This window comes from Lichenostomus cassidix, chromosome 1 (genome assembly GCF_008360975.1).
Source record: "Lichenostomus cassidix isolate B80296 chromosome 1, HeHo_3.0, whole genome shotgun sequence".
Lineage (NCBI taxonomy): Eukaryota > Metazoa > Chordata > Aves > Passeriformes > Meliphagidae > Lichenostomus > Lichenostomus cassidix.
In genome coordinates this window covers 73,595,427-73,883,784 of record NC_139479.1, presented here as the reverse complement: position 1 = coordinate 73,883,784, position 288,358 = coordinate 73,595,427, and the positions used below count along the sequence as shown (strand labels likewise).

The window sequence follows — 288,358 nt, the reverse complement described above, 5'->3', positions numbered from 1 at the left end:
AGACACAGATTCTTAGCCTGACCTCTGGTCAGCCCATCCCCTCTTCTTTTTCTTGTCCCCTGATTTCTTTTTATGGTGAGAATAAAGTGCAAGAAAAAGGACACCACCATTATGGAACAAGGCTGCAATGTTCACCTCCTAGGAGGTGAGGATCAGGACCTATCTGTAATGTCTCTCTGAAACATGGATGTCGAGTTAGCATCACTTTTTTATTTGGGTCTGAGTAAGGTCTAAAAGCTAGCTGTGAGAGCTAGATTTTACATTTTGTCTTCACTTGTTGTTAAACATGTCATAATCCAAGAGATCCCTATTCCAATAGAGGAACCAGCAGCCAACACAATGCTGTAAGGAAGAGATGATAACTTTAGGTAAAGGAGATGTTTTGCCATTGTGACCTGCTCCTAAGGAATGTGTACCAATGAGAATGTTTTGGCAGTTTGAACAGCAGCAAGGACAAGGAAGAGACTGTCTTCCTGGCCTAACATTTGCTCTGAGAAAGAAGTACAATAAAAATTCTTGATAATTTTGCTTGGATAATATAACCCAAGAAAAGTGAAAAAAAAATCCTTGTTTTTCCCCAGATTCACTTTCTTCCCAGGAGAAGAGAATAGCTGACCAGTTACCAATGTGTGCCCGAAGAGGTGCTCAACCCTTTACTGCCTGTGCCCAGAAAACCATTTGGCATGTTCTTGTGCCCTTCTAGAGCTTTGTTGGCCCTGCTCTTTCAGGGAACTTAGAATGCTTTGACACACTGATAATCTGTGCAGGAAAAAGAGATGGTGCAGAATTTACTGCCTTTACTGCCTCTTTTGCCTCCTATTAAGACCAATGGTTATTACAGCATGATCTGGCTCCTCTCCTCCGCTCCTCAGCATCAAAGGAAACCATCATCCTGAGCAGGAACAAAGTATGGCAGCAATGACAAGGTTGTGTTCATGGGAAGCTCTGCTGGGTGTATTCAGTCTCCGCGATGATTTCTTTTCGGCCACTTGCTTAGGCTGGTTTTTGTGCTAAGAGATGAGCTCAGGTGTTTTTCTCTACTGGTCTCAGCATGTTCTGTTGTGCAATAACTTCCTTCATTCTTTCTCAATTTTCATTTCTGAAATTGTGCATTTGCAATTTTGCTTGTTCTGCTGCTTTGCAGATTTTTATGCCTTTTTTCCAAATTGAACTCACAGTTTTTAGCAGATGCTCACATACATTCCCATTACTTCAGGTCACCTCTAAGTGATCCCCTGAATCACAGAAAATTAAACTTTTATGTTTCTCCAAGGAAAAAAAGAGTTCTTCAAGTTACTCCACCAGTTTGCAGAATTCATGAATCTGGATTTTCATTTTACAGTAAAGAATGAAATATAAAATCAATACAAAATCTGTAGTCCAGGAAACTTTTGCACTAATTTGATATATACAAAAACAAAGGGGCAAAGAAAGAACTGTGCAGACCCCGAAAGCATCGTGGCTGTTGACTTAAACTTTTATATTTTGTATTGTCTACCCTTTTAAAAGACGGTATGTGGTGAAGAAAAGGCTTTGTGACAGCTCTACATACTCTGATTCTTTAGCATGGTGCTCTAGGGTTTGGAGTTGGGGTCAAACTATCAGATACAAGGAGTAAAAAGCAGAAGGAGTCACTTCTTTCCACTTGCTTCCTTTGTGCAACAGAAATGAGGAATAACTTCATTGTGCTAGGTCTTTTCTCTCTGCTCTTCATGAAGAACCCACAGAAGTACAGCTGAACCTGAAACAGACCAGCAATCTAAAACAGATAAAAAAACGAATCCTAGGATCACACAGATGTTATTGCTGCAGATGTTTTACAATAGTTATGAAAATGTGAAAAACAGTGAATCTCTTAAGATTACACTATATTTGGAATACTATTTTATAAGCTGAGGAACACAAAGCCCATTTAATTTTATAGTTAGGCTGAACAATATGACTTCTTTGTTTTTCTTGTGCTATACTTACTAATGAAATCTCTCTAAGAAATAAGTCTGAGTGACTTAATTGCTTAATAACATTTTGCTATATTTGGTTAATGTTGTAATAATTCTAGTCTACCAATTTTGTGCATAGTATTTTGCTGATTTTTTCACTTTCTTAATAGAAAATCAATGCAGTAAGTTCTCAAAAGTTATGATTATTTTTTCCTTAGGGAAGCATATAAAGATTGAAATTACTGTTTGAGAGAAGACTGAAGTTAGTAAAATTTTTGTTAATTTTTTTAATAGCAAATAAAGAAGGTAAAAAAGTTGATCTGGAGGCCAGAATAATTCTCATATGTGTGGTACAGTATCTATTTAGTACTGTAATAGTGGTACACAATGTTAGACAATAAAAATTCCCATGTATTTTTAAACAGCTGTAAGCCAAAAAAAAAAAAAAACCAGAAAAGCATTCAACTACAACGTGTTGCTCTAAAATACTGAATTTTTTTAAATTATGTTTTTTAATTAATTGAAATGTGAACAATCAAAAATAAAAAAAATTACATAAAAGTAGTTTGAGATTTTATTAATCTCCTTTTTTAGACAAGAGTTTGAAATAGTGTTATTAAGCCAAAATTTCCATCATTTTGTATGGTTCTGGGCTCCCAGCGCTAAAGCTTCACTTTAAGGCAATACATTCAGCTGTATGTTTTCTTTAAAAGCTATTTGACTAGGATTCTTCAGGACTCTTTTCAGAGGTTCTTATTTCAAGGGAAAATCCATATTTAATTTCCAGAACAGTTATAATTTTTTTAAACATAGCTCTGAAAAAATTTAAAATATTTTCTTGTTTTTACAATTAAAAATTATTTCAAGAAAAGTAAGTGGAAGAAATTATTTGAAAATTTAAATAAATGCATATTATCAGCAGTGTAAGTGCTCATAAGCACACAGTGAGTAAATCCATACATGAGTAATGTTGTTGAGGGAATGTGGAGTTTTTGTGATAAAAATGTAAATGCAAAGACACATTTCTGATCATAAAGAGGTATCAGTTTTGTTGAGCTAAATGTTAGGAGATGACATAGCATAATTTTTATCTATTTTCAGATAAAGACGACTAGTTCATGTCTAGATATCATCATGTGACCAAATGAATTTTGGACTTTAATAGAAGATAAATTAGTAAAAGAAAACATTATAGCTCTTTTAAGAATTAATACTATTACAAGGTTTGAGAATTTTAAAAGGAAAACTGATATAATCAAAGTATGTCACTACAGATTTAACATTACATGTAACCTTAACAACTGAAACAGTCATGAATTTTCCGTTCATATTTTTGACCAAAACTTTATAATTTACATTTTCTTCATGGAGATATGACTGGTATTCTCCATCATTAAATAATCCCATGACCATTAATAAAGGTTACTGTATCTGAAATAAGCACAATCCTGCATATATGTGCATTTCTGTTTATTTATGTATCCATATGATTTTCAGTGCACACTGCTTGAATGAACTTTCATTCTTCAACTCTTTTCTTCTCAAAAGGTGGAGACTATACTGCTTCTAACTTCGAACAGCTTTCAAATTTAGCACTGCTTCTGCTAAATGGTTGACTTCTTTTGACATCAAATGCCTATCATTAACAATGCATTCTAACACATTTCTGGAAATAAATATGCAACATATTCCTCAGCTTGAAAACTTTTGTTTTGACAGATAAAATGTCAGTGACTCTTTTTAAAGATGTTTACGTTCGTTAATGCTTCAGGGAACATATTCTCTAAAAAAAATTAAAAAGCACATTTTAGTTGTCTTTATATGACTTAAAAAACATGCTTTACTTTTGTTCTAACATGTTATTATTTATAACTCTGTGTTCAGGCTTTTTTCAAAGACTTTATGATGTTTACTCAAGGACATGTTATACATCTTAAAATTAACAAATAAATAGGTATCCCTCCAAGCATTCCTTCTAAAATTAATTAGAAAATTAGAATGCAATTAAAGCTGAGAATAATATCATAAAGTAGATATTAAATAATTTCTTAGACATATTTGCCTTTCTTCTTCAGTAACAGGGCTTTTGAGATCTGTAATTCTTTAACTCATCATTACAAAGCACTTAACAGTGTAGCTTTGTCATCCTTAGCTTTCTTGTATCTTTTGCCTGCTGAATTCAATTAAGCTGCTACTCAACAATAAGAAGAATAACAAAACATGCAATTTAATATTCACATGCTGTAAATGAAGAAAATTAATGTATTATATGTATTTTGCATGTGATGTTGCTGTGCACTGTGTATATACAAAGCTATTTAAATAAGGCAGAGGAGATGAAGTTTCACAAGTGTATCTGATTTAAATGGAAAAACCATGGTTCACTGAATATTTCATTTTATATGATATCATAATCTGGTGAGTGACCACCAGCACCACTGATTTTTATAGACCTTGGACATGCTCAGCATTTCTTGGGTTTCCCAACTCTTTGCAGGATTAAGTCAGGAGTTAAAAACCTCATAAAAATCAAGTAAATAATTATCGGCAGTTTCACAGACCCAGTTTCTGAAAACAATTCAAGGTCACCATGCATCTACAGTGCTGAAAATCCCTTTGCATGCAATGAAAGCAAAGAATTAGATTACAAATCAAATAGCAGACTAGAATGCAATAAACCAAACCCAACTCCATCCTGCAGAAAGATGAAGATACACCTGATAACACTTTCTTCAGCCTACTGCCAAAATGACAGGAAATTTAGCAAAACATTTAACTTCTTAAATTAAGGCAATCAAAGGCAGAAACTGCCAGGCAGCTCATAGACTGTGAATTCAGTGGGCCAGTATAGAAAGCTACAATTTTTTGAAAGAACACTTGGCAGTATCTATGCTGGCCAGGACACAGGCTGATCTGACACAGGCCAGATCCCTTTCCTCCCTACTCTATCAGTCTCTGGCTTGGTTTGTGATGTTGATAGCTCCTGTAAAACACAATTCATTTATATGGAGATATTAATATCTTTGCCTTTCCTTAACCAGCCATGTAATTAACCTATTAGTCCTGTAAAATGACCAATAAAGTGCAGGAGGAAATTTGCTTATTTCTAAATTTAATTGCCATACATTATAATGTTATATTACACTTCCAAACCCCTGCAAAATTGGCACCTATCATTAATTCACAGTTAGTTGGTTGGTTACACTTACAGTGAAGCCTGAGACAATGACTGCTTTCACAAACTCTCTACTCATATGTTAATACATGTTTCAGTAGAGTTTAACACTGTTAAACGTTGGTATTAAGCTTGACAAAATAAAAAAGTGAGTTTCAGCTCTTATTGACTTCTGATATTTAAGGATCAGCATCTGTACTCATCAAAATGAGAGCCTTTTTTAATGAATAAGAACAAACTGCCAAAATACAGCAAACCTAGGATACATTATGAGAAATAGGTTTGTTTATACAATACCTGAGGCATTGAAATACAATTTTGATGCATGAAGATGTTAGGTTTAGAAAGTTTCTATTCACTAGTTTCCCGCATGCCTGATGAAAATTGATCTCTCTAGTAAGGTTCAAAAAGATAAGTGATATCATTATATTAAATGTCACATTCGTTATATGCATGAAGGAAGGTGCTGAAGAAGGTCAATTCATCTGCAGGGTTCCACCTTTTACTGTATAAACACAATTGTCATAATGTTTAACAACTGCATTTTTTACAATTTGTCGAACAACTTTGGTTGCCATCACACATTAAACATGAACTGTGCTCAGGATGGGCTTCATACAAAACACAGTTTTTACTGTTAAGATGTGATTAAGAAGGTACAAAACCTCTTAGCTATATCAAAAGAATGGAAGTTGTGTGCATACTGCTTTTCCAATACTTTTACAATAACATAAATACACCCATTCACATGAAAAAAAGGGCTGTACCTTTAATTAGTTATATTTGCACCAATTGTATCATCTACCAAAATATTTTATCCTGAATGAAATTTCTGTTAACAAAGCAATAGCAAAACGGCTCCTGTAGCTCTTTGACTCTGAGAAAATGACTTTCTGAATCCAGTCCATTGTGTGAGTTTCTTTCATGGAGATTGTTTAAAATATGCTACTAACTAGTTGATACTTGTGGTATATGCATATTCAGCAGTGCTATACAATTCTATTTTGGCTCACTGATTGGAGGACTAGAATTTTTATAAATAAAGGATGGGAAATCAGAGAGTTCTGAAGATAGCACATAGAATGGCATTTGTGAAATCACAAATATAGACATCAGCAGTACAGATATTTTCATGTTAGCTAGTTGTCAAGACTTTTTCACAGTGAGTGGAGTAAAATTGGCACTTTCAAAGCATGAGTCATCTCATCCTAAAATAGATGATTAAAATAGGTCAGATGAATCACTATATATTGCTCTCTATTGACCTTGAAGAGAGCATTGGGTTACTAGCTAGTGTGTACACATATAAACTGCAAACACATGAAGCTGGGTGAGAGAGAAACAACCTAGGATATCTCTGGAAACAATATTTTCACTACCAGTTTTATGAGCAGGTATGAGAATAGTAGATTAATATCTTCTGAGGGAAATTTTTTTTAAAAATTTAAAAATAAGATTGTTTTCATCTTCATGGTAAATAAGATAAAAGTGAGTATATGTAATTTAAAGGGATGCCCTATGTCTCTGTGTAAAGCATTTGGATATATAAGTATTTTCCTGGCCCTAGAAGATGCATAAATTCTTTGATATACTATCTTAGTGTTTCAGTACATCATAACCATATATATTGAAATCAAATGTGTTTTGATCTTCAAGACCAAGACATAGCATAATAAATGGTACATCTGAGAAAAGGCAACTCCAAGATTTGAAATACACTTAAATTAATTTTGGAAATACTGATTAGGTGATAAATGGCTTTGCAGTAGTCTACAAATTCTTCAAATAGAATTTAAATGTAAACTGTATAAATGCACTGAGGTTTTGACTGAAGAAAGTTGTAACTGACCCTTTAAATTGTAGCTACAAAACTCTTACATAGAATGCTTTAACATCTTCAAGCATCTCCTTCCATTAATTTAGCCTTGTGCAGACAAGGGCACTTTCTTTAAATCAAAATCCAAAAATCATTCATCCTGACATATCTGCCCAGCTTTATCCCCAAACTATCAGAATATAAACAGAAAGAGTAAAGGCAGCATTATGTGTCTCTGCTATGGCTTTTTTCATCTTATCTCTGTGTGACCTTCAGGTGAACTTGAAGTCTGCATTCAATATGGATTGAGCTTTTTCTGGCTTTACTTCACCTCCAATTTACTTGTCATGATGTACTACATTGTTAACAACATTTGCTGCTCTGCTACAAATGAAGACCAAGGTATTTCAGATCTGCCTGACTCTAATAGATCTCCCCCGCTCAGATTTAAATAAGTCTGTACTAAATCTGATTTTCTTAAGACAAACAATCTGCTGCCAGTTTTTTAACTCAAATGGTGTTAAATCCACTCATTGCCTTTGAAACATATTCCTAAGAGTCTAAAATGGATTGAGGCAAGCAGTGTTGTAAATTCTTCAGTGGCTCTTTACTTCCAGGAATTTTATAACTATGGCAAATTCTGCAAGTTTTCTGAGCTTGTGTATACAGTACAGAGATAAGTAGAGTAACTTTGTAACTTCAGGAAGAGTACTTATCAGAAAATGGAATTTCTAGGTGTTCTGGTTTTGTCTGGGTTAGAGTAAATTTTCTTTCTATTAGCTGGTACAGGGCTGTGGGTGTGGGATTTAGTACTAGAATAATGTTGATAACACTCTTACGTTTCAGTTGTCGCTGAGTAACACTTACTCTAAGTAAGGACTTTTCAGTTTCCCATGCTCTGCCAGTGAGAAGGGGCACAAGACGCTGGGAGGGAGCATGGCCAGGACAGCTGACCCGACCTGGCCAGAGGGATGTTCCATACCACAGAGCATCATGCTCAGGGTATAAACTGGGGGGAGTTGGCCGGGAGGCACCGATCGCTGCTGGGCACGGGCTGGGCATCGGTCAGTGGGTGGTGAACAGCTGCACTGTGCTTTGCTTGTTTCTCTTGGGTTTTCTTCCTCTCTCTCTCTCTCTCTCTTTGTCATCTCCATTTCATCACCATCATAACCATAACCACCATTATCATCGTATTTTATTTCAATTGCTAAACTGTTCTTCTTCCAACCCATGGGATTTACCTTTTTTTCCAGATTCTTCTCCTCATCCCACTGTGAAGAGGGGAGTGAGAGAGCAGCTGTGTGATACTTAGTTTCCAGATGGGTTTAAACCATGACACTAGGTTACAAAAGTGCTTACAAATTGGAACAAAATGTTCCAAATATCTGGGAAGTTGTGGGAAAGTGGAAACATTTGATCTCCGTATTTTCAGCTGTTTTCTAGCTGAAAAGGAAAAAAAAAAGAGAAAGAGGAAAAGGACTATATCATCAGATTTAGTATTTCAGTTCTTAGAATTTCTGAAATCAGTTTTTTTAAAAGGAGTTAAAGAAAAAAAATCTATTTTAAAAAAAACCACTTCTTATAATAATTTATATCCTTGATCCATTCTAGTTAGCTCTTTTGGTAGTACCACCCAAAAAAAAGTCAAGTATAATAGCTAGATGTAGGATTCCAGACCCATATTTCAGCATATGAACAATATTGTCTTTATTGCTCCTCTTCATACCAGTGATCCTTTTGTTCTCCATATCTACATCTTCTCTTGTACTGCAAGTGTACTTCATAGATATTGCAAGAATCAGTATCAGAGCTATGAGAATACGGCTCTTGTATTGCCTTTAAAATGCACCTGTAGTGTATATGGTTAGATTTATCCACCTTGTCCTAAGCTGAATTTTAACACTACAAGCTCACAGATTTTCAGTGTGTTCATGCAAAGACCACTATGATTATTTGGTCAAAATACAACTTCAGTATGTTTTATTCTTATAAGAAGCTTCAGGTTTTTATTGAAGTTATAATATATAAATATTTGACCGTTAGTCCCAGAAACCTTCCCTTTCTCCATTACTTGTGTAAGCATGAATTTTGTTAATTATTCTCCTTAATCTACTGATGTCAATACCATTTATTTATGCTTCAGTTCAGTGAAATACCAAAGCAGAGTCTCCAAAGCACATGCCAAACATTTGAGTTCCATAAAACCCAAGGATAAACTAATGCAAAGGAAACCCAGTGAGGACTGCACCTGTGAGAATAGCTGATTGCAGTTAGTGGCACTTCTTTTCCATTAGAAGAACAAAACAAAGAGGAAGGTTTTGTTGACAAAAATAAACCTCACAAATAAATCTGTTGGGTTTTTTTCCTGAAAACGCTAACTATTCACAAAAAAAAAAAAAAAAAAAAAAAATTTAAAAAATTAAAATCCAAATTATGTTTTAAATGATGTCATTTGGTTTTGACAACCACACTGAAATAATGAATATCTTTCTAAGGTCTGCCTATTTTTCTCTGAGAAATTCTAAGTCCCCTGAAATCAAAAGCAGTTTTCCCCAAGCTCACAAAGTTTTGTATTGAAATTTTGTGCCATTTTACAGCCTAACAGGAGGGATTTGAGCAATCTAGAATTAAAATGAAAATAAAGATTTATCTAAGGAAACATGAAATACACCTTTGGCAGAAAAGGCCCTGACATACCCTCAAAGATTTATATGTGAGTGGAAAAAGTGAGAGTTTTGAAATTAAAGAGACAAATATAATTTTTTAATGTCAAAAAAACTACAAGAAGTACATGAAATATATAATCCTGCAAGTTATACCTGCCAATTAAAGATAACAATAGTATATTCTATTGCAGAAATATTGCATAGCAAAAGAAATTCAAAGCTGTAATTCCATGTAACCTTTTAAACTAACTGCTAATTTAACAATAGCAAATCATTTATTTTCTTTTTCTTTTTATTTCCCACCTAACGGAGCTAGTGCTTTGAAAGAAAGGCAAGCAAGTTAGAACTGGAGGGTATACAGAATAATGTTTAAAAAATAGGTATGGTTTAGTATCCACCTGGACTAAGCAGCAGTCACTGTAAATTAGGTTAAATGTCAATGAAAATTACAAAGTGGTATGTTCTTCATCATAGTTTCTGTGTTTAATGTTCTAAACAGCAGTTCGTTTGAAGCTGTATCTATGAATATTTCATTATAGAAGAAATGCAAAACATAGACCTTCTAAAAGCCTTAGTTTTGACCCGGTGCAAAGTGGTTCCAGAGCTCAGTGGAAATACTGGATTTGCAACGTGGACAGCAAGAATGAGGTGAGTAAGGAGTCCCTACACCCCCACAGGTTATATTGTCAAAGAAGTGCAAAGCAACACTCAAGAGAATACTTGCCTGCAGTTAGCAGTTTCCAAAGCTTTCCTTTCCTAGAGCTAACTTTGCATAATTTGACTTGTTTTATCCAGTCTGCCATTGAAGGGAATATCACCCACTGAACTACAGGATGCATTTAGTGATTCAAAGGCAGTAGTAATATCCATGTTATATTTCCAGTATTTAATGTCATGCCAGAGTGCTTTTGTTTTGGTGGGTTTTTTATTTCCTTCCACCAAAGCAATTAAGCATGCTTTTAAAGCAATTTTTTTCAGATGATTCCTGTCAAATACACGGTGTTAACCAGAAGAGCAAGTAGATTCAGCCACAGCCCTGTTCTGTCTCTCTATGTTTTTCTCTATAACAACAAAGTCGATTCCAGAAAAATATATTCCTGTGCTAGAAATGAATTTTCCCTCTCTAGCCTCTTGTTACCTGCTCTCCCACTAAATCTCTCCTTCTCTCTGTAGCTCACCAGCTCTCTAATTTACCTCTCATTGTGCCATAGCTGATTGAGAAAAATACTTAACATGCATTTCAACCATAGTCCTGCTTCTATACCTGTCAGGAAGCTCAATAATCAGTCAGCCCTGCCCCCATCTTCTGCAACCACCTCAGTTCAGCTCCATACAAAATAGTTATCCCTTGGCTCCCACCACTTTCCCCTGCAGTCTCTTCAGAGAACCTAAAGAGTTCTTTTTATATAATAAATCCAGAAAATAAACAAACAAATCACTTCATGGCATCAAATAATTTTCACCCTTTCTACCTAGGTAAGCAATTCACACCTCAGTAGACTTTCCCGCCCCATTTCTAGTGTCTGTTTCTACCTTTGGATCCACAGTACTTGACAAAGACAGCAGACAGAGCTTTCCCAGTTGGAGTACAAATTGGTTTTATAGGCAATACCTAGTGATTTTTTACTCTTTGGAACACAGAGATTTAAGACCTCCACTATCATCTACTCTAAGATAGTCACATCCTGGTTTTGGCCTGTCAGCTATATACTCTGGAGGGAGGGAATAATGAAGTTATCACTGTGCATTTCATGCTGTTCTAATACAAAAATCATCAAAGTTATTTGACCAGAACAATTCCTGTTATTATGACTGTTTTAATCCCAGCTCAATGGAAAATATTTCTAAGAGAATTTCACTTTGCAGTTCTTTAATCATCCAAAACACAGCTTTTCCAAGGACCTTGATGCACTGTTGTGTAAATAAATGATAATTTTGATCCTGCTCCAGGCAGGGAAAAGCACAGTGGGAAAGGAAGGCTTAGAACCAGGTGCTGTGGATTCCCCTCACATCCACTGCCTGTCTTCTCACTCTCTATACAAATGCATTCATCTGTCAGAGTGGCAGCAAGCCTTTCTCAAAAAGGGATATAGCAATTTTTTTTTTAGTGTGCTTGGCTGGCGAGTAGAGTGTGTAAATACGGAAGGGTGCATGCAGCTTTAAATATATTTATATTTATATAAATATAGCAAATATATAAATATAGCAAATAAATATAGCAAAAGGTAGGAAGAAGCTGAGGTTAAGATCATTTTAGAGATTTACAGTGTTCCAAGGAAGTGCTTTGGTTGGCTGGTGTGTACTTCAACTGTGCAGCTTGTGTGACCTGACCAATTGTGGAACTTCCAAGGCAGGCATATATATGTGCATATATATATATAGATATATATATATGTACATACATATGTAAAAGCAATGGCCATTTACTTGGTTAGTATTGCCCAAGACCTTGCAATGGAGGTTTCCAAAATCAATGAAGCTACTTTGCTCTTTTTCATGCATTTCACACATGGCGAAGGAAAATAGAAAAAGATATGAGGAATCATCAAGATTAACTGTTTTGGAAACAGAGATAAATACAGTCTCTTAGAAGTGATGCAGGAGCAGGTGGTGATTGTTGCACATGCACTCAGCATCAAAAGTGGTTGCTGAGGACTTTATATAAATTTGGTTTAGGCCTGAGAATACTGATTTCCATAAGCAGGTTCACTATTGGTCTCCTGCTTGTTTCCTATAGAAGTTTCAACTTCATTTTTTACATATAGAAAAATGAAGAAATTATGTAATGTTTAAATGTTTACAAAATCAGGTCCCAAAAATATGTCTACATCTTCTGCAATAACTACTCTAATGAAGAAGCAGATATATCAATTCTATAAATAATAAAAATCTTATGTTCCAAACTTATGCAATGTAATCTGTATATTAGTCTTGTTGCAATTACAGAATATTCTGTCACTAACTTCAGTTTCCAAAGACCTGCTTGCTGAAAATATTAAATATATGCTCTGACATCAGAGAAGTGTGAAGAAACAAAAATACTGAAATTCATATTTTTAAAAAATCTATTGACAAAGAAAAGAAGACAAAATACCTGTCAAAACACCCTGAAGAAGGAAAAGATAAGCCATTCACAACTTTAAATCAATGCAGAGTTTTTTTAGATCATGAATTCTAAAGAAGTTCATAAAATTTCTTTGATTTTAATTTGTCTTTTGATATGTGCTGATTTGCCAGTCATTATTTGATTATGAATTCTAATAAATTTCTTCCATGTTGACATATTTTTCAGTGGTTGCACTATGTGTGTCCTATCTGACCCATCACTAACTCAGACCTAGCAAGAGTAATAATTTATTCTACACTCATCCAGAATATTTTCATTATTTTAACTGTATAACATCATGTGATTAGGATGTACAAAATGTAAATGCTGCAAAATATCTTAAAGAAGAGATGTCTTTAATGTCTGTATCCAAACCATGTTAGGCTAAGTAGGATCTCACTTTAGCAATAAATGAAATTTTTTGCTAAAGCTAAGATTTTTATCATCTCTACCTTTTAAATATAAAAGGTTGCACTATTTTTTTTTTTTTTAATTTAAAGAATTTAACTTGAAGGTCTAAGTGAAATCTAGGCATTATAGAGATTCTTTTATTCCCTTTGAAAAAGGGAAGTTGACCCTGAAAAATGGCAAAAGTAATAAAAGAACATTTGCACTACATGGTGTCGGATGCTAGCTTGTCCTGAATCAAACTATACCACGTGAACCACCCCACTAGTTCTCTGTCATTATCTTGTACTGAAGTCACCTGCAATCCAAGAATCATTTTTAAGGAAAAGATGAGCTTTGTCTCTCCTATTTTTACATGCCCACAAGTCAGATGTTGGAGTGAGTCACTCCAAGATGAATAAAGAAGAAGGGGGAAAAGGTAAACTAATATACATATGTTAAGGAGAAGATCATCTGACCTATTTTAAAACTCTACATATTTCCCCATCCAGGTTACTTGCTGTTAGTAAGCATGCAGGAGAGGTGCAGAGGGTCTAGGAACTTAGACACTGCAGCTAGGAATATAAAAATGTGGCAGTGTTGCTGGTGGGTGTCTGAGCCCCAAAGTCAGGGGAGTTTCAAATACTTCCAAATTTGGGGGAAGTTTCAAATTGCAGGGGAAAGTTTTTATCTGAAGGGAATGGAAGCAGCATCTTCTACATAATTATTCAAGTTTTTCAAACTTTTCAAAGCCCCTGAAGACATGGGAAGGTCTGAGCTGTTAGGCTGGCCAGCAAGCAGAGGTACCATGAGCTGTAACACCTGTCTGTTCCCAACAGTATCCACAGATCCCTGGAGCAGAAATCCATCTCACTCTGCACTACTTGCGGGTTTAAAACAGCAAATGTAATCCACAACAATTTTGAAAACAACTATTATAAGCAACTAATTTTTTAGCTTCCTAGAGTTATTTTGGAATGTTTATAACTTTGATACAATTATGGTTATAACTAAGGACTACAGTAATTCTGCCATTATTCCATAGATGTATATATATGTGGCATTGGATGTAAGAATCTCCCTTGGATGTAAGAAACTGGGAAGAGTGGTGGGGTGAGAGACCCCATCACTAGTATAAGATCTCATGCTGTTTGCATGAAAGAAGGACATTTTAGGCTTATATTCTTAAACATACCTATAAAATAAAAGCTATAAACTCAGCATCTTCCATACTCTAGGGTTCAAATAATTTGATTTTCCAAGAAATGATCCAAAGAAACTTGCACGACTCAGAATAGTTTTAAGGGTATGATCAGTTTGATGTGCTTCCTACAACCTTGACCTTTGAAGTTGCTGGTTGCATATTTTGCTAGTGTTGCACACCTTATGACATTACAGTTATATTTGCTAGGTCTTCATTAAACTTCTTTGTGAAAATAAGGGAAAGCAAAACTAATTTCCTATTTTTCAGAATCCTCCATACAGAAATGTAGACCATTATCAACTTTACTTTTTTCATTTGTAAAGAAATCTTTCAAAACAAAAAAAAATATTTGTTTTACCATTTCTAAATTCTGTAAGTTGCATAATTCAAAAATGCAATTAAACTGTTTTACTTCTTGAATCCTTGTTTAACACTACCTCATGGATGGCACGGAATGAAAGCAATGCAACAGATAAACAACACCATGTCAAGTTGCTTGTATCCAACACAGCTCTGGATCTCAAGCCAGCTATCACTGACTTTCAGGTGTAGAAGCCTTATTTTCAGTAACCTTTGCAATACCAGCTACAAGTGTTCTGTTACTCTTCTCAGTAAGGTCAAACATCAGCTGTATGCTCAAATTTACTTGCAAAAATAAATCATCTATTCTGGGAAAGTCTATCCATATAATTATACCTTTCTACACTATCACAATTTTGTGTATTGACCACAATTGTTCATTTAGCAGATTTTTCATTCTCTGAATTGCTTTTTTGGCCATCTCACAGCTCTGTGAGGGTTTTTCTGAGTTGACACAGTTCTCAAGCTGGTAAATCTCAGTAATATTTTTCTGAGTAAATATGTCCATCAGATTAGACCCAGTCATTAACAGTCAGCATCTTTGGCAGCCTGCAAACTAGTTTCATAGCAGCAATCACTGTTTCTAATTTTCGTTTGGTAGAGTTTCCAGACTGTAAATTAACACATCAGATTCAAATCCTTCCCTAGTCTTTGTGAACCTCTCTGATACACATTGAGAGATTGTTTCCATGTCTCTTATCTCTTCCGACAGCGAGTTGAAGCAAGTCCCTTTCCAAGCACAAGATGTCCCTTTTCCTGTCACGTGTTTCTTGCAACAATTGATTTACTGCTGTTGAAAATATTTTATAAAAATGCTTTCTGCGATCCTGTTTCTGGTAAACTACTTTGATAAGCCCAAGATCAAATTTTCAGCAATGGTGGTCTCCTGCAAGTTTCTGTGACTCCAAGCTCACCTACCCACAAATGAAATGCAGTCATCCTTCCCTCACCCTCCTTATTATTTTCTGACCTTCTTCACCCACCCCAGCGTAGCTAGAGGAGATGTATGTATCTACTAATACCTAAACAAAATAGGCACTCTCTGTTTCCGAGTGCCAGACTTATGACAATTTGAGACCCCTAAATTTATGCTGCATTTTAAAATTTTGGCCCAAATATAATAGGCATAAAGAGCTAAAAGCATCAGAATAACCGATCCATATTGTAAGCATTGCCAGAGTTACTTCTTGCTCCGCAGCATCACAAGTGGACTGTGAAAAGGAAGTCAGAGGCTCAGCCGTCTATTACACAGAGCTCTTTGGCAGCATCACAGAAACAAAGATGGATTGAGGTAAAGAAACCCCATAGACAAGGTTTACCTTAGCTTTTTCACAGTGTAGAAGTGTGTCTTATCATGTGGTGCTTGGTGTGATGCAGGGTGCAGTCAGACAAGATAGATTTAACTAGTCTAATAGCTTGCTGCTTCCGAAAGGCCACTCTTCTGAGCCAGCTCTGGTGCTCAGGCTGCCCCTCAGTGTGCAAATTCCATCCCCTAACCCAGCAAAAAAATGAAACAGGACAGAGATTTCTGTTGTATTGTTGAGTTGTATTTTCTCACAGAAAAAAATATGATCAAGACCACCCAGGTACTCCAAAGGAATGAGTACGTATGGATCAGGGATGGATGGGGGAGGTGGGGGAGAAATCTTTCCCTTCTTTTATCTGAGAATTGTTATGTCAGCTCACCAGTCTCACCTGTATGCCCTTTCAAAGAATGGTGAAACACCACATTTGTACTATCTATGCTGAGAGCATATATGATACACCCAGGAACTCTGGATGGAAAACAATGATGGCATAAATTAGATGAGGCAGAATAATTATCTTAATCCCTAAATTACATTTTTGGGAACCATGGAAGTTACAACCCCAGTTAAAATAACACAAAGCATAGATGAGTCCAAAAGCTGGGAAAAAAGTGATTTTATTTATTAATAAGTTTCATCTCAGCATCAATGGGTTTTTTTTACATCCTTGGCAAGTTTGCCTGCTTTTTGTGCAGAAGATAGAGGTTCAGGGCTGCCAAGAACAGAGAAATATTCCCCATTCTGTAACACACTATTCCCTACCCTGGACAGCACCCAATGGGTAGAGCTGCCTCTGGAGTACATGGAGTTTACCCCCAGCACTGAAGAGACAACGTGGTGAGCACCATTATCACAGGGAAAGCAAATATTTCTGGACTCCCAGAAGCCACACAGGAGAGCTGTTAACAGACCAAGTACACTATATTTGAAACGGTGGTGAGTCAGCCTGATTAATGTGTATTCTGATTCATCTCATCCAAAAGCAAACAACTAAATTAGGTCACATGCATCGCCCTTAAAGTGGCTGTTTCTCCCCAGTTCTAGAAGCGGGTGAAGGTTGCCCAGTTTAGATGCATTCTAAACATCTAATATGTCAAAATCTAGAAGCAACTGAAATTAATCCCGCCTTGGGTAAGTTTGGTGAAAGAACTACAGTAAAAATTGAACATATAGAAGTTTGTTTGGTTTCCTATGAAAAGGTGAGATTGTTGTTTAAAGCAGAATACAGTTTTCCATTTCCTCTACTCAATGATTTTCTAACAAATCAATGTCAAGAAGGGCAAGCATTGTCCTATAACTTCTTCAGGCAGCCCTGTGGCAAAGTCCAGAAACAGGCCTTCAAATTAGTAAAGCCATGGGAGTTCTGCCTAATAAACCAGAAGGGAAAACAAAGCCCCTAGAACCAACATATGTTTCATATGGGTTTTTTGGGAGTTTTCTGTGTGCTTTACAGCTTCCAGAGACATTGATATTATATGAATTTTCCCACATGGAATTCTACCTTTTACATTCAGATTAATTTCAAACCAATGAATTTTGTCAAGGTAATGGGGCCCATAACGTATTGTACAGATTCATATTAACTATTGTTTGTAAGAAATAATTCAGAAAATAAAGAACATTTTAAAAAATTCTGTGATTATATGACTTAAATAAGAACTTCTCCAACTTCAAAATTACTTTCTTTCACCTGCATTATGATGGTTAGGACATTCAGAGAATAAATAAAAACAGTTATGAAGAGTGAACTTTCTAAATATCTAGTCCATGAATGCATCCATTTCAGTGTGTCGGTAGAGTTTCTTGAGTTATTTTTATATTGAATTGAGCTACTACCACCATGACAGTTTCTCCTGCTCTGCTCATACCTTCCTAGTTAAGATAATACAATACTGGATGAGAAGGAATTGGACACCTTTCTCTCTTTAGAATCAGAGAAGGCAATGAGACATGGGGAGTTTCTTACCTCCAATAAAATTAGATGCCCCAGAGAAAAGCAGGTAACCCAGACAGACTTCCTGTACAGCACAGGCTTCTTACCTCTCGACTCAGAGATTCAAATCAAACTAGTGTTGAGAGCAATCACTATCTCTGCAACCCATGCCTGAAAGATTTCTTTGCTCATGAAGAAATGATAACAGAGAGACATTTGTAATTCTGAAAATAAATCACTTTATTTCAATTTCAAAATAATTTGACAAATGGTATGTGCACTGGGTCCTTATGATACACCCCATAATAGCAGATCAGCTTTCTAGCTCAGCAGCAGTGAAATATTTAGTCAACTCACTACTGAAAGAGAGCTTTTTGGAAATTTCTCATTTGCCATCTCAATAAAGGTCATGGCTTTCCTACTTTTACTATAAACTATTGGCAGACTCATAAAAGAAAACCACCACACTGACTCAAATTCAATGTCAGTTTATGTATTATTTTCACTTCTCATCTATGAGTTTTCTTAGGAAGAAGGGAATGCAAGACCAATGGCATTGAATCCTCACCATGTTAGACATTTTGAAAGCAAACAAAACCATATGGCTAAACCCAAAACGTGGTGATTTTATTTTAACACGAAAATGTTAATAAAACTTGCAAAATAAGACTGCTAGAATTCTATTCTGACCCTCAGTAAAATCACTGATACAAAATAATGATGATAGCATGAGCCATGAGCAGGCTGGCACATGGTGAAAATCCTGGCTGTATCTGTACTGAGGGAGCCAGTTCCCATCCCTTCTTCACACTTGCAAGTATTTTCAAATTCAGTTAGCAGAAAAGGTAAAACAGGCTTGACTGAGGAGCTCTTTAAGAGGTTCATGTCTGGTTGCCAATGAATGAAGATAAAAAGTGTCAGAAAGTTTTGCAGTAAATGGTGAATAGGCCAACTTCACTTTAAAAGGATAGAACACCATGACCTGTTCTAAAATTTTTTTTAAGAACCCTAATTGTAGCTTTTCCAGCCATTACTGATAGTAGTTTTGGTAGCCCGAGAGCAATCAGGAACAACTTTGAAGAAAATACTCAGAAAAATGACACTATCTCAGAAAATAGTAAATTTCATCTGCCTTTTCCAGAAACAAGGACTTAAGTAATATAAGTGGCAAAAGTTAATGATATTAAGAACGGGTGGCAAACTGTTCTTGTTTAAAATTGTAAAGTGAGGTATGATCATTTTGAAAGGGCAAATTACTATAATGTTTGGCTGTAACAAAACAGTGAGGAATGGAGACATAAATAAACAACAGGAGACCAAAAGCCAATTCAGGGGCAGAGAAAGAAGAACACAAACAATGATCTGCATTTCTGCTGTGTCTCTGAGCAACAGCACTCAGAAAAAGCAGGTCAGGTCACCAGGTGGTAGACTGTGCAACTGTTTGATGCTGAACCCTCCTGAGGATGCTCTTTCTGTGTAACACACACATCCAAGGAACAGCATGGTGTTGAAGCAGCTAAAGCATCACAAAAAAATTTTATCTTTAGTGGGAGAACAAAATCAGCCAATCTTTCCGGGACATTTTCTCCAAAAACCAGCCCCTGTTACATTACAAAGCACCAAAACCTCGCCCATCTCTGAACGCATATTCCTGGGAACTTCGCTGCTTGTTCCCTGGAAACATGAAAAACTTCCCTCAACACTTCACCGTCACCTCAAAACTCTTCAAACAGCATGTGCAAACCAGCTTCTGAGCCTCTGAGGGCTTTGCAGATGTTTTACCTCCATCACCTTGTTGTAACGTGTGTCCTTCCTGTCCCTGACCCCGCCCCTCTGACCCCTTCTGACTGGATGTGAGTCAGGACCGCCCCCCATCCCTAGGGATAAAATCCCCAGCCAGAGCCAGAACGGGCCACTTTGGTTCTGGGCTCGTATGGAACCTGTACCCTCCCTCGCCTTCCCTTCCCCCTCCCCAGTCTCCCCACTCCTCCCCTGCTTTCCTCAATAAAAACACCATGGAGACCAGGAACCAAACAGCTGCCTTTCTAAACCTGCAACGCTTCTACAAGAACCGTGTCTGACCAGCCCCACAGCTCGTAGCCATGGAATGACCATCCTGCGTGTTCCGGTTCTAGGGCAGCCCTCCCCCGCAGCAGGGGGGGGCTGCCCTCAGGTTTTGCACTGCTGCATCACCTAATTTTGTGCTCTATCTTCTAAGCTTTCCACTTTTACATTAAGGTCCCTGTAACTCATACTCTTCTCATCTCAGTTGCATACTCTGAGTATTCTTTTGAGAGTGCTTAAGATAATGACACAATTCTTTGAGGTATTTCTCCCCCAAAACTGACCATGTACCCCACCACACTATCTTCCAGGTGTCTATCATTTCTAGACTGCAATGACAGACTCCTTTACCATCTTCTCACTCAAATCCATTTACTCATAAAAAGGTACTCCTACAGAGGAAATAAAGAAAACAAACCAAACCACAAACCAAAAAACCCAACCCAAAATCCAACCAGTCAGAGACAGAGAGGTTTTTCTTTTCTTCATAGAACAAAAACCAAATTATGAAATCACAAAGATATATTTCTAGCCTTACTTGTTATTATTTTTAATCTCTCTTTCAATGTTTTGGCTAAGCCAACAAAATTGGTTTGAGCATAGGAAGAGAATGTGGAAGAGTTTAGTCCACAACTTTATCTAAATACTTTAGGTATGATGCTTAGATATATTTTTTCTAAAGCACCATTTAGTTCATTTCAGAGTAGTAAGTGTATTTACTCATCAAAATCTGTGACTTCAATTATTGTGTAAATACATAAAGTTGGCCTGACTTTTGCATCTCTGTTTAAATAATCCCAGATGACCTCCAGTTTTGCTGCAAATTAAATATTTATGCATGCAGGCATTTACACATTCACACAAAATAAGAAACAGAGAACTGGAGGAAAATTCCTAAGACACTCTTATAGAAGGCAATCTTATCATATGTTGAGCTGTGCTATGCTATGCTGTAAAATAATAAATATAAAAACATAATATAAAAAATTGCCAAAAATTATTTTACTGAAAACCAGAGCATTTTGCACTCATTTCCTTTCCAGCTTAAATTTATTCGTGGACAGTTTGTTCCCACTTGTTCCTGAGCCAATACTATTCTTTAACTTAAACACTTCCTTCCTGTCTCCGGCTTTACCATCCTGATGTATTTAAAGACAGCAATCTTATCCTTTCTCTGCTTTTGTTCTGCTAAAATTCTAAGCTCTTTCAGCATCCTTTCATGAAATAGACTCTTCCTTCCCCTGAGAATCATAACAGCCCGTTTCTTGCACTTTTTCAAATTCATCTCTCCTGACTATGAATGAGGAATTGAACACAATATTCCAGATCAAGTCTCATCCAAGCCTGCTACAGTCACATTAATATTCTCCCTTCCTCCACTGGAAATTTCTCCCCTGACATATCCCAGTCTTTTACTGGCTTTTTTTCACGATCACTTTACAATGGCAGCACACAAGTTATCCCACGATTGATGAATGCACCCAGATACACTTCCTTCCCATGGCATTCCACTGATAAGCTTTAAGATCATTACAAGAGCTTGTTTGATTTCATTTATTAGCCTTTAATTGATAAAGTCTTCTTTACTTCATAATTTTATGTGCTGTTCTATTTACATTACATCAATCCTAATGCCAACTGTCTCTGAGTAAAATCCTTTTACTACTCCATGTTAACAGTACCTGCCATTTTCAAATATTCAACACATCTCATTAGAACACTTTGACTTTTTGAGTTAAGTTTGTTAATCACAATATCAAAGGACCTGCATCTTGAAAATTACTCTTTAATACTTTCACTCTTAGCACTTATGCCTAAGACTTTTCGGTTCAGCATTACCCATTTCTTTTCCTCCTGTTAGCTGCAGTCTCTTTAAGCCTTTTATATATATCTCAGTTTTTCCTAGCAAATCTCCATATGGAATTATCGTGAGCTTTATTAAAGGTGAATTATGTAATGATCCAGATTGATTAGATCTTTTAAGATCTTTCTGTTACAAAACCCAATTATCTTCTGAAAGAAAGATACCATTTCAGTCTAGCCTAATTTTTTTCTCACACCTGTTCTTTATTATCCTGTTTCATGTTTTTCTCATTTTTTTCTTCAAAGCTTCCCGTTGTCCAAATCAGTCCAAGTTACCTATTCCACAATCCAAACATGGGTTCAATTACCATACAATATTTTTCTCTGGCACCCCTCAACTCCACCTCTCCCTCTATCTTTCTGATTTTACTAATGCCCCAAATCATTACCACCTGATTCATGACTTAAAGTGTCACTTATTTCAAAATTATCCATCCCCAAGACAATTTTATCTTGTTGAGCTCAGTTGAATCTTGCTGAATGGCTTCCATTTCTACTCTCTTATTTCCCATAGCGTGTAGACAACATCACCCTTGCAATTAAAAATATTGACCAGCCATTCATTTTACATTGAGATTTATTAGATTTGCTCTATTCTTTCCCTGACCTCATCACACCTCATATCCCTACTTCTACCTTCATTCTCTTCCTCTTTTTTTTTTTTCTTCTGTAGAACATTATTACAGCTCTTAGCATGTAAATTCTGCTATTAAAAAATATGAGGAACTTCTGCAACAGAACAAATTTGCAGGCAAATGAAACTTATCTTTCTACATGAATTTTCCAGTCCTTGCTGCTGACTCAAAGTGTGAGGGATAAACTGAGCACTCATATGTATTGTCCATAAATTAAACTCATGTTCTATGTAAGATGTGAAGGATGCTAGTATCACGTACTTCTGTATGAGCTAAAAAGCGTAACAAATAGAGGATTTTCAAGGTGATTTTCACATAAGAGTTTTTCAGACTAGGTTGCTCCTCACTGCCTACCTAAAGGAGTAGTGGAATCCTCTCAGGAATGCAGTCAACAGGACTTTGAATCCATAAGGCACTGTAGTGTTAAAAACGCTTGTTGGTTTCCATTCTGTAATAGGACTCAGATAGTCTGTTTCAATTACCTCAGTCTTGCTCAGTTTAAGAAACATAAGATACTTCTTAACTCTTTCCTCTCCTCCGCGGACAGGAAGCGGGGGGTGAGGGGATGGAGCAGGGAGGAGAAGCTAAAACTGTCTATAAATTTTTTTTTAATTTCAGGGATAACTCCATCTGATCATCCCCTGTGTGACAGCTGGCTGATGCTAGGCTTGCTTCTTGATTTCTTATGGAAGATGTGAGCAGGTACTGAACACCCTAAGCACCACAAATTAATAGAAAATTCCATTGTGCTGTTTCAATGGAGAACACTCTACAAATACTACAGTCCTCTGAGACAAGCTGTATTTACAGAAGCCTGCATAACTGCTGAGATTGCCACTGTTTAAAAATTTACACCATCCTCCACTCGCACCTCAGCAAACCCACATTTTAGAAATTAATGAAAAAATAATAAAGGCTCCAGTTTTCCTGTGTTAGCCTTGAGGGCCACATATATTAATAGATGCTACGACCTTTTTTTTTGTTAGACGTTGAATTATTTGGACATGCTGTAAAGCTATCTGGCACGGTGTGACCTAATAGAAAAGCAAACCTTAAGAATTTACTATTATACAACAGTAACCTGGAGAGATAAATACTCTGCTGAGAGGAAACTGCAAGCTGCAGAAAATTAATAATAGCCATTGCTCTATGAAAGAAGAGTGACCTACTCCCAGCTAAAATTTCTTTCTCTCTTGTCTAGCATTTCACAGTCTCCCTTATCTCCTTTCAGCATGGAGCTACATATTTCTGCTTTCCCAGCTTGCATTCAGCGGATTTTAACCCCTTAAATGTGGTATACATAAACAGACCAGAAAAGGGTCTTTTGGAAAAAATGATGTCTTTGAATTCAATAGATTGACTAAATGATGCATTTCCTTTTTTCCTATTCTGTTACTCTACTGATCTTAAAATTGACATCTATTATGAATATATCTGTAGGGAGTGTGGTAAAAGAACTATGAGATATAACTATGTGTATAGGAAGAACTATGGCATAGACATGCAGAACACCACAAAAGAAGGTGAAGAAAAGTGAAGAATAAGAAAATACTTCACTGCATTTAGCGCCTTTGCTGTACAAACAATTTGGTTGGGGATGTCACAATTTCATGAGTCCTAGACAAGTCAGATCAAGATGTAAACTAGTTTTTATGTGTTGTGAACATCTCTTTTAAATTTTTTTCTCTCTCTTTTTCTTTTTTTAATTTTTTTTCCACAGGAATATTTAAATCTGTATCAGCATTCACAGGTAGCTTTCTAGAAAATCACAGACATCATGTGCTGAATGTGCAGCAGTATAAGCAAAAGCAAGATACTTTCAGAAAGATTGCTATGCCTGATACCATTATTCCTTGAAAACAAAAAAGAAGGAAAAAAACGTTTGTAGATTGTCAATCCACTTTCTCCCTTTTTTGTTTCTCCTGCTGATTGTTTCCTTTATGTATCTTACTTCATTTTGGATCATGTGCATTACCACTCTCACTGTGCAAAGCCAGAGGCAATACAAAAAGGGAAATTGCAGAGCTCCGTCTTTTAATTTTTTGCTTTTGCCTTCTTGGAACAGCATTGGCCCAATGGCTGAAGCAAGGAGATCAGCAGTGCACCTAGAACCCACTTGGTTCTTCCTTTGCTTTTATTAGTGTCTCACTGGCTGGGGATGGATGTCTCAGGAATCAATCACTGGAAATGGTTTCCCATCGCTGAGAAGTACACTGTCTTGAATGAAGCGATATGATCAGCTTGGGATAACATAGACATGGATACAAAAGAGAGATGGAATGGCAAGAAAATGTTTTTCATTACAATTTACCAGAGTTCTGATGGTAAAGTTGTCTTGTAAGTGAGCACATCATTTAGGCATTCCCTAGGATCAGTAATCTTGAGCAGCAGTTTGTCTGCAGCTTCATTGATCACCCTGTGATCCTGATGAGAGTCACAGTTTAGCAAGAACTGGGTTTTTGCTCTTCCTGGGAGACAGATTCATTTGATATTATCTTGAGCAATGTACTTAGATTTTGTACTTCTTATTCCCCTTTCTATCAAAATGAGCATTATTCTTAAGTTCATCACTGTAGTATTGTGAGACTAAGATTTTCACTTTGAAGATCTGAGGTATTTGGGCATGATATCTACATATGAAAGATTATAAGATGGGACACTAGAAAAATAGATTTAGCAGTTAAAATGCAAAAATTGAGAAGTTTCTGTTTCAGTAGAAGTGCACATGAAAACGAGGGATGTGTCCACATTCAGAAAGAGAATTAAACTACAGTCTCAGGTTATGGCAGTCTATCCTTAGACACACTTTCTGGAAGATGCAGGAACAGGATATAGATATCCAGATACTTCATTAAAGACATGCTTTTGAATAAGTTTTGGAAGGCCTCTTGTTGTCAGTTAAAACTAGGACACAAGGTGAAATCTCATCTTTACAGGCAATAATCAAAGTTTTATTAATTATTAAAAAAAAAAAAAGCAGTTACTAAATCTTCTGGGGTAAAATTGTGAGGTTAATAAGCGTTATCTCCATGAAGACACATATATCTGTAATTCTGTACTTTCAGGGTCAAAGCTGACTTTTGAAAGATATACAAAAGACATAATAAAATTATCTATTTCAAATCTAAGTAAGAAGAATTTAACTTCTAAAAAGCCTGAAGAATGCTTTGGAGGATCAGGTGAAAGGTCAAAGTTATATCATGTTTTGCCACACTTATTATGGATAAGACAGAGAGTTAAAAATAATCATAATGTTCAACTGCACTTTCTCTCTGGTGTTAATGGAGCCATTGATCCTTAAAATAATTGAACTGGACTTCACAGAAATCAGAAATCTTGTCATTTGGGTCAGTAGCAGTACTCTTACCTTTCATTCTGAATGTCACAGTGTTTATAAATCAGCATCTGTGAGTTCTGGCCTCACAAGGAAATGTGAGGTAATGCAATAATTTGAAAATAGATAAAAAATTGTGGAAAATCAGCCTCTTTATATGGGATAGCTGTAGCTTTATGTTAGCAAGCAGAGATTTCTGGCATTAAAAAAAAGATTATTTATTTCATCTGAGATGCCCTAGTGAGGATTTACTAATGTGCAGAGCTGACACACACCCCAGATATTTTGGAAGCCATGGTGGAAGGCAAGATGCATGGGAGATCAGAGTACATATTTGCTCACTGAATGGCAGGTGTGCTCCCAAAGAAACTGTCTTTACAAAAGCACCCCTCGGAAAGAAAATTTGCTTCAGACAGATGTTTTTACTTCCTTGTGGAAAGCAAGCATAACATGAGAATAGCTGTGAATGGATCTTCACTGTGTGATTTTGTTTTGAATTAACATTGCTTTTTGCTCTGTATTCAGCCAGACACAGCAGGTGGGGACGTTGGTTTCCTTTATTTAGTTCAGAACTCAAAAACTAGATTAATTTTTTTTTCTGAGAAATTTTGCTGCAGAGAAGACTTAATTGGTTAAGGATAAAACATCAAGAGGGAGGGCAGAATGCCATTGTGTAAGATCTATAAATACACATTGGGTTTATATATATATCACAAATGCAATTAGACTAGGAAGTGCTGCGCTACTGTTATCTTCATGGAACAAATGTTACCAAAAATTTCTCTGATGTATCCCCTCTCAGATGCCACAGCATCTATTTTCCCAAAGTACAAAACTGGCTTTAAAAGCTGTTACAACAATTTTACTTTTCTGGTGAAAGTCCTCGGCTATAACTACAGCTTGCAGCTTTGGATCCTATAAAAAATGAAATAAATCCTTCCAGGGAGGATGGACAGGCTGTTCTTCATGTGAAAAGGTCTGAAAAACACTGTTTTGAGGAAATTTTTTTAACAACATCTACACTGGATTTGACAGGCTTCAAATAGTGTTTGGTTTGCAGTGATCTTCAGAGGTCCTCTGTGCCTGTACAGCTCTTGTTTCTGCTTTATTCAATGAGGAATCAGTTACCAACAACTTGCTTTTGAAACACAGCCATCACTCCACATCATGTGATGTGTTAGACACGAGCTACTGACCTACTATTAGCTTGATTTCTCAGGATCCATCCAAACAACCTCTGTGTAGGACTTGCCTTATCACAATGGCAATAGTCTGAAAACTAACATGACTCACTGAATTAAATAATCCCTGAGAATCCATCAGACATAACATACAAAGGCATTTTACATGCATACAGAACACACCGAACCTTTAGTGTTGCAAATTAAACAGTATTGAATTATTATGAATGGGGAATAAAATCTTAACTGGCTAAACCTAAAATGGATGCACCAGGGTCAAACAATTAGAGCAATCAATGGCAATAAGATGTAAATAGGTCATCAAAGATAGACCGCTGGAACAGTTCATGGAGGTCAGCATTCAAATACAACAGGAAGTGGCTTTATTTTATTCCAATCTAGGGAATCAAAAAGACAAGGGAAAATAAAGCAAAATACAATACCCAGCAAAAAATAGGCCGCTAAAGGGACGAGAAGAGGGCTAGCAGAACAAAAAAACAAAATGTTTCTCTTGCAAAGCAGCACTACTGGTTTTGATAAACTGCATTTTCTGAAGGATTTAACCTGTAGCAAGCAGAATATATTTGTGCACTCTAATAAAATGTAATGCTTTGTGTAAATTATACTTTTTTTCTTTTCACTCATAAATTCCATCTCTGAGCAATGTTGCAGGTCTCAGTAGATTTTAGGTCTTTTTGATTAATTGTTTCTTGCTCTGCTGTATCTTCCCTAAAAAAAATGTATTTCTTGATCTGTGTAGGAATCAATTGTAGTGTCCATAACCTGGGATTTTCAGGGATTCTTAAACTGTTCCTAATCCTGATTCCTTTGAACTGAGTGGTAAAATTGTCTCTACTATTAGCAAAAACATAACTGAGACAATTTAACATGGAAGTTTTCTTTGATATTATTTTATTTTTGATTTGCCCTTTTTTTTTTCTGTTTGTCTCAGATTCTACCACTTTTGGCTTAGAAACTGTATGAATAATAATAAGAGAGACATCTGAGTATAGTCAAGTGACACCCTCATTCATAAAAATACAGTAAAATAGAACTTCCACATAATGAGGTGTTTCTCTTACTTAAAGTTGTTTTCTGTACAGTCAAATATGGATTTGTATGATCTGTCATAAAGAAAATACTTTTTTAGTAATGCATGAAGTTCTGCACCTACACAAGGTCTAGCTGTAGAACATACATAGCTAAAATTCTTGTCTGTTGTGGTTGTTCTAAGTCACTTGAACTCAAAGATTGAAATGTCACTTTCAGAGCGACAATGTCCGTTACTTACAGGCAATTTTTTTTTCTGTTTCTGCTTAAAAAATAATTTATAAAAACTTCAAAGTTATCCAGATCTCCCTTTTTGGGGACAAGGCTCGCAGTGGGATTGGTCCAAACCACAAATGTTCAGTAACCGAACATACCTCTGCTGCAGTGAACATTTGTGCAGCTTAAAGAGAGCCTGAAAGCACCACTCCAGTGACCAGTAGAGACAAGAAGAAGGTTTTAGACTCTCCAGGTAAAAGAATCTTGAAATCTGTTTGGATTTCAGACACTCAAGGCAAATATACCCCCTAAATTCTTCTAGCATGTCTGGTTTATCTTGCAATTATTATTATTATTTAGAAAAGATCTTGGGTTTATTCCTTTGTTGCACTGGGATATTTCTGAAATCTGTTTTATTTCTTCTTGCAGAGGAAAAAGAAAAGTATTTCCTGCCACTTCTGTGCCTGAACAGGTCCCTTTTATTTTTCAGTTACTCTTTCATCAGGCACGTCCTGAGACTTGATTCCACATTGAAAGAGAGCTGAATTCTATCTATTCTGCTGGTGAAATTCTGCTCTATGCTTGTGTTTATTTAGCCTAGAGCACCACGATCAGTACCTTCACCTATGTGATCTACATGGCAGACAACCACTTATGTGATGAACTAAGTAAACAAGAAGTTTCTGGGAAGACAACTACAGGATTTGTCTGGACTGCTTTGATGACTTTGCAGTTGCTTAGTTTCTTTGAGCTAAAGTTTTTCATTACTGGGCTTATTTGACAAACAAGAAATAAATTTAGTAACATGATATTATAACATGATAGTCTTTCTGGGGCCTGTGAAGAGGCATATACCTTTCAGTGACCTTTCTATTATAAAGCATATTCTTTTGGTGCAGTGAGATTTCACTGGGCTGGATTTGGCTTACCCTCAAGGTTTGAGCACTGCAATTTCTGCATGTGACAGCATATGAAATTCAACCTGGGCATGCTCAAGATTTGGGCAGAAGGGGAAATTAATGCAGTTCAACAAAGGCCAATGCAGAGTTCTGCACCTGGGGAGGAATAACTCCCTGCACCAGCACAGGCTGGAGCCCAAACTGCTGGAAAGCAGCTCTGCAGAGAAGGACTTGGGGGTCCTGGTGGACAGCAAGCTGTCCCTGAGCCAGCAGTGTCCTTTTGGCCAACAAGGCTAGTGGGATCCTGGGGTGCATTAGGGAGAGCATTGCCAGCAGTTTGAGGGAGATACTGCCCTATACTCAGCCTCGGTTTGGCACATCTGGAGTGCTGTGTGCAGTTCTGGGCTCCTCAGTGCAAGAGAGACATGGAGCTCCTGAAGCAGATCCTGCAGAGACCTGCAAAGATGATTAATGGGCTGGAGCATCTCTCTCATAAGGAAAGGCTGAGGCAGCTGGGCCTGTTCAGCCTTGAGAAGAGATGACTGAGAAGGAACTTATCAATGTAGACAAGTATCCAAAGGGAGGGTGTCAGAGGATGGAGCCAGGCTCTTCTCAGCGGTGCCAAGGAGGATCTGCTTTACTGTGTGGGTGACTGAACCCCAGGACAGATTCCCCAGAGAGGCTGTGGAGTCTCCCTCACTGGAGATACTCAGGACCCATCTGGAAACAATCCTGTGCCATGTGCTCTAGGATGGCCCCACTTGAGCAGGGAGGTTGCACCAGAGATGACCCCTGTGGTCTCTGCCATTGTTACCCACTCTGTGATTCTGTGAATTTGCTTGTCCAATACCTGTAGTGATCAGGAGAGCCAACCGCAACTACCAATGGATTCTTTGCCCTCTGCCAGCACTTTTCTGCTCAAGCTGGAGACAAAATAAAATGGGTAAGGCTGAAGATAACCTAGCAAGGAAAATGTTCCTTGCAAAACAAAATGGAGCAGGTAGTTTTCTAAGAACATATGCAACCAGTTTTAAAATCTTCTATTATCAAAAATATTATTACATATAGAAACAGACACACCTTGTAATACACAGTTCACAGGACAGGATAGATGTACTTTCTGGTCCCTACATATGCAAAAGGAAAGGCATATTTCAACATCCATAAGCACTTTTGTGCAGCTTTCCATATCCTTTAAGCAGAAAGAAAACCCAACGAACAAACAACCCCCCAAGCAAAACAAACAAACAAACAACCCCAACAACAACACAAAAACACCACCACAGAAAAACCCTGGGATAGAATAATATCCTGCTTTATTTTTGGTAAACTTCACTACAATTTTGGTAAACTTTCACTCACTCAAAAGACTTAAATGTAAAGCATGATAGGAAGTATTTTCAAAGACTAGGATTTTTTCTCTTTCAGGGAATATTTAGAAGTGAGAGAGACCTAACAGTGACAAAATTTGCCATCAACGGAGAATTTTTATTCTCAGGCCTCTCTGATCCTTATTTCTGACTGACTGAGTGTTCTGCACTCCTAAAAATCATTTTCTGTGATCACCAGTCAAAAGCTAGCAAATTCATATCAAATTTGATGACTAAATGTATCTCTCACAATGCATCAAACAATATTTACTCTCCCTTTGGGAGGAATTTTTTAACATTGTGCCTGCAATATAGCAAACACAGGCTGGGTGTTCCCCTATACACCTGTAAATACTACTTCCTTCATCAGAAAGCTGAAAAGTGTTCCATCTAAAAGCTTCTATCAGAACAAGAAGCATTAATTTATTCAACTTTAAAAACTGTGTCTTTCTTCATTGCTAATAATGCATTGTTACTGGTGGTGGTCACCTTAGATCGAGATTTTTGCAGGCTTCTTTTGTAACATTTCATCCACCATACAGAGAGACTGCTTCTTGATTCTGAGATGTTTTTCTTAATATGCTAGTAACACCAATCCATCCCTCTAGAGTTTCTGGGAAACTTTTGACATCACTTTTGACATCCTGTTTCTGCAAACTGTGAAAATCTTGCATCTGAATAAAATGCTAAAGCAGTATTTGAGATGATGCATCCACATAATTTGGTATCCTTTTATAAATGTGACAGCTAAATTATTCCATTTATTGAAAACATTTCTCACACTTGGTTCTAAATTTTCACAAAGCAGTTTTCATGCTCAAAAACATGGGCAGAGCTACTCACTGGTATCTGGCAAACAACAGAAGAAAGTGAAGCAGGTGTAGAATAGTGTGTAAAAGTAATATGTCTTCATCCTAACCTACCTCTTCATTCAGCCAGGGCTATTTTAAATCATTTATGTCATAGTACTATATGTATTCATTTGTAATTTGCCTGCTTTCAAGAGACGATATCCATACACATTGACTTCCTAGAGTTTTCTAGCTCCACTGTAGACCCACATTATTGATCTCAATAGATACAATACATACACAGCTGGTCTTTCAGCATTTTTGATATTTCAAGTGATTTTTTTTTTTACCTAACACATACCATCTTTTTCCAAAGTTGCATTAGGCAAAATCAATCCCTTATTTGAGAGGAAAGGCTCAGAGCTCTTGTGATGGGTTGACCTTGGCTGGCTGTGAGGTGCCCACCAAACCATTCTCTTGCTCCCCCTCCTCAACAGAACAAGGGGAGAAAATTAGATTAAAGAAACTCATGGGCTGAGATAAGAACACAGACAACACTCACTAATTATCATCAAAGGCAAAGCAGACTCAGCTTGGAGGAGATTAAGTTAATCTATTGCCAGTAACAAATAGAGAATGATAGTGAGGAAAAAGAACAAATGAAAAAATCCCCCAAAACCCCAACCAACCAACCAGTCAACAAAAAAACCCAAAAACCACAAAACCAAAATCGAACACATAAGAACTCTAAACCCCAAAACCCAGGGAAAAAAAACCAAAACCAAACCCAAAAGCATATTCCTCCCACTCCCTCTTCTTCGTAGGCTCAATTTCACTCCTTCATTTCTGACAACACTATTTCCTCCCCACCCCTGCAGCATCCTTCAGGCATCTCCACTTGTTCTGGTGATTTTAGGGGAGCAGATTCTCTGTCATTCAATTTTTATTAATATATGCAATTTTAGAATTTGCTTCAGAAAAGCATTTGATTTCACACAAAAAAAGGACTTGTGTGTTTTCAAAGACTTGTGCTTTAAATTCAATAGAATAGAATATGGGATGTAGCTACAACTATATATACAATATATGTCTTCTTAATTCACCTGTTTGTGCTTACTTTTGCTAGAGACCTGACACAGATCTTTTTCATTTGTTTTTCTCACAGTTTCTTCATTAATATCTTCTGAATAACTGAACTGCTTTGATCTTTCAACCCAATGTGTGTTCATATGTCAGTTTAACTAAGTTCTTTTCAGAATTTGTATTACAAACAATTATTTTCTTCCTGTTCTTATCATGTAAGTATTTCAAAGGTAAAAGCTAATTTAGCTTCACAGAATACCTGTGAGTTTAGATTGTAGAGTCAACTTCACTTTATAGCTGAAGAACAAAACTGCCAAAAGCCTATGCTGAATGACTATTTTCACCTATAGCGAATGGTTTGATTTTGAAAGTAGATATCAGGGATCCTCTTTTTCAGCTACTTGACAAATTCACTTACCTTAATAGAAAAACAAGTGTACTTCACCCTTGGAATTCAGAGCTAAAGATATCTTCTAAAGAGATCACACAAAGCAAAGTCTTTCCCTTCCTGAAAACCACATGCTTAGGGCCTCAAGCATCCAAACAGATCTCTGCAGACTATAGCTCAGAATATTTGTCAACATCTTTCCCAGACTCTGAGCTCTACAAGCCAATCTTTGAAGCTGTGTTATCTCCAGAATGACAGTATTTCTTTCTGTATATTCATCTGCTGTTTCCTTGCAACACTTTATCTTCAGATCTCTGTTTTCCTCCTCATCAATCTTGTCCTATGGTATTAGGCTGCTCAGTACAGCTAAGCCCTGGTGTTTTTATAAAGGGTTTAGAAAAAGGTTTGGACAGGAATGGTTATGAGTTTGGGAAGAAAGAGGTTACAAGTGAAACTGAAATATGCAATTACTACATATTTGAGGACCTGCTATGCAAAATGTACTTCCTGGGGTACTTTCAAGTCAGAAAGCTTTTGACCACATATTCCCATGTCATCTTAATTTCACTGCATCAGAGCTGGAATTGTTTCTTTAGTCTTCTTCCTTCCATCTCAGGTGCAGATGGAGTTCCTGCTTTAATTCAACTTGGATGACTTTTCTGTGACATTAATACCTCTGTTATCCATTATCCTTTCCAAGTTTCACTTACTATCCCTATTCAGAAAAGGAATATTGCTATTTCACTGTAAGTTTCCTCCTGCCTGTAATAATCAATACACAACCTTAAAATCTTGTAAGGTACCTATATCATTAAAAGAATGTGAAAAAAATTGTACATCAGCTAATTTATATCCAAAATCTCCAGTACATCCTGTGTTTCTTATCAAAACCAATTCCAGACATAGAAATAAAACTTTATCCAGACAAACCATGGTGAAAACTTCCTCCTCTCTGATCTCTTCCCCTCACTCTTCAGACACGTATTTTTGGACATGATAAATGGAACCTCTATTCACTCCTGATGATAAAACATCTTCATCAAAGAACTGAGAGAGATGGTATGTTTAGTTTTACATTTTATAGTTGTGAATGCTATATGAAACCTGGTCATATTCTCTTTCATGTTTCACTCTCCATGGCTCAGAGGGTTTTAAACATCTGCAGAAATTCCTTCAGGTATGCAATTCATGCTGGAAGGAAAAAAATATTACTAAGTGTAAACTAGTTTCAGGGAGCTCTTGCAATAGTTAAAGAAACTTCTATTCCCATCTATCTCAGAAGCAACTTCTAAAAGAACTTCCGCTTTTTGAGTCTTAAATCTTTCTTATGCTGTTAATCTATCCAGAATAATCCTCAACCAAATAAAGCCCCATGTAATATAACAGATTTCAAGTTTTAGCTCCAAAACTAAAGCAGTTCTCAAAAATAGTAGTTCTGATTTTTTAAAGCTTAATTAAAAAAAAAAACCCTGCTTCTTTTCTCCCACTTGTTTTTATTTAAAGAAACTCTCCAGTGGTGTTACCTGACATTTAAGGAAGATACAAATCTATATGGCCTAAAGCTACTGTCATGGTTTAGAAAAATCCAGCCCAAGTGATTAAAGTTTCAACACGACGAAAGATAATGGGAAGTGTCTGCTAACCTAGCTAAATATATGTCTAATTACAGACAGTGATGATGACTTTTCTTGTAATATGCCTACATTTTTCACTAAAAGAGTTGACTTTTTTGCTTCATTCCTTGTCAGCTATTGCTGTATCTTATCACATCTGCTTTTTTGTATGCTTTTTCTTTCCTCATCGTCATTACCCCAGTCTTTGATGATCATAAGGCACGATCTGAATTCCTGTGTGGTGAATTACTAATTGATAGTGAAGTGTCATGAAATGAAGCTAAGATGATGGATCACTCATAAGAAACATTGATCCATGACTTTAACATTATATCCTTAATGTTTTCCTGAATATGTGAAATAATTTTAGTTTGTAACTTAGTTGTTTAAAGTCTTATAAGTATAAAGTGTTTCATCTCATTACAGTTCATCCGGAAAACTTCTGAGTCACATATTTTATGGTGACTGATAACCTACCCTTGGCTCTGTGTTAATCCCAAGGAAGGAAGCAGCCAGATTATTTCACTGATAGCCAGGGCGTCCTTTGAATATTTACTGAGCTCTGAGTCAACCAGCACAATGCTTACTATTTCATGTGCCAGTATTGTGGACGTAGGTTTTTGACATTTCTTTCATTCTTCGGTGATATACACATGTTGAATGGTTACTCCTTCATTCATTTTTTTAAATTAAAAAAATCCAAACAACATCATATTAATGAGAAAAAATAAAAGTCCTTTACAAAGAGCTTGCTTGGATGAAGCTTCATATTTCTGCAAACTATATTGAGGGCAGAAAATAATGAAGACATTTAATAATATAGAAAAATGGTTGACAACTATTACAGAAAAATTCTTGTGAATATTTAAATCGGATAATTTTCTGTCATTTCAATAGCTACAAAATTCCCATGTCAGTGTCACAAAGAACTGAAGGCAGTTGTGTTTTTACAACTATATCTCTGATTGCATAGTTTTATATTTCTCTGGCCATTAATGACCACATATTGTTCAAATGCAATGCAAATGTAACAAATAAATTTTAACTTTCTTTGCTAGCAAATTTTCCCTTTCCACACTGCTTTATCAAACTGTACTTTTCATCCTTTTTGAATCTTCAGAGTTTTGAAAGCTGCATTCACAGACAATACACATTCAACTTTCTCATTGCTTTTCATCTTTCCAGTAAGTTCATATTGAACAGGACTTTTTATAAAGCCTGTCTTGTACAAAGGGTTGTGTTTGCTATATCCAAACATTTTGGCCAGCTGTGTTATCTAACCTCTCTTTCTGCCTAGTACTTTTTTGTCTGGCTGAGCTGAATTCTATTAGATTCAGTTAATGTGCACTGTCAAAGAAAAAGTTCTCTATGAATCTATATCACGCATTTGACTTGAAAAGTTTCCCCTCCTCTCAGAAATATTTTCCCCATTTTCAATCAAAATCCCTATTTCCAAATATTCCATCAGTCAGTAGCGCCTGGTAGCACACAGGCTTTCTTGGCAAGGGGTCATGTAATTGTCATTCTCTGAATTGTTGCCTTTCAGAGAAATTGGTATTCTCTAACTGACTTGAGCAATGCATATTAGAGTGGTCAGCTTTTGAAACCACTTAAGGTAGTTCACATGTTAAAATTCTATGCAGAATATGATCATTCAGAGGTCTTAAAAGCTTTTTGGTTGTAAAAAAACATGTTGAGATGCTTATGAATTTGCTCATCATGAATTAGAGTTATCAGAGTAATTTAGCAACATTGCAAAATGTTACACCTATTCACTATAAACAACTGAGGCACAATGACGAAAAAACAGCTTGCAGAGAAATTTGCTTTAGGGCCAGAAAATGGAATAACATCTACCACAGAAACATTTTGTTCCTCTTCTAACAGGGCATGTAAAAATTTAGCACATATTTAACACCTAACTATGTATGCATTATTATACCTAGAATAAGTAAAGCCCCTAAGCTATGCAAGGCCATATGTGTCTTGACAGTATTATATTTGAGAAGAAATGTGAGCTTCCTTCACATATGATGAGTTGATCATGCTGTTATTTCATCCCAAATCAAATTGACCTGGCAGCCAACTCAATCTGCATCTTTTTCAGAGTGCTAGAAAACTTTGCCTTCACTCTCTCTATATGCATATGCATCATTTGAATTTTCAAAGATCAGAACAGGGAAAGAATCCCACTTCAGTGCTTACTGAGATGTTTTATAGTTTGATTTTGTTCTTATGGGATGCAAATTTAAAAATACCAGCACTAAATGGAAGGCATTAATACCTGTATAATTGAAAGGCAAAAAGAGGTGAGTTCTGCTACCAAGTCCAGGAGCTACCACACAGCACAGCCCAGACACACTAATGTAAAAATATCCAAAATTGGAACAATCAGAAGAAAATCTCTTAATGTTCTGACAACTCAAAAAAACCTCTGACCAAATATTTTTCCACTCAGACTCTACTCTGGATACATAACAGCAACAGCCAGTATTTCTCTAACTAATATTCAAGTGACATATTCCAGAATAAAATTTGGATTTGCTTTGTGCTTTTGTAGTTCTCATACAGGTAACCTGTGAAATTGTATATTTGCATAATTCTCTTGCAAGATCAGTCTGACATGAATTGGAATGCTCTTTAATTGTGCCTCTGAATTTCATAGGTGGACACTGGAATAAAATACTGGGATGATGACCCCAGATCACCACAGCAATGACTGCAGCTACCATATTTATGACAAAGCATTGGTTTATACGTCTCTGTGTTGAATGTGGATCTTCTTTTTCAGTTATTTAGTGATTAAATGGTTGAGGTTTTTCCTCTTTCCCCACAATTCTTTAAAGACATAGGACAAATTCTTCAAAGACACACTCTTTTAAAGGCAACACCATGCTGGCTGACAAAGGGAAAAGATGAATGGAAAATATTTCTTTCTGCCAACTTATTGCTAGTCCAGAGAACAATCCAGGCTACTTGCACAGTTCTATAGAGATCTTTCTGTGCTATGCATTATAGAAAACCTAACAAAAAGGTAGTTCCCCAAGACTGCTTTTAATGGCCTCCCCAGCCATGATTTTTAAAAAGTTGAAAATTTTAAATTATTTGGTCCCAAAGTTCAGAAATACTGTATAAGAGTTTCATTAACATCACTAACATAAGGCATCAAAAGAGCCTGTGCTGTGACGACTAGAGGCTGGAAGAAGAACTCCTTGAGAGCAGCCTTGCAGGGAAGGACTTGGGGGCGCCAGCGGATGAGAAGCTGGACATGTGTGCGATTGCAACCCAGAAAGCCAAATGTCTCCTGGGCTGCACCCAAAGCAGTGTGGGCAGCAGGGAGGGGATTCTGCCCCTCTAATCTGCTCTGCTGAGACCCCACCTACAGTGCTGCATCCAGATCTGGGGTCCTCAGCACAGGAAGGACATGGACCTGTTGGGAGAGAGTCTCCTATGAGACCTTTCCTATGAAGACAGACTGAGAGAGCTGAGATTGCTCAGCATGAAGAAGAGAATACTCCAGGAACACCTCAGTAGCATCCCAGTACCTGAAAGGGGCTTGTAGAAAAGAGGGAGAGTGACTTTTTACACAGGCAGATAGTTACACGACCAGGGGTAATGGTTTTAAACTAAGAGAAATTCAGGTTAGATGTTAGAATACTTTACTCAGAGGGTAGTGAGATACTGGAACGGGTTGTCAAGAGAAGTTTGGTATGTCTCATCTCTGGAAGGGTTCAAGGCCAGGCTGGATGAGGCTTTGAACAACCTGCTCTAGTGGAAGGTGTTGCTCTGCATGGCAGGGGGGTTGGAACATGATGTTTTAGATCACTTCCAACCTAAACCATTCCAGGATTCTATGATCTCCTTTGGATCATAGGATCTCACAAAATCCTTTGTGCTGTCAACAATGCTCTATTCTTCAGCCTTGCATTGGGAAGACTGGATCATACTGGATGGACTCGAGTCGTGATCTTTCTTGCACTAAGTTTCCTTAAAATGAGCTTCCTGTTCTGCTAGGGTTAGGATAGTGTAAGGTGCCAGAAAAAATAGTGATTCGAATGTTAAATGCAGCAATAGATTTTGAGACTTATTTCTTGTCAAGTTAGGTAAATGCACTGTTTGTACATAACATACATTAAATATACTAAGAAATACTGTATACAGCCTACAATCATTAAATCATACTGCTGTGACTGTATAAAATGAAATGTATGCATTTATATGTCTCAGTCTTCAATCACCTTGAATTTAAAGTCATAAAAGCACATTTTTAATAGAAAAAATTCTGACTTTCTTCTCTCTCTCTGTTTTCCCCTTTGAATACTGTCACAGTCTATACAGTCTACACAACAAAATATACATTATTATTTATGAGTTATTGAATAAATAAAATTATATTTGGTCTAATAAATATGTTGTCATTTAAATAGCAGCTTCATTAGAGTTTATTACGAATATTACTTCTGTTGAGGCCAATGGCATCCTGGCCTGGATCAGCAATAGTGTGGCCAGCAGGACCAGGGCAGGGATTGTCCCCCTGTACTCAGCACTGCTGGGGCCACACCTCAAATCCTGTGTTCAGTTCTGCGTCACTCACTGCAAGAAAGACATTGAGGGGCTGGAGTGTGTCCAGAGAAGGGAAAGGGAGCTGGGAAGAGTCTGGAGCACAAGTCCTGTGAGGAGCAGCTGAGGGAGCTGGGGGTGTTTAGCCTGAAGAAAAGGAGATGAAAGGGGGAACTTATGCTCTTTACAAGTACTTGAAAGGAGGCTGTAGCCAGGTGGGGGTCAGTTTTCTGTCACAGGTAACACGTCACAGGATGAGAGGAAATGGCCTCAAGTTGCACCTGGGGAGGTTTATGTTAAATAGTAGGAAAATTTCTTTCACACAAAGGGTTGTCAAGCATTGAAACAGACTGAAATCCTTCAAAAAATATGTGGATAAGACACTTGAGGATATGAGGTTTAATAGTGAACACGGTAGTGCTGCTCAGCTGATGGTTGAACTTGATCTTAAAAGACTTTTCCAACCTAAATGATTCTACAGTTCTATAATTCTATTTGTAATGTACTATAATGCTGACTACTGTTTATATAGTTCCTGTAAAAAATCCTTATACCTTGTTATGTGAAGAGTAACCCTCACAGTAACATTCCACTTAGATTTAAATATGCAACAGTCAGATTTGTAAACTCTTTTGTATTTCCTGAAGGGTAGCCACAGCAGAGAAGTAAAAATACTGAAATGAACACATGCAAGAAGAAGCAAGTGAACTAAAAATACAGAGAGAAGTGAGGTAACCAAGGATTAATAAAGCATATCACCAACATTCTCAAGTAATGAGAGATGAATTTCATTGATACTACTAATAAAAATTATTATTAAACTTTACAGAAGGGCTTCAGCACCTCCTGTACTGGAGATAACACAAATGGCGGTAAAAGATGGATGCTACAATGTCTCCCACCCAAGAGACATAACATTAAATAAAAAAAAGTAAAAAATTGTGCAGCAGTACAGTGTATCAATAAAAGTATTTGCAGAGGCTCAGGAAATATTAATGCCATTGTATAATGTACTCATGAGATTTCATCTGGAAACTCCATAAAGTTCCAGCTATCCTCACTCAAAAAAAAGGGAGTTAAAATTGCGAAAGCAGGAGAGAAAATTTCCTAGCATGAACAGGGAAATGAGAAAGGTTGGCTTTACAGACAGCACTCAAAGAGCATGACTTGCTCATTTTACCAAAATGAAGGCTGCCATGTGGAAAGGAATTACAAGTGAATTTTTACAGAACGAAGGAACGGAGGGATGGTGTAGGAAGATGAAGTAGGATGGTGTGAGAAGGAAAGAGAACCAGTGTGGAGGTGGAAGAATCACATAAACTGCAAGAGAGACTAAAACAAAAAAATGTAAACCAGACAGAAATAAACTCAGGTTGAAAATTAGAGGAAGGATTATGAGTTATGAGAGTTATGAGAGTAGTGAGCTTCTGGAACAAGCTTCTGGTTGACATGGTGCATATAGGAGAACACCTATCTAAATTTTATATGGCACTGATCAGCTCGGCTCACTGATAGCAGGCAGCTTGAGTTTAAAAGCCAGGGCTTTCCTGCAGCTGCCACAGTTCATATTGGTTCAAGGAGTTCAATGAGTTTCCTAGTGATGAACCCTGACAAAATGTCAGATCAGACACAAAGGAAAAGGTTAGTCTTAATCTCCAGCACTGTATTATTAACCTTCCAAAAACTGGTATGTTTGTTGGCACTTCTGTTCAGCACTTGGTCTCTACTGTCAAACTTTAGTGACATTCAAAACAGCTGACATGGTAGATTGAGTTCAGACACGTGAAAAAAATCACAGTATTTATGTGCTGTAGTCTTTTTTTTCCTGCTAATGACTTTTCATAAGGTATACTGCAGAGTGTGTTTGCTCTTAATCCCTGAAATTTGACAGGGTATAGATTTTTATAGATAAAATCACCATGGTATCCCAACATTTACTATATTGGGACACTTCAGCACTTGACTTGATCAGAAACACTCTTCTAATGGATTTCCAGAAGAGTGTCAATACTTTTATGCTAATTTTACCGTGTAAATTGGATAAAAAAAATCTCAGCTAGAAAAACATAATATTATCATAATTCAAGTGACACATCTTCCACACTTTCTCTGTTCCTGGAATTGAAAGAATTGATCCAGACAAGACATTCAACTGTATATTTCAGAACATCTGCTAAATTTTTAAGTACAAGCTAAGAAGAAAATACAGTCAGCAGCTTCCACTTGCTTTTTTATTCTTGCTATTACCAAATGAAAATAATCTAAGGTCAAGAATGATTCCCAATACAATGCAAAAGCTGTGGAAGATAAATCCAAACTGAAGAAAATAACCTTATTAACTATCTAAATATGTTAGTTGTGCTCCTTAATCTTGAAGAAAAATTCATCTGCTATATTCTGTTCTGTTAATAGCTGCAGGATGACTCAGAATGAACCGGAAAAAACTAAAGTGGAGAGTGTAGTAGGTCTGAGAGCTGAGTGTATAGATCTGTTCATAGGGAGAGACTCACACTGCACAACACAAATATAGAGGGTGCAACCCCTTCTTGAAATCTGCAACATCTCCTGGCACTACAGACACCAAGTAACACCACAGAAATAGGGCTGAGTGTAAGACCAGGGGCCAGATTCAGCTGCATGTGCACTGCCTCCTGAGCTAATGGAAAAATGGTTCATCCTGTGAAACTACTTATTTCCTCCCCTTGGAGATGCTGATGAAGTCAAGGCTTTGTGGACAGTGAGGAATAGGCAAAAGTAAATTGAAACATATACCATGATACCTCAAAAGGCCATTTCAAACTTTTCAAATGTATAGACAAATGGGACAATTTTTCTTTACAAGACATAGACCAAGTGTTAATTTCCTGGAGGTTTCTGAGGAACCTCCATATGGTTAGGTCAGGGAAAAAAGAAATCAGAAAAAACCCTGCCAATCTCTTAACTGCTTTTAACATATTTCCCCAGGAAAAGGATCTCTGCTGCAAACAGAACTATTCATGAGAGTCTTTGTTGCAGAAAATGTCTAGCCTAATTCAACAAATATTTTATTGAAAGGTCAGCTACAGGAGTGCTAGGAAAACCTCTATTTCACACAACGTGATGCTTCTAGGAAAGCATAAGATATATTCTTAAATCTCTTTCTTCCAGTCTTGCTCCAGCAGTGTAGTAGCTTATTCATAAATAGCCTATGTCTGCATGCTATTTGCATTTTTTGTGTAGACAAGACATAATTCTTTTATTGAATACAGTAATCCAGAAACTACTATGTGGTTTGCATAGGAGTTGCAATGACTGGCCTAATGTACTGGCTGAAACTGAAAAAATTAACTATTATCTGCATTACTCATGCACTTAACTTCTCTCTTCCCCTCCCAAAGTAATAGCAACGTTAGATTAGAGACATTTAGGAGTTATATAAAGGCATAACTGATATACTGGGAAGATGATGCTGAGAGAAGTTTTATAAGTTTAAAAAGAATAAAATTATTACAAAAGGAAATTTCAGAACTGAAAAAATCTGTAGTTGCTGTAACAACAAGAGAACCTGTTCAAAACTTCTACTTCAGCACTTCATTGATTCATACAGTAAATGCTTTTAGGGAAACAAAATTACAACAATTGGATATTTACAGATAAACCAGAATTTTCAGGGGTGTAAATTTTAATTTAATCTTGTAATTCATCATAAAATAAATCTCAAGTGTGTTACAGAGCATCAGTGAGAGATGAAAAGAGGAGATAAAATGAAGACCAGTATATGAGAAGTCCCAACCAGCCTACCAGTACAGTGCGCATTTCCTTATGCTTTCTCCAAGCTTTTCAGTACGTGAATAAAAGTAATCAGGGAAAGCAGCAAACTAGTTACAGATATACTACACACAAAATGAAGTATGGGCACTTTGCTGATCTGATCAGAAGATGTATTTATCAAGAAAAACTAAAAACAAAGAAACAAACAAAAAAACTCCCAAATGTTTTAAGGCACCCTGTGGATAGTATACTGACTATAGACAAAAGTAGATGAACATCATTCATACGGTCCTAATCAAGCAAAAAACAAGAGACTTTTGTTTCAGGCAGGAAGACCAAATATGAGCAAAGACGTCTCTTTTACCATGCAAGCAAACAGTTCAGAATGCTGTAAAATAATCTTGTATTTCCCATCAAAGCAAAGATAATCTTCCTTTTTAACTACCTGCATTGACAGAACAGATTAAGTGCTGGTAAAACAGAATAAAATTGTCTTCAAAGAAACTGGAGGGTCATCCTGATCATATAGTATAACTATGCTTGGTTTTTGACTTAGCCAGAGGAAAGGTCTGACATGGTTTAACCTCAATAGGCAGCTAAGCACTGCACAGCCACTCCCTCACTGCCCCACAGTGGGACGTGGGGGAAAATGGAAGGGTAAATGTGAGAAAACTCATGGGTTAAGGTAAAAATGGTTTAATAGGTAAAGCAAAAGCCACAGACACAAGCAAAGCAAAGCAAGGAATTGATTCACCACTCCCCCTGATGAGGCAGGTGTTCAACCATCTCCAGGGCTCCATCACACATAAGGGTGACTGGAGTAGACAAATGCCATCACTCCAAATGTCCTCTCTCCTTTCCCCTTCACTCAGCTTTTTATTTTTGAGCATGACACCATATGGGGCATCCCCTGGGTCAGCTGGGGTCAGCTGTCCTGGCTGTGACCCCTCCCAACTCCTTTTGCACCCCCAGTCTTCTCTCTGGTGGGATGGGGTGAGGAGCAGAAAAGGCTTTGGCTCTGTGTAAGCTCTGCTCAGCTCTGACTAAAACATCCCTGATGTATCAACACTATTTGCAGCAGAAATTCAAAACACAGCCCTGCAAAACCTACTGTGAATTAACTCTACCCTAGCCAAAACCAGTACAAAACCACTACCCCTACAAAACCAGTCTTCCGGGAGAAACATCAAATATTTTATTCAATTGTATTTTCTATCCACAAATCCACTTTTCCTTGGCTTTTTAGGAATATCTTCTATGCATTAGGTTATTGGGGAAAAGAAAAATTACATTCCTGTCTCTCTAAGGAATCTATAACTCAGAAATGTGTCTATTTTATTACGGAACATTCAAGTTGACCTGATTATTTTTATTTTTAAGTTTTAAACAAGTAATTTACATATTTCCATATTCTTCACTGGACACTGAAAATGTCAACTCTTTGTAGTCTCTTGCTATAGACCTACTTTTTCACACTGGGGAGCTCATTCTGTTTTTTCTCATGCTGAATGTTTGAAATGGCCAAAAAAATTTAAATGGAAACAGCTTTCAGTGCAGAAGGTAATTCTACCAAGGTTAATCCTTTGTGAAAACATTTTCACTGGGATTTTGTTTTCCTTTTGGAAGCGAGGGTTAATAATGAAGGGAAGAAAATAGAACAAGGGTGTGAAGTAAACCTTTTTAAAATTAATTAAACCTTTATTCCTTCCTCATTGTTTCATTTATTTAATTTCTCTGTAGACAAATGCAGTGGTCAGATTAAAATATTAGTCCTGTTTTCTTGCTATTTCAAACTATCAGAGCCCCTTACAGCCCTGGTAAGTCAGGACCCACAGATTTGTGCAAAGAGACAAGGTTACATCAGAATTTAAGGACCTTCCTCTAAAAACTGCTGAGAAAAACTCTTATTAGTATCTCCTTTTCCAAGACAGGGCTCTTGTAGATGTCTGTGGATATTTTTGTAGCAGCACAATTATTCCTGGCAAGGACACCTCAAGACACTTCTTCTCCAAAATTTTCTTGGTCCTATGACAGCTGCAGACCTAGTGACAGTTACTGACAATGGCTTAAGCACAGAAAGATCACTGCAAGGTAAGAATCATTTGAAAAGCCATTGTTTGATGGCCATTCTTTTTTCCAGCTAGAAAAAATAACTTCTTGTAGTTGTTGTTATTGTTATATTCTCTTTAGCAAACCTCAGCAACCAAGTGATAAAATGGCTGTTGAAATGCAACAGCAAAGTGAGAAGTAATGCAAGAAGGAAAAGATATGTTATTGATGGGTGCTCAGGACTCCACATCAACCATCTTCACTAAGGAAAACTGTGAGAACTGCTGTGGATAGTCCTCTGAAAATGTCAGGAAAACACTCAACCAGGAATCGAGGTAGCAACTGGATGTCGAGGGTCATTCAAGAGCACATTGAGAACAGCCTACAAGAAATCATTGCATCACTTTTTGAACCCACAGTTTCCATTGGAAAATTTCATAAAGGTCTGGACAAACCATTGTAGAAAATTATCCTAGAAGATGATCACAATTATAGAATATTTTGAGCATGACAAGAAATTACGTGGATTTCAGCAGGGAAAAGGAAAATGATGATTTTACAGGAAATATTTATTGACATAAAAAAGGAAGAAAGACATGTTTTATGCATCAGAGAAAGACAACTAGAGAATATGGTAGGAAATAATCCGTCAGTAAGTGTAGATAAAACATGAAATTAAATTAAAATAAAATAAAATAATATAAAATAAAATATAATAAAATATGTAACTGTGAAAGTCATGACTGCAGGATGCCATGAAACGTTAAAATACGGGGAGGGCTCCAGATAGGTTAGACATACACATGAGGTGTGTTCTGCAGTTTATTTTTTTGCTAACAGGCCCAAACTCGCTCTTGATTATCATGATTCCATCTTCTAGATTATTATTTGAACTGTCATATTTAGGAAATAACTCAGCTGGATTCCTGTCTTTGACCTACAAAATAATCAATTATTTACACAGCGATGCACTGCCATCAGGATATATCAGGGTTTCCCACATCGGAGTACCCAGCATGTATTAGGGCATTCTTCTGTGTTATGAAAAACAGAAACAAGCCCCACCAGTTTGCAGAAAAGAATCCTGCCTGCTGCCCAAAATGGGCAGGAAGGGACAGGATTTTTTAATCTTCAACACAGGCTTTAGGCACCTAAAGTGCTCTGATCTATTCTCTTACAAAGAAACAGTTTGGTGAGTTCAATAGTGCTTCTGAAGCTTCAGGTCCTTTCCTCTGCCTTCCAATCTCTCTGTGATTTAGCCGCATGACAACTGCAGATTAGCAGGTGTCCATTAAATGGAGGTTGGGATAACCACAAATGCCAGAGCAGCAATACAATTTCTGTGCTACTATAAGCAGCAGGACTTGAAAACATGCAAAATCCATGTGCTTGCAGAGAACCTTATGTAGGAATCTCTCTTGGAAAGGTTTTCTAAATACTGCACAGAGGGAGAAGCTAGCTGCTTGTGGTGAGCCACACATTGCTAATGCCAGGTGTAAAGGTCTGTTTGAAGCAGGTTCTGACTAGAGCTGCATCCTCCCCATTGCCCCAAAGCTCTGCAGCCTCACAGGACACACACACTAGCCAGGAAATCCACACCACTTCCTGGGAACAAGAGTAGAGGCAGACACCCCTACAACAGGGCTCAGACAGGGACTTGCTGGCTCATGGAACCCTCAGTCAGGAGGTGTGGAGAGGTCCCAGGCAAGGCTCATTAGGGCTGCCAAGGAATACCCATGCCCCCAAGACACCTACATCTGTATGTAAGGTAAACTCTCCTGCACCTAACAATCACATCCAAAAACATTTGTCATTCAAGCCGAGATGTACATCTCAGAAATGGAAAATGGAAAGTACTGGGCTGTAAAATCATAGTATACTGCCCTTTGCAAGCTTAGCTCACTGTAAAAGAGTTATTTTCACATTTCCAATGAAACTCCCTGACATAGCTAAATTGATTTACAAAAGCTTTTAAAAGAGAAATGTGTGGGATTTAAAAAAAACTGCTCATTTTATAGTACTCTCACAAAACGGAGTTTGTATGCACCCTTATTACGACAATAAGCAATTCATCAAAACAATGGTGTTGCTATAATGTGATCTGTTGGTAGCACTGTGTAAAAAACACAGAGCAGAACCAGGTGCCTGAGCCTTAAGGAAAAATCAGCAATAATGCTTCCATCCTGTTTTGCATCTCCAGAATACATTACCTCATTAACTACCGCTAGCTCCAGCGGCAGCACAGGTGAGACAGTGATGCTGCCTCTGATTATGATTCTCACCCACCCAGTCTGTACTGGGAATTTACATCAACATCCACCCTCTTTCCTTCTTGTCTCACTAGTTGTCTGCTTTCAGTACCCAGTTACTTCCTTTTCCTACAGCTGGGCTCAGTAAATTCATTTCCCTAAGAAAAGAGGAAGTAATCCTGGCATTTTCCCAGCTTCTGAAGGCATCATCACAGTGTAACATTTTCAAACAGTGTTGTTGGGGGTGAATGCATGATCCAGCTTTAATCAAATACTGACATTGCCACAGAATCTGCCTGGGTTGCTTATAGCTTATCAGGTCTTATTGCTTTGCTTGTGAACCAGGATATATGTAAAATCAACATATATGGCAACTTTTTCATTCTCCCCCAATCACTGAAAAGGTTTTTCTTTATTTTTTAAAATTATTGGGGACTATCTTGCATCAGTCCATTTTAGCATCCTTGAATAATCCAAACCTCTTTAAAAAACAATAAACTTGTTCGAAAATTTATCTGTTTACTAATGGAATTTGCTGATAATGATTGCCTGTTCAAAGCTTTTATTACTTTCCAGTCCATTTTCTAATAAAATTTACATCTGCAATATATCAATAGGCGCATGATCAAGTTTGTTTATAAAAAGAGATGGAAAAAAAAATCAATACACTAACTTTGTATTCTAACAGCTAATTTATAGTCACATTTGACATTAACTTCAAATAGTTGCTTCATCATTTTCAGGCAGTGTTTACAAGAGGCAAAAAAACTTCTCCAGTGTTCAGGCAACAGGAGCTATACAGAAAAACTTCTGTAACTGACACAACTTGATGAAAATAAAGTCTACTAACCCCAGCTGTACTGAGTTTGCACAGACAGGTTTTGGTAGCAGGGAGGCTACAGGGAGTGCTGCTGTAAGAAGCACCATGAAGTTTCCCCCATGTCTGACAGCACCAATTCCAGATGGACCCAACACTGGTCAAAGCTGATCTCATCAGCAATATTGGCAGTGCCTGGGATAACATAGCTAAAAAGGGGGAAAAAATTAGTGTGCAGAGATAGTTGTGGGCAGAGAAGTGAGGAGTGAGAATATTTGAGAGGAATGACCAACAGTGCAGAAGGGGGGCAGGAGGTGCTCCAGGTGCCAGAGCAGAGACTCCCCTGCAGCCCCTGGAGCAGCCCATGGTGAGGCAGCAGGTGAGACTGCCCTGCAGCCCATGGAGATCCATGGGAATGCAGAGATCCACCTGCAGCCCATGGAGGCTCCCATGCCAGAGCAGAGGGATGCCCAGAGAACACTGTGACTCTGTGGGAAGCCCATGCTGGAGCAGCTCTTGGCAGGACCTGTGGGCCTTTGGAGAGAGGCACTCATGCTGGAACAGGTTTGCTGGAAGGACTTGTGACACTGTTGTCATATAAATAAATTTTCAGGCCTAAAGTAACATACAGGAAACAACTTTTTTAAAATTACCATTCAGCAGTCATTTTCCACTATCACTCTAGAAACCAGCTTATATTTTTTCTCATAATAAAGGTGATTTTTCAATACTTAGTTTCATATGCCTCTCTTTCTTAGAGATTTTCCAAATTACAGTAGCTCTGTGCCTCACAGTCTTCCTCTTATGCAACAACAGAATATGTATTAATGACCAAAAGAAATCTCTAATCGACATTTCTGAAATTTTACTAACCCTACAAAGTATCATGGTTGCTGACTAAAATGCTTTGACCTTGAAACTATCTATATGAGTCGATTACCTTACTTCAGGCTAAAAGAAAAATCCAGTAGCATGGAAAAAAAAGAGAAAAGAGCAATGAAAGGACATGCCAGATTATGCGATGCTTTTGTTTCAGTTGGAGACCCAAATATCAGCCTACTTCTGCTCCAATTTCAATTTTGTTGTGTTATCAAGCATAACACCGTTTTAGAGGAACAATGCTATCAACACTACATCTACCATATGTGCCAAGCCTACATTTATAAATAATAATAACATATCCATATTTTTCTGAGACTATCTAGGTATAAATCATAATTCTGAATGTTAAATTTTGTATCCATATCTTCTCAACAAGATTTTATCGGTAATAAAGACATTTATAGCTGAAGAAACTCAAATTATGCTTAAATATTTTGCAGTACAAGAAGAAAAAGAAGACTGATTTTTGTAGACATGTCTCTTGAAAAGTCTGCTCACTTTTTGAGGATCTTCCCCACTGTCAAAGAATCTGCATGCTGAAGTTCTGAAAAACTGGTGACATGGCTGTAATGTTCAGTGGAGAACTTAATTTCAAACTCATTAACTTTCTGAAAACAATACTTTTGAGCAGAAAGCTAGTTATCCATTTCTACAAACCTAAGATATTATCCTGAACTGAAACAAGAGCCCAGTTCACTAGGCAGAAGTTAGAGATGAGACAGTGCTGTGCATCATGAAAAGAGGCTTTTAAATAACACACAATAAATAAAAATGTAGTCTTCTTTTAAAGCCTAGTTCTACATCTGTGCTCAAAAAGCATGAAACATGAGCCACATGATGAATGTCTGTAAATGTTCACTGAGACTCGGTGTAAAGGTCAAAGTATATAATATCAGTCAGTCAATCAGTCAAGCAACTGTTAGCATTGATTTTCACAGACTGTTCTTTGACTGCACAGGTATGGGATTTAAACCATTTGCTGCTGCAAGTCATGAAACATCACAATGTTACTTCAGCTTTCTACCTCATGTCCTCTTAGTTTCTCATCCTTGCCACATGACAAATCATTCTGCATTGTATTAACTTTGAATAATTCCTCAGAGGTAGTAGGATTATTTCAATGTTAATTTATATATGCAAATAATTTTACAGGATTAGGACCACATTGTTTAAATTTTTGGGACATGCACTATGTCTAAGGTGTATTTAAATTGTATGGCTGAATGGTCCCACATTTTTGAACATAATACATAAATAGTCAAAGTTTTGCAGTTTACATATTATAATTTCTTAAACTCCTATTGACAATAATTGATAGGGTTTTTTAGATGTGTTGACACATTGGGATTTATCTTTTGTCAAGGAGAAAAGTCTAAAGTGACTGCAGTAAGCCTTGACCACTTGGAAAGCACTTGATCATGTCTTAACCTCTCTCAGCTATCGCTCTTTTTACTATTACCTGACATCCTTCTCAGCCAGCTCCCACTTCTCTACTTGGCTGGGGTTTGTTTCCCATTAAGAACTTTTTTGGTGGGCCATCCAAAGCAGTAAACTTAGTTTCTTCACATGCATGGTAGCTGAAGGAATCTCAGAACTCTTAGTAAAAACAGCAACTTAGTGAAAGTTAGTAATATTAGTAAAAACAGCAACTTCAAATATCTTGGAATGCGTTACCACTAGATTTCTACAAAATTTTTTCTTCCTCTGCCTGAGAAACATTTTTATTGAAAAATTCACCAACTCAGTGTAAGCTTAAGAGCCAAAGACTAACTATGAAAATTGACACTGTTTAAGAGAAAAAGTCACAACCAATTTCCAAGAAATTTTATTGGCAAACCAGTTTGATTTTCAATTTTCTATAATTTTCAGCAGTTTTGCATATATGAAGATAGATATACGTTAACATTTTCTTTCCCTCCACAGTTACTGAAAATTTCTCTAGCTACCAAGGGAGAAATTCAGAAATTTCAGTTTCGTGAAAAATAGCTGTTACCCTTCCAGACCATTTTCTGTTGTTTTTATTGTATGTTTGGCACATTGCAAGACTTTTTATTTTGCAATTTGACAATGCCTTTAAATTCAGAATAAACTGGATATATTTGTTTCTTCACTGTAACCACAATATATGTCAGTATTTTCACTTGAATGGACCAGGTGCTCTCAAACTGTGAGATGAGCTTTCCTGATGTGACTTAGATCTCTTCCAGAGCAAGACGTACCAAGTCCAAGGGAAAAAAAAATCCAAGATCAGCATTCATTTTCTCTTATTTTTCTCCATTTGGGATAAAGCCAAACTAGAATTTTCTAACTTACTTACGAATAGAATATGTGCTTCTGGTTTTTGATGACTTGCAAGCAGAAGTGAGCTGGCAAAGCAAGAAACAACACCAGGAATATGCATCCAGGTATTGTAAACTCTCACAAGAGTGTGATATTTCCAGAGGCCTCTCAGAAAGAAGTTAATCCATAGGGATTTCCATTTTTGTTTATCTCAGCAGTGGAAACATACTAAGTTGTTTTTATTTTGCAAGTTTTTTTATTTTTTTTGCCCCCAAATCTACTGGTAGTTTTATCCATAAGTCTTTTAGGTCAACTTTCCAAAGGCATGATTTGGTTATGTTGGGGGAGAAATAAGGAGGAAGAAAGCTGGTCGATGCAGTGTTTCTGGAAGAGCTAGATTCTCTTCAACTTTGAAATCACTTACTTTGAAGTGGACACTCAAGCCAGGTGTGCAGGTATACAGATATGGGGCAACCAGTTCATGTTAAAGACCAAACTTGATCAAGTAAGACCAAAGCTTGAAAATATATCACGCAATAGGATTTCTTCCTCATAGTGGTAGGCCACACATTATAGCTGAAACAGAAGATTAGGAAGAGAATGGATCACAACAATGTATCACTCTGCCTGTTAACGTAATTTGTCCTTTATTATGCAATATCTACTGGTCAATCTGACCTTGTTTTAAACTCTTTCAAATTAAGAACACATTTGTTCCCTTAGGTCAAGCTCCCCAGCTCCCAATTCCCGTCAATGACATCTTCAGCTAGTGCCAATCTTGAATTATAGATAACAGATATTTTACTAAAAAAAAATAAATACACCTAATACTACCCCATTTGCTAAATCTTGACTGTATTTAATAATGTGCCCTTTGTAAAAATAATCTGCGTTTAGGTGGAATAGCAATATATTTAGATCTGGATAAACAAGCTCAGTATTACCAGTTTTCAGATTTTTTGATTATTTCCTCCTCTGCCCTGTAGAAATTCCCTTAATTTTTTTTCAGTATCTGATACTGCTTCCTTACTCAGACTTCATCCTGAAAAATCTCATTCTTTAGTTAATTCAGGCTTCTCCCAATCCCATAAAAACAGGGTTTAAGAGCCTTTGCATTAGTTCCTGTTAGCAGTAAATTTCACCTTCATTTAAAAGCTTCCGCATATTTTTGGGGAGAACCTATAAACTCATTAGCATGCTCTTACTAGAGACTGAGAGTTTTCAAGAAATTTTCTATAGAAATCTACTTGTTCATGCCAAAAAGAGAAAGGCAATTATTATATCAGCTCTCCTTCTTAAAGATATACCTGCTCAAAATTTAAAAGTTCACAACTTTTCAGGCTCCATTAGAGTTCAAGGATTTTTTTTTTTTTTTTTTTTTATTTTGGCCTAAGTTTAATCATGTTACTGTGTTTGTGTAATAGTGAAAGATCTGTTTTACCATATAGGTAGATATAAATCTATTCAAAATACATTGAAAATTAGCAGGAAATATTAGGAAAAGACATGCACGGTGTCCAATATAATTTTGAAGTATGCAACAATGAAGCTTGAGAAACAAGTTTTTCTCAGTTTGACATTCAGTAGTTACCCTGCTGGAGCAGCTTTTTTACTACCTTTTTAAAGTGATGCAACAGAAGAAGAAAATCCCTCCAGTATATGTAGCTAAAATAGTAAAATCAAGCAGTTAGAACTGTGAAAATCAAGGAGTTGGAGCTGCATTTGTGATTTTCAATTTGTTCCTTTTAAGACATAATTTAATATAAACTGTCATTACTCAATTACTTTGAACATTTTCCACATAATTCTGACACAGTATGTAGTCATTATTCAAGTGAGTAAATATTTAGTGTCAAAATTCCACCCATCTTTATCTACAATCACAGAATCATAGAATGGTTTAAGTTGGAAATGACCTACATGAGCCTTTATAGGGAAATCTGATGAATGTGCTACCATGATGCATTGGCCAATAACATTAGCAAACACTACATCTGACATATTTTCCCACATTAAGCTCCCTTTAATATAAGTAATAGTTATTTACAAGCTTGAGCTAACACCATTTTTCTAAGGCTATCATTTCTTCTTCTGGAATTATACTGTAGCCTAAAAACTAAAAATGTCCAAAAATGTTGAATGTGGAAATCCCCACTGCTTGTTGCTCCTGGTAGCCCTCAGTAATGTGAGGCAGTCTATAAAAGATGGAAATGAGGAGACATTTCACCTCACACACACGGAGTAGCAGTAATCATTCAAAATAAATGCAAAGGCATTTTCACTGAGAATCAGTTTCCTTCAAAAAAAAATTTGTTCTGTATAGTTTAATAAAATATACAAAATAGTTTTAGAAAGGGTGGAAAGCCTACTGAATGTAATGATGAAGATATCAGAGGGATTCAGACATTTTCTTGGTAGGTGGACAGTTCCTGAACAAAGTTGTCACCATGAAGAGCCCACTCTGGAGCATGGAAAGTGTGGACTGACCCCAGTGCCCATTCCCCTCCTGTTCTACAAAAATAAAATTCTAAGAAGTTTTTCTTTATGAATTTTGCTTACTCTCAAGGTAAATAGACCAATTTTTTTATTATATTTAATAAATTAAAATAAAATAAAATAATGCACTGCACACTGACTTTCACAAGAACATTTTCTTTCCCTTAGCTGTGCCAAATAACAGTCTTAAGTCTGATTTTTCCTCCAAGAAACCTTTTGGATAGCTCACGCGATGAATTCTAACAAATATTTAATACATATAAAGTTGGTCATGCATCATCAGAAATCATGTATATTTTTTTCAATTAATAAGTTTTGATTAAATCTATCCAGAAACATCTGATTATAGATCAAATCATAATTTGTGAAAATTAAAAAGAAATTTCCAAATTCTCAGCTGCTGGGTAGCAGGTAATTGCCAGTGAAACCTAAGAAAATATTTTCAAGCCTATTAGCACTGTCCAGTAATTCTTGTGTAAGTCTTAAGATATAATTATCAAGAAAACCACATACGTTTTGATTTGTCTACACTTCTATCCAAGAAACTTCTGATCTGGGCTGGATGCTACAGTGGATGACTCTTGGCAGCTCTCGCTTAGGAAGTCCTGCTTTTCCCACCCTGTGAGATGGATTTTCAGAGTCCTCCCCAGGCTCCATGCTAGCACAGCTATCTGGCTACATATACTTCAAGTGCATTTTTTAAAACTAACTTTACATCTCTAATCTACACTAGCATCACAGAGACAACTGCCACCTAGGCCTATTCACAGATGATTTGGTTCCATATGACATGACAGCTGCTGCTGATTCCATCCTAATATCATTAACCTATGAAAATGCATTCAATATAACTGCAGCCTTCCACACTGAACTTCATAAAGTAGTTCAAATCATTGTTTGCTGCAGGTCATTAAGAAACTAGTAAACAGACTATTTAACAATGATGCTAATGTAAATTTTCCATGACAGCAGTCACTGGTATCCTGCTGACAAATGATAATGTCCTCACAACGTGTCCTTAGAGCTCAGTAATTACTTCTGTATTCATGAGTGTATTTGGCTGGAAGTTTACCTGATCTGAATGCAAAATCCCTCTGCAAGTTTACATGTACTAAGTGCATCAGGTGCATGTACAACATGAATATGCTCAAAATACCTCTAAAGTAATAATCTATTCACCTCAGGCATTACATAGTCTTCTTCCCACCACTCAAGATTCTTCCTGAAATACTGCTTTATTGAACTATTGCCTTAGCTCCTTACCTTACAAGATAACACAATAAAAAAACATTTCAAGAAACAAAAAGTGAAACACTCCCAAAGAACTGCAAAAAAAACCGCTTTAAAGTGTCCTGGCTACTTGTGCAAAACAGGCTTTTGACATTTCAACCACCACTAACATAGTTTGAAGCACAGTTTTGTGATGATGATTCTTTCAATCTGCTTTTAAACCTTCTAAACTATTTGAAGGGCAACATTTGAATTTCACTAGTTAAGACAGAACAGCTAATATTTTCAAATTAGATTTATATATTAAAGAGTCCACTACTTGATTAAATTTACCTCCAAGTGCATAAAGAAATGGATAATATTGTATTTGAAGCATCAGTGATTACATGTGAGAAGTCGTTTTAGAGAGGGATAGTCTCAAAAATGAAAATACGCATCTTTAAAACAAGTATAATGGGGAATCCAAAGAAAACAGGACACTTCACCGAACTACAGATTGCATTAAAATGGACTAGATGTTTACACAGAAAATTTAGAAACACCTGAATAATAATAAAATCAAACAATGTGTATTTTTCAAAACCAAACTTAGTCAAGCCAAGGTTATCTCCTGGGACAGGATAACAACACTACTGGATGAGCTAATTTTGGCCAGGGTAGAGTTAATTTTCTTCATAGTGACTGATTTGGGGCTATGTTCTGGATTTGTGCTGGAAGCAGTGTTGGTAACATGGGGACGTTTTTGTTACTGCTGAGCAGGGCTTACACAGAGTTAAGGCCTTTCCTGCCCCTCAGCCCACCCTACAAGCAAGTAGGCTCAGTGTGCACAAGGAGCTGGGAGGGGACATAGCTGGGGCAGCTGACCCCAGCTGACCCAAGGGACATTCCAGACTATATGGCACCATGCTCAGCATACAAAGCTGAGAGGAGAAGAAGGAAGGGATGACATTCAGAGTGATAGTGTTTGTCTTCCCAAGTCACCATTACATGTGATAGAACACTGCTTTTTGGAGATGGCTGAAAACCTGCCTGCCCATGGGAAGTGGGGAATGAATTCCTTGCTTTGCTTGTGTGTGTAGCTTTTTCTTTCCTTATTAGACTGTCTTTATCTCAACCCATGTCTTTTCTCATTGTTACCCTTCTGATTCCCCAATCACACTGTGGGGGAATGACCAAGTGGCTGTGTGGTGCTGAGCTGTCAGCTGGGGCTAAACCACAACACAGGGAAGAAGAATAAATTTGCAGTATCTTGAGTACAGTAAGAAATTTAATATTTTTCCATATTAAAGTCTCATAGGAAAATAAGGGAAATGTCATCTAGATGAAAAAAAACCATGTAGAGACTGTGTGTGATTTCTTGGAAAGCTCTTCTCAAAGAATAACTATCAGTATCAAATGTGGATTCTCTTTCAGACTCTTTTCCTCAGAGATTTCAGGCCAAACTCTGTTCAATGCTTTAATTAAAAAGTATGGACTAAAATGTTTAAAAATGTTGCAGATGAAATCAGGATATGTGAGGATTACAGAGGTCTGGAAAACAACCTGAGAATCCAGAACTGTCCTATTAAAAATACAATCTAGAATTAAAAATAAATTTAAAAAAAATTCAGAGTTCAGAATAACAGTAAGGAGAAATTAATACTTAAAATGTCAACTGAGGAAAAAAGGATCTAGAAGTTTAAGAGTATTAGAAAAGACTCGTGAGTCAACAGTGCTATATTGCTACAAAAGAAGAAAAGAGAAAATCTGTTGTCAAGCATTTTGCAGGTAAGATATAGGGGAGAATTGTTTCCTTCTCCATGTCTACAGAGAGAATGCAGCTGAAGCAGTGCCAGTGGCTTTCAGTGCCATACTCCAGAGCACTTGTCACTCTGGAAAGAATAGAGAAGAAAAGAGCAAGAAAGAGAAGAGGGCTCAAAACATATTAGTAGTGAAGGAAGACTTAAAAAAATAAGGGTTTCTTTTAGTCTAGGCAGACAAAGACTTGATAGATCTTTTAGGATATGGAAGACTGTTAAAAGGAAAAACAACGATCAATTGTTACCAATTGCTCATGTGAAAGAAAGACAAAAAGAACACAGTATAACTTGCAGTAAAGACTATATAGGTCATATATTAATAAAAAAAATTGAGAGGAGAAAGCTTGAACAGAACACCCTTGGAGAGCCTTTTAGCAGAAATTCTAAAAAAAAAGTAGCAGATAAAAACCTCTGTAGGACGTTCTGGTGTATTGTTCCTTCCCCAGAGCCAGAGGACTGGACAACATAACCTTTGGAATCTATTCCATCCCTGCATTTCTAACTCAATGGCCACATGATGTGCTTTAGTAAGGACCACTTCTGGATTTTTTAAAAGTGTACTCCAAGTGACATAAGGTTAGATAATTTCACCCTTTCACAAAGTAGCATTTTCTTCCCCAAAAGGCACCCTTGCTTGCCTTGCACTTACAGATTAAAGCATTATTTAGCACAGCAAAACACTGAGAAAGTTAACATAAAATGTATTTGGGGTAATTTTCATAAGTGTGCATACATGAATGATTACAACAAAACTTGACCTGTTTTAAGAGGTGCTCCACGAAAAAACTTTCTATCAATAATCCCTAGTCCTTAGAGTATGAATCATTGTGTATCAACCATTAAATAAACCAACAGCTTATAAATTAATTTCTTTTCAGGGACATTAGTGCTAGACGAGATCATTACAGCACTAAATTGCTTCATAAACTTTACCTAATAATGCAACAGATAAACGCACCTTGATATGGCATCTTCACTATATCTTTCTGAAGAAGAAATGACTGGATAAAAAATGACATGTCTTGACTATCAGAATACTTGTAGGAATTTATGCTTTTGAATAAATAAGAGGTATGCTTACAGCACTTAAGGCATCAAAGACTGTCTGATCTTCTAGGGAAACAGATTCTAGTTCTGCAAACACAGCACATGGCTATAGCTGAATGACAGCAATTATCTAGTCTGCAGCCTTTGTGGTGTGGGGGACGGGGGCTGGAAGCCAGCTAGAGCTGAGCCAAAGAGACAGATTTATTTGAGATAAACTTTAACCCTACCATGAAGAGAATAATACAACTTTGAATGCAGAAAGGCCAAACCTGTGGGCTGAAAATACATCTTCAAATCCAGGCATTATTGTATGAGCTCTAATTAATGTGAAAATTAAGCAGAAAATAGAGAATGTGTGTGTTTGTGATTTGAGAAAAGCATTGCATTACTTGAATGTATTTTTTTTTCTGAAGCTGAGAAATAGCTTCATGTAAGCAATGCTTTGGTATAAAAGTATAGACAGTACGATGGCAGGATATTTATCTCTCAGACATGCAGATACAGGTCTGCTAGGGACTGGGAAAGACAAGACAAGATCACAGGATGTAGGTGAAAAGTATCCTTTTTATTGGCAATAAACCTCACTAAAACTAATTTTATGAGCAATTTAGTGTATCAAACTGCAGTTACATTCTGTAAGTATGATTTTACAGAAACAGCATTGAAGGTTTCCTGATTATCATGCTTGAAATATTTTTTATCAAATTTGCTTCACTTCATGAGTTAAAAAGACAGGGGCAGAGGCTTCTTTTCAGCAATTTCACCACTCACTTTCTCCCCCTGGATCTGGAATTGTCCTCATGCAGCATCATCAATGCTGAGATTTCTGCAGCTGGAGCTGATGAGGTGAATCTCTGACAATGGTGGCACAAGGCACACAGAAAACAGCTCACCCCTTCCTGGGGGTGACAGCGCTCGGGAGGTGAACAAGAGAAATGAGCTAAAAACTATTGCCTTCAAACAAAGGTGAACTTTGGGGTATTTTTTCCCAGGAAATGACAATTAGGTCAATACAGAAAAATGCTATGGTTAGTGAACAGAGGCTATTCTTTATACTCTTCTGACATCCTCACTGCTGAGTAGATTTTTTTCACAAAGGTTATGGCAAAATATTTTTAATGAGAACTGGAAAGAAAATGAAAATTATTTTCCATCCAAAGTACAAAAATGTTCAGGGGAGAAATATTTTTTTTTCCATGGAATTAGAGTGATGTTTTAATATATTTTTGGGGTTTTAGTTTGGTTTTGGTTTGTCAGGGTTCTGGTTTTTTTAATATAACCCAAAAACCATGTATTTTTCTTAAATTTAGGGTAAACCTATTCTTATTCACAAAAAGTCACATTCCAAATATTTGTTATAATCTAAATCGAGTTTCTGCCTCCTGATTTTATTTTGGTTTCTTCCCATCTCATTCCACATTGAATTCAGTTTCACTACAAAGTGTTCACCTGCAGGGGGTCGTCTTTGTTACTGGGACTGTTCTTTGCTTAGAAGATGGAGAACCAATGTCCTGTTCCCAGACAAAAAAAGCAATTTCTAAGTAGTGCATGATTCATAAGGGCCTGAATACACCTGTCCATGGCAGAAGGACATGTGGGTGAATGACCTTTCTTAACTGGTACCCTCCCTTTCAGGAAACAACCAGACTTTTCGGTGTGATTACCAACCAGACTCCTCAAATATACCCAGGGGAATCCTTCCTCTGCTACTTTAGAAAAGTACTCAAATGAATAAGTAGAGAAAATGAGAATGAAATACACTTATTTCAAAAACTACATTTCATGTAAGTTTACAGACAGTTGGTCTAACTTTGTACAGTACGTAGAGGACTAGCAATAACTAATTTTGAATTCAGGAATTATTATAAGTGATGGACAGAAGCCAGCATTAGCAAAAGTTGATCTTTTTTCCCTGAATAAACAAGACCAGATGGGCTCAGGTGGAATGCTTTTAAGTTGCTGCATTTTCCCCACAAGCACACCTCTAATTGATGAGGAAATTGCCCCATCCTTCAGAATTGCCTGGCATTTACTACTGCAATAAGCTGTACTTAGGAAAGAAACATTGCTGCAAACTTTTATATTTTCTCAGTTACATCCCATGATGCAGCCCAGGTTATAAATATGGACAGAAAAAACTATTAAACCACTATAAAAGTAATGAATATGAGATCAAATTTAAAGGGCATAGATTCCAATTCTTTTCCTTTTATCAAATTCTCAGGGACTGAAACTGTCTGGGAAGTATTGTAGAAGAATTTTACAATACTAATTGATTTAGAAATAAAATGGTAAATAAAATTCTGTATTAAAAAAATACAAAGCAGTGCACATGGGAAAAATAACCTTAATTGTGCATACACAATGATAGGCTCTAAATTAGCTATTGCCACTCAGGAATGAGATACAGAAGTATTTGTGGATAGTTTCCTCTTCTGCATGCTCAGAGGAAAATGATGTTTTAGGAATGATTAGAAAGAAAAATTTGGTTAAGCAGAAACCAGTTTTACACCTGAAAAAAAAAAGTGAGCTATTCCATGTGTCCTGTTTTTCAGAAATATATAAGAGAGAATAGTGGCAAGGAGGATTGACAGTTAGTAAAGACTATAAGATATGGGAAGACAAAATGAGGTGGCTGAAGGGTGATAACAGTATATAAAGCTATGGATGATATGGCAAGGTAAACCTTTTTTTTTTTAATAACCTTTGTGAATTTCCAGGACATGGTCAATACAAAATAAGGTTTAAAACAAACTAAAACTACTTTCTTAGTATAGAATTACAGAGCCCACTTGCATAGAATGCTGCTGGACACTGGAAGTAAATATAAGGCAACAACTGTAGGCAACTCTTTAACACAAGGACCTCTAGAAAATCTTTGGTTTAGAAGTCTCAAAGCCCTGACTGTCAGGAGGTCAGAGGACTCAGCAAGAAATAACCTTTCCATGTCCCTTAAAGTTTAAATGAAAAGCTGCTCAGCTTTCATACTCTTCCCTAATAAACCTCTATCAGTTAATGTTACACATAGGATACACAACTTTTCCTTTCACAGTCATGGTGTCTTACAGTATTCCTTTGATTTCTTCAGGTCATTAATTTGCAAAGAATGATGTTAACATGCAGAACAGTAGAAAGGAATAGGACTGGTAGATGAACATGTTCAAAGCTAGATGCATTGTACTACAGTTCTTCCAGTATCAAAATAAAACTCTAATGAGAAGTGCTATTAAAAATAATTGTTTTCTCTATGCCAGAATTTAGATGAACGAAAAAATAGCAAAAGGGAAAATGGGAGGAAAAACATCTCACTAAGTGGAAGAAGTTGCTGAAGAAGCCATTCCTGAAAAAGAGTTCTGCTAGTGAAAGGAAACTGTATCTTCTTCTGGAGCACTGCTAATCTACTCAGTACTGCTGTTACCACTTCAAAAGGTGATGTGAGACCATGCCAAAGGGTGGAGTGCAAAAAAGTCTACATAGATGATTTGTATTTTTTTTACTTTTTATTGCCTAAAAGTGCTAAGTGCTTCACAAAGGACACAGCCTTGTCCCAGAGCTTACAGTCTAAGGGGTCTATTTGACAGATATGTGAGCTACAGCATTTCATAAGGCAAGAAAGGGCTAAGAAAGAACAGGATGTTGACTCAATTGGTTTTGCCATCATTTATTTGTTGCTGTAGCATTTCCAGTGGCCATACAGTGAAAACTGCAAACGAAAATTGTATTTGAAGCAAGACTAATCTAAATGACAGAATCCCTTTTTGGGATGGATCTCCATGCCCAGATGGCTGTGCCATAGGGAGCCATTGTGGAGCAGACATTTGCCTACTCTGAAAGCACTCATTAGGAGCCCTGGCAAACAGGCCAGGGGCAGGGTGTTGTCTGTTTCAAAGCTGTCACTGCCTCTGTGCACCTGGAACCTGCTGGGAAGGCATGATGGTGGATCTTTATTTTTGTGTCTTTTGCTGGTGAAATTGTCCTTCTCCTTTCCTCCTGTCTGTGCTCCTAATTGCCGCAACCTATCCTTGACATTTGGCACAGCTTCACTTTCCCCCTTTCTCACTCAAGACCTCTTCTCCCTCATAGTTACATGTCTCCAGACACATAATAGCATGGCCTCTTAATAGATGGTGTAGCTGGGATTTATATTTTTGATGCAAGAACATGTAAATATGAATCAAAGTTCTTACTTCAGCATGTGGATATTTATCTACTACATATGCAACACAAACACTGTCCATACTGCCAAGTGTCTGTCTCCTCCATATCCTGCTTTTCCTCTGGGATTCCCGTAAGATCAATGCCTCTGGGCTCTTCTCTGCAGTTTTACCCCTCCCAGCTAACATACAGCCTTCATCTCTTCTTAGTAAATCTTATATTATTTCAGTTCCTGCAGGGTCTTTTCATACAGACATTTTGTTCAAGCACAAGACTATCTGATCAAGACAATAGCCAAAGGTTTCCAAACCTTGCCAGAGGGGGGAAAATCATATTCATGCATCTTCTGCAGCAGAAGTCATTCATGTGCTGCAGCAGAGAGTCAGCCTCAGCTGGTTCTCCACAGAGTGAGTCTTCTCTCTAGTGGTGGCCTCCAGACAAGGCCAACAGGAGTTGTTTGTGCCCTAAGGCAGAGCAAGCCTCCATCACCGACAGTCAGCACTCCCTAGCCAGACCCTCTCTAGTCTATCACTTTCATACAACCGATGCATTCAACAGAAACTCCTTCAATAATTTCTGAATTTCTCAAATATTTCATTGTGGAACTCCGAGATTTGTCCCTCATTCCCTTAATCACCAACCACAACCTTCACAGTCTGCCTGAGGGGAACTAAGGGAATCCTGGGACCTCATTCCAGAAATGGCTTCATGCAGTGCCTCCCCAGCTGCCACCAGGAACACACACAGGCTCTCCCCTCTGGTCTCCTCTTGCTTGCCAGGGCACAGCTATGTTGGTTTAGGTGCCAAGGCTGGGGTGGGAGGGTGTGCTGCAGGGGTGGCCTCTGTCACAAGACACCACAAGGTCCCCAAAGGATCCAGTTTCATCCAGCTCCAAAACAGACCCATCACTGCCCAAATCCGAGGCCATCAGTGATGCTGGTGGCACCTCTGGGATAACATTTGAGAAAGGGGCAAAAACTACTGCACAGCAGCCGCATGAGAAAAGAGTAAAAAAAATGGGGAAGAAACAGCCCTGCAGACACCAAAGCCAGTGAAGAAAGAGGGGGACAAGGTGCTCCGGACACTGCAGCAGCCTGTGGTCAAGACCATGACAGCACTGGATGGTCTGCACTGGATGTCAGCACTGCAGCCACCCTGTGGAATACTCCAGGCTGAAGCAGGTGGAGGTGCCTCAAGGAAGCTGCAGCCCACAGAGGGCTCATGCTGGAGAAGGTTTTCCATCAAGAACTCCATCCCATGGAGAGTCTCCACTGGAACACTGTTCCTGGAGAACTGTTCCCAGTGGGAAGGACCCATCCTAGGGAACAGAAAAAGCCTGAGAAAAAAAGACTAGCAAAGCGTTACGGACTAAGCAGAACCCCCATTTCCATCCCTCTGTACTGCCCAGGAGAAGGGAGAAAAATCATGAAAGGAGCAGTGAAGTCAAACCTGGTAAGAGGTGTGCACTGGGGGTGCTTGTAGTTTTGTCCTTGTTTCTTACCTTCACATTCTATTCCTCACTAGCAATAATTTAACTTTACACAGCTTGAGTCTGTTTTGCCTGTGATAGTAACTGGTGAATGGTCAATTACTATGAGTGGCCAGTTACTGGGGGGGAGGGGTTGGATGGGTCATCTTTATCATGACCCATCAGCTTTTTCACCTTATTTTTCACGCCCTCCTCTTTTGGGAATGGAAGAGTAGCTTCATGGGCCTTGGGCAACCAAAGTTAACCCACCAGAGTGGAAGTGAGTCTGAAATCTTACCTTTCCTCTCCTCCAGCCTTAATCTTGATTACCTCCCAGTTACCTTTCCTGTTCCAGTTCCTTTGTAAGACAAACATTGTGACCAATTACTTGACCATCTCCCATTCACTTCTCAAAACTTACTGAAATGGAATTTTTCCCATTTCATACTGCAATTCTTTTTTTTTTCTTTCCCCTTGTGTCTTTTAAACAAAATTGCTATAGGATGGCCTTATCTCCTTTCTTTTCTCTGCTTTCCACAGCTGCAAAAATGATCCTGAGCTGTCTGAGCAAGGGAGTGTCAAGTGGAGGACAGGATTATTTCCAGGAATAGCACCAAGTGATACCATTACAAGAACAGCGGGTTCGTGTCTGACAGTCAACCTTAGAAACCTAAGCTAGAAAAATGCAGGTTTTAACAAATGAGAGTAGATATCAACTTGAACAACTTACCCAGGGAAGTGATGGATTTCCTGTCTCTTGAAGTCTTTAAATCAAGATTGGATGTTTCTCTAAAATATATGTTCCAGCTCCAACAGAAACTACAGATTTGATGTAGGAACCACTGGCTGAGACTCTTGGTCAGATCAGGTTAGACCACTGAATCTTCCTTGTGCACTCTCAAATTAAATTTAAATTCACATGCTACCATTGTGTTTGAAAAAGACCAAAGTATACTCCTCAGCTCTGTTAGCAGGCAGTAACTTGCTGATCCACTATAACAGATATATGTCTAAAATCCTAATATTTAATTCTTACTTGGCATGAATTCACATGCGTATGTGCCAGCAAATTAACTAAATATTTTACCTGTTTCCAAGTTCACTTGCTGCTAGTGGCGAAGAACCAGCCAGCCATGGAAATATTATCTCATTTTCATTGTTTTTTATTTGGGTTCACAAAGTCAAGAAGTTAAATTATGAAGAATGGAGGAAAAGATGAACCAAATTTTGGGGAGAATTCAGGGAGACAAAGGAGGCAAAGCAAGGAAGAAGAAAATCAAGTAAGAGCAATACCAGAGGGCACAAAAAGACATGGGTAAATAATGTGAAAAACAAGCCTGCCAATTCAGAGGGAAGACTGGAAAACGTGAAGGGAAAGTAAACAGAAGTAGAAGATTTACTGAAACATAAAGGAATGAGTATTCTGAAATGCAGGTTAAGTCTGTTTGCCACTGATCTGCAAAGAAATCTTTCAGAAATATCAGAAATTCCACACTTTCCCAAGCACATGCACACACACAGAGTCATGCACACAGCTGCACACATCCATGCTAAGTCTGTCTGTCTGTCCATCCATCTCTTTCAATGTTCTCTGCTTACTCTCCTGAGTATGTGGTAGATGCTAAGGAGCTCACAGTCATTCTTCACAAATCACTGTCACCCTCTGCAGCAATTAGAGGGGTTTTCTTTCAGCCTGCAACAGGAGAGTTTGGGGATACAAGGTGCAGTAAAAAACTAAGTAAACTTGAGAGAATGGAGGCAAAACTCTGATCTTGGAGCAAATGTGTATGTTTCAAAGCAGAACCACAAAGTTCACCTTAAAAATCAATGTTCTTTCATATTGCCAGTTAATGTTTTAAAATTATGCTATTGCAACTTCAATCATTCCCTGTGACTGATAGAAATACCTTGTAAAGCCACATGTGAAACTAAAGCTCCCTTCTCTGACACACAGCTAGCTATTGTTGGATGATTTCATTACCTATCATTTATTATATATATCTTTTAATTATTAACTACAATAGACCCAGACTTCTGGCAGCTCCTCTGGGAAACTTCCAAGGCTTGCAAAGAAAAATTCAAAGGCACCAAAAAAAGACTAGACACTGAAAGAGCCCTATTATTTTCTTCCCACTTAAAAATATTAAGAAAGGGGAAAAAAATCGAAAAATGGGGGGAAATGGAAAAAAGAAAGGGAGGGGGGAAGATAGCGGAAAGGAGGCGGCACAGGAGCAGTGAAGTTTTCCTTTCCATTCGCTCTCCCTCCCTTTGCCACAGCGCTGAGCGCTTCCCTGCTCTCCCGCCGCTGCGCTCCATCCTGTGCCGCAAGCCCGGCGGCGCGGAGGGTCCCGCTGCTCCCGCGCCCAGCGGAGCGGAGCGGAGCGCCCCCCGGCAATGGGGAACACGCCTGCCCAGCCGCGTCCCCGCTCCGCAGCCGCTCCGCACACGCACATCCGCCCAGCCGCCCTCATTAATAATAATTGGTACTCAATAGCAGCAGCCCAGCGCTGTGCTGCAGCGGCCGAGCCTCCCGCGCCCCGCGGGGCGCTGACCTTGCCTGCCCCCCGCCCTGCGCCCGCGGCACAAACTTCCGCGCCGCTGCGCGCCCGCGGATGGCCGAGCGGCAGGGAAAAGGCGGGGTGGGGGGGCAAAAAAAAAAAATCACAAGAACCCCCGCAGAAATAAAAATTAAAAATAAAGGCAAGAGCCGCGTGTGCGGGCGGCGCGGGGCGGAGCGGGCGCGCACGGCGGCGGTGCGGGCGGCGGTGCGGGGGGGCGCACGGCGCATGTCCGCCCGCGCCGCGCCTCCGCCAGACGCTGCCCCCCGCCGCCAAACTCACCACCATCTTCTGCATGTGCAACACTCGCAGCCGGACACACTCCGCTCCCCGGCGATGGAGACTGCGGGAAAAATCCGCCGCGGCGGCATGGCTTGCTGAGGCGCCAGCCGGGAGGGAGGCAGAGCGCGAGCGGGAGAGGATAGCGAACAAATACTAAAGCAAAAACCACTAAAGAAAAAAAAAAAAACCAATAAAGAAAAAGGAGGAAACCTCTCTTTTTCTCCCCTTTTTTTTAATTTTTTTTTTTTTTTTTATTCCTGGTTTTGTGTGCATCCTCCTCGCCCTCGATGCCTCTCTGAGCAGCATCCAGCGAGCGAGCGGGAGAAGGCGAGACAGAGAGGCAGAAGAGAAGATGAGGATAATTTGCAGACAGCTTATCTTGTTGTTTTCTGGCTTTTGGGGACTAGCAATGGGAGCTTTTCCTAGCAGCGTGCAAATAGGTAAGCGCTGCATTGGGCTGCGTGCGTGTGTCCAGGGGTTCAATGCTTTGCGAAGTGAGTTGGAACGGAGGCTCTGACAGAAGCTTTTGCAGATTTCTCCTCCAGCACCATCCCATTTCCATTCCTTCACGAACCATCCGCGTGTTTCTGTGTATGTGCCTCCTTGTGTCTGTGTGTGTAAATATTTCTGAGTGCGTTCGCGTGCGGGAGGGAGGATACTCATCATTTGCAGAGCTCCTTCCAGCTCCGGGTGTGCGATATCGGCAGGGCAGGAAGGGGCTCGGGGCTTATGCCCCTTGGCTGCTTCAGCCCCCTCCGGCTCCCTTTGCTTTTGCCTGAATCCCGAAGGGATGGCGAGTCCTGGGCACCGGAGGCTGCGGTAGCCGGCAGGGATAGGGGCTAAAAGCCAACGCCGTCCTTCGTTCCTCTCTGTAGTTGGAAAGTTTAGGGGTTTGTAGGTATCTCCCTGTAGTCCTGTGCCCCATCCTCACCCCTTTCCCATTGCCTCCTGCTTCCCTCCCTTCGGACGTGTTTCGGATGGGACGCAGCTCTCTGAATTCTTTCCAGCTCAGCTCCATCACTGCATCATTTCTTGTGGACTTGTAAAGATGCTGCTAATAAGGCTGAGCTGCTCTCTGCTTGCACATGGCTGCAGAGGAGCAACGTTCATTATATTCCTCTAAAGTGCAGATTATCCTACACCGAGTTGGCGTTTCATTTTTTTTTAATCCAGAAAGCATCGTTCCGCTTAATCAGCCCGCCACTTAATGTGAGAGGCTGTTGAGCAGCTGATTTACCAGTGTGTTCGGTATCAGGGAGATGGAGGCTAAACACTTTAAAAGGTCACTGTAATCATGACAAATCTGGGCATTTATGTATGAAGAGCTGAAAAGCGAGAAGTCAGAAAAGAAGCATGAATGCATCAGGGAGGTGAAAATCGATTGAGGACAGTGATTTAAAGGCAGTGGTTGTGATTACGAATACGATTAGTTCCTTATCCATTAAAGTCTTAGGACTTGCCTTACTGTGCAGCTTTGGGAGAGACAATTGCTTGGTCTTACAAGACAGTAAGTAGCTTGTAAATGATTTACCCAGTTTCTTTTGCTTTTTCTTTTTTTTTTTCCCTGTTTTCTATTTTTTGTAGGTGGTCTCTTCATCAGGAACACTGATCAGGAATACACTGCTTTTCGATTAGCAATCTTTCTTCATAACACCAGCCCCAATGCATCCGAAGCACCTTTTAATTTGGTTCCTCATGTAGACAACATTGAAACAGCTAACAGCTTCGCTGTAACAAATGCCTGTAAGTAAACATGCCACTGATCCGACCACCTTACGCGTAAATTGCAGTGGAGTGGAAAGAGCAGGAAACCACATTGTTATCTTGCATTGTAAATACATCAGGAAGTCTGTCTTTGGTACAGATACCCTTTGCAGAAGAGCAGAAGGGGCAGCAGTCCATGTTAGTTCCTAACTGGAGCAAAATCCTCTCTCCTGCCTTCTGCTGACTAACCTGATGTGACATTTACTTTAGCGTTATTACAGTAGTTTCTTGCCTTCCAGTTTCTATGGAGATGAATTTTGTTGTTGTAAAGAAAAATTATGAATGTCTCAGTAAGTCCATAGACCCCACAGTTACTCTTGTTTGCGTCTGTGCATGCTGTGCCTTGCCTGTATTTGAAAATATATGATAATGTTTGTGTCCACAAATGCTTTTCTAATGGCTGGAAAGGAGACAGGGAAGCAGTGGTGTGCAGGATAATATATCTGAGTTGCTTGACGCTGCAGTTGATCTGGTGATGTCACTTGAGGCAGCCCTGCTCTTATATTCTAGGTTGTAAATGTCTCTTACCATTTCGTAATGCATACATCCTGTGGTTGTGTCTCTATGCATCCATACATTGGTGCCAAATCAAGTTAGCACCTGATCTACTTGATTTCACAGACCACCTCAACTGGAACAAATAGTCTCTTCCTACTGTATATTTTATAAACACACACACCCCCACATACACACAGATGCACATACACAGCGAGAAGAAGACAGAGCAAGAAATGCCCTTATAACAAATGAGGTAACATTGCATTTATTTAGTTAATTTTTTTAAAAAGCAAAGTATAATTAGCTGGACTTGCTACATTTCAGTCATCTCAGGGTCTTTACCAGTGGCTAAAACACGTGCTAGATATGCCTAACCTCTGAGAGGGGCAAAGCATTATTTCTATTTATTTTCATGTATGTCCGGCTTCTTAAAAGGAATTCATGTTATTATGTAAGACAGTGGTATACAGTGGGGCAAAGCTGAGGACTGTAGTAGCGTTACTACTTTGATGTTCATATTTCAAGACTCTGTAGGTTTTCCTCTGTGGCTCTTAAGTTTTTGAATCCCTCCTCTTCATTCAAGAGTGAATTGCCTCTGGAAGTAGATGCACTAAGCAACATTGCTGAGCGAGTTTAAAATAGAAACATACTGGAGAATGTCTTAGTGTTCATCGTGCCTTTAAAATACGTGCTGTGTTTCTCCTCACTTTCTCACTGCCATCTCTGTGGCACCTTTTAATATGTAAACATACAATATGCTGTGCAGTTCTCATGAATAATTTATTGCATGATTGCTAAATTTATTTCTACAAGTCTTTGCTACTTCAAGTTTCGGATGACCTTGCCACCTTATTTAAGAGGAAAAGCTTCTGAGCTGCCAAAATGGCTCCATTCATTTTATGCAGGAAAGACTGATGTCCCATAAAGTGTGAATTCTAAATTAAGCAGAATATTAGTTGTGTTTAGCGGGGAAATCACTATCAAATTCCATAAGGTAAAAACATTTTAAAAGAAGCTTTCAAACTGGAAGGAATCAGATCTATGCAGGTGTAGTTCATTGAGAAAATACTACAATTCATGCCAACTTTTGCAAGCACTGATATTTATTCCATGAGACCAATGACACAGTACCTTTTTTAAACTTACATTTTCAGTAAAAGAGGATGGGACTAAAATTTTTGTATATTAAAATCAATAATTTTAGGTGAAGTCAATTACTTCAGATTCTGCCTATACATCTAATTCTGACCATTTCTGAGGCTGTTGTTCCTTTTGGGATTAAGGATATTGGTCAGTATTTCCATTTGAATGTTAATGAATTAATTCAGATTTGCACAAATTTAAAATTGTCTCAAATTGCACCACTTTCTTGTGTAACATTAAATGTCTTAAATTCACAAAGTGTTTGCCCAAAATTTCGCTCATTTAGACTATTTGCAGCAGATTCTTCTCTCGTTCCAGCCACCTTATGTTATTTTTGACTTACATCTAACTGAGGAACACCTCTCCCATTATGTTTGCTGTCATTTATAGGAATAGTGATTCATAACCTGATCTTCTTTTCCCCCCTTTAAGCTGAATCCAGTTTCAGTTCCAAAGAGTTTGGTGGCTTTAGAAATGATGAATCCTTGTCGTTTAGGGGGAGGCAGAGAAGAAAGAGAAAAGTAAATGTATATGCTTATGTGTGTGTAGGCTCATATAATTCTGCACATGTTTATATTAAATAGTAGTAATCCTAAAGGGCTTATTTATGTTCCTACTTGCCACTTAAGCCCATACGTGTGTTTCCATTAGTCCAAGTTTGTATTTATTTCATGTTTTACAATCTTGAGCCACGAATCTGACTATTTCTTCTTTTTAAAAACATATTAATACTGAAAAATATTTTTTAAACAACAATTCTCCTAATGAAATGTAGGCAAACTGACTGACAACTGAATGAACATAGCTCATGTTCCTTAAGCTAAATATGAGCAGAATCCTGCAAAAATCAATTGTCTGATAGCTGCAGGACACTGGGTTCCATGTGATTGAATTTGCTGGCTTGACAGAGGCTTCTAAAGTGCAGATGTGTGAGTTTTTCTAACCTAATTAAAGAAATCGCCACCATCAGCTCTGAATTAAGTGATTTCATGGCAATATGAAATGAAAACTCTTTGCTGAACTGCCCTGAAACGGTAGCTTTGGACCTTGCTATTTGTGTAGAAATTACTCAGAGCACATGTCCCCAAATATACAGTACAAAAGCCTTAGAGCTGCTGGACTGAGATGAATATTCATGTGAGTTCAAGCATAAAGCTCTGAGACATTACCAGATTCCTCTCTTTCTGTTTCCATTTGCTGCAGAGGTTACTTGTGAAGAATCAGGGCCCGACCCCTTGCATGTGTTAGGGACAGTAGGCAGATTATTCCAAAGGATTACGGATGGCATGCTAGCAGGTAACTCAACTGCAACACTGGAAAAACTTCAATGTTTTTTTTTCTTTTCAGTAGGTAAAAAACATACATGAAAATGTTCCCCCAGGAGTACTTTTGAAACTGGAGTAATTTTGTGTGTTCAGTGTCATAGCTAATTTCCAATGGTTATTTTATGCATTTTGTTTTCCTCAAACAGGCCTATAACATTGGTATTTTTATTGTAAATCATGAATGCGTATGAAACAGGTTGATTTAGCAGATGGAATCTGTTGTGAGTTGGAAAAATTGATCTTACCTATATCACTTTGGAGATTTCAGTCCTTTTTCTTTTCCCTTCGCCTTTGAGTGTTTTATTGAAACTCTGTTCATTTCTTTTGCACTACATACATTATTCAGAGAATCCCTCTTACTGACAGAGCTGAAATTATTCCAAAACATGAATAGTACAAGATTCTTACTCATCAGAACACAATACACCAGAGCTGAAACATTTGTCTATTGGCATACATTGGTTTGCACCTTATAAGCAGGAAATTCTCCTTGTGATTAGAAATCTACCTACATTCACTTTGATTTCAGATGTTGGAGCAATACACTGATTTTTGGAGAGGATTGTATATATTTTTCTTTAGCTGAATGCAAAATAACTTTCTGTCCTCTTTGAACCATCTATATCGTACGTTAGTATATCTCAGCAACGCAGTCATCCTTAAACATGCTTGAATACTTATGAAAGATAGTGCTATAATTTGACAACTGTTTGCCTTTCAGTTCTTCTCTTGTGATTGAGAATTTTTCAGTTGAAGTTTCAAAAATCCTTAATCTATAGCAGTCTGCAGTTCTTGTACAGAATTAGGCTAAAGGGGAAGAAGAGAGATTGAGTCAAGTCTTTCAGTAGTGTTTCATGCTAAAAGTGAAGCTTTTCTCTTTGAGTCTGTTTGACTTCATGTGTATTCTGAGGTGAATATATACCTAATAAGTGTAATTTAGGGAAAACCAGACACTATTTTCCTCATTCGCACAGTTCCATTCTTACTAAGTTTTAATTCCAGTAGATGCAACCCCCCAAGTCACAACTTGGTTTATTATGTGCCACATGAATGAGAAGAAAGGCCCACTGGCATTAAAAATTTTGAATCATGGAATAACTTTCCTCTTTCTCCAAGAGTTAGTATCTTTGACTCTTGTGCCCTCTACGTTTAGGTGTGGTTGATGACCTGAAATTGGAGGGTCTGATTCTGCTTCACCAGTGGAAATGCAGTTTCTAGGCAAGATCTGCTGAGGTCAGAGGCAGCCCTGAGGACAGACAGGAACCTCCCTCATCACCCTTACCTCTCTGTGTGTCTGTCTCTGGGTTTGTGCATGCTGGTGCAGGGAGAGGCAATGTCATTTTGGAGTTAACTTTCTGCTGGGACCTCCAGAAAGCTGAGGAAATCAGCTCAGAGTAGTTGATTAGCCCCTATAGTAATAGTATTGCCCTTATATTGTGACTACCTGTCATTTTACCTGGAGCATTTTCAACTTTGATTTACTCAGCTGCATCATAATGGGATTTTCATTAAATTTGGTTATTAATTCTGCTTTATAATTACAACTCAATTTAGTAATAGAAGCATAACCTTGGTTGAATAATCAGTGTCATTAAAAACCATGGTGTTCTTTATTTAGAAAGTGAGGTTTCATACAGCTGAATGGCATTTTGCTATCAAGAGCAGTGCAGTATTCCCAAGGATGCAGTTTGGAGAGAGTTGGGAGTTACCATACAGTCAGGTTTTAACTGCAAAAGCAAATAGTGTACCAGTTGGCTAGAAAAAGGGAACTGGATCAAATGTTAACTCTTCCAAAATAGGTTCCATTGCAAAGTTTTGAAGTGAGTGTTTTGCTTTAATACATGAAGTTTATCTCAAGCTAGACTAAAATTATTGAAAACAGTTTGTCTTAACATTTTTTTTTATTAGCACTTGCTGGTGGAATCAAAGGTGTGTGAACTTGGATGTCATCTGTCATAAGTAGTATTCTGTATATTTTTAAGGGATAAGAACATTGATATTCAAAGAGTTTCATAGCTCTAAATGTGATATTTGTAAGTAGCCATTTACAGCAGAGAGAAGATCAACTGTCAATACCTCCAGTCAATCAGAGTCTGGCTTTAATTTTCAAGGTTGTTGGGAAATAAAATGAAGGGCCTTTGCTGGCATACAGTCAGATTTCTACACTGAAAATCCAGAACACTCATTTCCGTGGCATTCAACAAGACTTTTGTCCTAGCATGTTACTGGACTGACTAAAACTTCAAACTCAAAAGCTTTATAGTAGCCTATAGAAATAATTTAACATTCATTTCAGAGGGTTAATAGTAAAGATTGTGTTCCTTCATTCCTTCTGGAGAAGCCAATGCAGTGCAGTACTTCTTGGGTAGGACAAAGCACTTTAACAAGTAAATTAAATTTATTAACTTCAGCTTTATCATTGTAATCTAAGTTTGTATTCTAGTCAAAATAACTCATGCATTTCATTTTTAGATCTTGATTGTTTTGAGACTTGCTTGTTCATGAGAGAGGAAGACGTCTGCTTTGATTTCTTAATGGTTTTAGATTCTACTATGAATTGTGCAATTTCAGATTGTGAGCAGGTGAAGTTCTTTGGATTTAAACATGTTGGACCAAATAATCGTTTCGCATAGTTCCCATTCCTTTAAATATGACTGATTTAAGGGTATAAAATCTGTGCTAGTGCAATAGTGAAGATATACATATGATTGCACTAGTGTAATTAAAAGAAGAAATTGGCCTGTCCTCTGAATTTTCGTTCCTGTGGGTACTTAGCTTGAGGCAAAGACTTTGGACTAGTACAGCACCAAGTCTGCTTCTGCAGCTGAGGTGGGCACACCAAAGTTATGTGATAGGACACAAAGTCAAACTAGATAATTTATTTCTGTGCAAATCAAGAATTGTTCTGAATTTTGGAAAATAAATTTACTCAAAAGTATCTGATCACACTGTCTTGTTTGGAAATTTTGGTGTTGCTTTACTTCTAATAATTTTTTCAGAAGTTTTATCTTCTGTCTAGTTTGGGTTCTTACACAGCTTTTGGTTTTTATTATTGTTTTGAGAGATCTTACTGGCTTTTATCAGTGTTGATATGGATTCAGTTGTTTGTCAATGCAGTTATATTTTGAGTACTCTCAAAAATTCTATATTTGTGATGTCTGCTTTCAGGCACCCAAGTTCAGATAGGAAGGCTAACCCTACATGTTGGCACTCAGAGACATTCTAGTATTTTCCAGAGTCCTTAGCAGCTCCTGCCTTCCATTTGGGAACTGCTTACTGCTGAGCACTTGGGAAAAGCTGTCCTCCTCTGTGCAATAATGCATGGTGCAAGTTTCTTCTCCCAGCAGTGCTACTTCCTTTGTGAGGACTCTGTTTCTTCCCTACTCTTTTTCCCATAGTCCAGAAGAAGTCTGCCTGACTTGTAAAGAAAATTGCAGCTATTGGGTTTCTGGTTGCCTATGGTAAGAAGATGGAGCCAGAGTGACACATACCCTTCACTCTTGTCCTGAAAATACACTGGGAAGACCCAGCTCATCCTTCCTCTTCACCAGTTCCTCCAAAGCTGACTGTAGGCAGGTTTTATGTTGGACTGAAGTGGGAGTACCAGGATACTTACAACAAAGCTACTGTAACGGCTGGGTTTTGACCAGCAATGCTAACATGAACAAATTCCACTACAAACACTGGCTCTTGTCCTGCAGCTTTTCCCCCCCAGACAGAGCTGTTTGTGATTTAAACAGGGGCTCTACATGAGCACTGATTGCAGATTGGAACCTCTTATAAAGAAGGAATAGTAGGAATCCACTTTTTTTGCAAGGTGAATATGTTCTCATTTTTCATCTCGCAGTTCAAATTTTTGAAAGTAATAAATTGCTTAACTCCTATTATTTTTAAAAACTAAAATGTTTAGAAATTGGACTCCTGGTACATAATTGCCAGTTTGCCAGTAAAGTGGGTTGGGCTACTGTTTTCTTGTGTTCCACAGGCTATTTCAATGTTGTATTTATATGCAGCAATTGCTCTTGAAACATGCAGGCTTGTGCAGTACCTTTCACTATATTCATGGCCAACATGCAGATGTTTTTTCCTGTAAATACAAATACAGCCCAAGAGAAAGAAAAAAGTACTCACACTTTTCACTAGCTTATTTATTAGATTACTTTTGGGGAAAGGCTTTAAACACATTTTGAAGACATACTGAAATACATAATTATTTAACTACTCATAACAACTCTTCTGTTTCTCACTTTCAGACCCTCTGTGGGGTAGCTCCTGTGCCATTTCTCCATGCACAGTCTTACAGTTGCTTCTATGATGTATTTTCATAGTAAACCTTTAGACTCATAACAGTGGAACTTCATTTTTATTTGCACATCTTCTTTTAATATAGTTCAGGTATGCCCAGTGAATAGCCATCAAGTTGGTTTAGGAAAGTTCCCAGATACAGAGAGTTAATTGCTGAAAAGAATTGAGACTTTTATGCTTTTCTTGCCACAGTTTTCAAGGATATGGAGTTTACATTTTCACATTGTGGTGTAAAAGGTGATATATGTGTTAGTATTAGGTACTGTTATGCAGAATAATTAGGAATTATAAAAATACTCTGGTTTTGTCAATTTCTTTCTCAGATATGCATTATGCTTCATGGCTGACGATCTCCAAGTTTTCCTTCCAACTCAGACCATATGATTTCTTTTTGTTATAGTTTTCACTGATATCACAATGTCAGGGTCAGATCTATTTTCCCAATGGGTAAATCAGTTCATGTAATACATATTCAAGGCAGAAACAGGGGAAAGAGAGGAAATTCTTGTAGCACAAAGAAAGTACAAAACATTGAATATTATTTGTCCCCAAAAGTTTCCTATTCTACTTCAATTTTCCTGATATACAGTTCAAGTGTTTCACGCTACTAGTTAATGTGAGATATGGATCTGGATGATACTGTATTAAGGTCTGGAAAACACTGAGTATAAGGAAGAAAGATTTTATCAAACACAGATATAGTCCTGTAGAATTCAGAAGAAAAAGCTGTAATATTTTTTAAATAGTGTGTGCTTATCAATACAATGAGCTCTCTGTTTCCTCAGCTAAGCTGATGGCGAGAAAAAGGAAGAAGATTTTACAGACCCTCAGTCTCAGCAGAGTAGTGTAGGATCTTCTTTTACTGATTTCTTCCAGGTTTTCTGTGTGGATGTGTCCTGGAGAGGTTTGCTAATAAGGGTCTTCAGCCTTGGTAGTTTCCATTCATTTAAACTGTGGAGTGTTTAAGAGTAGACTTTTCAAAAACACTGCAGCTGGGAGGAAAATTTCCTTTAGAAATCAATAGTCATGGGCTCTTGGCTGACTCAGGAGTTTTTCTCACTTCTCTAAGTAGAAAGGACAAGCCAAGTAAAAAGCTGGCTTTGGGGCTGTTTGCACACCCTATTGACGCTGTATCTAGTGTTTGTGTGACCTCAAGCACAAGTTTGGTCAGGGGTTTTAAAAAATTTTTTTAAAAAAATGTTACCTTTGTTCAGTGCTTCTCTTGGGTGGTAAAAGCAGCAGAGAAATACTGTGATATGTTATTATATGTATAATAATTAGAGCTGCTGTCGGGAGGCACAAGCAAAGGTCCAAGAAAAAGAGTGTAAGAGGTGTGTTGGGAGGACCTCCATTGGAATCTGTTCCAGGATTACATATGTCCCATGAAAGTGTGTGTCTGGAAGGTCAGGAGTAGTGCCATATGGAAGCGATCCAAGGTACAAGTCCTTAGAGATGATGTAGGAAAGATGTCAAAGCAGTCTGGGGGAGGAAATGTCGTCTGGTGGCTTCATTACTTCAATGAAGAAAAAGTAAAGGTCACCAAAATAGGTGAGAAAGTGGATAGCATGTAATAGTGCTCACATATTATTGTATTCTAAGGCTAGATGGGACCATTTTGATCACCCAGTCAGACCATTAAGGTGCTTGTCAGCCAGCCTAAATAAATTTATACATACCTTAATTTTTCCAAATAAATTCAGTGTTGACTTGAAGACTGAAAAAAAATCGCTGATAAATTGTCATGTCATCAACACATCATTGGGATATGTCACCCAGTGTCTTTATCTGTGTTGTATGTGGGAGCCATACAGAGTAGGCAAGAAAAAAAATGTCTACTGGGCTTACTGTTGGTCTTTACCTTAGAGAGATACCATAAGCGGCATGATTTTCTTCCAGTTGCCCAGCTCCCAGAGCCCCTGAGGTTTGCTCTGGATGGTTGGTATTGTGTCTTGCCTGCACAGAAGGGTGCATGGAACACCCTTATTAGCATGGCTTAGGCTATGGCAAGACATGTAAGGACTTACTGGGACCATTTACACATTCCCTTGAAAAGTGCTTAGGGTGGACACAAATGGTGCAGCTTTTTCCCTCTCATAAGACAAAAACATCACCTAACCCTACAGCAGGGACTGTGGCTTGAAGCAACAGTAATATCAGCTTGGTAAATATGTTCCAAGACCATTAAGTACATTTTTGCCAACAAATGTATGCTAATCCCAATTATTTGTATTCACAGACTAGTCTACCTACAAATACAACTTAATGGTCATATATGTTACACATATTCCCCTTTCTATGAGCCACAGAGGATGTGAATCTATTACTGCTTTCACCTGGAGGCTTTGGGCTGTTAGCTTAAGATATCAAGAGTTATGAATTTAGCTTTGGAAATCCCTAGTTTCATCTGCTTTGTTTGTCCGAGGAGATTGCAGACTGAACACAAACATGATGATGAATGAGATTTAAAATACAAGAATATTTGCAGAAAGCAAGAGACTGAATAAAGGAATACAAGAAGTGCTCCCATAGCTGTCTTTGATGATCTTTGGCACTATCCTGAATACCAAATGTATACAGAAAAAGTAAAAAACGACAAACCCTTTCTTTCCTTACGCTATAAGTCACTAAAACAGGGACAAATAGGAAAACAAGACCTCAACAATTAATTATTGGTATAGTAATAGCTGTATTTTCAATGTCCTGCTTACTGCCACTCCGTCCATTAAATGCTACACTTAAATGATTTATTACTCAGGTATTAAAATCAGCTGAAAATTAAAAAGTGTTTTCAGATAACTCAGAAAGAGAACAGGCACAGTCAATGCAAATGCACGTGCATAGCAGATCACTGACAAGGTTTCAGCAGGTGCTGTGTGAGATGATTTGGAGCCCAGGTGGGAGGTGGGTCTGCCCTGGTTCTCCAGGCACCTTTGCGGACTCCGAAGTGAGAGATTACCTGCAGTAAGGACTTTAGTGAGTTTGAGATCTTGCACCTGAAGTTGCTCTTCACCCTCCATTGACCCTCAGCTGGGAGGGAGAAGACGTTCAAGATACATCAGGAGCTGTGCATTAAAGAAACACCATTATTTGGTGTTGGGGAAAGATGTTTCAGAGAGCAGAGAAAGGACTGACATGAAGCACTGCTTGCTGCATGGAGAATTTTCTGCTTCTGAAAACAGCAGGAAGGTGTGACTGGTGCTTCTGAACCAGGGATTATAGCTGGTGTGAGCTGACATGACTTTAAAAAAACTTCAAGGTGAACGTGTGGTTGTGCCAAGCTGAAAACTTAGTGCAGAGGGGGAAGTAACACCTAGTGCAGATGTCCAGTGAAGCACAGGAGGAGTTAAAAGATACAGAAGAGTGTAACACTAAAAAACACTGTTCCAAGAAAATTCTGTTCTCTTCCATCATCTCTCTTCCTCTCCCTGGCTTTTTTTGTTACATGCCTCAGCTTTGCATGACAAAATGGGAAGAGTATTCAAGAAGCACCACCAGTGGAAGCAGTTGACACGGTGCTTCCCAAGCTCTGCACCACTGAAGAGGATCCCAGCATCCCAGAAGCTATGTCATAATGTCCCAATCCTACCCCACAGCTAGGGACAGGCTGCTGTGGCTTCTTGGGTTCAGCACCAGAAGCCACAGCAGCTTATTAGCTCCCGTAATGTATTGATTGCAGATAACTGTCAGCTTAACTTCTGCAGGGAAAGGAAGGAAGGGGAGAGAGCATAAAGCATTTGCTTCTTGATTACAAGCAGAAAAGAAATTACATCCTTACATGACCTGAGAAAAACAGTGCCTGTTTCCATCTCTGTCTTACTTCCTCCAGTCTGACTTGGACTCCATCATCGTCAATACGTCAATATTTTGAAGGAGTGGTAGTGCTGTACCACAAAAAGCAGTTCATGCAGATGAGTTGGATTGCTTCCCTCCATTCTTTTCTGGGTCTCTAATAGATGTTGAAGGACTACTGTATTTTTATTTCCTGATGAAAGGACCAGAAAGCCCATAATTCTTTCAGTTCCTGTTTATGATGAGAATCTTCTGCACTTCAGAACAGCTGGCAGGCACCAGAGCTTCACACCTTAATCACATTTTCTTTGTCAGCCTTTTACATACTATGCTAAATGGGAGACTAGCAGAAAATCCTTTGAGCAATTACAATAATAGGATAATAATAATTATTGCACTTCCTTGCACTTATATAGTGTCTGTGAGATTAAAATGAGATCCAGCATAATGTTACCCCTTTGAAAAGATGTGGATATCCCCTGCCAGCAGCATCACCTTGAGAAACTGCTCTCCAGGGCCTCACCTTCCTGCTCCCTTATATTTGATATGGTAAAGCAGGTCTGTGCTGCCACCTTCCTATTCATGTCTGTGAGCAATTGACTGCACAAATGAAGTCATGAAAGAGAATGTGAATGAGAGGAATCAGCATCATGAAGAAGTTTTTTCCTCTTGTGCGTATAAAAGACAGGAGAACATTAAAGGGTAATCTCTCCAGTTCAGAGGGAGCATGCTTACATAAGATATATTCCTTTCTTGACTGCACATCATGTAGGTCTTAGAAGTACTGGTTAAGAGAGTGAAGTGTGTGCCACCAAAAAGGTAACACAGAGGTATAGCTTTAAGCCTGTTGATTTCTTAAGATGTGCATTACAATAATGTACTACCTTCCTATCTGGTACTGTCTGTGAAAGTATTGTCTGTGAACTGTTGGATTGCTGGCACAGCAAGGTAGCAGTTTCTATCTACTGAAATAAAATCTCCTGGGGCCTTTTCTTGGCCCCAATAAAAGTGGTTCACATTTAACTAAAATTACAAGGTTCAATGTCAAACTTTTAAAACGTTGTATCTATTGTTAGTGCTGTGATGATGATAAATTCCTTATGGTATATCACCATAATAAACTGGTGCTATAGTTTTTTTCACTGAGATAAAAATAGCAAAGTGATTAAAAATCCTAGAGTTTGCTGGTTTTTTTTTTTTGCTTTGGTTTTTTTTTGTGATGTAGACTGTAACTTTCCACATTGAGAATAAAAAACAATTCCAGCTTTTAGCAGGAACCTGCCCCTTTTTCTCACCTCTCTCAGCAGACAAAGATGGAAGCATTCAAAATGTGTCAGAAGACAGGAACACAGCAGACTATTTCCCTGCATCTGTAGCATGGGTGACTGAATGAACTGTGTTTGCCACTTCTATTAATGTGGCTATTGTGATGCTTGACTTCAAGAGAGAAAATAATGGCTCAGACTTCCTAGAATCCAGGATGTACCACAGTTGTGCTCCCTGTATAGCTGTTTGTAACCCACAGAAGACCTCCATCGAGGGCAGCCTGGATGTAGCCATTCCCAGTGCCACACTGGATGAAATACTTTTACCAACAGCCATCATCTTTGTGTGAGAAGGCAGCATCAGAAGTTATACTGTAACACTTCTCGATCTCTTCATCCTCACCAAACCAGATGTTTTGGTCCCTTATGTCTGTTTGGGTGTACTCCCCTGGAAATTGTAACACTTTACAGCGGTCCCAAAGGATTGCAGCAGAGGTTTGCTGGAGTGTCTTGTTTCTGCCACTCCTGTGCTTACCCAGGTAATTCCATCTCCATTTGGCTTTGCAAAGGACATGAGGAGAGCAGAAGATGGCTGGCAACCCTGTCCTTCTTGGGGCCTTTTTCTTCTGCATCTACATTTCATCCAGTAGGGCCCCTACCCAGATTAATTTTTGGAGCTCGGACTGCTTTCTTAGGATTGTTACTTCTGTTTCAAATTGTGCACTTGGTTGACAGTGTTTGTGCCCAAGAAAGGAGGTTTGGGATACTAGGGACAGGTCACTGAGGCTATGCTATGGCATTTTGGGGTGGTGTCTTGGTTGAGCTGCAGAGGCAGACACATGCAAAAACATCTTACTTGGTTTCTACCATCTGTATGTAGAGAAAGCTCTATAAAACACTTAAATACCTTTAAAATGCTATGTTGTGGCTTTATATGGAGAGCTGTAAACCTTTAGGAGACTCTTTTCAGGAAGAGACGTTAAGGTGCTTTAAGCACTGTGCATCCTAGCAGGGCAACTTCCAATACTCTGTTGGAAGCTTGCATGGGAGTTAATTTACTTAGACCAAGTTTTTAATTTCTGGTTGAAACTGTTGCCCAGAAGTCTGTGTAAATGTGTGTAGCTGACAGCTGTCCATCTGTGCATGTATTTTTTGTACTACTTTCAGCCACTTCAGTGATAGAAATACTAAATCTAGCACTCAGACAGCTTTTGGATTTATGACAGCCCCTGAAAGACTTTGGCTTACTTTTATTCATATAGGTAGTTTTGAAAATTTATGACAGAAGTAATAACTCTGTGATAATATTCATCCAATTGCTTATTTAGAGCACCCAGTGTGAGAACAAAAAAATGAGCAGCTAGAAATTCCTGGGGCAAAGCTTTGGCTCAGTGCTCTGCTGTCCCTCAAAGGGTGGGGAAGCCAGAGACATTTCAGAGACTTAAGGCAATTTTCAGAATTTGCAGAGATGTAAAACCACAATGAAATTTGTCCCTGAGCAGCAGCTAGTATATTTAACTGTATTTTAGGTGCTGTCCCTATCTATTTCAGCTTAATTATTGTTCTCTAATGTTCAGGGATGTGTACATGCACCGTAAAAGCATGGTGAGTCACCTCTGTCCCACTCCACATGCTCACAGGATCACAGTGATTTTTAGCAGCTTGTTCTGTGCCTCTTGCTCCTCTGTCATTGTCTGTGGTGTTGCCCGGAGCACTCTCTGGATCTCCAGAGGTTACAGCAGACCTCTTGGGTCTAGGCAGTATTGAGGGCACCCTGGAAAAGCAAGAACAGGAGGCTGGAGATGAGTGGAGTCAAGTCCCAGTGAACTGCCTGATGCTGCCCTGACTTCTCCTGCCTGGCCTTCTTCCTTCCCTCTTGGGCTGTCGCATCCACCAAATGTTATGAAAGGAACCTGCGAACTATCAGGGATGATTTTTGTATATATATTTCATATTTTTTTGTCATACCTGCCATCTGTGTTTTCCACATTCTTTAGTCAAAAAGACCAGCTGTGACCTGAAGGAAAGTCCTTCTGCAGAGGGGGCAGAACATGTCCTTCTGACGTGCAGGTCTTTGTAAGAAGAGAATTAGTGATGTGATCAAGCATGAGCAAGAGATGTGAGCATTCAGGTGTGATCTTTCAGATACGCTTGGGATGATGGTTTTGCTTTGACATTGGTTTTCTGTTTGTTTTTTGGGGTTTGTTTTGTTCATTCAAAACCAGCAACCAAAAATCACCTGTATAAATCTCCCCAAAAAATGAAAACTCCTAAGTGGGTGAATGCGGGCAGAGCTGTTGCTTTCCATTTCAGCGAGGCACACTGGGGCAGGTGCTGTGCTGGATTGATGCTGTTTCACAGGTCATTACCTCCCTGCGGAGGAGCTGCTGCCTCATGGCCACTGGAGATGTGTCAGTGCTCCCACGCAGGGCTGTGGCACCCTGTCACTGCAGGATGCCCACATCCATCCCAGCTGGGCCTTGGGAAGGGATGTGGTGCTTGGGTGGCAGGCAGGGCTGTCTGTCGGATGGGGACAAGGTTAAGCTGGTGAAATTGTCCAAAAGCTGGGGGGGCTGCAGCTCTTGGAGAGGAATGGAACAAAGCTGCCCTGAGCTCCAGCCATGCAGAGCAGTGCCCTTCTCTGTGGCTGCCTGCCTGCTGCTGGGCTCTGGACATGGAGCTGCCCACCTGCATCCCACAGGAGAGGGTGGCTGGGCAGCGGGGCTGGACAGTGCAGCAGCATTTCTGCCATAGAGGTAAGAGCCTATAAATGCTGATTAGCTGATTATCAGCCTCGGGCTTGCTTTTTTTTTTTTCCCCCATTAAAAGCTCAATTGCAGCCACTAAGATGAATATAAGTGACTCCAAAAATAGGTGATTTCAGAGGGAAACTTTCAGACTTTTTAGCAAGCAAAATAACTGGTGCTTGTTTGTACGCCTTGAAATTATGTGGGTTTTTCTCTTGCTCTTCAGGGTTAATACGCTGTGGCCATGTCATCAGAGCATGTCTGCTAAGTGTTTCTAGCAAGACATCTTGAAATGCTGCCAGAGACCTGGAGATCTGCATACCTTGCTTTTAACACAGAGTGACAGCTTTGAATCACACATTGTGCCACTGCACAGCCAGGATTGTAAATACCGAATTTTAATTATCAGGTGTATTCATAATTCATTAATAGGAGGTAGACAAATAGACAGGGCTGGCTTTGCAGTGCAAGAAAGATAAATGGAAGATTGTGCACAGATAATAGATGCTAGAGCAGAATGTGTAGAATTTTTCTTTCCTCCATTTTGTGTTGCTGCAGCTATTTTTCTTGAACTCTCAAAGTCATTCCAGGAAGAGGGGCTGGAAATAGGACAAATGTACATCCATCACAAATGTTCAGAAATCTGAAAATGAGCTTTAGTACAATGTGAGCTGTCGAATGCAAAAGCTACAAGATTAGCTGTGATGTTGTGTATGTTCTGTGGCAAATATTTCTCTAGTTACTTAATAGCAACCATTTAAACTTTGGATGTATTAAATAAAGTAATTCTTAACCGTGTCTGTTCCATTTGTTCTTGAATATATAAATTTAACTGACTTATTGGTAAATATTCCAGGAATTGTTTATCAATTTGGATGTTATGATAGATGACATGCCATTGATTTAATGACATAAAACCATGTTTAGATAATGAACTTTTCCCAGTCTTTCTCTTGTTAACATATAATCACCTGCTTCAACAGGTGATTTAGCCTGTTTTTCAGGCTAAATTAAAAGTAGAGTGTGAGAAGTGTAATGTATATTCAGTATATCACACACTCAGCTGTAACTTGAGTATAGAGAGCAGAGCACACTGTTGCCTCACCATCAGGCTGGCTTTGGAGAAGTAATCAGCTACTTCTGAAGAAAATGATGAGTACATAATTTCAGGTTGTTAAGAGATAATTATTATTACTAGGAATGCTTTAAACCTGAAGGTGAATAAATGGCACCTCTGCAGTATATATATCCATGGCTTGAAATACCATTTTAAATGAAAGATGTTGTGGGAGATAGAAAATGGAGATTGTTTGTTTGTTCATAATGCCTTTTTTTCTTGTGGAGGTGTCTTTGGACACTTTCAGTGAGAATGACATTTAATACAATGATTATTATTGTGTAGGCTTAGTGTCAGGGATATGTTACCTCTCTTCTAAATGTGGTAGTTCTTTGACTGTGTGGATCAGGGCTTGGCTAGGAGGCTCCATGGCCTCCACCAGTCCCCACACCAGGGTGTTGGGAGGGTCTGGGGGAGCAAGAACTTCCAGGGCCACTAATTTATTTTAGTCTACATAGCGCGATTTAGTTTGCAACGTAATTCATAGATGGGAGGGGGTGTTTTTGAATGAAAAAGGTACTTGTAATTTTTTATAAGTCAATAAAAGCCAGATACTCCATTGCCTACTGTGAAAACACCTGCTTATAAAATGATACTTAGAAGCATACTTAACAAAGTCATGGCAGTCAGGTGAAGTTCCCACTGACTGGAAAAGGAGAAACATAACCTCTATTTTTAAAAAGGGGGGAAAAAGGAGGACATGGGAACCTAGAGGCCAATCAGTCTCACCTTGGTGGCTCACAGTCCTGTATCAGCTATGCTAAGATTTAGATTAGGTATTCGGAATACATTCTGTACTTTGAGGGTGGTGAGACAGTGGAACAGGTTGTGCAGAGATGTTGTGGATGCCTTACCCCTGGAAGTGTTCAAGGCCAGGCTGAGTGGGGCTTTGAGCAACCTGGTCTAGTGGAAGGTGTCCCTGTCCATGGCAGGCATTGTAATAAGACAGTCTTTCAGGCTCCTTCCAACTCCACCCAGTGTATGATTCTTTAATTTTCTACTGATCAGGCGTTTGGTGCCTTATTTCCAGGAATGGTGTGCTCAGGGCACATGCTGTTCCATCAGTCAGAAAGCTAATGGGAGATGCTGTTTTGACCTACCTAAAAAATACAGCAGAATTTTTCTCCCAATTGAATCACCAAATGTCAAAGGCAGTTTCTTTTGTCTGGGAAAAAAAAAGGTCAGTAGGGTTTCTGCTGAAGCACATAAATGGCTTCACCCGATTATGGAATCAGTAGCTTGGTGAAGTGGCTTTAACCATCAACTTCCGTTTCCATTTTTGTTTTTAAAATAGGTAAAGTCATCCAAAACCAACTTCTTTTATGATTTGCAGAACAGCTGCAAACTTCAAAAAGATGCAGTGTTCAGCTCTGTATGCTGTGTGTGCAATAGCATCTCGTAGGCAAATAGCATGCAAAATGACTTGAGGTCCAGTTTCCAACAGTTTATTCCTCTGTGTTCCAAACACAGAAATTTCATTTTATCTAGATGTTCTCATCAGCAATGATTTGCTATCTTAAAACTGAAAATCCATAAAAAAAGTTGAAGAGAATGAAGTCAATGGCATAACCATTTCAGGGCATGTTCCTATTCCCTGTGTCTGAGAGTTTAAGGGGACACTTTTATACTTCAGAAAGAGATTACACCCTATCAGTTAAAACTAAAAGTACTCAACACCCAAGCTACAAGTGAAAATAATCATTACTGTATGATCCATCCAATATGCTTTTCGCAATTCTACTTTAAAACACCAGTTACAGATGTTCTTCAAGGCTTATCTCAGAAAAAAAATTTTGTGCTTTTTCAGAAAATCCTATTATGTCAAAGTCATTGCAATTACGTGTATGCATGAAGTTAACCATACTTTGAAATCCTTAGCTGAACAAGGCATTCAGAACATTTCATTGTTCTTCAGGCCAAAGCACAAATATTTTACAAATGGGGAAAACAAAGTGAAATATTTGCTTGAGGCTAGGGAACCACTTGCCAGCAGGATTGGAAGGGACTATATTCCCTCACTAGCTTCTTGACAGATGGAGCACAGTCTGAGAGCCATTTACTTATTTAGATATAGGTGTAGGAAATGTCATGATGGTTGTGTTTTGTGGTTGTCTTTAGTCTCTGTAAATGCTCTGTCTGAAAAATAGTTATTTTTTAAAAGAACAAATAAACTATTACATGGCATTTTATTATTATAAAAATAAATTTAAAATTGTGCATATGTTCTTGTTTTTATCTTACAGTGTTGTCATGAACAAGTTTATAGCCTTAGCAATATGTTTTATTTTCCCTAGTAACATTAAAGCTGTCATTTAATTTTAGTGTGGGATATACAATTTCTAGTTGGTTTATCATCAAGTTTAAAGGGTATATTCCTGGAGCATGGGGCACAATTTTCCCCTGGAAAATTAATTCCCTGACTGTAAATGGCAAGAGCAGTTGCTGAGCTATTGTTTTACTATTCTGTTTTTAACTTCTGTTTTAATAATTTAATAAATATGTAGTGTAAGCTCCTCACCCATTAATCCTTGCCTCAAAAAATTCTGAAAGTAATTCTTCTGTCGTTGGGCTGTTTTAAAGGAAAATTTATGTCTGTGCTGACTGTTTAATAACAATTGAAATATGGAAACAATTGTTTCCAGAAAGTGGAATGAACTTCTGGGGTTTAAGTAATAATGGTGTAAATTAAAGTTATTCATTTCATATATTTTTTCTGCATTTCCCCAAAAAGGTTTTTAAGCAGCAGATTCAAAACAAACAAACAAACAATGAAACAACAAACAGATGTGGGTTTTGCATGACAAGTGATAGTCCTATGGGACATTTTTCTGAAGAAAAATGGGGATGCAAACTCTTTGCATGGATTTAAATTCAGATTAGCAATGCACTGGCAGAGATCTGTGAGTCCAAACCACTCAGAAAGACCCAGGAGCTGTAAATACAAATAGTTGAGTGCTGGGAGAATATTGAGGGGAGCGACTGACTTCTGGATGCTACTGGAGATAGGTGGATCCTTTACCTGAGGCAAAATTGCTGTTCTTACTCTCAGGTATGTTTCCAATCCTGTTACAATTACAGACTGAGCTAATGTCCCACTGTGTAACACTGAGCTAATAAGGACGGGCTAGACATGGTGGCAGACCAGCATCTTTGGGATGCTGGGACTGACCTGAGGTGTCTTTGGACAGCTGAGTGTTGTTTCCAGGAATCGAGGACCACCCAGGAGTGCTGCCCATGCTACTGAGCATCAGCTCTTGTGGCTCTAGGTAATGGCTCGAGATGGAAAGACAAGAGAGAGGCTCAGAACCAGGGAAGCAGTTTTGTGTCCAACACAAACACCAGCACTAATGAAAGCCTCACAGGTATTTCCAGAGGAGAATGTACCCTTTCCATGCATAAACATCAAAGGATTTGTAGGGTTCCTGATTAGGAACTGCAGCTTATTTTAGTTAAAGAAGGCATGGTTAATTAATGATTTTGCGTTCTGATTAGAAAATTAACATTGCTAATGCTGTTATTAGATAACTGAATTTCGGTATTATAAAAGCCTTTTGAAATGCAATTTGACAGAGCATATATCAGATTAAATTGGATTGATTATGGGAGTTTTGAAGTTGTTGATTTCTTTGAGAGCTCTGTTAACGAAGCATTATATTGTAACAGAACCCATTAATAGCCCTGTTCTCCCTAGCTAACAGCCTATTACCCTCAGTAGGTAATAAAGTGCAGACGTGAGACATCGTAGCAAGCAGGGTAGGACAGAGTTACTCCACTGTGTCCACTGCAGATCTTGGTGTTCAGTTCTAATTTTGTAGTGCTGGGGGAGTCCTGTTCTCACTGCCAGCTTGGGTTGGTGACACCAAGTCCCATGGAGCACTGTCATGAAGCAAGACCATGGTTTGGTGTTGTCAATCAGCATCAGACTGTTGGGATAATACCACAAGGCAGGATGGTGCAGGGACATTGTGCTGCCTATTCCAGGAGCTAGTCAAAAGAATTGACACACTGGGACACGTGATCTTCCCAAAATGGCAAATACTACCTGTGTATCCTCACCTCCCCAAACCTTTTGTTTTGCACTCTGCATGTGACAAGGCAATTTTTACAGACTTGCTGAAATGCCAGTTATGTAAATGGACAAGATAGCATTTTGGGTTTCCCCCTCCCAGGTGGGGGTAGGAGTCTTATGTCCCAGAACTAGTGAACTGATTTATTTACCTGGTATCTCTGTGTAAAATAGACCTTTCTAAAAAGTGTAAGAGTAGCTATAGACATTTACTGCACTTTTAGGGACATCATTAAATTACTGGTGTAGAGTGATTTAGCTGATGACCTTAAGAGTACTGGTGTTTTTTCTTTTTGTTTGGACATCTGGCACATTCCTTTTTTTTCCAAGACAAACTGGTTAATAGTTGAATTTAGTGATCTTAAAGGTCTCCTCCAACATAAAAAATTTGGTGATTTTTGGATGCTATGTAGTTTTGCTCAGTTTCTTTCAGTTGAGGCACTTTTCTTCCTAGAGGCCAAAGCAATTGTGTTGTACTCTGGGGTACCAAACAGAAATGAAAAATATGCATTGAATATTAAAGTAAGGAAGCCAGCCTCAGAACTAATAGTAACTAGAGGCTTTGGCTGAGTACCAGAAGCTCTTTTCAATTCTTTTACAAACTTCCCTGCATTGGATCTTGGCCAAAACCTTACCTTGGCCAAAGCCTATATATTCAAGACCTTGGAGAGAAAAAACCTTGGTGTTTCATCTCTGAATGTTAGTGCTGCATCTGTGGAGTTCTTTGCTACTTTTCCATCCATTACTGTAATAGTCCCATTGAAGGCAATGGGCAATGCCACAGTACTCTGGAGTATAATCCAAAGTCCTGTGGTGCATAGATACACCAAAAAGTTGTTTTTCATCTTCTGAGCTTTTTTATAACAGTGATGGTGCAGGAAAAGATATTTTTGCAGCTGGCAGCTGAAAACTGGACTTTTTGAGGTCAGGAATATAAGAGGTCAAAAAATAAAATCCATGATGTTATCTGTTGTTACCTTTTTCAGTAAAATTGCCCTTAATGTAGATGTTTCCAAGTCCACAGTTACATACTGTGGTTGTCTGGGAGCCCTGAAAAAGAAGCAGCCTCCAGAAGAAACAACTAATAGGGAAATACAGCAGTTCTGTTGCCGTCCTGGCATGAAATGTCTGCTTATTTATGCTTAGGAGATAAAGCAAAACTTTTACTTTATGCCATGAGGAGATTTTTGAGGGTGGCAGAAAAATTGGGAATGTGAGAAACTATGTCCTTTCTGGAGGTTTCTATTAAATTACATGCCCCAAGTATCCCTGCATGATCTTGACTGTAAGAGGCAAAGTCTGGGCTCAGTTAATAGGTCCAAGAGCAATAACCCAAGAATGCCTAAATGCACCTGTCAAAGACTGATAAGAGCTGAGGTCTGTCAGCTGCGTTTCTGTAGTTCCGGAATTGTGCCAGCCCAATTTCCTCTCTATTTTATCACTTTCCAGTAACAAAATTCTTAGGGGTGTCTGGTGCCTTGCAACCCCTGAAACATAATTCAAATTATTTTCCACCAGAACTGCACTCACAGTCCTGGAACACCAAAATTCTGCCTGCTTTGCACAGTGGAGGCAGTAGCTAATTTATTTTTTTTTAAGCGCCAACAAAACAAAAAAAGCAAGACATGACACTCTTGGCCTTTGATGTTAGACTTCTCCTTGTTAGACTGGACTTTTTAAAATGAAAATGGCATTGCACAAATGTAATTAGATTGAGTTCATTGACATTTTTCTGAATTTTCATTGGCTCTTAATTCTTTTCTTTCATGAAATTCTCATTTTCAGTAGTTTGGGTTAGATTTTGAAAAGTATTCTCCACACCCAGAGTTGGAGACCTGTGAAGCAGGCTTGTTGTTAATGTGGTGTCTTTCAATCAAGATAACAAAAGAGAGCAAAAAGCAGATGGGAAGGACTTACTGCCATGAGACAACCAGGAAAGTGAGAAAAGCAGTTCCAGGGCACTGGAATGTAAGAATAGTTGTGCTGTGACCATTTCTACCAGGATGCAGAGATTTCTGGAGCTGATGTGTTTATCCACGCCATAGTGACTTATTCAATCAGTTTATCTGTCCTTCAGGACTTTGCCTAATCCCTTTCTGAATTTGTGTATCCTCCTGAAATTCTCAGTGTCCTGGTGTGGGAATATCCATGACCTACAATGTCTTTCCTTTTTTAAGTTATGAAATGAATGAGAAGGAGTCAAATCTTCAGCTACTAGCAGTTGGTTTTCTGGAGTTTATGCAGAAAGCTGCATCAAGCTTTGAATAGATCAGACAAAACGTTTCCTCTGCAATATCATTTAGCCAAACATGCAGATCTGTTGCTATTGATATATTTCATTAATCCATTTAGATTTTGTATGTGTGAAAGCATGTTCTTTCACTGTGTCTCTCATCTCCTTCAAATTAGATATATTTAAATACCAGTTTCTAGGTTTAGTATTTGACATTTTAGTTATGAAAACTACTTTGAATTCAGTGTAAAACAGTGAAATTCCAAAATTACTCGGAGGAAGAGATTTTTTTACTTTCAGATATGTTTCTGATTGTTTTAGTGTCTAAAGAAAAAAGATCCTCATCCACATAAGATGTTGATTACATTTGCAGAATTTCAAACAAACTGAAAAATAAGTTATTTAGACAGTTTTTCTCCTGCATCTTTGGAAAACTCATGTAAAGTGTAATTCTATTTTAGAAGCCTCAAATGACAGTAATTTGTATTGTAGCACTCACTGGTGTACTCTAGTCTTGCAAATAATAACAGAACCAATGTATTCCATTGGTACATTGCATGGAATAGCACAGGCAGTAGTATTACAATAATGAGTCATATTGAATTCCCAAAATAAACAGTTCACAGTCAAAAACTAGACCCTTGACACAGCTCTGAAGCTGCTGCACTACTACATGTCCCCTTAAGATTCTTGTGACTGCTTGGTCAATCAAAATCCAAGTGGAACAGCTAGCACTTGAGGACACTGGATTTGTCAAAGTCCTCTGAAGAGGTGGCATTTGATTAAAAAGATCAAAATGACAGAGTAAAATTGTCTATAATATCTCTGACTTCTTTTCCTGAAACCACTGCACTAAAATTTTTAAACACAAAAAGTGTTTGAAGACTTCATTTTGGAAATGGTACTTTTATGATAAGTAAGCCCAGAACAATTTTAAAGGATATTACAATGCCTGTATGAATGATCAAAAATTGCAAATGATTTAATAAGTGGGCACAATTTTTTATGTTATGTCAGTGAAGAAAGACAGTGAAGCACAGTGAGCAGGGACAGAGCTGAGATGTAGAAGTCTAACCCTGTAATGTTACAGGTAGCTGTTCTCTACCAGAGTTAATAGAACTTTGCTTTCCTTGAGAAAGAGAAGAAATCCATTCACTTACTCTCAACTGTTTACACCACTTAATGGAGAACGAGAAATAATCCTTATGACAAATCAGTGTTACTAGATAATTTAATTTTCCTTATATTTTTTCCTCTTGTATTTCATCACACTCTGCCTAATTCAGAAGATAACCATGATAACCATGATAGGTGAGAAAATTACTTGAATATTGGGGGCCTTTTGCTGACTTATTTCGAAGCAACAGAAAGCAACTAGAATCACCACAGACGTTCACATTCAGTGTTAAATATCGACCTAATTAATGTTTAGCAGGAATTTATTCTGTAAAAGCCATTAAAAAGGAAGTAAAACTTGTTAATGCAAGCTAAAATACACGTTGGGGACAGTATTTATGTTGTTCATGTGTCATGAATCATATCAGAAAATCTACTGGAATAGGCATTTTTTTCTTCTTTCTTTCCCTTATTTTTTACCTATACAAAACTAGCACACATCCCTTTGTGGAATTTTAGATTTCAGTATTACATGTGGTAATGTCTGAAATAAGGGCGTTGGATAACTATTGTAGGCTACAAAAACAGCACAATAGACCACAGGCATCTTCTTCTCATGTCCACCTGGAATTTTTCATAAGAGAAAGATTTATATTTTTTTTCCAATTGGACGGGCTTCTGGTTGTGCAGACAGTGAATGAGACTGATTTTACATCAATATTCTCAGTAAAATTAGACAGATGTATTAGTAATCTTGCTCCAGTCTGTGTGCTGACAAGCAGTGCATGAGTAATGAAGAGGTCTTTCCAATGTGACCCTGCTGCAGAGCACTAATGAACAGAGATGTGCATTATTAGTTGATAGTACATACCAGAATTAGAACAAAGAAAGGCAATTTAGGGTGCTGCTTACGTATCTAATATTCTAGCTGCTTTACTTTAGGGAACAGAAAAGAAGTGAGACTTCTGTGTGGGACCTGGACAACTAACATTTGCCTTGTTTTTTGAGAAATTAATGCTTTTTCAAGAAGAATGTAGGAAGATTCAATAAATTATTGTTCCTGGCTTTACAGTCAAAAAAGCAGACTATCTGACCTGTAAAAATATTTCCATTTAAATTGCAGTATGGGTGAACAGATAAATTCTTTTAAAATGAACAGTCATGTTCAGTTAAAGGTAATGATCACTTTACTTAAAAATAGAAATACATTTTTTTAGGTTTTGACCTCTACTGTTACTTCAGAACTAAGAGTAGAACAAATCAACTGTTTTCTGGCTTCTTCTCTAGCATATGCTAACAGGCCTGTTATTTTGCTTCCTATTTTCTGATTTGGTGATAATGGGCAACAATACCTTGGACAAAATCCATTTTTGTATACTTTAGACTGCAAATTAACTCTTCCTGTGTTTTGAATCAACAATCAGTTCCATAGCAAGACAGAAAAGAAGATACTACAGAATAAAATTTCATCTCAGGAACACTGTGATCTGTAGGATCTCATTCAGGTGAAGTGATAGTCACGGGGAATTGTCAGAGGTCCAGGGATTCAAGTCACAATGGCACATGGCTCCAGTTTGGCAGTACTGACACATGGGCTTTGCCAAAACCCACAACACAGTCATGCACTGGGCAAAGGCAGATACTTGCCACCCAATGCAGACACGCCCTTTTGGTGGAGTAGTGTGGCTGTTGACATGATTTTTCCACTCCTTCAGACTTCCAGCGCTGTGTGCAGCTCCTGGTTTTTGCTAGATAACCACCCAGGAGAATTGGTCAGAAAGGAGCGGTGTGATGGCTTGCTTGTTGGAAGTGGAGCGTGGAAGGAGAATAGAAACTGGTGCTGAGTTAAGCTGTCTTTGGCCCTTGGAGCAAAGATATTCAAAGTCACCTCCAAAGACATCGAAAGAGATTGCAAAACATTTCTTAAGCTATGCTACTGTGTAAAAAAGTTTATCCCTTGCAACTTCTAAATTATAGATAGATGAGTGTGGCTAGCACAGGTCTTTCTCATGAGAACATTCCGCTGTGTTTTATAAAAAAGATAAAATTTGGATGTTTTTTAAACAGTGTCTCAAGATTTGGACAGTTCAGGCCTGGCCAGTCAGGCCTAGGGGGAGGTTTCTGGCTGACCAATCTGGGCGATCTCTGAAAAGTCTATATATATATTGAAATCAAAATAATAAATTCTCTCTTTCTTGCCACACTGAGAACTCGGGTCTTTTTCTCTGCTAGCGGCTCAACAGTGACAGATGAGAATCACAGTATAAAGGATGTTTTTCATTGTTGTTGAATAATACATGTTTAGGATAAGGAACATCTAGTTATTATCAGAGCATGAAATCATCAATCAGTTTTAGCTGATCAGCTAATTCAAGCAAACATCTGGTCTGTGGTCTGCATGTCCCCCAGACTACTGAGGAAGCCAAGAAAAAAGTGCTTGGAAGGCAAGCAGTCTGCCAAGTCCAGTACATTGCAAAGTGATTTGCTTTGTTTCTTTGAAAATGGTTGGTCTACCAGACCACCTCAGAAGTGGTTATGTTCAGGTTACTCAGCTGTATGAGGAAGCGCAAGGCTTGCTCTTAACTGGAAGCCAAGAAGATGTGATCCTAATCCTCACGTCAAAAGTAGCCTTTCAAAATGTTTTGGCTTTCTTAAAGTTAAAAGTTAGCCCCTAATTTGTATTCTGAATCCTGTAAAGTTTTGGAAATAGTGGAGGAAGGTAAGTCATTATTTACAAAAAGAATGTAAGTCATTCTTTTGTCCTGTTCATTTTGCTTAGATCGATTTCAATGAGAATTTGCTTGATCATTTGTATGTACAACAGATGAAAAAACATCTAACCCAGACAAACTGGGTACCATTTTTTACCAGTTTGGCAGTGGATCTTCCAGGTAACGTCCCTCTCCATGTATTGGAGATCAGGTGAATTTTTGTCCTGTGTGGTGCACCTTTGTTTACAAAAGTAATGTCATTTTAGTACTTCTAGACACTAAAGGATTTTGTAAAGTGAGTATGTAAATTTTAGAGCACGGAAATGCAAGAGGCTTAATATTGTTTCTTTTGCTTGTTTGTTTTTATACTAGGTATTTAAGAATATGTGAGGTTTTTTCTGTTTATCTATTTTGCAAGTTCTGCTAAAAAAGAATTTCTATATGAATTAGAGCAACATGTGGAGATATATATATATATATATGTATGTATGTATATAGATGCAGGCATGCATGTGTGTATATTAGACTTACCCTAAACCTAGTTGGTTCTGTTGCAAGTTTTGACACCTCTAGTGAAGTAACTGTAAATACTTCAGGAAAATAAGATCTTAAGGTTAATAAAAGCTGTGTGAAAGTTGTTCTTTGGTTCATGCTTGCAAAGGCTGACATGTTTCTGAGACTGTTTACACCAGCCAAACTAGTCAGGCATGGATTTTCTCAGCCTTTAAACCATTTGGTGGCTGCCCTGTATGTTTGCTAGTACTGGCTTGGAGTGCTGTGGGATTGTAGGTCCGGTTGGGGGACTGGAGGAAATAATCCATGATTTGAACCAGATTGCAAAAGTAGAATAGATGAAAGAACATTGCTCTGAATTGCCCATTGCTCTGAATGGTTTCTGCCCTTCAGATACACAACCTTGCCCCACATGAAGGTATTTTCCTTTCCAGAAATGAGAATGGAGATTAAAGCATTTTATCCCCAAACTCCCTATCTTGTAGAGAAGCCAGGACAAAGGAGCCTGTGGGAAGCGAAAGCCCTTGGCTAAAATTCAGATAGCTACAAAGAGTAGTGGAAGTTCTCTCTGGAAAAGTTGGCTTTTGACCAAGGATAACCTTAAGGCTTTCCCAGTGGGAAATTAAGCATACCTGTTACTCTGACCTTGCCCTAGGAACCACTTGCACCTGTAGCAGCTGAGCGAGTTGGCAGTCCTGCTGTTTTAAAAAGAACTGTTCATGAGCTTAAAGCAATTCAGGGTCATGAAATAAGTTTGTAAACTTTACACTTTTCACAGTATAAAAATAATGCAAATATATTTTGCTTTCTAAACAATTCCTTGTGTTCTAGTGTAACAGGCAATTTGTATGTTTTTTTGTTGTGGGACTGTAATACATGATTTAATTTTATAAATATTTTGAAAATAATCTGAACAACTGATGTCTTTAATTAGCAAACATTGCTTTAAAAGAATGACTAAAATATTAAATGAAATATTATATTATATTATATTATATTATATTATATTATATTACATTTATTATATTATATTACATTATATTATATTGTATTTTGTTACTGACTGATAAACATAAATAACGTCTGTTAGACTGTTAAAGAAAGTTTCCCGTTTGACCATTCAGGAGGCACTCTGGCAGTCACATTGACACCACTTGAGACTTTAACTGCTGGGACTGAAACCCCTTTGCAGCAAGGCTCACACAGCCAGACAAGGTTTCCTTACTGCCTCGACCCCCGGGTTCCCATAAAAGGGTCTCAGACATCTGAATACTTTAAGTAATTTAATCAAGGTGCAGAACACAAAACCAACTCGAGCTGGGTGCCTCTGAGGAGGGACTCCAAACAAAGGACACTCTTGGTTTTTACATTTTATACCCTTGCAGTATAAGCTAATGACAGTCTAGGATCCTCCTGCTGAGTCCTTGGTTCCTGCTGTGTCTCTGAGTGTCCACTCTCCTCTTTGGCCCCAAAGGTCTCTCTGCTGTGCAAAGGGTCAGCACCAGTTCATGGCCTTTTGCCTGGGGCTCCCCTAATTTCCCTACACCCAGAGCACAGCCTGCAGCTCTCACTGCAGCTGCACACTGAGCTGTCTGCACTAAATGCATTCCTCAGCTGGACCACTGAAGTCTGTGTTTGCTGACTGTCCACAAGTTTCAGAGTGCTCTACTGTCCCACATGCTGAGTTTCATGTGGTTTAACCATTATGCATCAGGAATTTTGTAGAATGGGCATTATAAAGCTTTACCTGATGTTTTGTTAGAGTCACAGTGGTTGTACACTAAGGATTTGTCATGCCTGACAAATCAAATAATAGAGTCTCATGTACTGGGACTGGTGCCCACCACTACACTTCAAATTAAGCCATGAGGGGCATACTTAATCATATTGATCAGACAAGTAGCGTTAGAGATGTAAAGGACGAATTTCAAGTTGAGTAAAAGAGGAAAAAAACGAACCAAAGAAAGGCAGGGCTGAACTGAAAATATCATACCTGGTAAATCTGTGTGCCAAGCTATCACCCCCTGCTTGCAGAAGAGTCAGGAGAAGGAGACACAGCAGAGCAACGTGCCTGCCTTTGTCCCTGCCAGCATGGCCCATCTTCCTGACAGTGAACCTTGTGGGTGCAGTGACTGTGGCTGCTCTGGGCTCCTGTCAGTGTGCTAAGCACGGCTGGAAATTACAAGAATTACCGTGTAACTCATAGGGGGCCTTTCTAGGAGGCCGTTGTCATACGCTATTAAAGATTGCATCTCTTGGTGTTCTGTTGACTAAAAATTATAATTTAAACCTTTAAAATATACATCACAGTGTCTGTAGACTATAACATTAACAAGCTTGTACTGTTCCAGGTTGACTGACAAGATAATATATATTTAAATAAAAAATGACAGTGGGGCTCCATCAGATTTCCCTGAGATTCAAGCGGCAATTAAATATTAGTCAGTCTTCTTTGCACCACAAATTAATGAAGAGATAGAATAATCAGCGAGGAAGCTTACAGCCAGAAAATACCATTTGTGTAAAGTGATCATTAATAGGAAGTCAATATTTACTGCACTGCAAATACACAGTCTTTCCTTTTGTAAAAATATTAACCACAGGCCCATGGTACATGTAATTTCTCTACAGTGATGACTAACATAGCTGCAAACAGCTATCAAATAAATATACTGCCAAATGCTATTACCACTTGTTCTTGCCATAGAAATAAGAAAAGCTTGCATACAGTTCCTAAATGAGGGCAGCATAAGTAGCTCTGGGCAGTAATTCAGAATGTCCAGTTCTGTCACATTTACGAGAGGACTGTGACTAACAATAGCTCTCTAGCACCAGGAATAGTGAGACCAGCTTGGGACAGGATGCTGGATGTGGAAATTCAGGTTATGGGTTATCTAAGTGCTGCTACCTCAGGCTAAGACCTTGTGGACTTTTTAAAAGGAATCTGTTACTTCAAAATGTTGGGTTAGATTTGCAATATGAGGTAAAGACCCAGCAGTGTTAACCATCAGAGCTGACAGTATGTGTGGTGTTGCCACTGAATAACAGGAGGTATTCACTGCTGAAGAGAAAACTTATTATGGACTTCAAAAGCATAAAATCAGCTGGAGTGAATGAAATAATAGCTTAACTTACAGCATTTAATAAAAACAAACCCGAATTCCTCTTTTTTATCAGTGTACTGAAACATTGAGAGAAACACTGAAACCTCACTAATGTAAACAGTAACAACATTTATTCAGTTTCAGGGTGGAACTGCTTGACAGTGTGTTCCCTCAGCTCAGTAAAACACATGGTGGACTTGATAATCAAAATAAATCACTGTCTAAGCCTAAATTCATTATAGTATTGCAGTGATAACCTATACTTAAGGTTCCACTGCCAAATTTAGTCTCATAAAATATTGTTACAGCTGGGTAATAATACTGAAATGTCAGTCATGTTTTTATTCAGGCAATGTTCAAATAATTAACAGACAGATTCATGCCCATTAATATTATAATTAATATTAAATGTTTTATTACTTCAAATGTCCTAGCACTTGCCTCAACTGGAGGTGACTTCTTTTTGAAGCTAAAATAAACTCCCAACAACCTTGAGGTTTCCAAGTGTCTGACCAGCGGAGCTTCTTCACTGAGGATAGTGGATGGAAATGTATTTTTACATATATTTGTAAAAGAGTATAATTTTCAGTCCTCATATTTAACATGCATAGTATATTCTTGAATCATGGAATATGTTCTCTGTCTTGCTTGCAGATTATTTTTATTAATACGAGTACTGTTTAAACCTGATGGAAGTCACAATGTAGTCTGTGAATTCAGGACTATAGTAAGGGCTCTAGTGCTGCTGCTGAACTGGAGTAAGAAGTGTATGTGTTCTTTCAAATTGAAAAAATGCTTCGAGATAGAGTTTTGAAAGTAGATTAATAAATATATGTGCCAATCATAGTAAGGGAGATTTTTTTGTACTAGAGGTTTCTAGAAAAGGGAAATACATTTCCAGATACATTACGTTTTACAACAGACTTTTGGAACAAAATGTATTTTTTTTCCAAAGGATTTCTGTAGATTGTTGGAAAAATCAGCAAAATTAAAATCTTCAGCAAAAACTGATGATTTCTACTTTGGATTAAGAAATTTTTATGCTTTTATTTTCACCTTTTTGAGAAGAATAATTAAAATTTGTATTTTAGCCTGTTTTAAAATACTTCTTCAAAGGAAGAAAGGAAATGAAGTTAATATTTCTCCACTCAGCAAAGCAAAACTTACTTCCAAAAAATTTTGCAAAAATACCTACCATTTCTAACCTACTTTATGATGCATGTTTCCTAGCAGTGAAGAACACATTAAGACAGCACAGCTACACTTTTTAACTGACAACTTTCTTAGCATCAGGATATTTTCTTGTGCCAAAAAAGGCAATCATATTTGCAATTAAAAAAGAAAAAGAAAAAAAAAAATTCAAATTGGAGAAACAAATGCACTATCAGAGAAAATGCCTTTATGAGTTGTGTAAAAGCAAGTTCTTATTACATTTACTTCGCCTTTTGAAATTTCTATCGTACATTCTCTGTAAAGAGATATTCTGACATACCTGGGCATGCTGTTCAGCCATATGCCTTGGCTGCTCAGTGTCTTTTGTGCTCTTCCATACTTTGGATAGATGTGATATGTTATTTAGTGTTAGGAAACCATCATTATTTAGTTACAGAAACTCTATTTGTAATATTAAAAATGGAATATTATCTCCTTGGAATAATTTACTGTAAGAGTAACACTAGACTGTAGTTTTGGAGCAAGGATGCAAAACAGAGAACCTTTGTGTCCTCTATTGATTTGACTTAATCTAATTAAAAGCCAAATGAAATGGTCTCTGATGAAATGCTGCTAAGCAAGAGCTCAATATTTTGGCTTTACAGTTCTTTGTCAGCAGTGGCTTGCATAGCATTTGGGAGCGTTATGAAATCTTTTTAACACCTGAGGTGCTCCCAGGTTTCCTTGTAGAAACCACTTATACAGTGGTTGCAGGCACCAGCCCCAAGCCTTGCCAGGGTGGGCTGTCTGGCTGCAGTGCAGCCAGAAATGTACTTTCCCAGCTGAAGACCTAAAATATCCTGATGTGCCGTCTTGGCTTGTCACCTCAGATCCTCATCAGGCTGTACTGCTTTTCACTGCTGAACAGAGACATGAAGGACGAGGTTCTGCCCTACTTTGTACGAGGCAGCTATAAAGCACACTCAGAGCCACACCAGTGGTGCACAACTCTTTCTAGTATCATTTTGGGGAGGTTTTTTGCCACATGTGACTGCCTGTAGGAAGTGCAAGGCGGGGGAGTGTTAGAGACTATGATGGGAGCAGGGTTCTTTCTCTTTTGACAGGGAAAGTCTGAGCTGGCGCTGGTGGAGTGAGCTCACGTGGTTCAAATTGTTAGATAATAATTTCTAGGATGATTAGTTATCTTTATGGCAATAGTGGCCTTATGCCTTTAACTCTTACTTTGCATGCAGCAGGCAGGGTTGTGTTGTGGATGTTGTTTGGCATGGGGAACTGATGCTTTGAATTTTATTTTGCCTTTTTTTGCTAGATCCCAATAAATTCTTGGGAGATAAAGGATTAAACCTTAGAAATCAGACTTATGTGGTATTGAACTAGGACTATATTTCTTATACTGAATTTTCTGTTTTGTTTATATCGTGTCTGTGAGTGTGGCTGAGACAACACCTGCTAGCTCTGGGTTTGTATGTGCTTTCTTTGGAGTAGGGTAGCATGGGTACACTGTGTAGCTTGTCCTAAAAAAACAGTAACGTATGTATAGAGGCTTTACTCCTCCATAATCTGGCTGCCTTGTGTATTTTTCTCTTTGGACACTAAGGTACTGAAACCATCACATAGATTTATAACATTCTTGGAGAACTTAGAGCAGCTCAACAAGTTTTTTATGTGCCCATTTGTTGTCTAATTTAAACGGAATTGGTGGATACTTTTTGTACCTGAATCAGTGTATGAATCTCCGAATATTATTCATGCATAAATTTTCTTTTGAAAGCATAATATTTTTCATGCATTTAACATTTCAGTCAAACAGAAATGTAAAAGTGTCTGACTTATTAAAAAAATTGAATATTGAGTGTATAAAATGATATTATATAAATAATATAAAAATATATAATATAAAAATACATGATATTAAAAATATATAAACAATTTAGAATCTGAAGTGTACAGAAAAGTAGATAGCTGAGAGCTGCCTATGTTGAATCTTAAGCAAAGATTTAAACTGCAAGATGTCATACTAGGAATGTGTCACACTCTGATTGTGTAGTTCGGTTGTTCATCACCAAAAGTCAGTCTGATGGAAGCATTTAATTTTAACAAGTCACAGATTGTGGTCGCTACATGGGCTGTATATTACTGTTGGCAGTGGTTATAATTTGAAGGTGGTAACATCTAAGATGTTAGGCACTATATGCTATCTATATGCTAGGCACTGTAGCAGCATGAGGAATCAGTCCCTGCCCAAGGGGTATGAGATGATCAGTGAAAAGAGAAGGAGTCCCCTACCCCCAAAAAGAATAAATCAGCAGTGCTCATATGGGCAGGTGATGATAAGGTAGTAGAGGTACTAGACTACAAAATTTGAGGATGAAACGTTAATATGAGAAAGGAAGAAAATAGATATTTTAGCCTACATTTTCAACAACAGGTATCTAATATCAAGTACTTCAGTGCTTGGGAGATGTGAGAAGATCTTACTATTCCTACTGAAATTAACTGATGGAGAGTTCTAAGGCGTCTCTCAGTCAGGCCTGACTTTGTGAATTTGAAGGTGTTGACCTTTATCTCATTGTCATGTGTTAGCATCTTCCTTCATATTTTGCATCCAGAAATTTATTATAAAGATTTCTTGTAAATTACTGCATAATTAGAATTCTAGCAATTTCTCATGTTTCTAAGAGTGCAGTAGAAAGACAGAACTGGAGTAATGAAGTCACACAGTAGATACTTCTCTGTATCCACAAAAATAAGTTAAACAGCTCAGTTTTGTCAGGATCATGGATATGTAAGCCCCACACAAAGATCTGTAACAAATTCTGTTATTCTCTTCCTATTTAAGGGAAAACCCTCGCTTCTAGGAAATGAACTCTGGAGGGTTTTCCTGTATTTCTGGTGTTGTAGTGTTCAGGACTTGATGCTCACAAGAGTGAAATCTTGGAGGCTGTCTATTTTCCTGAAGGATGCACTGGGAATTGTCCTTTAACACCCATGGAGAAAGAAAATCAAGAGAGTATAAGTATTCTTCAATATAAATTGTTTTGAGTACTGTCAGAAAAGCTGCACCCTTCTCATTTTCTCTGTGTCCCATTCTGCCTCTCCACAAGCTTTCTTTCATGCATTTATTAAGTATTAATGATATGGTAATGCACTCCATTAAATTACAGGAAACATTCATGTGATTTTATGCTTTGAGTTTTGCAAAATCAGTAAGGAAATACATTAAAACACCAGTAGAGATGTAGTGCAGTGACATTCACTTCTGCCATGTTAGTCTGTACTAAATTTGTCTCATTGGCATAAAACCTCTAAAAAATTGACATTTTTACATAAATGTCATACTAAACAATAGACTCACAACAAAAAGGAAGCACTTGTTCTTTCTGCCTTCTTACTTAAGTCACCTTTGGAGAGGGTAAAGTATCTCAGTCATTCAAAGGTAAATGTAAATAATGGTATTATTAAGCAATGTTCCAAGGTCAAGGATATGTTTACAGGTCTAATATAGCCACCTTACATGGCTCATGAGTATCTGTAGGGACTGAGAAGGGTGCTGCAAACCCATGCTGAAATACTGAAAGGCAGAAAGTGACCCAGGGCTCCAATTCTCAGTGGTTGTTTTTTCTCATCAGCCTCCTGAAAAGAAGGTTTTGGCAAGTTGTCTTCATTGGAACTTGCTGAAAAACAGCCAAAGAAGCGTTATGGCTTACCTGTGCTGATGCTGAGTGCAGAGTAGCATTGTTCTGGAATCTCCTTAGGAGGCTTCTAATGCTGTGGCTGCAGTTTGTGCCAGCTGCAGTGACTTTGCTGGGGTTGTTGGACCTGGAGGTGTTTTCTCCTTCTAAGGTCTGTCTGTATGTCCCACCTATGCCTCAAATCCATGCTCCAACACACACTTTTTTGTGAAATTGTATGCTTACTTGTTCTTGAATTAATTTGATTTCTAACCCTAATTAGCAGATAAGATTCAAGGCAGCTAAATAGATAACACTCACTCTGAATAAATAGTGAGATACTGAATGGTGTAAACACGTTGGGGATTCTGCATATTCCTAAGAAAGTCTTTGCTAACAACAGCATGTTACCATGTAAATCAGCTAGCGAGACTGGGATGCAGTAAAGGATTCTTCCGGAATATTTTCTGTGCACCATATTTTTTTCCATTCCAGTGCCCTGAGATCATCTCAGGCTCCTGCCTTGTTGAAATGTGTGCTTCCTTGGGTCATTCTCCATCCAGAAAGTCCTTCCTACTGTGTCTCCTTGCTTGGCCCTTTGAAAATTTTGAGTTGTTTGTAAGGGTCCTTCATTTCTTAGACCTACTATGTTTTCATGTTCCTTCTCTGATTTCTCCTGTCCTCTTCACCTGCATCACTAGATCTTCACCACCAGAGCAGCACTATACAGCACTTGTGGCATACAGGAGATTCTGGCAGATCTTGCCAGTGTTTCAGGTTTGGCATCCTGTCACTTGTATGTCTGGAGAAGATATTCCTATGAAGGCAGGTGCAAGAATATGCCCATTACTAAGTTCACAACATATTTAGGAAAAAGCCTTTAGAGAATAAATGAACCTACTCTTTTCATTCGCTGTGCCACCATTTCTGTTTTATTCATTGTTAATTTAGAAAATGCTTGCCATAAAACCTGTGCTCATTTGAACCATAAGTGCCTGTTACTTCTTGGAACAGTTACAATCCCATCATACATACAAGTTACTAAAAATGTTAGTTCCATTTTAAATTACTTACTCTTTTTGCAGCTGCTGAAGCAAAAGCTTTATCATAATCCTTTCTTCTCAAGTGTCTGGTATAGAAGAGGACTAGTAACAGGTATCATTAGGATGGGGAAAAAAGTTTCCATTTTGAACTGCATTAATTATAAACTCTAAATGCTAAATATGGACCCCACTTCCTGAGCTCAATTACATAGCCTTACATGAAGATACTGTCTCTTTTTGATAGCTATTTTTTTGTCCTTTTTTTTTTTAATGTGTGCAATGTGAAAGAAAGAATGACATCCTGCACTCATAAGCTGAACATGCTGCATAACCAGGGAGCAATAGTTCTGCAATAGGCAGAAGAACTGTTGAGTTGCATTGTATCCTGTGTGGGATTAGTATGCATATGAATTGATCTGATATTAGTTTTTCTCTCAGTTGTCACCATATGGGTCACCAGATTTGTACAGCACCAGTCACTCTCTTACCTCTACTCTGTATTATCCACCATGAGGTAAAAGGCACTAGGTAAACAGCAGAACAGTTCAATACCCTGTGCTGATTTATGAACCCATGCAATATGGCAATGAAATCAGAAGGAACTGCAGTGTGGAAGAAAGAAATGTAATTTTTGGTGACCAGGAAAGCTGAAATTGTATTACCAGCTTGCAGTAAATGTGCAGTGAAGCCCTTTGTTACGAGAGGATTTTAGTGTCTAATTAATGGCACTGTTTCTTGCTCTGAGTTGAACTCCTGACATGAACCATATAGGGTGCTACAGACTTGCTTGAGGGAGCAAAGGGTGGTCTAGTCAGCAGTTCACCTGCATGACCTTTACATTTCTCTGAAGGATTGTGCAGGATCTGTTTCCTCTCTTGCCTTCTTTAGGGGGGAGGTGTAGAGTATTTCCTGCCTATCATGCATGCACTTAACTCCTGTAAATCCTTTTGGGAGCTACACTGCAGTATCAAAGCAAGTATATACTTTTAATCTCTAAAGCAGCCCTCTAAGAGGTAACTGGAATTTATAGGTCTTATCAATTTGCAGCAGTGCAGGTGAATAAAGAGAGTCTTGAAAATAAAGCAACTGCTGACTCAGCTTACATAGAAGCTTGGGAGTAAAACTGAATATTCAGCAGTGTTAGTCCCTTCTCAGCTATCAGCTGATTGAAAGTATTACCCTTTTCATGCTAATCCTCTGAGACCGGTGTATATGTAAAGTACTGGAGATATGGGTGTCTAAATAACAGTAGATCACTAGTGTTTGGAGACCCTTTAAAGGGTAGCTCCTCAGGGTATCCTTCCACAGCCGGCAGGGAGAAACTCAAAATATTAAGGTTTACTTTACATCTGAAAGCTAACAAAACTGTTCAAGTAAATTTAGGAAATTCACTAACATGGAGACAGTTCAGATATATTTCCTTTGCTATGAAAAGGTGGTAGGAGCATCTGCTTTTGATCACTTTCATATTTTGATTACCTGAGATGAGTAAGGTTCGATAGTCATCCTAGCTGGAATAAAAGCCATCCAAATAGCTCACTGCCAATATATGTTGAATAACAGTATCATTGTGTAACATCAGATTTATGTAATATGCTATTTGTCAGATCACAGATAATAGAAATGCAAGTTTGTTGTATGGTGCTGGGATGAGTCCATTTGGGATCCACGTTTGTGAGCCAACCTCAATTAAATAAAAGATCACTTCAACCCATAATTAACTTTGTTACCCTTCCAATCCAGTCCTAATGGCTCAAATGTCTGTTTAATGTTTGCAAATATGTTGAAAAATGGAGCTGAACAAATAGTTTATGAATAAAGACCAGTCAGAGATGCTTTTTCCTGCTGCTAATTTTAAATCAACATACTTTCAGACTGCTATGTTTATCTCATTAGATACTGGTGATATGTTAAGTAATAGGAAAAAGTACAGTGGAATAAGAAGGCTGATACATAGAAAATAAATATTATTTTATGTCGGTAGTAAAAATGAGCAATGGTGTCTTGAAAAGCTTAAAAATTTCAGTGGGGGTTCTGATATTCTCCTGTCAGTTAATTGCTAGTATCTGTTGCTTGAATAATAATTTCTATAAAATAATGGCCTTATATTTGTGTCACTTAATATTCTTTTTCTTTCTGACTCTCTAAAACCATTCTGCATGTTAGTCACTGCGCAGGGTGCTTTAAGAACCAGAAGCTTGGTCTTAGTTGTCAGAAAAGGGTTTTTTCAGGTACTATTCAGAGGTGCTACCTCCTGAAAGAAATAAACTACATTCAATTTCATATGACCATATTGCAGCCAACTTCTGAGTTTTAAAATGATAAATAGTATTGAATGATATATTTTAAGGATGCAGAAATTGCAGTATTTCTGAGTATTTCAGCATTTCTGAGTATTTCAGTATTTCACAATGCGGAATATGAGAAACAAGTACTGTGAACAGAATTCTGTAAGGTAAATATTGCTTATACTTGTGGAAATGGAGGCATTTTGAAATTTCAAATGCAATGAAAAAAATGCAAATAAAAAACCCACTGTGCTTGCAAATACTTATGGAGAAATTTCCTGGATCATTAAATGCTTCTTTTCATTCAGGATATGGAAACATAGCAAGATGCATTTGGTATTTCTGTTGAAAGAAATCACACTCAATTTCTTCAGCTTCCTGAAGCTTAAGACATTCATGATCTGAATAACAGATTTTACAAGAAAAATATTTACAGATTAATACTAAAGGCTGATAACATGAGTCAAAATATCGGAACACTAAATTATATGCATAAATCCAAGTAATGTGGATGTGGGGCAAGTCTGTAAAAAACTTTATGAACCTGGGACATATTTAATTACTGTTCTGTATAGAGAAAATAGTTTTCTAAGAACTCATGATATCTGCAGTTAAATTAAAAAGAAGATAACATTACACAAAATGAAGAAATATGAATTTGGAGTTTATGTTCATGACTTCAGAGTCTGGGGATCTGCATATCATCTCAGAAATGAAACAAAAGTTGAACCATAAATCAGCTGGTGTTCATTATAATTTACATACATGTATGTAATTACAAGTGAATGGACCGGTAGAAAAATACCATAGTTTGCTATCTTAAGAATTGTCTGTAAACAGTTTGTGTCTTAACTGTGAGCTAAGTCACAGCTGTAAGTTGATGTCTTTCATCAGACAAGAAACTTCAAAGCAGGACCCAGCATGGATCTGGAGACTCCACTAGAACCTTGCTCATTGGGATGTTTTGGCCTGACATTGCTGTTACGTGAACTCCTTGGCAATGGCAGCTGTTCTGTGCTGGAGCTAGCTGCTGATGCTTTTAATGCTGGTAGCCCAACTCCCTGTAACTCCATGTTTCTGCTGTTGTACAACTCAGTGCGTGTGTGGCTGCTGCCCTCCCTGTTCCCTTGACCTTTTCCTTGTTTGAGTGTGGAGTCAAGCATGTTAGATTGAAATGCCTTCACTGTTGATTTAAGATTAAAAAAAAAAAAGATTTTTCACTGGGGCATTGAGTCTAGGAAGCACTCATGGGCTCCATTTAGTTTGCTTTGCTGTTGTCATGGTGAACTCCAACATGGAGGTGGAAAAAATGGCCTGAGGTACTAACATTTGCAGCTCTTCCAGCTGCCTGCAAAGTAAATATCTGTCTGTGACCTTAAGTTCTAGGATGTAGTTTTATAGCATGTGGCGAATTTCTGTTCCTAAAATAAATGTAAATTTAAAAAATTCACGCTTTGAAAAATAAGTAAGTTTATAAGATCATATTTTAATAGTTAGTAGTATGGAATGTAACTGCATGTTGTTGCTTTGAGAATGTATATCTTGGTTCTTTGCTTTCCTGAGGCAGACTCTAAGATCCTGTAACCCTTCTGGTCCAACAGCAGAGACAGTCTTGTAAACATGAGGGTTGTCTCCATAAAGCTGTCCTTGCAAAATATGTCTGTGCAATTAGCTCTTCTGTCACTCTGTTCAGCACTTGCTCCCACAAATACGTTTCACTTTTCAATGGGTCTAATTTAGATTAAATCTTCAGATCAGGGTGGTAATTTCTCTGTCTGTTTATATCTGTGGTGCTATTTAAAGATGTCACATTGTTGACCAAAATCATAACTTACCAGACATTTTTTATCCAGTAGTGTCTGGTGAGGCTATCTGATTACAAGGTGAATGGGGAGAAAAAATTGCCTTGCTGGAGCAGTTGGAGAGCTTTTTTCAGTCCTTGCATTTTCTAGGGGCTGTGTGAGGGAACTGTGAATGATAAAGGAATTGTGAAGTATGTCCAAGGCCTCCAATTTCTTTTGCAATGATTCAAAGAAGTATGAAGAGAATGGAACATTTCCTAAAATCTCTTCTGTTTGAAAGACATGCTGAAAAGCTCCATGAAGAATGTTCCATTGCTACTCGGGTACCAAGACAAGAGGGGACTCCACCAGCAGGCCCAGATTTCCTTTGGGCCCACTTATGTTGCTACTTTAGGCACGTGAAATGACCTGAGAATGGGCATAGCTAACAAGATGGCTTGTGGCAATTTCCCTTGGGATCTGGGGTCGCATCTGTCACTGCACATTGCACTGCCTCATCTGTCTGCAGCTCAGAAAAGTCTCCTCTTGCAGCTCAGAATAATCCTTCCTTTAGGTGATGTTTCTGTCTTTATCTAGCTCTTCTTACATGACTTCACTTTCCTTAAACCATGAAATATATTCCTTCAGCCCTGGAAGAAGACCTGCAAATATATCTGTCATTGGCCTCAATTGGGGCTGTGGGAATGCGGCAGGCTGGCTGCTGCAGAACTGTCCCAGTAGTTAAATCTGTATCTGTCAAAGCTGATGTTTCGTTTCTCTATACATCTCTCTACTCAGATCCCCAAAGTTAGAAGCTGGGTCTTAGAATCATATGAGTCTGTGTACACAATTTTTTACTTGGACCTGAAAGCTTACAACAATTCTGGACTATTCAGTGCTTTTCACCTTTGCCAAGCTGTACCCAATCCTGGCCTATGTGGCTCAGTGTGTGTCCTGTCTGTAACACTTGCATGATAAAAAACAAGTTCTAGGTGGTGATCACGGAGCAGAACAATTTATGTACAGAACCCACAGTACAGTCAGGATATAGTAGGTTTTAGCTACATCCATGCATGTATGTGAGTGATCTGATATTTTATTACTTGGCATAGGAACTGAGCCAACTTAAATCACTGACAGTGGAGTGATGCAACAAGGGAGGATACAACAAAGCTGCTGTCTTTGGATTTGAATGTAAGACGGAGGCACTCCACATGCATAATGTTTGCATGAGAAAGATGGAGGTTTAACAAGTGCAGTGTGTAGGATTTCGTGCCGAGAGATGTTCCTGAGGTTCTCCTGAAAGGTTTCCCATAGTGCACGTGAGTGTGGAACCGGCCACATAGTCTGTGAGCCAGTGTTGGTACACATAGCTCAAAGAGGTAAAAAGGTAATGGAGGTGCTTTAGGATAATGCAAAAGGAAATAGATGTAATTAAGGCATATAGCTCCAGGTGCCTTATAAGCATGTAAATTTGTTCCTGAAAATGGCACTGAGTGGCTTTGGAATTTCTGTCATGTGAGTGAGAAAACCATGAAATATCTGTGGATTCTGTGGCTTCAACTCACACAGGAGGACTAGAGGGCAGAGTCAGACAGATGTTTGGTATACATTTACAAGCTCAGCTTCAGTCTGATCTAGTCTGAGCTAGGTGCACTTAACCATACATCAGTGCCTCTATGGGTAGTAAATGGGATGGCAGAGGTCTGTCATTTCACAATTTTTTTTTCTTCAAACCGTTCTTGGGCAAAGAATTGTATTTGAATTATCTGCTTGTCGCTGTTGAGCGGCTAGCAGAGAAAAGACCCAGTTCTCAGTGGCAAGAAGGAAAAGCCCTTTATTGTTTTGATTTCATCATATATATAGAGTTTTCAAAGGTCACCCAGATTGGTCAGTCAGAAACCTCCCCCTAGGCCTGATTGGCCAGGTCTGCACCGTCCAAGTCTTGGGACACTGTTTTCAATAACATCCAAACCTTATCTTTATTTATAAAACACAAAAGGAATTCTCATGGGAAAGACCTGTGCTAGCCACATCTGCTGACATTTTATTCTTGCTATGAAAATTGTGAAAGGGGAGGAGAGAAAGACTTTATTTTTACATGTCCTGAATAAAACTGAATCACTAACAAATTTAAGTGTTTATTTCATTATTATAATTGATGCAAACATATAACAAGGGAGGGTGTTCCAGTATTTTTTGTTACTGCTTTGCTTTTCACTGTGTTTTGTTACTCAGTAGTTATGAAACAAGTATTATTGATGATGGCTTTAAAGATGGAATGTATAGTAGTTATTTAGCATCTCTTGCTTTTTCTTTAAGATGCCTTAAGCTACTGGAAAAATCATTTACTATGTCACAAAATTTCCTGCCATATTAGTTAAAAGAAAATATTTCCCTACAGATATTTTCACATGTAATGCTATTTCCCATATTTCACAAGCTGTTTGCAGTTTAAACTTAATCATATTTGCCTCTCCGTCACTGAGGCTCTTTAGAATTACCTTAGAGATCTAGATATTATTTGGATATTTATAGCATAATTAGATTTGACGTATCATACTTTGTTTATCTCAGTTAATGCCTAAAGGCTTGATTCTGATCTGAGATCTGCAGAGGCATAGCACCAAATTTGGAATAAACTCTGTATTGGAAATGCTAATAGCAGTCTCTGTCCAAAATAGTTACTCTGCTCTCCTCCTGTCTCCTAAAATGTGTTAGATTGGAAGGATGCATTTGAATTTTTTTTTTTTTTTTAAGAATGAGGTAATGGCAGGAAGTGGAGCCAATCTGCAGTATTTTAGTCGTCTCTCCTGGTGCTCTCTGTAGATATTATTTTATAGTTAATATAAGAATAAATTTTATTTTCTCAAATAAATATGTCTTTCATCCTCCAAATGTACCCTTCCACAAAGAGACACAATCACCTGTTCTTTTGATTTGTGTTTTTTCTCTCCGTTTTTAGTAAAGCAGAGATCCAGATACAAAATTCAGCATTCCTGGAAAGTCAGTCTGAACTGGTGATGCTCCCCAGAGATCTTTATTCTCATGAATCAATGAATTAATCATCATCCTGAATTTGTAGTTTACCCTCAGTAAATGTAAAATATTTGTTGTCTCTCTTCATATGCATTCTCCAAGGATAACTGTAGGCTTCTTACTGCTATGAACTCACATCTTTCCTTGCTTTACAATAGTATGGTCCTACCACACTAGGGATACTCCCCATAGCACTACTGCTAGTGCTGTGCTGCTAGGAACAGTTGCAGTCTGTGTTGGCTGGTGATGCAACAATTCTTACAGCTGAGCATTTGTGTTTGGAGCACACTGAATTACAATGAACTTTATATACTTCCTTGTCTTGCACGTGTTGGAAAAACTCTGTCAGCATCCTTCCTCCAGACACATATTTTTATCGCATATCTGGTATCATAATGCTAATATCTCTAACTAAGGTGGTTTACCATATTGATACTGAAGGCTGGTGGTGTTTGAAAGCAGGAGTACTTGTCAGGCCTTCAGTGGTTTGCCTACATTGACTTGAAGGTGTGGAGAACCCTCCTGAGTTCAGCTCTGAGAACAGAGTATATGACGAAAACCTTGGTGTAAGCTGCTTCGTGTGTGTGCTTCTTTTGCTTGAAACCCTCAAGTATATGTGCCAGAAAACAGTGCTGGTGCTACAGCTCAGAGATTGCCTCTGCAATCCAGCCATGCTTAGCTCATCCCTGATTTAGGTGTTGGGTTACGCAGCCCATGGGCTGTGATTGTTAGGAAATCTTTCAGCTTCACACCTGTCTGGTTTTGTGGTTTGAGCTCTGATCAGGGTAAATTAAATTCACTGGCCATGGGCATGCTTTGTGGCTGCTATCCCTCTTGTGAAAGGACCCCTTTAAGGAACATGTAAGACTCCCAAAATGTTTACGTACAGGCAGTCTCTTTCAAGACATGGAATGTGCTTATGGATTTCCTGAATGGGATAAAGCAGGGGAGAGGTGTTTTTGAATTGCCTGTTTTAACTGACTGAAAACGCACGATTGTGTTTTGAAGGTTATTTATAATGTTATGTTTTTATGGAAAAAAGTGCTAACTTAAAGTTTGCTGACATGCAATACAGGTTGAGCTACACTTAGAAAGAACAATACACATAAAATACTCTGCAATTCACATAAAAACACAGGCAGAGAGACTGATTTTTCTGGTTTAACCTTTAGATGAAGAATGCTGTTTAGTATTCATAAGGCAGAGGGTAAAGTCTTGCTTTTTGAATTCTGGTGCACTGTTGAAAAAAAAGGCTAGTGCTGAAAATCACTATTTCTATAGAATCTAATTTCTTGTTGGACCATTTTTGTCATTTTAGAGAAATACAGCATTATTAAAGAAAAGACAAATGAGTATCCTTTACTCATTAGTCAGAGGTTCTGCATACACTAATTAGCACTATGTTATTTCTCAGATATTCAAATTAAAGTGTACAAATAAATTTTAATTGCTAATGATTTGTACAAAAGTTATCAATTTCATTTTTACAGAATGTTGATACTATGGAAAATCATTAATGCAGTAAGTATTTTAGACAAGAGTAGGGCCATAATTATTGTTTCTGTTAGTATTCCAGTGTTATCCAGAATTTAGTGAGTGCCTTAGAAATGCAAAGACAGCATAGCCTACATCTAAAAAAATGCATAAAACAGCAAGAGCGGATGTAATATGCAGAGAGTCAGATTGATGGTAGGCAAATGTCTCATTATTTACAGGTTTGCTCCTGTCTGAGTCTAAATTTAACACGTTTGTGGTATTTAAGCCGTTGCTGTCTGCACTGATCCATCTGTGTCAGGAGTGGCCAGCCTGTGGCTCTCGAGTAGGCGACACGCAGCGCTGCCACGGCTGTGTGAGAACCACCATGAGGCTGCCCAGCACAGGCATCACTGGGTGAACAAACCCTGCAGCCACTGGAGCTGCAGGATGCTGCCGGGGCCAGGGAGGCACTGCGGGGCCTGGGCTGGGCTGGGAAATGCTCCCATGTCGTCCTTGCTGTGTGAAATGATTGAGAGCTTTGCCTTCGCTTCCCTGCACCTCTACCTCCTAGCCCCATTTGGGGATGGGCTGTCTCTTACTTTCACTCCCATGAAGTGTGACCACGCAGCATGGAGTAGCAGCAGGATTTGGGGCTGCTTCTAGCCTTTTTCCTCCAGCTGTTCTGGCTAGCTGGATGTAGGCTTTGTACCTATGGACCCTGCAGTGCGTATCTGAGAGCTGCCATAGGGAAGAAGATTGACTCGAGGAGACACCTGGCAGGGAGTGGGGAGCTTTTCCAAACATCTCAGAGCAGGTGATCCCATTGGAGTTGAACCATGGAGGGAAGTGAGGGCATAACTGTGAGAAATGTAACAAATGAGGCATGAATAATGCCTTCATGACTATTTGCTTTCAATTTGCCGCAGCCGGAGATCTCAGAAGTAGCAGTGGTGAGAGCTCCAAGGTGATGCTGTGATGAGAAGCAGCAAGGGAGATCCTGTCAGAGATAACTCTTGCATGGACCAGAAAGTAATGAGTGTGATTTCTGTCAGGCCACTGTGCAGGCATCGCTGTGAGCTGAGTTGGTGAAGGTGCAATGGGAGAACCAAGCAACAAAAACATCTTGCATGCTGTACAAGAAAAAAGGTATTAGACATGTGGGAGGGAGATAGATGAGGAAAAAGGGCCAAAATTAAGTTGGGCTATATCAGAACTGCATGGTGAAGCAATTCCTGGAAGAAACAGAGGAGCTCTGTTTTGTCGTGATGAGTTTGAGCAGATACTGTGAAATTAGGAGTTAGGTTGATTTATGGAATTGAGAAAATTGAGACAAGTAATCACTGAAGAAGCAGCTTTGGTGTGAGTCACCTATACAAGACTATTACTTAACATGTTTGAACATGCAAAATTGGGGGGGGGAAGAGAAAAAAGGCAGCTTCAAGAAAAATCAGTGAGTATGGGTAGACAACTGTATTTGATTGAGCCAAAAAATATAATGACTGTTCTCACTGTTTTCCAGTTTCTCAGCTCATGGTAAATTAACATGTCAATCGCTTTGAATTTACAACAACTGAAAATCAGACCTTCAATACTGAAACAAGGCAACATGCATAAAATAGGCAGAAAGACCCAATAAATAACTTATTTGACCTTTATATATTATTTATAAAGGGCTATGCATGCAAAGCAATAAGCATCTTCCATTTTCAATAACCAGCCTGCAGCAGCTCCCATAAAAGCATTGCTTCAGTCTAGTATGGAAGGAAGCCAGGTTTATCAGGGGCTTTACCTCAGGCAGTGGGATATGGTGACTTCTGCTGCCTTATTGACATGAACCAGCTGTGCAGCAATACCCAAAAGAAGATTTTTTAAAAATCAGTGCAAAAAGTAAGTGTGCTTGCATGGAACTGGTAGCAAAATCGTGACTAAAAAAACTCAAAACATTGAAGTCCTCTGCTACAGATTAATTTAAATACGGTTTATGTTTAAGACTTTTTAAGATTAAAAAAAAAAACAAAACCCCATAACCTTAAAGCAAATATACCTGAAATTATGGTTTATGCAGGGTTGCTAGCCAAAAATGGACAATCTAGGAAAATTGCTGTAGGTCAAACAATTATTTATATAACGTACCACATGTATACCAATGAGCAAGAGCAAGTGGAAGCTGTTGCAGTTACACAGTTCTTCCCATGAAAAGGGTTTACAGTCACAGTCAGGATTTGCAGGATTCCACACTGGATTATTCAGGTACAGGTTGCCCAGTGCTTAATGGGCTGAGATCTACAGACTGTGCTTTGGATCAGTCAAAAGTCTGGTACCAGAAGCTATGACTCTAGCATATGTAATTTTAAATGCAGGTTTGGAAACAACAAAGAACTTCATAGTTTTGTAGCCCATTCTTTCTCGTAATTTACAAATATACCTGCTTGCCTTTCTGAGATCTCATCAGGCTGATTTTTTGTTACAATTAAACAAAAAAGCACAAAAAATTTTTAACTTACAAAAATCTGTAAAATATTCATTAAAGTTTTAATAAATCAATTTAGATTGGGCAAATAAATTACTGTATATCATCAGGGTGCCTAGCCAGGATTTTAGTATGGTGTCTTCTGAACTAAAATCTGTGTGCCCAGGGTGTTACAATAGATTGGTTGATAGCAAAGGCTCTTACATTTAAATATTGGCTGGGTTAACAGTAGCTCATCTCTTAGACAGGATGATGGAAATTTCTGCTGGTGGAAGAAGGCAGTATTCAGCTGTGGGCTGTATTTGGCCTTCTTGAGAGTGGCAAAGCATTAATTGCTCATACTTTAAGCTTTACTAATGCAGGAAACTGTGTACATTGGGGATTAGCTGGATTTCCTGTCAGAATTGTGTTTCTTGTACAAATGACTTAAAGGTGTGCCTTTTTTATTTCAAATCTTAAGGTTTTTTTGGCTTCATGAATTCTGCATGTGCTGTGATAGCTCAGTTTAACCATCCTGAGAAATCAGTTTTTTACAGTGCATAGATGGGATCTTCCAGTGTCTTTTTGGAAAGTTGAACTTGATGATCTTGGAGGTCTTTTTAGTTCCTAAGATGCTGCTGCTTCTTGCATAAATTTCTCTCCCCCTCTTTGTTGGTTATTCTCTCCATTTTCTTCCCTTCCCACAATCGACTGTTAATTAGGGTTTACTGCTTTGTATTTATCAATAGTACTCTGCCTTTTGCTGGCCTGCCAGAGCTTCCCCATAGCTATTGTTAAGTATCAGAGGGCCAGTCCGTGTGACTGGGCCCATTCACTTCTTCTTCTTCCCATGTGCTTTGGGCATGAACCTGGTTGATGCCCAAATCCTTGCCCAAACCCTGCCTCTTTTACCCTTTTGGACAGCATTACTAATTCCAGCTTTCTTCCTCCTGTGCTTGTCCATTGCCTTCAGGAGTAAAGATGATTTTACTGTTTTCCATGGGAAAAATAATTTCCAGCCTCAGACATTTTGTTGTACACTGGCATAGCTACACTACCTACTTTGCATTTTACACTTCTGTTAGGTGTGTATTGATAACTTAGAGTTATTTCCATATATACACATATGTGATATTTATTACATGTATTTTGTACATTACTATATATGATATATTAACATTTCCTCTCCTTAAACTTTAGCCATCATTATAAATGGTTTAACATCTTTCCCAGACTCTGTCATTGTACTCTTGATTGAAAACTATGTTTTTCTTACTATGTTAGCTATCCTATATTATCCTATATCATGATGATTTCAAACTTTTCCTCTTTCATAGCTAGAGATGACTTAGTTACTGGAGTCTTCTGTTGATGGGATAAATGAGATTGAGCATGGAAATATTTAGACTCTGAATCTGAATTTTTTGGGGGAGCTAGTTTAACATTCCTGATCTGAGAAAAGCTTAACAATATAAAAGATGCTAAAATCTCTTTGTCAGATCCATCTCTGCACAGCTTGTAAACTGAACAGTGAGCTGTGTACACTTGGTTTTAGCTTAGTGAAATGTTATCTTCTGAAGTATAAAATGTGATCCTTTCAGGGCTCTGTTTGACAAGGTCAAAATCTGAGTCACTGAAGCTCAATTACAGAACAACTGGTATTTTGTGAAATTCAAGTCAATTATTTTTGTCAAACAAAATTATGATTTCCTGTGGTTGTCTTAAAACTACTGTATATTTTGATGTGTTTGTTTCAACTCTTGGCAGTGATGAAGGTATATGTATTATTGATGATCCTTGCATGTCAGGTGTATTTCCAGTTGCATAGCTCTCAAAATTAGACTGCTCATTTCATGACAAGTTTTTTGAGTAGCACTAGTGTCAGTTACGACCAAGCCACATGTTAAAAGATCTTCTTTCTGCTTTGCTCTTAGATGTTTATAGAAATAAAGATGATCAAATAGTTTTATTATATGGCATAGACTTACATATATTCTGAATAAATAAGGATGGAAAGTCAAAAAGACTGTTCCCCCACTACTCCTTCTTCCCGCTGCTCTGGCAGCAGCTCCTGTAATCATCCTGTCCAGGAGCCCAAGGGAAGTGTTGTGTTCCACCATGGGAATTGTGGCCTGACCAGAGAGCTCTGTTTCAAGTGGGAATGAAAAATTGTCTGAAAAGGGAAATTACTAAGGATGGACAGTTCTGAAACAAAATTTGTTGAGTGAGTTAAATTTTTTTTTTTTTTTTAACTTAAAATTCATCAGTAAAATTTGTTGCAATTTTACTGATGAAAGATGGGAGTCTTCAGGTAGTTATGAGTAGATGTAAGACACCTCTACGTTTATAGAAATTGTATTTTCCTAATAACATTCCTATTTAGAGGTCAGAAAAAGAGAGGTTTTTTGATCAGACTCTACATTGTGATATTACCCTTGTGGCTCTTTTATTGAAATTAGAACCATTAGTTCTCATTAGGTATTTTAATTGTTTTGAAGTTATTTGGTATTCCTTGGTTTTTGACATGTGGGAACTCAAAAGATGAACAGATGACAATTAGAGAAAGGTCAGTAAGTAATCATCTCTGCAATTAAAAATACATAATGTTATTTATTAAATCCAACCCAGACAAATGTCACATTTCCAATAGCTTTTCTCTTGTGTAAAATACACAAAACAAAAACAATTACAGCAAAAAATAATTTGAGTGTGTGCATATACACATATATACCTTTTTACTTCATTATTTGCACACTGTATCATTCTCTGTTTTGTCCCTATTATATATCTAAAAAACGTGCATAATGTAGTAGATGTAATTTAAAGAGAGTAGCCTCGCAAAAAGATATTTTGTCATTGCATATGTGATGCAGCACAGCAAGGAGGAAAATTGGCAGCACTTTGGATAAGAGAGAGCCCTCTATCAGAGACCGCTTAGGGCATATCTCACTAGCTGCTTGATTTCCTGATTGCTCAGCATTTTGCAGAAGATTGGAGTTACACTAAAAGCAAAGTTACGTGGTTTTGACAAATTATTCACTATTTCTTTGCTGCAAGGCTAGTGCAGAAAACAACTTGCACTTTGCTCGTTTGTCGCAGAGGAGCTTTTAGGTGAAGCAAGGCGATAACCTCGCTTCACCCGGCCAGATGAGTGTAAACCAAAACGCTGCTCAGTGCTGAGACGTCACAGCGCACAGTGTCAGGCAGAATGTGAGCAGCAGGAGGAGGATGCAGTGCTGGTGTTTCCCTCAGTAACCATCAGCTCGCTGCATTATCTGTAAGGAAAATCATGCTGTCCTTCACAGGCTTTGTGGTGTGGCAGCCTCCCCTTCCCAGGTACCCTGCACCACAGGAGTGAGCTGTGCCAGTGGGACGGAACAACAACGAGGATGATGGTTCATCCAGCTTGGATGTGTCACCGTTAAATTGTCCGACACCCTGAATCCAAACCACTTCCATAAGGAAAAAATAGATGTGTCATGGCCCTAGCAGACCCCCTCCTGAAGGGAGCACAAGGCCTGATATGCAGACTGAACCCTCTTCTTAGGGAAGTGTGCTGCCTTCCTGGGGCCCAGGTTAAAGATATGAAGAAAAAGCATCTTCTTTTGAGTATGGCACTCAGATTCTTATCCACTACTGATTTATCAGGTGGGCAGTGTTGAAGTTGCACCAAGAAGTCTAAGGGCAAGCAAGAGACTTTAGGGCCTTGGGATGACTAGTCAAGGGATGAGCACAAGTTGTGTTCTCTCTCCATCCAGTTGCAGGGGATGATGAGGGAAAAAATGGGAAGAGACAACAGATTCTCTAAAACGTACATACTCCTGTGTGACATTCCTTAAATGCTAAACTGAAGTATATTTCAAAGACCTGTGTCTATTTTTTTCACAATCTTTCCACAAACTTCAGTGTATAGATCACTTATAAAGTGTGTCCTCTCTCTACCTAACCTCCTAATTTTGTTAATAAAGTGAATCTGCTATGCAAGCTGTGGGAACTGATTCCCACAGCTCTTCTGTTACAGCTCTGTTCTGCTGCTTACTTCCTGGAGGTGATGTGAAGATAAGACAGTAAATAGAGATTAGTAAGACAGGATGAGATATAACCTCTAGAGCAAGGCCTTTGCCCTATTCTGACATGTCTAGACCTATGCCTTAGGCTGTGAACAGTGTCAAATAATCAAATTGTGTTGTTTAAAAATACTCATTGATATATGTTGTTTTATTTTCTGATGCTGCATGATGACTTCAGGCTAGATTTTGCCCTCATGTGTGCAGAAGCAGTTTTCACTGACTTTGAGGCAAGGTGACTCCACACAAAAGCAGGATATTGTCCCTCAGCCTTTATGGCAGTGCAATTATTTAATCAATTGGAGCTGTGTTTTTGCAACACCTCATAGTGCACCAAATCCATAATAAATGATCAGCCTGGATTTCTGGGTTTAGTAAGTGATTTGGAATAAAACATGTTCCTTGGTGTGTTAATAACATTTTTTCATGGGCTGGTCCATGCATAAATGAGTGTGACTTTCTTTATATTTCTACAATTGCCTTAATCATGGTCGAAATTTGTATTGGGATAGAACAATATGATTACCAAGTGCAAATAAGATGTACATTTAAGTTCATATTTTCAAGATATATGTACATTTGCGTTCATTGATATTACCATTGATAAGCCTTGGTTGTTAAAGTTTTGGGGTGAGTTTTTTTCTAGTAGCTGTGCAGACTTTTATCACAGTAGTTACTTGCTGCTTGCAACGGGCAATGAAAAATTGTGACATCTTTCAGGTATAATCTGTGAGAGGGCGTGTTAACCAATATCAGTATCCTGAGCTCTGTTAAAAGGTGCAGAGACGGTGGATCACAGATGGCTGTTACTCACCTTGAGCAGCAGCCAGGTGAGGAGAGGCTGGAGGCACTGGTCACTGCTCACCGCTCACCTGGAGCAGAGATGGCTTTCGGGATGACCTGACAGCAACCCCCAGTGCCTATGGGAGATCATCTAGGAGATGAAACTGGGCTCAGTGAAGTGAGGAAGGGTGAGAAGAGGAGAGATAGTGAAAATAAAAGTAAATCAAGAGAGGTTCCGATTAAATATTTTTTTAAAATGCCCCTGTGAAGACAGACAGTGGCACAGAATGTGCAGATACATTGTGCAGTTTCTGTCCTTGGAGATTTTCCACCTTGACCAGGTGAAGCCCTGAGAACTGTGGTTTGACCTCAGAACTGACCTCCTGTGAGCTGGAGGTTGGACCAGAGACCTCCTGAGGTCATGTGCAGTCAGAACTATCCTGTGATCCTGTTCTGCCCTCCAGACAGGTTACCTGAAATCTCTAATTGCTTTTTCTGAATTTTGATCTCAGTTAAACTCAAGGATAAAAAGTACCATGGTAAGGAAATCCTGTGAGATTGTGCTGAGTTTGTCAGCACTGAGATCAGAACATAATGACAAGGAACATGATGCTGGAGGAGACTCCTTTGAATCTCCAATATAGTCCTCTCTGTTCTCACCGGCACCAGCTGACAGGTTCTTATTCAGTATAAAAAGTTTAGGCTCTTCTTCAGCCTAAAATACAGGAGACAAGAAAAATAAGCAGCTAGTTTGTTTAAACTACCTCTTGATCATATTGTACTTTGAGGAAAAATTACTGAGCAACTGTGGATGTGAAGTAGATGATGCAGGCATTGAAAACCAGGAAAATACAAGGAATGGATTTTTTTTTTTAATCTCCTCAATGTGATTTCAACAAGACACACCTTAAACCCAGCTGAACCTGGAAGAACGTTAAATGACCCTAGCTGGAATACGTTTAATATCATACAAAAAAGTAATTGGTGCATCTCTTTCTTTTGTCAGTAGGTATAGAAGCATAACTGTTGTGGAAATACTGAAAAATAGGCTAAGAAAGAGACTGCAGATCAGGTCAGATTTTAAAAGGACAAGTTTTCTGTGCTTCTTTGTATTATACTTTCTTTTCACAACAAACCTTTTACTTAAAATCAAGCTGTGAAAAATATTCTGTATTTTTCTTCTGAGGATTGAGTAGTATCTACGTTCTTTTGTTTACCCACAAGCAAAACAAATTAATCAGGCAAAGGGTAGTTAGTTAGATTTTGCATAACTGTGTTGGAGGAAAAAAATGCTTTGCTCTGTACATTTTTCCTGACTGAGTTTAGGTATATGCCAACGTTCCATTTAAATATTCAGATGATTGAAAAGTCATAATCAGCATGATCAGCATTTTCTAGAGTTGAAAAAGTTGATTTTGGCCAGTAATTGCATATCTGTGTACTAAAATAATTGTGATATCTAACTACTGATGGGTCCTCTGTATGTTAGAAATTCAAAGATCGTAAAACATTTTCAAGACAAATATAATATGACCTTTAAAAAAAAAACCAAAAAACCATGCTATCATGGCTTTGAGCTACCAGAAATTAGGAGTTTTTCATGACAAAGGTACTTACATATGTTAGCATATATGCATTAAGAAATGTGTTTCAATCCTTGTTCAGAGAAAATTTCCATTTCTGTTAATGAAATTTTGCTTGAAAGAGCAGAATAAGCAAGATGGGCTCAGAGTGAAAGGAAAAACTTGTTTTATTACAACTGTTTTGAGTACATCTTGCTGGAACCAATAAAACTGTGGAAAACTTTTCTATTTTTTAAATATAATTTTGTAACTAAAAAAAAAAAAAAAAAGATTGAACCTGTTTTTCCTAAAAGCTCTACTTACAGTGGTTTGGTTTTTTTCCAACAAGCCTGTAGGCAGTACCAATACATTTTCCTAAGGCAGTAGTTTTATCCTGCAGAGCACTGTGGAGAAAAGCAGGATGTACAGAAGCATTTCTGCACTCGCTGTTTTGTGTGATTGGTTTGGTTCCACATTACCACAGTCACATTTCATCCACCAACTCTTTGGCCACTGTTAATATTTTTTTCTCATTTTTCTTTTCTGCATATAGCAACAGATTGACTGGGAATTATGAGTGAATATATGCTAATTAAGACAATAAAGTAGTTTAAAGATACACAAATGTTAATAGGATTTGAAATAAGAGGTAGCTTGAGGCCACTGCTGTAACTAACAGGCCATTTAAAAATTATTAGCATCAGGCCCAGTGGACCAGTAGAAAAGTACAGCTGCCTTTTTAGTAGAGTATCAGAGCTAGCAGCCCCTAGACCCTGAGTTTTACTCTAGTGATCACAGCTGTGAACTGTGCTGAACTAATTTTGCTTATTCCTGCAAATGCCAGCATAGAAGCTACTTGCCTTACGTAATGCCTGAGGTGATACATACAATATTTTGTTATTCTTAAAGCAGTCTTTACAGCAAATTAATTTCAATACATCAACAAAGAAATGTTCTTCCATATCAAGTTCTTAAATGTTTTATTACATTTCAGTGGTCTGTTTTGATGTACAAAAGAACACAGAATATATTATTCATTTTGTTGACTAAACAGTTCAGTGAAATGATGGACTCTGCTTTGGTCACCCTAAAATCCAAAAATAAATAGAAAAAAACACAGGTTTCAGTTGGGAATGGTGCTGCTGGAACAGCAAAAGAATTTTACATATGGTGACAGCTATTTTAAATCTCTTGTGATAAACATGATAAAAAAAAAAATTGTAACAGCAAAGTCTGTTTGACAATCTGCCTCCTTTTCCCCCAGGCCCCACAGTACACCCACCTTTGGTCCATTCACAGAGATAACAGAGTGCCAGCCAAACAATCTCAGCTCCCTTCTTATCTGTCTTCTTTTCTAAAACTATCACCAGCACATTTCCCAGCTCTGTAGAAATCCCAATTATAGATAGTCCATTTCAAAATGCCGTATGGATGAAGCCCATTCCTGCCAAAGAAATGAGAGAACAAAATGAGGGGATTCACCTTCCTGTTTTAAATTAGTGAAATTGTGGAAATACTTCAGATGGTGCCTGAAAACCCAAAGTAGAAAAGACAGAATTAGCTAAAAACTCAGGAAAAAATGAAGATAACAGAAAACATATTTTTGTCACTGCTTTCTTTTTGTTAAGCATTTTCCAACTACAGAAGTCATGATCTCTGCCTTCAGAAGGTGTATTTTTTGTGAAATGAAGAAAACTCATTGCATGTAGAAAGATGTGAAAACAGTGCATAAAACTGAATATTGACAGCTGCTTTAGGCTTTGACCAGCAGTGCCCTCTCACTTAAATGGTTCTGAATACATTTTGCCATCTTTTTGTTGTGCTTTACAGGCTGTTGTTCTCATTTATAACCTCACAACCTGACCGTGCCACAGGAAGAGAGATGGAAACAGCATTTTTCATTGTTGTGCCAAAAGCAGGATAGGAATGAAAATATCTGCATCACAGTGTGCCTAAGGAGAGTGATGGGGAGATCGTTTTTGAGAAGCAGTTTGATTTCTTAGGGTTTATGATTTTAAATCAGTAGGTTGTACTACTATCTTCTTGTGTGGCTGCAAGAAAGATTCTGGCATTACAGTAGTAAAGAGTGTAATAATTAAATTTAGTAGCATCTATTGATTTTAATGCAAGTTAGCAGCTTTGCTCTTAGAGGAGAATACAAAGTATGATAAGCACTTTCTGCCTATGAAAGGCAGTCTTGTGTTTCAGAATGGCTACTTGAGTCAAGTGGAGATAGGTCAAGCACTCAAAACCTTCACCTGTGCTCTGCAGTCTGCATTTAGTTTGGAAGCCCTTGAGGGCTTTGGTTTTGGATAAAGACACCATTTTGAATAATACTTTAAAAATACAGAGTTACAAAAGGGGTGTTCATTCACAACAGAACATAGAAGTTAATTATTTCATGTGAAACATTGTTTTGTGTGTGGTAACTATGCTTTATGAGACAGCATAAACATTCTCCTCCCATCAACTCCTAGGCCCTCACACAGTAGCACATTCATTTCCATAAGTATGTCCTGCCCCAGAATTGAAATGAAATAAACTCTCCTTTTCAACCAAACACGGAGAAGTAAGTAAGTAAGACAAATATGTTAAACACAAAGTCATGTACTTTATTAGGCTTATCTGCATATTTCTTTTAGAGACATCTAACCGAACATCTGTCTTTTGATAGTAGAGATTTATGTGTTTAAAACAAGCAGCTGTACAGTTTGCTTTAGAAGGATTTGTGATCCACAGAAACAGAGAACGTGCATACACATTCTTCTGACATACAGACAGATATGTTTAGGCATGTATTAAACTTCTTTTCTGAAGTCTTGTTTTAGCTGAGAAGAGTTATTTAGGAGGCCTACCCTATTCATAGCATTTGACACAGAAAACTGCCTTTCATATCAAGCAGTTGGAGCTTGAAGGGACATGGCCAGAATATATTTTGCACTCAGGTCTGATGAGGCTGGTCTTCCATTTAGAAGGTGAATGGCTTTCACTGTAAATAACTTTGGTCAAATGGTTCATCCATATTTTATTTTTAGAAAGGTAATTCCTTTTTCTCATTACTTTAGTTATTATGTGAGACCTATAGCCATTGAAAAATGCCTTTTATACATGAAATAATTTGAAAGATCAGTTTTTTTAGAGAAAGAAGAAACATCTTGGTGGCAAAAATGAAAGACAGTGGAACATGCATATCAAAAAAGAAAGACAGTGGAACTATCCATGCCAAGCATTTGATTTTAAAGCCACCCATTTGTACTGTGGCTGATTCCCACAGGCATAATCATGAGTCTAAGAAGGAACCCTCATAAAAAGAATAGAGAAGAAACTGAAAAGAACACTAGGACAAAATGGGCAGAGGGTAGGGGGCTAGCTTGGGGTTTCCTAAATTTTGGACTTTTGCCCTCCACAGACAGCTATTCCCTAATGTAATTTTGATAAGATATGTCCATAGTAGGCAGAGTCTACATCTGAAAAAATTCCTTAGCTGTGATCACTGCATTATCTGGGGGAAACAGGCAAGCAACAAGATGCTGGAAAATCCTCAGTGCAGTGAGATGGTTGAAACAAAAAGGCAACATAAAGGCACAAGTAAAGAGAGCACAGTCTGAGTGCTCAGCATGAAGTATCTGGAGTAACCATGATGCTCAGACATATACAGTCACCCAAACAGGCTAAGACCCAAATTTCTGTGGAGAGCAGGAGAGAAAATCTCTTGGTATGATTTTGGTTTTGTGTAGCTAGGAGTAATAATGCCTAGGGTCTTTGAGGGAGGGCTGCACTGTGAAGTACAGAATAATGGAAGAAATCTCAGACAATTCTTGCTGAACAGGCCAGTGATGGATAATAAGGGTATCTACATTCATCTTAGTGATTCTTTGAAAATATTTTATTCTTTACTCCAGCTATATGAATAACTTAAGTGTTAGAATTTTGGTTGTCAGAAAACTGCTTTTTGGAAAACTTGGAAGAGCTAAATAACATGTCGGAAATTAAAATGGGAGTTTGCATGAACACTTACCAACTCCTTGGCTTTCCCTTCTCTGTCCTTCCAGGTACCATTAAGCCAGTTCATTAGATGAAGGCTAGGAAAAGTAGTAAAAACATTAACATGGTACAATTTATGAGGTAGTTCTGGGGTGTTGGAAGCACCTAAGTTCTGGGAAAACTGTGGTTACCAACCCTAATGTGGAAGAAGAAACAATCCAAATAATCATGAAGTACATTTTGGATGTTTACAGCAAAGTAAATTTCACATTATTTTTAAAATTTATTTAGTCTTCAGAAAACACTTGCACTATCACAGAATAAAACTCGTGGGAGCATGGAAATCTCTTGTCCACTGTAAATAAAAGGTCCTCAAATGTGGGCAGACCAATAGAACAATTGGCACTTGATATATCTTGATCTCTGAAATGACAGCTCAGAAGATACTCCTTGACTGGGGAAAAGCTTCAGAAGAGCTTTGTGCACTTTGTCAGCAGCTGCTGTCCTGCCAATACACAGTCACAGGCTGCAGAAGGCAGCAGCAGAATTTTGTTTCTAGGTCCTCTGGAGATTTCTGTCTCCCTAATCAAGTTGTATATAATCTCATGATGCAATAGCACATTCCATTTATCTGATGGTAATACTAGCCTCAAATTGTGTTTCTTACCATCAAGAGGAAGGAAGAAACGGAAAGCCAAGCAGATTTCTTCAGAAGTTTTCAGAAACTTTTCTTATGTAAATCCCAGTTATGGGGATTTAAAAAATTACTGAAAAGACTTTTTTTTTCCAAGTTAAAGTATGTGTAATTAGATAATATTGGTTATTAACCCATGGGGAATTATGAAAAAAAACCAGGTGAGATTTTCATCACACATATTCTCTTAACATGAACATTTTTTTCAGAAATTAGAAACCGTTTTTTCTGGATCTTTAAAAGATTCTCAGATATAAGAGTGGCCAAGGAAACAGTGTTTTATTTAATGTTATTTAACCAACATCATGTGATGGATGTCTGTTAATCTTATTGAAGCCAAAAGGAATCCATGGCTTCACTCATTCTAAATAGTAAACAGCACAGTGGGAGAAATTATTTAAGATTATATCCTTGCACAACAGCATGAATCAACAGAAGCGATGATTTAAGTTGCTTAAGAGAGGACTCTTGATGATGTTAAATCAGTTACTGAGGGAAGAAAGTAGAATCCCAGCCCCACCTGGGCCACCACATTCAAAAGCATGGACTGAACAGAGATATTTGCACTTCAGTGGCCAGCCTGAGTTGGCTGGAAGATTAAGGTGAAAGAATGAGAATTTGAGAAACAGACTCACCAACAAAATAACAGTAGAGTTCTAGTGAAAGATCAAATGACACCACTCTCCCAAGGACAGGCTTGAAATCTAAATATAAAACCACAAACCAGACACCAGACAAAAAAAATAAGTGTTTGGTCAAGTTTGAATGAAAGCCATGCTGGAATGAATCTTCAGGCTGGACCAAGTTACTCACATCTTTCATGATTACCTGCCTTCTATTTTTCCCTTTTCCCAGATTATTTAGCGATATGGGGAGATATTTCCTAAGTCAGAGGGAGCAGTTAAATGTCTAGTCCCCTTTTAAAGTCACATGGATGTTTTGTACCAAGCTTCCCCAGTACTTTAAAAAATGCTTTACTTCACCTTCCTCAAATTACAGTGGCATTCATGGGGTTTTTTTCATTTCAGTAAAATTCGAACACAACGTTTAACATAAAGAAGCAACATTGGCTCAAAATGTGAGTTAGAGAATCACAGAATCATCACAGCAGAGAAAGACCTCTAAGACCACAAGTCCAGCCTTCTCTGGAGAAATATGACAAGCAGGACATTAGGAAAACACGCTTTCAAGAGAAAATCCAAGCTATGATTTAGGATGCTCTGGCATGTGCTCTTGTTAGAAGATGATGGGTCTTTATAATAACATTGGAACACCTTCCCAATGCCCCCTCCAAATTTAATAGAATTATGGAATCATATAGGTTGGAAAAAGATATCTGAGATTATCGAGTGCAGCCATAAACAAAACATGCCACATCCACCACTAAACCATGTCCCAAAAGTGCCGCATCTGCATGTCTTCTGAACACATTCAGGTATGGTGATTTAACCACTTCTGTGGGCAGCCTGTTCCCAGTGCTTGACTCCCTTTTTAGTGAAGAAATTTTCCTCATCTCCAATCTAAACCTCCCTTGGAATTGCTTTCCATTTCCTCTTGTTCTGTCACTTGTTACCTGGGAGAAGAGGCTGATCCCCACCTGGCTACACCCTCCTTTCAGGCAGTCGTAGAGAGCAACAAGGTCCCCCCTGAGCCTCCTTTTCTCCAGGCTAAACACCCCCAGCTCCCTCAGCTGCTCCTCACAGTACTTGTGCTCCAGACCCTTCCCAGCTCCCTTTTCCTTCTCTGAACACACTCCAGCCCCTCAATGTCCTTCTTGTAATGAGGGCTCAAACTGAAAACAGTATTGGAAGTATAAATTACGGTAAGGTGTTCATCAAAACAATTTAGGTCAGGAGCCATATTGTATGGCTTCTCCTCTCTTGTCTCAAATGAAATTCAGTTAATTCCTGTAAATGGCAGTTTTGCTGGCAGGAGTACTGCAAAATTAATGTGTATTTCTTCAAAATGAAGAAAAAATTTTGCTATTTTTTTCTGTAAACTACAAATAGTTCTTACGTGTAAGAAAAACCTGTGATTACATAGCTATGTATAAAAACCTGTTTTTGTGTAATCAACTGCATACTTCATAAAATAGCCTCCTATTTAAAATTGATTAAACTGATTCTTTTTTTTTTTTCAGCGCTTTTTTTTCTGGAAAGAAAAATGTCTTTTTAAATATGCTTATTTTTTCCCTTTTCAAAGTAAATTAAAAAAAGGAAGCCAGCATTGTAGAGAAGTGGGCCATCAAAGGATTATTTCTTTAAACAAAATTCATATTTTTCTCTGCTCTGTTTCATTAAAATAGGATGTGGGGGCAGGTTTTATAAAATGTTAGATTTTGGGGGAAAAAACAAGCTGCAAATTAATTTGTTTTCTCTACAAAGAAATGTTTGGATGAAGCTCAAATTTGAACTGAAAGAAGCAATATTTTTCACAAGAAATTGAATCAATCCAAGAATGAGAGAAAATGTTTAATCAGAGAAGCCAAAAATGTTTAATCACACAGGCAATCTAGATAAGTTATCAAACATGATTTCTCTAGATATTCATTTAATGACGATGAGTTTTACCTCAGCTAGCAAACTGAAAAGGTGATAGGATTTTGCAAGAAGATCTCTAACCACCACGAGTACCAGAGTTGAAATTTTCACCTCAATTAAGCAGCAGGGAATTTTACGATTGATTCCATAAACCAGTTTTTTACTGTAGTCCAGTCTAATTTCCATGCAATCTGTTATGCCTCTACAGGCTTTTATCCTGGTAGAGGAAAAAACTTTCAAAGATGGCTCTAGACATTTTGTCCTTGAGAAAACCTGCCAGTGTCAAGGAACTTCCTACCATGTTTAACTTTTTAAAAAATTTCTATCCTTTTGAAAAGGCTGGAAGTCTCACGTTACTGATATTTTTGTCAGCTTTTAAAAACAGTCAGAAAAGAACTTCTGTATTGATGTGGGTTCTCATTCATGTGACTATGAAAGGTAAATGCTGCATGTGGATTCTCTATGGGAGAGCTTTCAAAAAGAAAGTTTTGGCAGAGTTAGGCATATGCACGTGTAAGTGCACTGCCAGACAGTTATAAATATCAGATCCATAGAGTGCACAGGACTGGACGACAAAGCCACAAAGACTGGAGGATTTATTATAGACAGAGCTGTAAAGTGCTTTCAAAAATGAGAAAAGATTTGTTAGCGTTCAGCAAATGTGACATTCATGAGGGGTGTTCTATCAAAGAAATTAGCCAAGGCACAGAGGAAAGAGAAATTTTGTAAATAAACCCAGTGGAATTTCTTTTCTTGTTCTGTAAAAACATTCCATTGGATTTAAGTTATGTGGAATTAGATATTAACAAAAGTAAAATACTTTAGTGGTGCCCAAGTTTTCAGATGGAAAGTATTTAAAGATTAAAATAATTTCCCTTATAGAAATTTATAAGCAGCCAATCTACTTTGTGTTCTTTATAAAGAAATGAGAGTTGTCAGCACTTTTTAGGAAAATAGATACATGATCTCAATGTGAGAAATACCTGCAGCCCCTGGCTGCAAGGGATCTGTGTCAGTCCCGTGAGATAGACAGGGACAAATCTAAGGGCATTAGAGAAAGACAGCTCCAAATCACATTGAATCTGGCGATGGAAAGGGAATCAAAAATACAGAGGTATTTTTTCCTGAAGTGAGATTGTGGGAACTATTTTAAATCTATCTATCTAAATGTACATGCCAAGCCTTTCATAACTGTGTAGTTTCCTTTTGGAGTGAAAAAGAGAGAGGTACTTCTAGTAGATAAATCAGTACACTTAGTTTATCAGCCACTTTTAGATTTGTCTTTGGAATATACCTTTTTTCTGTTTTAGAGACAGAAAAAAAACCCATCAGAAATTAAACCATTGACTTTTGGGTGTTAAGAACCAGGTGAGACAGACTCCTCCACTCTCCCTGTGTGCCCCTATACATAAAAAGACCACACATGGTTGTTTCACAAAACTTCTTTTGCAATTGGCTTGGAGGAAGCTTTAATCAATGTATTAATTGGTGAGAGAAAATCTTGCCTGCATATGAATCATGGAGAAGAGTTCAGAAGTTGGATCTACAAGCAAGTCTTGCCTGATGTCAGTGGTCTTCTCTTTTATTTTGGGCATCTCTCAGGGTAACCTTCTAAAGTTAATGTTCTGTAGCTTAGTGATGTGGTATAAGAAATTGTACACTAAATACTACATTACAACATTCAAATTTATTTTAAAAGAAAAAAATACCATGCATGTTGGTTAAACTAATCCAATTCCATTTTCCATTCAATAGGCAAGAAAAGCATTATCACTTTCTGACACTGTTTCAGGAATGGTCTTTGAGCAGAAATAGTCTTTGAGAGAAAATTCACAAAAAGTATTCCTGGAAATGTAACAATTAATTAAAAAATGTAGTAAGTTTGTATCTTGTTTTGCAATATATTCTCACATCTGCAGCTGAACAAACAGAACTGAATTTCTCAAATTACCATTTGATCTAGCACATTAAACCAGGGCTTTCATTGTTCTTAGGAGAGTATTTTTAGATGAGCTGGTAAGTCACTTAGAAGAGAGTACTAGAACTAACCCACTACTGTGACTAGAAAACACTCCTGAATTTCCTGTGTTTGATGGATCTGTCTGTTGAACTCCAGTTAAATCCTCCTGTATACTTGTTTAGTGCTTGCCTAATCTTATGCATACAGCCAAACACACTGATGTTTAGGAAAAAGGCTTATGTGTTTTTAGGGTTTCATAATTTACTATGGAACTGTAAAAGAGAGGTCCACCAGGTATAACATTCATATAGATTGGGGTAGCACTGAGAAGCCACATTGAGACAGCTGGACCATTGTGCTAAACTTTTTACAGATATCTAATAGAGTGGCCTTCCTGTCAAGTGCTTGTAGTCCTCAATAGAACAGACAGTCTAAACCTTGAAAACTGAGACATGGGAATGCAAAGACTTGCTCTAAATTTAGTTTCAGAGATTCAGTACCCAACATACCAGACTTCTCATTATGCAATACCCTATTGTAGGATGATAAATTTTTGAGAGGAATAAATACTCCAGAGGGTAGTGTTTGTGATTCATTGGGGTTTTATTTTAATTTTTTTTAGCTGGACAGATCTTAATGTAGTCTCTTTTTGTTCACTTCAACCATTAATATGGTATTAAATTGAAAAGCAATAAACTGGTTTTGGTTAAGGTAATGATGTGATATTATTTCTGGTTATAATGCTTTAGATATTTTGCTACCTGACATGTGATGTATGCCTTCTAAATGGAAGATAATTAATTTGCTTGGAGGAGTTTGTGATCAAAAGACAAAGGTAGATGATGATTTAGAGGGTGCAGAGTCTATAAATAGAACATAAATAGGGTTGGATGTTGTTGGATGTATTAACTATATAATTTGTAAAAACTTATTGTTTCTCTTTTGTCCTATTTTGGATAACAATATTTAGAGGTATCGTATTCTATTGCAGACAATTCTTAAGATAGTAGTAAGCTGGTCCTAATATATCTGTGATGTTTTTCATCTACCCACTTTATGTAACACTGTTTTCTCTTTTATAATCCTGTCTGTCGTCTTATATCAGTGATTAAGTTCATCTCATTAAGTTTGTCTTGGTGTTGGGAATTTTTCTTAATGCAAGAACATAATTTAGTATTAAATCAGCAGTCTCAAACACAACCAAGGAGGAGTATGTGTGTATCAAATCTGCTCTGGATTTGGGTGCAAGATAGTTTAAAACTACAGAGGGATGAACTTAGATCACTTATCTTTTATTTCCAGACCTCTAACTAGCCTTGTGTCCTCTTTGAGGAGGTGGAGGTCAGTGGGGTGATCAGGAGGAGGTGGATCAGAGAGCGCAGAGGAGAAAGAGACTGTTGGGATGATCTGTACAAAATGAACAGAAAGACCTTTGGAGATTTTAACAGGAAATGCCAATCTCAAAGCTATTGTAGAAATACTGCTTATTCACATCTCAGGTGTCAGAGCTTTCACAGATCTAAGTTGATAAATCATTTGGCATCAGGAGGCAGGTTCATATTTAGATTAAATGATTCTCTCTTCTGTGCTTCATCTCACATGTAGAGCTTGCATCTCTATATGGGTAGGCTGTTCCTCATGGAAGGAGTTCTTTAGGTTGGGAAAATTCGCACAGCATTTTTTGACATCAGTGCTGTCAGGTGCACAGCGGCAGAACAAAATAGAGTGTATATGACTGTGACCCATGAAGACATGGACCTCTGATGGCATTGCAGACACACCTCAAATGAAAGCCTTCATGTGCTATCATGGTGGCAAGCAAATGTGACTACCTAAATATACTTTTTAAATTTGTTGCTTTCTGGAATTTACCAGGTCAAAGAATCATAGAATATGCTGCATTGGAAGGGCCCCTCAAGGATCAGCAAGTTCAGTTCCTGGCCCTGCACAGGACCATCCCCAAGAGTCACATTATGTGCCCAAGGGTGTTGTCCAGATGCTTCTTGAACTCTTTTCAGACTTGGTGCTGTGACCACTTCCTGGGGAGCTGGTTCAAGTGCCCAGCCACCCTCTGTTTGAAAAAGCTTTTTCTGAGATCCAACCTAAACCTCCCATGACTCAGCTTCAGGGCATTTCCTCAGGTCCTGTCACTGGCCAGCTCAGAGAAGAGATCAGTGCCTACCCCTCCTTGGCTGGGGAGAGGGGACTACAGGGACAGCTTCTGTGAGAAGATGCCAGGGACCACTGCCATTTCAGACAGTTTTCAGCCAGCCCCAAAACAGACCTGCTGCTGGTGAAAGCTGAGCTTGTCAGTGATGCTGTGGCACCTCTGTGGTAACGCATTTAGTAAGGATAAAAAACACTGCATAGGAGCAGTGAGAGAGTGGAATGAGAACATGTGAGAGGAACAGCCCTGCAGACCCCAAGGTCAGTGCAGAAGGAGGGGCAGGAGGTGCTCCAGGTGCCAGAGCAGATTCCCCTGCAGCTCCTGCTGCAGCCTATGGTGAGGCAGCTGTGCCCCTGAGCCCATGCATGGAGATCCATGGGGGAGCAGAGAGCTGCCGGAACCCATGGAGGAAACCCATGCCAGAGCAGGTGGAAGTGCCCTGAATGAAGCTGCAGCCTGTGGAGAGTCCACACTGGAGCAAGCTTTCTGACAGGAATGTGCCTGTAGGGAACCCAGGCTGAGGCAGTCTTTTTTCCTGGAAGTCTGTACTTGGTGGAGAGTACCTACAGTGTGGCAGTTCCCGAAGATCTGCAGCCCATGGGAAGGTCCCTTGCTGGAGAAGTTTGCAAAGGACTGCATCTCCTGGGGGGATCCAGTGCTGGATTAGAGGAGCAGCCTGAGGAGGAAGGAGAGTCAGAAACAAATTGTCATTGACCAATCACAATTCCTAATTCCCATTTAGATGTCCAAAGCATAGAAGGAAGGGAAGAAACAGCGATGAAATCCTGTCCTCATACCTGTAAACTTCCATAATGCAAACATATCTTGCATCTTTCAATTTTGGTGCTTCCGTAGTTTGTGTTTTAATGACAGATCAGTGTGTCTGTCAATATATCTGTAACAGTTAACTTTGCCAGGGCTTCCCACACAGGAGTTGAAAACACAGGGAAAAGCATTTTAAAATGCTCATTCCAGAGGCTGGGTCCTGGAATACTTGGGGTCAGTGAGTCATGGCTCTGATGCAGGATTTATCATGTTACTTTGGTGCTGGGCTGCAGCTGTTCCAGATTCCTACATATGTGGTTCCTATGCCTGCTACCTGTTTGCTCCTGAGCAAGACTAATATTGTTGGTAGACTAGCTGTACACTACTTATCAGACTTCTTTGTAAATATATTGTTTAGAGGATTTTAACTATATGGGTATAAATTGGGAATAAGAAGTTGGAATTTTTTGCTTTTTGGTTTTCAAGATAGATTTGTGTTAAAAGTGAGGGACTTATCTTTAGAAGAATAACAGGAACTTTGGAAAGTACTTCTCTTACAGAAGTAAGAGGAAGAAAGTACTTCTGAAAGTACTTACAGAAGAAAGTACTTCTCTTACAGGAAGACCCCATGTGACTTGACTGTGTCTCACTAAACCCTTCAGTGTATACAAATTTTGCCATTTTGGCATTATGATGTCTTTTCTTAACTGAAGGTCATGTGAGTCACCTATTCATTTAAAATGACTGTACTATCACATAGTTCAACCTGCTAGAATAGAAAACATCTAATTCATATTACAACTACTGCAGTAACACTACCTTTGCTGTTAAAGGTGAATTGCAACATTTTTTCTGGAGTGTTTTCCAAGAGGAACAGGCTGGGTGGAGAAAAGATCGAGACTAGCCCTGGGGGAAGGCATTGGAGGTGTTGGTGGATGAGAAGCTCAGCATGTCCCAGCAACGTGAGTTCACAGCCCTGGCTGGTGTGCTAGTGGCAGGTGTCCATGCCCATGACAGGGAACATTGAAACTAGATGATCTGTAACGCCCCTTTCAACCTAAACCAGATTCTATGAGTCTGACCTCAACATTCATCTAATCTTTGGTGAGACCAATGGCACTGCAAAACCTGCAGGAGAAAATAGTATCTGTTACATGGATAGTAAGTTGTCAGCTATGAAGAGACACCTGATTTAAAGACAAACTATTATTCAATATATTCAAAGTATGCTCATGAAAGTGTATTTGTCACTGCTTTATATTTATGAGGGAAAAAGTCTTGAGCAAAATTTTCTTAGAATGGTAATATGTGACTGTTTTACCAAGCATAGTTTAGTGCATTTTTAATAAGTAAAATGCCTTTAGAAGTGTAAGAGAAATGGAAAAGGGATTGGGAAATCCAGGTAGTCATGTTTGCCTGGAGGCATTTTTGAGAACAGTAGTGAATCAGAATGCAAATCCTCATGGCTTTGCTGATTTTTGTGGTCGCTACTGATTACTGTAAAATTGATTCAGGAGTGTTGCAGCATCTCTGCATATGTTTAAGCCTCATCTCCATAGTGCAACAGGCATTTTTCCTCTCTGTGGGTTTTGTACTGAGTAAGAAAAAAATCTTATAACCCTCATCTTAGCATTTTTTTCTTATCAAGGAGCAAAGAAGGACACTCCAGTGACTTCCCATTCTTGATCTCAAGTATAACAGCACAAGTTTTCTTGCATCAGCTATTCCAGGACTTTAATGGTATTCAGATAATGTTTTATCACATTTGGATTTAGACTGTGGCAAGGGTAGTTTGCTTTGAACATGAAGAATTATTATTCTGTTACTTTAAGTTATAAGTACTTCAGGGTCAAAAAATGTTACTTAATGAAATTTCAAGTTTGGCTTTTTTCTCCATCCCGAGAAAGAATTCAAGCTTTAACTCCACTAAGTGTACAATTTCACAGCTTGACATTGATTTCTTGAATTTTTCATCATGTGGATTCTCACTGTAAGGACCATGTGTTGCAAAAAGTACTCTGTGCCCCTGTAAAACTGCAAAGTACAGCAACAAGGAGCCTCAGGAAGGATTTGCTCTGAACAAGAAACACATTAAATAACTACATACATGAGGTTTGTGTTCAATTATTTCAGTTGTCAGAGTTAATTGAGCTATGTTTAAAAATAGAGAAGGCCTACAATATCCTCGCAGAAATACTTGTAAAACACTGAGAAATCCCTTTGCAGAGGAAAGTAACATACAGGATGCAACTGAATTAATGATTATATAAGGAAGATACAATAAACAAGTGTTTAAAATGCATTATTAATAAGAAAGATTGTGTTGAAAAAAAGAAAGGAGGGAAAAAGGACATTGGCTGCGTGAATGAGATCCTAAATTAAGGCTCCCACTGAAAAATGAAACTCCTATAGGACATTAAAACAACAGTAGAAGTTCATTTACATATTTAAATAAAAATACAGAAAACAGAAACATATTTGAAGCTGTTCTATATTGATGATGGGACAAAAAAACAGGAAAATACATTTGGAGATTTAAAACTAATAGATATTTCACATTGATTTTCACTCAAGGAGACTGTTGATCTTAAAAGAGGTGTGATGACATGGGAACAGGGAAATCACATCTTTCTTCCCTGGTTCTTCAAGAATTGGCTTACTGAAGGCCAGATGCAATAACAATTTCTTTTTATTAGGGCTGTTGAATAACTTGTGATATGTATGATCAGTGAAGTTATAGAACAGATTTTGATGGAAAGAAAGCTTTAAAATATGATGTAGAGTGAAAATGGCAGAAAATGCAACCAGAAGTTACTAAGGTAGACAGCACGGGATTGATCTCTATCTTCCAGTTGCCAGGAGAATGTAATAAAATAGACATCCTCTTAAGAGAAGTGATGTATAGAAATGGAGACAGAGTTAAAAGGCAGGCATGAAACAATGGAGAATGTGGCAACAAATTTTGGTAGAATAGGAGGTACCAGGCTGGGGAAGCACAGTTACAGGAGAAAGATAGTAAGTGTCTAATTTTACAGTAGACACAGAGATAAAAAGTCAGAGTACCATGATGGAATTTCCTGGAGAGGTACTAAAGTACATAGAGCAGAGCAGATTGAGGCTGTAACTGTAGAAATAAATAACTTAGAGGGTTACAGTAATAGGTGTAACATGATGGAACATGAATAGTAGTGACTAATGAAAATACTATGCTATAAGCAGAAACTCACCATTTGCAAATGGCCCAGAAGGAAGAAGGAGCAGAATTTTGATCCTGACATGATCATCAGCCCTCACTGAGGTTCAGGTTATAGACAAATACAGTGTCATCTTAGGATATGGCAGCAAAAATATTTTATGTAGAGATCTGGAAATAATGTAAAAAAAAAAAGCAGAAAACCTTCAAGTGAGATTCTCAGCATGTTGGTCATCCATGTTCAAGCAAGATGAGATGGAGCTGGGAAAGCACAGAACAACACTCCCTGTGATGATTAGCAGAATGGCAAGCCAGTCATCTGGGGAGTCTGTGGGAATCTGTGCTGTGTGGTCCAGCAAAGAAAATACAAGAGGGTTTGTAAGAGCTGTGTATATTGAAGGCAAACTTAGGGAAAGGAAGAAAGCTTTTGAAAAAGCTTTATTTATATACAATATGGCTATAAAAATCCTTGGAATGGGAGCCATTACAGTGGAGGAGCACATAAAATCACAAAACTGCCCTCAAGCCACTTACTCCAGTTCTGGCATCAGAACTGGGTAAATCACCCAAGTCTTAGGAGAAAAATGCACAATTTGTATTTTCAGCTCTTCATGCAGCAAATGTAATATGAAAAAATTAAAGCCAAACTGACTTGAATTTGCTGAGGTTGTACACTGTACCCTGACTTTGCTGCACATGCAGAATGACTGTGACTTCCAGGCTAGTGGGAGGTTGTCTTAAGTTTTCCCATGTTTAGGCAACATGTAGGGATGGACTGCGAGTAGAGAGGGTCTGGAACAGGAGAGCATAGGAAATACATACTTGTGTATGATGATCCCCTAACTGACTGTTCCTTTCTCCATTTTCTGTAATTCTGGGATAGGTAACTACTAATGGTCTCACAGTTTCTAACAGTTTGTTTTGTGCTTCAGAAAAAATGGTATGTTTTTCATTAGACCCTTTATGAATTGATAAAAATGTAGTATTTGCTCAAGAAAATATCCATATGCTTGCTTTCATGTGCAGAGATCAGTAAAGTTCATGCCCGGTCTGATAAAATCAGTAAAAGTCCTTCTCTATGCCTTAAATGAGTCCATGAGCAAATCAAAACTCAGAATGTATATTCAGGTCATTTGTTTTCTCGTTTCAAGGTTAGCACAGTGTAGAAGCAAAAGGTTTGGGGCAAAAGTGTGATCACATTGGCTTATAATGTTTTACTTAAACTGCTCTCTTAAAGTCAAGGAGATTATTCATGAAGTAGATTTTTACTCAATGTCTCTAGAAGCATTTTAATGTTGCACAAAGGCTTCAAAGGGAGCAAAGGTTCTACATTGGTACATTTCAAAATGTCCAAATTTCACTTGCAAGGTCAGTAACATTTTTTGATAATTTTCACATTTTAGAATGTGAACACTTTGCAGTTCAAGGTAATGGAAATGCTCAATGCCTGATAATATGCAGAGCTATGGTTAAAACTACATCTGTTGATTTTTTTCACTGGTATGCAAGAATACATGTTATTTATTTTTTATTTTCTTTTAAAGCAAAACCACTATAGATACTGTACTGTTCTATGAATAGGATCAGAAAGTCACAAAATTTTATTTAGCCATTTATTTATTGGTTTCCACAATAAAGCACATGTGAAAATTGAATTTAACTATACAGGCAATCTTCAAATTAAAAATTAATTAAAAACAAAAAATGTGAGGATGTTGGAATGTGTAAGTACATGTTTACAGATTTTCTCACTACTTAAACTCTGTTTTTTTGTTTGTTTGTTTCAGTTTGCTCCCAGTATTCTAGAGGAGTTTTTGCCATTTTTGGACTATATGACAAGAGATCAGTACATACCTTGACCTCATTCTGCAGCGCCTTGCACATCTCCCTCATCACGCCAAGTTTCCCCACAGAGGGTGAGAGTCAGTTCGTGCTGCAGCTGCGGCCATCCCTGCGGGGAGCCCTCCTGAGCCTGCTGGACCACTATGAATGGAACCGCTTCGTTTTCCTCTATGACACAGATCGAGGTGAGTTGTGACCCAGCTTTCTTATCTTTACCGTTCAAACGACTTTTGCAAGAGCTGTGAACTTTTATGTCCCTCTGAGAGCTTGGGGAGTCAAATTTAAAAGGGCCTTTGAGGTGAAATACCTCTGACTGAGTAGTAGCTGTGTGGCTGAAGGAAGAACTCCTTCGTCTGCAAAAATTGGGTATTGGATTCACATAGTATGTAATCGATCAGCCAAAGCCTGTGCTTTAAGTCTAGAATACTAAAATCTTTTACCTAATGGTAGTGAAACAAAACCACAGTTCAATAAGCAGAATGTTACAGCTCTATTCACTCTTCAGTTCACTTCCTAAGCAACAGCAGTACAAAGAAGTAGAGAGGAGCAGACGCTTCTCTGCATCTGCACTGGTGACAGCTGAGATTCGAGTGAGCCTGTGGGACTTCAAGCTTTGGAAGGTCAAGGCAGAGAAAGGCTCTGCCCTCAGGCTGTGACAGAGCAGAGGAGGTCAGAGGCAGTGCCTGCCAGGCACCAGGTCAGTGGAGGGAGGGAGAGCTGCCCCAGCCCATGTTACACTCCTTTCATCTGGAGTTACCTCTGTCATGGATTGCACTTTTATGAAATACATAGTTAATTATAGAAAATGGTGCAGTTTCTATCCACAGTCTCCATTCCACATCCCAGAGCATCTCAGAACTGTTTAAGTGGTAAAAAACTGTAAGTGCATCATTGCACCTCATGACTTAATGAGGAATTGAGAAGTGAAATCTATTCTCCAACTTGTGTGTTCATTCTGCTGGCAAAGTCCTCTGCCTTTGTTTATGGAATAGAATTGAGCCAAGATAGCTGAGCTTCTGTGAAAGAGGCAAGATTTTTATGTTGATGGCTTGCTTTCGGGAGGAAGCAAGCACCATAGCTGTAGTCAAATAATTATTTTACTACAGCTGTTTCAATATAGTTCCCCATGTGGACAGTCTGTTCTGGAATTAAAATGGCTTTATTCCAGTATAATTACTCTACAGAAGAAATAGGGTATTACACTGACCTAACTAAATCTGTTTAATTATTTGATCATGGCTACAGAAGTTAATTTTCTCATATATACAAGCACTACATTTTAGTGAGTTTTTACCTTGATATGCTGCCTAAATACCTGGATTTGGAACAAAATGAATAATGGAAGGAAATTAAAGAGTTTGTATTGTTTCATAATTGTTTGTTTGTTTGTTGTTTGTAACTAAATATTTTTTTAATGCTTGCTGGGCCCATAAGGGAAGTTTTGGGAAGCATTATAGAATGTTGAGGATAACCGGAAAGAGAAAAATATATCAGAATTTAAAAGTATTTCTACTCACTATATTGGTAACAAGAAAACAAGAACATAATTACAAATGTGGTCCTACAAGTTCAAAAGATTGTTAAGAAGTGCACAACATGCAGTTACATTTCTCATCTAAATTCACACACTTAATTAGATTGAGACATCTCTTTTAAGCATGTGGTATCACAACAAGGACAGTTTCAGAACACGATCTGTAACAGCATGGTTAATAATTGATTCATATGGCACTGAACTCAGCAACTGAACTCATCAGCATGTCTTTGACAGACACGACATTTTTCAGCTTGGATTCAGGGGATGCTACATTGGGTAGTTTCTCAGATTCAGAATAGGTCTTGTGATGCAGTTTCATGCAGGAGAAAATAAGATTCAATGTATCTTTTGGTATTAAGATTACTGTAAAGGTACATCATTGTTGGGTAAATTTTTGCTGCCTTTACACAAGACAGAATTGCAATGTGGACCTGAGATACAGCTATAATGAAAGTAAGCATCACCTTACTGTCAGAGTAACTGGAAAAAGAAAAAAAAAAATCATTAATGTTGAGTCACAGAGTTTTCGTCAGTGAGGCCAGAAATTAACCTTGTCCAGATTATTGTCAGAGATCCTTCTTTTCCATGCCAGATGTCTCCCTGTCTCTCTGAGCAGCCCCATTGAAGCAAATTGAAGGAAGGTGAACCCCCTCAGCATTTTGTTGCTGGGCTTGCAAGTTGATCTTTGTAGCTTAAGTGAGAAGCTATGAATAAGGTCTTATGGGGGAAGGTAAAGAAGCCTAAATTCCATCCTGACACAGTAGCTGTCTGTGAGGAAGGCAGTATTTAGCAGCTGTCACTATTGTAAAAGGCAGAAGTCCTTGGCAGAAGGTAGTGACAAAATGCACTTAGGCAAACCTTCAGCAGCAGTGGTGGACAAATGAATGTTGTTTTCAGACCTGCTTTCCCAGCCTTGCCATCCTGCTTGCTTCTTGGTTCTCTTGCATGGGACTCCTGGGGGTTGAACAATTAAATCCTATTATCAAGGTAGATTTCTCTGTTGTGTCATTCCATTCATTTCTTTGACAGCCTCTCGGCTCCCTGCAGAACCTCAGATTTTTTTCTACTGGAGGGATCAATGTTAACATTTCAATTTGAGCTGGGAATGCACTGTTGTTGCATCTAAGTCATTCCCATGTACCACACTTGGAGTTACACCCTGTAGCAGTCTTGGACCTCACAAACTCTGATGAGGTGGTGGCTTCAGCTATTATATTAAATCTCCCTTTCTGATGTTCTGCCAAACTCACAGTCTGGAAAATCACTGTCCTGTGACAGAATGAAGATACTAGGGAGAATGGCAAAAATACAAAATTAATTGGATCTAGCAGGGGACATTATGGAAAAGGAGAGCAGGTTTTGCAAGAGGCATTAGACCAAAGAGAAAGATGAAGGAAAGTTCATCTCATTATTTAACAGGGCAAAGTGAGCAAGTAAAGAGTGACACAGAAGGACAAAGCCTGAAGGCTCCTTTTGTTTCAATACATTCCTCTTTCTTTTATCCTCCCTCCGGGTTTAAAAAGGCTTAATTATGACCCGATGCTTAATACAATTAATATTAACAGCAAAGTGCCAGGAACACAGACAGGACAGGCAAAAAGCAGGCTGAAGAATATTTATTTGAGTTACACAAAGCATAATAGGAAATGGCTGAAATGAAAACCATGCCTCCTTGAGATACCCAAAGGAAACGGAAGTCCAGCTGGAAAAAAGAGCTCAGGTAATATATGATGTCATCACTAAAGGGAATGAAGTGAAAGAAACAAATGAGTAGACCAGAAGAACATTCAGTTTATATATGTTATTTTAGTGTGACTGAGAGGTATTTAATATTAAAAAAGACATACAATCAAGTGGAGCTGTGTATCTGTAAATCCGTGGGATTTTTGACCTAGCACAAATATGCCTATAGTGTGATTTTACTGGTTGGTGACAACATTTTCTGGCACCAGAAAGAAAAATTTGGACCCTGAAACCGCAGAAGAAGGCTGGAGGAGTTTGTGTGACATGTGAGAAGCTGTTTAAGAGTAAAATTGTAAAATTGTTCAGGTTGGAAAAGACCCTTAAAGTCAAGTCCAGCCATTAACCTAGCCCTGCAAGCAGCCTGTATAGACTTGAGAGGTGCAAGAATCAAGCCTGCAAGAGGTCAGTGTTAGTTTTCCACACTGTGTGCGGCCTTACTGAGAGCTGGAATGGCTAAAGTTGCTAGTTAAACTGCAGGGATTACTCAGAGCTGAGGGATCCTGGGATGGAGAGTGGTAGAGGGGCTGTAGAGCTGCATGGGGACACAGGACACCAGGGAGGATGGCAGCCAGCAAGCTGGAAACTGATTTGCAAAATTTCAGCATCTATTTGAATTCAACTGTGCTTCCCAGCAAGAGTTTTCAGTCCCTGACTGTGACTAAAGAGCAGCAGCACAAAGGGTAGAGCTACCAGCTGGCCTCACAGTTGGTTCACCAAAGGCAAGGACTGTAAAACAGTTCTATTCTATAGAAACTAGGCATCATGTGTGAGCCTGCTTATGTACCTTGTTAGTGCTTTTTTCTTTCCCTTTGCTCCTCTTAATTACATGTTCATAAAGCCAACTCAGTCATGGCTGCAGATGAAGAAAATTAGCGCACTGTGCACAAGGTAAATTTAATTTTCCCACATTTCTGGATGGTGTTTTAATAGCAGCTCCTTTAAAGCTGAAACTGTTGTATGACAGTCTAAACCTGGAAGAAGGGTTATACAAGTGCTGGTAACCTGTTAGAATTAATCCTACAGTACACAGAGTAAGAATCTCTAGGCTTTTGTCTCTAAGAGCTTGTGGAGGATAAGTGAGTCCCAGAAGAGAACAGATGATGTCTGAAGAAGGCAAAAAATGGTACAGGAAATTTAAAGCTTTCCCTCTTATTTTGAGGGAGATTATGGAGTTTATTTACAGTCAGTTTATCAGGCTAATGTAATTTCATCCTTTGGCAGAGTAACTGGCTCAGCAGTAAGCATTAGGTTTGGTGTATCCATGATCAGTAACTCAGTGATACTGGCTTGAGCCTGACATTCTCACAGAAAAAAATAGAAAATAGAGGTTCATCTATAGCATGGCAATTTGAAAAGCAAAAACCATAACCCCAAAAATTTTGCTAATGACATATTTTAAAAGTCAGGGCAGGTCTTGGGTGAGGTGCATGGGATTTGCCTTTGAATTTCCATGACAGCACAGAGAAGGGGTTTGGTGGGTACCGAGCCTGGCCAAGGTATGAGTGCTACAGAAACAGTTCAGGGTTCAAACTGGAGAGAGAGAATTTTTTTTTTATTTGAAAAACACACATGACCTATGAGAAAAAGGTTCACAAATGAAAATTTTATTTTTTTTTTTATTGTAGAACTGTTAAGCAGCAAAGATCAGTTGTTTGTACATGCTGAAATCAAGGCAAGAAATAGAATTATGTAGGCAGATTTAAAGTGTTACTAGGAAAAAAATGTTTCAATTAGGTTGGAACATCTGATGAGATTCTTACCACTAGAGTAAGATTGTTACCACTTCAGAGGTTTTGAAGAGTTTAGTGAATATATGCAGTGGTGATCTGCTTTGCTATATCCACCTCAGATGATCTCTTATGTCCCTGTCAGGATTATTTATGTAATTGTCATGGTTTCTCTAGGAAATTTGGAATGGCTTCTTCACAGTACTTGGAACACTGAAAAGATAATTTTGTACTATGGATCAACTTTCAATAATACATTATTTCTATTCAATTATATATATATAGCCTTTGTAAAACATTTAGTGTGTTCTATTATTCAAATATCAGGTCAAAAATATTGTAAGTGATCTAGATGAAAACACTGTAAAATCAGGTTGAAGAACTACCATTATAATATGGTATTCAACAAGTTAAGTTATCATTAGCTGGGCATTTAGGTGCTGAAAGAATTGGCCCTACATGACGCTTTATTTGATATTTTTCTTGCACTTCTGAACAACTTTTTGATGTCTCAGTAGTGAAATTGTGGTAATATTGTTGTAAAGTTATTTCAATACCTCAATTGAAAGAGCTAAACTACTAAAGTCAGTAGTGATATAAACATATAACCTACATTTTTATAGGCATAAAAATACTGAGTCAAGGCTCTTATTTGTGAAATAAGTTGAAAAGACCAAGTGTTGCTAATAAAAAGCAAATTGCAGGTGAGCCCACAACACAATACTGAAAAAAAATGGTTCTGGCACCAAGTGGTCTTTGTTAGTTGTTTTCTGCATAACACTGTTAAGCCGAAGCCTACATCACACTTGCCTTAAACTGCTAGAGTAATGTCACAAGGAGTTTCAGGTAAACCTGGACAAAACAAATTATGTCTTGGATTGTAAAGGACATTATGTTGTGGGCATCTGACTTTGTTCAGTTGCAGTCATCCACTTGGTCTTGGGCTCTTTTTTCATTACAGTCACTAGGAAGAATTTTAATAGAATTCCTCCAATACAAATTTTTCATCCTACTGACCTTTGGCAAAATGTCGGGCGGTAAAAAGGAAACATAATTTCATGACTGGGTCCTCTAAAAAAGGAGGGTTCAGTCATGTACTGAACTTCTGTGAAATAAAGACCAGTGTTGTTGTGGTGTTGAAGAAATACTGATACAACAAACAGCATTGAATACCTGGTCTCATAGTCTTTATTAGACTGCTCTAACATCATGGTCTGTAGGTTTGAACTTTTCCATATTCCTCACTAGATCTGATAAAAAGCTGTTTGTCTTCAGCAAACACTCTACACGGGCAGTGAATCATATCACACATACTGGGATCCAGCTACCACTGTGTTTGGTTTTTACCAAAGTTATATTGCAATTTAATGCAGGCCAATCTGAACTCATACATAAAACGTAGGAAAAAAAAGTTTTGTCAAATACCAGTGAGTTTAGAGAACTGTAGTAAGTTTCTCATATGATCTACTGTTGTTTGTACTCAGTAATAGAAAATTCCACGCTTTTAATGAAATAGAGCAATGTGCCTTATCCATCAGTAATTGGCTTGCAGCAAATTTTGTTTTGCCAGTGTTAGATCATTAATAATTACACCAGCAACCTGCCAGCTTGTCCTCATCTTCTCAGCAGGTGGTAGCAGCTTGAAAATACAGATAGTAAATGCACACGTGAAGCTAAAACACAGCTGGATCCTAAAATCAGCATTAGTAATGTTACTGTGATTTTCCATCTTTCCCATGTCTTACCTCTGAAGAGGAGCAATACTGGTAAATCAGCAGGGTCATAATTTAATTTACTACATGTGAAAAATCTTCCAAGAGCTTTCAGATTGCTTCATTTAATGAAAGTACTCCTCTTGTTGATTGAAATGATTGAACACTAGATCAAGGTTGAAATTAACAGAAAATATGCGTATTGAAATCAAAAACTCATCACCAAGTGCACAGATGAGTCCCCAGACTTTGGTGTTCCATGTAAGATGTGGCTCAAACTGTGCTGCATCAGAACTTTTCTGTGTGTTTGGTCATCTGGCCAGACACTCAGAATATGGAGCACAGCCTAATATGCAAATATCATAGAAATATATAAATCATAAAACATTAAATAAACGGCTGCTTATTATATTCCTAATCTGAAGAATTTGCCTTCCTTTATTCTGGTTTAGTGGGTGCCATGGAGAAGACAAGAGACTCATGATAATTTTAAATACTGCTTTTTAAGTTTCCATGCCAGTGAATCAGCTCTGCCCTTTCTAATGATTTGTTTGTGACAGTGTTGTAGAATCCTTAGAGCTAAGTTCTTTTCTCCATGGCATTTATCTCAGTTTTGCACATGTGTAATTCAAGATTATGCCTGTAACTTCTATATGCTTTTATATTCCAACATCCCAATGTAAATAACATTGCTACTTCTAGTTGCTTGTTCTAATAGTATCAGAGAATTAGACAACAGTTAATTTGTTGTTACCTGCATATGTAATAAATTCCTTTAAATGAAAACATGTCCTTTTTATCTTGTTTTTACACACATTCAGTATTTACTTCAGAGCAGGGACAGTGTGGTCTGTAATTCTGAATGCTTGTTCCCATTTACTTAAGAGCTTGTCCACACAAGGACATTATGCTGCAGTTAAGAAAAAAAGTAACCTTATACCATTTTTTCTGAAAAAATGCTCACGTATTAGCATTTTTGTTCTAGAATTTCTAAACAGCAGAGTTATGTTCAGCTGCTCTTACGAGTTTCAAGTAGCAGCTCTGAGCACATTTCTGATTTTATTATTATTTGATCCCAGATAAGAGGAGGTGTTTTATATATATAATGATTGGACTTGTATTCCTCTTTTCCACGGATCAAACAGATTACTTTCAGAGAGCAAAGTGTTAAGCAGAAATTTGTGTTACATTTCACTAGTATTTAGCTTTCATATTAATATTCAGGGTAGACCCTGCCCTTCTTTACATACATGTATCTCAGTGGCATCACGTTTGACAAACCCTGCAAAACGCTATCTTCAGCAGAGGCAGCCTTACATCAGGACAACCAAGAGCATCTTTTCTGAGTCTGAGGCTGTGCTATGTCACCACTACACATTGGTCACTACTAACACTGCAGACAGTTGATAGATACAACATCCAGCAGCGCGAGCCGCCAAAGAACGCCTTGAAAAGACTCAGACGAGGAAGCCAGCCACACATCCCAATGCTTGTGCTTTAGAAATTCCTTTCAGTATGGACATCCGAGTCCTGCAGCTGCTGAACGTAGCCTTTTATATGGCCACAGGTGTTGGCTTCAGTGCTGGAGCACGGAGTGGTAGCAAACAAAGGGGAGTATAGTCAATGCTGCCAGAGACCAGACGTGGTGCCAGTTTAATACTGAATGTAAAACAAATACTTGTGCCAATTTGTTTCTAAATGCATTTTAAGTTACAAAAATTAGCTTGTCTTTTGAGAGTGTTATCTGTGTGTAGATGAACGTTCCAACTTTTAATACGGTATAAAGCAGGCTTTTTAAAAATAAAAATAAACAAGATTTAGACTTACAAATATCAAGACATACTGTTCTATCTTTTATGCACCTATTGTTTAAAAAAAGAATCAAAATATATTAGACTAATTTAATTCTTCATGATCCCTCCTTGGCATATTTGTGAGACATTTATCCCTTATGAAGTGTGAGTTACTTCTCCAGAGCTGGAGCAGGAAGTAAAGGTAATTCCACTTTGGAGTAAATATGTGTTTGTATATAAGGGTATTTCTGGATTTACACCTTCTTAATTCAGCTGATTGAACTGTCAGTCTATCGTCTATGCAATCTGTGATTTTAGGGCTACATTTTCTGCTCCTGTAAAGAATGCATATTTCAATGTGTTTAAATGTTCACTATTCTGAGATGTGTTTTCCTTGCACATGGAATATATTTTAGGTGGTTCCCTCATAAATCACAGCTGAATCGTATTTGCATACATATTTATACAAATAATTTGTCTTTGGTCAATTCCAAAAGGGGTGGTTGAAGTGTAGACATCCTTTTAAAATGATTGACTGCTTATCACAGTGCTACAGATGCTATTTCTGCCTCTGTACAGGGAATTTCCTGCACCAGTATTTACAGATAACAGCATTAACAGCTGCTCCTGTTACCAAAATTGCAATGCATGTTTGAGGTTATTTAGCATTTTGCAATTGGAAAGAGAGTTACCAAAGGGTCCTTTAATCCTGGGGTCTCAAAATCCCTCTTTTGTACCACTACCTTGGTGGGTTTTAATATTAATGCACACCTGGATGCTGCAGGATGCTTTCCTTTGGACAAGGGGCATACATTCTGTACCAGTATTGCTTTATCTGCAAATGGGAAGCAGAACATTTAATGTAGTTTTGAAGATCTGGGCATAATAAATGATGAAAGTGTCACCAAAGAGAGGGGCTGCGAATGCAGAGCTGGTTGCTGGTGTAGGTCCCTGGAACAAGTACACATTTTATGTTAACCCCTCACTGGGAGAAAATAAGGAAACTGTACTGGGAGTAAGGACTTGTATCCTAGATCATCCCTCTCCTAAGGGTGAGTCCAGTCAGCATGGGACAGTGAGCTTGGGAAGGTCCTATATACATGTTTTTATTTCATAAAAGGCATAGGAGCCAAATTTCTTCTGTGGAGAGTTCAGAACAAGAAAACTAAATAAAAATTGTCATGTGTACGTACCCATAATAAACAAGTCTTAAACATGGAAAAATAATAAGCAACATTTTATAAAGTGTGCTATTCAAAGAAGTCACTCATATCAAAGAACTGTGGTGGCAGACACCTGTTATTAAATGGTGTGGTATGTATAAATTATATCAAGTGGAAAGCAAGCAGTTTACTTTGTTAGTGAACTTAGTAAAAGTAAGGCGTTCTGGTATCTCTGTATGCCATTATATCCTTCCTGTAAAAAACAAAGTAATCTCCTTTCCTTATTAAGGAATTTTCCTTATTCCAATCAGGATAGTTTCAGATAGGTCTAAATTATTTACATCTCTTTTAAGAATCTTTAACTAATGGTAGTAAAATAAGGCTGCTTTGCCAAATTTAGATTATAAAGAGAGTTTTAATTTTAGAGTACAAAGCAGGTCATGAACCTGACCCTTAAACACAAATGACTATCCCAATCTCATACCTATCAATTATTTTTGTGTGGGGTCTGCCTGTGTTTGTGTTGCGGGTGTGGATGAATTTTTATCTTTATATATAGATATAATGTGCCTAATAATAATTATATCTCCTGGCTTTGTCTGGATGCAGAACAGTAATTTAAATTTCAAAAATCTTCTTGTTTTACAAGTTCGAATCATGCTATTGAAAAATATACTAGCCGTAATTTTAGGTTATATTTTCTTTTTAATTTGTATTTTCATTCTTCTTAAGCATTATATTAAAACCAAACTGTTTTCACAATATTCAACTAGTATGTCTCAACATTGCCATTATTTTGTTTCAAACCTACTCAAAACAAGAAACTCATGTAAACTTGCCTTTTCCCATGAAAAGCATTTCAATAATTTACTTTCCAAAGAGTCAGGGAAAAAGTGTCCCAGCTAAGTCTATCTAATAATTGTTTTACTGAGAAAATAATATCCTTCTTCTGAAGTGCTTAATAAAAAATGTTTTAAAAGACCAGTAAGTCATTGTATATATCTTGTCATTTGTGCCTTGTGCTGGATTGATTCCACATCCAATTTCTCCTTAAATAAGCAAAGCATTCTGCCAGGTATTTCCTAATGCAACTACATGCTCTTGATCTTGAGGCAGAATGAAAATCTCTGTTCTGAAGCCAAGGGTGATGTTCACAGTGTGCCTTTCTGCACAGGACTTCTATTATTCTGTGAAACATCCCCTAAATATACCCCCCCCCCCCTTATTGATGCATCCTTTTCTTTCGTGATCTCTTCATTACTCCTTGTGAGAAGAGGAACTTCCTTTCTCCTCTGTATCAGAATATCTACTTTGGGGTTCTGAATCTGTGCATTGAGCTGCAGCAACTTTCTCTTCTATCACGTCAGAAACTCTGTTTGGTAGGGCCTCCCAAGACTCAGCTTAACTATTTTGTTGCTCACATTTCCACTGCTTCAGGGAGGTTTATTTTCAATTGCGTTATCTTGTGAATCACCTCAGGATCTACCTCTGCATTCCTGCTTTCACATATTTGCCTAGATTTATTGGTTTCATTTTACTTTTATTTTCCTCCTTGATAACTTGTATTAGCTTTTTTCCCACACCTTCTTCTACTCCTTTTGCCATGTTTCCCTGTTTTGTAAGTACATTCCAGTAACTTTATGAATTTCCAGTTCTTATGCATTATATCATAATATGGGAGCATCCCACTGCCATCTATTTTTGTCTCTGCTGTTTACAATTATCACAGATCAAGGTTTTTAGCTTGAAATATTAGAAAAACCAAATATGTGATAAGACTTAAAATTAGTCTGTGGCTGTCATAAAGAAAAAAAATTACAGTTTTGTCTCTAGGTGAACAAATAATTATCAATATACTTTAATGCATCAACATTTCATTTTGAATGAAATGAAAGACATAAAAAAACCCCCAAAAAACCCAAACCAAAACCTACAACCAGATATTGATTTTTTTTTTCAGTCTAAATCATTTTCGAATGAGAAAGAATGCCAGTTTTGATTTACTTACTTTATTTGTGCTAAAAATGTCTATGGATTTCAAGTGCATGAATCACCAAACAGCAAAAAGAGAGGTTCACCAAGTGCATTATCTTGTATCCTCAACTGCACGTCCAAGCTACCAGACAAGTGGTAATAGGAAATGCATAGAGGTGCAGTATTTCATCTGTACCAAAAGATGAATTCACAAGTAGTCTAAACACCAAATTACATAATTTCTCCTCCCGCAAGTCAGGCACGTTGCGGTGGCCACCGTACAGCTGCTGGCCTGGGCGACATCCAGGCAGACAGTCACAATTGTGTCTTTTCATCTGGGTCATTCTGAATTCCTTCAACAGGAAATGGAGCACAAGCAGAAAAGTTTTAGAAACATCCCAGACATGAATCAACAAAAACCCCGAACATCTGCTCATCAAAGCTCATCAGAAAACAGTGTATTTTATTTACACTACTCTTCTGGGTGTACTGAGAATGCCTAATGAGGCTACAGATCACTGGAAAATATTGATGGTATGAAGTGTCTATTTCACCTTCAGAATAACTAGCCTAATCTTCCCAAAACATGTGAAATACAGTGTATTTCTCTACCATTTTGTTATTTATTTTATCTTAAAGTGATACAGTTTTCTTAAAAAACACAGTTCACTTCAAGTCCAAACTGGCTAAAAATGGTACAACATTTTAAACAATATTTTAATTTCTTTTGATAAAATGGTTCTGGCAATTGCAGAAGCCAGGACAACAGAAAATGCACTTAGTGTAAATGCATTCATCAGAGATGAAAGAAACGTTTTCACGTGTAAGGAAATGTGGGCTCAGATCCTCAGACTGCAGCTCAGCATAACCTACTGACTGCGTCCTGTTCGGCCAGGGAATTGGGCCACTGGGTTTGAACGTCTAACGTTATAGAGCTTTTCTGTTCCACAGGACAGATGCTATAGTCTGTGCTCATGCAGGATTTATGAATCCATGTGCCCTTACAAGAGGTCTCATTACTGGGGCAGGTCTAATTTCAGCTTTGTCCATAGTAAGAGCTCAGAAACCCTTTTCTTCAGCAGCTGGTATTTTTGTAGAGCTGCATTCAAGCTATTACACGGGGAAGCGGTGAAGTCAGAGGTGGTTACTGATGTCAGCTATCAATTGTTCCAGGGAGGGGTTCACCTCAGCTACAGTGAGAAAACAGTGTCTTTGGCTTTGTCCTTGCAAATGTCCTCACACCTCTGTGCATATCAGAAGGGAAAAAAGATTTTCTTTTGTAGGAATAAAATGTGTTAGGGCACGAAGGGAGTCTTTTAATTTTACTTGTACGCTGATTCTTGTCTTATTCAGGCTATTTTAAATGGTTTTTATCATCTTAGCATCAAAACAGCACATAGTTTTTCCTCTGAGGCTTTTCTCTGTGTGTTCATAGGGAAGCATCTTCCTTAGCTTTTAAACGAAGCCAGTGTAGCACCTTGGTCAGTCTCTTATAGACACAACGTAGAGATTATGTTTTTTGTCTTAGTAAATTCCAGAAGTAGCAATACTTTCATAGTGTTGGTTTGGAGAAGGAGGACATCAGCAGTGAATGACTGGAGCAGCTGTAAGTCACTTAAGGGGTAATTATTCTTTGCAAGTGTGGAAGGAAATCTTATTCTGCATATCTGCTGTGTAGCTGCAAAATATTGCTGTCGATGCCAAAGAGGATAAACACCTGCTAAAAGAACTGTGAAGATGATTGTCTCTCTGTCTTACCCATACACTCACAAAATGTGTACTACACACTGGACCATCTCCAGGTTTTTTTTCTTTCTCTCAGCATTTTTCTAGCCATTGAATCAGTTGTTCACCCTCTCTGCCTGACCTGAGGAAAAGACTTCTGCTATGGAGAGAGGACAAATATCAACATATGACATGCTTCAGTTACGTGATGCCAACCTTGTAGGATAGAACACTTGTTTGTTTGTTTTTTTTAATTCTATCTGCTTTTGAGTTTTGTCACATAATTTTGTCATTGGGGTGTGGGGCCAGTACTCTTTTTTGCTTCTTACCCCTTTTCACCAGGCTGGAAAGAGCTTCTTGCTGACTTCTCCCTACCTGTGCAGCTGTAACAATACTCTGCCAGCAATGCTAATGTTCCCTTGCCAGTTTTTAAACATTCTGCCAAGTAGAGAGAATTAATAACAAGATCTGAATCATCTCTAAAGTAACCCCTGTGTCCTATTCCTCCAGCATGATGTCATTTTTCAGCTCCTGTCCAGGATAATAAGAAGGATCTCTTATATCCCCAGAACTGAGAAGTGTGTCAGGGCAGGCCACACCATTTATTCAGCCTACCCCTTTGCCTTTGCAGCTCTAAATGTTGAAAAACCTTTAGCCAGATTTTACAGTCCATGTCATGCTGCTCAGCTGGTGCAAAGTGGATGGAGTCCAGCCAAGGCTGGCAAGTGGTCCCAGCCTTCCCCTAGTGCCCATGCAGACAGCTGGGACAGGGCAGTGCAGTCCATGTCCCTGTGGCTCCTCTGTGGTGTCACATGCAAGGCAGCCCAGGCAGACCCCCAGCACCCTTGGAGAGGAGCCCCTGGCTGGGCTCAGCTCTGTGTGTGTGCTGGGCAGCCCATGGTGCCATGGCTGACATTGTCCCCTCAGAGGACATCCATGTTTTAGAGCTTTTGATTCTTAGCCTGAAAACCAGAGGAGCTGAAACAATTGAATTGTTTGAGTGGAGGTTAAGCTAAAAGGGAAAAACTACTAAACCTGAGCAATAGCTGATAATACCTGCAATATACATGCCTGCTATACCTTCAGCAGCAACTTTCCACTGCAATGTGGGCATAACTTGTTTCTCTGTCTTTCACCTTGTTTAGTCCTTCTTACTCCATTTGGAAGCAGAAGCAAAGATCTTAAAGAGTCAAGATGAACTCTCAAAAGTGAATAGTGGAAGATGCTTTGGAATAGCCATGCTGAGTTAGTACCACACCCTCAAGAAGTGCTAACGAGCATTTCTCTTAGGTTTAAAAGTGTTTAATTTTTGTGTCAACAGGAAAACTTGGCCTTTAGTCTCCAGAGACCTGTACCAGCTGTATGAATATGTTCAGAGCAGGAGCAAAGGAGTGGATCATGCTCCAGTGAGCTGTGGCGCCTGTTTCTGCTCCTGGCACCTTTCATTCCTGTTGCAGCTGCCGGTGGCTTGCTTTGGCTGGGTGTCATGTTTTCCTTCCCCAGTCATCTGGAGAGCAAGCATAAGCTGATACACTCTGAGCTTCTCCCCTCTCTTCTCTCCTGTCTCTCTTCTACCACACATCAGTGACAAATTTATTTCATATTTGCGTGCTATCCTTTGCTTGTCTCCATCTCTCCGCAGTGCTTTTGGTTTTCCTTGGGCATGAAGACTTTGAGGCAACAGTTCTGCAGGTCTTTGTTTCTATTTCTCTCTTTGTTTCTGTTTCTACAGCCTGCATCTTCTGTCTGTTGTTTGCAAAGACAACTCTAACTGCTTGCAACAGCATCCCTAAATAACAGTGTTGGCAATTCTGAGATTGTAGTGTGGTAAAAGGCAAACCTCTTTGTAGAAATGCAAACTCTCTCCTAATACTTCGGCATTCACCTGTCAGTGGCTCTGCCTTGCCCTTGTCCTGCCCTAAGCGTGTGAGTTACTTATAAATACCACATCACATCCCCTTTTGCCTCTGCTTTTATTAGCAAGGGGTTGTACCCCATTGGCTGTGATAGTAATAGAGCACCTTAATTGATATGTGTGAAAGAGCCATCTGGTACAAACCACTAAATTCTTTCTGGTTCTCTGCTCCATTTGTAGTAAAGAGGCAGTTTCTGAAGGCCTAAAAAGTTATCTGGCTTGTAATGAAAAATCCACTCTCTGGCAGAGACTGAAGTTATAAAATTTTATCTACTTAACTAAAAATCCTATTAGATGGATTTACACATGGCTCTCTGACATCAGGCTGTCCAATATGAAGAATAGGACCTGAGGCCTTTTAATGGGACCTGAAGCCTTAAAGCTGTTTAATGCTGTCAGGAATTTTTTCCAGGTTACTTTTCCTTGGTTCCTTCAGATTCTGGTGCTAAAAACGGTGCAAACTAGTGTCTGGTCCATATGGACCTTGCAGTTTGGAATATCATTGTGTCAAATTAATAAATCTGTTACGTTTCAATTTGATAAACAACACTGCTGTAATCAAGAAAAAAAAATACTCTTTTTTTGCCACAACTAGCTACATGGCATAGCAAGATGAGTCTCCTCAGAGGCTGTTTTGAGCTCTTAAACAGCTCTCATTTCAGCTTGCTTTTTAAAATCCATTTTTTCTTGACTTCATAGCACTTCATCTCACCCCTTTCTGCAACACCACGTGACTTTATTTCAAAGCTAACAATGTTTTGTGTTTTCTTCCTTGAGTCTCTTTCTTGAGGAGCCAGGTGGCTTTGAGAAGCTCTTAGCAGTCCTTTCTGTCCAAAAAAAAAAAACACAAAAAAGGAAATTTCTGTCCTTCTCCATTGTAGGAAAGAGTTTGTGACCCCAAACACTGTGCTGGCTCAGAAATCTGACAGCAGAACAAAAATCCAAATATATATTGTTATCATCAAATTCCTTTATTTTTATTAGTTTTGGGGGTTGTTTTGGGGGGATTTTGGGTTTTTTAGTATCAAGCAATTGCTTTGAAAGTTTTTTTTTGCTTAATTAAACTTTAGTTAACAAGATTGTACCAAAAAGAAAAACAAACAAACCAACAAATTAACCCCCCAAATCAACACCCTGCTAAAGATCCTATGAAATCCACGATTGCTAATAGTTTAGTTAATTTGGATTATCACCTACTCCCTTATTCTCTGTGACTTCTTCTTATCTTCTAGATAATAATGTTCCTGTAACTGAGAGATGTTTGCCAGAATCTTGGTACCTTCTTTGCCATAGCTGTCAGAATTTTCATAACCTGGGCAGCAGAAGAAAATGCATATACCAGCCTGGAATAACTAGAGAGTTTGCTTTCTGCATTTCCAGCAACTCAGGGTATTCAGAGTCACCCTTGGCAGACCGTGGTGAGATGTTTTCTCCCTGAAGTGTTTGGGATGGTGTTTCTGGGCCCTGAGCAAATGTCTTTTCCTCCAGCATCCTACAATCTGAGCACAAGGAGAGGACACACTGAGCTGTATGGGCACACTGAGCTCTTACTGGTTGTGAGCAGTATTGGTACAGTCTGGTTTGCAAGGCAGAGTAGCTTACTTTCTCGGTAAAATAGTATTACTTCTAGGTGAAATATTATTGGTCTGAATTAGAACACACTACACTTGGTTTGCATTTTTTACCATAAATGATCATGGAAATGCAAGGACTTATATATTGATTCCTCATTCTTCAGACCATTGAAGTTTACAGTACATTTGGCAAGTGAGTATTGAGCTTCACATGATGATGGTCAATGTTATCTCTCAAAACACTAAAATCCTAGTCTCATCTAAATAGAAGTGTATATCTTCTTCCTACCTCTCCTTTTTCACATGGATTATTGTATTATAAATGACAATCTATGAATTTAGCTTGGCCTTGCTTTGAATCATACATATACTTGTATTTTCAAATAGGGTGTTTGAAATTAAAATAATGTATTAAAGAGCTCTGGTGAGCCATAGTGGATTATAAAAATAGAAAACTGCAAGTACAAACACATAAATATTTATGGTGAATTTTCTTATCCCTGTTTATATTTTATGTAGCATAATCTTTCCGTCATAGGATTAGCTTTGGTCTGCCACTGGTTTGTGTGACAAGAAATTTAGAGCAGCTCACATCAATCAAAATAAATCACAGTATGCAATGAGTTAATATCAGCACTACAAATGGGAAAGCTTTTTAATGCATGACTAATGTATGTACATGTCTTTTCCTCCTGAATTAAAAGGACCGTTTGGGGCTGAAAGCTAAATCCTAGATGAACTGGTTTGCAGTTAATAAAACAAGGGGTACCAAGCTTTTAAAATACTTTGTGATTCACAGATGCACTTCATATAGTGCATCTGGCAGTGGCTATTTCTGCAGCCTGATTCAGCTTGAATGGAAATGGTGAAAATCAGGAGTAACTCCAGCAGAGGCAGTGGAGCTACCTGGGATAAGATGAGAACAAAATGAGGAATTTATTGTCACAGCTGTGAAGAAAATATATTGCAGTGATGGATTATTTCTTTATGGACTATGACACAGCTTGAAGGAAGGAAAAATAGTAGTGGCCTATAAGCAATTGATTTTTTTTTCCAATGCTGAACAAAAGTGGAGCCATTGTCAGCCACTGCTCTTATGCAGAGAAACAACTGAAAAAGTACAAAGTTTTACTGGATGGGAAGATCTTTTGCAAAGATATTTTTGCTTCAATGATTGGAACACAGTGTTTTTCCTTTTTATAAAAGAAAGTGTATGTCTCTGAAAATGGTGGCAGAGTCTGTCTGGTAGAAGACATATTGGAGAAATGTATGTCAGAGACTGCCTGAAATATCCTTTATTTGCAGATTAGGATATTTTAATGTATGTAATTTTGAACTATTGCATTTTTCAATGACTAGTAACATTTAATTCTTTAGTTAATAAATTATGGATGACTTTGGGTTAAGCAAATCAAGGAAGACTATAATTTCTGAAATATTTTCAAACTGCTTGAACTCCTCTCAGCTTTACATGCATACAGGTTAGTATAATGCTTATATCTGGTTATAAGTGAATACTGCAAGTCACTACCTGGTGCTATTAAAATTTAATAAGCCATTTAATTTATCTTTTACTTGCTGTCCCTTGTCCTTTTCAAATTAGATCTAACGCTTGGTTTTGATCTTTAGCAAAAAAGTGACACTATATTTTTCTTCTAATGAATCAGACACAAAGTGCAAACTGACAATTCTACTGCTTAAAATGCAGAGGGCAGAAGGTTCACTCAGTGATAAAATTTTAATAATCAACAAGACTTCAATAAATTTAGTGAAAGGAAAGCAAAAGAAGGATTTCAAACTCTTATTTTTGTTTGGTAGGATTATGAAAGGGCCACTAAGATGTGGGATTTAAGCATCAAAAACTGATATAGAAAATTACTTGGAACACTATTTTAAAGTACCCAAAGAAAACCTTTAAGGAGCAGAGTCCTAGGCTCAGAAAATGCCTAGTGGGATGAATCCAGATGCTGGCAAATGTAAAATGTTGTAACTATGGATTATCACTAGAGGGAAAGGCAGCTACCAGGTGAATACCCAGGGACAGATAGTTGTAGATTGTATTCAGTGCCTTTGAAATTAATCAGAGGAAATAAATAAGCTATCTACCAAAGAGAATAAATAAAGCTGTTGTTTCAAGAGACCAGGAGTTCTCTTTCTCCAGTTGAGTGCATATGAACAAAGATATGGTAGATTTATAGATCTGTAGATATTCTAGATTGAAATAGCCATGGAAAGGTGGCCATTTAAAAACTCTTGAAGAATTTTTTATACAGTTTTGAATCATACCATGAAAATGAAACTTATGAGATATTGCTGAAGGCATAAGTGCAGCATACCTCAATTATCACTTGGAGACTGTGATGAGTTTTCTGTATCTTGAGTTGTACTCTTGAGTGGAGCCAAAGAAGGACTTTTAAAAAGAAGACAATCATGGCAGATTTGAAACCACGATCTGAATGTAAGGGAGTGTGATAAAACTGATAGAGAGTGTAATACATAGCAGCTGCCTTTTGGCCTTCGTGTGAAGCAGCTGGTGTTGCATAGTTTAAGAGGTAGGATCCTGGATGGATTTGGCTTTGTTTTGTTCAGTGTCAAATATTATAAGCTGCAAAGTAAAAAATGTAGTGATGACTCTCAAATACGGTGATATAAAACCTGTCTCTAAAAATTCTCTGGCTCAAATTTCTCTTGGATAGTTTGTCCAATTGCATTCAGTGTGGTAGGACTGGGGTAATTTATCCTAGGTGACAGTAGGTCTTACAGTTTTAAGATAAGCTACATAAGAGAAGAGATTTCAGCAAAATGAACAGTGGGAAGTAATCAATCTTTAACTCCTGATTGAAAAACTACCACAAAGCTAATAAATTGTTTTTAAAACTAAAGACAACATAAAGTGAAAATCTAGGTTCTGTGGGGAAGCAACATTTCATTCTGATTTTCGAGCTGAATCAGGTAGTTTCCTCACAGGGAACAGCTCCCATGTTCTTTGTTGTTAACTGCTAAAATTCATCTTCAGGTGATGCCATTGAGGTGGTACAGCTGGCTAATGTTTGTGTGGAAAATTGGAACATTGAAATGCTTAAAACTAAATATCAAACTACTTTTTGAACAGATAATATTATTGAGCTTGGGAGCAATAAAATTATAGATGTAAATGATGGAGTAGTAGAAAACAAAATGTTTGTGTTTCTGTATCATTTGTTATTATGTTGCTGAACATCTTTCAGTGTGAAAGATGTCCATATATCTAGTACCATGAAAGTCAAAGTTACTGCAGACTCTTTTACCGTAGAGTGAAAAAGTTATTCAAATACGTAGAATAAGAAAAAAAACCAACAAAAATTCTAGTACCCATATCTACCCATATCCTGAAAAATGTCAGGGCCTCTTCCATAATCAGTCTTAGGATGGCCATCAAGCCACAAGAAAATAGAATCTTAATTTCTGAACTAGAGGAATAAAAGTTATGTGAATACTGGAGCAAATTATTAAAGTGTCTAATGAAAATAAAACATAAAACAGCAGACAAATTCCTCTGTTTTCTGGTAGCTCAAAAATGCCATACTTCAAATGAAATAAGACATAGATATATGTAGAGAGGGAAATGAGCCTAAAAATATAAAATCATGTTGGGTGAAGTTTTAATTCAAGTTTTTTCATAAGTCTCTTGCATCTTACAGGTCAGGACTTGCACATATATATTGCTTAACAAAGAGTATTTGTGTATATTCTTAGCAGTTACCTAAAAGTAATACTTGTGACTAGCTAGTTACCAAGCTGCTTTGAGACAGATTGTCTCACTTGGCCTTTCTTCATTGGTTTCCAATTGCGTTTTACCTATTTTTTCTGTTCTCTTTTTTATCCTTGACAGTCATTTCACCTAAGTGACCAGCCACTGACCACTGTGGTTTGTGATTATGGCATCAGGCATAATCTCTACCTGTTCTGCTCTGCATTACACTTTAGCTCATGGTCTGCTTACACTATGGTGAATAACTGTGTTATCACTATCTATTGATTAGGAATAGGTGCTGTACCATATCACTGTGCACAGCTGAACTCCAGCTGAATTATTTAGACAACAGTCAGCTGACTGCCAGATGTTGTCTGAAACAAGCTAAAACCTGTCTACATGGTGTGGCAGGTCGCTGACTCTTTATCCTTGGATTATGGAGACTTCGCTGTCCTCCCCATCTCTGTCTTCCGGCTCAGGGAATGGATACCTTGTTTACAAATCATCTTACTAAAAAAGACTGAGGCAAAGATGTTACTAAGTACCTCAGCCTTTTCCTCAGCCGTTGTCACTATGTTTTCCCCTGCGTCTAATAAAGCATGGAGGTTCTCCTTAGTCATCCTTTTGTTGCTAATGCATTTACAGAAACATTTTTATTGTCTTTTACAGCAGTAGCCAGATTAAATTCTAGTTGGGCTTTGGCCCTTCTAATTTCCTCCTTTTGTACCCTCACAACATCCTTGTAGTCCCTCTGAGCTGCCTGCCCCTTTTTAAAGTCTCCTTTTTGCCCTGAGCTCCAGCCAAATCTCTCCGCTCAGCCAGGTGGATCTTCCCCGCCAGCTCATCTTTTAGAACATTTGGATGACCTGCTCCTGTGTCTTTAAGAATTCCTTCCTGAAGAATGTGCAACCTTCCTGGACTACTTTGCCCTTCAGGACTGCTTCCCCAGGGATTCTGTCAACTGAACTGCTAAACAGGCCAAAGTCTGCCCTCTGGAACCACATTTTTTTCATGCAATATATATGTATTTGCAGATTTTCAATGTCACAACAAAGTGCTTTGTAGCATTATCCTAATAATGAATAATGCAACTATAAATAATCAGAGGAGCCTGAGCAGTAGTTCACATCAAGAGCCTGCAAAAATAAAAAAGCTATTTATTGTTAATGAGTGAAAGAATATTAACTAGAAAGATGATGCAATTACATGTTCCTAGTGATTTTTTTACTAGAAACAGACATTCATTTGAAAACATGCTCATGTACAAATTACATTGTGAGAGTTAATCAAAGAACCTGTAGCTAAATTAAAGAAAATATAATTTTCCTTTTTGCTGACTGTTAACTTAAGAGGGGTCTTCCCCAGCTGTAGTTGTAAAATGAGAAACTGGGGTATCCCCTTTAGAGGATTAATCTGTCTGCTAAAATCAAAACCAGGAAAAATGAATGAACAAAAAGCCCTCTTTAGGTGCTATTAGAATTCCTTTTAAGCCTTGAGTGAGTATACAAGAGAAACTTCTGTCTGCTTCATTGGAAAAATACCATAGCTACTGCAGTTTTGATCAACACCCCTGCTAAGTCTTGGATGTTTTGTTCATCTTGGATTACACCTATGCAGTTTTAAAAATGGGACCACAGATGAAAAGAGGGTAAGAGACTGTATTGTTATACATGGGCACAATTTCTAACATTGCATTCTTTCTCTGTCTAGTTTCTTCTTCCTTTTCTTTGAATTGCCAAGCATCATGTTTCTGATGGACACCACATAAGTGGTGAAGAAATGCAGCACCTCTGAGTGCTCCTGTCTGTCTGACTCTGTGAGAACTGAGGGGTTACAAAGATGAGTTAGTTGACTGTGTCCATCGCCTGGGCATTCTGCCATTTATGGCGCAGCAGTTCTCCATGAACTGCTGCAATGTGAGTCCATCCTGCCGGCAGCTGTCCTCCCCAGACTGCTGTGCCACTTTTCTACAGATTCAGTCCTTCAGGGACAGGCTGCTGCAGCGTGGGTCCCCCCAGGGTCACAAGTCCTACCAGGAACCCTGCTCCAGTGTGGCTCCTCTCTCTATGGTTCTGCAGGTCCCTGCCAGGAGCTGCTCCAGCTCAGTCTTCCCATGCCTTCACAGTTCCTCTCAGCTGCCTCACCATGGGCTGCACCAGGGGCTGCAGGGGAATCCCAGCTCTGGCACCTGGAGCACTTCCTGCCCCTCCTTGTGCACTCACCTTGGTGTCTGCAGGGCTGTTCCTCTCACATGTTCTCCCTCTGCTCTTCTCTGGCTGCAATTACATCTGCACCATAATTTTCTTTTCTTCTTCTTAAAAATGTTATCACAGAGGCTTTACCATCATTTCTGATGGGCTCAGCCTTGGCCAGCAGCAGGTCCATCCTGGAGCCAGCTGGCATTGGCTCTGCTGGACGTGGGGAAAGCTTCTGGCAGCTTCTTACAGAAACCACCCCTGTAGCCCCCCCGCTACCAAAAGCTGGCCTTGCAAACCCAATGCAAACACACATATGAGTCAATAGCAAAACAGACCAATATCCCTGCTAAAGCCACAGAAGCACAGAATAATTTGTGTTGGAAGGAACCTCTGGATGTCACATGAAAATTCTCCCACCCAAATATATGGGTGAACTTCAGCCTTAGAAAAGTCGCTCAAAACTTTCTCTAATCAGTTTTTAGTATCTCCAATGATAATAATCCCAGAATCTCTGAGAAATCTCCTCTTTTGATTACCTTTATTATGAAAATTGAAAATTCTGGGTCTGGAACTTGACTCTGTTGGGCCTGTCTTTATTTTACTGGGTATCACCAGAAGACTCTAGCTCCATCCCCTGCATACTTTTCCATTATGCTGCTGTAGAGACCAGCAAGATCCCCATTAGCCTTCCCTTCTGTTGCTGTCTTTTGTGAGACCTGTGAAGGATGTGTTTATCTCAATTTAAATTGAACTTTGTGAGCCAGGAAAGGCTTAGGCCCAGTATATTTTCAGGTGAGCAAAGCAATTATTCCCCAAGGAGTTAATATCTTTTTGATAATTCATTTTGAATAGCTATTCAAAACGAATAAAGAACCTTATTTGGAGTCACTTACAACAGTAATAGCCTTTTTCAATCTTAGTTATGGTGTCAGTAGTATAATTTCATAATAAGGAGATTTTTTTCTCTGCCTTGAGGAAAAACTAACTGCAGAGATAGAAACTGCTCACTGTGTTAGACTTTGCTGGTCATATGCCCTGTTAACAGGGGGAAAAACAAGCTGTGACTCTGCTCCAGTCTGTATTCTGTAGATTATCATCTCCCCTCCACCTCAGCCCATCCTTTCCTGAGACACTTGATGCAGTAACAGTTCTTGAAAAACAAGTGAGTGTCAGGATGGAAATTGTTCCCAGCTTCAGTGAGTAGCACATGAGGAATTGGCAGCACAAGGAGTAGGGATAATCTGATGGCATGAAAATGTCCCACTTCTTAGATATGCAAACACACAGTGCTGAGGGCTGAATGTTTTTGCTTCAGTGCTTTGTAGATGGGGTCTGTTTCCCCAGTCTGCTGCCCTATGTGAGCTAAAGGGGGAAGTCTGAAGGAGGCAGAAATGAGAGATGGCTGTGTCTCTGACCCCCAGCACTCTCCTCACAGCAGCTGGGCTGTCAGGAGGGCATCTCAGTACACCTGGTGCTTGCCTGGCTCTGGCTGCTCCCACCGCAAGGAGGAAGCAGGGGACTGAAATGTGACTTTCTGGGTCACCGTGCACACCCGAATCTGCCCCTGAGCTATGCAATTACACATTTTCCTTATTCAGGGATCATGCTCACTATGTGATCTAAATAAATTTCAGAGCTTCTTTTCATGTAGCTGTGATTAGATAAGTTGGCACAATGGCTGTTTTATAGAACTGCAGTGCACTCTGTCTATGCAGGGTGTAGAGAAATGCTGAAAAGAAAATTCTGAAATAATTCTTTCTTCAACTGAAATTTGGTTTGCAGGGTATAAATGAAGGGTATTTTTGAAGGGGGTTTAACTGGATATTTTTCTCTCCTGGGAGATGTGTGCAAAGCTCTCTAGCCTGCAGATAAGGCAATGACAAAGCTAAATTTGATGCACTAAATGTCATACTTCTGCATTTTCTGGTGGGTATACATTGAAATGATGTTTACAACATGAATCAGCATAATTGCTCCTTATAGGTTGCTTGTATCAATTTAACTTTCCTCCAACAGAGACAGCTCTTTATTTCTTTTCTTTGAAAATTTGAGCGCCTCTTATACAGCATAAGGTTTCATAACTGAATTTAATGCTTTTACCAACATCAGCAGAAGTACCTTTCACCGTGTTTGTTCCTGGTGGAATTACTAGGCAGGGTGAAAATTTTTGATCTTAGTATAGCTCTTCCAAACCATAAATTCACTAATGCAGAACCTCCAACATCAAACAATCATATATATATGTCTGTATGCCAGAAAACTTCAAGTATTGTTCTCAATTTCTTTTTGCTGGGTATATGCAGAACTTAGCATTTCTCAGTACTTCTTTATTGTACTTTATTTTCATTTCATAGCCACCTTACATGTGATTTATGATTACTGATAGTTGTTCATTCAGATTTTCATTGTTTTATGTGTTGACAAAAACAATAATTTTTTCCAATGTTGAGTATGGAAAGGTGTTGTGGGTCCTGCTTTGAGGGTGAAAGGAGAATCAAAGTCAGAAAAGGAGGGAGGATATTTAGATAGGTAACAGTGTACGTTCCTGAGCAATGCTATGTAATTGTGTCAGAAGTCTGTCCCTGAACTGATGCTTCTTTCAGGCCCTGTACTGTAACTGAGACAACATCTGATTTGGATGCACTTGCATTGTGACTTTGCAAAAATGCACGTTATGATGAGAAAGTACAATGAGAAGCAGAGGCACTTGTAGCCACTGAAGTCTCTCCTTGTCACTGCTTGCGTGCAGATGTTGTATGTAAAGACTGACAATTCTGTGAACTCAGGATGAAAGCACCAGAGGGAAAGAGAAAACGACCACATTTATTCAATACTACATTGTCAACAACAGCCAGGCTACAGTTTAAAATGGATGTATTTGTTCTAGATCTGATTTTGAGTCATTGTGCCAGGAAAAAGTTAAAAACTGAAAGTCAGGGAGGTTGAGAAGTAATAGGATCATCCTGACTCGTTTTTGGAAATAGGCTATCTCTTATGCTTACTGAAATATGTCAGTCTGGTTTAGAACTGTGACTCACACCTACTTTGGAATTGCAAACAGCAGTGCTGCTCCATCAGAATGGAATCAATATTATTAAACTACTAAAAATAGCAAAATTAATGAGCATATTGATGAGGAAAATGGAAAAAAAAAAAGACCAGCAAGAAGTTTTGCATGGGTTTGAGAAAAAAGAAGCAAGTATGAACAGAAAAAGATAACTACGTTTATGAAGTGGTTTATGCAAAATTTTGCTTCAGTATTTTTTAGCAGTGGTCAAATTATCCTTTTTCCATAAAGAGGGACATATTTGTGAGCAGTCATTGGAAGCCTTCATAGTCTTCACAGAATCACAGCAACATAATTTGTTCCTATAGTTGTGAACTATAATTATAGTTCAGTAATGACACAGCAGAGTTTGTCATTTTGTAGTCATTAATTTTATTTATTAACAACCTCCTACTGTTTTGAAAAACAGAATGATGTTGCATTAGTAACATACAAGTGTTTCATGACTTTACATTATATCTACCCTTGGATCACTGAAATACCTCATCTCTAGGTACCTATCAAGGACCAGGCCTTGGCATCCAGCTATCTATTAAGAAGGTTAATATTACATGAAGTGAATAGGGGCTGGCCAAGTTCTTTGTCTGTAAAATGGTGTTAATATCTGGTCTCTGTTGCAAAAACATGCACAATAAAAGTATATTTTTTGAGATTATGAGATACAGGAATACTAGCAGCTATTGAAGTCTATGAAAAAATAATCTGAAGTTTATAAAAGAAGTGGTAATTAATATAAAATAGAGAGCTTTTTTCTGATTTCCTCCATTTTGTGATTGTCAAATCACATGGCAAATTACTTTGTTTGTGGAGAGAGTAAAGTCTATATGTCTTCTGTTACATCCTTGGAGCAGGCAAGAAGCCAGCTTATGGCATAAACTGATGCCCCTTTTTTGCCTTTTTGAACTATTCATTATGCTACAAGGGTTCACATTATTATTTTAAAAACCCCCCAAGTTAATAAAGTGATGTCCACTACATGTAGAAGGCCAAAACAACCAACTGCAGATGATTCCCCTTCAATATCTGTCAAATACAATTTTCCAAAGCATGGAAAAGGCAACCTGCTCAATACCACTCTACCTCCTCTTATGAAATACATTTCATAGATTACATGCAGAAACACAGAGGAGCACACTGAGGCATCCTACTTTGTTTTTTCTTGCAGTCATTATTTGATTTTCTGGCTTCTCTTGCACTTACAAAAAGTACAGTTACCTGGTAAACGCTGTCACTAGTTCTGTGCATTAGCAAATGAACAGCAATGGGTTTATTTCTTATTTCCTTTCCTTTTTCACCCTTTCCTTCTGATTTTCAGTGTACTTTGGCATACAGCTTTTAGCTTCATATGGCTGCACATATGTTCAAGGGAGTCTTGGCAAAAGTGAAAAAGGTGGCAACAAGGCCCAGGTGCAGAATGGCTGAGCACCATTGCACAGTGCTCTGATTTTTCTACTCTATAGAAGAGCATTCAGTCCACAAAATGGTGTTCCCTTACAAATGGCAGAGTTGCTGAAAGGAATTAATGTGGGAGTGTGACATAGTCATGACTATTTTTTGCCTTCGGTAGGATGGAATAGCTGCTAACAAAATATCCAGGTGGTTGTTTCAGCTAGTATTATTCAAAGCCTTTGGTTTTAAGATTCCAACTTTTCAGATATAGAATTCTTGGTTCACATAGATGGCTGACAAGCGATTCATTAAACACAATAAGAAATGAGTCAAGACAGTGTGGGCTATGCCTACAGTTCGTGTTATGCTTTGATCAGGAGCTTGCTTTTTTGACCATTTTTGTCATATTGCATGGAGGTTTCCTGAGTGCTCAAGAAACATTCCAAAAATGGGTCTTCCTCAGTAACATTAATGGATTCATAGCATGAGAATTTTAGAACAGAATTAACAGCAGGACTACCTAAAGGCAAAGTACCAATGAAATGGAAGTAGTATGTTCATTTGAGTATTATTGGATGGTATCATCATAGCACTTGATAACTGTAGTAAATTACTTACACATATAGAAGTAAAAAAAAAAAGACACCACCATTACCTAAAGTGATTGCATCTGTGCATTAAACAGGACAGCATGAAGAGAGCAAAGGGTGGGAGAATTGGCGTGAAAAGTATTCTTAACATCATGGCAGTCTGCTCATTGTCAAGCTTTCTTACATGTGTTATGGAAAAACAGTATTTGAGGGATGGTAAAGAGGTGACAAAGCAAATCCTCTCATGGGATTCTGCTCAGCCTGCAGAGCCACAAAGGAGAAAGCTGAGTTGAAAGCTGGAAAATTTAGTAGTAAGTGGACATGAGATTAGCATCACGGATCATCAGCGTCTCTAAAATAAATGATAATATGGTGGGGAGCATCAGAAAAGGCCTTGAAAGTGGAGAAAAATATTTAAATTTGATGCCATAAGGAAAGAAGGGAAGCCTAACAGGAACACAAAAAAAGGGACATTATCACCATAACAGTGAGCTAAGAGACACTGAGTAACATTATGGATGGATATGAGTGAGGAAAAATTATGTCTGTCAGAAATTAATAAAATAATGTTGAAATAGCTGAGAAAAAGGATGGAAGCTATGGTGAGTTTGGACTGCAGGCTGGATACAATATGCAAATATTAAGGATTTTAAACTGCAAAGATAATACTGTACCACTAGCATGTTTAATGTGATAAATTACTAGAGTTCTGATGTGGAGGTTAAGAGCCTGCCTTATAAATAAGATGTGTTTACATTGTCACACTATTTAAGTCAATAGGCAGTTCAAAAAGAAAAATTATTCATGTTGATTCTGAGCTCATGAGGAAAGAATAGAAAGGCAAAGGACAATTTTCATGTGTCAAAAACACAGGGCAGACTCACAAATGTACTGGTTATACATTTGATACAAATGGCTAAATATCTAGGAATGTAGTGACAGAATAGAGATTTACATGCTTAAGCAGAAACTTTAGCTGAGGCAGACAGGTAGATGGGAAAGCAGATGAGATGATCTGAGAGGGACCTGGCAGACAAATAAGCTTAAAGGGGTTGTAAGCAGTGGATTCATACAGCTTAGAAAGAAAGGAGATTAAAGAAGTAATTGTAAAGGGACATGGATGTAGGATTGGTAAAAATTCAAGTTCTGATTGGGAGGAAAGGATGATAACCAATGTGCATGAAGAGAATATACCTGTGAATGTGTATTTATAAGCTTATAAAATAAATACTTCAAAGGTAAACACAATTTTTTTTTCCACTGTAGTCTCTTTGCCATGTTATTTTTACAGGAAGTATGTGGGCTGGTTTTAGAATTCAGCAATTCCTTGAGAGTAAAAAGGGCAAAACACTGGCTTAATGTGTGAAGGGTCTGTATTAAATTGTTCTATTAAGAGCTTTGTTCCACTAATTATATAGGTAAGTGCTAGTATAACTGGTTTATATAACATTTACAGTACAATATGCAAGAGGACGGATGTTGCTTTTCTAAAACTCTTTTGTTGCAGAAAAAGATAATGAGAGCTATATAAAGTCCTGAAATCATAGCCAATTTATCAGGCCTGCTATGTGAGCTAATGCGAGACTAGAGACAGACTGCATTGACTGCTGATCGTTTTATACCACTTTTAATGCCTAGAAATAAAAAGAAAGAAATTAATGGGGAAATAAAGAGAGAAAATGGAATATATATAATGTATTTTTGACACTTTGAATCTCACCCTATTATTAGTCTTTTTATATGGAAAAAAAATCCAATCAAATCAGACAAGTATTCAGATTTTCAGCTTTATCCCATGTACAAGGATTTTAGAGGATACGCCAAGAAGTGTTGCAAAATAATATATTTCTGGTAAGGATCTAAAGTGAACAATGAATGGGAACTAACACAAATATGGTTCCCTTAGCGATGATGCTTCATGATACCATAATTATTTGTTGTTTATACTACAATACTAAGTATTGTGTCAGAATTTCTTTTATAATACTATTATTAAAAGTCTACAATTTGCTTTTGAGGCCTTGATTTAGTCTAAGAATTCACTTTTAAAATGTAAGCTACATCAGCTCATTTTAAGTAAAGGAAGGAGGAAGAAGATAATAAGGAGCAATGGTAATAATTTGAGACACATTTGTGTTCTGATGACATAAAACTTAATTTGATTCCTAGTATGAACTGTTGCATTTAGGACTAAAAATCAAAATTATCTGCATGTCTGTTTATTTAGGGTGACATCAGAGGACTTGACCTAGTGGGGATTGGGAGGCTATGGAAAAGTACCAGGGGAACAGAATAGTGGGAGAGGCTTTCATGTTCTCACCTGACTACAGAAAATTGTGACTGTAGTCCCATCCCAGTTGTCTGTGCCAGAATTCAGAGAGCATATGGAACAAACAAATGGGATTAGGTATCCCTGTACAGCCACCAAGTCAGGACCTTATGTGGGATGCAGAAAGCAGTGCCGTGGCTAGAAGGATGGGAGTGTTGCAGGGCATGGAGGAGATGGACAGGATCCAGAGCTGTGCTCTGTGCAGAGGGGTTCCTGCAGTGTCCAGAGGCAAACAGAGTTTGGGGGAGTGTGGGGGTCAGGAGCAGAGGACAGATAAGCAGGTGTGATGGTACCTCTGCTAAATGCGGTTAAGAGGTGGAAGTGAAGGAAACCACTTAGGCAGCTTGAGGAAACCTCAAAATTGCAGGCTCTGGTACTCATGGGGAACTGAATCTGCTCTGATAAGTGGTCAAAATGCAAGATGGTAGAGTAGGAGATTTCTAAAGCATGTCCAGATGATTTCTTGAAAGTAATAACCAGGATGGACCTGTTGGACCTGCAGCTACAAGCAAGGAAGAGCAAAGCTGGAGATGGGCAAGGCAGTGACAGCTTTTTAAACACCAACTGTGATACTGAAGTTAAACACAGAGAGCTAATAGAACAGTCAGAGCCCTGGCCTTAAAGAGGTCTGCTCATTTAGGGATCTTCTAGGCATAGTCCAACAGACTTCCACCCTGTTAAGAAAGGGCTCCAAGATGCCATTTGATCTTTGAGGACAGTTTCCTCAAAGCACTGAGATTATCCTTTCTGATGAGCAGCAAGCCAAGCAAGCATCAGAAAAATACAGCATGAGTGAATGGGGAACTCCTGAGAGAGCTCAAATGTAAAAAGTAGGTCCACAAAGGATGGAAACAGGGACAGGCTCTCTGAAGGATTGTGAAAACATAGCTCAACCATGTACCTGTGGAGTAGCACAAAAGTGAGCAAAGGGATGTCAAGTGCATCTGAAAGTGTACTGGCAGAAAAAAGAGGAAAAAACCCCAGCAAATCCACTGTTTAGTGAGCAGTAGAAGAGTGGACAAGTACACAAAAATCTCAATGCCTTTTTACCTTGTTTTTTACTGGGAAGATCTGCCCTCAGGCCTTCTAAGTCAGTGAGCTAAGTGGCGGGATTGGAGTTAAGAAGGACTGTGTCGGAGACCTTTTAAGACAATTGTTTTTATTCAGACACATGATATCAGATGGTTTCTATCCAAGGGCACTGAAGGATACAGCTGACACAATTTAAAGATTGTTCTCTGTGGTCTTTGAAAGATCTTGCTGTTCAAGAGGAGGTTCATGATGACTGGAAAAAGGAAAACTTCATACCCATCTTCAAGCAGGGGAAGAAAGACGATTTGGGGAAGTAGCCGCTTGTCTTTGGCTCAGTCTGCTAAAGAGTTATGGAGTAAATTAATTTCTGCATGTATGAAAGATGAGGTTATTTGGAATAGGCAGCATGGATTCACCAGGGTAAGACTGTGCCTGATCAATTTGATGGCTTTCTATGATAAAAGTATTGGCTCCATGGACAAGGCTAAAAACAGTAGAGTTGTGAGTAGGTGTGTTTAGTTGGACTTCAGCAGGGCTTTTGACATTATCTTCTATGCTATCAACACCTGGGATAGAGTTTCGGTGCAGGTGGGTGTACTGTGGGCAGCATTAATTATGCTGAATGGGTTGTGATTATCTGTACAAAACCCATTTTGCAGCCAAGGATTGGTGGTTGGTGGTTTGCCTTAGGGGATGTTGGGGTTTTACCCCAGCCAGCAAATAGTTACCACATAGCCACTCACTCACTGCCCACTACTCCACCCCACCGTGGGTAGGAAAATCAAAAAGAAAAATTGTTGGTTGAGATAATGGGATTTTAATACTTGAAACAGTGCAAGATATAATAATACTGATTATATTAACAATAATAGTAGTAATGAAAGGAGAGAAAGGGTGAATAAAGCCTGAGAGAAAAAGCTGATGCATGATACAATCGCTCACCACTGCTGACCGATGCTCAGCCCATCCCCCAGCAACATGGGCAACATGAAAGATCCGGTCTGCAAAAGCACTTAAAAACATAATTACCATTGTTTTCTGTAATATTTTTCTGTTATGTTGTGGTCCTGGTCTTTACATTCTAGAAGGTCCTTTTGAAAATTAAATATTATTTTTTCTCTAGTGGTTCTTGTCTATAATTTAAACACTTACATTTTCCTAAAATCACAGCATGGTATGGGTTGGAAAGGACCTATAAAGACCATCTAGTCCAACCTCCTTGTCAGGGCTGCCCTCAATCCCTTCATCCCCCAGTTTGTATTGATACTGGGATTACCCTGACCCACGTGCAGGACCGTGCACTTCGCTTTGATGAACTTCACAAGTTTTTCATGGAGTTTCTCTTTTCTCAAGCCTTTCAAGGGCCATCTGGATGGCATCCTATCCATCTACCAAATCAGCTGGACCAGTCAGCTTGGTGTCACATGCAAACTTGCTGAGCATGCACTCAATCCCATTGTCTATGTCGTTAGCGAAGATATTAAATATTTTTGGTCCCAAAAGGGACCCTTGAGGATCACTGCTCATTGCTGGTGTCCATTCAGACATTGAACCATTGACAATAAATCTTTGTCCAATGCAGCCATCCAGACATTTCCTTATCCTTTTAACAGTTCAGGCATTAAATCTGTATCTGTCAAATTTAGATACAAGAATGTTGAGGGGGAGGAGGGGATGGTAGCAAAGACTTTAGAGAATTCCATGTAATTTTTACCTTTTTGAGCATTTAGAATTTGGGAGACGGAGAAGTACTGGTAATTAAATTGTGTACTATAAGGATGACTGTTTTCATTCGCCTTCTTCCCCAGAGAACTGTGTTAGAAAGACTAGAAGCATTTATATTAAGGCACTTAAAATATTTCCCTCTGTTTTAATTAATCTCTAAATTTACACGTGTGCATTTTTCTTTCTAAGTAACATTAAGAACTATTTTTGAATTTTGCTCTCCTTTTCATGTCTTTTGTTGTTTTTTTCTCAAAAGGTGAATGAAGGAGTAATTTATTTGACAATTATAGGTTCATTTTGAGCCTGTATAAAATCTTACCACGTTCAAGTCTGTATATATTACTAGGAGGAGAAAAGAAATTGTATTTCTTCATTGTTAATGTTAACAGTCTATATCATAATGGTTTCTTAAAAAGAAATATTGAAAGTATTTCTCATTCATGAGCTGTGCCTTTCCCCACCCCCAACAAAAATGCTGCCTAAATGGATTTTTTTAACCACTCATCATTATTAGTACACATTCTAAGGAGTAGCAGATTACTGTGCATAACTTAGGATGTTCATTGATTCATTGGAAACCACTGTTCTGCTCTCTGAGCTCCATATTTCATCTTCCTTCTTCGTAAGTATCAGGGGGGTTTTTTAGCATATTAAACATTTTTCGAACAGCCCTGAGACAAGTGTCAGGGAAATTAGATTATCATACCTCTGGAGAACTGCATTTGCTTGGATACCACTCTTCAAGGTGCTGTAGTATTTGATTGTCTCCTGAGATTTCATGCTAAGTTATGCTAAATAGCTTATGTGCTTCCTGACACATTTTCATGGTTTTGTATTTCTTTCCAAACTTACAACAAATAGATAGTTTGTGCTTTGAAAAGATGATTGTTGGTGTTCATGTGTGTAATGCTAATCAGGATTCATAAGGCTCTTTTTTATTATTTGGTGCTGAAGACTTTTAGCCATGTCAATTCTTGTGGCTTCTCTTCAAGAAAGAGGGATTCTGAGAAGACCTGCTAGGGTGATCATCACTATTCTCTTCTCATATCATGAAAGAAAAGAGGCTCTTCTGTAAATGAAAAATTATTTGGTTTCATTTATATATTACGAATGTAAAAGTAGTGGAAGAAATAAAACTTCTTAAGCTAAAGAAGTGTTGAGTCAAACACCAAGAATGTAGAAATGGCCTAAAAAGCAAATTTAGATTGGAAATAAGATCATTAAGTAATAATGGAAGAAGGTTGTGGAACAACCAGCACATGAGCTTTATGGAAAAAAAGTTGTGAAGTACTTTTAAAAGGTAAAGTGAGGATTCTTGTCTTATGGTTAGATTTTGTCCAGGTGTTTTTTCACAGAATTAATTTTAATGTTTGAAAAAGGAAATGTGTGTTGTTCTAATATCATATGCTTCTAGTACCGTGTTTCTGTATCAGCTTTTGAAAATTGCACACTTACACTTTTGGAGAAGTTACTGTATTCAGCAGTATATAGATAGGGAACAAAGATATTTGGCAATTTCTAATTAACAACAGTAGTTTTGTAGGGATCAAACACACTTTTCAGATTCAAACATATGGTAATGGTAATTACTGCAGAAGACTGAAAGCACTATATTAAGTATAAATCACCCATTGTGAATAACCAATCAATGAACTTCAAAGCACTGATAGTACAAAATAAGAACTTCTGCTGTTTTACTTTCTGTAAACTTTTCTTTCCCCCAGTCCTAGGCTTTGTATCGTCTTACTTTTGCAAATGTCAGTTCCATTAGGAAAAATCAGCATTATCTGAATAATCCAAGAAGAGTCCAAAGTAAATATAAAGTGATCCTGTTCAAATTCTCCATGAAATCTAGGATTTAGTTTTGTAAACTGAGGGTCAGTTATATTGTCTGTCTAGAAAGACCGCTAAGGTAAAAGAAAGATCAAGCTTCTGAGAAGATAAAAAAACAAGAACTGTCAGTATTTTATTTACTTGTCAAGAAAAAGTAAGTTTCTGAAAATGAGATGCCTGACCCTTTCATAGAATTGGCCTCTGTGTTTCTTACTCTCTCTCACTGTCTGGAGGGGACTCTTCTTCTGACTGCTTGGTCCACGAAGAATGGAAATAGGGACAAGTTACAAAAGTAACTCCTCTCTTTTATTTAGATGCACTGGTCTTTGACAGGACTTTTAGGAAATTAATTCACTTCCTTTTGGATGTCATCCAATGGACAATACCTAACCAATATTTTTAGGAAGATCTTTTCTCCTCCTGCTGTTCACTGGGGTGTTACGTTTTACTTGTCAGATTAAAAAAAAACTCAGATTTTGACCAGTGAAATGAAACAGCCTCTTGAATTAAAAAAAAAAAAAAACAAAAAAAACAACAACAAAAAAACCCTGTTAATTGGCAAAAGCCCCTTAGAAAAGCATTTTCTATCTTGCTGACTGTATTTTGCCTGTACTTCCATAGAGAATTCATATTGACTGAATTATCTCTGTAATTTGAATTCCCTCTGTAATTACTGGGGAGGACTTTGGGTTTCAGTGGGATTGTACATACACACACACAAATTAATCTGGTTTTAGGTTAATTTTTTTTTCATCTATAGGGTGGGGAAGATACATATATCTTTTGGTATAGTGAATACAAGGACCTGCTTGTGGGGAAAGAAGAGGATTCAGCAGCCATCCAGGATTGCCCCAGCTGTTTCCTGATGCCAGGAGCAAGCCCTCTGTGTTTATCAGATTGCAAGCAAAAGCACGAGATGAAATTATCTGTTGAATTGTTAGAGATGAGGTGGGACTAAATGGCATAGCAAGGTTTAATTCCCTTTTCCTGATTCGGCATATTTGAGTGTGGGCAAGAGTAACATTAATGAAGGCTCTAGAGAACTGGAGGAGGTTTTAACTCAAGGTAATATACCTGTGCTACATAATGAGGAGCAGTCATGGGTTTTACATGATTATCACCAGTATCTTTGAACTTGATTACTTCAGTCTTCCACTAATTCTTAATTCAACCTTGGAGTGGCTAAACACCTAGAGTAGCTTGGCACTCTGTTTTCTAAAAAAATGAGGAATAAGTTGCTGAACATGATTTTATTGCACTAAAATAGAATGTAGATTTGTTTCCCACGCTAATGGGCACTTTCCACGGAATTCTTACCTGTTTCAGGTGAATACATTATCTTTGTGGATTAAGTCTTTATTTTTGTTGAAAAGGAACATTTAAATAAAAAAAGAAAAGGACTAAGTCTATGGATCTGGATTTCTGTAAACTTACTGAGGTGCCTATAAACCCCTTTAAATGCAATGAAGTACTCTGATGAAGCATGAGTTTAATCTTCAGGGAGAGTCCAACATGAAGGTAGCTTACAAATCCTGAAAAGACCAAAGGAGCAGTATCAGTAAAAGAAAATCCCATTGTACTTATTCATCAGATATGCCCATTTTATTGTCTGCTCTTTTGGATGCCTGGTTTCCTGCTAAGTTTTCTCTTCCACTTTGTTGGAAAATCAAGACATTTTGAAAATTCACGAAGTGCCAATCTAGAAAAAAATTTGATTTTTAAGTGTATTCAGAAATCCCAGGTGACTGACAGTACCTTCTAAGTTCATTCTATTTAAGTCACTCTCTATAAGTTTGTCCCATACAGGTAGCTTGTACTGCAAGGTGTATTATTGTGGAATTTGGCCTGTGACATTTATGAGTATTGTTTGGACATGACTGCTATTATTAGGGTTACTTTATAAAAGTAGATTCTCAGGAGCTTTTCCAGAACACAGATGGAGGTTCCCAAGGATAAGATAGGCATTGGCACAGGCTTTCTTAATATAGGGAAGTTAGGTATTTTGTCATGTTTGAATTATATATCTTAAATGCATCAAGTCAGAATATTTGTAGCTGACTTTGTTAAACCTGAATTGTAATAAATCTGCAGGATAGAAAACCCTTGGAGTGCCAAAGACAGAGTATAATGGAGAAGCATAGCTTTAGGTGAGAATGTGCAAGAAGATATGATGAGGTATTTAAAAACAGTGTAGCTTTCAGATTTGAATATTACTGTGTTGCAGCATAAAGCCCTTTTCTGGTACCAGTTTTGAGTAGCATGGGACCACAAGTTCAATTCCTTATGGTTTTCAGCTGACATGCAAGCCTGGAGGGTGCCTGGAGCAAGTTACTGTACCAACAATGGACATTGCTTTTCAAATTGAATGGTGAAATACCAGTTTGCTGCAAGTTATCTCCCTGATAAATGTTATTCAGCATTTGTTAGCGTGAGAGGCTGGGGTTTTTTTGAAGTTTCTTTCTTAGCCAGCTATTAAGTATCCTGGATATTAAGTGACTGAGTAAGTTCCAGGGTAGAAAATTGCTTTTGCTATTGCAGTCCACTGAGTATGTCATGGACTTCACCCATATAGCTCTCCTCAGCCAGGAAATAGCTAATATTGGCATACTGGCATGCTGACAATGAGCTGTCAAAAATGTCGTGAATTCTAAAGAGGAAAAACCTATGCTTATCTATGGTAGACATGTTTGGCCATGTTTTAAGTGTTCAGTTTGCAAATAAGGCATGTCATTTAAAAATCAAGACCTGTCGCTTCATATCCTTTTGAAATTATCATAAAACACATGCAGCAGCTTTTCAAACCAAACTTTTGATGTGCCAAAACTGTGCCCCACATGTAGTGACCACCCTGAAGTGCATGTATATGAAAGATTTATTACAGAAAGTTGCACAGAACAGGTGACCATTCTGTCTAAAAAGTGAAAAAAACTATTTACTGGAAAAAAGTATATCAAGACAATATTTAACATAAGAATAAAACATCAGTTCCAGTCCAGACCATGAAAAAATATATTAAGCCAATATTTAATATAAGAATAAAACATCATTCCCTGTCCAGACCATGATTTGTCATGTTTATTACCCAAATTCATTTAGAACATTTAATATGCTTTGTGACAGGACGGCATTTTAGTGTCCAGTCTTTGTCCTACAAAGGAGGCTTCCCTTCCTGCCTGCCTTCCTTCCAGCCGTAAAGTTTTGCCTGCATACTGGGATTTCATTTCCATATCTGGTTCTTTGTTAGCTTTAACTTCTTTTTGTCAATTACATTTCCACCTGGCACAGAATTAGCTGTTATACAGTTAAAATTCAGTGAATGTATTAAATGGGTTTTGGAATTAAATGCTCTCAAATTTTAATTACATCAGATTTCAAATATTGGACCAACTTCTTCTCCCGTGAGTAGTTCCAGCTAAAGTCAATACGAATATTTTATGAGTTATGCAACAGGATTTGTCCTGCCTTTCATAAGTAATCCTAACACCCACACACAGAGTATTTCTCTAGTTCTTATTCTGTGAAAATACAAGTTAGAATATGGACTGTGTAGTAACTTATCTGTTAGGCTGAAAAAGAATGATAGGAAAATGCCAAGTAAATTATTTAAATTACTTGCTCCTAAGCATATTTCAAAAGAAACAAATATTAATAAAAATAAAAATAAGAATATATGTGCATTCAATATGTCTAATTTGTATTGTCAATTTTTGATGAACTTACTTCCAAATTAATTGCAGAGTATCCATTTAGAAGCAAGTTGCTTTATTTTCAGACTGATAAGTAAGAAAAATGCTTCTAAAATGTCATGTTGACCTAATTAAAAATAAAAGTAGGAATAAACAACTTGTCCTACCTCCGAGTCTATTTGGTTTCCAAAGTCATCTTTTTTTGAGACCTTTTTCTGCACATGTACTTAGTACAATACCTGGGACAGTGAGGCCTTCGAGCACAACATAACTTATGTAAATACAATTATTCCTATCAACCTTCCTGAAATTTTATCCACATTCTTTACTGTAGGCTAGGCCTATATTTCATGATAGTTGTCTCAGGATCAGAATAACCTTTTTCATCATAAAAATGCATTAACATCAGACTCTTTCACTGGAAAAGGACTTGTTCATTTTAACTACCATAGAGATGAAAGCTAAATAGTGAATATTAACATTTTCAGACAGAGATAAAACCTTAGAGAAATATCTATTAAGTAATTACAACTCTTTTTCTTGCACAAATACATTTCTATATTAAGACTTTAAGGGGTTTTTTAAGTGTTCATTTAGTGATGCACAAGTCAAGATACCATCATCAATAGAATGCTAAATGTATGGGAAAACTGGTGTCTTGCAGAGTATTTTTCCATGAATACATGTTTTATGTCTTCCTTGTTACACTAAGGAAAAATCTCTCCTTTGTGTCTGTCTGAACAAGCCCAGCATGATAGTTCAGAGTAGCTCCAAGCCATGGAAGCAGCCTGGCCCCAGGACAGAGGTCCTTGGAGGGCTGTGGGGAACAACACCACACAGGGGGACTTTGCAAATCACACAGCCCTCCCAACTGCAGCAAGGTTGTTTGCTGTAAATGTCCTGCAGTGTGTCAATATTGAGATTTTTGTCCTCCTATCATCTCCAGTGTTAACAGCTCAGCAGGGAAGCTCCTGCTGCTGCTTGTATCCGTGCAAATTGTCTCTTATGAAACCATCTCATAAGGGACATAGGCAAATGTCCAGTTTCTGTAATGGTGATGTTTGTTTATTTGCAATTAATTAGCCGAGATTTGGCTCAGTGATTTGGAACCTGAGTTAGCAGGTAACTTTAGCAGGAGGAATGAGGTCAGCCTGTCTTTTGTACTTTGGGACATTGTACCACGTACATCCCAGCCTGGAGTCACAGCATGAAGCTGCCATGTGAGTGCTCCCTTGGGGTGCCACTGGGCATAATTCAATATCACAAGCAAAACACAATGTGCTTAAGGAATTCTGTGCAGTTTTACAGCTGTAGTCTGGTTTCCTGGAGACGCTTCAGGATCCCAAATAAAGGAGCCATGTGTGATGCCTGATCCTTTCCACTCTGCTTCCAGAGACAATGCCCTCAAGTATTAACTGTGGTCCAGTGATCTTTTTGGAATGATGCTTCAGGGTTGGGTTGAAAAGGCTGGATGTCACTGCTTTAAGCAAACAGGAACACTCAAATCTACATTGTATCTCTTTAGGAAAACAAGGCAGTTGAGGTAATTTACAGTTTTAAAGATACTCTGTTGTGAAATAATATCTTGTCAATCACATTAAAAAGGGCAGGGGAAGCATAAGCCAAAATATATAAAGCACTGTTAGTGGGCAGCAGGTTTCTTCATAGTGTTTTTCGAGCAATAAGCATAGATAGTGCTGTTTCTGGCAGCAGTGTGCAAGAAAAATGAAATAATATTGTTTAGTAACAATGATGGTTTATCATCTCCTATAGATTTTTCAGAAATAGATTTTCATTTCCAAGTACAGAAGCAGAAACATCAAAAAATTTGGTGAAAGTGGGATTTTTCTGTTTTTACACTATTACAACTGAAATTAGACCTTATTTGCTATTTTATTTTCAACTTAAAGTCTAAAATGCCAAATATATGTTCCGGTATCTTGTATCTATTAAGCAGTTACTGAGTTCTCACTTCTCATTCCTTTCAGATACAGAAGGTCCCTATGTAGTGTTATTTTTCACTTCCTTCAGTTTTTGCAACCAATTCCCACATCCTCTGCAGCTTTTCAGATATTCTTTTATAAACTAATTATCCACTGAAGACAGGATTGCACTAAAGGTTTCCCACCTTTCTGATAAATATTCTTTGTACTATGCTGTGGAGTAATTTTCTCTGTCTTTCTCTGCCTTTCTCTGCCTTGGTGACTATTTTAGCATTGTTTTCATACTGTGGGTCTGCTGGAGAGGCTTAGACTAAACCACCCAGGACATGCTCAGTCCTAATGATCATGACACAAGGTACTCAGGGGCATTCAGTGACACATGCAGAATTCCATGCTTTATTGACCAGGAATACTGAGAGGGTATCTTAACACCACTCCTCTCCTGGGTAACAGTTATGCAGATAGAAAATTGTGCCTATTGTTTCTATTCAGGGAGATGGCCTAAAGAGAAATATGTAAGCAATATCCATTTTTATTAGGAGATGTTTCAACCCTTTTGAAAGTTTTGTAATTTTTTCTTCTGGCAAGACTAAGGCAGAAATGCTCAATTCTGCCCATTAAGACTTGGGATTACACCAGAGTGTGCTTTTCTGTGAATAAACAGCTGTTCGGGGGAAGAAAAATACCCAGCTCTAAAATGAACAAAGTTCTTAAGATCATTTGCTTTCAAAATGGTCAATGCAAGTGCCATTGTATAATGAAACGTCACAGGCACTTAACTTTTATGGAGCAATTATTGACTGGTCACTGTGTTCATTTTCAGACATTAATGCCAAGGTCAGTTAAAACTAACCAAAGTCCAGATCAACATATTTTTCTTACTAGAAACTTGCCAGGATTTTGTTTACATTTTTCTGTCCTGGTCTGTTTTCAGACAGACCAATCACAGCTTTCAATGCCTGTATTCTTTTACCTGTTATCTTTTCATTATACCTTGCCCATTTCCATGTTTCCCACTAAATGTCACTTCCTACAGCTGAAATTTAATTTGAATTGTTAAATATATTCATTCTACCAGAGCTTTGAGCATGAGTTTATGATTACTTCTTGGCATATAGCTTGCCTCAGTGGGATGTAATAAATTAGTCTAATCATATGGTGAGTACTTACTTCATTCTGTGTTTGTTCCTGCTAGGAACTGAAATTGTCTCTGTAATTGTATGCAAATCCCTTCACCAGAATAATCAAAGGAAACCTATGTGTAGCTGCCCATCCTCCATAAGAGAAGCATAAAAGTAATCTAACTTTTAATTCTATTTAAATGAAATGTTGTATCTTCATATGTGAAATGTAGATACAAAATAGAAGAATAAAATTAACTATCTGTGAGTAGCAGATGATAATATTGCTAGTTGCTTCTAGTCCTGCTCTTTACACATGCACAATATTATGTTAATAGTGTTACTGGCATTGAACCTTAGAAATAATAATATTGGTGGTTTTAATTTTAAACATGGAGGAGTTTCTTCTCATCCGATAATATGTGAGATATATGATGGAGGGGTTTGTGAATTGCCTTCAAGAAGGTGCCTGTTTCCTTCTGCTGCCTGAAGAAGGATTCTGGAGGAACTAGCTCAGAGTTAGCCATCAAACTCTCAGTTGAGATGAATTCTCCTGTGATTCTCTAACTCTAAGGCATGTTTTATATATTGGCCTCAAATCATCTTGATTTGCTTCTGTGACCTCTGTCAAATATTTTGGCATTAATTTTTTAAATGTGGACACCAAAAAGAGATTTAGTCGTGTAGGAGTAGTCCAGTGTTCTCTATGAAGATCACATCACTCTCTTCCCCATTTCTCTGTTTAAGTATCTAGATGTTACATTAGCGGTCTTACAGCATTGCTGGAAAGGATTAGTTCTGTGTATCAGTGACTGTGATAGCAGTGTTTGTGAAGACACTCAAATGAGGCAAGGTTACTGAGTCTCTTTTCCTCTGCCAGTTCTTTTCAGAGGAGTACTGAAAGAGTGAGAAGAGACTAGAGGAAGCCAAAAAATTCTCTGTTCATTTCCCTTCCTTGAAATTTTTGTCATTTATTTGCATGCTGCTTTGCAGAGATTCATATAAAGCAGTTACAGATCTGCATACATACAGATGTATTTACTTGTATGTGCATATATATGTACACATTAATGTCTTGGAACATTTAAAAGAAATTATTAAAATGTTTTCTCACCTTTTTTTTTCTTTGTTTTTTAAGAAACTCAGATTCTGAGCCATTTTCAGGGTTTAGTTGAGAGTGATATTTGCAGTCCCTCAGATGAAGTGCCTGGCAGGTGCACTATTCAATATCACAGAATCATAGAATCATTTAGGTTGGAAAAAATTAAGATCAAGTCATAAAATTAACCCAGCACTGCTGTGCTCACCCCTAAGCCATGTACCTCAGTGGCACTCTACATGTCTTTTAAATACCTTCCAGGATAGTAACTCAACTCCTTCCCTGGGCAGCCTATTCCAAGGCTTGACAACCCTTTTCATGAAGAAATGTTTCCTAATATCCAATCTAACTCACTCCTGGCACAACTGAGGCCATTTCCTCTTGTTCTGTCACTTGTTACCTGGGAGAAGAGACCAACCCCCACCTGGCTACACCCTCCCTTCAGGCAGTTGTAGAGAGCAGCAAGGTTCCCCCTGAGCCTCCTTTTCTCCAGGCTAAACACCCCCAGCTCCCTCAGCTGCTCCTCACAGGACTTGTGCTCCAGACCCTTCCGAGCTCCCTTTCCCTTCTCTGGACACACTCCAGCCCCTCAATGTCTTTCTTGCAGTGAGAGGCCCAGAACTGAATTCAAAGCCAGGTAGGGGGAATGGTCATTGTCATGACACTTCAATAAAAGGCACTATATGAAATCTTCTGATGTTTTACAAGTTGCTGCTCCAGTCCAAAAAGAAAGAACCTCATCCTAGTGCTGGTCTACATTGGAAAAGCACTGAATTAATTTTAGGAACTGGAAGAAAATCACAGATATTTAGGATTATCTCCAAATTGTTAGTTGTTTGTTGGGGGAGCAATTAACTTCTAATAAATTTGTGATCCATGTGTCAGTTTAAAAGAAACAGTAAGAGATATTTCAAACTCACTTGAAACAAATGGTAACCATAATCGTAGCGTTCAAATTTTAAGTCCTGTTTTCCCAGGGCTTGTTACATTTTTCTGAAAAAAGTAAATTCTTCAAAGTGTAGATTTCAAAAATAACGCAGATGAAATTTAAAATCAGAAATAATGCACCTGGGATCTACAAATAGAATTTACGGAAGGAGTGAGGTACTAAATATTATCTACTATGTAGCCACCAGTAAATATGGACATGGCCACAAGTGCAAAGAGACAGAATTAAGGTTGTGACTTCCTTAAAAAGAATGCTTGTTAATGTGAACACCAATTGTTTCAATCTGAAGATAGTTCTTCCCATTTTCTCTCATGCAGGTATTAGAAATGACAGTGCCAATAGGCAGAGATTGTCAGATATTTTACAGTAAAACACTACTTTTCTAACAAATCCCTAAAGAAAGGAGGCAGAAGACCTGACATCAAGATCTTCATTTAGCACCTACAGTCAGTTCTGTCCTGGGGCACAGGTATCTTATTGAGGCAGATGCCTTGTGGGGAAAAGTAATATGTGACAATATAGACAGCACCATAATATATTAACCAGAATACATTGGAGTACTGCTGATTTGAAGATACACCAGCTCGAGAGCTTTAGCTTGCAGTGTTAATATCCTTTGACATGGTTCTTTCAGATGTTATTTACACAAACGTCTGTGTACATTTGTATACCATCACAGGGCAAAGTAAGTCCTATTAAATTGAGACTAGAGGTAAATTGTCAGGAAGCTAGCAATTTCTGGAAAACAGCTATGCCTGAATGAAGATACTGCATAAGAAAGATAATTTATTAGTATTAGTCTTACAGACTGTAAGTTTTAGTGAATTTAAAATAAGGTAAATATTTGAGCATATTTTATTTTCTTCCAAAGTTCCTTTTTTCCTCTTTTCTGCCCTTTCATTAAGCATACTGATACACGTTAGCCCTAATGATTGTCCCAAGATGACATATCAGATAACTGGTTATTTAGAGAGACTACATAGGTGATCTGACAGAGGGTAAACATACCACGTGCTTCTTTTTTTTTACCCCCTCCCTTTTTTTCCACTTTTTGGCTTAATTTCTGGGGGTTTTTAGGTAATAGTTTGTAAAGTTTTGATACCACTGTTATTATATGCAGTTTCTGATTTAGCATTTAAAGTTCTGGAGTAAGAATTTGCTAAAATTTGCTAAGAATGTGTCTTCCTTGCTGCTTGAAAACTACAGAGGACCAAAGACCTCTCATCTGAGCCAGTCATAGCTGAAGCCTATAGCATAACTAAAAATATACAAATAAAAGTAAATACTACAGAAAATGCTAACAAGGTACAAAAATTTGGTTTTGTCCTGTATGTGTAAGTACCCTTGGATGTTTTTTTTCTCCATGCATACTTGTCATAAGAAAGATCATGGGACTGCAATATTATTTTGAAGGCATTTAATGAAATGGAAAGGGTAATGGTATCTGAAAACTGTGAAAGCACAACCAAAACTATCAGACTGGCTTCAAAACCAGGGCTTTTCTTCAGTCCCTCTGAAATTCCCACTTATTGCTATCACTTGGCACTTTGATGAGACACCTTTATAGTGCTTTTCATATGAAGGCTGCAGACTCTGAAATGCAAAGAAGGGGGAATATCTTTCTGCTGAGTGGGTGCAGCATAAATGGAACCTGACATAGCTTGAATCTTTGATCATGAATTCCCATTGTGGTGTAAGCCAAACCTCCTCCCATATGCTCCCTGAAAGCACATTTCTTAGGCTATGTTGCTCCACTTAAGACTTTCCTTTAAAAAAGAAGTCATGGTTGTAATACATTGATAGCATTTTCTTTTAGCTTTATGTTGTCCTCAGGAAAGGATCATTAAATACTGCAGATGAAGTTGTGCAGGTACCAGTCTCGACAGGATTAAGGACAGGAAGTCTGGCCATAAACCATTGCAAGATCTTGTTTTGAAGGTGTCTCTCAAACACCAAGAAAATATTCAAGACCATAGTTGTCATGGAGGCAAGAAATGTGAACTCAGAGGTAGTTTATCATCAAATATTCTGAAATATTTGAAACACAAATACAATAGAGGAGATGACTAAACAGGATCCAATATTTCCTTAGTTTTGTTTCAGAACCATCTGTTATAAAATTGTCCTGATCAGTGATGGTATAGGTGGCTTAATTCACCATCTACATCATAATAGATATGTTTGAAAGTACACAGAATTTGGAAAACTAAGTAAGCCCAAACATGGGTTGCTCAAAAACAGATTATGTGAGGTAAAGTAATTTTCATTCCAGTGCAAAATAATTGGCTTTCTAGACATTGGAAAAAAAATTAGGTGTCTCATTCTAGTGCGAGTTTTTACAGTTTCCATGAAATTTTGCTAAATGAGTGAATTACATTTGCATGGCAGGGGTTTGGTAGTGGGGATCTACAGAGGTGGTTTCTGTGAGAGGCTGCCAGAAGTTTGCCCCATGTCTGATAGAGCCAAAGCCAGCTGGCTCCAAGATGAACCTGCCACAGGCCAAAGCCAAGCCGATCAGTGGTGGGGGCAGCACCTCTAGGATAATGTATCTAAGAAGGGGGAAAAAGCTGTGCAACAGAAATAGAAGTGAGATTTTGAGGGAGAAATAGCTCTGCAGACACCAATGTCAGTGCAGAAGAAGGGGTAGGATGATCTGTAGCCCCAGAGCTGAGATTCCCCTGCAGTCCCTGGTGCAGACCATGGTGAGGCACTGTGCCCCTGCAGCCCATGGAGGTCCACAGTGGAGCAGATTATAGAATCATAGAGGGGTTGGAAAGGACCTTAATATCATCTAGTTCAAACACCCCTGCTGTGGACAGGGAGCCTTGCACTAGACCACGTTGCTCAGAGTGCTGTCCAGCCTGGCCCTGAATGTCTCTGGGGATGGGGCATCCACGACTTCTCTGAGCAAGAATGACCTTCTACAACCATATGCATGACTGAAGAAAGGAGAGGTGGAGAGAAGGTGTTTCAAGACTTTTTCTTCTTATTTTACTCTGATTTGATTGGCAATAGATTAAGTTAATTTCCCCAAGCTGAGACTGTTTTGCCCATGACAGTAGTTGGTGATTGATCTCTCCCTTTCTTTGTCTTGACCCATGTTTTCCCTCATCCCGCCCCGTTGAGGAGTGAGAGTGACAGAGTGGCTTGGTGGGCACCCAGCATCCAGCCAAGGTCAAACCATGGCAATGAGCTAAAGAAATTTTGTCTTGAGGATTTTTTTAGATCTGTAAAACACTAATCACACTGGAACTCAGAAAGAAGTATATGAGATTCACTGCCAAATAAAGAACTATGAAGTATCGATCCATTCTGATTGCACTGTTTCTTTTTTTCCAAGTATCTTTGTTAAAGATTTGTATGAACCAATACAAAATACATTTGCTAAACTTGCAGAGGATAAAAATTTAAGAGGACTGTGTGTACTCTAGAATACATTTTTAAAATACATCACATTTTCACCAATGTACTTTAGGAAAAACTTGGATCAATTGCAACATAACCAGAAGAAAGCAAGGAAAATTGTCAGAATTGGGACTAAAACATTTTCTACAAGGAAAAACTGAGAGGAACATGTTTCAGAAAGAGAAGTGCAGATAGAAAAGAAATGTATCAGCAGTCTTCAGTTACATAAAGGATTGCTTTAGGAAGAAGGGAACAAACTGTTCTCCAGGCCTGCTAGAGATAGGACAAGATGAGTGGCTTTAAATTATGCCAGGGGAGACTTAGGTTAGGCTTTAGAAAACATCTTCTAATGATAAGGATAATTAAGCAATGAATATATTACCTAGAATGTAACAGAATCCTCTTTAGAGTTTTTTTAAGGATAAAGAAAGATATCTGTCTAGAATGTTTTAAATATAATTTATATATCTAGGGGGATGGAGAGATAGAGAGAAATAGATGGAACTATTTCTTGAGTTCCCTGTCTTACTTTCCAATCTCTGCATCATTTCTATGTATTCAGCCCAAGAAGGACTCAGAACACACCTGCAGATCACTCTGTCATCTAAAGTGGCCACTTTGTATGTACTTTTTTGTTGGATGGTCTGGCTCCATTTCGAACTGCAGAGATAATCACAGGCGCAAGTGATTGTGTTTAAGGTCTGGAAGCTCTGCGCTGACCAAAAATTTGAAACAAAATGATTTAATTAAATTAATGCTATTTAATAAATTTAATGCTATTTAATTAAATTAATGCTATTTAATTTTTTTAAAAACTTATTAATCGCAAGGAGGAAAACTGAAATATACTTGAGGTTGACTGCTTGTAGTTATTGGTGGAATATATGGTCATGCATCACTCATACTGTAAACTTTTTTTATGGTTTTTGTCACTGTATTTTCAGGATTCATCTCGAAAAGATCTGCCAGATAAATGGTAGATATTTTTACTGAGCCTTATGTCCAAACTCCTTCCGCATTCATTGTAGTAAGAGAAAAGCACCTCTGAGATAGACATCTAAGACCAAAAAAGGGGGTTTTCATGGGAGACATGTCTCTCCTTTGAAAGCTTGGATGATTAACTTAGACAAGTGCCCTAAAAACAGCTAGAATTAAGTGGCATGAATCCAGTCCTGAATATCAAATATGTTGGTTTATCCTTACCAAATGATTTTTCATTTATTCTTCACTTCTGCTGTGTGTTTGATTTATAAAAAACTTACCCTAATATGAATTCCTATAGTTGGAAGTAGCTTTCATAAAATAGCTCCAGCAGTGTCTGGGGCTTTTGGGATCATAGAAAATTTTGAGAGTGGGATCCATTCCTGTTTGAAAATTAACTGTCCCTGAAAGACAAGCAAATGAATTTGCATTTCAGTAACGTGCAATTACTGATGATGCCCATCTTTGGAAAAGACCCATGTTTGTCAGAGTTGTTTTCTGTGCCTGTGGTCATAACAAATATATTGCATATGCTGTTTCCAAGTTTATTAACCTCTTAACTTGGTGATTCAGTATTGTTAGTCTGCCTACCATAGTAAAATACAGTCATAATATGTAAATATTGCATCCTCTTCATTGTAGAAAATTAATAATAGGTTACTGCACAGAAGTTATAAAATGAGAATTATTACTGGGGGTGCTACTGTTTGAAGCAAGCAGCCACTTCGCTGTCTGTCTCCTGGCAAGACCATCAGGAATAATTGCCTGTGCTTAGAGGGTTGGGAAAATGGTTTCCCAGAATGAAAAGGCTGCTGGAAGATGAAAGCTATTGAAATTTAATTATATCACAGTAATTGATCACTGAAATATATTTTCTGGTGAAAGCAAGGAAGCAAGCAAGGGAAAAAAAACAAAAAAAAAGAAAATAAGAAAGGAAAAGGAAAAATGTACATTCCAGCAGAAAAATATGTCAAGGTGGTGCTCCTGTATCTCTTCAGTTTATTCTGAACATGCTGAAGAGATTTAGATATCAGATTTTATTTTTTTATTTAAATTGAAATAAATCAAATCATTGACTGCTGAAATTAAATTGGTTAGGGGAAAGCCTAGCTGAAGACAAATAAAAAAGCCTGAAAGGCAACTGAAATTTTAAAATCAAAAAGATAACTTATGATTTCAGCTACTTGGGTGGAGGATGGTTGTGTATAGGCTCCAGTTACAGCAGTGTTGCAGTGAGTAGGAGGAATCCTGGACTACAGAATTGTCCATTTTACACACTTTGGCCCCCAGAAGAAATCTGACTGAAGAAGCAGTACTCTCTCTACAGCACCAGGTGCACATATGCTATTATTTTTCTATGGCTGATGCATTTTTTGGTGAAAGAAATGCCAGTGGGTTTTGGAATGAGGGAAGAAGGCTTAAAAAATCTGAGATTTGTTTGTAACATATTTAGCTGTAGTATCAACCCCAATACATAGATTTCTTGCAGAAGGCATCTCCAGCTTTTATTTTTCAGGAAACAAATAGAGAAAATTTTCATTTTCTTCTTTGGGGGTTCTTTTATGGTTTTTTTCCCCTAACATTATGACTGTATGTTATCTTTTGGGGGAAAAAAAAAGTGAAAATAGCAGTATGGTAGATCATCACAATTCCACCTGACCAGAGAACAGAAAATCAAGGAGAAAAGAGATCAGAAAACAAAATCTTTGCAGACTTGCCTTCTGTCTGTTTTGGTTCCAGGATATTGAGGTGGAATTGGTATTACTGGTCTTCAAGCAGTTGTTAATAGTATCTACATTTAAGCAATGACCTACAAAAATCAGTTGGCAGACTTCTCATCACAGGTCATTTGAGGCAAATTCCCCAGAATGCAGTCCTGTAAATAAGAAAAAGAAACTCTTGCATACAATGTCCTTGCATTTGGGAATGACCTCAGCTGTGCTTTCAGGAAGTTCTATGGGTGTTTTATTTTGTTCATAGATTTGATAATTAAAAAAAAAAAAAAAAAAAAAGAAAATGCAAACTCCGTGAAGGACCAGGAGCTTGTTGATACAAATTTCCAGACTTCGAAATTATGCTTGAGCACAATCATTTTTTTAATAAATTAGTTATCTGCATTTCAAGGTTGAGTTAGTTGATGAGGAAGGTTTACTACAAAAAATTGTGAGAATTTAGCTTACTTTTATTTATTGGCATAGTCCTAAAGATTTTCTTAAATAATATTTAGAAAAATGTGGATCGTGCAGCTCAGCTGATATGAGCTAGCCTGGGAATTTTTTGGTTTACTTTTATGCAGCAAATAGTATTTCTCAATACACAGGAAGGAATGTATTCCAGAAAATGAATCATTCATCTATCTGTAACATAAATGAGGATCAACAGCAGGTAAACAGAAAATAAATACCTTTTAGATGACAGCTGTAATATTCATGTCTGCTGTCTTTACTTGGGCAAACATCTTTCTAAAGATTAGGAATTTAGTTTGAATAGAAATTCTGCATTCAGTTTTTGAGAATTATTCCAGGTTAGTTTCAGAGGTTTTTGCCTTATAAAATGTTTGCAGGAACTATTTTTTTTTTTCCCTGTCAGCTGTACCCAATTATTTTGGACAAATAAGCATTCTCCACTGCATGTCTAATTTTTATGCCAACTGAGCCTGTGAATGCCTTTATTCATTCTGTGTAAACTCTGTCCTTGCCAGTCAGTTATATTAAAAATTGTTCCAGCACACTGAATAGATGACCATGCCACTGATCTTACATAGGGATTCGGAACTCTTCTGATGGAGAATATTGCACCATATCCTCTTACTGCTGTTTAGCTGGGTTGTGCTATATGTGAAAATCCTCATCTAAGTGCCAGCTACTGACAAGAAGCTACAGAAGCTTCAAATACCTAAATGAAGGCAGTTGCTAATGAAATGTGGCAAGTGAAACCTTGATCCAAGATAGAAGAAAAGGTTTTCTGTGTGTTTGTCTGATATTTGTCATGCTTTGTGCTGGGATAAATTACCAGTTTGATCAAAACGCATCTTAGTGAAGTTGTCCAAGTGAAATAAGAAAGGAAGGGGGGTATGTCAGTTGCTGTTTCAAACACCATTCATTCTGAATCAAAGAAAATGTTAATTAGTGTCAGGAAGCTGAATTAAGTAAATGTTGACTGCCTTCATAGCGAAGATCAAGTCAAAGTTACAGTGTAAGCGGAGCAGGAACCCCTCTAACATTGGAGTAGGTTTAATACATGTCTATATATGGAAATGAGTAGGAAATGAAACAAGAAATACAATGTTTGGGAAAGAATCTTGTCACGATTTGCAGAGATAATTACAGGCAAAAAGGAGATTGAATATAGCAACAGGAAAAGCAGAATAATTACACAGCAATTAACAGGAAAGCTGTGTGGTTGTTTGGAAAAAAAATAACAGTCATCAGGTTAAAAATATATGCTGAGTACAGAAATGTTTTTAATACTCGATACGTTGAGTATTTGAATTCATTTCCTGCAATAAAATACTGTTTCATAAAATAAATGTCTCATTTATGTTATAAATTACTTTCTGCATTTTGTGTATTTATTATAATTGTTAGTATTTTTATCTAAAATATGTCATCTGAATTGGAGTAAAGAACCTAATAAATTTTCATTTTGGAGTGCTGATGTCTAATGTCATAATGATAAGAAAATACAGATTTCAAGTTAATATTTCAAAGACTGTAAATGTCATAGGAGCCAATGGAAAAACAGCTACTCCTAGATTTGCAAGAAAATCCATTTCTCATGCGTCCTAAAAATTTCATAATCCAATAACACTGTTGTCTATTTTTATTTGATTGCAGGCAAACTCAGATTTTGGTTTTGTTGTAGGTCTTCTGATAATTAGTTAGCAACGACATACTCAAAGTGATCTTTCTGAAATGTAACTTACAAAGATTCCTCTTCAAGTCTGCGAGAATATCTCATAGTTCTTGATAGGGAATCTGTCATGCAGTGACATCTTAAAGTGCATTAAAATGACACCTGTGGGTCACTGCACCCAAGCATGGGATCCTCTTGTTGAAGAGGGAATGATGCTACCACTCGGTAGCCACATCACTAAGGAAAAATTTTAATAGATGAAATCTTTCATTTAAAACTTGTGGGGAAAATTCTGCCAGATAATGACTTAAAAGCCACAATACTTCCTGTTGTGGTTCTAGACAGGAGGACCTTCTTCAAATTGTGTCATCTGTATGAACATGTTATTGAGAAACATATCTGTCCTTCTGTTTTTTTGTCTTTTTTAAACATTAACTCTGGGTGTGAGGTGTACAATTTCCATTGCTTTAAACAAATCCCCCACTTACTCTGGATGTAAAATAGAATAAGACATGCTTCCTGCTTCAGGAGTTGGTTGAGCAAGTCAAGAGGAGGCTTGCAAGCTGTTCTAAATCATGTCATAAGCTCCCCTGCTGCCTCTGTACTGCACATCCCCAGAGAGACAAAAGCCAAGAGCAGGATCAAAGTGAAGGGCTGATGGGCCAGGGCAGCCTGAGACTGCAGGCAGACAGCCAGCCCTGCAGAACCTCTGACAGGACACTGCCTTTCCCTTCCATGAGCAGGCGTAAAGATGACATGGGGGGCATCAAATACTGGTACTGATAAAGAGCAATAATCCTGCAGTTGTAACAGTTAATGTTTCTCTAGTGCCCTTCATTCATTGACCTCTAGTCTCTTTGCAAACATTGATTCAAGCTATATGGAATCTGTGCACAAGTTCAATATAATTTCTATTCATGCATCTATACCGGCATGTAAATGTATATGTATAATTAAATGAAACAAAGAATTCGTTCTAGGAAGCACTAAAAACTGCTTGGATTAAGTGTTGTTATTAAAAAAAAACAACCCAAACCAAAGCATTTGAATGCTTTTCTGGTATGCAAATACTTCTGCTTCAGATTTTTCCATTGCTGTGTTGGGAAATGCCCAGATACAGAAACTGTGCAAAACTAATCTGAGAAGCTGAATGCTTGACTGGAAGAGTTTGTATGTATGAATCATATGAAGATTATCCATGATGCTCACTCCCAGAATCCTGATCACAGTGACTGTAAAATTCGTTAATTACATACTGTGTGCTGGTCATGACAAGCAGCATAGGTAGGGTTACAAATATTCTCTTATTCCCTTCCCTGCAGGAGCAAATGTTAAGAGACATAATACTGACTAAGAACAATTCCTCTTCAAAAAATGCAATGATTGTGTTACTAGTGTGTTGTATCCTTCTCTCTTAGGTTATTCAATACTTCAAGCAATTATGGAAAAAGCAGGACAAAATAGCTGGCAAGTCAGTGCCATCTGTGTGGAGAATTTTAACGATGCCAGCTACAGGCGGCTTCTAGAAGATCTGGACCGAAGGCAAGAAAAGAAATTTGTAATAGACTGTGAAATAGAGAGACTTCAGAATCTCTTAGAACAGGTAACACCTGCTTTTAACGTTACTGTAAACACATCACTGAATAAACTGATAATCTGCATTTTGTTTATTTTCTCAATTGAATTTTTTGGTTTTTTGTTTTGTTTTGTTTATTTTCTTTTACTTCATGGGCCTATATTTGTGTGTCCACTTGCACGTTCTGTTTTCATATGTAATACTGGTCTTAGCAGCCGGCATGTCAGGGGAGTGAGCCTCTCCTTTCCCCCTCAGGAGCTTGGTGGGGAAAGGTGCCAGCAGTCAGGGCAGCTGCACATTTGGTCCCGCTTCCCAGCACCTCCATGCCTGATACCTCCTGCATCTGGGTCTGAGGGCTGGCAGAACAGCATGGTGTTGCTGAGCTGCCAGTGTGCACTTCAGCCTGTACCTTCATGGGGGTAAAGCTCTGTTTTGTTTGAGGGGGGAAAAAAATCTTGTTTAAATCCATTATTCTTCCTATTTGCCAAATAGTATAGGTCTTGTATCACTAGCCATAAAAAAGCTTAAAAATTATTGTTACAAATATTTAAACTGTTAGTTTTCTCATGGTAATTAAGGGCATGAGCAGCAGTACAATAAAAGGGCTATTGAACTGGGAAGAGAGGTCAGGTTCTTCCATCTGTTATTCATGGAAACATGCTACTGGGGAAAGAAAAGACTGGGTCAGACAGGCTGTCTTGCACTTGGTAGTATCTATACCTGTGTGCAAAGGGAATATCAAACCCTGCTGCTCTGATGTGCCAAATCTATCTCTATATAGTGTTTATGTGTAAACTCCTTCTTAAATGATGGAAAAAATTAAATTACGCTTTGGAAGAAAAATTTTGCCAGATCACAGGAAAATAACTTACAGTTAACTATCTGCTTCTCATATGATCCCACATATTACAGTGCTGTGGAGCAAGTTCACCATTCAGTGTCTCCTGCTGCTGCAGGAATTGCAGGGAATGAATGCCATCTGCTGGTGCTGGCCTCTCTGCCACCACTCTGCTTCTCTTAGTTAATGCATTAGAGAATTTTGAAGATTTTGTTGCAAAACCGTTCATGAAGTATCTGCCTCTGAAGTCACTGAAAAAGGAAATGTCATTTTTTTTTATACAGAAATAAATCAAATAGTAGTCATAAATGCATCAAATAGTACTCAATGTCATATATACATCAATTTTGCTTTCACTGGCAGGAGGTAAAGAGGGAAACTGAGAATCAATAGTGTGGCTGATATAACAAGGCCTTTTTCTATGACTATTGCCAAGAAAAGAACAGACAATGCCATATTGTTCAGATACTCATTTGGCCATTATATTCTTCTTTATTCTGAATGCCGTTATGTTTTAACACATACTTTCTCTAGCTTATGATGAAATCCTCCCTCAGTTCAGCCTACATTATAGTAAAACAGAACACCCATGTGAGGGTCTCCTAAATTACATTCAGAAAAAAAATTTCTCTCTCCCTTTTGTTTCTGCACGTGATGTTACCTGATTTCTTTTATGTGGCATGCAAGTATGACATGAAAAAAGTATGTTCTGTTACCACAAGTCTTGAAGTACACCCCACAATCCTGCATAGGTGTATCTACTGACTATCCACGCAGTTTCAAAGGAAAATGAATTAATTGAGTACACGTTTGGATCTCACTGATCTCAGGTTTGCATTTTATTTGCATCCAGGAGCTGCTCCTCATTTTTCTTCTAGATTGGCACCTGCACAGTCAGTTCATACAGGTCTGGATTTTGCCTGCTTAAAGTAGGTAGTTAGTGCAGACATGCTAAGAAATAAAAATGGTGTGCATGGCCTCAAGAGACTGAATCAGACATGGTGAGTTTCTCTCACACCTCTACAGGACAAGCCTGAAAGCTAATTGAGCTCTCTCTTCATTAGCTGCACAGGGAGAGTTGAGGGTAGGAGTTAACACCTAACATGCAGCATACTTTTATCACTTTTAGGAAGTGATTTATCTGGCTACTGTCTAATTTTGGGTGGGATAAATTTTACCTAGGAAATCAGCTTTCTTGTACTTGTGCTTATGTTTATTTGCTTCTAAGTGTAAAATCTTTGCCCTAAATTTGTGCTAGTGAAGTGAAAGAAACTAGCTTGTGGGCTTAGAGATATTTTTCTTCTCTCAGTAGTCACCATCTATATATATATAACATATACATATCTATATTTGCATGACCTAATTAAAATGGAAGTCATATATCATGTGAATTCCCTTCTCCCCCAATATGCATGGAGATTCTCTCCATCCTTCCAAAGGAAAGTCACTGTAAAAGCAGGAATGGTATTACAGCCAGGCTGGAAAAAGTATATAGAAGAGCTGCAGCTTTACTCTCCCTTGTGAAGGTCCTGGTCTTCCTAGGCAGGCTGACCTAGAAATGGGCCTGGGGTGCTGGCTTGGGGTTCCAATATGACCTTCAAAGACCAAATGCTGCTTTAAGGATGGGCAGTCAGAAGCAGTCTCAGGCACAAAAGCATTTTGTTTTCCAAAACTAAGAATGAAGAAATTAGCAAGAAGAAACTAGCAAAAAGAAATTAGCCTGGTGTAAAAAAATGCAAAATAACAACCATTTTCAAATATCAGCCATTGACTTTTTCCCTTTGCTTGAGGGCTTTAATAACCTGTAGCAGACAGGTAAGGTGGCTTCACAGATGGACTAAAAGTTGGCATGTTCTTCCCTGCATACACAGAGGAATTGATTAAGCTTCAGTGAGTCTAATTAACTCAACTTCTTTCCTGCCTAGTTCTCCTGTAATTGAGAGCCTAAGTTGTGACTATACTGTAATACTTTGCAATGTACAAGTAAATGTTCTGCAGAACATTTAGGAAAAGTAATTAAATCTCAGTAATGAGACCATAACTCAAAGTGCTTTGCCCTTAAATCTACACTAATGAAGGGAGGGAAACTGGTTTGTGGGCTTGTGGATTTCTTCTCAACTGACTGCCCATGTACATACACATTCACACTTCTCATGACTGTGTACCTCAAGCAGTGAAGACTGGAGACTTTTCACTGGCTGTGTTCAAGGAGTGAGCTAATGTGCTCCTCGCCTGCCCATACCTGCAGCCCACTTACCTGACCTGGTTTCTGCTCATTGCCCTCTTCAGCTCCCAGCAGAGGAAAAACAGCCCTTTGCTGTTTCCTTACTTCTTGTACAACTTTACTGTCACCATTTCCTATTTACTTTTGTCTCCTATACTGTAGAGGCTACCCCCACACTCTGTATGAGAGACTTGTGTTCACAGAAAACTTCTCTCCTGGAACCCAGGGATGTTTCTGAATTCCAGACTCATTTCGTGCACAGCCCAGGATGTGCTTTTTTTATAATGTGATCTTCGTTTTAGGTTTTATGTTGGTATAATGTTTTGGGCAGGACCAAGTCTGTTTGTCTTTTTTTGGTGAAATACAGAGAAATGGAGTTTCATTTACAGATTTCCATTCTGGAAAGGGACAGTAGGGCTGGCATTACATTTAATCCAGAAGATGGATTCATCCTGCACTCAAGGGTTTATATCTGATTTGCTTGGATTGCCCTCTCCTGTCTTCATCTCCAAACTGGTTTCACATCTTTACTCTCAAGGATATGCCAAGACTGAGATGGTTTTCTTGCTAAATCTGTGCTCCTCTTCTTTGGTCATGTTCACCCCCACAAGACTGAATTTGAGGTATTTGGGGATTACTGGAGACATTTTACTTGATTTTGTTGTTAGTGCCAGTTGGCATGGCTCATATCAATGCCCTGTTTTAACATAACACTGAAGCAAGACATCCATTCTGCACACATCGAAGAATTGTTGCCTCTATGACCAGGAAGAGTGACAGTGTCTTCAGCCTATCTGAGTCAGCGGATCTCCACCCACACTTTATAATCTGCTGTAATTTAAGCATACCAAGATAATTTTAGCTCCTGTTCATCCTTTATTCTCAGGATAGGGAAAGAACACCTTACCCCAAAAGCAGTAGAAATAAAATGGAAGGTGTGTCTGTCCATGGCAGGGGGCTTGGAACTTGATAATCTTTAAGGTCCCTTCCAATTCAAACAATCCTAGGATTCTGTGATTTTATGAAGATCTATTCCATGTCAGATTTCTACATAGCCTCCAGAAAGTATGTTTCCATTTTGGAGAAAGCACATCTATGCTTAATGGTTATAGAAAACTTTCTATGCTTAACAGAATGTGTTCTATAATCTTGTAACTGATCTCACTAAATCTGATTAAGGTCTCCCTAGTTTATGCACCTGACCTTTTGTTTCATCTGCTCATACACAGCCATAATAAAAAATATGCAACAAGTTTTTAACTCAAAACATAAACCAGAATAGTCCTTTATTTGTATTGCATAAGTGACTGAAAACAGAGTCAAAGCCCCATTTTCCTACAGGCATGACATTAGGGAGTATTTTTACCATTACATTTACAGATTACTGGGATGAGACAGAAAAATGGAGCTAAAACAAAGACACAGAAAGATGAAATGATATCTCCACAGTTTTATGTAACAGCTATAGCTTATGTAGCAGAATGCATTGCTAGTGATTCATTTTCTGTCAAGGACCGTTATGTCCTTGTTTACCAACATCCCTTTTTTCACAATACTTTCAGCAGGTGGCCTTTTAAAAGCACGAAAATATTCTGTTTGAATGAAAGGATGAAAGTCCGTGAAAGAGATGGAAAATTCTCTGCTTCTGTGTCTCTTCTTTACAAGCTGTGTTTCTAAAGTGCTCCCATGAATTTATTACAAAGAACTTTCTGCTTAAGATGAAACGAATGCTTGAAGCCCTTTGTAACATTATTTCCATTTCATTCCAACTAATCCACTGACACTGGCAGCAAGCTGTACAGCATCTGAACAGTCCAGGCCAAAGGAGTTATTTGCCACATACAGCACAGCAAGAAACACACAACTGTTCATTGAGAGTTTTGCTTCTTTTCTTACTCCTTTTTATTTTATTTTTCTTCCTGCCTTTTAGAAATAGTGTATCTGTTTGCCTTTTTTGTTCATTCAGTGAAAATCAGAAGTCAAGTCAGCCTAGGGCTGAAAGATATATCTACTAAAATTAGAAAATCGTTGCTTTATGGTTATATGTATTTATTGAATTTCTATCTGAAATGCAGAATCCATGTTTCAAAATAAATGCGCCAACAAAAGAAAGGTGGGTTTATTTATTACTGAGAAATCTCAAAAAAAACTATTGCCACACACCTATTTAAGCTGAAGTTATGAAACCCCAAGTCAGGCTTCCCAGTCTAACAAAATCTTTTTTTTTAAATTTTCTTCCCCCACAGAATTTTATTCACATTAGTATTTATTTATCACTTAATTTGTGTAAGTACAATCTGAAACAATCCAGAGACTACATATAGCAGATTGAAGTGGTGCTTAGAAGTACTAAAACAAGTGATATCCCTTAGGTTTTTCATGGTCTTTGTTTTTCTCCAACACCACCACTTCCACAAGTACCATGAAATTTTTCTTCCCAGAAGTATACAGAGCAAGAAAGAAAAGGCCAATCAAGGAATGGGTGGAAGGTGTCAGTACCTATGTGCTGACCAACAGAAGGTGTAGTGTCTGGGTGCTTCCTGTCCTTTTTGGTGGCTAAAACAGATGTGTCTCTGTTCTCCACCCAGAAGCCTGTATTAATAAGGACTGTACAGACTTAATGCCTTGGATGTCTTAGGCAATGTCTTAGAGGTATTGCCATCCTTTCAAATATAGCAGAAATTGCCAAACATGTTAAAAGTCATTTTAGCAGAAAATTGATGAACAAACCCACTGACAGCTCAGCAGCACAAAAGTGATTTCCTTAGGAAAGATGACTGAAAATGTATAGCAAAACATACACATTTAAAGAAATGTCATGGCTCTCTCTCCTAAACTGTACTTGCATTTAATTAGTTGGGATACTTTACCTTCAGTAAATACATGTCATTGTTTGCTTTTTGCAAGCAATGCTGGTGTAGTAAAACAATGAAATTGTGATCAGATTTGAAAAACATTGCAGCCAATAATTTTGAAGATTTCAGTGAAAACTTATTTTATCTGTATTTGCCACTGTATTTGCTCTTTTTACTTCTTCAGACATTAATAACCCTTATTACTGGAGAAGCAGACTGTCATTTGCTCAGCCACAGCTGATCTCACAGCTATTTCTTATAGCTTGTTCAGTGCTCAGAAATGTGTTCAGGTATACAATGCAGTCAATACTCCAAATAGATTTGATAATTACACTGAAAAGTGTAAGCTAAGAATCATTTAGATCGTGAAGGATAGTGTTATTAACTTTAAATATTTTAGCCCTTTTCTTCTGGTCTTTCAATATTTTTTTCGTTTTGCAGTTGATCTATATCAACAAGACGTAAAATTATGTAAGGAAGCTTTCAAAAGCATGAAATGCTGAAATTGGAAGTTAACAGTTTTGTTCCCCTGTCCATTTTTCTGCCAGAATTCTCCTTGTCAGCACATATTAAGCACTGCAGAGAAAACAAGGTACCAGAAAAAAAGGCTGGACTCTTAGAGCTCTGAGACTTGTTTTTGGACAGATTTTGGAGATGGTTTTGAAATTCAGACTGTGAAGTACTGACATGAACAGCTGTACTTCACAAAGTAAGAGAATAATTGGGATTGGAAGTCGCCTCTGAAGATCATCTCTTGCTGCTTAGGGAGGCAGGCTTAGATCAAGTTACTTATTTGGCCAAATTTTGAATGCTTCCAAGGATGGAGATCCTACAATACTTTTATTTCCTTTCGCTACTTGACTATTTCATAGAAAAAAAATCAATTCCTCATATCTATCTGGAAATTCTTGTGTTGCAGCCTGTGTCCTTTGCCTTTTGTCCTGTTGTTGTACACCTCAAGGGAGAGTCAGATACCCTTTTCCCTACACCATCCCATTGTGTATTTAAACCCATTGCTAAGATTTCCCTGAGCTTTATGTTCTCCAGGTTGCTCCAGTCACAGCTCTCTCAGTTTCTCCTCATACGACAGATGCTTCAGTACCCTTCATGGCCTTTCTCTGGACCTGTTTCAGTATGTCCATGTTTCTTTTGTACTGGGGAGCCCAGCACTGGGCACAGCACTGCAGATGTGCCTCATGGGATCACCTCCCTCGACCTGCTGGCAATGCAGTCTAAGAGGCTGTTGGCTTTCTTTGCCATGAGGGTGCATGACTGGCCCATGGTAAACTCAAACCAGAAGCCCAAGAGCTTTCTGGCAAAGCCTCTTCCTTCCTATCCAGGGTGTACCCAACCTGTCCTGCTGTGCTTGCTGAGTCAGGCTGAGAGTCAGGCCACGAAATGAGGCACAGATGTGCACAGATGAGCTCCTTTGATTCACAGTGCTCTCTTTACACACCTGTAGGCAGGTCTTGAGATATAGAAATACCTTATGAGTGAGCAAACTGTGTCATCATCTTGTATTGAATCTTGCAAAGCTATAATGTGCTTGCATCAGAAACAGCCAGAAGGAATACCAGGATGATCAGATCAGCTTCTGTGCTGCGTTGTGTGACCACATCTAAAAGAATCCTTCACTAAGCCATGAAGAATGCTTCTCCATCATTTTGGTTCTTCATTCTCTGATCCTGCGTACTCTGCTACTTCTTCCTTACTTCTGATAGCCCTCTCAGGCAGATTTTTACCAGAAATTCAGTTTAATTGTGTCACCACAATGACCTCAACGCAAAGCTCAGCAAAACAAGCTGAAAACACAGGCTAACAGTAATTTCATTTGCCTAGGACCTTTATGTTTACTTCTTCTGAAAGAGAATATTGCTACTCATGATTTTTGTTTTCTAGGGCTTTTCATATGCAGTAACATGACAGTGTTTGTTTCTAATGCTTACACAAACAGATATGTCCATAAACACATCTGCATGGATATACACAGGACTATATTCAGAAATGTTTCTGCTTTCTGCATGAATGGCAATGGATTTCCTTTCTTCTTCCGTCTGTAACAGTTCCATCCTCTTCCACCATCTCCAACTGACAAAGCTGAAACCTCAGCACTCTGTGTGTTCAAAGCCTTCCAATGTCCACTGTGAACAGCATTTTCTTCTGAATTTTGCATAGTCCATCAGTTTTGCTGTCAGAGATCATCAGTCTAGCTCCTGGTGTACCACACAGGCTGATTCCAGTGTGTTTTTCCTGCATCCTGCTCTCCCCAGCCCATAAGAATTAAATAGGATGTTTCCCAGTAGATGAGCACTTTTCTCAGCTCTGTCAGTGCTCTACAGCATCAAGATCAAGCCTCACTGCTCATGCAGGGCTTATTTGCCTTTAAACACAGAGGTGAAAACTGTTACGGAGCATCTGGCACAGATTTAATGCTTCAATGTACACAGCTGAACTGATATATAATAATAAAAAGAATTACATTGTACTGTGTAATAAAATTTACACAGGGATGTAAAGTTGTCACAAAGTACTAGTATCATTAATCTTGTAAAAATTGCAAGCCAATAAGCTCTAATTAATAACAGCTAACAATTGTTACTAACAAGCATGATAGGGAAGTAGCTGCCCAGTGTCTTGAATACTGTTCACAATTGTCTGACTAACTCAGTTGTTCAGTGTGTTGACATTGCTGATCCTCAGCTTCCACAGCCTTAAAAAGCCTTGAGATGTGTTACTGAGAAATACCACGTATGAGTTTACACTGAAAACCAAATCACTCTGATAGGTAAAATGGAGTGGGTTTTCACAGCAAGAATTAGTGGTATTAGTTATAGTATTATTGTTACAATCAAAATGAAAGCAAATAAATATGTGTGTGGAGAAAAGTACAGAAGTCAACATATTCCCTTCATTCTTCATCTGCTCTTACTTTGTCACAGGAGTGCTAAACTTGAAAAAGTAAGGTTTGACTGCTGAATTTTTCTAAATTGATCAACTTGTAAATATGACTGGTTTTAAAAACTTTTTTTCTCACCTTAATTTCCAGTGTATCTACTAACTGCAGATAGCACTTGGCATTTTTAAAAATCATATTTAGATGACTGACATACTTAAGATAATAATAAATTAAAACATCATACTTTGCAACATAATTGCAACATAATACAAGGCAAAAACTAACCAGACATATGAGTGTAGCTAGTACATGCTAGAGTATTAGCTCAAGCATTCCTGCACAGTTTCTTCTGCTTCCCCGTTTTTCATGAGCCCAGAGGTGTGTTGGCACAAAGGATCACTAGCACACCACAGATAAGTATTTATCAAGAGACAGCATGGATTTTACATGTAATTTAGTGGCATAATGTAGATTTCTTATCTCATGTTTCAGAAATAGCATGGGCTGTCTGCAGTTTTCCCCTATGTCTGTTAGATTTGCATGAATAAAATGCAGTTTTAGTTTTGCTCAAACAGAACTACAGAAGCAAATCATTAGCCAAAGAATTGGGTATGTGCATGGCACACAGTAGTGTGGGCAGGTAGCTGCATTGTTGGACTTCATACCACTTCAGGGACAGAGTAGCAGCTCTCTGGGTGTCTCAGTCCCAGAGGGAATGGAAGATTCATGAAGTGCCTTTTCTTCATCCTTCTTTACTCTCCATGCTTTTTTTTTTCCCCTAGAGGTCTGTGGAGTTGCTTCTAAGCAACACTGGAATGTCAATGCAAACTGATAGTTCTCCTCCTTGAAGGAGCCAGCTGCCAGCACTGCCACCAGCAGTTTCCTCACCCCGCAGAGCCAGGAGGAGCTCTGCATAGGCTGGTTTCTGTAAAGCAGCTGGGATTTTGCACACAGTATTAGTCCCACACTGCACAGTAATAAGAATAGTGCAGCACACAGCTGATGAGGTTTGGACATGAGAAATAGGTTATTTCAGTTACTGAAAGAGCAAATAGGCAGTAGGAGACAGAATGAATACAAATGCCTCAAAGGATTTGTGAAGTGACCTCCTTCATAGATCCTTCATCTCTTTCCTCATTTCCTTTTCCCACACAAGTCTGCATATGCTATTTAGGATAAGAGTAGGCTTTGAATGCAAATAACTTTAGCGGCAGAAGGAAGCAACTAGTCATGCTCAGGGCACTGGTTAATGACCTTTGAGCCACCTCCCCAGGTGTTCTACCCCAGCATGAAGTTTTCTTCCCGCACTGCACAGGGCTCTGCCCTGCCAGCTGGTGATGAGCGTGGGGCCTGTGTGGGAAGCATCATTCTCTGCTCAGCCCTGTGAGGGGCAGGGGTGCACATCCCTGTTCTGGCTCAGCACCTGCCTTCACAAGAGAGAAAGAGCCACTTCTGCTTTGTTTGTTGCCTTCTTTAGCATTCTCTCTAGTGGCTGTCCACCCTTTCCCCAGTAAGAGTGCCCTTTTCTGAGCAATAGTTGTTAAAATTAAGATTGTTTCTCAATTGCTTTTTTTATGGCTTTGTGAAAGATTTATCCCAGCTTCAGGTATTGTATAAAATCCCACTTCAGTTGTGGTTTATATCATCTCCATTTCTGCTGCAATATTTCAGGTCAGGTCTCAATCTTCCGTCTTTAACAAGTCTCAACACTTTTTATATTGTGTTAGGCAGACTCCACTTTATTGCAGGTGTTCTTTTTCTTAAGGCAGTGGATTGTGACACAATAGCAAAGAGAAAAACCTTTGTTAAAGTCCAATTGGTAATTCACAGCTATCACCCTTTGAAGAGATTTAACTGAAAATAAGTCCTTTTCACTCCAGCTGTACTGACCTCCATCTTCTGGAAATCATAACGAGGGATATTTCATGCTACAGAAGTTAAGCATTCTTTTAAAATGAGTTATGTGCAATATCCATTTCACAGCAGTAGAGAACAGAGGATGACTTGGGGCCAGATTCTCTGTTGAGATGCTGATGCAAGTTTGCAAATGGTTTTATCAAAGTCAGTGAACTTGCCACTCACAGGGAAAAAAAAGAATATAATCAAAGCAGGCACTGGTAGCCCTTCTTTTCAATAGTATAACAGTTTCTGAATTTCCTAGACCAGGCTATTGTTCATCTAAATGGAAAGAACAGTATTATATGATAAAGTCACAAAGTTCAGAGTTGTGTCAAAAGCCTGAGTTGGATCTCACTGGCCTTGCTTTAAAGTCAGTGGTGTAATGCTAGTTACTTTTGATTGCCACTGTAATTCTGAAATCAGAATAAGTAATTTTCATAATTGCGTTATGGTAGATCAGCAACTAAAAATTCTCACAATGCACTGTTCTTTTTAGTTTTTTATAGGTATTTGCATTTTATAATGTGATTAGATCCTAACTCTGATTTGAGTTGTTTTGAAGTTCACCTTTATGCAGACACATAAAAAGTAATATCTGGGGAAAGAAAACCCCAACATTGTGTTAGATTCTGAAATAAACTTGATAGACTAGTGGTCTTAATATCTATTTTGGTTTTTTTGGTTCTGTTTTGTTTCACTTACAGAAATTAGGTATTCACTAGTAACGTGACTACAGGATAATATATAGAATGACTGTTGTATTCCCTGTTAATGGCAATTTGGGAAGCGGATTATATTTTCTTATTCATTCTTCTTAATACTGATGATTATTTAATAATTTCTTCAATTTTACAAATAGGAGTATAAAAAAGCTCCAATTCTAGTTACAATATTTTAGCTTTTTCACTAAATAGCCACTTTTCCCTTAAATTGTAACCAGTTCCTGGTTTTCAAACTCTGTGTGATCAATAACTATAATACTTTTCAGTTTCAAAAGCAGAACTGTATCCAGTTTTGGTTGAAAATAGAAGCCATCACTTCTCTTTTCTAACTGCATAATCAACATTTTTAGGGTAAAATTCATCTCAGTTAACATAAGGGATATAAAATGTAGGTGTCTACATCAGACCTAATCACCATCAACTCTTTTTCTACTCAATGCCAAAAAATACACACTTTCAGGGCACAAGCTGTCTAATTAGTTTTGCACATGTGCTTTAGAATAAGATGTATCATTTCTTCAAAGTGCCTGATCCACTGACTGTGAGGGAAGTTAAGACAACTACATGATAAATAAATGTGTACTTTTATCACTCACCCAAAGAAACAAGTTTTGAGAGAGTGCAAGGAGAACATCAAATTTAATGTTTTTCAAAACTATTATGTATTATTCACATTAAATCCAGTAATTCTGCAGAAGTATCTACATGCATTCCCTAGGAACAAGCACAGAAATAAATCTCAAATGGAGATTTGCCCAGGCTGAGTGTCTGATACACAATTATCATGTCACATCCATCACTTGTGTGAAGCTCATGAAGTTCAGCAAGGCTAAGTACAAGGTCCTACACCAGGGACAGGTGTTTATGTAAATACCAATACAGGCTGGGAGGCGAATAGATTAAGAACAGATCTGAGGAGAAAGACTTGGGAGGTGTTGGAACAAGATGCACTTTAATGTCTCTTCCGATCCAAACCATTCTGTGATTCCAACATCTCAAATGATGTCAGTCCACATACAAACTTTCAAGCTGTGATGCTGTATTTATATTAAAATGTTATTTGTTTTTAGCCTGTAGCAGTTTCCCCATAATGGTGAGGCAAATATTTTTGATTACCATGTACTGCTGAATGAGTACAGATGTATAAGCTTTATTGGTGTCAGGAATCATATTCCTTTTGAAGCCATTGAACCAGCCAGGATTTGAAACTTTTTATTATATGGAAAAATGAATTACTTGACAGTATCCTGGTAATAGGGAAAGTTGTGACTTCTTTCTCTCTGCCACCCCAAGTAAAATGGTAGGAATAGTATTTAGTCACTGATCTTAATGGGAGTTTTTTGAAGTCTAGAATTCATTTATATGAAGGGTTACAATCTGGTCAAGGCTTCGGGGTGTGGTGTCTTTTGGGATTTTTTAGGTTTATGTTTTGCTTTTTAAATACAATGATTTTAGTTACAGACTGTACATATGAAGTAGAGTTTGGGATAGAGCAGAAGGATAAAAGACAAATTGCTTATTTAGTTTATTACTTCAAAATAATAAAATTTTAAAAGTTCTGATGACATACTTATGCTGATTTCCTCCTGTTTTCCATTCCACTCTGCTGCAAAAGGGAATTGATTTACTGGAACAATAGAGTCAGAATCAAGCATTTCCAAATCTTAATCTAGATTTAGTTCCTGGATCCCTGGGTGTCTTTGGTCCACTTATTTAGTCCTTCATCAGTTTTTGTTCATCTCCAAAATGCATTTTTACTCATTTTTTACAGCACTGGAAGATAGGGCTGCAAGATGTAGTGAATGTTTGTTCTGTCTTTTGAACATGAGGTATGATCCCTAAAGGCATGAAGTTGTCGATTCTTCAGGTCGAGCTGAGAGCTAAGAAATGAAAGCAGGAAGGGAGACAGATCCCTAAGCTTCCTGTTACTTACTGAGTAACCTGCACTTCGTGGAAAACCTTTCTTTGTGTCTTATTTACTCATTTGGAGGGAAGCTAAAATGCTTTGTGGAGAGGTAAAAATCCCACATATTTGAGCTTCATGCTGATTTCTTCTAGATAAGTGGTAGCCTATCAAAAATAGGAGTCCAAAGGATTGTACTGTTTTATGCAAGCTTCAAGTTATGGGTAGCACTGTTAGTTTCTTTAGAAAGAGCAGCTTTAATCAGCTTTAATCTGCAATGCATCTATTATCACCATTTTCTACTGACAAAATATTACCTCATTTTCTTTTTTCAGCAAATTAGAGTCATTCCATCATAGAAATGGCAATAATATTGATACAAGGTGCAGGTTGACATCGTTTTTGTTGAAATCTTCTGGCTGATCTCACCATGTCATGGTTGTTGCCTTTTTTTCGTCACTTGATGCTGTATTTTGGTTAAACACTCAGACAACCTTGCTCTGCCCTTGCTCATGCCCATTTCCAAAGGCTTTAGCGTTCTACTTAGAGCTGAATAACGCTTTAAGGACTTGACATCACCAAGAGCAAACAGCTTTGATTCCAAGAGATGAAACCCCAGTTTCATTCATAAAGGCTGCAGTTATTTTGAACAAAAAAGTGAGTCAGTGGGTAGGCTTTATAGCTAATGTGTGACCTCCTCCTTCTGAATTTGTATCCCATAGATAGTTGCTCTGTTTGGTAAAATAGTTCACTACAGTAGCATTTTCAATACAGGAGACACTCAGATTACCAGTTCATTACTCTACTCATTATAATTTTAACTTTTTCCCGTTATTAAGACCTTGGAAAATTTTAGTTCTGTTATTGGAGAAAGACTTCCAATATTATATTTCTGGTGCTATATACTTCAGAGGTTATATCTAGTTTTGTATGGAAACACCTTTATAGAGAAAACAATATGACATTGTTTCTCCTTTTTTGTCTTATTTCTCTCCCACAGATTGTGAGCGTGGGAAAGCATGTTAAAGGATACCATTATATTGTTGCCAACCTGGTAAGATACTTTTCTAAAATTATACCCTTGCTCGGTAAGTGAAACACTCGGTTTTACTTCGAAGTTACAGCACTTCACACAACATTTCCCATTTGTCTGTAATATGTGGTTGTACATAATACATTCTTTATGATATGTAAAAGAACTTGGTTGCTTCTTACAGCCATCTAGATAGGAAGGGCACAGTAATATACTCCTAAATTTTATCAAAATCAAGGTAGGAGAAGGAACTAATGGATGTATCTTGAGGCTGAATTAAAATTTACAAAACTACCATGATTTTTGACTCATCTTTTTATTAGTAGTAACATATCAATTCTAGAGGTAACTTTTATACATTCCCCAGGGAACATTCATTTTCCTGTACAATCAGCTATTTCCAGTCAAATTACTAGGTCAGTATTTTCACTTTAAGTTTAAACTGGACATTCACACAGATAATGTTCAGAACAGGGCAAAGAAAGAGTAAATGCAGTATTTTATTATTTAGATGACTCATTCTTTAAGCCAAAATACCTGCCTGGCAGAGCACAGTGAATGTAGGACAGAGTCTAATGTATGCTTTAAACTGTTTTCTTTCTACTCTCCCTCAAGGAATTTTAGTTGACTTGAAATATTTTTTTTGTGCTTTGCTGCACTTGAACCTTAACTTAGTATCACTTCAGATTATTTTTAAAGCCTCAGGTGTTTCAAATGAGATGTCTGTTCCCTTAGGTCTTATAAATTAGATCTTTCAGCATTACAATTTTATAGTTCCCCAAGTAATTTTTCTCATGCAAAATAGTTGCTGTAAACAAGGAACTGGATGTTGCAGTGAGCTGCTGGTGAAGTATGCAGTGGAGACAGGCACAGCTAATCTACTTCAGCAGGCCCACTCTTTGTTATCTACTGTCTATTTAATTATGTGGGTAATATGACTTGGTGATGCATCACCTTTGTATTTACTGTCAGTATCCCTTAGGACATGAATCAAATCTCTGTCTGTAACAGGTGTTTTTCCCTGGGATATTGGGTCAGTACCCCAGTACCCCACAAATCTTTTTCCTAAATATTTCTAGATTAACCGTGATGTACACTTGTGTTTTCACCGATAAATAACAATCAGACAAATTTAAGAAAATGAAAATATGATACCTCTGAACTAGCCTTTAACATAGAAGCTACGAAAGGAGCAGCAAGATTTATGCTTGCCTCTTAGCGCTTTAGCAGTTTGCATTATGCAGTTTATTGGAGTTCAGTTCTGTCTCTAAAGGCAAATTCTAGTAAAGAGTTTGTTTTTTATGTGTGCTGAACAGATTGGCCAGAGAAACCAATAGGTCAGGAGGTATATGTATTTATTTTCTCTTTCAGTGTTGGGGTTTACTCTAGGTTTTCACTATGTAACAGATCTGAAAGCTACCACAATCCTATTCAACACAAGTATTATTCTGCAGTAGCTTTCCTTGCATTAACAGTGAGATCCTCGTGTGCTGTCTCTGCCTTATAATGTCTATTATATTGTCTCATTATCTCAGACATATTCAGCCTAAACAATGAATGCTGGAATAAATGTATTTACAGAATAGTATTGTTCATTTTTCAAACATGCAGAAAAAGAGGGATGCATTTTTTAAAGCACTAGTACAGTGCTTATTCAAATCTGCCAACTTTGATGGAAATTGGATTAAGCCTTTAATATTCTGCAGGCACTTTTCAGTTGATTTGCCAAAGGCATTTCTTCAAAAACTGTCTTCCATTCCCAGCAATGTGTTGCTTAGCTGTCAAGACCACCCTAGCAATAACGCAGCAAATTTATTTCTTGGCTTTTTTTCTTTATTACACAAATGGAAGTTATGAATGAAGGTTCAACATTCTTCTCTGGTTTTAAATTTTGCCTTCTAATGGAATCCTGCTGTTGTGCATTCTTTATACTGCCATGCTGACCTAGAACAGATTGGATCCACAGTGGTGTAGGAGGGCAAACAAAATCTTAAATTGATTTTCTAGGGATTCAAAGATATTTCTCTGGAGAGATTTATGCACGGAGGAGCCAATGTAACTGGATTTCAGCTAGTGGATTTCAGTACCCCAATGGTAACTAAGCTGATGCAGCGCTGGAAGAAACTGGATCAGAGAGAATATCCAGGATCTGAGACCCCACCAAAGGTACTCCCTGATCTGAAGCACTACCAAAGATATCACTCCATTGTTCTAATTTATGATTAACATTGTTGAATACATGAAGGAAGACTTTATTATTTAGGCAGAGGAAAAGGCAGTTGATCTTACTATTACTGGCCATTAATCATGCCTATCCTTACATTTGTATGGTGGAAATAAAAACTGCAGCACATTTTGCTGATGTACTTATATGTCTGTTGTCACTTCTTCTCCAACTTCACGGCTTTACTGACAGCAGTTAAAGGTCAAATGCTTAACTGACAACTTAATTTCAATACAATTTACATTAATTAGTCTAATTATCTAAGTTTACTTAGAGTGAACATCTTTCCTGACAGATGAATTCTTCTGTATGAGATACTACCATAATTGTATATTTACTACATTTAAATTTTCATGTGGAGTTTCCTCTGGAAATTCTCCACCTCAAAACCTCATGTAGAAATCATATTCAGGCATGATTTTAATCTCAGCTGAGTGTTCCTCTATCCTAATCCTTCACAGATTGATAACAAAATATTTCTTTCACATATAATTTTCCTGGCAGGCAAACCACAGCATAGCTATAAATATGACTTCATCGAAGGGGTTCTGTTATTATAAGCACTAATGCATACCAGACATGTTTGAAAATGTGCCCCTTTGTGCTGGGCATTGTGCAAAGATATGCAATCAGCCCTCCCTTGGCTGGGAGATTGGTAGCTTGGCAAAGTCTAGAGAAAGAATCGACATGGGTATTACAAAACATAGCTACAGAATTCAGTGAAACTCCAGAAATTTGTGAAAAAAAAACCAGTATCAAACAAACCAAAACCAAGGATGCTGTAGGCTATGGAATGCAGGCATCCCCACTTATTTGTGACAAGAAAAATTCAACCGCTAGGACTCCTTGCCACAAAAACAGGACTATTCTGTCTCCTTCTTATGCATGATTAATTTGAATCACACACCATTCATCTAGGGATAACCAAAATTTGAGATTATAAAGGTAAATCATGTCTCAAAGACCTTATAATCTGCAAGACAAAGGAAAGGAAGGAAATTAGATTTGAATAATGGAATTTGTATTTTGGAAGTTAGAGAGCATATCAATAGCAGCCCTGGGCATGTGAACAACTTTTCCTAATGCAGTGTTTTTATCAGAGGACCATACTGAGAAAACACCCCTTTGTTTGTGTGGCTCCAGGCTAACATCTGCTGAAGCCTTGCTCTACACATTTCATCTGGCATGTTATCAACCTGAAGCAGTTGCTGTAGTTAGTGTAGAAACACAGACTGTTCAGGGTATGTATCAGGCAGAAAGCCAACATAAGTTTTCCAATAGAAAGAACCTACTCTTGATCATTCTTAACAATTCCACTAGCTTGGATGTCTGCTCATTAGCTGTGCATTTTTCAGTTCTGTTTTCTCAGCAAGTAACTCTTTCTTTCTTTTGTTTAAGTTGGGTGGATGGGGTTATTCTCTATTGTTTAAGGCAAATGAAAAAAAAAAGAAAAATACTTGAATATTTCCACTTTAATTTGTTTCTTTTATTAATTCTTAAGATGCAGATTTTTCTACCCTAATGAAATACAATTTTAAAGCTGGGCCCACTGAAATGACCTGCATTTGTCCTTTAGACAAAATTGCTTTTGATTTTGAGGAGAGCTGTTTTCTAAATGAAGGTGTAGAAACTGCTACATAATAAATCAAACTAGAATTATCTTGAAACAACATTTTTTTAAAAGACATGCCAACTCTGAAGGGCTGTGTTTGTCCATCTATTTAGTATACATCTGCATTGACATATGATGGAGTACTTGTGATGGCTGAAACTTTCCGTAATCTTAGAAGACAGAAAATTGATATTTCAAGGAGAGGAAATGCTGGAGATTGTCTTGCCAACCCTGCAGCCCCATGGGGTCAAGGAATTGATATGGAAAGGACATTAAAACAGGTAAGGGGAAGCTTTATTCTGGTGATCTTTTAGAATATTGGATACCAGTTGCACACTATAGGTCTCGGAAAATAGTACGCACTAGATTAGTAATGGGAGAGGGGAAAGTATTTTTTTACTGGGAAATTGAAAACAGCTTGAGCTGTTCAGGTTGTTCTGATTTGTACCTTGGAATGAAGGCAGAGAGGACCTACTACTATTTGAAGCTACTTTAGTTCTTTTGAGATAGTTGGAACTTCCACCACTGCACTGGTGAATTCATTTGCTCCTATTGCAAATAACCTGGCTGTATGGATATTGTCATTTAAGGAAAAAGGTATAACCACATAATATAACCTTTCAAATATGTTTCTGTCATCTTCAATAAAAGTAGACTTCTCCCAGGGAAATCACATAGGTAGGTTTTTTCTTTGCTTTAAAAAGAAATAACCCAGAGCTATTGTTCTCTGATGTCAGGATTCTGAATTCCTGATGAATATGGATGCCTAGAAAGTTCCAGATCTCTGTCAAGATGATTTAGCCATTCCTTTGAATGGGACAGTAAAGAAAATAAAAATCCTACAGTGGAATTTAAATCATTGCAAATGAGCAGACTCCACTCAGGAGAAACTGCTGAGGAGAAGTGACTGCTGACAGAGCTGGCAGCTCTGTGCCTGGAAGCCAAGGTTTCAGTCCTGGAGAAAAATCAGCAGAGATACAAATGGACAGAGGGAAAGACTAAGTGATTTCAATCCACATTCTGACTCTTCAGGAGAGAAATAAAGCATTTTGTATGCTTCACATATTCTGTGCAGATGCACAGATCTGTAACAATTGAGAGAAACATTAACTCAAGCTTCTGTGTTCAGACAGACAGCATGAGCCTTCACATTTGGCCAAAGAGTTTTTCATGGCCAGATCCTTGTAAAATCAAAGCCGGCAGCAATATGGCTACAACTTCTTTGGGACAAGGAGCACAGTTTGGATATCCTTCACTGACACAGTAAAGGGCTGAAAGAAAGAAAGAGTGTTCTGGTTTCAGCCAAGGCACAGGTGGTGGAAAACTGCCACAGCCAATCTTAAGACTTCACATCTGGCCTTCTTCATTCTAATGCTTTGAAAATACCTTTTTCAGGCCCTATGCATGTCACCCATCTTCCGTGATAGTAAACTGCATTGCTGGGGCTGAGGGTGTTGTCAAATTTAGCTAGATGAGCAGAATATACTCAATTTGTATATCTAATCCACCAGAGTAGGAGCTAAAAAGATACATGAGCTCAGGCCAAACATCCTTTAGGTATTTTCATATTACCCTAGATAACTCTGCAGGAGTGGTGAGAATGGTAAAAAATGTACTTCTCTTTAGAACCTGCAGCTGGAAGGTGTTGAGCTGCACAGCATGAAAGAAGAGAAGGTCCATTGTGTGTCTCTTTTTACTGACAGTTCAGTTACTGACATATCTAAACCTATTTTCAGCATGGTTTGACAGGAAAAAAGAATATAAATAAAGTAGGCAACTTTATTGCTTTGTACCATTCTAAAGTAGTGTTTTTATGGTAATCTAAGGACATAGCCAGGATAACTTCCACTGCTCTGTGACATTTGAGATAAAGAACATAAGACTGGCTCTTCATGATGCTTTTTCTTCCATTTGTAGGTTCGAATACAAGGTTTGACTGGAAATGTTCAGTTCGACCACTATGGTCGCAGAGTCAACTACACCATGGATGTCTTTGAGCTGAAAAACACTGGCCCTCGGAAGGTATGTGCTGACAGCATTTGCTATCCTCATATCATAAAAATGAGTTATGTGTGATGAAATGGTTATGCAAACTGATATTAAAGAGGACTCTGCAGTTTAAAAAGGTATAATACATTGAATACATAGATATTTCTGATGAAAGCAGTTTTTAGCTGCATTTTCTACGAGATGTAATTATTCAGTGACACAAATTGGGGAACACAAAACTGAGTGTGCATGTTGAAGTAGTGGGATGTCAGCCCATCAAGCATATTACTGAAAACCAGCTGGATGACATATTGCTAGGCTGCTGGGTGATGGAAAATGGTCAGACTTCTGAATAGTAGACATTTCTTGTATCTTATCCAAAGAGTTCTGTCTTGAAAATTAGTGGCATTTTTAAGCTGGTTGATTTGTACATTCGGTGTAGACAGGAATCATAGGCTGTAACTAACATAGGGCTTTTAAGGGTGAAAGGACAGAAGAGGAGAGAGGAGGAAGAGAGAATGGCCTGACTTCTTATATTTTCTGAAATGAATTGCAGTATCTAATCCCGTGTGCTTGATTGGTTTGGTTGCTTGTAAGCAAATGCACATTAATACATGTCAGAGCAGATCCTCCATGTCTGAATGCTCATTATCACTCAGCCCAATCACTTTGAAAAGATAAGCCTGGGTACTTTGTTGGTCCTTTCTCTTCTGTGCTGAAATTGGTCCATTTATCATATCATAAAATGCATAAAAGCAGAAAATGTATTCAGGCCCAAGGATGTTAATTTTTTGGGGGGGTCATTGTGGGCTATTTTGTTTGTGAGGTCATCAGAACAAGAGAAGGGGGCAGATGATGGTGAGTAGGATATTCATGGCTGCTTAAGTAAGGCCAAAGCAATCAAAATTGAATTAATTAGTCTTCTGCTGTTGGCCAGAGGTGACAGAATAAATAGTACCACAGGTGAACTGTGTCCCTGGAGACAGTTACCTGCCACAGTGCTGAGGAGACAGAGTGTTAAACTGCAGACCCAGGGCAGAATTACACACTTAGATGAAAAATTGCCACTATATCACAGTATAGAGCTGCAGACCAAAGCAAAGCATGTGCCTGCATATAAGGCCTATTGGTGCAGTCATCTTTGGAAAATGTGACAGATAGCTGAAAAACAATTTGGGAAAGGTGAGTTTGTCTTCTCTCTCTTGGGAAGTCCTCTGTCTTCTGCCAGAAAGTGTGTCTGATCTTGCTACCAGTCCTGCTTCCTTCCTGCCTCCATACTGCACTGTTGGCAGCCAGGAGGATATATGGGTGACTGGGGTGCATTGAAGGCAAATGGTGAAAAAAGCCCTTTCCAATCCCTATTCGCAGTTGTACAGGAGGGAAGGCAAGGTGCAAGAAATGTGTTTAATTAGGTCACAACTTCAGTAACTCATTAGGGAATTTGCTTGTCAGAAAACTTTTGAAAAGGGATTGATGTTTCAACCTTTGTCACCTGTTTTGGAAGAGGTGTCTGTCTGGCATCACTGCAGGGATGTCCCAGTCCTCTTTCCTTGCCTGCAATTTAGGGGGAGAGTGGTTGCAAACAGAGGAACTATGTCTGTGCTGTGCTAGAGGCCCAAGGTGCTTTTCTTACCTTTCAGTCATTCCTCTCTGCTACTCTTAAGTTATTATCTGTATTTGATATAAGAAGTCATAATAGCTTTGACAGATCTGACTACTCAAAAGAATTTATTTCTCATGTATTAGATAGTGCTTTATGTGTGATCATTGGACCAGTTCTGTGGTCCAGCCTGACAAATCCTATAAAATACAAGAGAAATGACTACACTTAATTGAACTAAGAGGCCTTCACTTTTAATGTCTTCTTCTCATGTCCAACATAACATGACTTATGAGTCACCCAGCACTATCCTTTCAAAACTGCCTTTCCAGTCAGAGTAACACATGGCCCTAATCTTCAGAAAAGCAATTTTTGTTGCCCACAGCTTTAAGTATGTGAACAGACCACTAGAAAATGGCACAGCTAGACAGAGGCAGACTTCCATATAGTTTAGTAAAATGGGAAACATTAGCCAATGCTCATGTTAGTTTCATTTCTGCAGCATTTCTTCTCTGCAGAGCAGTAATACCAGTTGGCGAGGGGAAATGTGAGGACAAGCAGATGTAATGGAATGGCTCCTGTGACTGGAGTGTTATGATCAAGTGATACAGGCTTTTCACTGGTGCCCAGGGACTGGGCCGGAGGCAGTGAGCATGGACTAAAACACAGGAGGTTCCTTCTGAGCATTAGATAATACTTTTACACTCTGGGAGTGACCAAGGTTGTGCAGGGAGGTTGTGAAATCTTCATCCTTGAAGACTTTCAAAAGCCATCCAGACACAGTCCTGGGCAATTGGCTTTAGGCTGAACAGAGGGGTTTGAGCAAATGACTTTCAGAGATCCCTTCCCAGTTCAATAATTCTGTGAGTGTGTCATTCACCGTGCATCCTATCACAAAAACCAAAAAAAAATGGAAAAGAAAAAGTAAACAAAGCCCATACATTACATGTACATGCACAAGACAGACAAAGATTTGGCTTCTGAATTACAATGTGGCAGCATGAAAATTAATTATCAAATTTTTTGGGTATGCTCTTGCCCTTAGTGACTTGTGAGCTTCAGCAGTATCACTTCAATGGTGACTACAGGTTGTACAGGCCTTCAGAAAGGAAGCTATTCATTCAAATGCCAAACTGTTATGGCAAATGTACTTTGAGGGAAATATTTTTGTAATATTTTTTCCTAAAAGATAAATTGAGCCATTGTATAAGTGGATGCAACTGCTATGAAGTTCAATTGCAATCCAAACAGAATTGGAGGTCCTTTTATAGCTGAATTCAATCCTATCCTTTGAGGAGTTTTTCGCTTGTGGAGTTCAGGTATTTATAGGAAAGCATACTGTTTTTCAGTGCTTCAAAGTGTCTGTGTATCTCTATACTTATACAGGTGTCATGACATATCTTTCATATTTATTCAGTAATCTAGTTCCAGAGATACTTTAGCGCAGGTTTGAACCGAACACATACAAACTCAAACCACTGCACAAAAGCTAAAATTCTTTTAAAAAATGCTGGTCATTTCTCAAATAATGCCTTTATCTCTGTCTGAATTTTCATATGATGCTTACATCTGTAGCACAGTACATCATTCATTGTCTTCTTTGGTTCTGAACTTCATAGCAGTGAAGAATTGCACAATGAAAAATAATCATTCACTATCATAATGAGTTCCCCAAACTGCCAGGTTTTGGTGTACATATTTTGCCTTTAGCTGGTCACAGTTTTTTGACAAGAACTTGACATTTTCAATAATCAGTTGTATCTGTGACTGTATGGTTGTCTGGATGAAAAAGAATCTTTGTTAGTAGGGCATACTACTAGGAAGAAAACCTTCTTCTCCAGTATATCAGCATTGCTGACACTTCCTGTTAGCTGCAGACACCTAAATCAAAGCCCCAGTGCTGTAAGAGCAATCACAGAAAGAAAAGGAACATTTCCACTAAATATGCCAGAACTTGTGCATGGGCACAGTTTGTTTGCCTCACTAACAGAAAAAACAAATCACTCGTGTTCAGTCATACTGCTCTAGGAACTGCTAAAATGACTTGCCTCTCCATGTATTTTTTTTCATGAAGGAAATTAATGAAATAGTCAAGAGGAAGGTTGTCTATTTCAACAATACACAGAATATATATATATATATGTATGTGTATATATATATAAAATGCATATGAAACAGTAACCAAAAGCATTTCCCTGCACTTTTGGACTCTCAAATCACATCACTGCATTGAACTGAACGTGTCACGGAGGCAGAATCCTACGTGATGGTGAATTTTATTCAGAGTTCTATAATAGTGTTAGAAATAATACTGACTGCATAACTGATTTGATCATTTAGCCAGTTTCCATCATTCTGAAATCTTTCATCAAAGGCACAGAGTATCCTTTGGTCCTGACAATTACACTGAAGCAATGCCTGGAGCCCGCTTTCCACTAAAATTTCCATTCCTCTTCTGGTAAGATGGACAAGGCATTCCTGTCTCCCTGCTCTTGTTTTCATGAACTTCTAAATAATCAAAGAAGGGGGCAAGGGGCAGTTGCTGCTGACTGGTCCCCAGGTGCTCCCAGAAACTGAGCTGTGCCAGGCTGAATTGCATCTCTTTGACAGAAAGCTTTAAGTCATGTTTCTGTTAAATCATGCTGGGAAGAAAAATCAGTCTCCCAGTCCATCAGGTTCTCAGCAAGTGAGGGAGCCCCTTTAAGTGGGATTAGAATGTTCTATGGACACATTTGTGTTCATGTTGTCCATTGGATGTGAAGCTGACTGCTATCAGTGCTGGGTCAGAGGAAAAAGACCCAGCAGCCTTGTCAGTGGGTGCACAGACAGCCCTGATCTGGCTGCAGAAAAGAGAACGGGCAAGAAGGGGGAAAGATCGGTTTGGGGTTTTTTTCTCCATGGGATTACAAGAACAAATGATTCAAATCTGACTCTAGAGCAGTTCATCACCAGCAATGAACAAAGGCAGCTGTTTTACCTTAAAGCTGCTCTGGGAAGGATTGTGGCAGCCTAAATGCAATGAAGGAGAGAAAAGCCTGATTTGTTCCATCTCCCTGTAGGCATTTCGCAGAGATATATTTAGGAAGAACTCATTCTACCCATGCTTTAGAGTCAGTGGGAAAAGCAAGCACCTTTCTAGGAGGGGTGCTTATCCTGCATGAGCTGAGTCACTCTCTGCTGGTAGTCTGTCCTGTGAGTGTAAAGAAAGCCTAAATAACAGGGCTTCTAATGTAGGTACTAAAAGGTCAGTGCTAGCAGTTAAGTGGAACAAGCCTGGTATAAGTCCTGGAGTTGGGGTCTCCTGGGAAGCCCATGATGGAGCAAGGAATTGAGATCAGCCATGGGATTGCAAAACTGTCATCCAGATGTCTTTCATTCCTCTGTCCAAGAACAGAAGATCTAGAGGATTAACAAATGAAGATATTCTTGTGGGGAGAAAAATATTCTTACATCTCACTTGTGCCCCAGGAAGTCTTCAAACTAATGAAAATGGGATTTAACTTGTGCCTCTGGTTGAAGTAAGTAGCCCAGATCATTCAGGAGCAGCTAAGTGGAGGTGACACCAGATTTGTCTCTGTGCAGCAGTGGTGCAAGGCAGCACAATGAACTGATAGATGCACACCCCTATATCCAACGTGACAGCACTTCCTTTGGACAAAATCACATATGGATCACTCTGCTGTTCTTATAGTAATTTATATTTGTAGTTATGCAGAATGTAGACTTTACTGCAAATGATATATGTTTTGTTTTGCAGGTTGGTTATTGGAATGACATGGATAAATTAGTTTTGATTCAGCATGAACCTACACTTGGAAATGACACTGCAGCCATTGAGAATAGAACAGTAGTTGTCACTACAATTTTGGTAAGGTGTTTCTTTTTTTAATGCTTATACTGGTGTGCGACACAATCTCATTTCTAGTTATGATCTAATTTAGTCTGCCAGTTCCTTGGTTAGTGGGAGGATGAGAACCATATATCTTAATTATACTGACTGTCATGTCTGCAGAGATTTTTTTTTTGGTATGCATTTAATATAATGATTCACTTGAAATCAGGTTTTTAAAACTGAGTTGTGGTAATTTTTTTTCTTTTATTTGGTCTTTTCCATTTTTTACTAAAGTCTCAGAGATATGAGTTCTTACAACGTCTAATTGATAAATTTTGACTCACAGGAAACTGGATGAAAAGAAAAATACAAACTCTCTAAATGACAGAATAGAACAGAGTGTATAAAATGAGATTATTGTAATGCCAGTGTCCCTTTTTGTGTTGGTAAATTATAAACTCAATAATTGACATTAGCAAGAGCTAAAATTCTAAGTAGTGTATCTCAGTCAGTCAGTCAGAACTGGATTATCTACTGTTAATTGTGAATGAAAACATGAATTTAGTAGATGCCTTCTTAATATGTTTTCTCAGCATTGCAGTAAAATTTCCATTTGAATAAAATCTAAATAGACTTGGAGTTTGATTTTCCAGGATTATCGTGTTTTTAAAGAGTGGTTGCAAAGGTGAATGCAGTTGCTTCATTCATTTACATTTTTAATTCATAGTTTTTCAAAGCAGTTGTTTCTTACAAATCTGTATTTTAAACAAAATTTTTAACAATGTTTTCCTCTGAAGTCAGACATGCCCTTTAAAGCTGATGTTTATCAAAGCCAACTGGCAAAGGGTGACCTTTATGTGACCGCTTTTAAGATTTTACATCTCAGTTCACTGCCCTTTTCACCTGCTTCATTTAGACAAGACATGTTAACCCAATAAACTGTGTCTCAAATGGGAAGGAATATTCTGTATGTGTTGTTAAGAAATAATTTTTCTAATTTAATACAGAGTTTAAAATAATGCAAAGGAAAGCATCAAAACATTTTCTAACTAAAAAGACAGTTAATTACCAGATTTTCAGCAGTATGTATCAGCACTTATTCATTAAGTATGTCTAAACAAGTCTCCTGTTGAAGGCTATCATTCCAGGATACAAAACAACCAAACTACTACACAGGAATTCAGAATGTATCTCCTAACCAAATCATGTAACTTTTAATTTTATTTTTGCATGGGAAATTTTAAATACATGTATCTTTTTCCTTAAAAAAAAAAAAAAAAGACTTGGTGATGGAAAAAAATATACTTCAGTACAGTCCTCCTCTTTTCAGCCTCTGATGAAGAATCCTATTTTAAGAAATTGATCAAGGAAGAAAAGAGTCCCAAGATGCTGCGAACATTCCTAACTAAGGCTCAAGTATTAACCACCAGTCTAGTAACATTGAGCTAATTTTTCCATATGGATTACTGTTCCTCTGACTGGATGACCAGGCACTGAACCACCAAGAAAAGTTCTGTGAATAATCTGAAATGTCTAGAACAGATGACGTTAACCTTCAACTTTGCCAAGCTGAGAAGAGAACGATGTGAATTACAAGCTTTCAGTCGAAATTTTCCTCTCATACCAATCCTGATATCTTTGACTGAAGCTCTCATATATGAATACTGTAATTTCCATAAATAGCTCCAAGCTTAGGAGAAGCGAGTAAAATATAATAATGAAAAGTAATATAAAAGGTTCCTGTTCGCCAGAAAGGAAAAAAAAAGGAAAACAAGAAAGCTTTCAAAATGTGTTATCTTGCGTGTCCTGTTTGCATTGAAACATTTTGATGTGCATAATAAACGTTATCTTCAAAAGAACTTTTCCAGCCCCTGTATTGAAGGGACTGGTGGGATCATTTGCAAAACCAAAAAGCTGAATTAGTATTCCAAAGCATGCCCTATGTTTATGCAGCATGTCATTTTTTGATAAATGCAATGAATTGAAAGCCGCACAGCTTCTTGACCAAAACTGTCCCCTTTCCACGTTTTGAAATCACAGTGCAAGAGAAATATATTGGAATTTGGTTTGAATAAGAATGTATGGTGAATTCTGCCTTATCATGCCCATCTCCCATGTACTCCTCTGGGAGTTGCACACGCGATGCTGAAGGCAGAATAGAACCATGATTCTTAATATTGGCCTGCTAGGGCAATGTATTTAGCATCTGCAAGCATATGATCACACACACAAAGAAAAGATACATTTAACTAGAATAACTTTTAGAATCCTGTTACTTTTCTTTGTTATGTTGCAAATGCCACAGAGACTTTTTCATCTCTTCAATGCCCTCTTCACATTGAAGGGAAGTTGAACCATTGTAGATGACACTTTTAATTTTGGCTGCATGCATATTTTCCAACATTAAACTGAAAAGCTTCTGCAGGCAGTGCTGTCACACTTTTCAGTCTTCAAAGACAGGTGTCATGGCAGCATAGGAAAAGTTTACAAGTTTTCAGCATGGCTAGCTTTAATTTTTGCTTGAAGCCAAATAGCACAAGTTGATTTGTCCTCTGTTTCTTCAGCTTTTACATGTTGATGCTTACTTTGCTGTAGTGTGGCTGTATGGCTGTTGCATAGAAACTGCATTATAATGAATTATCTCTGTACTCAAAGAAGTTAGTACAGCATTTTCTACTTGGGAAGATGTTTTCTTCATTTGTAACATAGTGAGAGCACATAGAATTTCTTTCACGTATTTGGTTTAGGCTCTCAGCCTATCCCCAGTTAGCTATGTGTTGCGGTAGCAGCCCAGAGAGAGGAGGCAGCAGGGGCAGCTGATGCTGTTTGCCAATTGCCATTTATAGTTCTTCTGCACCTCATGTGATGCAGAGCCTCCTGCACATCTGGAAAGGACAGATTTCCTACCTGTGCCAAAAGCATTCCCTCTGGGGTGGGATGGTAACACCTCCAAATGCACAGGAGGCTCACTGCATGATTGGAGAAGGGATGCTGTTTGCAGCCCTGATCTAACACTAAGGTAAAGTGAAGGACTTGTCTAGCTAGGGAGAATGATCATCTCTAATTTAGCAAGTCGACAAATATGGTCACAAGTTGCTGAGGTACAACAGAGGGAAGTAGGCTGGGAAGACTAATCCAAACTCTCAGATACATTTCATGATACAGCCAACTCTGTACTTAATTCTGAGACCGCAAAACTTAAAAATCACACAAGTCTTTGAAAACCAAAGCTTTATCTACATGAGCTGCATCTGCATTGTGGCTTACAGTTCAATATTTTAATGAAATATCCTTGGTGTTGGCAGATTAAGTTTCAAGGGCAGGATCCAAGGGCAGGGCCACAACCAAGTCACCTAGATACAGATGGCTTTACAAAGGGCACAGATTGAGTTGCATTCAGTGACATTTAAGATGCTCTAGGATATACAGCCTGTCCCCCATTTCTTACCCTGGCGGGGTGACCCTTGCCTGTCTCATGCTGTATATGTGACCACTCCATCTGGATGTTTCAGCTGGTGTATGTGCTTTTTCAGGCATGTGGGGTAAGTTGTGCCCCAAGTATGTAAGTCCACAAAGATTTAGAAATTGATTCAGTGGCCCACAGGTGGATCTGAGGGTATTAGACCTATCTGTAAAGGGCAAGCACAAAGCACCTGCAGAACAGCACCTTGTGGTCAAGCAAGTCACCTTAGGGCATCTAAAACGACAGGCAGTTTTCATTAGGTGACTGAGAACCACCCTCACTGTTTTGACTGATATGCTCTTGATAGAGTCTTACCTCACAAATCCTAATTATAACCTTTTTTCTCATAATAGAAAAATATTTTTTCATTAGAAATTTTATTAACTAAATTATTCAGTAGACTGGAGAAAAAAATGAAGTTTGTTGCATGACAATAATAAAGACTTCAAACCGAATCCTGGACACTTTATTCAGAAAAAAAAGTCACCAAAAAAACTTCCATTGATATTTACAGAAGTTTCTTTCAGAATAAAGTGTGATAATGTGTACCACACCTATTCTAAAAATCAGAAATTTCCTTGCACAGATATTTGTCACTTTTACAAATTATTTTTGCAATGTTTGAAGATTTTGAAATCCACTTTAGAATAGGAAAACCAAGTTTAGATCTCTTTGTTCTTTGGCTTAGTTACTTTGTCCAGCTTCCCTTATAGTACAAATCATCAGTTGTGAGCATTTAACTGTACACATGAACTTGTGGCAATGTGGTGGAATGATTTGTTTACATCTATAAAGGTAATTGTTGCAGACATCAACTTGTATTTGCAAATGTTAAGTATTGTTATAAAATTGTGAATTATATAAGTAAAGCTTGCACCATTTCAAATTTCTGTTCCGTGCTAGTCATTGGTCTTTTCAATGTGGACTTTTCTTTGATTCACTACCCCTGAGAATACTATTAAGCAGCTGAAATCTTCCAAATATTGCAGTGTTAAACCTCATTCAGCAGTAAGTCAGATGTGTATTTTATATCAGTAGGTTAAAATCTCATAGCCCAAAAATATAGGAAGTGAAAAGATGGTGGGGAGAGATAAATCTATCTATTAGACAAGATGCTATAACTGGAAACAATGAAAAAGTTGGCCTATGTTTTCAGCTATTTCAGCTGATCTAATGGAAGATATTACAGATATTACTTCTCCACAGATAACTAGCATGACTACACTAACCTTACTACTAATTTAGACAATGCTATTGCAATGGATTATACAGAATAAAAAGGTCATTCTCAGTGCCACAGATATAAAAGAGAATCAAGATATGGCTATGTACATGCTATTGATAAATTCAGATATTTCATGACTTTTCAGTGTGACATGGGAAGTTCATCTGTTTAAGTCACTTGTTAGCAAACCAGTAAAACTTGACTTTCAGTGTCCTTTTATTATAACATCTGCACACCTCATCATTTGAGGGTTGAAACACCCTCGAAGTCTGAAATGGACAGGATTTAAAACTAGGGCTAGTTGGTTTTTTTTTCGAAAAAAATAAGAATCTTTATCAGAAACGCACATGTAGTTCCACCTGCATTGTTCCATCAAATTCTACCTTGAAAACAGATATTTGATTATTTACAGGTAAATAGGCACAACAATTAAAGAGGTATAAAGTAGAAAAGGAGGGAAAGAAAAAGATTGTAAGAAACTGTTAATAGGTGTTGCTCTTATCTTTATTTGTATCAGAAATTTCAAACTGGCAGATCATACTCAGTTGCTGCTTCTTTGAAAGCAGTCAAAGCAAGACATGCTACCTTACTCTATAAGATAATTGCATTCCAAAAAATGTTCCCTGCTGTATTTTGCTTTAAATTAGTGAGACCAGTATAAAGAAAGGGAGGCTGATGGGGAAGAGAACCAATGCAGTTCCTCCAAGAACTGCACAGATCCCTGTCAGATCTTGGTGGTTGTTCCACTGGATGGGATGGCCTGTGTTTGTACCTATCAAGGACAGCATTGGGCCACTCCAATTCCCTTCTCAGTGTTCCCTCAGAGAAGTCATGGGTAGGAGGGCTGAAGTTCATTTAACTTGTAACAGAGAAAATGAGGCAGCTGTCATTTTGCTGTGCTGTGCAGAAACAGTTAAAATACCTTTTTGTAGCAGCTTTGCCAGTGGTGAAGTGCAGGCAGAAGCACAGTGCCTGGATTTTGGAAGAAGGAGCAAGCTGACCTGGCATCTTCTGTGCCTCTTTTCCTCATGTCCATTGCCAGAATTATCTCCTGGTGTGGCTCCAGTTGCATGCCTTTGGCCAGGGATCTATGACTGAATCAGAACAGCTAACAATCACTAACTCTGGTCTTTGGAAAGCAAAATTGCTTTTGAGGGGCAGCAAGCAAATGTAGCTGAAACTTGTAAGGAGAGTTCACAGGTGTAGGACACTGGACAAACTTGGTTGCACTTCTAACTAGCAGTTGCTAAATCACAGCCAGAACACATAGTATTTTTCACCTCTGTTTATTTTAAACATTTTTTGTGCAATAACATATGTGGAAAAATTTTTGGCTCTTCCTCTCATGGAAACAAGAAGCCTGAGTGAGGGAGGAAAATTTTTTACATGTGGCCAAAATACTTATGAAAATCAAGATCTACTGCAGAGATCAAGATCTCTCTGCTTTTCTCTTTCTCTCCCTCTAGAAGACCACTGGTTGAGATCAAAGTGATTTAAGTGGGAATAGGAATACAAGAAAAGATGCAGACTGCTGGTAATACTCAGCAGCTTTCTTTGAAGATGAAAACTCTGTATGGGCAAAGGCATTGCACTGCACTTGTGTAATACCACCTATCCTCCCTTGTTAAATACCTAACAGAGGTTACAAAACTGTTGTTCACAACTAATGTGCTTGCAGTTTCAGTGAAGCATACATTGTTGGTTACATGTTTATATTTATTTTTATTTTTATTTTTGTTTAATTATATATGTAGGAAATATGTAAATAGGGCAGCCTATTACCGAGGTTAATGTCAAAAGACCAACATTTGCCAGGTCTAGCACAGAGAAAACTTCAGTTCCTAGTATTTTGTGATGTAAATTCAAACACAGGGCGACCTAAGTCACCCTTTATATTAGACAAATATTTCATCTGGAACTGGCTCTGAATATGAATTATGTGAAGGGATCTAAAATACCATCAGAAAGGATAATTTTATTAAATTATTGCTAAAGTCTGAATTCACACAGAGCAAAAAAGAAAAATTACCTTGATTTCCCAGTCACATATTGTTCTCTGTTGTGATAGTATGGTTTACACAGGGAATGCATGATCCTCTTCTCAAGACAGGTTTTACTAGTTTCCAATGGCGCTCACCATCCCAGAATATTTGGTTCTTCTTTTTCATGCGGCATGTAAAGTCACTGTCAACTTAATACCATTCTTGTCTATACATATCACTTACGTTCATCCTAAATGACCTTGCAGAATCTGCACTGTTTATTTTAAAGGGAAGGTGTGTGTTTCCTTGGGAGTATATTTCTTTGTTCTCACAAAAATATATGTAGCCTCTTAGCAACTATGCATTCTAAACTTCAAAAAAGGAAGTCACTCAAGCTCTGCATCTGAAATTACAGAGGCAGTAACCACACTGGGTTAGAGGACATGCTGAGTAACTGAAGTCAGAAGTGTACATTGTCCCTTCATGATCTCGCAGTCCTTTGTACTGTATAGGCCCAACCTCTATTCATGCTTTAAGTTCAGCATATACTGCACTAAGATCTTTCATTTAAAACAAAGTGAGGTTGGTAATTCTTGTGAAGTGTATAAGCCAAATTAGTGCAAAGAGTATACCTTGCCAGAAGGATTTCTATTCATATATTTTAATTTAAATGTGCTAATACTGTCCATGAACTTTTGATAAAATGTGTGTTGTTCAGTCAGTTCATGACATGGTTTTTTTTTTTCAGACTATATTTGGTACACTTCTCCTTTACAGTTCTACTTCTTTCATTGTAGGAAGCCCCATATGTTATGTTCAAGAAAAACCATGATACGTTTGAAGGGAATGACAAGTTTGAAGGATACTGTGTAGATCTGGCATCAGAAATTGCAAAACATATTGGTATCAAGTACAAAATTGCCATTGTTCCTGATGGAAAGTATGGAGCAAGGGATCCAGAGACAAAAATCTGGAATGGGATGGTGGGAGAACTTGTTTATGGGGTAAGCATACCAATTTTTGAAGCAGGATTTAATTTATCATGGTATAAGTGATAAAATAGGAAGTATATGTGACCTGGGGTCACAGGAAAGAAACAGAATCTTGTTTCAGATCTGTGTGGTTTCACTTATTTTCAAGATAAAAGCGAATAGTTTCATGCAAGTTCTACTATTTATTCAACTAGTACCTTGAAATATTAGAACATCCATGGTTTGCATATCACTTAAAAATTCATTAATGTTAGAGATCATCTATTCCTGACACACTATAAAACTTAGTTAGGAAGAATATCACTCATTAATTCATTTACATGGAATGGTGGAGAGATCTTTTAAAAAAGATGGGGTTCTTGGTCTAGTTTGAGAAACGGAAAATCCACCATCATAGATATTAAACATGGGTAACAAACCACTACAGACAAGCACATAATTAGGCAATTCAGAATGAAGACAGACTTTTAAGATGACCATCAATGATAAAATTTAAGAGCAAACGTGGTAAGTTTAACAACTGAGAACATTATGTTATAGAGTGATCTGGAGAAGTAGTCTTCAGAATACCATAACAGTTAGCAATTCTGTTGAAACACTAAGTTCCAATACTTAATGAAAATAGATTTGACAAACCCCAAAAAAATATGTGCAGTATCTGGGGTTACCAAAAATAGCAAAACTCAGAGCGGAGCTTGCTGATGACAGTAGTTGCTAGTATCTGCACTGAGAACAGTTCATAATTCTTAGAGAAACTTTTCATTTCAGTAATGGAATTAAAAAAAAAAACCCTCAAACTATTCAGGTGCTCATATTTCCACCAATGAACTCATAACATGCCTCAACCTCCCCATAAAAAAACACCTGCATGCCAGTTAATCCATCCCCAGCTGCAGTTTTCACAATTCCATTGACAGTTTGGGCCATATGTGGCAAAGGCCTCATGGCTTTTGTAGGAGCTCCATTTCAGTTGCCTTCTGTCCATTTAGTATAGTTGATAAACTCTCCATTAGCACCATTAGCAGAGTTCAAGGGACTCTGCAGAATAAACAGTCTCTGTGCTGTAGGAGTGGGGGAAATGTGGCCACAGAATTTCAGTGATCTCCACTCTCCACAGGAATGGAAAGGTTGTATCAGGTTCACAAAACTCTCCATGCTCTTGGAAGTTTTTGAAGGAATGAAACTCAGTTTTGTCTTTAAAGTGTAGAAACACTGAATGTCACCAACCCTGTATATCTACTTTAGTGGCTTGACAGCAGCTCAACTCTTATGATATTAAGAGACAAAGATTTTTCAAGCTTATTTTATCAAGTATGGAGGTTACTCCATCTCTGGCTTTTATTGCAGTAGCAAACTCATAGGCATCCATGGCCAAGCACTGCTTCATAGTAGATTCTTTTTCAGTAATCCAAGAAATTTTACTATTTATAAGAAAATTCTTTTGCTCAGATGCACAGTTTCAGTGGCCTATCATCTAGCTGAAAATTGTAGAGGAAACTTGATATTACACTTTCATCACTTTCATTTTGTTTGTTTGGGGTATTTTTTTTTCTTAAAAAATTTACCTCATCATACCCAAACTGCCCTAGGACTAGAGTGGAATACAAAGTGCTGCTAGGAAGCTGACACAGAGGTGTCAACACCTGCAGCTGTTAACAAAACTGAAAGCAGTAAAGTTCACAGGCATGAAGAACCTTTTGCAAATAACCCACATGAAAAAGACCAGCCCAGAATACATGGCCAATGCGTCATTTTTTGTAGTGGAAAAGACTGAGATGGAGGCTCTTTCCAGCTATCTGTTTAGGATAGCTGCAGTCTCCTTGTGAATCTGGTACTGGGCCCTAGGAATGACCTGCAGTAAGGTTTTTGGAGCTGCTTTTTTCTTGAAGAACTAAGAGAAATCAGCTGTTGCCCAGTATATTTGCTCCACTGTCCTAAGCCTTCTTGAGGCTATATCTGCCCTAGTGTATCAGTGGCACCAGGGAGTGCCCCTGTGCTTTGGAATTCCACCTGATTAATCTGCTAAATCGCAAGAATGGTCTCTGGTATATTCTGGGCACATAATTACTGTCCAAAAGAACTCCTGGGGCCAGCTGGACCCTGGGATTGAGGAGAGAGCTTTTCCTCTAAGCAGCTTGAATGCAGCCATGCAGGTTCAGGGGTGAGGTGACTTTCAGAGCAGCGACGCGGCCTTAAGGCCAACAGCTACGCCAGGCGTGTTTAATGAACTTTTACAGGTGTAGCTGTAAAGGAAATTGTTCCTTCTGATACTTACAAAGCCTGCTGCTCAAGATTTCCACAGAGAACCCATCAAGAGCATCCTCCCTGCAACTTCCTTCAGTCCTTGCCAGACGATTTACAGAGCATCAGGTTCCCAGGCCTATTCCATGCAGAGAAAGCAGAAAAATCAGTCAGCCAGAGATTTTGCTGCAAAGCTGTGTGAGAAGAGTATGTTCATCTTCTCTGATAGATCCCCTAATCATAAACACAAGCAGTCTGAGTAGTTGGCTGTGTTTCAAGCAAGGCATTTTATGTGCAGCCAGGACTGGGAGAGAATTTGCAACTGAATTAGCAAGTTAACGAGATGATCTGTTTGGGAAACATTTTACAGCTTTTAATTCCCAAACACATTAAAGGATTAACAGACAGTTTTGTGCTGGCCACTGAGATTGGACCCTTTCTGTGCAACACAAAATGTTCCTCTGCTCTCCTGCTCTTGCCGTCATACCCCAATGTCCCTTAGCCTTATTGTGTTACTGAGAGTGGACATGTGACAATTTTATTCCATGTTCCCTTAAGACCAGTGGGCAACTTGGATTGTTCTGCTGCCTTCACACTCAGGTGCTGCACAGAGCAGCCTAGTAATTTCCGAAACTCTGTGGTTGATCTTTCCATCATGTCCCAGAGGAAACATTATATAAAATGCTGTGGGGTAGAGTTTTGATAAGATTGTACAGAATGTTGTGGTGGGGATGGTTGCTTGTTTTCCTGTTTTGTTTTTAACACCGTTGAAAACTACCAGGAAAGCTTGGTCATTTCTCCCTGATGTATCCGATTGCACGCAATAGTCCATGTGGAATATATTTGCTTTAATATCTAGCTCACAGGAGAAATGCTGGCTGGGGATGAAATGCCATTATGCACATGTAACAAGTGTTACCAAATTCACTAGCAGTCAGCTCCAATTAAATATCCATTCTCCTGACACAGAATGCTTTTCTTTCACTGTTTAACACAAAAGGTCACAACTCATTTCTGTTTAAAATCTCAGAAGCCATGAGCTTCTGAGGTTGAAATCACTTTCTGTGTAAGTTTTCTCAGATGGCTTTACTACCTTCACAATACTTGTACCAAATATTTCTTTTATTCACAAGGTTATAATAATGATATATTCTGGAAAACAAATGTCTCTCACCATCAGAATCAATCTTGTCTCACTGTGTAGTACTGGAAGGATCCAGAATCCGTCTGTACTTGGTAATGGTGCAGCCCTGATTAAAATGCTGCTGCAGATGCAGTTGATTTAAATGTGAAGTATCATTAGCCTTTGTCAAAACAGACTTCACTGGCAACAAAATCATTAATTGTTTTTGCACCATATTGTTTATCATTTAAATCCATAATTATATGGTGTACATTAACTGGGCAAAGTACAAATACTGATAATTATCATGCACAGCTCTTTTCATTATTTAGCTTTCACAATGAAGAGTTTATGTAGGCTTTACATGGTACACAGTAGTCTTACAAAAATAATAAATAATATGATCAGTCTGGGAGGGGGGCTGTACTTTCACCATTTTTTTGGCATTTAATTATGACCTAGCTATATATTGTCCCTTTACATTTGTTGGCATGAAATGGATTTATCTACATTATTAATTATCTAATACTAGATCGCTATTGTAATGAAATGGGTTAAATTCCTGTTTCTCCTCTTTAACTCCTTCAAGTACTGTAGACAGCTAGTCCTGATGTTGTTCAAGTTCTACATAGCCTATTTGAGCATTTAAATTTGGTTAGATAAATCCCGTCCAGCATTTCACATAAAATATGCAATGTGCTAAATAGGTATTTAAAATCTCAATTCGCACCAAAATGGTGGTGTCACTTTTACAACTCACACTGTCAAAACTAACAACCCCCAGGGAACTGTGTTTTAATCCCAGTAGAAATCTGCAGACACAAAAAGAAACCATGTTAGCCAACACCTTTGAAGACCAGTGACCAGGTCTGTGATTTACAGTGTGTTAATGAAGATATCACTATGTGAGAAACACAGAGAAGATTGGCAGGAAGAGATCACAGTTGCCATGAGTCATTCACCTAATTAATTTCAAGGACTCAGCATTAGACATTCTCAGTAATCAAAATTTAGAAATATAAAAGACATTGAGTCTAAAGAAAGAAACCATTCTTCTGGAGAAAAGCTATTTATGAGTGAGATGAAAAGCAAAAATATGCAGAAAATCCAGTAACCCAAACTATCCTAGAGCCCTTAGACTACAGAAACTAAGTTTACTTTGTAATTTTCAGGAAACTTAAAAATATATTTTAGACATGTTACCCTTCTTCATGTAATATCTATTTTCATAAAATCTATTTCAGCCAGATTTAGGTAATCACAAGGCATCAAGAAGCCAAATTTTTTAAAATGCTTTGCATAAAAAAAGTAAATTAAAATTCAGAGAATTAGCACTGTTATCATAATGTTTACCTGAGACATTAACACCAGAGGTAATTTCTGATAACTTTGCAAAATTATGATTTTAGATGCAGTGCTTGAAATGTAATATCTTTATATAAAATTTTGGTGTTTGCATCACAACTATTTCATAATGGCAGGTATAATCTGACGGTTAATATGTAGCAATCTTAATACAAATTTGCATTTTTGGACCATTGCACTGGAATGAGTCAGTTCTTTTGAATTATTCACAATTGCAAAGCTGCCAAAACAGGTTTAAATTTTAACTACACAATATTGGTTTAAAATTAAATTCCATAAAACATATATAACTCCATAGGAATTAGTGTATAAAATATAAATCACATATTATTTTAAATGCATTTACCTGTTTCAAAGTTGACAAAAAGATGTAAGATGACCAAAAAAAAACTCAATTTCAATATTTTCTTTTCTTTAGTACAAGCTATTTACATAACACTTGGATTAAACTTTTTGAGCACATCCTTATTTTTCAGCATATTTTAACCTCATTGAAACAGCAAAGTGTTCACAAAATACAGTTACTCTCCTGAGCCCATAAGCTGTATAGAAGTCCAGGCTTGTCTCAGAGCATGGGCTCTGCTCTGTGACTGTACCTAGACACAGCACCACAAGAACAGGAGAAAGGTTTCAGCAGCTTTTGCATCTGTTCCCCCCTCTTTGACCCAGGTCCCAATATAATTCCCATCTGAAGTGCCACTGTAATGGCAGCTTTAGTGTAAAAGGCAAGGCAAGGCAAGGAGCAAACCTCAATGTAATGTTGCATCCCTAATGACAAAAATGATCAATTAACTTAGCTCAAATATTTTATAGTGCATGTAGACATCATTGTTAGCAGCCATAATCACCTCCATCAATAATGATTCATTCAGGATTGTCATCTTCATCCTAAAAACATGTTAGAAACACATTTAAAAATATTCCTGACACTAGTGGTAATGGATTCAGCACACATTTTACCCTTTTAGCACATGATTTTGCACACCTGTTTCCTGTATACTTGCCATTTTTTGCTGTTTAAAATCTGATTCAGTTGTATTGAACTATCATTCCCTTGAGACAACTCTGTGCAGTTTGGTGAAATGACAATACCAGTTAATCACTTTTGCAGCCTCATGCTATTTGGAGCTTTCTTGAGTCTATGAACTGCTTTACCTCAAAATATTATTATGTCTTAGGAAAATATGACAATTAAGTACTGTTTCTGGGATCTTAAGAAATCTCTATGTGTTCAGTGACGATAGGGTCAATCTCATTTTCCATTCTTTCTTGAATTCCTTCATTTAAGTCTAAATTACTACACTGCTGCTCACCTCTATAAAATTTAAGAGTCTTCTCCTTAGCAGAAAAATTAACTATTTGTATAATTTTGTAAAATAAAAACCTGCAATGTGTATGTTTTACTAAAAGCTTATTGAGTAAATGCAGAGTGTTATAGAAAGATAAAAATGCTACAAAGAGCATTTAAGCCACAGTGCCCTGATTTTAATAACATACCTTTGGAATTAGCTGCTTAGCCGAGTGTATAAGCCAACATCAATTAATCTATACATCTATATTTCTTTTTTCTTTATAGAAAGCAGAGATTGCTGTTGCGCCTCTGACCATCACTTTGGTACGAGAAGAGGTCATTGATTTTTCTAAGCCTTTTATGAGTTTGGGGATATCCATTATGATCAAAAAGCCCCAGAAATCTAAACCAGGAGTGTTTTCCTTCTTGGACCCTTTGGCGTATGAGATCTGGATGTGCATAGTCTTTGCCTACATTGGTGTCAGTGTGGTCCTGTTCCTAGTTAGCAGGTTTAGTCCATATGAGTGGCACACAGAAGAACCAGAGGATGGGAAAGAAGGACCCAGTGACCAGCCTCCCAATGAGTTTGGCATATTCAACAGCCTCTGGTTTTCCCTGGGTGCCTTTATGCAACAAGGATGTGATATTTCCCCAAGGTTTGTGTCAAATCTTTTTACATTTGCATTTTATCTTCAACACTGAAGCATAAAATCTTCCTTCGTTAATTTTCCTGGCACTGTTTTGAACTTCATTCTTCAGGAAGCCTTTTCATTTTTTTTTCTTGTTTAATAGCCATGAAACAGATAATCTGCTTTGAATTTCAGTCATTACTGTTATTTTACCAATGTCAATGTGCATAAACCACAAACAGCTCTCAGAAACAGCAGGTGCTCATGGGAAATTCCACTGGGTTGACTTCAGAAGAACTGTGTTGGTTCTAGATTAATTCCATTGTGTTACAACCATGAAATGCACACAGTTGCACTGAATATCTGCCTTGCATAAAGGAGTGTCCCATCTCTGTTTCAAGCTCTACAGTGCTGCTTCACAAATATTGCTGTCTGTGAGAGACAGTAAAAAAGAGAGACAAAAAAAGAAACTGCCTGTTTTTGAGAAGCCACGCTGTATTGCTCAGGTGTGCCTTAGAGAGCACATGCCTCAGATCTACTACATGATTAATCCTATAATACATGATTAGTCCTATAATATATGATTTTCTAGTACATGATTTGTCTAGTACATGCAGTCCTGAATTTCTCAGCCTTTTAAGATGTTCTGGAACTTTAGTGGCAGTAACTAAAACTTTTAAATTAAACATTACGACCCAATCTTTCAAACTTAAAGGATTCATTTTAGGCATTTGACATGAAATTTTGAGTGTTCAGCATTGGCCTAATCCTATTATTGAAGTTAGCAATAAAACTGGTACTGATTACTCGTGGATGTGCGTTACTCCTCAACAACCGTCTCATCAAATTACAGGTATTGAAAATATAAATTTTTACTTAACAGAAATGTCTCTTTTACCACAAAATTCTTGCTGCTTAAATAAGGAAACTGTGAATATTCAAATGATTGCAGTAGCTTGTCGAATTTTTGAGAAGTTTGGGTGACAGTAGTATTTTAATCCTAGAACCAACATGATCCAAGTGCAAAGCATTTTTCTTTTCTTTTAAGAAGAAACAGAAAGCTACTGATTTTCAGCTACCATGCTTTACTTTTGTCTCCAAAGAGAGATTACTTATCCAATATTTTTGACAATTTTTTCCTATTTTTAGGCATGTTCTGAAATAATAGGAATGCTAAGATTACTGTTCAAGAGGATTTAAGCTTCTGTGTATGTGTGATACACATTAGTACAGACTCTGTGCTGACATTAAGATCTGAGAGTAGAAGCATTTATTAATATTTAAAATGCAAATTATCTTCCTCCCATTGACTGTTAAACTTAATGACTGATATTCAGCAATAATGGTGCCTTCTCTCTCTCTCTCTCTCTCTTCGTGGCTCAAAAGACAGGAAAATGTGCATTATCTTATTCGTGTTTAGATCCCTCTCAGGTCGCATTGTCGGAGGTGTCTGGTGGTTCTTCACGCTCATCATTATTTCATCCTACACTGCTAACCTCGCTGCTTTCTTGACTGTTGAGCGAATGGTCTCACCCATAGAGAGTGCAGAAGACCTTGCCAAACAAACTGAAATTGCTTACGGGACACTGGACTCAGGGTCAACCAAAGAGTTCTTCAGAGTAAGTTGGCACATCCATTAGAGCAGCTGGCCTTACCTACTGGTCTTATAAGGTGCTTCTAAATGTGAAATAATGTCACTTTGCAATTTTATGTAATATAGTTTTGTAACTCATGCAATACTTTAGCTACATTTTTACCCCCACAAGACCATTTGTTGGAGTTTTCAGTTTTTTTAATCTGTGGAAAGCTTATTGATCCTATCACACTGGGCAAAAGAGATGCCCAGGGGGATACTGAAGCCAGTGATAATTAAAGCAGCATTGCACTATTGATTCATCTGAAGCTACAGTACTGATGTGATGTGCAGCATTGAAAGCCTAACATGGAGTCTTGCAGGTTTTGTTTCTGCTTATGGATTTGGCTGTGTGCATTTTGCTTGAGGGTCTTGGGTGGTGGGCAGGAAATGCATTTTTTAATTTGCTGACTTTCAGATGGATGATAAAGAGAAAATTTAACTCGAGGGGATGTGGCTGGAGCATTAGGAAATAGCCTAAATAGCCATTCGTATGCCTGTGCTGTCTCTATTGATTACTTCATTTTCATTTGCTCTCTTGCGTTAGTGTGGTCGGTATGTAATCCTCATCATTTGCCAGCTGGAAAACAGGGAGCTTGGACATCACAAGGAGTACATAATAAACAGTCCCTCCTGCTTTATTTCATGTGTGTAGCAGATGAAAGTTAAGCTCAGCTGGCTGAAGTGCGTTTAGTGTTTGAACAAAGCTCTGAATAAATGCTGTGAGCCAGTAACCCTTCCTTGAAAATTGCACAGTTTAAGGTCATTATAGATCTTAAATGTTGAGATTAGGGATTTTTTAGAAGTCAGGAAGATGGAATGAAAATTTCTTCTTATTACCTAATTGAAAGCAGAGAGTTCTGTGTTAGGTACTCACATGCACCTTCACTGTTTTCAGTTTGGCCAAACTGATCTCAGTAAAACATTACCAAAATATTCAATGTGATTTGGAAACTATAGATAATATCCTTCAAAGGCAGTGTCTCAAGTGATATACCCTTTTTATTGCAACAGATATCCCTGTAGAAGAGCTTGCAAATCTGTTCTATTAGCTGCAAAAAGATCATTTCTAAGACATAAATTTCACTTAAGCATGCAGCGATTGGACCTTCACATCATGAAACTGATCAAGGAGCCCAGTTAACCAAGATTTCTAGATTTCTTCTGTAGGCACTGGAGAAAGAAAAGCAGCCCTGTGCATCCTGTGTGGGACATGTGTGTTATGCTGAAATAAATCACACATTAAAGTATCTGCCTCTTTACTTGAGCTCTAGAGGGATCCAGCTGAAATAGCAGGTGCTTGGTACCTCATTTTTAATGGATACAGTTCACTGACAGGTTTCTAGCAACACCTGTCTTCTTCTATGGCCAGGGTATTGGTATACATAATATGACACTACAGATGGGAGCTTAATTTTTTATCCCAGAAAGTCAGCTTGTGGTCCCTAGAAGCCCTGTTTTCATTCCAGATGTCTAAAAAATGACATGATGTTAAATATAGAAGGCCTATCTACAGATTGAAATATGTTGGTACTGCGATAGCCAGATTTCCTAATTTTTTTAATGACATTGACTCTAAAGAAAGAAACCAGTCTAAAGAAAGAAACCAGTCCCTCCAGCTGTTTATTTATATTCACCTATGTTTCACTTCTTTGGGTCTTTTTGTGGAAAGTTAAGTATTTAATTGTTGGAACTCCAGTTTCAGTCCATCATAAGTTGAGGTGGTAACCACAGCGTATGGGTACAGATAGTTCTTTCTGCTAGAATGAAGCTGTGATAATACTTAAAAACATGATGCTGATGGCCAGGCATCATTTATGTAGCTTTGTATTTATTAACTTGTTGCATTTTCAAGAGCATCTTGCAAACTTTTTAGGTGATGATATAAAAAATTTAATTCCCAAAGAAATAGAGAACAAAGGACTGGAATTGTTTTCTTAAGAGTTTCAAAACACTTGTACTTGTTTTCTTAAGAGTTTCAAAACACATTGTTTTAAGTGAGTTCAGATATTTTGATGTAGAAACAATATTGGTCACAAAAATTTCATGGTTCTTTTAAATCATCCTGTAAACACAGAAACTTTTTCAGTATTTTATGCAAGTTCTCATTTTAAAGAGAAGATACTATAATGAGGTAAAAATCTCTATTGCTACAACCTGTTCTTTCACTTCTCTCTTAAAGCGTTAAGAGAAAAAAGAAGGAAAATCAATGTTGCTCTTTTTATTTTTTCTTTTCTTTCAAAATACAGAGGGAAACATTAACTACAAATATGAAATATTACTACATATGCAAAATTTGAATCTTAATCAAGATTTGAACTGTGCTGATCACTTTTTTAAAAATGGTGCAATTGAGGACTTGCTTTCAAATTATTTTTAATCTCTGTCATAGTGCAGTGATTCTTAAATGATACTGTATGTGCGATTTTTAAAAATATTTTTCACTAACAGGGAGAAAGATAAAATATTGGCAGACAGTATTTATACAAAAGCTGTTTTCATAATACATAAATTAAGACCTAGCCTGTAACAATAGTACAAGAACACTTGTGTGCTACATCTAAAATTTTATGGGTTTGGAAGCAATTCACCTTTTGGTATTAGAATCGTGTGTAACTTACCTGTCAGTGGTAATTATCTGGCTGAAGATGAGCCTTCAGAACATTTTCTCATAGTTTTTTCCTTTCTGATCAAAATGGCTGAAACTGTGAACACATCTTCAGCCTGTTTTAAATCTGGATTGAAAGCAGAAAAGGGAAAATTCTTTTAAAGCCAATATAAAGGAAAATAAGAACTTTGATACGGATAGCTGTTATGTACTCTTGTTTTCTGGTTTAGTTGCAGTGAGAGTTGTATTTTCCAAGCAGCTTGTTTAAGAGGGAAAGTAGTCCATTTTAGCACTTCTACTCAGAAAAGCCCAAAATGAAAATTATCCCAGTTTGGCTGACTGCAGGGAAAGCTGCAATGTTTCCTCATATGATAATAAAAAATACCTGTTGGTTCACTCTTCAATTTTCACTCTGAGTTTACATGTAGAAATTGAATGTTAACAAATGAAAGTTCGGGAGAAAAATATAGCAGATACCTTGGTAGACTTTCTACATTTTTTTTATTTTGGTAGGCAAAGGAAACTAAATCCTAAAAAAACCCAAAAAAAGTAAATTTAACTTTTTCCAGTTGATTTAGGGCAGTGTTTCCTCTTACTGATTGAGCTGTTTTACATGCTGCATAGTTTTAAATAAAAGTGACCTATTACATGGTTACTTTATAACGAATGGATGTTAAGATGTGAGAAATGTTTGGAAGTGAAGGCAAAGGCAAGAAAATATTCTTGAAATTACAACTGATGCATTATTACTCTCTTCCATTTTTTTCTTTCTGTAAATTTAAATCCATGAAATTACATCAGTGTAAAGCCAAAAGAATGCATTGGTGGTTTAGTTTATGCTCTGCTCCCAGCCACTATTATGTAAATGAAATATTCACTATAGCTGTGACTACAATGGAAAGAAAGGGTGACAGGTCAGGATGTGATTATGGACACACACAGCTGTTGTTGATTTAAATGTTATTATATTTGACAGATAAAATTATGCATACAGACAAACTAAAAAAAGAAAGCATAATCTATGATGTTCTGCTATATGGTAATTTTCTGAACAGTTTTGGTTAAATGCCACTTATTTTCAAGATAGACTTATGTCCCTAATAAATTATTTTCTAAGTAATAATACAGTCTTTCACTAATTGGTAAAAAGAAGTGCTTCAGGGAAATTGCTCTCACCTATAAAAAGGCTCTGTTCCAGGCTTTTTAAATCCATTTTCAATTTATATAATACTTAGATTATAGGATTTGGTATTTGTTTAAATAATCTAAGGCCCTTCGTTTTAGGCCTTTATGAATATTTTTCTGGAGCACTCAGCACAGTGTAAGAACAGGCTCATAGACCAAATCTTGCTTAGCTAGAAACTCCTCTTGACTCAAATAAAAGCTGACTTGAGCATTAGGTTAAAAAGTCCTTTTTGCAGCACACATAGGGGAAGACAAGTGCCATCTGTTATTATAAAAGCACTGTGTAGTGTTCAGCTGACACACTGCTGGTTTGCATGTATGTATTCCTATTGCTGGAGGAAGCTAAGGAGTTGTTGAGTGAACCTAATGAGCATGGGGAACTTCTCAGCCTGGCAGCACTTCCTTTCTTTCTTTCATTCTTTTAGCAAAAATTTTTATTTGTTTTAATTATTTATGAAGAAGTTTTATTTTTGCTGAAGTATTTACCTGTAGTTTTACCATGCATTCCCAGACAGGAAAATTTTCAGCTAAGGCACTCTAAGCCATGAATTCTTGTGCATTCTTTTAGAAAGTACATTTCTTACTTGGTTATTGGCAGGATCAGAGTCTTTAAAATAAATCCACTGATACTGCAATTCTAAAATCATACCTAATTCTTTAAAAAATATGCTTAGGGCATTTTACTTCCTTTAATAGCATATTTTGTCCAACTTGCTGTTTCTGTCTTTTATTGTGAAACATGTCTTCAAATATTGCATAGTCTTTTTTAATATAAATCAAATGAATTCTGGACTCTGAATTATAAAAGAAATCTTACTTAAGCTGTTGTGGTTTTGACGGTATAAGAAGTGAGTGTTACAGAAATACTTAAAGATTCAGCTGAGTATTTATGGGGAGATTATTTTACTGTTTCTCTTCCGAGTACAGGCTTATTATGGACATGTATTTCATATACCATTCCCTAAAATGCACTTTACAATACATTGGCAGTGTGGACTTCCTTTACTAATAGTAAATTCAGCTTTGCAGGGTTTTTTTTGACTGCTACAGGCTAGCTGAACTTAAAAATAGTATCTGCTATTATGGTATTTTTCGTGTTATTTCCTGTTTATTTTAAAATAATGGGATTCAAATAAAACCTTTACCCAAGATTTTCCCTACCTCAAATGTCTGAAAAATTAAATATGGTTGATTTTATGTGAGCAGTGCCATTCTGAAATGTTGCAACATTCTTTTGTTCTAACTTGTTTTTGATTTTCTCCAGAGATCAAAAATAGCAGTGTATGAAAAGATGTGGACCTACATGAAGTCAGCTGAGCCATCAGTGTTCACTAGGACTACTGCAGAGGGAGTAGCTCGTGTCCGCAAATCCAAGGGCAAGTTTGCCTTCCTGCTGGAGTCCACCATGAATGAATACATTGAGCAACGAAAGCCATGTGACACCATGAAAGTGGGAGGAAATCTGGATTCGAAAGGCTATGGCGTAGCCACACCGAAGGGTTCTCCATTAAGGTGGGTGGAATAGTATAACAATATAAAATGTGTTGTTATAGTATTCCACCTTCCCTGATGTCCCTGATATAGCTCTTTTTGTTTTGTGTGTGAACATGGTATGTTATTTTTCTTTTCTTCCATTTCATTTTGTTTTGATCAACAAAGGTAACCATTTCTAATTGCAATATGGATTTAGCAGCTATAGTTGGCATATGTTTCAAGGCCATATAAATACCAAACTGGTTGAACACTAGCTACTTGAAGTCAGCCTCGATAGAATTAACATCAGTTATTCTATTTCATCAGCTTTTTTCACCAAATTCAACCCTTTATAGTGATATTATGCTTACATTATCTACATCAGTATTTGCATCAATAATATGCCTACATTTTATGTTTCGTTTATGGATCTTGGCTGCTAATTTCTGAGTAAGAAGCTGCTTGTAACATCTTTCAAATGTCATCACTTGGAGGCAATTAGTCCTTCATTAAAGAAACTTCATTAAAGTACTTTTTTATTAAAGCACCTTCTTACTCAGAAAAAAAATTTTGTGTTTCTAGCATTATGCATTTCAGTACTGCCTTCAAACTCACCAGTGTTTTCTTTATCATGGTGTCAGATGCATTCAGTAAAGTAGGAGACTTTTTGATTCACAGGCAGAACATCATTTGCATTTCATTCCAGTTGTCAGGGGGCACAAGTCAAGGTGCTAGAGCTCTGTGTTAAAAATTGGCAGTATTTACCATTCTGTTTCTTTAATGTTTAAAGCAAACAAAACTTGCATTTTCCAGTGGTAGATCTGCCAATTTTCTTGAAAGCAAAAGGGCAACTAGCAGATCAAGGGAGTATGGCCTGCGGTGTCTGACTCTGACAGGGTACACATGGGTGGGGGAAAGAGAATGCTCCATGGAGTGCTCAGCACCCCGTTTCTCACATTTGAGCTCATGATAAGGGATTGCAATGTAAACCAAAGGGGAGGAAGTAGGCATAAAGGAAGAGTTGCAAGTTCAGATGGAGCCATATTTCTGTGGAAAAAATAACTAAGGAGCTATTTGTCTTCATCTGTGACTGCAAAGGAGACATCATTACCACAATGCAAATAACTAGACTCACTCATAACTCATCAGTTTAACCTGCACACAGTACCACGAACATCAGTAGCTGTAACTGTATTACAGGGATGGTGAAAGGAGTATCATTAGAATCATTTCCATCCGCAGCAAAAGAAGATTTGTATGTGTAGGGGAAATTCAGGCCAGTTATTTCAGTGACTGAATATGAATTTTTGGTCCTTAACATTCAGTACCTCCCAGATTTAAAAATTGCCACCTTCACTGCTGAATAAAGTTGTAAAAGACCATAAGGAGGTGAGAGAGGGAAAATGACAATAAAAATATTAATTATATAGAAAAACATATCCAGAACTCACAGAGTAGTTAAAGATCGATCTATTATCTGGGTATATTTTCAAAGCACTTGTTTTTAATTTTACATTTCTGATAGATTGATATCTCCTTCCCAGTGTTTCAGACAACTTAAGAGTGATAGGCAGCACTGCAGTTTAGGGTAGTAAGGAAATGCCCTTTGCTGATAGTCATGCTTTACTGTATCAAAGCTAGGGCAAACATTTTAGGAGTACTTTGACTGCTGTCATATATGTCCTAGCAGTGGGCTCTTTGCTTTAACCATGCTTTATGGTGTTCTTTCATCCCTTTCTCTTTTTTCTGGAGCGTATTCAATACCAACAAGAGACAGCCTGTTATAACGAGCTCTAATAGCCTGTGGAAGTTGATTTGTGACAAATTTGGGCTTATTTCAGGTTTGTTCAGTTGGCTAGATAAAAATACCTAGGAGTAATGGGGATGAGACATAAATCAGTTAGAAGAGGGCCTAGTAAGACTGTCTAATAAGAGCAGAGAGGAAGAACACAGCCATGATTGTAAGGATCCAGTGTGAAATCCTGGTTCCATCCCAGCTAAAGACCAAGTTCCCAGACATTTCAGTGAGACCACAGTTTCATCTAACTGGGGGTCAGCAACTATCCTTAGGGTGATGTGATCAAAACTGTGTAGTTTTTCACATCCTGCTTTCAAACGTGTTTTGAAAATCAGAATAGGGGAAATGCTACCCAACTTGAAAATTGGACCAAATCTTCTTTCAAGCTGTTTCGACTGGCTGCCCATGTCCATGCCTTTCCTGAGCCTTTCTTTCACATGTGCTAAGCTGCTTGTTCTCCTGCTGCATCCCATTCCCTCTCCAGCCCCAGCAACAAACCACCAGTGCTGCTTACCTACTAAAAACATTAAGCAACACACTTAATGTTCTGGATGAAAATGAAGAACAAGCAATACCTCACATTCGTACCACCTCTTTCACATATGTCTGTAGAGAGTAGCACTTACAGAAGAGGGGAAAAGCTTCCTCCCCCTGTGCTTTGTAAAAGAAAAGTCAGCTGTAAATTTTAACTGCATGTTTCAGTATTTTCTGAATTTTTTAAATTTTAGAATATGCTGCTTTTGCTATTTTGACTGCATCCCACATGGTAGTGTTTCTGTCACTAATCAGATGGCTTATGTAACTGCTGTCTGCACGGATAATTGCAAATATTGAACATGCAGTTTGAAATCCATGAAGGGCAGGCTAGCTGAGCTCATTACATAAATTAGTCAAAAGATATAATTTGCTATGGGAGTTATAAATTCTGTTTTATTTAATAATCATAATTTCCTATTTGAATAATATGTAGACCGCAAATTACTTGATGTAGTTCACAAATAATTGCAAGTAGCATATAAATGTCAAATGTTCAAATGCTGTTCTTGGTCTGTTCAGGACTAGGGAAAAATAGCAGTTTTTCCAAATTAATTATTCATATCAAATTATTCACTAAACTGTTTGAACACCTCTTTAATTAGAAGTATTTTAGTCTTAATCCTCCTCCTACTTACAATGATATAAATCAGGAGTTTTTCCCCTGAAAATGTAGTAACAGCTGAATAAAATTGACGTGAGTATATGGAGAACCAGACCATATATTTTCACACATTTAACTGACAGAGAGTGGTTCTTCCTGTAGCACAGGATAGGATTCCATGCTATCACATCACTGGGCTCATGTTCATCATAGAGCACATACCCATCACCTGGCTCATGCAGATGAAATCCACCTGTCAGAGAGACTCAGGGACTCGTCTCTCTGTGGCTCATGACCATACACATGAGCAGGGTAGTGGATTTTAATTCAAAACTCTTCCTTGTTGGGTTCCATGCTACACTCCTGCAGTGTTCAACCAGTACCTATTGGCTAATTGGAATGATCTATTCTCAGTGCTGGTACAGTATCATGATTAATGCATATCACTGAATGGAGGAGAATGGGAAATGCCTGATGTGTGTTTCTTTTATGCCCATTGGGCAGTGCCACATCACATATCATGTGTGTCTCCTTCCTTCCTTCCTTTTCAGTGATATTCTTTTCTATATAATGTTGTAAAATACTGACATGTTTGAGAAGGAATGTGGTATTGAGGGCAAAGGCTCTCATCACAGCAAAGACTGAGTTTTTCTCATGGCACTGCCCAACTGTTCTTACTGTTTCCTCCTCCTCCAACGGTAGGTATCCTTCCAAAGCCACTGTGTAGTACTCAGTGTGAATTAATGAGTTTTTTCTTCAAAGGTGGTGCTTTCAGAGGTGGTTAAGAGAGTGCTGCTTGTCTGCTTAGCAAGACCTGCCTTTGTCAAAGTGTTGTCCTTAGAAGATGTTCTCGTGGCCAGACTTCTGGCCATTGTGGATCACCCCTGAGTCATCTGCCTTACCACTTGCAGTAATTTGTGTTTCCAGAGGGCAACACCTGGAGATCTTGTACTACACAAATCCTGTGCCTTGCATGCCTCTGCTTTTCTGTTTTAGATATGTAGGCATCATAAACAAGTTTGAATAGTGAAGAACATGAAAGAGTTCTCCACTCCAAGACATAATGAAAAAGGAATTAAGCGCGGTATTTTCTTAAAGGTACACTAAAAGCTTTTTCAGCTTTTTGTACCTTGAAGCACTTTGGGCTGAAAAATGAGGAGTTGTTGTCATTTTTTCTGTTACTGTTTTAACTAGGGACATTTGGTGGTCCTGTCCTGGAGCCTATAGTATGCAGCATGGATGAGTGAAACCTGCAAGGTTGTAAGTGTCTGGGGAGACACTTTTGAGTCCAGACAGATGAGTGGCAAGATTAGATTTAGTCAAGTAATTAAAAAAAAACTTTTACTAGGTGCATTGATGTATTTTAGAGTTTGGTGATATTTGTTCACCAGCCTCATGAAATCCAGAGCTCTAATAAATTCCGGCTGTTGGAATTGCAGTTAATGTTTATATATCTAAACCTGGAATTCTACATTCCATTATTTAAGTCTCTATTCTTTTAATGTAGTAAAGGAGTAACTCCAGTTTGACTTGAGGAAGAATTCTTTATGTTCTTGAGAGGAAGGCAAAAAGGTCCACCTAGTAATATCTGCTGGTTTTTTGCAGTGTGACATCTGGTGACATGAACTGACCCTTTATACCAACAAAGGTGCTGGTTCTTTATCCTTCCTTTCCTGTGTTTAACATAAGGTGTGCAGTGTGGGTAGGGCATCAGTGATGCAGGTGTTGCAGATGTAACTTTCTGGTCATTCTAGCAACTTATGTGGAGAGCAAAGTACAACAAAAGTGAAGCTATGGATTTTAGTTTCTATCCCATGCAAGGGAGAAGTACCCTGGAGACTGCTTGGGGTGCAAAAGGCATCCAAACAGTACCCTGTCAACAGTGTATGGATTCTCCTGTTTTATGTAATTGTGCAATACCTGAAAGAAATTTACCCTAGAAGTGAGTGATCTCTGGTGGAAGGAACTTTTTCTTGAAGAAAAACAAGTTTGTGGGAATAAGATAAAGATCTGTTGCGAAGGGAGTCTTTATGTGCATAGCGTCTGTAATCTACCATCTTGATCTCAGTGTCTTCATCTAGCCCTTGATTTCCTGAGGTGAATCTCTATGACTGCCATTCTTTCATTGTTTTGTTTCAATGTGGTACTACAGCTGGCAATGTTGCCTTTGTTTTTCACAGGTATACCTAATATGGTTCCTTAGAAATATAGTGTTGGAGGAAAACTTATTTTAGTATTGCATGCTCATTCGTACAAAATTGTGGCAGACATTACATACAATAGAATATTCCTTTTTTCTTTTTCCTTTTTTTTTTTTTTAATCGTATTTCCTATTCTTTTTTTCATTGACCTGAAACAAACTTGGGAAAATAGCAAAATGATAGTACAGTTTCTTCCAGTGGGGCTATTAAACTTTTTATCAAACGTTGTCCTTGATATTTTCGGAGACCAGAATATAAGGAATTTATTGTGGAAGGAATTCCCAGATCATCATTCACTGCCAAAGCAGTTTATTGTGAACATAATATAATATTCTGAGTTATACCCCAGTTCTCATTTTACCCTGGATTTGTAGGTCAGTGAGCTGGTAATTCACACCAGGCTCTGTGGAAAAACAGTCAGTACAGTAGTCAACTGCAAGGACAGATAAAAATGTTTCCCCCAAAATTTCTTGCATGATCTGGTTTCTTATGATTTCTGTAAGATTGGATTTGTGTGTACAAAGGGATAGGGATGATATTCACAGATTTCCTCTGAGTAAGAGAAAAATATTTCAGCTAACCACCCAAATTTGTTACACTGTCAGTATTTATTTACTACAGAGGACTTCTTCCACTGTTGTTTTTCAATGGTTTTGTACTGTGGAAATCCATTAATCCTTACAAAAATAGACTTCCCGTGAGCGAAGCTTCCTTGTACAACTTGTGTTGTATCGTAAAGGAAGCATTTCCCTGGACCACTCTTCAGTGTACCCTATATTTGTCAATTTTTAAAGGTCTTTATAGATTTTTTTTTGGTTTTTAACCAATATTGTTGATGTAACTATTCTAGCTTGGTGTTTCTATGCATCTAGGCTGCATTCTTCACTCAATAGCATGTTCCTGTTTCTAGAAAGGTACAGAAATAGTTAAAGGTAATGTATGGTCGACTCATGCCGGTAACATCTGTAGCCTGTGTGCTTCTGACCATGTTGTGGCACTCCAGAGAGAAGAAGGAGTATTTCCTTTGCTGGTTAGCTGTCTTCTGGCTGGCAACACTGGCACATAAAGGCCTTCCCAGATCATTCTGAAGACGAGCAAGCATCACAGTGAGGAGAGATGCAGAGAAAGCAGGTTTGATTTTTTTTCACATTTCTCCTGCCAGAATGTCTGGTCTTGCCCTTAATCAGTGTGTTATTCACAGAGTCAGTCATTTCAGCAAAGCACCACAGGACCTAGAAACTGATGTTATTTATATATGATGTAGAGAAGATACAGAGAGAACTGGTGAATAATTGAGGTTTGAGAATTAAAATGAGTGATGTGAAAGTACTGAGTTTGACCTCTACTCTTTTGAAGCAAGGGCCACTGGAGAAAACAAAAATCCCCACATAGTTATGGGGTGGTCTGTTGATACTTAAAAGAACAGGATTTTACTCAGCTTACCAGGGTTTTACAAGGTCATTTCTTTCTGTGATACAAAATTATTTGAAAACTAGAACGTGATCTGTAGCATTTTATACATATGTAAACATTATCCTGTTTGACTGATGGTGTAGATCATACTGTATGACTTCGCATAATATTTTTCCCTTCACTGTAGGCATAACAAGACTTGAATTACCACCTCATTACCATTCAGTGTCAAAGCTTATAGCTGAGATATTTCTCAAGCAGGTCAGATCCTTCAGAGCTTGTTGGGTTTTTTATCAACTAAAAATAAGACTTACTAGGTAAAAAGGCAGAGAATGGGCCACATCTTAGGAAGGAATATAAAAGTCAGGAGTCAAAAGAATATCAGTGAAGAGACACTGACAATGAGTATTAACAAGTTGTTCTTTCAGCTGAGCCTGGGAGGCATACTTAATTTTGGTTACCTGGATTATTTCTGTCTAAAACCAGAATATCTATTTTAAAAGTAAAGATAAAGCCTTGGGAACAGAGATTGGAGTCCCAGCTTGCTCTGTTCCCCAGTGATGCCTGTTGGATTAATTTCTTAATTTTCAATCAAGATAAGAGTCTTCCCTGTGCAAAAATAGTGCAGCAAAATAAGGGGAAAATTTGATGATAGCTAATGAGATCCATTGCAAGATGTACAAGCAAATGTATTGAGGCAAAATCTTCTACTTGAAAGAGTTTTGCCCATTCTTGCAATTTTTGCTTACAGAGGAAGGAAATTGTAATAATTCTGATTCAAGTCACCAAATTGCAGTGAAGAACATTGCTATTGAGATAATTTCTGGTACTTGTATCTTTGGAAAAAAACAACTCATTAGTGTCCATGATGCTGCACTTGCTGAATTTTCTCTGACCTGGGGGGAAATAAAAATCACTATATCTTTCAAGTACTTCAAAGAGCCATCTCTGACCTGCTTTGCCTCACAGAGCCTATTTCTTCATTGCCACTAGCAGGAAGTCTTCACTCTCAGACTTCAGGGATGATTCATAATTGAACAAAGCTCTCTGTGGTTTGGAGAAAGCAAAAGTCACACGAACTTGTTCTGCTGCCATTTCTGTTTTCCTACACTACAAATGACACTAGAAGCAACTGATGGAAGGCAAAGTGCTTCCAGGAAGCTCAGCTCCCATTTTGGTCACGCTGTCACATTCTGGTGCCTCTCTGCTAATATCATCCTGCTCCTTACTCCACAGAAGGTCCCAGGATTTTAGTAAGAAAAGTTGTGAAATGAAGTGTTTCTGAGCAGGAGTGAAAGAACAGAGCATGGAAACAGCGGTAAAACCATTGCATGGAAAGGTAGTTTTTTTATCTAAACATTTCAATGGCAATAGGTATTTTAAAACTAGCAGTATAATCAATGTAAAAGGTGAAACTACCATTTTATCTCTTAAGCTTTAGTATTAGCTTAATAGCACAATGAGGCTTTTTTTTTTTAAGAATTTTTTCTTTTTTACAAGCTATTTATACAAGAAATTTCTCATTCTGGTATTTAGTGATTACTAAATATGAAATTTCTGTACTGTCCTACAGAAGCATTGGGCCAGTCTGAGGTAGTCAGTACCAGCACAAGTTTAATAACAGGCTTGTTGTGTACGATCAGAAAGAAATCAAGGCAGCAAAAAAATCAGAGTTCTTTTCTTGTTTGTCTGTTTCAGAATTGTTTGTATGCAAACAGGATAGGAGCTTCACAATAGCAAATCTGTCCAAATGAAATTTGTCAGGCAGTTCAATTCTCTGATAGACAAAAAGGCACATATATTTAAGTAGAACCACTGAACTTACCACAGACTATCAGCAAAGGCAATGTCTCACAAGTATTGATACCATTGCTGTGCACACATCTTACTGATTTTCTGGACATTTACAAACCTTTGATAAGCATTAATGCCCAGCGTATGCCAGTGGGATTCAAAAAGGTTATGGTTTTTTCCAATCTATAGATCCCCTGAGAAATAAGCGCTGCTTCTTGGCACTTCAGAAATAATTTTCTCCTGCCCTTTTCCCTGCCATTTCCCCAATCCCTTGTAAAGCATCTCAGCAGAGGGCAAGATGCAGCCCTTTATATTTTAACAATGCTGCTCGTTATTATTTCTCTCTTTTCTTTTTATTGGAACTCTCTGGTTGTTTAGGTGTCAAGACCTAGGAAGTGCCCTTTGAAGTTGATGGTACAGTTCCCAACAACTAAAAGGCCTATCCCACTAAGATAATAACTGTTCAGGTAAATTGTAGGTAGACCAAAGCAAGGGAGCAGGCTGCTGAAAGGCATCTCAGCAGTTCGTAACAATACCTCTCTGTGGAAATGACATTTGGGAAACAAATAGTGCCTGAAAAACAGTTTGCGATTAATCTGTGTGGTAGTGGCAAAACTGCCCACTTCCAACTGACAGTAAGTACTAGATGGACCCCAAGAGACATAAAATGGCTGTTTAGTCTTTGTGCAGCCTCGATTCTTGTGAGAAATCCCCAGACAAAGTAGGGAGAAAAGTTTGTTTTCTTTCTTGTGGTTTCTTTGAACTGAGAACAGTATCTCAGATTGGCACAATGTGTGACAGAGTAGGCATTATGGACTGAACATCCCAGCATGAAAGGTGGAAAGGTGTTGACAGCACAAAACAAGATTCAGAAGTTTTAATGTATAATTTAAGCTACTGTGTGTCTTGACACAACAACTCTAAAATGCAGCTCTTTCCCATCAGAATGTTCCCAAGAAGCTCAGGTTACAAATAAAAATGGCCATATGTGCATCTCACTGAACAGTACAAGTTCAAAACACTGTTTGATAAAATGGTGAGTCTTGGTTGATCAGTAATTTTTCCTCTTAACTGGTCTGCTTTATGTGTGATAGGATGTAGAGTGAAAACTAGTGCTCTTTTTCTCAACTATCTCTAGCTATCCTTAGCTCAAGTCTCTGTACTTTTATAGCTCAACGCCTTATTCCCATTTTCTGCTTTCCTTCCTCTGCTTCCTGTTCCAACCAAGTCACTGAGTGAGAGCTTAAATCAAGCCTGAAAAAGGATTTTCCTCCTATTTATCTTTTAGTGAATCACATGATGCTAAATGATGCTCTTTTGTTGAGATTCTCTTTTAACAGTTTTTGGCAGGATTGGCAGTTTTCTGTAGTCAAAGTTTGACTACTTTTTCCCTGCAATTTTTTAAAGCCAAAAGTCAGCTGGATAAAAGTGATCCAAGACTGACCTGATACAGAGACCTATTTTACTGTTACGCCTCAGGTACTTCTTTCTACTCTAAAGGAACATACAAAAATAATAATCTGGTGCAAGCACAAAAAGAAAACAGTGCTTTTTTATTATATTTTTCTCCCCACTCAGGCAGGAATAGCGTCTGTGCACAGGAAGATCCAGATCCCTTGCTAGCTTCCAGATCTTCCATTACTAGCAGCAGGGATGAATGAGGCCTGCAGGTGAGAGCAGCCCCAACATCTGGCAGCCCATCTGTTACCTCCAGAATATGTACAGCTTTCTCTGTACATAATTACACATCAGGCTCTTTCCAATCTGTTGCTTATATGGTTCCATTTAGTGCAGCCCAGATTTGTAACTATGTCTTTAAGAGGCTTTTATATGTAGAATTAGGTCTTTGGATTCCTTGGTGTGAATGCAGACACCTGATTTTGCACATTTTATTCTGTGTCATTTGTGTGATTTAGGTCTATTATCGATCTTAAAACTCTTAAGACTACAGAAAAATTCATGGGATCTAGTTATTTCCAACAGAAGATCTTAGCTTTTTCAAGAAAACCCAAATTATGTATATTCCACATGCCTAAATGTAAACATTAATAGGTAGTTTTTCATATTTTTACATTTTCAACCAAAATTTTGAATTTTAAGATTTCCACAAAAACCTTTTACTGCTTGCAACACCAAACATGAAGAGACAGGTTTTAAGATGATACACTTTTTTAATTGGTTTTAAATAAAAAGAAAATGCCCTATGTGCAAACCTGGGGGGCCAACCCACATTCAGGTGCTGTGCATTTACTAAGATCCAGCTCCTTAACTTTTAATCAATGTATGATACTATTTTGATTATATTCTATACCTGCTCGTTATATTTTTTGGTTTAAAACCACATGAACACTTGACAATTAGTTCTGATTTTTCAGTTTAAATAATGTGAACTCATGCTATGAAAGCGTAGTTGAAAGTGAGCAGAAAGTCATCTCAGTTTCTTGAGGATTTAGGAATTTTCCCTGTCACAGTTAAATAAGCAAGCTGCTATTTTTGGCATCTCTTTTAGATAGTGGGCAATTATCCAAAGCAGTTTCCAATTAGAGTGCTTTTAGCTCATCCAATTTGTAGGCCACAAGAGAAGGTACTGTGGCATCAGATAAAATAATTGCAAACATTCAGACATTCCGACTACATCTAGAGCACTACATCTTTTTTTTTTTTTTTGGGCCTCCTCATTTAAGAAACACATCAGTAAACTGAACCGATTTCATGGAAGATGATCAAGATGGAGCTGGATATGGATCTGAACCTCCTCTGGTGAGGAGAGGCTAGGAGAGCTGGACTTGTTCAGCCTGGAGCAGAGATGGTTGGGGGGTCCTAGGAGCAGCCCAGAGTGTCTTCGGGGATGTCTTCGAGGAGATGGAGTCAGACTCTTCCCAGCAGTGAAGGGCAGGAAGGTCAGTGACAATGAACATAAAATGTAGTGGGAGAGGTTCAGACTGGATGTAGGGAGGAACTGTTTCCCCTGACTGCCTGAGGGCAGTCTGACAGTGACACTCTGCTCAGAGAGGCTGTGCAGGCTTCATCCTTGAAAGTTTACAAAACGTGACTGGTTGAAGCCCTGAGCAGCTTGGTCTGGCCTCAGGACTGACCCTTGTATGAGCAGGAGGTTGGGCCAGACAACTCCTGAGGCACTTTCTGGACTGCACTCTGCAATGATCCTTTTTTGAAAATTATGGATATGAAAAGGATCTCTTCAGCCATCACATTGAATCTTCTGGAGCTATAGGAGTATTTGGAAAGTTGTAGTAGCTTATGGAAAGTGATGTTTATGTTTTCTGCATGGTAGAAGATCTTATCCTGACCTTTAGTTACAATTTCTGTGAATTACATGTCAAGCAAATCATTCTCATCTGAATAAAATTTTCTTGCTGGAAAAGCGAAAGAGAGTGAGAGGATCTGAGCTCAGTGAAGTAAGTGACAGTGCTTCATGCCTCTTCTTTGCCAGGGCAAAAGGAGTGGTTAACTTCGTAAGCAGCTTTGTACAGCTGCTGAGTGGTGGACAGCATGGACCTTTTTCAAATTCCTAAGTGGGTCAAAATGTGGAAGAGTTTGTTTTTCATGGGAGTCAGGCCACTTAGGTTTGGTGTCTCCCACTTAGAGCAGGAGAAATTAGGAATATGTTGTGGTTAAAGACTGAATTAAGGAAATATATACAGAAGTTTAAGCTTATTCTGTCTCTGGGAGACCAGAAGGATAAATTCTCTATGAACAGTTGCCTGAAAAGACCCAAAGATTTCTGAGAAGCAGTGAAGTGTGGTTGGCTCAAGTAATGTCATGCTGGTGATCTTAGTTAATGACTCTGCCCAGATTTACTGGGAGCCTTGGAGGAGGTTAGTGCACTTTCTTACATCAGGCTCACCTTTTTAAATTGAGGGTAATGACAATTGCCCATCAGTCTCAGAGGAATAGTGAAAATTAATAGTGTTGTGTTTATTGTGCTGTGAATATATGAAGCCCATTCCCACTCCAGATGCTTATATGATTATTTCAAATCCATGGAGGTATGTGCATCAGGACAACATGATGATGGATTTTTCAGTGTCTTTGATCAGAAAAACTGTTCTGGAGAGAAAACAATAGAGAAATTGTAACTTCAACTAATGGTTTCTGAAACAGTCTGTAGTCTATGACCACATTTTTTGTGTTCCATTTAGAAAGCAATGGCAGAAATCTTCATCACCAGTGAACCCTACTCTGTATGGCTTTTCTAAAATAAAATTGGCACATGGGCATGCATTCAGGACAACACTAATTACATTATTTGTATCTCCATATCCACAGTGAAGATCTCTTAGTATCTTCAGTGCCATGTTTTCTCTGTAGTGAACTCTGTAGTATTTGTATTTGAAACATTACAAGCATGAGTGTTACTGTATTGATGTGACTGTGCTTGATCCAGTTGGTCTGAGAGTTGCTATATTTGCATTTCACAGAGTGGTTGGGGTTGGAAGGGACCTTAAATATCACCTAATTCCAACCCCCTGCCATCCCCTGGAGGGACACCTCCTACTAGATCAGGTGGTCTAATGGATGAGAATAAGTGGGGCATAATAAAGTCCTGGCAGAACCATTATATAGAGCTGGCTGTGGCCTTTCCTTCACCACCACCAGCAGCAGTACAGGGACATATAGCTGTGCAAAAGTGAAGATGCTCCATGCTTATGTGGAACCTGCTTCCATGCTGGGGAAAGGTGAAGAGTTTGCTGCTGTGTACATGGCTATATCGATGGTGACAACATCACAGAACTGGTTGCCAGAGGGATTGGATTGCCCTTGTGATCATTTCACCTGATCTTGGCCTGATATTAAGCTGGCTTCAGGGCATTTTAATTATCAGCACACTGGCTATTGGATCAACCATCTCATCTGGTTGCTGGCACTGTTAATGTTTGTCTAAGCATATCCGATATTCCTCATTAACTTCTGCAATAATATTCAGACAGAAAGTCCTAGGAACTCTTCCAGCTAATCCCCATTTTGGCTGCTGACCAAATAAGGCTTTATATGGCACAACTGTAATTGCTTCATTTGTATGGTATTGATCTGCCATTAGGCAAAACACAAGCCAGCATTTCACTAGGGCACAAGTTATGCAGTGTTCTTTATTGTTTGCATTGCAGTTGCAGCTCCAGTTCCCACCTGGGAAATGGCTCCCCTGTTTTTCACTTTCAGTCTCTGCTTCTAATTAAAGTAATGAACTTCAAAGTGCTTGCATCATAATTAGACCAAAGCTTAAGGAAACATCTCTTAGCTGGAATCTCTTTCCATTTATTGCCTTCCTTCTAATCCTTCTTTATGAAAAATACCAGTATGGAGTCATAAAGAAGCATGTACGTAATGTTACAGAAATCTCTCATGCTTCTTCTCAGTCTAAGTTTAGACCTGCCAAAAGTGTATCAACTGTACAAACCTCATGAATTAGTGATCTGTTTCTGGCAACCGTAAAAGTCAAGAATCCATCATGATTTCTGTGCTGCCAATAGCTTTTGGCATAGTGGCCATTTTTCATTAATAACTTCATGGACATTGATGTCAGTGGATGAATTCCCTCAGAAGCAAACAGCAGTTTTGCCCTACAGCTTTCCTACAGCAACTCCTCCTGAAATTGTTTTTCTTACTAGGAAAAAATTACTGAAGAGATTGCTTGTATTACAGCACTTTCAGTACTGTACAGAATGCTGATGGTATTTGATTTTGCAGTCATTTCGTATTTCATTCTCATTAAGGTGAGATGAGGGCTTGGTGGCTGAAAGGTCTAACCAGACAGGCAAAAGGTTAGAAACAGTACCTTAGAAACAGAACAAACATGAGCTTGTTCCTAAAATAAAGATATAGATGTTAATAGAACCACAGAAGCATAGAATCACAGGATAGTTTGGGTGTGAAGGGACCTTTAAGGGTCATCTAGTCCAGCCCTCCTGCAATGTGCAGGGACTGAGCAGGTTGCTCAGAGCTCAGTCTGGAATGTTTCCAGGGATGAGATCCCTCTCTGGACAGCCTATTCCAGTTTTACCATCCTTATTGTAAGAAATTTATTAATTATACCGAGTCTAAGTCTACCTTCTTTTACTCTAAATCTGTCCTCCTTTAGCTGAAAACCACTACTCCTTGTTTCATTTCAGCAGGGCCACTAAAAAGCTTTGTTCCTATCTTTCTCATTATCCGCCTTTAAGTATTGAAAGGCCCTAATGAGGTCTCCTTGAAGCCTAGTTTTCTCCAAGCTGAATAACTCCAATTCTCTCAGCCAGTTCTCTTGAGTGGGCTGCTCCATCCCCCTGATCATTTTTTGGCCCCCCTCTGGACCTGCTCCAACAAGTCCCTGTCCTTCCTGTGCTGGGATCCCCAGAGCTGGATGGAGAACTCACAGGAGTGGAGTAAAGGGTCAGAATCACCTCCTTTGACCTGCTTGCCATGCTTCTTTTTATGAATTCAACTGAATTTGGCTACTCCACAAATTCCTGAGAACAGCAGTAGTTTGGGTTTTTTTCCAAATGCAGCTGCTGGGAAGATGGCAGAAGCTGAGCTTTTTTCTTTCACTGTAGCTCTTGCCACAGATACCTATATCTGTCACCCTGAAAGTGGTTAAATGAAACTCCTTTTGTATAACTCTTCTCTGAGGACATCTCAGAAATATATGCTAGGATAGAGGGCTTTTATCATTTTTTATGGGGTGAGGTAGTTTATGAAAAAGGCAGGCAGAGATGAAAAACTCAGTGAACAGTTGAGCACTTTTACTTGTAGAAGTCATTCTGTCGTTACTCCTGATGTTTTTCTGCTGTTTCTGAATCTGAAAGACATCTTACACTTAATCAGTTGCTCTTGTGAGATCCTGATACTTGTGAGAAGGAAAGTACAGCAACATAAGGAGTAGAAAACAGGAGAAGCCCATTTCAGATGTAGTTCCCCTTACCCAGCATTGTATATTCATAAATGGTGGATTCAGCCTGACATTAATGAAAAATTGGAGAAGTTTTCAAGTGAAATCTTTTCAAATATTGCCAAATTTGAATGAAATCTCAAAAAATGACAGGTATGTTCAATACTGCATTTAAATCTTGGGTTTATTATTATGCCCTGCTACCCCTAAGTAGAACATACATTTATGTAGCATATTGAGATATGGGGCTGGTTAGGAAACTGAAAACCTAATTTTTGCAGTTAGCCCAACAGGATATTTTATTTCCCATGATTTGTAGTGAGATTCAGCAATGAGTTCTGACTCCTTTTGGAGGTCACAGTAACATTTCTTCTGGAATGGGTGATTCAGCCTAGGACTGGGTCTTCCTGCAGAGGAAAGCTGTGAAATTCTCAGTCGAAGGTTCAATATTTCTGCCACTGCTGGGACATGTTGAATGGAGTGAAAAATTAGGAGCTGCTGAAACAGCTGCCACCTGCCTTGTTCTGGAAGATTTTGATGTAATAAAATCTTCCTCTGCATAAGGTAGCCAGAGTCTGTGATCTTGATAGGCTGTCTAGCCATCCATCAGTGATATCAAATGGATTGAGGTGGATATAAAGGAGGAACAGCTTTCTAAGCTACAAGGAGCCCCACTATATTTCTATTCAATAAGCACTGAGTTGCATCCAAAAGACATATGTTTTCCTAGCCTCATTCTGGGTGAAAATAATCACTTCGTGGCATTCAGAAGCATAAATTTTAAATGCCTTACAAATACAGTTAAGATACTATATAAAGGAAAATTTAAATCTCCTGGCCAAGGTCAGTAATGGTGAATAATGTTTTCAGTCCTGTTAAATCATCCATTTGGAAAACAATTATATCAGTTGTGCAGGCAGTAAACTGCAGCATTTGTCTTTTTCTTGAGATGGAAAGACATAAGGAGTTTCAACATGTGCCTGAATAACCAAACGTCATTGCAAGAGGCTTGCACTAATGCAGTCTAAGTAGGAGAGGAGAGGGACAGCAGGAGACATGATAGATCTTCACTGCTGTGACCCTCACCTCAAGCTGCTACTCCCTGTCTTTCAGCAGTGCTTATCCAACACAGATGGAACCTCTGCCTGGCACTGAACCACATGCTGTGCTTTGAAACCCCAACCTGTCTGTGCCAATACTGCCATTTTCTTTTGGATGGGGGACCCTAAACTGAGGAGTTGCTGGTGAGGCAGATGAAACAGAATCCAAACATCTTGCTACAACAAAACTGAGGTTTGCTTCACCTAAGGTCTGCTTCACCTAAGCTATAAAAAGCATAAGGCTTTCTGCTAGCCATGCCAGAGGTGAATGTTGCCCCATCTGAAAGCATTATATGTTGGGTGACAGGGGAAGGCATGTACTTGAACATGCTCACTTTACACATTTCAGTTTTAAAAATACTACTGTAAATGCTTTCAGCAATATCAAATTTATAGGAGGCTGAAAGGGCTCAGGGTTCCTAATGTTTCTGAGATGAAAGAGAGTTTTGAGGCACTTGGCTGTGGGCTAAGCTTATCCTGAGAGTGATTCCTGCAGTGTGGAGACAGCATTACACCGGTGCTCAGACACTTTTGAAAAATATCACTCAAGTGAGGGATTTACTGAGGGTGGTGAGACACTGGCACAGGTTACCCAGCATTGTTATGGATGCCCCATCCCCAGAAGTATTCACGGCTGGGTTGGATGGGGCTCTGAGCAACCTGGTCTAGTGGGAAGTGTTCCTGCCCATGGCAGGGAAGTTGGAACTGGATGATCTTTAAGGTCCCTTCCAACCCATTCTATGATTCTATGATTCTAAGCCTTTAAAACATGCATTTTGAGTTGCAGGTGTTGGACTGCAGCAGCCTATTCATGTAATTCTGCTTATGCTGAAACCAGCAAGAAAAATTGTGCTTTGGAAAAAAAAAATTGTACTGCTCAACAAGAACAGGATTAGGTAGTTGATAGCAAAAATTAGAATAGCTCAGAGTTGGGAGAAACTAGCATTTCAAATGCTGCTAAAGACTATCTACTGAACCAATATTAACAGTTTCTCTAGGGACAATTTTATGTTTTTTTTATTTACAGCAAAGCTTTGTATAAAACAGAGAAACAAGCTGAGTTGCAATCCCAGGTCAACTGCTGTTGTTTTTACACAATCAAAATATATATTTAATGGCTTGTGCCAAGCAGTGTTTGCATACTGTAATTGGAATATCTTGCTGCAAAACAGCTTTCAATCTGTATAAATATTTTAAACTACAGTCATCAGACCTCTAGCTGGTGTAAATTGTCAGAACCTCTTTGAATTCAAAGTAGCTGTGGCAATTTTTAGCAGCAGTGGGTCTCCCATTAATTGGAACTCCTGCTGATCCTCAAGGTGTCAGTTTGGCTCATAGTTGTTTACAAAGCTCAGCTTGAGGAACTAAACTGTGTACTATACTTAGGATATACATAGAAGCTGTAAATACTCACTGCCCCTGGAAATTAACCATCTTATTTGGATGGCTAAATGAAGAGTGCTATAGTTATTTTCATTAGCCACGACTGAAAAGTGTCTGAGCTTGGCTGCAAATTTCCCTTCTCTAAGTAAATAGGAATAAATATATGTTCTTATAAAAAATACTTTATTCTTATTGTTTCAATAGTATTTTGATATATTTTTCTGTTAGAGGTATTTTAAATGAAATTGGACAGGGAAGTTTTAGATAAATTTTAAATATATATATATATAATTATATATATTATGTATATTACTATATATTTTAAAAATAATATTTTTTAAAGGCATCAGCTTTTAATACAGCACAGAAACTGCCCGGGGCTTTTTTGCAATAGTTTGGCTCTCTACAGACCAGCCAGTTCTTCAGGGGTATGTGAATTTTGTGAGATGGAATTCAAGAGGCATCCACTGTTCTGGTGGCTCCTGAGCTGGGCCTGAGCATTCTGCTGAGATGGCTTATCATGTCCTTTCTTTCATAAGCATGAATATAGAAATGGAAGAGCTTAGCAGAAAAGCCTGAGAGACCCACTGCAGAAGAGCTAGTTTTATCATGAAGACTCACAATATGAATACTTTATTTAATTTAAACTTAATATAAATTTTATTTAATATAAATGCTGGGCAAGCTACAACAGCAAGTGCCAAGGACTCTATTTTGTTTGAACTAATGTGAAAATGTTTTGATGACTGCTGTGCTTCAGTATTTGAATACAGGTTTTTTCATACAAATAACATGACAGCGTACAAACTTTTATAAATTCCAGTACAAATAGTACCCCTGTAAGATCTTGAATGTGTTTAAGAGAACATGCTTTTAAAGCAGGCCTTTTGTCACTAAAGTTTAGGTTATCTTTCTTGTAAAAATGTTTTTGCATTAGCTCTCCTTTTTAATATTTATATTATTGATCCTTCAAGCCTTCAGAGTACACAGTGATGTAAGCTTTGGCTACATCTTCCTCGTTAACAGAGTGCTTGTTTCATTCCTAATTTATCAAACATATTCAGCCAGTGCCATGCAGCTTTACACTTAATTTCTCTTGATGAATTGTCAAACACCCTTAAACTGCACTGCATTTGTGTCACGTTACAATCTGCCATCAGTGCTTTTCAAAACATGGATAAAATAAACAGCTCAAAAGATATGCAGGTCTTAATTTTTTGCTTGGTAAGGTTGCATTTTAATTTTTCCTGTTAAAAATCATTTGAATGGATGATATACAAGCTGTAAAAATGCACCCACTTGTGTTTCACTAAGCACATTTAAGACAGATCCTCAGCTGCATCCAGGAAGTGCTAGGCTGGGGGGTGAGGAGAGGCTCCTGGCAGCTGTGGCTTCCTCCTCCCAAGCCACCTGGGCTGGATACAGATCAGATCATGAGAGAATAACTGCAGTTCACATCACTGAAATAAGGTCACCAAACTTGGCTTCACCAAGCACCCACTCTGCCTTGTCCTGCAGGAGGATGCCCTCCAGCCTGTGCCAGGAGTGCCCAGGGGCTGGTTTGCATGATGGCTGCACCAGCAGGTAGCTGCAGGGAGGGACATCCAAAGTTCAAGGAAGAAAATGAGCCTGGAGTTGCTTGACACACATCATCAATTGCCAACTCTGGCTGTGATACTGCAGTCTCAGGAAGGTGTGTTCCTTCAGTGAACAGCTGCAGATGCACCACCACATTGGTGGTTTTACTTCCCTTTGTGCAGTAATTTACTAATCCCCCCTTCTTTCCAGGTATTAGTTACCTAGGAGTATGTATACAACAAACTTATAGGACAATGTGGTCATGTATTTTATCATAAAAGGAAGACTCTGTATTTTGCCAGTTGGTCCATACCTCACGTATGGCTCACCTATGGGGCACTGTTCATGTGACATTCAGGTACTCCTTGTTGAAGTTTGTTGTATGCTCAGAGAACCTGAGGTTAACCAGAGATGCCACCTCTGCACCACGTGACTTCTTAAGTGACTGAGCTATTTCTGAGGCTTTGAAATGCCTTATGGATAGGATTTGTCAAAAGCCTTTTGGAGGGTTGGGGTCTCTGCTTTGCTTCTGCCTCAGCAGCTGTGGTGGTGGCCCCAGCATTGCTGGGACAATGGGCTGTGCAGTATGGCTGCAAGTTAAACAAAGCTGTCTCTGTGTATGCAGGGTCTCCTTAGTGAGTCACGTTATTTGTGCACATCCTGCTTGCTCTTTATTGCAAGTGAACAACATCCCCAACTCTAAGCAGCGAAACAACAGTGCCGCCGTCTGTGATGATAACTGCAGAATTGTGCTAAGGATCTGCTCAGGATGCAGGGAAGTATTTTTGCTATCTAACATGCCAGTTATACAGAATTTATGAGACTAAGTTCAAGGAAGGGATTCAGGAAAATGTCAAAGCTATTTAAATAGCTAAGACATTTAAGTTTTCCTGGCAAAGTTCTACTGGCTGCCTAAAAGATTGTTATTAAATGCCTATAGCAGAGATCCTGCCTTTGTTGTAATGAGTACTTAGGGACCTGTCTGTGCCTTTATGCCAGCATTCAGCATTTAGTATTCAAAAGCAGATATTCTGAGACTATATTTCATGGAGGCAGTCTCCATGAGCCAGGCCAAGGCTGAGTCCTTGGAAGTGCACTTGGGGATGATGCTGAATGGTGCAGATGGGTGGTATTTTCCACCCATCCTATGAACCCTGGTGCATCTGGAAATTTTGGGAACTGAATGACTTAAAGAGAAAGCAGCTGTGGCTGAGAGTATGTATTTGTATACAAGTATACATACGTCTGGATACATATTCAGCATAACCAGGCTGGAGAGGGTCTTTTCTATCTGTTGTGTGTATTTGAGCTCTGGGCATGAGGCTGTGAGATCAGGCTTGATCTCACTAAGCAGAATGCATTTTATGTTTTATTTCCTGGTTTCTAAGGAGTGCTGAGTTGCTGTGCTGAAATTGATGTTGGAAGTGTTGCATTAGGAAAAATTTGATGTCCCTTTTCACTTGTGTTCTGCAATGACTGTCTGATTTCCAGCAGTGCTTGTGATTTTGGCTATGGTGGTCCCTAGCCTGGACCTCTGTCTCATTCCCTCATGGTGCAGGGACCTCTGTGTGTCTTTATCAGCTGTGGAAATGCCCCTCCTGTGGTTGAGCATGTCCATGAGCTGGGTACCACAGTGTTGTGCGCCGTGGTGTTCAGGTCCTTTGTTGCACGCCTCCCTCACCGCTTCTTACAGACTGAAGTCCAGCAGGTGGGTCAACTGTTAGCCATTGATGTGACCCAAACTCACTGGAAGTCAAAGCAAACCTCTCTGCTGGCTTCCCTGGGCTTTGGGCAAGCACGCTGCTGCAATTCTTTTGGGTAACAAATAAGGTGTCCCTGTTTGGAACCACTGATGTTATTTTGCAAGGGACTGGGTAGTCACATTGTCATCTGTCTGTGCAGTTTTATCTTTTGGTAACTGTGTAAGGTGTGTCTGCACTTGGCACAGATAGGCTCTTTAAAAAAAGAAGAGGTGATACTAATTAATGTTTTAAACTGCTTACGACTGTTTATTTATGGGGAGATGGACAGTGATTTTAAATGAAAATAATTATTTAATTCTGATCACATTTTTCATACTGTGATTCTAAAGGCTGCTTAAAAATACCTGTGATCAGTACATTAAAAATCACTGTCCATGCACCCAAGTACTTGTGAAGTGAGGGCTGCAGTTTTGTCTGAACTGGCTTGAATGTCGCATACAAGGACTGTATCTTCTGAATAATGGAAAAGGCAGGACTGTGCAGTGACACCAAGCATTAGAGTCAAAGCCCTTGCATGCTTCCTAGTATTAAACCCTGACTCTTGCAAAGACTTCAGTTGCTTCACTGAGGAATACATTGTCTTTAGTGGGAGTTTTGACTAAGTGTGATATTGAGGATACAGTCCTATTTCTTAAGATGAAAGAAAAGTTTCTGCCACAGAGACTCAGGTTTCCAAATGCCTTCCACTGTGGCAGAACAAAACACTGTCCAGGATGAGTATGGGTGATGTAGACTGGCTCTGAGACCTCGGTATATAATTTTCAATGCAGTCACCATTGCACATTTTAGACGGTTATAACGTATCTGGGAGGTACAGCAGTGTTGAGCAAAGGGTCTCTGCGTTTTGCTGACCAGAAGGAAATTTTTTATTTCCACATGTTGAGGTGGATCTGCATAACAAAGCAACAGAGAAAGCAGTGTGAAACTAACCTGGTTTTACATGGCCTACTAGATATGATGAGGACAATAATGTGTTACATTTATAAACAATACAGTTTAATTTCAGAGCGATGATTGCAGCTTAAATCCACATTTACTTCTTCATCCTTTTTATTTCCATTTCTCTATTGTGCTGTGAAACTGTCTATGGATGTGGCTAATAACCCAGCTAAATAACCCTCTCATGAATGGGTTTCATTTATTTATTTATTTATTACTCTATGATTACTATCAACCAGCTGCAGCTTCTCTAAATGACTGTGGGAAAATTTTCCTTGAAAAATTTAATGCTTTGAAAGATAAATTTGAACATTTGGCAAGTGAAAAGTTCTTTCCCTTCAACATGAAAATTAAACACGAAAACTTACATTAGTTGTCAAAGACATCACCTAGTTGTTTTTAATTCATCTTGGAATATCCAAATGAAAGGTGCAAGTAGACATTAACTTAAAAAAAAAAAAAAGTTGTAAATTATCGGGTAAAATCTTCAACCAAAATAAGATAAAGATTGAAAAGAAAATGAACTTTCTAAGGATTTTAACATAAGGACTTTGTCTAATTTGGTGAGCTTTAATGTTCACACTTGAGAGACTACAGCTTGGAAGAAATGGTTTGAAGATGCTTTTTTCAGATAGACAGATTGATAGGGCTTCCCATCTGCTTTAAAATCAGGCTGAGATTAAGTGGCTTGTTGAATTGAGAGTTAGTGATATTCCTTGAGATACATTTCATTTTCTGTGGTAGTGATTAATCCTGCCTGCATCTGTAGAGCTGTCAAAGCAGCCGCTTATGTTATTGCTGCCCAGTGTCACAATTCGACATAGCAGCATTAAATTAGACCTTGGTTTGGATCCTATTAAAGCAAGAAGGAGTTTTGACATTGACTTTGTAGACAGCGGGCTCCAGATATATGTCTAAGCCATTTTCAGAGTAATGCTGTTCAGCATCAAAGAAATAGTGTTTCCAGGATCACCTTTCATCTATGGCCCAGTCCCAATGTCCTTAAAAAGGTTACATTTGTGTTTAGTGTACTGGAGATCTGTTTGTTAAGTGGCAAGGCTGGCCACACAGTTACCTTTCCAAATGGGCCAAACAGACTGAAAGCACAGGCTTTGTAATTAAAAGCTGAGTATGAAAAATCTGCAGCAAGTATGACTGGTTCTAAAGCAATTGCTTCCAAGAACAAAAGGGACAAATGAACAATTTAGTTCCAATTTTGCAATTGCTTCTCTCCCTCTGGAGTGTGAACCATAATTAGAGCACTTATACAAAATCATATTTGTCAGCCTGGCTGCTAAATTCCCCTTAAAGATTTATCCACAAAGAGCAGTCTGTTATCACTCCCTCTACAGCCTAGAGTTCTCATTTTCACTTTCAGGGATAGACAAGCAAGTACTTTATCTCTGTTGAAAATCTCATATAAATCTAACTGCAGTGAAGTTAGGGAATATCAGACCTACACACAAGCAGTTTCCAAACTTTCATGACCAGCCAGCAAGGACCTTTCTTTCATCCAGGAGGAGCTTTATGGAAGGTTCTTACCAGAAGACAGTAAAGATTTGTCCTGAAGCTGGCATGGACCAGTGTAGTAAAGGATTCTGCATAAGCAATTGAAATACCATTGTCTGTTCCTGTTTGCCAAGAAGATACCTCTCTTAATAAGTGAGAGTAAAACTTCCTTTCTAAGACCAGGAAGGAGCCCCAGGACCAGAGACCAGCCTTCTCTAGAGAAGCTGAATCACAAGCCCCAGTATCATCTGGTGCCATATGATTTGATAGAGCCCTGCTGACAGAGGATCTCTTCCCAACCCATCTCGGAGTGCTTTGAAGGTATTGCAGCCTCTCGTTGTTGAAGTGAAGATGCCATTGACAGTCATAGTTCTTGTCATATTCCATTCAGTCCTGACAAACAGATCTTGAGAGCATTAAACAAATCCAGAGAGAGAAACTCCGTCTTTCTCAACCCCATATTGTCCCCAAAGAGCAGAAGTTAAGCCACTGACACCTCACAGATACTTTGGAGATTAATTTTGCCACTGCTCCATGTGCCTCTGCAGATCCACAAGCAAGCCTGGGCAGACACCCATCAGAAAGACTACATCTGATAGGCATGGATGCCCTAGGGACATCTGGACATAAAAATAGGAAGATACAATTTTACTGATACTGATGTGGTTGTGTATCATTATGATACGTGACTGTTCAAGGGTCTTAGTAATATAGATAGGAAGTCATACACTTAAACAGGTGCAAAGTTTCCTTTGGAGATGATGAAGGCTGCATAAATACCTTGGCAGATTAGTTATCAACTGATTTTTAAATGTTACGTAGTGACTATAGTCACTATCATAAATCCAGATGCCTTACATATGGGTTTGTATGGTGATCTATACTGTCTAACCTCTGCCATCCAGTCCCAATGCTCTCTGGACACCTAAAGGGAAGCTTCTGAGCATGCACAGAAGCAGCTGCATCCTAGGACCAGCTGTGTCCTAGTTCTTGGCTGAGTTTCAGTACACTTCCAGCAGCCTTGAGTTCATACAGAAGCAGTGGTTCTGTGCTTCAGCCTTTGTGTTTGCAATGAGCCTCTGCCTGCACAGATCCAAAGTCTCTCCACATATTTCTCTCATCTGAAAAAAGAGCATTTAACCATGGGCAGCAGGACACCAGGCTCACAGAACCCCTTTCAGTCTGTTGTGCCCATGCTACTGTGCTGTTGGCAAAGCAGGATTTGTCCTTCATTCAGTGGTAGCATAACATGTATAAACTCTCCAAGGAAAACCCTCAGGATTTTTAAAAAACCTTCTTGTATCTCAGATCCTCAGGATGTCCAAAACATGTTCTTGTATCTTAGCACTTAGCTAATTTTCTGGCTTTGCTCTTCCCAGTGCTTGAGCCTCAGTTTGGCTGCACTGTTCCTAAGTTTCCCCAGTGAGGATACCCTTCACCACCACCTTCCCCCTCCATACCGCAGGTGTTCTTTGCACTGGGACAGAGTGCTCTTCCAGAACAGCAGGGCAGTCCCTGGAGCCATGGCACGAAGCTAGAGCCCAGCTCTTGCCTTTCAGCCAAGAGGAAAGGGAGCAGGGCTCTAGAGCCTGCATCCCAAATGTACAGATGTGCCAACAGCAGGGGCTGGAGCTTCCGACAGACAGACAGAAAGACAGGCCTCTGGGCACCTTTGTCCAGTGCTTTCTCTTGACTGACTCTGGACAGCACCTTAGTCAGTGTGTGAGCTGTCAGTGCTCCTCCTCAGCTCTTGCCATGGCCTGTTTCTGGAGCACTAATCCATAGCCTGGTGCAGGATCAGTCTGAAGAGCTGCATGTCAGAACCGTAGGAGCACAGTGACTGGCAGCGTCTAGCACAGGCAGTCTGGATCTTGCCTCTTTAGTACGTGGGGATTCATTTTCTCATCTGCTTGAAAAAACAGCCTGGGCCCACACTGAACACACTTTAAATATAGATTCAAATAAATCTGTGTAAATCATTTTTAATTCCAGGCAGAGTTTTATCATCATTTTGCAAAAATAGTTTGGGTTGGTTGATAGAATTTTTGCATTAAAATCCAAGCTGTTCTGAAAATCGTTTCTACAACTGGAAACACATTTTTCACATTTGGAAGTAACCACAATTATTTGTGCTGCCAAGGGCTTTGAAATATGGAAATGAGAGGTTTATTTAGTGTGTGTATCAAGCTTATAAACAGCTTAAGTCCTCATTCCTTCTAACATCTTAACAGCTGTGCAGTTTCTTACAAAATATGTTTTATCGTTTCAAGAAATGCTGTTAACCTCGCAGTTTTAAAACTGAATGAACAAGGCCTCTTGGACAAATTGAAAAACAAATGGTGGTACGACAAAGGAGAATGTGGCAGCGGGGGAGGTGACTCCAAGGTTAGCCTCAATGTCACCAAAAGCGGGTAAACAGTATGTGAAGTAATTGGTGCATCTGCTGGGATCTTACCTGCGACGAAACAGCTTCACCAGTAGCACAGCACTGCTGGTACCTGCAGCTGAAACCAAGGTGTATGCAATTACTGTCAAAGCAAAAATATTTGCATTTGTTTAAGCACCCCAAGGGGAACTCGTAAATGGTCTCTGGGGTGAGATCTATCGCTAGTTTTCACAAACCTGCATCTTCTGGAATTGTGGTGAGCCTTTTCCAAGCTTGCTCTTGAACAAGCAGTTGATTACCTTCAGAAGCCTGCTCACTAGCTAAGACTTTTCCTACTATATGTTAGTAGTCAAAATATTTTGCAGTGACATTAGGGGAAAAGGGAAAAAAATCAGTGTGACTACCTCTGAGGGGTAATTTAATGCATGGTCCAGGCTCAGGGATCCACTATTGACACAAAAAATTCTGGTACAAATTACAGTTTTCACAAATATCCAAAATAGGAAGACAAACTTCAGATAAAATGTCTTCATGCTGACATTTTCTGATATCTTTCCAACAAACTGAAATCCATGGTGGTTCCCTAGGCATAATTTACCAGAATTTATCAGACAGGAATTTTAGGCTGCATGCTAGGCTGAGGTGTTAACAGCTTCCTATTCTTTCTGCATTCCCCTATCTTCCATACGGCCAGTACCAGTACTTCCTTGCCCCCTCACAGCTTCATCTGGGAAACTACCTGGTGCTGAAAAGAAGCAAAAATGTGGAAGATGGTGAAATGGGGGAGAATTGAGATATTAAAAATACCCCTTCTGTTCCAGGCAGCGTGTAATAATATTTATTTATGTGCTTGTGTGTGAACAACATATTAGAGAATGCTGCACATGTAGCTGTGCAAGGCACAGAGCTAGTCAGATATAGATGAATTTGACTGATTTGTCACACACAGTTTATGTAGCTTTTTTTACAGTTGCCTACATATATTTTTTTTACTATTTTCTCTCCTTCTTTACTCCTCCTGCTCTTTCATGCTGTGTCCTGGCCTCAGGGACCATCCCTTGGGCTGTTCTGTACTCACCCAGAACTGATCTCCTAATCCTCTTCACTTTGCCTTCAATCCTGCTGCTCTACCTACTTTTCCCTACACCGCTCTGCTTGCCAGCAGTCACAGTTTCAAAAATGGTCTCTATTTTCACTTCTGAAGCGTTCAGATATATCAGACCTAATAACACTTTCCTCCACCCAAGCCTGAAATTTTGCATTACTGGGGGAGGGGTATTTATTTTTTTTTTAATGTCACCAGCAGAGAATAAAATAATTAAAATACCTCATCTTAGACTATCCTCCTCGTTAGCCTGCAGTGATTGCAAAGTGAGATGAAAGCTAGATGACAAAACTAAGGATGTTTTTAACTTACTTTGCTTGATTACCAGCCACAGGTTCTGAGTCAAGAAGCAGGAAAAAGGGAGCAGCTTATGGTAGAAGGACAGGCAGAGCTTCACCAGGGACGTTTCTAGAAGTGTTGAAGGAGCAAGTTTGGTTGTGATGGAAAGGTACAGGAAAAGGAGTGGGGGGAAAAAGTAGAAAAGAAAGACAAAGGGTGTGATTCATGGAGAAAAGGGGGACCTGTGAGAGCAGGAGGGAGGAAGGAACACATTGCCAGTGGAAATAAACTGTAGGTGACACAGGCAGTTCAGGATACAACAGACAATGTGGTGGGCAGGACAGTGTTAGCAAAGGATGGAGAACATGATGGAGCTCAGCTTGTGCTTCTGGGCCTGTTTCTTGCCAGTTTTTCCCAGGCACAGCTGAGTGAGTAGGCAGTACCAGTGGTGCTGGAAAGCTCCAGGTCTCTCATGTGCCTGTACTGCCCACGTTTGGTAGAATCAGGCACATCATGCAGGTGAGCAGGCATTCCCACGCTTCTCAAAGTCTGCATTGCAGCAGCAGCTGGGCTTGGGTTATAAACTACAGCCAGGCTGATTCCCCAAAGGGTTACTTAGCCATTTATCATCTATAAAATCCATTTCCTTGTTCAGTAACAGTCTTGATCAATTGAAGTCAAGACCCTTTCTACTGAATTAATGGAGCTCCAAGTATTTTATTTCTTTTCTGCTAGCAAATTATCATGAGTGGAATAGCCAGGACACTATGCGCTACTTTTTTAAACCTGATAGCTACCAACAAGTCCTGAGCTAAGTTCTTACCTTAAGAAGCTAATATTTCTTTTCATTGTATGAGTTTAAAAATAACAAACTCTGAGCTTTGTTAGCAGCTCCAGTTTAAATTACAGGGCTTTGCACTCTCATAAATGAGAGTAAGAAACTCCTCTTGAAAGAAATACAGCACGTGAGGCTTGACTTACAACTGTGCTGTTACTATTTGACTTTCCTTAGTCAGAATATGAGCATCTAGACCTAGAATAACACTTCATGATAGTACAGAGGACTACAGAAATGAGGAAACTTCATGAGAGTTCAGCAGTTCTCCAAAGGTTTGTATGGCTCTGTAAAACAAGGTATCTCCTACCTCTACTCTCTGCTCTTGAAAGGTCACCTCTAGCCTCCCCATTTATTGTTCCCTTCAGGGAATAATATTCAGAAAGACAGTTCAGAAAGCTGGCCCGTGTGAACCACCTGTGGTTTAGTGATCTGATTAATTAGTTCATCATTGAAGATAAAAGTGAGTTCCCCAAGTCATTTGAGTGCTTTTGAAAGTATTACCTCAGATCCTAACTGTATGCCATCATCATTTCATGTGGTGCATGGGAAGGTACTGAAACACAGTTTTTGCCACTTTGCTCCATGGTTTCTATAAAAGTATGAGTGGACAGAAGCTGTGCTGATGGAGATCCTTTCCAATCTCTGCTGGCAGCCCTCAGGAGAACGCAGTGGCCAATGGTTTTTTCAGATGACGAGACCAATCCTACACTTAATTAATGGCTCAGCCACGAGTGGGTAATGAAAATGCTCCTAAAGTATACTCATGATTGCATTTTTAAAATCCTTGTCTACCAGGATTCTATATTGGTTTCAAAATCACTCAGTATTGTGATTTAAATGTTGTAATTGCCCATTTGTTGTCTTCAACACAGCTAGCTCAGAACTTCATTAATGCCATTTTAAAGTACTTTGATTTTGCTGATGTTGCTGGCTCAAGATCCAGCCCGAAGCTCTTAGAAATCAGCCCTTCCAACAGCAAGTGACTGATGATAGGATAGGAGGAAATGATTAAGAAGCCAGGAGGGGAGGTAGAAGGGCTGAGAACATGATGAAAAGTTAGAAAAACAGTGTCCCTGTGACTAGGTCAGCCTGTGCCAACACCAACTTCACCACACGAGTGAAGAACGGGGTCTCCTGTGCTGTTTTGCAAAACTCCACAGCAGTTTTGCACTATGGCTACATGGGGCAAATTATTCTCCATAGAAAAATAGTAATTTTAGTTATTATTTTTCATAAATTATCCTTACATCATCTTGAGGCTGTTGGATCCTGTTTATATACAACAACAGATATTCTCAGCAGCTGTACACTGGAAAAATGACACTGATTTTCACAAACTGTGCCAGTTTACTCTAGTGGAAGATTTGGCCCAACATTACTAATTCAGGAATCACTAAGCAACTTCAACAAAACCCAAATCAATAGTCATTTTCCACTGCCATATTAAATATACAACACTGAACTTAACGGGAAATTTAATTATAAATGCTGAATTTATCCCATGTATATGACTTCAGTACACTGCTCTTGCTCACATACAGCAAACCATACCAATTTTTTTGTTTCTTTCCCCTTTAGTATCAGTGGGACTATTCACCAGCTGGTTGTGTAAGCAATGTAGGAACAAGCTGTAGTCTCTGAGTTCGTGACTGACACAGCCAAAGTAAGCTGCTTGCCCTAGGAACAAAGGTGATCTGGACATACACCTTCAATGAGAGATGTTGAAAATCTCCTACTAAAATGAAAAAACAAACCAAAAAAAGGCCTAAAGTATGTTAAAATTTACTACACCTGCAATCACTTCCTGTGGTTGCAAAGAGATGTATAAATGTTGTGATTCTGAAAAACATAAACAAAAAGTTTTCTGCTCTGTAGCCCCTTAGTTTGGGCTTATTATATTGGATCATGTGCATTTCCCATCACAGCTGACTGATTTAACTTAGGACATAAATCCTGTTTTGAAAGTTTAAAATATTTTAAATATATAATTTTAAGTTTTTCTCAGAAAGCTTCTTCTGCATCACAGCTGGAGCTGTCTGAAGGCAGATGTGAAGAACATGTTACGCAGCCTTGCTAAGGCAGGCAAGAAAGTGAGGGGCAGAGGACAGGTTTTTTGTGAACTTCAGCAGGGTCTTCATTCAGAAAGATTTCCAGCAAAATTAGTTGGGAGGACAAACAAGGGCCTGGCCTCAGTCACATCACTGGCTCTAACCCAGTGAAAAGCAGGAATTTTCTCTGCTGACCATTGCCATGGAGATCAGTTATAAACTGAGGATAGCATGGCAATTTAAAGTGGGAAATTGATTGTTTTTCACAAAGGAAAACCTGAGAGCTTCTTTGCAGAGACAATGAAGAAAGGATGACATTAAAGGAACTACAGTTGGAAAAAAGAAAATATTCAAAGCCTGTTTCAGGCTTTATATGCCGAAAATGTTTGTGTTGGGGAAGAAAAAAGAATCAAAGGACATAGAGACATCTGTTTTCTGACTTGTTCCCACCTTGCTGCTGGCCTTGATAGTTCATATCTAGTCCTAGTTATCAGTTAAATCAGTTTATTCTGCAACAACTCCATAGGCTTCTGGTTTTCCAAGTGAGAACCTATGTGCAGTACCTGTGTGCAGTACCTGTCCTAAACAGCCCTGTTCAACTGATGGGATTTAGGAGCACTGGAATGTGCCTCAGTGCCAGTGCATGATATGTTACAGATGATGGCTATTCAAATAATATTAATTATTTTGCACTTGTACTAGAAGCCAACAGAGGATCATGTTGACAGGCAACTTGCCAGCACCCCAAACCCACTCATTTCACAGTTGTGGGACTCTCATGTTCCACTGTCAACCTGCACAGCCTGCTTCCAGAAGCCTGAAGGCAAAATGTTAAGTTTGAATACTGAAAAAGAGCAAGAAATGGGCATTTTTGTTTCTAGAAGCAGAGTACTGCATACGAATTAAATGTGTGGGATCTGGAAAGTGGATGAAGCTTTTCCTTTACTTAGAGGGATCATTTGAGAGTTCCTGGGAAATCCTCTCACCCAACTGTGGTGTCAAAAACTTCTCCAAGGCACCAAGGCTTCCTCAGCAGTAAATGAAGAGACAGGCATCTCAACACCATCCTTTGTTAAAACTGGTATCAGAGCCCACCCTTTGGAGATACCTACCTTTTTCCATTAACTGCAGGGAGGCCTGGACAGACAGACAAAGCTTGGGGCATAATTTAGGGGTGAAAAAATTGAGGTGAGGTGAATCACCCCCCTTTAGGTACATAGAGAAAGAGTAACCAGAATGTATTAAGAGGTAGGGTCCCTAAAGCTAAGAATAGCATACAAGACTCAGAAGCTGTTATTTGCGTATTAAATAGGTAAATGCAAACCTGCACAAATATATTAATACTTTAGCATTTGGGGATTTCTAGTTAAACCAGTTAAAAGAGTGTAACAAGCCCCTTTTCTCTTCAGTGGAAACTACTTTAGTATGTTCAGTTACACTATACTAATTAATGTTTGCACTGGTTACTTATTTATTAAGCCTTGAATTCATAAGTTAATGTTTTAATAATGCATGGATTGTGGCATATTATGGGAGATAAATTTCCCCATAGGAATCTGCTGGCACACACAGGATCATGTCATTTAACATCACCAGAAGGCTATCTATCACATGCCATTTCTGTTTATCTGCCTGCTTCTCTGATATATATTGTATTTTCATGCACACCTGCACATAAATAGATATCCATATGCCAACAACTGGACAATGATTCAAAGTGAAAAGTACATAAAATAAGTCTGTTTAATAATTTCATATGTTTTTAAAGCATAAACTGGTAGATCTGCATGAAGTGGGGCATTACCATAATGCTCTGAGATTATTCAATGAGTTTAAGCAACTTCAGTGTAAACCCATAGCGTTTCTTGATTTTGAGACTTTGGATTAGGTTTCATTTCAATATTAAACTCTGTTATATCACCCACAGCAAATTCTACCAGTAAAAGAAGGTAATCCAAGTAGAAATTTATCATCAGCCTCGGACTCTTATTGACGTGAATAACTGAGATTTAGGGGAACATTTTGAATTTTAAAATAATGTTGAAACAGGAAACAAAGGTGGAAGACTCACTGTCCTTAGCTGAGGATAAAGGGATTGTCACAGCTCTACCCTGAGTTCTTTGCATGCAGATCTCCTATGACAGGGCTATGCCAAATGGTTATGGGTAGCACACTTCAGGAAGCATCTTTTTGTCTTGCCAGGATAATTTTTGAGGGCAGTAAATGAAATACCTATGGCCAAATCATATTATTAGTTTGTATGCATACAAACTAAAAATAGATTGAAAGCAAGGAACACAAATTAATGTTTCTCAAGTCGTATATGCAGTTGTCTTACATGTATCTCTGAAGGGTATGTTGTTAATATGTCTAAGCCAATAGTTTTGGGTTCACAGTAATTGCATACTATTTATTTACAAATCTTCCCCAGCAGTATGTGCCTGTTACCTAAAGCGATGGAGCAGGTCCCGGTCATATGTCTGTCTCTAAACCTGGGCCAACAGTACATGACATAGCACCCACTGTGGCCTCTGCTCTGTCACTTTGCAATGCGATTCTATGTAGTTTTACTTGAATAACATAAAATAACATATATAATGTTATTTATGTTATTTTCCACGTGAAGAACTCCTGTAAACCTTGCCGTTTTGAAACTCAGTGAGGCAGGCGTCTTAGACAAGCTGAAAAACAAATGGTGGTACGATAAAGGTGAATGTGGACCCAAGGACTCTGGAAGTAAGGTCAGTCGCTACAGTTCGGGACCTACTATCGTGTTCACAAAGCAGTAGAGGAAGTAATAAGCAAAATGGCATAGAAATAAAATAAGCATCTGTAGACACAGAATGAATCAGCTTTGGCCCATCTTGATGGGGGTCGCGCTTTAATTTAAGGAAGCACTATTGCATTTTAAAGTCTTCAGTGATATAAATCACCAAACGTCATCCCACGTATTCAGAACATCTCCTGAAGAAATACAAAACACATATTTGGGTTTGGAAGAGGCAGGCTGGATTAGTTGTTTCCTTCCTGCCTGGAGAGGATGGACTTTTCCCATTGACTGCTTAGGAAATGTCCCTCCACACCTTCTTTTGGAGCTGGCCTACCTCAGCAGTTTTCTGAAAAGGAGAAATGCTAGCAAGAGGGATTGCCTTTCATCACTGCCCAGGAAGGTGGTATCTGGCTGCCTTTGGGGATGTCCCTGGCTCCTTGAGGGCCAAGACTTTACTTGAGTTTTGAAGTGAAAAGCTTCAGTAATTAGTAGTTTCTAAGCTTCCAGTGTTTATCCTATTCCATAATGAAACTAATCCTGACAGCTCCAGGTAGCTGACGGCTCCTTCTCTCTATGGGGACAGACCCAGAGCCAGGTATTTTCTGAGAGCTGGGAAGCACCACAGTCAGTGCAGCCCTGTATTCAGGGGGTCTGACATTTCTTCACAGTACCTGACTCCACACCAGCCTCTGCAGCCACAGCTAAAAGGAAAGAATGACAGGCACTGACTGCTTGCGGCCTTCATGGCCTGAGACTTACCTTGATAAAATTAGCGTGGGAAACAAGCTTTCAACACATTTTGCTTTTTCTGGCAAGCGCTTTGGGAAAAAGGAGTGGAAATGGTTTGAGGGGATGACAGAGTACCTGTAAATAACAGCTGAGAAATCCTCAACCCACCACCTACGTTAGGGCAGGTCTTTCTCAGTCCTGCCTCCTCCTTGTTTGCACGCACCATGTCAGCAATTGCCAGCAGAGGAACAGTCATCTCCAGGATATTCAGACTCCTCCTAGCCAGCCAAAAAGGCACAGACAAAGCAGAACCTGGCTATAAGCCCCAGTCATCTCTGTATACCCACGGAAACTGTTACTGTGCTGATCTACTGATAACACAACAAATAGTGCCTCTTTAAATTAAACGTCCAAATGTTTTGCATTCTTCATAAGTTAAAATTTCATAGATTACAAGAAGTTAAGTACTCTCCTTACTTTAGCTAAAGATTATATAGTCTGCATAAGAATAAAGCTTTATAAGTATGTTAAGGCACACGATGTAGCATATGAAGCCAATCCTGAGAGTTCCTTGAGAACTGTGCTAAAAATGCACATGGATTTCAAGTCAAAAAATGTGCTTCATAACTAAGCAGAGAAGTATAGAGAAATTTAGGATAGTTATTTACTACAATGCATCCAAGAAGGTGATTGTTTGTAAAATTATGTATATTTAATATCTTGCTATAGAAAATCCTCATTTTTATCTAAATTATGAGTAATGTATAAAATTGCATAAATTGATATTTAGAAGTATACTGTTACTGAGCTTAGTAGTCCATGGGCATGTTCCAGAACTGTTTCTATAGAAAAATAAAACCAAAATAGAATAATAGGTAAGAGGCGAATACTTCACAATGTGTATGGTACAGTGTGCATTTTCAAAGGAACTATTTGTTCAAAGAAAAAACTTAAGCCTCACGTGTTATTTTCACCTGTCATTTAAGTATCAGAAGCTCAGTCTGGATCTTTTAAATGAACAGCAATGCCTATCACAAGTACATTTACTGTTTTTTGTAAAGATGAAGCAGAGTCTTGTCTGATTTAAATTGATTTCTGGATTCCGAGGCTTCTGAAGAGCTTTACATAAATGCAGTTTCATATCAGTGCTGAAATGTCCCCTAAAGACAGCCAGACATGTCATTGTTTAATTCTCCACTTAATGGAAGTAATGCTTTGCAGTAAGCATGCAATGACATCCTGATATGTTGGCAATATACTTAGAATATTTTTATGCCAACCAGGAAAGTTAGTTGCTTAAAATATATCTTACAGATCCAGATAGGTCAAATTTGTCTCAAGTTTGTAAACAACTGTCATTAAGTTTCAGCTAAATGTTGTTATGTCTATTTCTAATGTTTAAATGTGTGGTTTGTGCTTCTTGGGATCCATTTTCCAGGGTTAACTGTGTCACTTCTGTTTTCCCAGGACAAGACGAGTGCCTTGAGTCTCAGCAACGTTGCTGGAGTCTTCTACATTCTGGTTGGAGGCTTGGGCTTGGCAATGCTGGTGGCTTTGATAGAGTTCTGTTACAAGTCCAGGGCAGAGGCGAAACGAATGAAGGTGGCAAAGAGTGCACAGACTTTTAACCCAACTTCCTCGCAGAATACCCAGAATTTAGCAACTTATAGAGAAGGTTACAACGTATATGGAACCGAAAGTATTAAAATTTAGGGGTAGGACTTAGGGCCTACTACAGCGAGTGGGTGATGCATCTTGTAACGCAGTGTTGTGACATGTCTGTCTAGTGGTGCTTGCTTCTGAACAGAGCTTTATATTTTGGAAAACTTCAGTGCAAAGTGGTTCAGTTCTTTTGGCTGCAGATGTACAGTATATTATTCTATGTTGCTAATAGACATCTGCATTGCAAGGAATTTTTAATGTGAGAAATACATTTTGAAAAACTCAAAGTTGTCAAATCAGTTGAGAGATTACAACTATTTTAAATAAGAAAGTATATATCCAGAGGGCCAGTTTTTAAATACTTGATTGGAAAGCCTGTTTTCTTAAAGGTTTGCACTCTACTAGTGACAAATCACTGCAAGCCTGTATTATTAAATATTGGCCCCATCTGTAACCAAGATTTAGGATAGGCAACGTCACTGAACCATAGTTAACCTAATGGAAGAAAAGGCACTGTTACAAGAAGTCTAAATGTTGTTTTACCTTCTCTCCCTCCTCCCCTCCCTGTTCTTTCACCCTCCCTTTGATACATGTTTTATGCTAATTGTGTGGCTTTATTTTTTTTTTCTCCCACAACATCCTGCTTCAGGTCAACCTTTGCCCACTATAATAGTCACAGTGAATAATCAGTGAATAGACATTGATTATCATCCTCAGCTTTCATACATACCCCCTTAGCTAGGTCAAAACTAGTGTATTTTAGATGTTCACGCAATGATTTTGGAGGCTGAAGCGCTGATGCTGCTGAGCTGCATCCTGCACAGCTCCCCTGAGTAGGCGTTCAGGGATGGTTTACTAATGTACTTGCTCTCATCCGTACAGTGAGTATCTTGCCAACTAATCATTAGACAAATCAACTCTCTGACCTTTGGAAATGGCATGCAGCAGCAAATTGAGCTTCTAAATATAACTTTTACGTAGCTCCCAAGCTACGCTGGCTGCTTTATAAGTGAATGTGCAGCTAGCACCCTACCCTGTCATGGTAGAGCTCCCTTGCCCTTGAAAATAGCAAGCCACATGTCTCCTCTGTTAACAAAAATCTTCAGCTACATTTTCCTGAAATCACTGAGCCATCCCTATAGTGGAAGTAGGAATCACAAATTTAGAGAAACAAGATGAATAATGCAACACTTACGTTGCCACCTAGAAAAAGAATCTTGTAGGGAGCGACTGGAGATACAATGATCCTTTTTTATTTATTATTTATATAGCGCTGGAGTAGACGGCGCTGTACAGTAGGTGAAGTGTGCCAAGCACATAACAGGTCCCTGTCCCGAGGAGCTTACAGCCTAAAGGCACAGCCGGTACAGTACCGAACCATACAGTACAGAGCAAACACAGAGTGAGCAGAGAATGCTGCTTGAGCATGATAGCTGGAGCGCTGCGAGGAATAGGTGGGTTCTCGGGGCGCGAGGGAGGGGGCTGGCTGGGAAACTGTCCCCAACGTACTGTTCTGTGCAGTTTTCTTTTCTTCCCTGTTCTAGAAGGAGTCATGACCCTGGGTATATTCTAATTGTAAATGAGCTGCCTAATTTCCCCATGTAGAAGGAAAAAAAATGTTAGCTGTGCACCTTGTTCACTAGGGAAAATGTGAAGCATAGTTTATGTCTAGGGGGCTCCAAGAGCATAGGCCAGTGTTCATTACTGTGCACTGGGAACCAGGACTGCCAGATGGTAATATTATTCTCCCAAGTCCATTCCCTGCTGACAGTAATAAGGGTCTTAAAAAGAAATGATCCTGTGCAAGTCATTGTGCAAAATGCAAGTAAAGGGTGTTTTTTCCTTTAAATTCTTCAATGATATGCTCACAACTGAGGGTGTCCCCAGGCTGGTATAAAAGTAAGAATCCCAGAAAACATATTTCTTACCAAGTTTACAGAGTGCAATGTGTTCAAAACATAATCTTAAAAAGAGCAAACAAATGAATTAAGCTTCCATTCGAATACTGACCTCACCCAAATTGGCTGAGCATGCTAAATATGGCATGACTTGACAGACCCCAGAGTTGCCACCCAGCTCTGTGATTCCAGTGCAACAGACACTGATAATACTTGCAGGATTTTTTTTTTTTGGTCTTACTGTTTTTTCATAACAAAAAAAAGTAGAGCTAACTGAGTTTTATATTTAAAAGAAAGATAGTAACTACCTTTCTCTAAAGTTTGGATTTCTGTGGGACTTGTTGCAACTCAGAGATGAATTTGTATTGAAAAAATATATTTTAAATAATACAAAAAACATATAAACATGCTGCAATTTTTTAATTGAAAATTCATTTTTGGGTCAGTCAAAACTTCTGATAGTTAAAAACATTCTAGGGTGCAGACTTTTAAAATTCACAAAAACATCACTAGAATTTTGAACAACTATTTACAGACTTCTGAAATTCTTCTTTCTGCTTATTTGACGTAGTATTTACCTACGAAATTTCAAGTGAACTTCTTATAAAAATGCTTATGCTTCCTACGTGGAAGACTGCCAAGGTCCAGTCATCCTTTTCTAGCCACGCTGGCAGTGAGAGGTGCACAGGGGACTATGCCATATCTTCATACACGTGCTAATCATAATCCCCTGTTTATATGGCAGCATTAAAGAGCCCACAGCAATGGCTGCACATATTTCTGTAAAAATATGTCTGTCTATGGATTTTGAAACCTTTGATATGTTTGTTTATCCAAGGAGTAAAGAGATCATATTGGAACTAAAATTTGCTAATATGGAAAGATGCCTGGTGGTTCTAACCTGCATGAGTAACCAACACACTGACTTTTTAAGCTAACATCTAATAGTTTTAATGGTATATGTATTAAACTAATATAAAACAGTTTAAATAACCCTCTTGACAATTAATATTCATTACCATGATTTTTGCTTTAGTTTCACCCAGTCAAACTTGAGTTACTTCAGGGAAATTCACCCTGCCTGCAAGGCTGCTGAAAATGAAAATAAAGGACTAGTCTGTATGTGTGGACTGGTCTATATGATAATGGATTAGTCTATATGTGTGGGATAAAGACATTCAGAAGGGCCAACAGGCAGCTGTATCTGTGAAGGCAGGGAAAAATGTTTGCTTTAAGGAGGGAACAATCCCTTCCTCCTGCCCTGGGCAGCAGTTTTTCCGTTAGCATTAAGCCCTTAGTGTACAAGTGGAGCTGATATGGAGCATAACATCCTTCTCTGCAGCTACTCTAAGGCAAAGCCCTGCTGAGTTCCTCAAACCAAACCCGCAGGCTTTTGAAGGGGTTGTCCCAGTATCCAGCCAGCCGCCACCACCGCCTCTCCATGGCCTTCTCAGTGGGCCATGAAGCTCAGGAATCAGCTTCCAGCTCAGCTGCCTTCTCTTGTTCTCCCATCCCATGCTGTTGTTTATAACTAATGAATGAAATTAATTACAGAACTACAAAAAACAATGAAAAACATCATTGTTACAATTAACTACCAAAAAAGGTGAAGTGCTACAGGATGGCTCAGTAAGTGTATAATGTACTTATTTTGACTTGTATACTTCCAATTTCATAGTCAAGAGAGAAAAATTCATTAAAAGTTCATCCTAGATATTTGTGCCAGACACCTCCATGTGACCCAAGTACTAGAGGAGCGTGAACAACAAAAGAACACACTCAGCCTAGGATATTTGTATTACACAAATTGAGTGAATCAGGACATCTGAAATTGCCATTTCCCATTAGGAACAAGGCAGTCAGTGTTTTCACTTGACTAATTCCAAACTAATTTAATCAAAACTAATGAAAAATTTGAAAATACGTTATCGCTATTAACCACATACACTTACTGCATACACTCACTTAAGGAGACTCTCACAGTTTGGGTAATACTCACAGTAAATACTGAGACTTTTCCCTCTCATCCCAGCCACTCCTGAAACTGTTTCTGCATACGGGCCATAAATCTGGAATAGTATGAGCACAGTAAAGCAGAGTATTAGGCTGGCTTGTTACCTATAGCATAGTTTAAAACACAGAGCAGACACTTGCCCAGTTAGTTGGCTTTATGGCACTATCCCAAGTACAAGTTTGACCTGCTCCTCCTGGCGCTGTAAGTGTCTGAGTTGTCCTGTGGTGTGTTGCTGAGCTGTTGTTAGTCTCTGCACTAAGAGGATGAGAGTTATTTCCTTGCAGCTTTTCTGTTCTTCTGTGGGAAGCTGCTGAGAAAGTGTTGTTCTCTTTTTTTTTCTTTTTATTTTTTCTCTGGTCCCTTTTATTGTCTTTCTGTCCTGAGTGTGTTTTCAATGGCCAGAAAGTTATTTAGACTGAGCTACTAAAGCACAGTTACATACAACTCGTATATCCCTTATAAATCTGCATGCTCTCACTCAGATTTCCTGGTGGGAAACTGAATGGCCATGAACAGATAGCTGAACAATGTGCTGGAGAGACTCATACTCAGTGGTGACTTTCTGGGAAATTTAGCACATCTGGAGTAAGCTGTCCCTTTTCCACCCAAGTTTGCTTTCTAATCTGGTTTGGACTGTGATCCCTCTCCCAAACTAAAGCACCTTTAGCTTTTTCTTGCCAGAGCAAAACATGTTCTCTGCACTTCTGCAGACAGTTACCAGTATCCATTTGCAGTGGGACTCAGGACATAGACCACATGGATCTATACCACATTACATTGTGTCTGTGCTTTGCATATGCAGAGATTTTTATTTGCTGCTGGGAAGTAGTTGAAGTTTTTGGTAATGGAAGGGCCCAGGTCCCCACCTCATCACCTCTGCCACCCTTTTTGTATCTGGATGTTGTTTTAGCTCAAGATATGTTTGGTAACAGTCCCTGTCACAAAGTACAGTGGCAGCAGCAAGTTTTCAAAGGATGTCCTTTACCAAAGCTGAGGTTTTTCAGTGTAAGGCGAAAGCCATAATGCCCTCTCTCAGCTGAGATCTTTTCCTGAATTTGAGTCCTTGTGAGGGCTGAAGTTTTTAAGGTAATTGGTTCAGAAAGTTGCTTTTAAATCCAAGCTCTGGCTGTGCCACGAACAGCCGCTGTATTTTTGACAACTCTTTCTGAAGGAGGTATTGATAACAATGCAGTATTAGACTAGTGCATTTCCACAGAAGTGCACCAGAAGCAGTGGAAATGTTTGGGAGTTTTAAGGACTCTTCCTCATCCCTATATACTCATATATAAAATTAACTCCACATATCAAACACCAGCACAGGATTTCACTGCTACCTCAGAGGGAGAAACTGGGCTCAGAGGGATAAAGTTCAAAATGTAGAGATTAGTAATAAAGCAAACAAAATGACTTATTATTATGTTTGTCATCCCTTTGCTCCTGTATGAATGCACCCTCCTATCTCCCTTTTTGCCCAACTGGTATTTCAGACTGCATCCCTGCACACCATTTACATAGCTTCTGCTGACTAGAAATCAGATTTCCCCACTAACTAATATCTTAACATGACTATCTCTGAAATCTCTTTCAATCCAGTACAGTTTGGGTGCCTGTTGTTCCAGGTGTCCTTGCTGCATTGTTTGACCTTAGACACTTATCCTAATATTTAGGGAATAATTTACTTTAAACTACTCATCTTGGCTTTTTTTATAATCACATGAGAAGGTTTTATTAGATTAGGCTTCTGATTTTTGGATGACTAAAGTTAGATGGCATAACTATAAATCTTTTAGCAAATCCAGATTTTTTTTCTTGAATAATGTAGTCCCTAAACAAGATATTTTGTTCTTATTTACCTGAAACTAAAGATTTTAAAATAACGAAAGTTTAAACCTTTTTATGGAAAATTTAAACATAATGTAGAAAACTGTAGAAAACTGAACTTTCTCTCAATAAATTGCATTTTCTTTGAAAGTTACCACCTTTTCTAATTGTAGAAAAATATATATATGAAAGAGATTTGAGGACAGTTCTCAGATTTCCCGACACTAAATATTTGCATTATGAAAAGAAGTAATAATTTCTTTAGATTTGAACCACGGAATTGCTACAGAGAGCTGATACAGCTATTGCAATTTATAAACAATTTTCAGTAGTTATATTTTATCTTGACATTCTTAGTTGAAGGTGAAACTCTATAAACACCTGTGCATGACTTTATTCACAAATGCTAATGCTTTCAGGTTCCAAAAGGTCTTTTCACTGTATATAAATTTAGTATGAAGCAGTTTAGATGAAGGTATTACCTCTTTAGTTAATTTCATGATCAAAATCAGATTTTATATTTAAATCAGTAACAATTTGTTGTAATGAAATTTACCCTCAGAATTGCTAGTCTTTTTTCCCCAGTAAAGTGCTGTATATTATATTTATGATGATTACTATTTTTATATTTAATGTTAACATGAAAAAATGCAGATGTCTAAAATTTAATATTTTGGTGTTTGCTGTGTCCTGGTTGGTTGAAGGACAGAAACATTATAACACTCTCCTCTCTTGTGCTTTCTCTTCAAACCTAGCTTACCTTTTCTGAAGCCATAAGAAACAAAGCCAGATTATCCATCACAGGGAGTGTGGGAGAAAACGGACGCGTATTGACTCCCGACTGCCCGAAGGCCGTGCACACTGGAACTGCAATTAGACAAAGTTCAGGATTGGCTGTAATTGCATCGGACCTACCATAAAAACCAAAAAAATAATTGAGTGCCTTAATCAAACTGTGTTGGTGACTGATGGGAACACAGCACAGACTGTAACGACATGGGAGTGTCATTGATGAACTAATAATTTGGCTGAGAAAGGGAAGTACGTCCAAATGCGCCAGACATCATCAGCAACAATGTGTGCATGAGCTCAGCTCGGAAACCCAAACTCAGATTTTATATCAGGAAAATTCATAATTTAGTTTTGTTGGGGGGGTGGGGCTGGGAAGGGTGTATTAACAGCAACAAATTTCACTTGAGTGGACTTAAAACTAATAAGACTTGCCAATTTAGCGCATTAAACTGTGAAGAACATGCTCAGAAAGGACACCATTTTGGTCTTTGTTGTGACAAAGAGAGAAAAATAGCTATAGAAGTCAATGAACATGCTAACCTGTGTCTCCAGAACATCAATATATTCAATGGAAGAATACTCAGCTGTTCAGCTGTAGAAATGAATCACTAAACTGTGATAAAAAAATAATAAATATGTAAATCCTGTGAAAAAAATAAAGAAATTATTTACATTTTCTTTGGAAAAAGAGGAATATTGAAACATGCTTGCTTTTTAACTGATGTAAATTCAGTAGAGGACAACACAATTCTTTTTTCTAACCATCTTAGGGAAAAATCATTGCAATAATTGATATAAAATGCCATCACTGTAATAAAATTCAGAGAATTTTTTTTTATAAAAGTTGTTGGTCATCCTCTTGTTTGCTGTTACCTTCATTCTGTTCCATCATTCCGTGTTCCACAGATTTGCATCTGTCTAATACAAGAAACAAAATGATAAAATGTTTAGAGTACTTCATCAGTCTGCAGTGTAGAACCGAAAGAGACTACGGGTCACTCATGTTACAGATATTATTTATAATCTTGTTCTGTGTAAGAAACTGTGGTTTTTGTACCCACCAAAAAGAATAAAACAACAAATGTTCTTATAATATTGACAGAGCTTGAGTTGTTTTCTGCTCATTAGGGATGCCACCTGGAAAATAGAAAAAGGTTGTTCATTTCTTACAACAGGATTCAGGATCTTGTCAGAGTCAGTCTGAGTTCCTGCACATTTTTGAAGTGCTTTTAAGTCCGTAGGGAGGAGGGACTCTGAGCAGCTGAAGAATTGTCATGATTATTCAGTAGGCATTTTAGTACTAGTCGCTAAAACCCTTTCTGAGGCTAGAGAATCATTTAGGGATAGTGTTTGTCCTCTGAGTAGGTCAAGGGATGAGATGCCAGGGAGCAAGGAGGTACAAATGACAGTCCTTAAGACTGATGTGATGATAGATGATGATAGATAGATAGATAGATAGATAGATAGATGATAGATAGATAGATAGATAGATAGATAGATAGATAGATAGATGCAGTCTGTTTGGTACCCAGCAGACTCAGTTTTCATCACCCAGCCTATCAGTGGCATGCCTGGGAAAGGCTAGTAGCCACCATTTGAATAAAAGCCAGATGTCAGCAGGAGCAGGCATGTATGTAGGTGCAAAGTTGCAGCAGGTCTGTTCTGTGATGGTCATTCTTCTTGGCCTCACAAGTCCTGGCAGTGGTGTCCAAATCCAGAGTGTTGCCAATCATGCAACAGCTCTATTCCAGAGCCCTGACTGCAGGTGAGATCAAACTTGGCATAATCATAGCTGATGATTTTTTCAAGCCCAGAAGGGGTCACGTTCCAGTGGCTTCCATTTTCCCAAAGCCTGGTTCTGGTCATCCTCTCAGCCCTCAGGGCTCTCATGCAGAGGAGACTGGGCTCTGGCTGGAGCCCAAGGCTGCCCAGCAATGCCCAGCCCTCAACTCCTGCCACAAAGGGCAGCCAGACACCACTGGGGTGATGCTCCTGCTGTGTGATGCAGACAGCTGCAGAGTAGCAAAGCAGGGGTTAGTTTCAGTCTGGGTACCAACAATATAAATACGAGTTTCTTGCCTCAAGTACTCTAGAAATCCTTTATAGCTACTGGGGAGAAATAAAGAATCAGAGTGAATGACTTCATCCTAAAGTAGACCTTAAAACAGCAAACAGCTGAATCACAGCAGAAAGAGCCTAAATCCTTCCACTAACCTTAATATAGATTGAGGGAGACCAGTTTTTATACAGAGCTTGACAGTGCAGGCAAACATGAAAAGAAGGTGATGCATACCCCTGAGGCACAATAACTACAATGTGTGCAGGGGTCTTAGAGAAAAAGACAGATAACACCACAGTGAATCACTGTGACTAAACTTACTTTGTATCCATCTTTTACTGGCATGTTTAGCACATTCATAAGTTAATGTGAACTGTTATGTGTTTCTTTGGCTGGGTTAGGCGAGTTGTCTGGTTGTCCTCTTGCTTGAGTAAACCTGGAAGCTCCCTTCTTTTTACATCTAAATTACAACTTCTGGGTGGGTTGGTTTTGGGTTTCTCCTTTTTTTAAAGAAAAAGTGTTTGCCTCCGCTTTTCACAAAGTAACAGAGGCTGAACAGATTGAGAGACTGAGTATGAAGAATGCTGTCTAGTTTGTTTTACTGTGTCTGTCTGTTTTTCCAGGAGATTGTCTTCATCCTTTCCTTGTCCACGACTCTGAGCAGTGCCAGGCCTGTCCTGGGATATTTTACTGTCTTCCAGTGTTACTCCTCTTATATGCTCCCCTGTCTCCTTAACACATTATACTTCTTTTTCACTTTCAGTAAACAGCCCATCAGTGTTGTTAAGAATGTTGTTCCATGGAATTCATTATTAATTCTCTAAGTCAGGTTTCCACTTGGCAACGAGGTACCCAAGTCGTTTGAGATGTCCAGTGGCAGTAACCACAGAGGATCCACACCAAGAAGGATTCAGAACTGAGCAGCATGAGCAATGCAGCCACCGAGTTGCACGGCCATGGAGTGATGTGAGCCACCAAGGCCATGTGGCAAGGAGCCACACTGGGGAATCACCACATCCTCTTATTGTTTCCAGTCTTTGTCCTTGCCAAAGGAATGCTTAACTCAAAGAAAGCTTGGCCAGATGTGGTGAAGAAAAGGCTCTCACTTTGCTGATGCCTGTCATAAGCAGGTATAATAATTGAAAAAAAAAAGAAAAAAACACTAGATGGGAAAATGTTACAGCAGAGAGAGCTGACTACAGTTCAGGGGGTTGAGAAAGCACTCTCAGGGTATTTGTCTGCTGTCTCCACAGTAACTTACTCTTTTCTCTTATTCGAAGGAGTTAGATGTTGCATGACTGCTGTGACCATAGACAGCAGCTCTGGGGAGAACGATGTAGGGGTGTTGGTGGATGAGAAGCTCAGCATGTCTCAGCCATGTGCACTCACATCCCAGAAAGCCAAACATGTCCTGGGCTGCATCCAAAGCAGCATGGCTAGCAGGGCAGGGAGGTGATTCTGTCCCTCTGCTCTGCTCTGCTCTGCTCAGACTCCACCTGCAGTGCTGCATCCAGATCTGGGGTCCTCAGCACAGGAAAAATGTGGACCTGCTAGAGCAAGCCCAGAGAAGGGACACTAAGTGTATGACAGGTCTGGAGCACCTCTCCTGTGAAGACAGACCGAGAGAGTTGAGGTTCAGCCTGGAGAGGAGAAGGGACCCTGGTGCAGACGTCTCTGATGGTCTGAGGCATCTCAAATGGTAGCTGTGGGAGGGTAACAGAATTGTGTTCCAGTCTCTTCAGATGAGTGGTTTTCAAGCCTCCATTCACTAGATCTCCATGGAGTATGAAAAGAATTCAGACACAAAATTTTCCTACAGATTTCTAAAGTTAGCTGTCTTAATGATGAACTGAATTATATCAGCATTTATCTACTTCTAAAATAATTTTCGTTTCAATGTAATCAAGAGCTATTATTAACATTAACACTCACAACAATATTAGACTTATCTGCAAAATAATTTGTCTGAGCTGATGTGAATCATATTGTAGGATCAGCCTGCTTTGACATTCACTGTTATATTAGTAGTTTTTTGTTCTACACATTCAACCCTCCCACACTTGTGTATTCTATTAAACACCTATTAAATTTAAAATCAGTACCGACTTACTGGGTTGTCTGAGAACCTCACATGCAGAATTAGTCTTATGCAATCACTTGTTATTGCTGAATTTCACCCAGAGACTATTCTGGGAGCTGAATGTACAGTTCTGAATTGAATTTGCCTCAGTGCAACTGAGAAGAGAACCTGGGGAAGGAGTACAGCTTTATGCAACTGGTTATAATCATTGCATGTGATGAAGGAGGACAGTGGCACCTGTTCACTTCTGTTGCTTAATAATTCTGTAATAGTATCTCTGCCCTGGTAGGATGTGAAAATGAAAAGCAGATATTCTTTAATATTCAAAGTGCAAGTATACTTTCATCCATGATTAGAAAATTACAGCAGAAGGAACCTCCTAAAGCTCTCGACCTGCAGAATTTACCAACCACGCTAATGCCAAAAACAAGAAAAGAAAGGCAGCCTGCAAGGAGCTGCAGAGAGTTGTTGTAGATGGGGATTAATTAACACTGTTACCACAAAATGTGTAATTAGCATGCGACAGCAGGTTTAACTTCAGCTGCAAAGTCTAAGGGTAAGAAGTCACCAGCAGAATTATAAATAGACATTTAGAGCCACTTCCTTTTCTAAGTGAGAGGAGTGTCACAGATTCCAAATAACTTATTGATTTCATAACAGTTGCATTAAATGTAAGGTCAGGCAAGCTGAAACTGGTAAATAGGAAACATGAAATAATTTAGATTGGAAGGAATTTCTGGAGGTCATCTCCTTCAAACTTCCATTTACAGTAGATTCAGCTTTGATGTTAGATCCAATTTCAAAGCTTAAGAGGCTTCTCAGTGTTATTCTATCACAATTTTAGCATCTCCAGTGTTGAAATTGCATAACCTCTCTGGGCAACCTCTTCAAAAATTCTGACCACCCTCAATATATTCGTAAGGGCAAAATTTTCCTAAATTTTTTGTTGTTATTCTGCGTTAAGAGTAGATTCAAAAGTAGCAACACATATCCCAAGCTGTTGACCTAAATGAAGATGTGCATCATCATTTTTGTTGCTGAGCTCAGAATCTGGACCTACCTGTTAGGAGACTAAGGCATGTTATCACACTTCAGAGGAGTGTGCCCTGCTGTCAGTCTTCTCCTTATGGCTAAAACAAGGGTTCACACCCCTAGCTCAACAATCCATCATCTTCCATTAGCACCAATACTAAAACGTTCTAAAGGCCACACCCTAATTGTCTTTTTAGATTGTTGTACCTCTATAGAGTTCTAAAAACCTTCAACAAGGCTAAGCTGTTGAAGTTGACTTTTAAGTGCTTTAAGATAATTTACACATTTTCCTAAGTCCCTGAAAAATAATTATATTACTTTTCAAGTTATTGTATATGTTAGCTATTCCTGTAAGGATTCCAGTGCTAAAGCCCTGATTCTATCTAGCCTTAGGCCTGATACTAATTGTTCAAATCCATGCATAATGGTTTAAAAATTTAACCACTAGTGTGGATGGAAAGATCTGATCTGGTGAGACTCCTAAATGTCTTTTGGTCTAGAAGGTGTGGAGAATTTGGAATTCACAAGACTGCAGCAGTTTAAATCCAGTAATTCTATTAAAAGACTCTTTCTACACATTATAGTAGTCATGGAGTCCATAAATGCATAGCAGAGGTAGTGTCTTCCCTTCTTCTCTCTTATATTCTGGCTACCTGCAATACTGTCAATTGCTGGAATTTCCCTGACATTTCTAAAACAACTTTTAGAAAAAAAATATCCTTTTTGGCTAAAGGACAGGATCAGTATTCTGAAAAAAAATTCATCTGTTAAAAGCTCCATCACAAAGATTAAGCAATAACTGCTGAAAAGCCTATAGAAAATGCAATGGCGTTCTGAGAACATCTGATATTTGGGGTGACACTCACTGACTTTAAACATTTCCAATTTAACTATTTAGGAACTTGTAGGATGCAGTATAAATAGCTGATTTTAGATGACTGTTTGTGGGTGGGATAGTTATGCCCAAACAATCTTTTCAGAGTTTCATTGGTGAAGACAACCAAGAATGACTCATTCAGTAGTAGACATTCACACTACAGGTGCTCACACTTGGCCAGGTGACTCCTGCTCATGGTGACCCAAGTGCAGTGTGACATGGAGTGAGTCTGGCACGTTTGCAGCATCACTGAGATGAGCTCTGACTGCAGTGTCAGTGAGACAGGGACACAAGGATGGAGTTGCTGCTGTCGCTTCCAAACTGAACGCGCAGTGCCTGATGCCTGGAGGTTGTTTGTTTGCCACTCTGTGTGTAAACACTCAACTTTGGACTCCCTGCTGCTCTCACAGCTACTGTTGAGATACCACCAGCCTCTGGAGATGACTGCTCTACCCCAACTCCAAAAGATTATGTTGCTTGGTACACATTTTTTCAAAATTGCCGTATAATTTCTATGAGCGACTGGTGAACTGGTGGGAACCATGGTTACAGCAGCAGCTGGGTGCCCCAAAATCTGAATTCTCAAAGGAGAGGTGAGGGGAGGTGGGAACATATTTTCCTAGTGGTAAGTGTATCTTCAGTAAAGCTCATGCATGACATTTTGAATCAAGAGGGCTGAAGGCAGGTCATTGCAGCGTGAGGCCCTCTGGAGGTACCTGGAAACTCTCTGTGCATTTCACTAGGTACATTTTCATTATAGCTGAGACTTGAACCTGTATTTCCTACAGATGAAGCAAGTTAACTATTGGTAATAAAGAAATTTCCATTTTCATGTTACTCTATTAATGCTTATTTCTTCATATCAAGTGGAATGTCTACAGAAGGAACCCCAGCCAGGGGCAGAGGTTTTCATCCTCATCACTGGAGCTATTCCATGCATCAGACCGAGGACCAGAACAACTAAACTGAAAATATGTGAAAATGACATAATTTATATAAAGATTAGATATAAGACTTAATTTCATCATTTAGGGAGTGTTTTAAACTACTTCTATTACAAAGCAACAAAATAAATTCACTGTATGAAACACTGAGTTGCATCATTCCCAAGGAAAATATACAGAGGTGCTTCCTTTTAAAACAAGCAATTATCACTCTGAACAATGTTGGGAGGAAATGCCTGCTCTTTCCCAGAAGACATTTCTGAGTACAAGGAGGCTGGAGCAACCCTGGGGAAGAAGGCTGTCAGACAGGTTGAGTTACACTGATAACCACGTCAGGTTTAGTTAGGTTTGATATTTTCCAAGTGTGTGATCAGTCACTGAAGGCTTTGAAGTGGCAAGTGTGATGCAATTGAATCTGAAATTCCTGCAGAGTTCCTGAGCAGAAGGGGAGGTTTCTTTCTTAAGCATGCAGGCACAACTTCTAACCTGTCTCCTCTTTCTCCCCATCAAACAGAATCTCTTTCAGGAGTGAGAGTGCAGTTAAGGTCACTGCTTTCAGACAGGTTCCTCGGTGCTTGGAAGGCAGGAAGCTGATGTGGAAATGCTGCGGCATCCTTCTCCTCCCATCTTATTTGGTCACAGGGGCATGCAAAGCCTCAGAGGAGGCTGTAAGACATCTAAGCCATTAGCAAGCACAACTGATAGGATTTGGTCCATCATGCTGATATACTTTCCCATGCATTCCGACCTGTCCACCTGATTATCACATCCTCTGTTAGGAACTGAAAGCTAGGAGTCACTGTGACATTAAATTAACCTAGGAACAAAGAACTGACAAGCATGAACCCATTCTTTCTACTTTTGGCAAATTCTGTAGGATGTTTCTATAGATAAATCATAGGAGTCCTGACCCAAAGAGGAAATTGGCTGATGCTTTCACTCAGCGTTGTTGTAACCATGCCATTTTCTGAAGGCCACTGAAGCTCCTTGGGAATGTGTGTGGTCATAGAGCATTAGCAATTTGTGGTCAACCTGAAAAAAGGTCTCTGGAGATTTTATTCCCACAAGGCAACATAGGCTTTTGACTTTCCATCAGCATGAAGTTCACCCAAACCTGTCATACTGTGTCATCTTGTTG

At 38.3% G+C, this 288,358-nt stretch overlaps 1 protein-coding gene across 8 annotated transcripts; it reads left to right on the top strand.

Moving 5' to 3' along the window:
* The first annotated feature begins 65,968 nt into the window (after positions 1-65,968).
* On the top strand, positions 65,969-281,329 carry GRIA4 (glutamate ionotropic receptor AMPA type subunit 4). Of its 8 annotated transcripts, XM_085064124.1 has the most exons (17): positions 65,969-66,443; positions 67,588-67,746; positions 138,122-138,361; positions 191,393-191,577; positions 205,888-205,941; positions 207,928-208,086; positions 209,870-210,037; positions 211,674-211,778; positions 217,103-217,213; positions 224,645-224,851; positions 231,145-231,515; positions 232,909-233,107; positions 238,179-238,426; positions 264,157-264,271; positions 273,509-273,643; positions 274,975-275,157; positions 280,192-280,331. In XM_085064124.1, exons 1-16 carry the CDS (start codon positions 66,356-66,358, stop codon positions 275,107-275,109), a joined length of 2,679 nt encoding a protein of 892 aa, XP_084920250.1. In that variant the 5' UTR covers positions 65,969-66,355; the 3' UTR covers positions 275,110-275,157; positions 280,192-280,331. The 8 variants fall into 8 exon arrangements, 7 of the variants coding, with proteins under 7 accessions (XP_084920250.1, XP_084920277.1, XP_084920267.1 ...); XR_014852989.1 differs by lacking the exons at positions 274,975-275,157; positions 280,192-280,331 and adding an exon at positions 271,169-271,283; XM_085064151.1 differs by lacking the exon at positions 274,975-275,157 and having other exon boundaries at positions 273,509-273,716; positions 280,192-280,340.
* Positions 281,330-288,358: the final 7,029 nt, after the last annotated feature.

Bases quoted from the DNA above. Each gene is read 5' to 3' on its own strand.
- GRIA4 (XM_085064116.1), top strand. From the start codon at position 66,356: ATGAGGATAATTTGCAGACAGCTTATCTTGTTGTTTTCTGGCTTTTGG. The intron at 224,852-231,144 runs GTAAGCATACCA...TTTTCTTTATAG, and splicing joins TGGGAGAACTTGTTTATGGG to AAAGCAGAGATTGCTGTTGC. The intron at 273,644-280,191 runs GTGGCAAAGAGT...CTTCAAACCTAG, and splicing joins CAGAGGCGAAACGAATGAAG to CTTACCTTTTCTGAAGCCAT.